The sequence below is a fragment of the Cervus canadensis genome, chromosome 9 (assembly GCF_019320065.1).
Source record: "Cervus canadensis isolate Bull #8, Minnesota chromosome 9, ASM1932006v1, whole genome shotgun sequence".
NCBI lineage: Eukaryota > Metazoa > Chordata > Mammalia > Artiodactyla > Cervidae > Cervus > Cervus canadensis.
The window spans coordinates 64,850,171-65,138,528 of NC_057394.1; the positions used below are offsets into that span (position 1 = coordinate 64,850,171).

Consider the following 288,358-nt stretch of genomic DNA (forward strand, 5'->3'; position numbering starts at 1 on the left):
TTTCCAAGTAAATTCCTGCTTTCTTTTCCAAGGAGCACTTTCATATCTAAGAAAATATAAATAGGAGTGAATGATTTCCACACACTAAGACCTACTCCAGATGTGTTGTAAACTCAACGAAGAAACCAGGACAAACTAATTATGGGAAAACATAGAGGACGTTTGGATCAGAATGTTAAGCCTTCAAGTTCATCCTCCACAAAGCCATAGAATGCAAACTGCTGAGGCTTGGACCATCCAGCTTAAAAGGAAAAAGGATTTCTCTGACCTCATTGCCTCAGAAAAGCTCAATAGGTCACGTTTCCGGCTTGGGCCACCAAGCCCTCCTTTGGCTTTTCCTTCCTATGCGCAAAATTTCAGAAGGCACTGTGTTGCTGAATTTCCTTTGGTAACAGAAAAAACAGCCATTATTGTTGAATGCAAGGAACTGATCTGACCTGGAATTAATGATTTCTTCCTGCAAGTGACAAAGTCTGTTTCCTCCAGCTGATAATGAAACCCTGGAAAGGCCTGCATTTTCAGAAGCAAATCATCCAAAGCAAGGGTGCAGTCCTGGACCCTTTTCAATCAAAATTTGAAGAATCTTACTTTAAAACATTTTTTTTTTCTCTTGCAGTAAAACATACATAACATAAAATCGACCATTTAAACCATTTTAAAGTGTGCAATTCAGTGGCATTATGCACATTAAGAATCATGTCTTTAAAATAAATATAAATAGGTCCCTAAGTCTCTCTGAAAATATATACTCAATAAAGGCAACCAAAAAAGAGCTACAGTTTTTATTCTAGAGAAGGATGGAAAAGTGTGATATTTTCATATGAATAATTTACAGGCCTAGAGCAAGGGGGAAAAATCCCGTTATCATTCTTTTTGTGGTAGGGAAGGTGAGCTAGGATATTAAGGGGATCTCCACCCACCTCTCAGCTTCAGGCAAGGTTCCTCCAACATTTTCTGAATGTACTGTGTGCCCAATGAGCAGGCCAGTCCTGGGCTCATACCATTTGAAGATTCACTGATAGAAAGTACATCTTCCTACGTGCTAAGTCTCTTCAGTCATTCCCCCATCCGACGTAAAAGAGTATGGATTAGGGTAAAACTGTACTATGTCCTCTAAGACCTAGGCTTTGCAGTCAGAAAAATCTGAGCACCAGCTCTACTGCTTCTGGTATTGTTGCAAGTTACTTAAGGTCTTTGCTACAAAATGAGGATTAATATTAGTATCTACTTCTTAGGTTGGTTATAAGGCTAAATTACAGTTTTCTTTTTTTTTAATTAAACTAAAAAAATTTTTTTTACCACATCATGGCTTGTGAGATCTTAGTTCCCCCACCAGAGATCAAACCTGGGCCCATGGCAGTGGAAAGCTCAGAGTTCTAACCACTGGACTACCAGGGAATTCCCAAGACTTAAATTAGATAAGAAGATTAGTCAGGATATTATAGGTTCTGCTGCAGTAACAAATGAACCCCTATACTTGAGTGACTCTACCTGAAAATCTTTACTTCTTTTACAGTCTGAGGGGTGGGCAGGTGGCTTTCCTTCAAAGGTGATCAAGGCTTTGGGCTGCTTCCAGATAGCATCTCTGACATCTTGAAGGTCTTTGCTTCCCAGTGAATGTAGGTCCCGCATTAGCTCTTTACACCCTTGGTCTCAAAGTAACTATGTCCTTTCTGGTTGTAGTCCTTTGGAAATAAGCATGTGGATCAGTCATAATTGGAGAAAAAAGTAAACATCCTGTGAAGGGCCACTTATTGAATGGATTATTTACAAGGGTGTAAGCAGGGTTAAGGGACTTACCTGGTGGATCAATAGTAAAGAATCCACCTGCCAATGCAGGAGACATAGAGATGCGAGTTTGATCCCTGGGTCAGGAAGATCCCCTGAAGGAGGGCATGGCAACTCACTCCAGTATTCTTGCCTGGAGAATCCCTATGGACAGAGGAGCCTGGCGGGCTACAGACCGTAGGGTCAGAGAGAGTCACACATAACTAAGGCAACTGAACACGAGCACGCAAAGTGGGGTTAAAAGAAACCACAAGAGATCGTGAGATCTCCCAAGGCCGCCAACAACTCAGTGGAGGTCTTGGATTTTCAGTAGCTGCAACTCAGGGAGCAGATGTGAGATGGGAGGCTGGGAACAAATAACCTAGCTTTTCTGTCCTCCCATCCTTCTGACTCTTGCTGTTGCCCCTCAGTGGTCAAACTCAACTACAAACCAGAGTCAGTGGAGTTTAGAGGATGCTGTCCACATGAGGTCAGCTTCCTGGGGGCTCAGTGCAGGGTATGAAAGTCTATCCGGAGCAGCAGGTGGAGAATCCCTAGCACGACACATAGAAGGCTTAGCCGTGTGCTGAGCACATAGTCGACGCTGAAAAATAAAAAAGAGTGAATGGTGGGGGGAGCTAGTTAGGGAGTTTGGATTGACATGCACACACTGCTATATTTCAAATAGATAACCAACAAGGACCTACTGTGTAGCACAGGGAACTCTGCTCAATAACAGACTAATAAACAGTCTAAATGTAACAAACGAAAGAATAGATCCATGTGTGTGTATGGCTAAGTCACTGTGTTGTACCCCTGAGACTAACACAGGATTGTCAGCCAACTCTACTCCGGTATAAAATAAAAAGTAAAAAAATAAGATACAAATTTCTAATCATAAGATAAGTACGAGGGATGTAATGTACAATGTCATTAATATAATTAACACTGCTGTGTGTTATATACAAATTTTGTTAAGAGAGTAAATCCTAAGAGTTCCTTTCACCTGGGAAATTTTTTTCTTTTCCTTTTATTTTGTATCATATCAGATAATGGATATTCACTAAATTTATAGTGGTGATCATTTATGAATGTGTGTAAGTGAAGTCAGTGTTGTTCACTGTAAATTTATACAGCACTGGATGTCAGTTACATCTCAATAAAACTGGGAGGAAAAAAGGAGTGAAAGAATTCAAGAAAATGTGAAGAAAAATATTTAAACAAAACTTATGTTTCTTGAAGTCTTCACAGTTCACTTTACTTCTGACAAAGAGAAATTCACATTTCCCAAAGAGAATTTTTCTCTTCACAACACTGATTTTTCAACAAGAGCTCTGTGTCCAAAGCTGGGCTGTCCTTTCTCTCTCCTAAAAGCGAGTTTGATGGAAAGAATGGCATTTTGTTTGCAAAGCAAGAGACATTGATATCTCCGCCCCAAAGAACTTTATCTGGGCAGCCAGTAATTACAACCTAAGTTAGGCTGAATGGCACAGCTACCTTGATAACTGCAGTTACTGTTTTCAGTCTTTCACTTGCCAACAAGATCTTCTGGTCCCTTATCTTGTTCTGGGGCCAACCCAACAAGAGCGGGAGAAGTTGAAATTCTGACACTTTAAAACACAGGACGTTGTGAACAAGCTGGTGAGTTGTTTGTGTTAGGCTTTGCTAAATAATAGGCTGGGTTGGGAGCCAGTAAAAAGCTTGGGAGAATCGAGTTTGATGTTTATTCATACGGAGTTTCTCATTCTGCACGTAAATGAAATGATCTTTTTCCAAGGGTCAAGTTTAGTTCTTGCTGCTTTCCTCCAATTGAATGTTGATGTCAGAAACTCCGGGAGGGGTTGTTGAGGACTTCTCTGGTGATCTCGTGGCTAAGACTGAGCTCCCAGTGGGAGGGACCTGGGTTCAATCCCTGCTCAGAGAACTAGATCCTGAGTACTGATACTAAGACCTGGCATAGCCAAATAGGTACATAAATTAATTACAAATTTAAAAAAAGGAACTCAGGGGAGTTTTGAATTGGAAGGACATTTAGAAGTCATTTTGCCCAACCTGCTCACACATCATCTCTTTGGAGAGACTGGGGTTCAGCCTGTCCCTGATGGGAGGCTTACCTGATATCAGCAGCTCCTGTGTGTGTCTTTTGAACCAGGTACGGAGCTTTGGTGCACAGGCTTTGTTGCCCTGAGGCATGTGGGATCCTAGTTCTGGGACCAGGGATCAAACCCATGTCTCCTGAACTGGCAGAGGACTCTCAACCATGGGGTCACCAGGGAAGTCCCCTATGCTCTTTTCATTATGCCATGCTAGTGACTGCAAAAGATGAAGCAAGGAGGTATCACTCTTGGTAGGTTCCAGACTACTTCCTGTATTCTACTGATGCACTGCAGCTTCCTGAATTGCATTTCTGATTTCTGTTGCATTTAAGAGGTTCAGTCTGTCTAATAGATCTGCCCCACATCTGCTGGTTAGATCTAAATGCCAGTGAAAAATTGTCTCCATCAACTTTAGTACCTGACCTTGGCCCAAGCTAATATCTGCCCTTGCTTTGTCAGCAGTGTTTGTGGGACCATATCTTATGGACAGTGGGCAGATCAGAAAGAAAGCAATCTAGACCCACAGTGGTAAAATGATGCTTCTATTTGGTCCACAGGATGCCAAACAGCTGCTCCTAAGTATCCAGATGTTTGGCATCATGGACAACAAAACTTTGATTCTTTGGCCAAATAGTCCATTGTCATCTAAATAATCAACATATGCTTGAATGTTTTGTCATTCCGCAGACTCTTTGTTTGCTTAGAAGTGATTAGATTTTAATATTTCAGCTTCCCCAAAGTAGCCCACAACAAAAGCCCCCCCACACACTATTTTCCCGTGCATCAATCGTCTTTCCTTGTTGCTTGCCAATCTGACAAAGATAAAAAAGTCCCGCACATTTTACAAACTCTTTAATCAGCTAAACACATCTGCATCAAAGGCCAGTATGTTCTTCTGTTGAGAAAAATAAAATCTTGGTTTTCCCCAGTGTGGTGAAGCCCGAACTGATGTAAACAAGACACGTTAAACCTCCTTGACTCTGTCTTTGAGTTAATTTAATTTAATTTATTCTTTATTTAGGATTAATTGACATGTTACATGATATTAGTTTCAGGGGTACAATGTGATGATTTGATATTTGTATATATTATAAAATGATCACTGCAGTAAGTCTAGTTAACATCTGTCACCATACATAGTTCCAAGATTTTTTTTCTTGTGCTGAGAACTTTTAAGATTTATTTGCTCTGTTAGCACTTTTCAAGTGCCTTTGGTTTTATATTCTGTATTTTACATAAACTATTCAATGAAAATTATCTTACTGTTTTTCCTAATAGTTTTTCTCTTACATGGCTACCTGGAAACCCATTTCCAGACAGTTTGCAATGTGGACAGGAAGTGGTGTCCAGTGAACGATTTCTAAACTTTCTCTCCAGAAGGGGTGATAGTTTTCTCCTCCTTGAGAGATCCTTGTTGTTATTGTTTAGTCTCTAAGTCATATCTGACTCTTTTGCAATCCCATGGACTATAGCCCACCCGGCTCTTCTGTCCATGGGATTTCCCAGGCAAGAATATTGGAATGGGTTGCCATTTCCTCCTCCAGGGACTCTTCCTGACCCAGGGATCAAACCCAGGTTTTTTGCATTGGCAGGCAGATTCTTTACCCCTGAGCCACCTGGGAAGCCTTGAGAGATCCTTAGATAGATCCTAAGTGTCTTTACTCCCTTTTGGAGCCATCAACCTACTGCTACTCACATTACTACCAGGATCTACTTCGCGTTAAGCCATCAGTACAGTCGTCAGATTCTGTGCTAAGTGCTTTGAAGACATGACTCATTTAATTTTCTCAAGAAGCCTTTGTGCTATATACCACGAAGAGAACCAGTTTGTAAATGAGGAAACTACCACTTAGAGAGGATCATCGATTTATTCAAGGTCACACAGCTAGTGGCATCAGAGCTGGGACTCTGAACCCCAGCCTAGCTGCCCACAGAGCCCATGTGCTTACCCTCTTACTCTTCTGCCTTCAAAGAAATCATCCTCAAACACAAGATGGAATCTATTAGCCCAGAGCGAAGCCCAGCCCAGGATGGCTCTTCCTTGACTTTCTGCTTCCTGTCCTCCTGTTTCCCTGAGGACTCCTGTTCCTCCTGCATCCTGAGGTTCAACCCCACGGACTGCAAGTCTTCCCCCAAACACCACACTTTTTTTCTCCTCTGTTCATTCACACACCCTGCTCTCCCCACATGGAGCATCGTACACACCCAAACTCAGTGTCTACATGCCCAACATCTTTCATCGGAAAATCCCCACTCATCCAGCAAAGCTTGCTCAAAAGTTAATGCCTCGGGACCTCCCTGGTAGAGTCCAGTGGTTAAAAATCTTCCTTTCAATGCAGCAAACTTGGGTTCAATCCCTGGTCCAGAAAGTAAGATCCCACATGCCTTGGAGCCCACTTCGAGAGCATCCGAGTGCCGCAAGGAAAGATCTAGAGCACCTGCTGCAACTAAGACACAATGCAGCCAAATAAATAAATAAATGTTTAAAAAGACTTTATTTTTTTAAAAAAATTAACACCTCCTTGAAGTTCATCTGACCCCATGCTGGGCCCCTCTTCTTCCATAATCGTACCTTCCTTGATTATAGTACCTAACACATTTATGGTCCTTAGGGAGCTGGTCACGAGTCTTGAAATAATTTGTTTGCCTGCCAGGCTCTCTCATCAGCCTTGAGGAAGGAGCTGATTTCATCTCTGTGTCTCTGGGGCCTGGAGTGGTCAGTTCTGTCAGTGTTTATTGACTAGAGAATGAACTAAATGTACACAAGTTGTGATGATGTGTGAGTGATTACTAACATTTATTTAACTCCTCCTTGAAATTCAAACTGCTCAAAATTTGTGTTTTTATAGGTTTCTTTAGAACTGGACTCAATTTTTGTCTTCCCAATCCTCTGAGCAGAGAGTTTTTGCTTTTGCTTTCAGTAGGACTGTGAAATTAGTTTTTAGTGAGAGAGAGAGAGAGAAAAGGAAGCGGGGGAGGGTCGGGGAGTCTTTTTCTCTGTATCTCAATCCCAAAGTCTCAAGATAGATTCGAATAACTCAATCCTGACACTAGAACGATCACCACCAATAATCATATTATTCTAACACGACTGTTTCCATAATAACCATGTCACTGGGAGCGAGAGGCAATTCCATTACGTGAGAGTGGGGGTGGGGTACGGAGAAAAGAAAACAACAGATGTCTGGTAGCCCATGCACATCAAGGACTGAAAAACAATCTCTTATGAGCTTTAGCAAAACCTTGTTTATGCAGTCATCCTTGTCAATGTTTTGGAGATTTTAATAAGGGCCTCTTAAAGACCAAAAGGTCACCCAAGCTCAGAGAAATGCCTTTCTAATAGAGGCATTGCAGGCCTGATGGATGGGATATTTAGGAGCATAAAAGACTTCTCAGAGTCTTCAAATTACCCCATGTAGGGAGCTATAAGGTCCTTTCATAAAGCCAGAGAGCTCTGCTTATTGACATGGATACTTGTGTCATGGGTAGAAGTTATTGGACAGTTAGGTTCTAAAAGTAAAGATCTTCCAGAACCAACATCTGCAAAGCAAATGGAATCTTGAGCCCTGGAAGCATGGGCCTCCAGGCTCTGTATTTGAAAACTTCATCTCTCAGAGTCTTTCTTGCCTCAGCTGTGAAAAAGAAATGAATAACAAAGTCATCTTCATGGAGTTGCTGGGAGCCTCAGGTGAAACAAAGTGTAGAACTCCTAGTTACACAAACGTTATTTACTTGTGTTATTTTATGGAGAAATGGAGAATAATGGAAGTACTCGTTCTGTATAATGACTCATTAAAGTTTTTGCATTAATTAAACTGGAAACCATGGGGAAATGTCTGTGATACAAGTTGAATGAAGACGATTCATGTTACGTTTTTCTACTTTAGCAAAATTTTATTGCACGTATTTTTTTATGGCTGCACTGGGTCTTCGTCGCTTTGTTCAGTCAGGCTTCCCTAGTTGTGGAGAGCGGGCTTCTTTCTCATTGCAGTGGCTTCTCTTGTTGCAGAGGACCGGCTCAGTAGTTGCAGCTTCCTGGCCCTAGAACTCGGGCTCATTTACCATAATTTTATAAACAATATGGATGCGTATGAAAAAGAACTAAAAAGGGAGTTCAGATAAAAACTATTGGGTGTTTTGGAGGACATAGAATGGCAACCCACTCCAGTGTTCTCGCCTGGAGAATCCCAGGGACGGGGAGCCTGGTCGGCTGCCATCTATGGGGTCGCACAGAATTGGACACGACTGAAGAGACTTAGCAGCAGCAGCAGCAGCAGAGTTGGCTGAATTTTTTTTTCTCTTCTACCTCAGTTTCTGTTAGTGTTGTCTGTGTTTGAAATGATACTTTTTAAAATTTTTCCTTAAAATGAAAAAGAGTGTTGTTTTGTCCCTCATCACTCATATAGGTGTCCTTCTCCTGGATACTTTACGGCAGCCACGGGATTCTTGGCCCTTCGCTTGAATCCTAAGGGATTTTGTTAGTCTTTATGAAGTCCTGCGCCCAGTGAAGATACTTCAAAGTCTAATTGTCCAAGTGTTGAAGAGGATTAAGAAGTATAGCACCTGGGACTTCTCTGGTGGTCCAGTGGTTGAGACCCCATGCTTCCAATGCAAGGAGCATGGGTTTAATCCCTGGTGGGGGAACTGGAGAATTAAGATCCCCACATGCTGCCTCGTGACCAGAAAAAATGCAGCATCTTAAGCAGAGGTGGAGCAGATGACACAGTTCCCAATTTTTTTTTTCTGCTCACAGTCAATCTGCCCTTCTGGTGTCTGCACTCAGTCTTCCTCTGAGACAACACCCCCCTCCAACACCTCTGTCAACATGTTCCAAGGGCAGATGCACTAGAGCAGATTATTGAGGTCCCTAAAGTGATTTAGCTTCACAATTTTTATTCTCTAGACTCTTGGGGGGAAAATGGGGTTGTTTAATGAATCATTTATTGATTCATTTCATCCAAGGTTTTGCAGGGGTTTTAAGAACTTAAAACCGTATTGTCACACAGTTGTGTTGTTCCTTAGACTAAATTAAGCCTGCTGGGTAAAATGTTTCTTTCTGTTATAAGTGCTATTCGCCCATACACATCTTTCCTCTTCCTGAAATAAAAATAGGACCAAAAAAAGAGAGGGGAGAGAGAAATTTTCAAGATAAAAATCTGTTTGGATTTTCTCATGCTATTTTAAGTTCATAATCCTGTCCATTTGATATTCATTTTACATGGCTGGCTTTCATCACAGTGATTACCATTTAATTACATTTTAGCTGAAACAGCCAGATAGCATTTCAGTGCGATTGAGGGGAGACTGAGCCTTACTTTTTTCCGCAGCCTTATGTCTCTGTGTTAACTTTAGAGGCTGCTTTTTATAATACAAGGGCTACAATGTGGATAATTCATTTTCTGAGGATGTCAGGTACATTAAAAATTGGCTTGATTTCATTTCCGTTCCACACTAAAATTTTCCCCCATTAGAAGCTTCTTCTCATGGAGCCCACAGTCCATCTGCCAGGGGACCAATCAGCCAAGAAAGAAAGAAATGAATGAATGAAACCTAAGTCATGATAGAGTGGGATTTCTTTTCATTCTTGTGCAGCACTCTGCCTCCTTGGCTGTGGAGTACAAACTCCGGGATGCTCCTGGAGATGCTGAGGAACTCGCCCAGCCCTTCAGCCCTCTTGGAGAAGAGCTGGGAGGAAACATTCTAGCTGGTTCCTCCCTGTGGTGGAGAGACCCATGGGAATGGTGAGGCCAGGACTCCGGCTCTTATCTGCCAACAAGCAGAGGTCTCCCCCCTCCCTCCCTTCTCTTACTCCATCAGCCCAACAGAGAGCTTTCCCACCCTGAGTCCTTGGCCATTCAGTCTGTGACTGGTGCATTGGTCAGAGAAAATAATGCTAGGGAGGGACAAAGTAGGTGATTAAAGAGTTAATCCCTCTAGGGGATTGTTAGTAAAGAAGGAAGTTTGGGAGATCCCTGGAAGTTAATGATCACTCAAGAAAGAAGGTTTGCTTAACCACAAAAACCAGGCAGACTTGCTTAGCAACCAAACCATGCAACAGAAGCACCAGGCAGGCCCCAAAACAATAAAATAATGGTGGCATGAGACCCACATCCTGCCCAGGGAGCTCAGTAAGTTAATGATCCCTAGACATGCTCTCAGCACACATATAAAAATGATACTTTATGGAAAGGTGACATTTTAAAGTGAGAGAAGATATACTTCCAGTAGGCCTTGAGCCTCAGTTTACGCTCATTTTAATTCGTTAGCATATGCTAAATGACAGACCCACCAGGTTCGTGACTGTTCTGAGGTTGACTATAAAAGGCCAAAAAGTGGGTGGTGACCCAATTCCTGGAAACCACCACCCCTTCCCCCCAGTGATTGGAATAATCTCCCCACTCATTAGCCTATGAGATTACCCAGTCCATAAAGACTAACCACGCCAGGGACTTCCCTGGTAGTCCAGCAGTTAAGAATTCACCTACCAGTGTGGGGGACATGGGTTTGATCCCTGGTCCGGGAGGATCTCACATGTTGCGGGTGGGTCACTAAGCCATGGGTCACAACTACTGAAATCAGACTCTGTAGCCCAAGTGCCGCAACTACTGAAGCCTTCGTACCTAGAGCCTGTGGTCTGCAACGAGAGGCCACTGCCATGAGAGACCCGTGCAGCCAAAAATAAATTAAACAGATAAATAAACAAAAATTTTAAAAATGAACCACACCATACTTCAGGATTCTCTCTCTCGCCTTCTGAAATGGTCCACACTCTGGAGTATTTCTCTCTAAAGAAATTCACTCCTTCCTTTCACTTTGTCTCCAAAGCAAGAAGCTCAGATTCACTGGGAACACTCTGACAGTCTCTCTCTTTTTTTTTTTATTATTTTTGGTGATGGCAACATCTAAGAACAGGCATCCAAGTTAATGAGAGTGCTGTTCACTCGTGTCATTGGAGCCACAAGATTCTCATCTCTAGTGATCGCCCAATAGGTTCTGAATGTTACAGGAAGGATAAAGGAATTATGTACCAGATTAGAGCAGCTGACCACCTTGCTTTCACATCCTGAAATTAAATTCTGCTACCTGCATTTTGAGCCCAGGACTACAAACTGGCATCAAAAACGTCTACTCTGTGTACAGTGTTTTCCGCAGTTGAAAAAAAAAAAAATTCCTTTCAAGCATATGTTCCTTTAATAGCCATAGATTATTAATTTTGTTTTTTTGTTTGTTTGACTTCCCTGGTAGCTCAGACGGTAAAAGCATCTCCCTACAATGCGGAAGACCCGGGTTCAATCCCTGGGTCGGGAAGATCCCCTGGAGAAGGGAATGGCAACCCACTCCAGTACTCTTGCCTGGAAAATCCCATGGGCGAAGAAGCCTGGTTGGGGTCGCAAAGAGTCGGACATGACCGAGTGACTTCATTTCACTATTAACGCTTTTAAAAAACAAGACTGTGCTTGAGACTCCCCTGGTGCTCCAGTGGCTAAGATTCTGTGCTCCCAATGCAAGGTGCCTCGGTTCAATTTCTGGTCAGGGAACTAGATCCCACGTGTTGCTACTAAAGATCCCACATCCACAACTAAGGTCTGGCACAGCCAAATAGATAAGTAAATAAATAATTATTTTTTAAAACAACTGTGCTTAAAGTATAAAATTGAAATAATAGAAGTGTGTGTATGTTAGTCACTCAGTCACGTCCTACTCTTTGCAACCCTGTGGACTGTAAGCTGCCAGGCTCCTCTGCCCATGGGATCTCCCAGGCAAGAATACTGGAGTGGGTTGCCACTTTCTTCTCCAGGGAATCTTCCCAGCCCAGGGATTGAACCAGGGTCTCCCGTATTGCAGGCAGATTCCTTGCTGTCTGACCTACCACGGATGATAGAAGTAGTTATGTTAACAACAGTGACTATCAGTCCTGAGGTCTTAGGACTCAGTAGGTACCAGAAATGTTATAAAAGCATTTAATAGACAGTGTGGCAGGACCCTGACCAATCAGAGCTGATATTGGCCTTAATCCTGCCCTGCGATAGCTGAGGTCTGTTGCCATGCGGGGCACTGACCTGTAATTACTGGGTCCTGAGGAACGGTGAGGAATCTAGGGGGCAGGGTGTCTGTGGTGGGAGCACGTGTGCAGGGAAGGCATTTGCTGATGGGCAAGGAAGTAATCCATATTTGAATAATGGTCCAGATGTACCAAATACACCTGATGAATATCAGAACTGCCAGGCCCTGTGCCCACCATGGCTCTGGAGGAAAAATCCTACATTTATATCCCTGTGTAAACAGAAGGAAATGAGAGCACAGAGTCTAAAGCTCTTGCCCAAGATCACACACTCTGTACAAGGAAATAACCAATTTTTTAAAAAGTTAATAGGTTTTGAAGGGAGCAGTTTAAGTTGATAGAAAAGTTGAGTGAAAGGTACAGAGTTCGCAGAAACTGCCTCACTAGTGCATCTTCAGTTTATCCCTTAACATCTTGCATTAGTGTAGTACATGTGATATTTGATAAGCTGATATTGACACATTAGTATCAACTGAAGTCCATAGTTTGCTCTATAGTTCACTCTGTTGTTTTTTGACTTTTTCTTTTATGTTACAGTCGATTAACAATGTTGTGACAGTTTCAGATGGACAGCAAAGGGACTCGACCAGATATATACATGTATCCATTCTCCCCCAAACTCCCCATAGAGTTCACTCTTAGTGTATACATCCTATGAGTTTTGAAAAATGTATAATGATGTGAACCCAACATGAAAATAGTACATAGCAGAGTTTCAACGCCCTTAAAATCCTCTGTACTCCTAATGATCCCTCCGTCCCTTCTCACAACCCCTGGAAACCACTGATCTTTTAATTATCTCCTTATTTTTGCCTTTTCCAGAATGTCATATAACTGGAATTATACTGTATGTAATCTTTTCAGATTGGTTTCTTTCACTTACCAATGTGCATTTAAGCTTCCTCTGTTTCTTTCTGTGGCTTGATACCTCATTTCTTTTCATCACTGAATAATATCCCATTGTGTGGATATACCTCCATTTATTTTTCAGTTGAAGGACATCTTAGTAGTTTCCAAGTTTTAAGAGTTATGAGCAAAGCTGCCACCTACATTCCTGTGAAGCTTTTTGTGTGGACATAACTTTTCAACTCATTTGACTGAACACTAAGGAGCCTGATTGCTATATCATAGGTAAGAGTGTGTTTAGTTTTACAAAACTGCCAAACTGTCTTCCAAAGGACTATACAGTTTTCTACTCCCATCAGCAAGTAATGAGAAATAATTAAGCTTTTATACTTGATTTTATAATTTACAGAGCACTGTTACCTCTATTAACTGAACCTGGATCCCAGAAAGTCACATTTCTTCAACAATAAAGCCATGTTATCTCTTTGGTATGCTATGGACTTTTGCCAAATAAAGGCAGTAATAATAAAGGCACTTTTTCAGAACTATTTGGTGAATAGCATTCATTTCTCTATATGTTTATTTTATTTAACCCTAATAACAACTCTGAGAGGTAGGGATTGTCATCCCCCATTTTACTAAAAAGGAAACTGAGACTCAGAGGAGTCGAGTATATTGCTCAAGATAACAAAAGAGTTCAAACCCAGGGCTGCCTATGGCCATGTCCTGGGTTCCTTATGCTTTATAGCGTTACAGCCCTTCAGTGTAAATTGGCAGGAAAAATTGTGAAAGACTTGGAAGGAATCAAAAAAAAGAAAAAGATTAATATCTATCCAGTGCATTTTTCTGAGTTATCTCCCCCTTTTTCCTGCCTCAGAGCTGTTTTACAACTCTGTGAATTGTAGGTAACCAGTAATAATGAAAATGATTCTTGCCAACAGAATTGCAAATCAGTTGTATCTGGTGGAGGGCAATTGAGAATTGCCCTGTGGATAGACTACTTTTCTACTTGTGCATTCACTTCAGCATTCCTTATCTGTATTTATATGTGTGTATTAATTTTTAGAATATTTATTCATTTATTTTTATTTATTGGCTACGCTGGATCTAATTTGCAGCATATGGGATCTTTAGCTATGCCATGCGAACTCTTAGTTGAGTGGCATGCCTCTTAGTTGAGGCATGTGGAATCTAGTTCCCTGACCAGGGTCCAAACCTCGGCCTCCTGAATTGGAAGCAAAGTCTTAGCCCCTGGACCACCAGGGAGGTCCCTAATTTGAATTCTCCTCTGAAGCAGCTGAAATATGATTCATTAATGAGTTAAATTCCTTGATGTGTTTATTTTGTATACGGAATGACACTCATGAATTTACTCATAAAAGTTATTTTAACAGAATTTATTTTGTGTACATGCATCAATATAATCAGAAACAATGTCAGCGTATTTTCACTATCATGGTTCCTTCTTCATAACTTAGGTGCCCACAACATTAACATATCAAACTGTGTGAAAATTCTGGACTTTCCTTAAACTCACTCGACTGGCTAGCTTTTGAGATTGACATTGAGATGGTCTTTCCCTCAGTTTCTTCTCCAGTGCTAACACTGCATCCTCTCTTATTTCCTTCTGAAATGCTTTCTGTTTTCTGAAGCATTAAGATTCCTTGCTTACTGCTTCCAGAGAAACAGCACAGTATTTAAGGGGGAAAATTCAGTGATTGCCTGGTGGTCCAGTGGCTAAGACTCTGTGTTCCAATTCAGGGGGCCAGGGTTTGATTCCTGGCATAGGAACTAGATCCCACATGTCACAGCGGAATATCCCACATGCTGCAAGTAAGACCTGGGACAGCCAAGTAGATAAATAAATATTCAAGAAAGTAAATAAAAGGGGAAGATCCAATAATAGTCTAATTAAGAAGAATCTTAGAATTAAATTTTCCTGCAATACATCATACTCCTCCTTGTATGACACATTATTATGTGTTTCCTGGCTTATTCAAGATACTAGTTTCTCCTTCTGCCAGCCTGAGGCTCCTCATTGTCATGAGGACTCTTCAGTCACGTTGCTTGAGTCATGTCCAACTCTTTGCTGCATCATGGACTGCAGCCAACTGGGCTCCTCTGTCTGTGGGATCTCCCAGGCAAGAATATTGGATTGGGTTGCCATTTCCTCAGGCTTCTCATTAGCCATGCCTAATTTTACCCTACTCTGTTCACTGCAACACTATTTACAGTAGCCAGGCCATGGAAGCAATCCACAGATGAATGGGTAAAGAAGTTGTGGTACATATGTATATAATGGAATATTACTCAGCCATAAAAAGGAATGAATCTGAGCGGGTTCTAAGGAAGTGGATGAACCTAGAGCCTGTTACACAGAGCGAAGAGGAAAACAAATATCGTATATTAATGCATATATGTGGAATTTAGAAAAATGGTCCTGATGAACCTATCTGCAGGGCAGGAATAAAGACGCAGACATAGAAAACAGACTTGTGCACACAGTGGAGAAAAAAGAGAGTGGGATGAATTGAGAGAGTAGCACTGAAGTATATATATTACCATATGTAAAGTAGCCAGTGGGAAGTTGCTGTATAACAAAGGGAGCTCAACTGGATGATCTGTGACAACCTACAGGGTGGGATGAGGTGGGTGGTGGGAGGATCAAGAGGGAAGGGATGTATGCATGCTTATGGCTGATTCATGTTGTATGGCAGAAACCAACATAACATTGTGAAGCAATTATCTTCCAGTTTAAAAAAAAATCAAATAGAACTAAAAAAAAAAAAGACATGTGTCTTTTTCTAGATAGGTAGTACTATCAAAGTACTTTTGGTAGTACAGAAACTTGAAGTAATTGATTAAGCTATACTTTTTTTTTTTTTTTAATTTTTTTATTAGTTGGAGGCTAATTACTTCACAACATTTCAGTGGGTTTTGTCATACATTGATATGAATCAGCCATAGATTTACACTTATTCCCCATCCCGATCCCCCCTCCCACCTAAGCTATACTTTTGAGAATAATGACAGAGGAAAAAGATCTTCGGTATGAACGCGCAATCCCTTCATTCAGTGGACACTGAATTCCAGAGAAATTAAATGACTTGGTCACAGTGACACAGCTCGCTGTGGGCTTTGCTAGGAAGAGGGCTGCCCCCTCACTTTCAGTTCAGTTCTCTTTCCATGACACACAGCATTTCCATAACCTTGGCCTTCAAGAACTCTGGTTAGCTCAGTAGCTAATAACATATAACACACATTATTTTTCTGAACTTCTCTGATCTTCCGAAATCATGCGATTTAAAAAAGCTTATTGTTTTCGGTACTTGAAGGAAAAATCAAGGGCAAGGTCAATGGCAGCAAATTTGCATTTCAATGACAACTTGCAAAAATAAATTTTGAGTGAACACCAGATTTTCACTGTTGTTCTCACTAACTGGACTAGATCTTATGACTGTCACACAGTCCACCTTCCTCCATGTTACGAAGACCTTCTGGACTTCTCCTGGGCTTGCTGAAGTTAGACCAGGTTGGCCAATGGATACTGACCACATATTTGTTTGCCTACTGAATTCAACAGTTCAAGAAAATGGCCCATTATGAAGAGTCTTGCATTTAATACCGCTCATTTGCATTCAAATAATTTTTTAGTTGAAAAGGAACCTTGGGCCAGGGGAAGTGAAGGAAAGCCAGGCTTTATTTTCTGAAAACCTTAAGCCTAGAGGATCTCTTGGATTTTCAAGAATGATAAAAGGAAACGGGTAAGACTTAACGCATCATCTGGACCCAAATGGTTCTGTTCTACAGGAAGAGGTACGTGTAATTAGAAACAGCCAATGGAGGACAGCAAGGCCTAATCAGTATCAAGGACCTGGAAGAAGTGTGTTTCTGCCCTATCCAATCACGAGGCACTTTTCGGTCCCCCTATTCTGTTTACACATTTCCATGTCACCATGTTCCATGCGCCAGTCACACAAGGTAACCAACACATGTAGCAGTTTCCCATCTGATGACATATGAAGACAGAAAGTACCTGCTTCTGTTCCAGATATCTAGTATAGTTTTAACATCAGGCTTGGAAAGTGCGTTTCCTCTCAGTCATAATTCACTGCATGACCTGAGTAATCTGGAACCCCTTGGGGAGGGTGTTGGGTGTTTACCATAGCAACCACTGAACTCAATAATAAAGTGTTTGCCTCTTGATTTTTGGGGGGTGGAGGGGATGCTTCCCAGGTGGTGCTAGTGGTAAAGAACACAATCTCCAGTGCAGGAGATGCAAGGAACAGGCTTGAATCCTGGGTCGGGAAGATTCCCTGGAGGAGGGCATGGCAACCCACTCCAGTATTCTCGCCTGGAGAATCCCCATGGACAGAGGAGACTCGCGGGCTATGGCTCATGGGGTCGCAGAGTCAGGCACGACTGAAATGACTTTAGCATGCACCCACTTCTGATTTTTAACCTTGCAGGGGTAATGGGTTGTTTAGTTAGATAATCTTTGGGCCTTTATGCGAAGCAGCTCCCGGTAAATGGAGGGTGATAGATGACTTGAAGGGAACGCAAACACATCTATGCTATTTACCACCACCTCAGTTCAGTGTGGGAGAAGCTCTGTCATCTGTGTCCTAGTTGCAGACTCACGTAACAGAGATGCCTTGTGTCAGTGGGGAGTGAACCACACACTGGGAAGCCATGCTGTTCACAAGGGCAGGTCTGCGTCCCATCCCACAGGCGGGGACCCATACCCTGCTGCTGACATATGGCGCCCCATCATTAGCCAGATGGCAGCAATGCTGGGGAAGGCCTAAGCACACATGAATAATCTAATCTGGGCTGTGGGAGGCAATTAGGACTGGCTGGGTGGGGATCAAAGCTGGTGTGGGGCTGGAGAAGCTTGGGTAAGTGTTGAAGGTGTTAAAAATGGGGGCACTGGGGGAGTCTTCAGCATCAGCCTTACCTCAGCTATCCCCTCTTCTACTTCTGAGTGGGAAGACAGTTCCAATGTCACCAATCCCCTCTATGCCCAAAAGAAAGGTCAGGGGTTCAGGACAAGAAAAACTTGCTGCACATAAAAAGTAGAATCTTCTTTGAGATTGCATCATGGAACAGACTGCTTCTCTTGAGACTTTTTTTTCAATAAAGAAGGCTTGTTCAGAGTCAGAGTTGAATAGCGATGCTTGATCTGCCCTAGACAATTCAGAGAGCCTCAAATACCTTTGAAATTATATCCAAAGAACCTCGAAAGACCCATGACTCCAAAATATTTTGTAGCCACTGGAATAAAGGTCAGAAGAGCTCAATCTTTCTTTTTATTTTTAATTTTTTGAACTCAGCCTTTCTGATCATGACAGAAAGAATCTTGGAGGGTCCCTGCACACGAAGTGGATGTGGGATGACTCATGGTCTTGTATTTTGCCTGGTCCCTGGGTACCTCCATCTCCATCACCCTTCAGCTGGCCCAGGGCGCACTGCCTGTGTTTCAGAGTCAAGTAGCTAGACCATCTCAGGCCATCTCAGCTCCCTCCAACCAGATCCCAACACAGCCCTTGTCCAGCATCAGCCCTGTGAGCTAGTGCCCTAGATGACACCCCTATAATAAGGTTACACTCAGGCAGAGAGCAAATGAAGCGTAATGATGGGAGGACAAGAGCAGACCTTCCAGCAGGGTAGGCCATGGCAGAGTCAGTTAATTTCCAGTCTCATGAGGGACAAGGAGAACACAGCGGACAGGAAATGGACACCTGAGTCCCACATGTCTGCACCGGCCAGGACGCAGCATTGGGCAATTCACCCTCACGTGTTTATTTCAGTTTCCTAGTCTGTAGAAAGGGGAAGTTGAACTGGATTCCTGAGGCCTCCACAGCTGAGGACGTGACAGGCTGTGGACAGGCTTTCTGGTGCGGTCCTGCTTGTGGAGAGGAATTCAGAAAGGAATGGGTCTTTTATTAGGAGCCAGCTTTCTCTTCCATCTTAAACACCAAGCTGCATATTGTAAGACATGTCGGATTTTGTGATTAGAGAAGGATTATAAGAAAATATATGAGTCCAGGAGGAAAAACATCACTTGAGCACAGCCTCAAGGCTTCGGTGATGGGTCAATGTGCTCATTAGAGCCGAGAGTCAAAGATCAAATATTTCTGATTATAATGGGGTGCTCAACTGTGTGTTTTCTGATTTGGAAATATTGTTCACAAATCTCCCTTCCCGCCTCCAACCTCCAGTTCTGTTCTTAGCAGATCATATACATTTAGATTCTAGATGGTTCGGCGTATAAGCCCTAAGGGCTCTGAACCAATACTTTGGCATATTAGTTGTACTCAGGTCTCTTGACTTTTTCACTCAAAGGAGGCTCTGCGTCCTCTCTTCTCTCCTGGATTCCATCCTTCTCATCTCCACCCCCTTTTTGGATGTCACACTTCTAACCCTCCGCTCCAGGCTCACCCTGCTTCCTCCTATGGGCGCTCCAATCTTACCTTCTCCACGGGCTTTCCATTGTCTTCCCAGGTCTTCTCAGATCTTCCTAATCTTAAACATTAAACCAGTTTCTCTGCTCTATTTGTCTTTTTGTACATGCACGTGTATTTATTGCACCTCAGTTGTGTCTGACTGTTTGTGACCCCATGGACCAAATCCTGCCAGGCTCCTCAGTCCATGGGATTCTCCAGGCAAGAAAACTGGAGTGGACTGCCATGCCCTCCACTAAGGGATCTTCCTGACCCAGGGATTGAACGTGCATCTCATGCATTATAGGCAGATTGTTTACCACTGGGGAAGCCTACTTGTCTTTTTAGCCACTTTTTCCTTCTCCCAACCCCCAGTCCTTCGAGTTAATAGCTGTGTGCCTGAGTGCTCAGTTGCTTCAACTCTTTGCGACTCCATGGACCCGCCAGGCTCCTCTGTCCACTGGCTTCTCCAGGCAAGAATGCTGGAATGAGCTGCCATATCCTCTCCCAGGATCTTCCTGACCTAGGAATCGAACCTGCTTCTCTTATGTCTTGTCTTCTGCACTGGCAGATGGGTTCTTTACCATTATCACCATTTGGGAAGCCCAGTAAATAGCTTATACCTCCTGTTTCTGCTTCCCTTGTCTTCTTCCAGTGTCTGCAGTCTGGATGTTCATAAGCTGCTCTGTATCTGCTGTCTCCAAGCAGGGCTTTCTACATCTCCTCTTTGCCTCTGGCATTTGATATAAATGCAGGGTATAGATAGTATGTGCCTCCATCCACGTCCAGTGCCTAGCATTGACCTGACTTAGCAGCGGCTCAGCCAACCTTGGCTGAAAACTGAGGCTCTGTCGCCTCTTCCAGGTATTTCCCATCCTGTGTCTCCTTGCAATCCAAGCCCTTCTCATCTCACCCCCCTATTACGGCAGCAATATTCTGGCTCACTTCTGATTTATCCCATAGAGCACTCTTCCTCAGGACTCACCAACAGTTCCCCAGGGACTATGGACCCAAGCTCCATCTTCTCAATGGGTATTTTTAAAAGTGTAATTAATTGCTTGAAAAAAAAAAAAGAGTTATAGAGTGGGTTGCCATTTCCAAGGGATCTTCCCACCCAGGAATTGAACCCGTGTTTCCTGTGGCTCCTGCATTAGCAGGCACCTTCTTTACTGTCTGAGCCACCAGGAAAGCCCATGGATATACAAGTGAAACATTTAAACTGAACAAAAGGTACCAGAGAAAGATAAAATCTCTCTTTTCTACCCTTCTCCAAGTTTTCCTTCCAGGAGCAATCACTGTTAGCAGTTTCTTATACATCCTTGCCCATCTCTGCAGAGATATTTCATGGACGCAGTGCTTCCTAATTGGCCTGGAGTTCACCATCAGGGCTGGGGCTCCATCTTCCATCCACTTGGGTTGGGGAGCCCGTTTGCCTCCTGGACACTTCTCCCAGAGCTGGGCTCTACCGGACACATTCCATGCAGCTTGCTTCAAGCTGCAGACCTGAAACTGTCCTTGTTCTCCCTTGATTGTCGGGGCTGCCGGTGTCTGGGAGGGACCCTCAGACCACACGCCCACTGTGGCTCTTGTGAGGGATTCCAGCACTGCTCACCCTCCCTGGAGTAAAGCTCCTTTCTGGTCAGTGGTCCAGTCTGAATCCCACTAATCCTGGCTTGGCTGTTTTTGCACCAACCAGAAACTGACGAAAAGTTCTAAATGGTTTTGCTTCTAAACGCACGGTAGGTTGTGCTCCCTGTTGATCTGGTTGCCGGGAGATGAGCCTGGGATGACACCGTTCCTGTTTTGCATTATCACTTCATCAGGAGGCCTTATTCCCGGGTCCAGGTCTGACCCCTCTTCAAATGATGCACTGGAATGATCCGAGATACAGCTCGGAATGTCCTCAGAGTCAGAGTGCATTTCCTACTAAATTGGGGACACTCTGCTCTATTCCAGAGCAGCCACTCTGGGACACCCACCCCCACCACCCCCCCCCGCCGCCGCCCCACAGTTCTGCATCTGACAAGGCAGTAATGATAGTCTTGGCTTCAGAAAATAGCCCTGTAACAACATCAAGAGTCTTAAAGCTGTCTCGAGGGAACATATAAATTACTGTTTTAGTTAGATGTGAAGTACCTTAAGTATAAATAGGAAGACTTTTTAGTTCTTTCAAAATCCACCTAATGAACAATAGGCCTGGAACAGTATTTACTGGAGGTGCTGCGTCAGTGACACTTGGCCTATTTAAAATACAGCTTTGGAGGTAAATTCTCATCTGTTATATACACAGTTATGCTATATATGTGTATTATTTATTGTGTATGCTGCTGCTGCTGTGTGTGTTCTAGTCGTGTCTGAGTCTTTGTGACCCCATGGACTGTAGCCCCCCAGGCTCCTCTGTCCATGGAATTTTCCAGGCAAGAATAATACTGGAGTGGGTTGCCATTTCCTAATCCAGGAGATCTTCCCAAACCAGGGATCAAACTCATGTCTCTTGCATCTCCTGCATTGGCAGATGGATTCTTTACCACTAGCACCACCTTGGAAGCCTCATTATGTTACACATAGCATATGTTACACATATGCTAACATATATAACTAAGCCCATGTTATACATGTTCATGTTATATATATATTGACATTCATATATTTCCTTCTCCAGGGGATCTTCTTGACCCGGGGATCAAACTCCTGCATTGCTGGCACCCCAGAGATGTACACCCTCTCTCCCTCTTGCATATATTCACAATGCATGTTAGCATATCAAAGGCTCTGAGAGGTCCTAGAGTAAAATAACTTCTAAACCTTTTGAACTCAAACTTATTTGGCAATGAAGCCTTTATGCACGATTTCTGAGTGTTAGTTGCTCAGTCGTGTCCAACTTGTGTCCGACTCTTTGTAACCCCATGGACTGTAACCCGCCAGGCTCCTCTGTCCATGGGATTCTCCAGGCAAGAATACTGGAGTGGGTTGCCATGCCCTCCTCCAGGGGATCTTCAGAGGTACATATAAAGGATAGTGTTGCTTCAGTTTCTGCATGCAAGTTAAGCAATTTATTTGTAAACAAACAGCTGGTTCCCTTAAATATTTCATATATCCATTACACTACAAACCAATAACATAATATGTATTATGTATACACCAATAAGCTAATATAATGAATAGGTGAGATTTTAGAAAAATAAGTCACAGTAAAGCTATTATCTATTCCTACCTATGATCTAACATTTATAGTCACATCTTTAAAAAGTCAGTTACATAAAATACATTTCTTTATAAATCGAAGTCCAGCTAGCTGGGCCCCTTCTGTCCTTACTGTCTGGTGACTTTTTCCCTAGTAGCCACTTAACAAATTTCCGGCAGGAACCAGAGGGTCAGCTGTTGGTCACTGATATTTTTTTCCTTAAGAAGATATCAACCTCATTAAGCCAAAGAGAGTCTTCTTATTACAATTAGTTTCTCACCTGAGTGGTCCAAACTATATTTTCCTCATAGCTTCTTTCCAAATGCTATATGTCTCATAAGCACTAGGTCAGAATGCTGTCTTTCTGCTACACAATTGGCTATAATATCATATATACATGTACTTTTTTTTTTTAAATATGGAACGCTTCACGAATTTGCGTGTCATCCTTGCGCAGGGGCCATGCTAATCTTCTCTGTATCGTTCCAATTTTAGTATATGTGCTGCCGAAGCGAGCACTATATACATGTACTTTTAAAAATATTATTTAAAAATAATAAAAGTCACGCATAATTGGCATTCTCTCCTAAGCCCAAGTATGTTTACGAACTAGCACACAGATTAAAGCCCATAAAACCACTCATTCAAAGATGGCTCCTCTCTGGTCTCTTAGAGAGCCTCTTAGAGACTGCTATCTCGATGACCCCGATTTTGTGGTTTTTCTATTTAATAGAAGTTGCCGTGGAAAGGAGGCCGTAAATAAAGTCTCCCTGGTCAAGGAGCTAGAGCTTTGCTTTGTCTTGGAGAGAACTGGAAGAAACAGCTGAGCAGGGCCTGGCCACTGCAGTCGCTTCTAAGGCTTTCTTGGTGAGAAGTGAAAATAAGCCCCTGTGAGGGGACTGAGGATTTTTATTGGCAGGTTGGAGTAGAAAGGAAGTTTTGGTCTGAACAGTAGTCAGCTGCAAAATATTTTTAAACTCCAATGGCAGACAATATTTTCTTTCGAGACTTAATGATAAACGCTGGAATGAGAATGCCTAGAAAATACATTAGATTACAGTTTGTGTGAGCAAAGCTCGAGAAAACCTTGAAAGCAGGTAGCTGGCATCCGGTGTGACTAACTCTCTTTTAAGAAAACCAAGAATCTATTTAAAATGGAATACCAGCAAGGTCCTGCTGTAGAGTGTAAGGAACTCTGCTCAAAGTCATGTGGCAGTCTGGATGGGAGGGGAGTTTGGGGAGAATGGATACATGTATATGGACGGCTGAGTCCTTTGGCTGTTCACCCAAAACTATCACAACACTGTTAACTGGCTATACTCCAATACAAAATAAAAAGTTTATTAAAAAAAAAAAAAGAAAACCAAGAATCTAAGCAAGTGGTTTATAGACTTTTGGATTTCAAGGATAAGGAAAAAAATTCAATTAAAAAAATTGAATTTGAAAGCTGACTCTAGTAGCCCATTTTTCTATTTTTTTTCCCCCAAATAAGGATAGACTAATTTGGCAAGAACTTTTTATTACCATTGTTTTATTTTTTCCACTAGGAAAAAAAATAGGAAAGCATGATGTCATATTTACATACACAGTTCAACATTTATATACAATTCTTAAAACTGAATGCATTTGGCTTTAATGAAAGACTATGGACATTGTTCTAATTTTTCTCATGCAAGTTTGCTTTGTTAGATTAGTGTTTTGGCATGCAAAATAGAATAAAATAAAATCTCCTAAACATGCCAAGAAAGTATTGATTATCTTCAGAGAAACTCACATTGGTATTATTAGTTGCCTTACAATGTGAAAATATCTCAGATGACATTATTTATTGAATTTCCTAGGAAAAAAAGAACTGAGCTCTGCATTTGATGTACTTAAAAGTTAATGAATGTACTTGAAAGTTAATGATGTACTTGAAAGTTAATGAATACAACCTACATACCCTGATCATTTACAGATAAATATTTACTGATAAATATTTACAGATACAGTACAAAGAGAAAACTTTAGTACTGAGAGCCTGTGGAGGGAGTAAAAAGGGTGGAATTAATCAGGAAATATTCTTGGTTCGTTTTTAGGAAGGAGCGAGAAAATTGAAGCTGCGCGGTTAAAGAATAATATGAAGCAAGATAAAAGAGCTTCCCTGGTGGCTCAGCTGGTAAAGAATCCACCTGCAGTGCGGGAGACCTGGGTTTTATCCCTGGGCTGGAAAGATCCCCTGGAGGAGGGCATGGCAACCCACTCCAATATTCTTGCCTGGAGAATCCCATGGGCAGAGGAGACTGGAGGGCTACAGTCCACGGGGTGATAAAGAGGCGGACACGACTGAGCGACTTAGCACACACAGCACAGCCCTGACGCGCTGCCTTTGGAGTCAAAAGCTTTTTGTTATTTGCCTGTAGTTTTGGAGTGTTTTTCCTTCGCTTTTCAGGAGTGTTTGATGGATGCATTTATCTACCTGTGGTTGCAGGGGACAGTCAGGACTATGACAGACACACTTGCCTGGGCATATATCCAGAGAAAATTCTAATTTGAAAAGACACCCACACCTCAAAGTTCATAGCAGAATTATTTATTAATACAATAGGCAAGACATGGCAGCAACCTAACTATTCCTTGACAAATGAATGGATGAAGATGATTACATATATATATATATATAAATAATGGAATACTACTCAGTCATAAAAAAGAATGAAATAATGCCATTTGCAGCAACATGGATGGACCTAGAGATGATCATACTAAGTGAAGTAAGTCAGACAGACAAATATTATTTATCACTTATATGTGGAATCTTAAACAAAATGATGTAAATGAACTTATTTACAAAACCAGACCACCTTATCTACCTCCTGAGTAATCTGTATGCAGGTCAAGAGGCAACAGTTAGAACCAGACATGGAACAACAGACTGGTTCCAAATCGGCAATGGAGTACGTCAAAGCTGTATATTGTCACCCTGCTTATTTAATTTATGTGCAGAGTACATCACACGGAATGTCGGGCTGGATGAGCACAAGTTGAAATCAAGATCACCAGAAGAAATATCAGTAACCCCAGGTACACAGATGACACCACCCTCATGGCAGAAATCTAAGAACTAAAGAGCCTCTTGATGAAAGTGAAGGAGCAGAGTGAAAAAGTTGGCTTAAAACTCAACATTCAGAAAATGAAGGTCATGGCATCTGGTCCCATCACTTCATGGCAAATAGATGGGGAAACAAGGGAAACAGTGGCAGACTTTATTTTGGGGGGCTCCAAAATCACTGCAGATGGTGACTGCAGCCATGAAATTAAAAGATGTTTGCTTCTTGGAAGAAAAGCTACGACCTACCTAGACGGCATACTAAAAAGCAGAGACATTACTTTGCTGACCAAGGTCCATCTAGTCCAAGCTATGGTTTTTCCAGTAGTCACGTACATATGTGAGAGTTGGACTATAAAGAAAGTTGAGCGCTGAAGAATTGATGCTTTTGAACTGTGGTGTTGGAGAAGACTCTTGAGAGACTCTTGGACTGCAAGGAGATCAAGCCACTCAATCCTAAAGGAAATCAGTCGTGAATATTCATTGCAAGGACTGATGCTGAAGCTGAAACTCCAATACTTTGGCCACCTGATGCGAAGAACTGACTCACTGGAAAAGACCCTGATGTTGGGAAAGATTGGAGGTGGGAGGAGAAGGGGACGACAGAGGCTGAGCTGATTGGATGGCATCACTGACTCAATGGACATAAGTTTGAGCAAGTTCCGGGAGCTGGTGATGGACAGGGAGGCCTGGCGTGCTGCAATCCATGGGGTGGCAAAGAGTCAGACACGACTGAGCAACTGAACTGAACTGATTTACAAAACAGAAACAGACTCACAGACATAAAAAGCAAATTTATGGTTACCAATGGGGAAAGTTGGGGGGGCCGTAAATTAGAAGTTTGGGATTAATATACACACACTACTATATATAAAACAGATAAACAACAAAGACCTACTGTATAGCAGAGGAAACTATATTCAGTATCTTGTAATAATCTATAATGGAAAAGAATCTGAAAAAGAATATATAAATCTCTCTGTATATCTATATAGCTGAATCATTTTGTTGTACACCTGAAACTAACATAATATTGTAAATCAACTATAATTCAATTAAATAAATAAAAATAAATTAAAAAAATCTAGAATACTACACTTTCAAAAAAAAGAGATACCCCTAGATGGCCATGCTGTCGGCCATTCTCAATAAGCTGGATTTTTACAAGTTGTCCTCAACTCCATTTTCAGAGGGGAATAAAAGAGCTGGGTCTTACACATGGAAGACTCTGTATGCTCTGGTATGTTTACTGAGGACAAAAATTAAAAAAATAGGTTCTAGTTTTTTTGATTTGTTGATGAAACTGATCAATTTCCTTCTAATAGTATTATTTTTAGCATTTCTATTTCCCCAATTTTCTTAAGCATTTGAATTCTATGAACTTTGTGAAATGACTGGAAGGTACTAAAGACAAAGCATGGTAAAAGGTTAGCTTCCATCATCCAAATAGTTGGTACAAGATTATTTGTGGACCATCCCAAAATGAGGCTATATTAGAAAACAAGGGGGAATAAAGACGAAGATAAAAGACTAAATATTCAGAACTTTTGGTTGCATTGACAGAAAAACCAAATAAAACTGACATAAACAGCACAATGTATTATCAACCCACCATCGGCTATCTCATAGAAACTAAAGATGTGACTTAGGAGCAGTCAGAATCTAGGGTTTGAACAGTCAGGATCCTCTGATTCTCTGGATGTTCCGTCATTTGGCCAGAAGTCCCCTTCTGGAATAACCAAGATGGTTAACTGGGTTGATGTGATAACACAGCAGTTATCAGAAGACTATGTGAATGGTATGGGGAGAGTAGAACAGGAAGAAAATTCTGTTTTCAGAAGAGATTTGTATCAAATAAATCAGAGATGTCCACCTTATTGAAAAAATAGTGAAGAAGCTAGACAGCAAGAAAAAATGGCTTGTCAAGTTTCTTGACTGTTTATAAATAAATAAGATCAGTTTCAAGGGTAAAGTAACCCCCGCCCATTTAAAGGAAAATTTTCTTCTTTTAAGGACATCCTTTGAAAGATGTACCAACAAATAGCAACCTGTAAGGCACCTGGCCTACTGTGCAATGCTTAACTACCGATCTTCACTGTGCACTCATCATATGCAAAGAACTTCTCTGGATTCTGAGCTATGGGAAAGAAGTTGCAAACATGACTAGGTACCTCCTTCAAGGAGTTTACATTTTAGAAATCTGGAGAAGGAAAAGTTTAAAGCAAGCAAGCTATCATTAACTAGGTCAACCTAACATAAGGACAGATTGCTATATCCCATATTTTCCTCTAAAAGAAAAAAAGAATTTGTGGTCTTAAAACATTACATGATGCACCAGATTCACAGCCTGAACTACATTTGAAGTCGGTCAGGTGTCCTCAATCATACCCTGCAGACTGATCACACACACTACCACCTGGATTAAGCTGACGATTTTCAAATGAAATCTTTTTCTGTGTCTTTGTTTCTCGCTGGCTTTTTAGAAAAAGACCAGAGAGGAAAGGAAACTGTAGGTTAGTTTTATAAGTATGCTTGTACATTCACCATCATCATTATCATCCACAAGCCTGGCTTTTAAAAGCCTGGGACTTCCCTGCTGGTCCAATGGCTAAGACTCCGAGCTCCCAATGCAGGGGTCCCAGGTTCAATCCCTGGTCAGGGAACTAGATCCCACATGCCCGCAACTAAGACCTGGCACAACCAAATAAATAAATATTAAAAAAAAAAAAAAGTTTGGGAGGCAGAGGGGCGAAAAAGGAGCTGGTGAGAGGAGGTTTTGGCGGAGGATACCAGCAGGTGGCGCTTGTCCCCTCCTCCGAGATTAGAACTTTGAACTCACCCTAGAATCCTGTAGGAATCAAGGGCTACCTAGCCAGCGCGGTCAGTGCAAGTGACATGGATCATGCGGTACTTTAGATCCATCACCTTTCCGCATCACCACTTAAAACATAATCTCCCCCTCCATCAGGGGTTGAATTATTTTCTTATTTGACCCGCATCCTCTTCCCCTAGCTAAGTCCCTCACAAGGTCGCTGCTCAAGCCTTGGGATAAAGCCTTAGAGAGTTGGAGCCGAAACTTCAGAAAGGAGGGGGACTTCATTAACCTCCCAACTTCCAACCTTCTTATGCTGTCAGGAGTTTCTGATGCCCCTGGTGTTGGTTTGGGCAGAAGGTGATTTCAACTGCAGACGGGGACGTCAGCTCCCATGCCCCACAGGGGCTAGAAGCAGCTCACAAGGTCACCTTGACGAAACCTGTGCGCAGGCTCCAACCGGGACCGAGTTATTTTATAGTTGGGGTCACTGCCTTTCTGAGCCCTCCAGCTCCACCGAATTCCGGGCTCAGCCAGTCACAGCCAGCCCCTCTTCCTCACACGACAATGGGTTCTGTCCACCATAGAAACGACCTGCATCTTGAAAACTCCTTCCTTTCTGTGCCTGTATTTTCGGCCATTGCTCAGAAAACCCTCTGCTCCACTCCTAAGCTGTTCGCAGCGGCGTCCAGCCCCGGCGTTTACAGGAACGCAACCCTAGAGTCCGAAGGCTCTCCTTTTAAACCCAGCTCCGCCTCTGACTGCCTGGGTGACCTCAGACGGGTTTCTTCACTTCCTCTGTGGGCTGAGGGAAACAGTTTTTCCGCTCACGGGGTCCCCTGGATTCCTGAGATCACGAACGCCGACTATGGAGACCAGCGTCTGGCCCACTGGAGGTGCCCAAATGCTAGGGGCGGGGGTCGTCTGTTAGCCTGATCCTACCGTGAAACACTGCCTCTGGGGGTTGGGAGGGGACTTGAGGTCCAAGAATCCGAATAATTCGCAGAATTGAGATAGGCTCTCGTCTCCCCCGTGATCTCCCTGCGTTCAGCCCCAAGCGAGTATCCGGACAGCCCGGCGCGGGCGCGCGGCAGCAGCCGGGGCCCGCGCCCGGGGCGGCGGAGTCAGGCTCGGGGCTGGACTGACGGCTCCGCGGGAAGGCGGAGCAGAGAGCGGGCGGCGGAGGAGGGGAGAGCCGCCGGGAGGAGGGCGCAGGGGCGGGAGGAGATACATGCGCGCTGCCCGCCGCCGCCGCCGCCGCCGCAGTCCTTAGCTTCCCGGGGACAGGAAACCTTCGAGACCGCGCTGCCACGGCCGCCTCCGCCTCTCGGCTCCCGGTTCCGCGCGCCTGCCACACCCTCCGCCCCTCCTCCGGCATCTCTCGGCGGAGCGCCGCGGGGACTCGGCCCCGGGCTGTTGTCTCCCGTTCCGGCGGGGGAAAGGTGTGACCTCCCCCCGCAGGAGCGGCGCGGCGGGGCGGGGGGGCCCGGGAGAAGATGGCGACGCCGGGAAGCGAACCCCAGCCTTTCGTGCCTGCCCTGTCGGTGGCTACGCTGCACCCCCATCATCATCCCCACCACCACCACGGAGGAACCGGAGCCAGCGGCGGGGCCGCGGGAGGCGGCGGCGGCGGCGGCGGGGGCTTCAACCTGCCCTTGAACCGGGGGCTGGAGCGCGCGCTGGAGGAAGCGGCCAACTCCGGGGGCTTGAACCTCAGTGCCAGGAAACTGAAGGAATTTCCCAGGACCGCGGCCCCCGCGCATGACCTCTCGGACACGGTGCAGGCAGGTGAGAGAGGGCCGAGGGCGGGCGGTGGGTGTGGGTGTCTGGCGAGCTGTCGCGCCTTCCCCGACGCGGTGGCCAGTCTGAGATCTGGCCTGACCGGGGGGTCCAGCGGCCCGTGCTGTCCCGAGGCAGGGACCCGCGTGGGCGGTCCAGCTCGAGGAGAGCGGGGCTGCTCCGGGCCGCCGAGCCCGCGGGCGCGTGGGTCCCCCCTCGCCGCGGCTGCGCCAGGGAAGTGGCAGCGGGGCTGGGACTTGCGGGCGCGCCGCGTGCGCGCAGTGGAAGTGGGAGGTTTCGGGCGGCTGCGGCCGCTTCCTGGGCCCGGCGCAGGGGCTGGGGACCCGGGCGCCGCGTCTGCGCCTCCGACCCGGGCAAAGCCCTCTTCGCGCCGAGGCGCCGCCCGTCCGGTTGGGAAGCCTCTAGACAAAGGTGGCGCGCCCTCAGCCGACCCGAGGGCACCGGCGCGGTGCCGCCGGGCCCCGCTCGGCGACACCACCGAGCGATCGGGCAACTTGTGTCCGCAGCTTCCTCTTCCTGCGTCTGTGCGAGGGGGGAGCGGCGGCTCTGGTCGCGAAACCGAATCGCAGCCGCTTCGTCGGGCTGTCGACTCGCTGGTTCTTTGCCTTCAGCTCACCACCGCCCACGCGGTTTGGTCCTGCCACCGAGGCTACCTCGTACTCAGTAATCCGATCTTTGCGGGGGCCCTGGAAGAGACGGCAGGGTATATTTAAAAAAAAAAAAAAAAGTAATTAAAGTGAGCCGGTTTCCATCCGTGAGCCCGACAAGTTGTAACTCGCGCCAATGAGCATACAGCGTTTTCAAGTTATGTCATGTGTTGACATATTTCTGAGAGATCGGCTTTCCCTTTGGTAGTTGGAGTTACTGGAGCAGGATCTATAAACAGGAAGGAGGCTGGTGGAATGCGATTCGGGCCTTGGGGTCCTGATAGAACTGCCTGGGTTGCCCACCGTCTGGTTTCAGTTCCTTGGAGGAGGGTTTGTATCTTGGCGAGCGCCCAGCACTTCCCAGAGCAGTGGGTACCCCATTTGGGAACCACCGACCAGACCTCCTCGGTGTCATTGGCCCGAGTGTCAGACCCCCAGGGGATCCTGGATGGCTTGACTGTCAGCTCCAGATCTCAGTTTCCTCTCTTGCGGGAAGATGGGAGTGGGGAGAGGGGGCAGACAGTGGCCTTTTGGAGCTAGATTCCAGCGCTCCCCTCTTTAATTCAATGCACATTTATTAAGAGTCCTGATGGATATTTAGACGAGTTCTGAGTTCACTAGAGGCAGAAAGCACTCTTTGGGGCCATTAAACTTTGTAATTTGGATCTGGGGATAGTCAGGAATGGGCAAAAAAGGAGGGAATTTCCAGAGTTGAGTTGTCAACAGCTGGGGAGGTTCTTGATCAGACCACTTAGATGCAGTTTCTGAAGTAGAAGTTATTCCAAGAATTGCCTGGATCATTAACTTAGAAAAAAAATCTGTTGTTAAGTTGGACTTCCCTTTTGCTGCAGATTGTAAGGTGAGCTATGGCAGGATTGGATATGACTGCCGAAAATGTAGCTGGCAGGATATTCATTTCATTGGATATGAAAATGGAGCCGGCAGGACCAGTAAAATTCTGTGTCTGTATGTTCAGAAGGTGGCACTGAATAATGTTCCTCTACTTCTGATGTTTGTTTCAAAGTTGGGTGAACTTGATGTGTCTGCCCTACTGGTGTTTTTTTAGAGAAGACCAGTGCTTTTAAAAGCAGAGACCACCTCTTTCAGTTCAGACCTAACTGTGTGAAGCATGGTGGCGTTTAAAACAAGATTTCCGTTTTCCTCTCTTTGCTTGTTTGTGGTGAGCTGTGGTTGTGAGTTCTGCAAGTTTTTAATTCGAAACCTCACTTGCACATGTTCCATGTGCAGAAAATTCTAACTAGTTAAATCTTGGAGGCTTAACCTTAGTGACAGTGAACTGAAAATGTTAGTTCCTCAGTCGTGTCTGACTCTTTGAGACCCCAGGTACTGGGCCCACCAGGCTCCTCTGTCCATGGAGTTCTCCAGGCAAGAATACTGGAGGTGATAGCCATTCCCTTGTCCAGGGAATTTTCCCAACCCAGGGATCGAACCTGGGTCTCCTGCGTTGCAGGCAGTCTTTACCATCTGAGCCATCGGGGTTGACTCCCTATGGACAAAGGCAATGTTAGTTATGGGAGGAGGAATGTCACTGCAGTTTGTAGAAAGTTAGGAAAACTTATGAGGTAAAGAGTATTCAATGTAGACAGCTCATTTACGTGAAATTGCATTACCCAAATGTGTTAAAGAGTTGCTTTTGCAAAAACATTTTTGCCTCAGGTCAAAGCTGGGTGTAAACCAATTGTGTTCTGCCCTTTGCTCTGTTTACCCAGAGCACTGTTCCTTATTTGGAAGAGCAAAACTCGAAATAAAGCAAGAGTTAAAATTACCTCCAGCATGCCCAGTGCTGACAGTTCCTGCATATAAAGAGTTCTAGAAGAGTGGAGTGTCTGAGTAGTAACATATACAATAAAGACAGTGGATTCTCTGGGGTTCATACTTAGTTTACAGAACATCTCTTAAAATCAGAAGGGCACACAAAGATCCTTAAAGATCTGAGATGTAAAGTGGACTTTTTCATAAATTTTGTAAGACAGGGAGTGACAGAGAAAGCTTTATCTCCCCGTTCAGTTGTATAATTCAAGCCATTTGGTTTATGCCTTGTAAAAGTAACTCTTCTGGCAGCCACCCTAAGCAGAACTGCCCTCTTGGGCAATGTAGCTTATCTGGCCAGGAGTTGAAAACCCAGATGTAAACATAGAAATATAGAAGCCCAGGGCTGCTCAGTAGATGTTTAAGCTCTGTTAATCAAGTGCATACATCCCTTTCATTGGAAAAAAAAAAACAAAAAAACAACACTCTCAGGCCTTCCCGCTTACTTTGAGCCAATCAATTTACTCATATTTGAGTGCAGATAGTTTGGTTGTCAGGATCTAGACTTCTGGCCGGTGAGCTGGGGAAAGAAGGGCTGTGTGCTGGCACAGGTGACCCTGGCTGAATGGGAGAAGAGCCACGATGAGCTCTTGGACTGGGCTGTGCATCACCCTGCCGGGTCCTTGTGAGATGCCAGTTCAGATCCTCTTGCACAGCTGGGGAGAGTTGAGTTCATACATGCTCAAGGTCATCGCTCTACTTAGATGCTAAACCAGGGATGGAACCCTGATGATTTCACTCTAGCGTGTGTGTTCTTGACCATGGTGCTAGTGGTAAAGAATCTGCCTGCCAGTTCAGGAGACATAAGAGATGTGAGTTCAGTCTCTGGAGGAGGAAACAGCAACCCACTCCAGTATTCTTGACTGGGAAATCCCATGGACAGAGGAGCCTGGGGAGAGCTACAGTCCATAGGGTTGCAAAGAGTTGCACACGACTGGAGCGACTTGGCACATACACACACAGGGAAGGGGTGGGGAGGAGTAGAATCCAGGAGGTCACCTGGAGGTTCATTCAACCGACATTCGTTCTGCAAGTACCCACCAAGCACTTCTCAGCGCCAGGCACTGTTCTAGGCACCAAGGATACAGCAGGGACCAACAGAGACTCCCTTGACCCCTTTGATGGAGTTTTCATTCTCCTTGTGGATGAGGGAGGAGGTAATTGAAGAAATAGATTTTGAAGGATAAACTGGGAAGACTTACAGGAGACGTACGCTATCTTCGTTTAGAAATATACATGCTGCCTTGTTTTAAAGGTCACTTACAGTAGCTTGTAACAATAGCACAAATGGTAGTAATAAATACGAACTGAAGCAGAAAGTCAGGCCTGAGAAAAAAGTACACAAATACGTGCGTTGGGAAAGCAAACTTCTTGTTGTTGTTGTTCTAGTGCTGATTTATTAAATAGTGTCATTTGGGGATAAGGAGGTTCCAGAGGGTGTTTGTAGGACTGAAATGAAGTGAACTGAAAAGAGGAGTAAGAAAAGAAAGAGTCTGTCTCAGGCTGATTGCTGGAAGTCCTGGAAAATGACAAGGAAAATCTTGGATCCGAGGTACAGAACAGTGGTTGAAAGTTGGCCACATTAAGGAGAGAGTGGAGTGTGTTATTGCTGGTATCTTTTTTAGGGGTGGCTGGAAGCAGGAAAGGCGATATGGGAAATGCAGGGCTTGCCCAGGGAGGAATACAGATGAGAAAAGTACTCTGAGGTCCTGTATGTGCCAGTGGTGGTGCTGGAGAAGATGCAAAGAGTAAGACATGACAGGAGCACACGTGAGATGCAAAGTGATCTTTTTTTTTTTTTTTAAATAAAACCCCTGCATCTTCTTTTTTTTTTAATATGTAATTTTTTATTTATGTGTTTATTTATTTTGGCTGTGCTGGTCTTTGCTGCTGCACGGGCTTTTCTCTAGTTGCAGCAAGTGGGGGCTCCTCTCCAGTTGCCGGTCGGGGGCGTCTCGTTGGTGGTGGCCTCTCTCGTGGCAGAGCACAGGCTCGAGGTCAGGCGGGCTCAGTCGTTTCGGCTCCCCGGCTCTAGAGAGCAGGTTCAACAGTTGTGACCCACCGGCTTGGTTGTTCCAAGGCATGTGGGATCGTCCCAGATCAGGGATCGAACCTGTGTCTCCTTCATTGGCAGGTGGATTTTTTTTTTTTTTTTTTTAACCACTGAGCCACCAGAGATGCCCCCTATATTTTGCACCCTTTAATTTCAAAGCAAAATACGAAAAACATGATACACAGCCTTCAATCCCTCCTGTCAAATGTGGGAAGGAATAGGGCTTGAGGCCCTGGAGTCCTGCCTTAGACAGAAGGACGGAAATAAAACCACTGGACTTCAGCAGAGGGGAGCAGGTGGGCCACGCCGCCAGGGCTGCTGCTGCGGCGGCCACGGGAACCAGGAAGCCGTGGGGACCTCAAGGTGTGACGAGGGTGGGACAGATAGACATTGTCTGCAAAATTCAGAAAAAAAGGTCATTTTAGTTACACTGGCTAGGAGAGACTCTCCTAGCCTGAGATGGGGTTTGCGTCAGGTTTTGTAGGCTGGTAAGATTTTGGATGGAAGTCCGCATGCACATTCTGTGGTTGGAAAGATGGTGTGAACGTGGGACATGAGAACATGACAGCCTGAGATCTGCTGTGAATACAAGTGAGACGGGTGTTCAGGCCGGGACCTCTGGTCACGTCCTCTCACCCCGCCGTCCCCGTGCAATGGGGTGATGCGGCACAGGGCTCTTAGGACCCTGTAGGACACTGTGGATGGCTGGGGCCTGGGATATGTCAGCCTGTGGGACTAAGGCTGTCTGTCTGCAATACCACTCTCAAATATCTACAGAGGCAAATAATCTTCCCCGAGATTTGTGGCTTCTCTGCTGAAGCCTGAATCTCCCTGTCCCACTCCCATTCTGTCTCAACTGAATCCTTGGGATATTAGCTTCCTTTAGTCACTGGGATGCACCCAGGACTTGATGAAATCTATTTGGTCTCAAAAACTATTCCATAATTTTGGCCATAAAGATTTTTCATTATGAATGTAATGAAACTTGAAATCACACGTGCTTTTGTAGAACATTATGTTCTTTTGTAGTTATGCTTTGTTTCAAATTATGTTTCTGCTATTGAATTGACTAGTCACTGTGCTATAAGGATCATTTATAGTGGTAGTCACTCTCATTTAAATGGCTCTATTTATCACATATATTCTGACTATTAATACTTCAAAAACAAGGAGTCACAGCTTTTCCTCCCTATTATTATTGTTGTTGATCAGTTTCACTGTTGTTGTTTGATCACTAACTTGTATCTGACTCTTTGCAACCCCATGGACTGTAGCCCGCCAGGCTCTTCTGTCCATGGGATTCTCCAGGCAAGAATACTGGAGTGGGTTGCTATTTCCTTCTCCAGGGGATCTTCCAGGACCAGGGACTGAACCCGTGTCTCCTGCATGGTCTCTAGTGGATTCTTTACCACTGAGCCACCAGGGAAGCCCCGGTTTCACTGTGGTTTAGTTGCTCAGTCATGTCCAACTCTTTGTGACCTAATGGACTGTAGCTGCCAGGCTCCTCTGTCCGTGGGATTTCCCAGGCAAGAATACTGGAGTGGGCTGCCGTTTAGAGGACTTCTAGTAGTAAAAGCTGTTAGGCCTCCGACATCTCCGTGCACGTGGTGGCTCCGCACCGTACCCACATGTGCGCGTCCACGTTTCTGTGTGTGGCAGAAACAGTCTCCACAAACACACCCGTATTCTCATTGCTTGCACTGTGGGCCGCTCCTTATTGAAGAGGCAGGAAGACGACACTCTGTTTCCAGAATAACAGCATACAACCATAGGCCGTAAAACCTCTGGGAATTTTTGAGCTGTGCCAGTTTATAAAGGTCAGCCCAGGGTTTGACCTTCATCATTGAAAGTATTCCACCGGCTAATTTGTTAGTCACTGGGACATCTTATTTGTTTTTTGATGAGTGTCAGTTATTAGGCAAAAATTTGGCACAACCCCACTATTTTAAAATTTTAACTTCAATTGTTGACTAAGAATTTTTTTTTTTTTTTAGTTCTGTTGCAACTTAAATTTTTCATGCTGTGTGGTTCAGCAGTTCTTTGGTTTTAAGCATTTAAAGGGTGGGTACCTTTTGAAATCCATGTGAGTGTTGATTGGTGCAGAGGTTAATTTCCTTTGCCCTTGCTGCCCTGCTGGTATGAACAAAGGCTTAGAAGTTGCTACTCAACTTCGTCATTACTTATCAATATTTAAACACAAGTTGCTTCCTTCTTTTGTGTGTACTTTTCTCTTTTTCCCCTTTTTCATATGTACCTATCTGTATCTGTCAACCTATATCCATAGATACAACTATTTACCTATACCTATAGGTGTATTTATATACCTGTATTAATCAGTATATATCTACATACTTGGACTTCCCTGGTGCTCAGATGGTAAAGAATCTGTATGCAGTGTGGAAGACTTGGGTTCAATCCCTGAGTTGAGAAGATCCCCTGGAGAAAGGAATGGCAACCCACTCCAGTATTCTTGACTGGGAAATCCCATGGACAGAGGAGCCTAGTGGGCCACAGTCCATGGGGTCGCAAAGAGTCAGACACGACTGAGCAACTCATACACACACACACGCAGATCTGTGTACTTATATCTATATACATTTATATGTGTGTGACTTGCTTAGCCAAAAAAGAAAGCCCAACTATATTTACATATCCAATGCCTTTATTTATGTACAGTTTATAAGTAGTGTGGGGGCATTTACTATTGCTACAAATTTCTTGTTGTATGAAAGTTTTTTTGGCACCAAATTTTTCATTTGCTATATAAATTTCTTTGGCTAGAGATAAAAGGTATAAAGACTTTTTATATTTATGCTCGGCAGCATTTACTTTCTCTTAATATCTTCCCTGGCTCTGTGTTGAGTCTGCTTTTCCAGAGACTTGGCGATTTAAATGGCAGAAATGCTATGAACTCTGCTTAAGGTGCTTATGGGGGTCCTTGGTTGGGTCACGTGACTTAAACTTTTGTCTGTGCCTCATAGAATTCTGTTTGTGATGCTCCTTCCTAGATTTGGCTTAGCTTTTTGGAAAATTAGACTTCTGCCTTAGAAAGGCATCGGGGAAAACTGGCCTGGGCTTAGGTCTGGTACTGCCCACCACGATCACCGTTTGTGAGCTCTTTCAGTGATGATGTCACTTGTTGAAATTCAGATGATTTGGAGTTAACTGTGATGTTTATTTCAAATATAAAATTATGTGTATGCTCAGTCATGTCTGACTCTTTGCAGCCCCATGACTGTAGCCCGCCAGGCTCCTCTGTCCATGGGAGGATTTTCCAGGCAAGAACACTGGAGTGGGTTGCTATGGCCTTCTCCAGGGGATCTTCCCGACCTAGGGATTGAACCTGCATCTCTTGAGCCCTTTCAGATTCTTTACCAATAACACCCCCTGGGAAGTCCCTATCATAAAAGGCTTAAGGATGTAAGACCCCAAACCCAACTATATTTACATAGCTGATGTATAATTTATAGGATATCAATAGGCTTCTGTTTTATTGCTACTATTTTTCGTGCGTGGCGTGGAAGTTTTTTGCAGCAAAATTTTCAGTTGCTATGATATTTCAGATAAGTTTTTGTGTGTATGTGGTGTGAATTGTTTAACCAAAAAAAGAAAAAAGGCAAGAAAGAAAAGAAAGAAAAAAAATAAGAATGGTCAGGATTCCATGTAAGCCTTAGGCCTGCCAATAGAGACGCAAGCCTGAAGCACGTCTGTGTTCTCTTCATCTTAATTTCAGAGTTCAGTAGTATTGCTTCCATATACTGTAGTAAGAAGTCGTACATTTGGAAACCATCTGTTCCCACAAAGTAATTCAAAAATCGAGTGAGATTGTTTACATGGACAGAAAGTCGCAGAACTGTGAGAATTTGGCTTCTCTTGCAAGCAAGTAGAAGTGAGATGCCCTTCTCAAAGTCAGATTTCTGGGTGTGCTCCTACTTTTTCCTATCTGGGTCCTCCACTGGTCATAAAGGAGGGATACTGGGGCAAAAAAAAAAAAAATTGGAGACAGGCAGTGTTTGGTTTGCATCATAGAAACGTTTTAATTTGGGGTTGCGGAGAAATTATTGCTCCTGTGTTCATAGGAGGTTGATACTGAGCCAGGTTAATTTATGGTACCTGGAACCCTTCCAGGCTGTTCCAGGGTCAGGCTTTATAATTTTGGAAATCTTCTTTGATACTTGCTTTCTTCCTTCTGCTGTGCTTCCTCAGTCTCTTTGCTGGAGGGGCCCTAAGACCTGTGACTTGAAGCAGAGTCGGTATCTCTGGCCCAGTGAGCCTTGAGGTTCCCCTTCAGTGTTCTCCCCAGAGGGGCAGAGGGAAGCCCCATCTTGGTTTTCTTAATCCTCTGGCTTCTCCTGTGGTCTTGCTTTTGACAGCGGACCTCTGCAGCTCTGCCCGTGGAGTTTTGCTACCCAAGGTATTCCTCTGATGTTCTTTTTTTTTTTTTAAATTCCATGCATTCATTTTATTGGCGCATAACTGCTTTACCGTGCGGTGCCGCTTCCTGCTGTATGCAGTGTGAATCAGGTCTGTGTACACACGTGCTCCCTGCCCCCGTCCCTCCCCTCGAGGTTGCCGCAGAGCCCTGGGGGGGGGCGGGGGGGGTGGGGGGGGGCCCCCCGTGTGACACAGCGGCTTCCCCTTCGCTGCCCGGTGTGCTTGTCAGCGCTGCTGCCCCAGCCGTCCGCGCCCCATCCTCCTGTGCCCACACGTCCGTTTTCCACATCCTCTAACGCTCTTCCCTATTTTTTGACGTTGATGCTACACAGCCTTACAAGTAGCATCAATACACCTGACCTGGTTTCATCAGCCTGGCTCTGATGTGCCGCAGTTTCTCTCTGCAGGCAAAGGCCATGAGCTCCAAGATAGCACCTCCCCCTTGCAGACTGCCTGACTTGGCCTTCCTTTCCATTGCCTACGTTTCCCTTTTCCAGGTCATTTCCCTCGCTTCCCCTCCGCTCCCTCCCCACCTTCTGCCCTGGAAAAGTGTGAAAGTGAAGTCGCTCAGTCGTGTCCGACTCTTTGCAACCCCACGGGCTGTAGCCCACCAGGCTCCTCCGTCCATGGGATTTTCCAGGCAAGAGTACTGGGGTGGGTTGCCATTTCCTTCTCCAGGGGATCTTCCCAACCCAGGGATCAAAACCAGGTCTCCCACATTGCAGGCAGACACTTTACTGCCTGAGCCATCAGGGAAGCCCTTCTGCCCTAGTTGAGTCTACTTAACCCTGCTCCCATTCTGGCCAGTCCCCAGCCTCCTCAGGACAGGGGCCTCCCTGGCAGCCCTTCCGTGCAGATCTGAGCGCAGAATCAGGCGCAGCTTTAAGACACTTTGGCATTATTTCCTTGTGGTGCTTTTTTGTTAATTATTGCCTTCCTCTCTGGTGCTTTCCTCATGCTTAAACTCTTTCCTCCTTTGCTGGCCTGTGAGGTCTGGCTCAGCAGGGATTTTCCCTTGGTTTCGCGTGTGCCCTCCACACGAGGCACAGAAAGTGCTAGATTAATATCAGTGCGCTGTTCCTCTCCCCTTTCCTACTCACAGCCGTCTTTTAGTCCCTGCACTTTCAGTCTGTCATCTTGGATCTGCCACGATGCATTGTTTGCTGATCTGCTGCCTTTTTTTTGGCCTTTTTTTTTTTCCACACGGCATTTTTTTTGCTTCTCAGCCATCGTCCACTCTACTCATTGGCTCAGGCTGCTGTAACAAAATACCGCAGACTGGGTGTCTTAACAGAAATTTATTTCCTCACTGTTCTAGAGGCTGAAAGTCCAAAGTCGCGGTGTCGGTGGGGCTGCTTTCTCCCGAGGCATCGCTCCTTGGCTTGTTGATGGCCGCCCTGCCCCTGTGTTTGTGTGGCCCTGCCTCTGTCCTTGAGCATCCCTGCTGTCTCCTTGTGGGTCCGTATTTCCTCCTCCTGTGAAGACACTGGTCACACTGAATTAGGGCCCGCCCATAACCCACTCATAAAACCTTATGAGTGCGTATACGACTTGAGAGGCCTGATCTCCAAATAGATCATGTTCTGAGGATCTGGGGCTTTGATGCATGAATCTAGGGGAACACGATTCAGCCCAGCACACACTCCTCCTGGCCTGGATAAAGTGACTGTGCTGTGTAAGCCTGCCTTCCTGGTAGGCCTGGGCCAGGCCAGTCTTTTTCCCCATAGTAAATGTTTCTGAGTACCTGATGTGCTGTAAAAGGAAGGGGCCACACACACACTTAAAAATGGGTGACTCTGACTAAAGTCTGGGTCCCCCTCCTCCCCACCACCTCTCCCAAATTTAGAATCTTCTTTTGGGTGGTTGGTGGGTCCCTAGAGTTATTCTTTCTCAACAGCTAAGATTACTTTCTTCAACGTTTGCCAAGTGTTTGATAAGCCAGATTACATCCAGAGGTCGAGTTGTCATGACTTCTGAGAGGGACAGGTGGGAGTTTTATTGTATCAAATGTTGCTTGAAGTTAACAATTGAACTGAAAGTAAACAGGTCTTGAGCACCTAGCATGGATAGCAGCTGTGGATGATTAAAAAAAATAGAGACGTAGTTGTTGGTATAGATTTTGCAGAATTGGATGAGGATTAAAGTAACATTTGAAAGCACTGTTGTTGTTTCGTTGCTGAGTCGTGTCTGATTCTTTTTCGACCCAGTAGACTGCAGCCTACCCGGCTCCTCTGTCCACGGGACTTTCCAGGCAAGAATGCTGGAGTGGCTTGGCATTTCTTTCTCCAGGGGGTCTTCCTGGCCTAGGGATCCAACGCAAGTCTCCTGAATTGCAGGTGGTTTCTTTACCCCTGAGCCATCTGGGAAGCCCCGAAAGTACTGTATTCTCAGTAACTGTCATTTTCTGAAAAAGCCTTTCAGTCCTTAGCCTAAGGGACTGTCTTCGCCTTTCTGTAGCTTAGAGGTTGAAAATCAACTCTCTTGAGCCTTAAAGACCAGGGTCCAAATCTTAGTATTGTCGATTATTAACTGTGTCACTCTGACTAGATAACTTAAACTCCGAGTATCAGTTTCTTGTGAACTGATGTCTTACCTATAAAATGGGAACAATGGGTCCTGAGTCATGTGTGAGGACAATGGTTATAACAACAATAGCAACACTATCGAGTGCTTTTCTGTGTCAGGCATTGTTCCATGTGCTTTATATGTAAATATATATATTAAATATATGTAATATATACATTTCCTCATTTAATTCTTGCTGAGCATTCTGTTTTAACTGCAGTAGGAGCTCAATACCTCCTAACCTTCCCAACTGCCAGCTGGGTTCCACTCAACTTCTGATATCCAGTTGAAATCCATCTGCCTCTGAAATGCCTTTCTCTACCACTGTAGACGGAGGAGGGAGTTTCTAGATATCTAGAAATCACCCCTTCACATCTCTCCCTCATTTAATAGCTGAGGACACTGAGGCTCAGAGAGCTTAAGCCACTTGCCCAAGGTCACACAGCAGGGCGGTGGGCACCTCTCAGCCAGGAAGCTCCCTCCCTCCTTAGACTTCTCAGGTCAGCCCCACCCAGACCAGGCAGGAGGAAGGACCCTAGAAGAAAAAATAAGTACTGTGAAACCTTTAATAACATGTGGTCCAAAGCTGGGGAGAGTAAGATAGGAAACGAAGCGCGGTTACAGATTAACCGTGTTAGTTCAGGATTTTACGGCATGTGGTTTGGAGGACATGCTTGGGCTCCATGTAAATTGGATCCCAAAGTACTGACAGATGCATGGGGCAGTCCCACCCAGACTCAGGCCTGGAGGTCCACCGCCGCCTGTCAGAGCAAGACTTTTCTCAGCACTTGGAATCCATTTTCCTGTGGAAATAAAGTAGTAAGTGGTGGTTTGGTTCTCCCGCCAACCCTCCCTTTAACCCTGGCAGAGCTGGGCCTTTGTGTTGACCATGTTTCTTTGGAAAAATGCAGACTCCCTTCTGACATGGAATTCTGCATCAGAATGCGAAACTCTGGCCTCTTGGCGATCGCTCTCTCCCCTGAGGCCGTTCTGACCCAATGTCAGGAAGCCCACCTCCCTCCCAGGGCCCTTGGTCAGCGGGCCCAGCAGACTGGGCGTCCCTTCCACCCGGTGCAGGGAGCTAGCTGTTGTGTTGTGCGTGCGTATTCAGTCGTGTCCCACTCTTTGCGAACCCGTGGATCGTACATAGCCCCCCAGGCTCCTCTGTCCATGGAATTGCCCAGGCAACAGTACTGGAGCGGGTTGTCATTTCCTTCTCCAGGGGAATCTTTCTGACCCAGGGATCGAACCCGCGTCTCATGGGTCTCCTGCACTGGTAGATGGATTCTTTACCCCTGAGCACCCTGGGAACCTCAGGTGGGCATAAGTCGGGGGTCAGCTCTGGGGCTCAGCGAGGCGTCCAGACCTGAGAGGAGCTGGTCTGGGAAATGCCCCCTGCAGGAGACGGCAGGGATGGAAATGCTTCTCTGCTTAGTTGGTGCATTTTTTACATATTATTCCCCCAAATTGTTTATTTTAGAATTTGAAGCAAATTACTGAGTCATGCTGAACTTCAGGTGGGTAATTTCTTTTCTTTTAATATTTATTTATTTGGGTGCATAGGGTCTTAGTTGTGCCATGCAGGATCTTTAGTTGTGGCACATGGGATCTAGTTCCCAGACTGGGAATCAAACCCAGGCCCCCGGCACTGGGAGTGTGGAGTCTTAGCCACTGGGCCACCTGGTAAGTCCCCAGGTTTGTAATTTGTTGACGGTGAAAATACTCTTTTCCAGATGCTCAATGTCACTCATTATCAGAGAAATGCAAATCACGACCACAATGAGGTACCATCTCATGTGGGTCAGAATGGCTGCTATCAAAAAGTCTACAAACAATAAATGCTGGAGAGGGTGTGGAGAAAAGGGAACCCTCTTACACTGTTGGTGGGAATGCAAACTAGTACAGCCGCTATGGAGAACAGTGTGGAGATTCCTTAAAAAACTGGAAATAGAACTGCCATACGACCCTGCAATCCCACTGCTGGGTATACACACCAAGGAAACCAGAACTGAAAGAGACACGTGTACCCCAATGTTCATCGCAACACTGTTTATAATAGCCAGGACATGGAAGCAACCTAGATGTCCATAGACAGATGAATGGATGAGAAAGTTGTGGTACATATACACCATGGAATATTACTTAGCTATTAAAAAGAACACATTTGAATCAGTTCTAATGAGGTGGATGAAACTGGAGCCTATTATACAGAGTGAGAAGAAAGTAAGTCAGAAAGAAAAACACCAATACAGTATATTAACACATATATATGGAATTTAGAAAGATGGTAATGATGACCCTATATGCGAGGCAGCAAAAGAGACACAGACTTTTGGACTCTGGGAGAAGGCGAGGGTGGGATGATTTGAGAGAACAGCATTGAAACATGTATATTATCACATGTGAACTAGATCGCCCGTCCAGGTTCAGTGCATGAGACAGGGTGCTCAGGGCTGGTGCACTGGGATGACCCAGAGGGAGAGGGGATGGGGAGGGAGGTGGGAGGGGGGTTCAGGATGGGGGTCACATGTACACCCATGGCTGATTCATGTCAGTGTATGGCAAAACCACTACAATATTGTAAAGTAATTAGCCTCCAATTAAAATAAATTAATTAATTAAAAAAAATACTCTTCTCCCCTCAGGGCTGTTGTGAGGAGGTGAGATACAGTCCCCAGAGCAGAATTTGGGTTTGGCTTAAGTGAGTGATCAGTAGATGTCACTTGCTTTTCTAGATTCCCAAGGGTTGACGTGTCATAGTTTTTCTTCTGTAAGATAAATAACTGGTTGTCATCAGCCTGCCATTGGCATAGTGGCTAAGAGTACACAAGGCCGGCTCTCAGTCCTGGTTTCATAAGAACATGGCTGGTACTTAACTTCTCTGAGTCTCAGTTTCCTTGTCTTGCAATGAGGGATCATAATCATAGGATTATTGTGCGGAGGAAATGAATGAATATATGTGTAAAGTGCTCAGATCAATGCTTGGCACTGACATTTGCCATTATTATTATCATAGTCCGTTATCTTTAGAAAAGAGATTCAGTCTTCTAAAGGCCCAGAAAGACTAAATTCCTAGAAATATTGTGACATTAATAAAATGATTGCGATATCCAGAAAGCTTCAGTATACCTGGTTGCACTATGTATAAACATTATTTATATTCTTTTGACAGTCTTTGGGAGATGGTAGAGTAGGTACTGGCTCAGACCGTAAAGAATCTGCCTGCAGTGCAGGAGACCTGGGTTCAATTCTTGGGTTGGGAAGATCCCCTGGGGAAGGGAATGGCTACTCACTCCAGCATTCCTGCCTGGGAAATCCCCTGCAGGGCTACGGTCCATGGGGCCTCAAAGAGCTGGACAAGACCGAGCGACTTAGCACACAGAGAGTAGGTATTATTTATTCTTCCAGAGCTAAATATTCAGATCTTAGGTGTAAGGAAACCCGGGTAGATGGTGAAATGGTTTTCCTTGGGTTGTGTTACTAATAAGTGGTTGAGCCAAGACTATATCTTGTCAGTTTTTTATTTGTTTTCCATTCATTCCTCAAATACTTCTCCAAGGAGTGAGAACATGTCTGTGAGGATGCAGAGATTAAAGAATAAATATGTAGATTTCAACATGTCATTGCTTTTCTTACTTTCCTGGTGTCCAGCATTTGGTTTGAACTTTAATCTGAAGTCGTTACATCAAAGGCCTGCTGATAGGTTCAGTATCACCCTGAAGTTCCTGATAAGGGAACCAAAGGGGAGATGGCCTGGGTCCAGGGTCCTTCAGGCTATTTCCTCTTTCAGTCCTCCCAACGGCCTTGCAAGGCAGGTAGTCTCCTTGCAGCCCAGAAGGAACATCAGTTATGCAAATCTGAGTACGTTTGCAGAGCCAGTAGGGCCAAAGCTGAAGTTGGAGTCAGAACTCAGGATGAAGGGTCGGAGTCTCTTGCCATTAATAGGAGCAGAATCTGCCACCCCCAAAATAGGCCACTTTGGTGTATTGAGTATTTTGAACTTTGTTGTTGTTGTTCAGTTGCTAAGTCATGTCCGACTCTTTGCGACCCTATGGACTGGTAGCCCACCAGGCTCCTCGGTCCATGGGATTCTCCAGGCTAGAATACTGGAGCCGTTCCCTTCTCCAAGGGATCTTCCTGATTCAGAGACTGAACCCACGTCTCCTACATTGCAGGCAGATTCTTTACTTTCTGAGCCACCGTTTGCTCAAATTCATGTGCATGGAGTCAGTGACACTATCTAACCGTCTCATCCTCTGCTGCCCACTTATCCATTTGCCTTTTGTCTTTCCCAGCATCAGGATCTTTCCAATGAATTGGCTCTTTGCATCAGGTGGTCAAAGTATTAGAGCTTCAGCTTCAGCATCAGTTCTTCCCATGAATATTTAGAGTTGATTTCCTTTAGGATTGACTGGTTTGATCTCCTTGCAGTCCAAGGAACTCTCAAGAGTTTTCTCCAGCACCACAGTTTTTAACTAAAGTTACTTTAAAAACATTCTGGCCTCCTTTGTCTCCCTGAAAACTGGAACTAAATACCTTGTGTGAAAGAGATACCAAAAGAGACACAGAGATACCCTCCATACCAAAGAAGGAATAGCAGAATTCAGGGTGGAGATGGCTGTGTAAATAAACTTTACTTCTTCACTCGTTCCTACACCAAGTCCAAACTCATTTGTCTTGTCAATTTTTAACAGGTTTACTGTTTTTTGTTTTTTTTTTTGGTCTAAAATATATATAAAAGCTGTCTGTTTTGGTTGCTTCTTTCAGTATCTTATATTTATGAGCTCCTGTATGTAGGAAATTAGTTTTTTCCCCATTGTTGGATAGCAGTTATTTACTAGGCCAACCAAGAACCTAGAAGGGAAGAAGGAATTAAGTTTTCTTCTCCTGTACTGTGATTTCTTGTAGAGTCACTGCATATTTAGAGCTGGAGGTATGGATCCGTAGATGAGAGTTTGCAATGAGAATCAAGCCCAGAGGATTTTGATAGGTAGTTCCTGGGGTAACTCAGAGACTGATGAGTCAGATTCCACTCCAGACTCATGTCTCCCGTTAAAAGGAGTGGATACAGAGGATCCAGGTGCATGCCTGGGGAGTTCTAGTCCTGATACGCACCGGTTTCCAGTGGCCAATTATCAGCTCCATTTCTAAGAACTGCTTTCCAGCAAGCACTGATACTCATTAAAAAAAATCCTCCAACATTTCTATTATTTAAAAATTTAAGTACATCTTCAGGTTTTTGGTTTTGTTATGAAATTTTGTTAAGACTTTATAGTCTGTAACTTAATTGAACAGCCTATTTAAAATTTACTTGATTTTATTCCCTCCAGTGAGAAATGAGTGAATAGCCATTGGGTGAGTCATCAAGTAATATACTTTCTAGAGCATTTCCTCTGCAATAGGAGTACTTACATTCTCAAAGTTGAGTTGATTTCTAAACGTGCATTTTGTTTTGTCATGAAGATCCTTCAATGCATTAATTAGTTGCTTTTATAATCTTATAAATGAAATAACACAGCAGCCCGTTTTGACTAAAATGGCAGCACAGCTTATGTCTAAATAACCAAAATTTTTTGTGTTAATGCAAATCTAATTCAAAGGAATCTGATTGTGCAATTGAAGGCAAACAGATCTTTCTTTGTTCAGTTCCCTTAGAGGTGAGGATGATAATCTCTGCATGCAATTTAAGGCAATTATGGGTAGTTTTCAGTCTTTAGAAAGCCTGGATAAATCAAAGTTAATTTTAGTTGTACCAGTCCTTCCAGTGGCTATCGTCTTGTAATAAACTTTCCGCCGTGGTTTGTTCAGATATTTGCAATGAATGCTTTCTTGCATCTGTGAAGTACTTTGAAGGGCACCGCGCTGTAACTTTATGAGTGTTAATGTGCCAAAGTCCGATCTATCTTATGAAATTCACTTGGCAGCTATGAAGACTTGCTGTTGCTCCCCCTTGCCCCCCTAACCCCTAAACTCCTTAGAATCAGTATGTTAATGAAGACTGGATATCTCAATATGAAATCTGCACAGTGGGAGTCCCAAGGTTATGTGCCTTGGCAGTGCCCTTAATGTCTGCGTTTTTAGAGAGTGAATGACAGACAGGCTAGCCCAGCGCAGTGTTCCACCATCGGGCTGCCAGGGTCTTTCTAAGGGTGGTTCATGCTTTCAGTGTCTCAGAGGTCTCACGGGTTCTCTTTGAACCTTCCTCTTCTCTATCAGCCAGGTCTCCTTGTTTGTGATCTCTTAACACAATCAGGTTGGATAAGCCCCATCACCTTTTTTTTTTAATTGAATGAAAGATTCATTAAACTCTGTAGTGCTTTACACTTTTCAAGTTTCATACCCATGACTTCATGTGATTCCATAATAACCCTTTTCTTCCCTACCCTTATATTCCCTCTCCCCAATGGGACTCTGCTTCTTTTTTGTTTTATTCACTAGTTTGTTGTATTTTTTAGATTCTCCATGTGATATCATATAGTGTTTGTCTTTCTCTGACTTATTTCACTTAGCATCATGCTCTTCAAGTCTATCCGTGTTGCTGCAAATGGCAAAATTCCATTCTTTTTTATGGCTGAGTAGTCTGTTGCTGACTTTCCTGCTGACTCAGTGGTAAGGAATCCTCCTGCCAATGCAGGAGACTTGAGTTTGATTCCTGGCTTGGGAAGATCCCCTGGAGAAGGAAATGGCAACCCACTCCAGTATTCTTGCCTGGGAAATCCCATGGACAGAGGAGCCTGGTGGGCTACAGTCCATGGATCACAGAGTCAGACACGACTTAGTGACTAAACAACAACAGTATTCTATTCTATATATATATATATATATACACCACATCTTCTTTATCCTTTCATCTATTGATGGACACTTAGGTTGCTTCCATACTTTGGCAGTTGTAAATAATGCCACTGTAAACATTGGGAACCCAGTCGCCTTTGGACAGAAGACTTCAGCTTTCAAACATATCACTTTGTATAGTTCTGTGCAACACTCATTTATCAAGAGAGCATTAAGTCACTGTGGACATCACAAGAGATGCTCTTATGGAATGCTCCTAATATCCTATAATCCAGGTTTTCTGGGGTCAGTCTGGTTGAGACCATTTGCCCTGGCTTGTATAATTAGTGCTAAGTCGCTTTCGCTTCAGTCATGTCGGACTCTGCAACCCTATGGAGAGCCTGCCAGGCTCCTCTGTCCATGGGTTTCTCCAGGCAAGAATACTGGAGTGGGTTGCCATGCCCTCCTCCAGGGGATCTTCCTGACCCAGGGATTGAAACCCACGTCTCTTACATCTCCTTCATTGGCAGGTGGGCTCTTCACCACTAGCACCACCTGGGAAGCCGCTTAAAGTATAATAGCACCTCCTTTTATGCATAATAGCACCTCCTTTTAATGCATCCTGATTTGGATGATAAATTATGTGATCACATTACTCATGGAACCATAGACACCGTGTTTTAAGATAAACTGAAATGGAGATGAGGTAAGTGACTTGCCCAGGCCCTCTGGTCACTGAGTTCAGATCAGGTTTAGGGTCTGAGTGGTTTATTCTGGTCATCTCCATCACCTGCTCAGACTGCTGCCCTTTGACGGAATGACAGTGCTTGGCTGGTTTCTCTTTTTTTTTTAAGTTTTTTTTTTTTTTTTTTGATGTGGGCCATTTTTTAAAAAAAGTCTTTTTTTGAATTTGTCACAGTTGCCTTCGCTTTTTGTGTTTTTGGTCTTTTGACCATGAGGCAATGAGATCCCAGCTCCCTGAACAGGGATCAGACCCTCACCCTCCTATTGCAACGCCAAGGCCCAACCACTGGACCGCTGGGGAAGTCCCTGGTTTCTCTTTTTAACTTTTACACCAGGGAACCCTCACAGGAAGGTCTTCGGCATTTGTTGTTAATCCTAGTGGGCAAAATACACACTCATTTTAGAATCATGAAATATAGCATACATAGGGAAGAGTCTATACAGAATGTAAGCGTGGCTTCACTAATGATAGTCAAATTGTCTTAGGGACAGAGCAGGTAGGAACCTGGGGGTAGGGCTGGGGTGGGGACGTGATGATCTAGGGTGGTACAAGGGCTGATGCAAACAGTTTCTGTCTTGAGTTAGCAGCAAATGCACAGGTAAGTATGCATTTGTCAGAACTCATCGCACTCTGCACGTAAAAAGGTTGCGTTTTGTTATATACAAATTGTACCTCAATAAGGTAGACTAAAAATGCTTCTGTGTGCTCTTATCCAACTTGAGAAGCAGAACATCCAATTCCTCTTTAGCTCTCTACTTGCTGCACTGTCTCTGAATAACAATCTGTTGGTTTTTTTTAATTTTTTAAAAAATGTGGAACATTTTAAAAGTCTTTAATGGGCTTCCCTTGTAGCTCAGCTGGTAAAGAATCCGCCCGCAGTATGGGAGTCCTGGGTTCGATCCCTGGGTTGGGATGATCCCCTGGAGAAGGGAAAGGCTACCCACTCCAGTATTCTGGCCTGGAGAATTCCATAGGCTGTATAGCCCATGGGGTTGCAAAGAGTCAGACATGATTGATCAACTATCACTCACTCCCTCCCTTTCCTCTCTGCATGTGCCAAACAAAACACAACAGAAAACAGAACAATAAAAAAATCAGACTCGGGAGTTTCAGTCCCTGTCAGTCACCCCACACACAGTCTTAACACCTGCGTCATCTGTGTTGTCCCCAGCCACGGCCTCCCTCTCCCTGTTCACCCCTGGCTTTTATGTACTTTAGGCTTTTGGTGTAAGTGATTGAATTGATCCTTAATTGTTCTTTAACTTCATGTCCTTTCTCTCCAGTTATTGATAACAACAAGAAGAATGATAATAGCTTTTTTTTTTTGAGTCAGGTATTAAGTATTTCTCTGATTTAATCCCTCGAGAAATCTTAGGATGTAAGTACATGCATTCTCCCTGTCTCACAGATTAGAAAATCGAGGCTCAGAAAAAATAGCCGCCTATAGCTACTAAGTGGAGAAAAGTGAAAAAAAGGGTTAGTTGCTCAGTCGTGTCTGACTCCTTGTGACCCCATGGACTGTAGTCCACCAGGCTCCTCTCTCCATGGAATTTCCCAGAATACTAGTGTGGGTAGCCTTTTCCTTCTCCAAGGGGATCTGCCAGACCCAGGGATCGAACCCAAGTCTCCTGCATTACAGGCTGATTCTTAACCATCTGAGTCACTAGGGAATCCCAGAAACTGGGATTCAAATCCAGTTTGACTTGTGTGGTCCCATTTTACCCTTTAGTGACCCCTAGAAAATTCCTTGACGAGCATAGAAAAGAAAGAAAATGGAGGACTTTTATTGTGCCTCTAGTATGGCATGTCCTAGAGGTGGCTTACTGTATTATTCTCATGCTAAAAATTAGATATTGTGGTCTCCAAAAACTGAGGCTCAGTTTAAATAATTTCCTCAAGGTGAAAGAGCTAATAAGTGAGACGTCAAAATTAAAGCAGGTCTTTGGTCCCCTAGAAATACCACCTCTGTGCATGATGAACTCCTACTGTATGTCCTGTTTTTTATTCTCTGTAGGACCTAGCCTAGTGCTGGATGTTAGTGAAATTTTTTGATTAGATTGACCGAAAGCAGCATTTCCTTTTATTCTGTTGGAAGGGAGCATGTGAGAGAGAGTCCACTGGGGAAGAGTAGAACCTGCAAGGAATGTTCGTTTTAGAGAAGGGACAGTATGATAACAAAGGTGAGGCGGAATAGCTTCTCAAATGGCATGGTGCAACGGTAGAATTTTGTTTATCTCGGGAGACTGATTTTAAACCTTTCTGAATTTTACCCTAGTGGAGCAGGGTGGTCTGAAATTAAAGGACGGGAGAGAATGATATTGTATTTCTGTTCTGATTTGTTTTTTTCTTTTTTAAAAACAGGTTTATTTGAGATGTAACTCACATTACATACAATTCCACTCATTTAAAGAGTGTAATCAGTGGTATTTGACATATTCAGAGTTGTGAAGCCATGAGCACAACTTTCAAACAGCTTCATCACCTCCGAAGAAACCCTGTATCCACTCGTAGTCACTCTCCATTCCTCCCAAGTCCGTCCCCACCAGCCCGAGGCAACCCACCACATCTGTGATAGTGAATTTTGCCTCTTTTGGACATTTCGTAAAATGGAATCATACAGTATGTGTTCTTTTGGGACTGACTTCTTGCACTGAGCATCACGTTTTCAAGGTCATCCATGCTGTTGTAGTTAGCAGTACCTCATTCCTTTTTATTGTGGAATAATATTCTGTTATGTGCATACACCACACGGATAACATTCTTCAACTGATGGATACTTCACGTTTCCCACTTCTTTGCTATTGTGAGTAACACTGCTGTGAAGAGTTGTGTACAAGGTTTTGTTCAGAAGATCCTGTGTTGTTCGCTTTCTCTAATTCGCTGACTTCCTGCCCTTCTTAAGTACAGAATTAAACGCTAGTGGCCAACTACCCTGGTTTCTTTCACTGGTAGATTCAGAGACTATTGAAATTCTCCCTAGAGTTCACCTTTCAAATTAATTAACAATTAAAAAACTAAACAAGAAAGTATCCATTTATGTTCTAAAAATATGTTATAATATGTTAGAATTTTGTTGATCAAAACACGCATCCTCTGACCACCCAGTACATCTTGTACATCTTATGGTTAGTTCTTGTTTGGTTGGGGCTTCCCCGGTGACTCAGATGGCAAAGAATCCGCCTGCAATGTGGGAGACCTGGGTTCGATCCCTGGGTCGGGAAGATCCCCTGCAGAGGGGAATGGCTAACGCTCTTCAGTTCTTGGTATTAATATAAGTAACCCAGCGTGTAGAGGACAGGTCTGCAGCAGATGTAGCTTCTGGCTCTTGGAGTTTGTCCTCCACGTTTGTTTTTGTCAGCAGTGTTTCTGCTTTCTGCTGACTGTGCTGCATGCCAAGGGCACAGTTGGTGGTGGTATTTGCAGAGATGTGTGTTAGTGTGAGGGACAGAGGAGACTCAAGTGTGGACTGTTGAGCGATGGGCACCCGATCTGCCCTCCACACATGGCCCTTTGTGCTCTCGGTAACTGGAGAAATGCTGGCTGTGTCGCTGGGTTTTCTCCAAGCCTGCTAGGGGTGGCATCTCCCAGGGCTGGATGTGAGCTGCTTAGAATTGTATGTGGTGGGCACACTCTTCCATAATGAACCGCCAAGGACTCACATCACCATGTCTTTGTCACTGGCTTCCATCTCTTTCTTGCTGTGACCATGCATGAGGTTTAAAACGATTATGGCTGTTTAGGCAAAGATCCAGGTCAAATCCCTGCTTTGTCAGTTACTAGTTGGGTGACTTGGGGCCAGTGCTGAGCTCTGATTTCTCATCTGTCAAGGGAAAATACTAAAACTTATCTCCTGGGGTTGCTGTGATGATTCAAAGAACAAATTCTCAACACGTGGTACTTGGCGTGTGTGTGTGTGTGTGACATTAGTAGTAGCTGTGTTTTGAGCTGTGGTGGCCCCACTGGAGGAGCTATTTTTAGACAAGAGTGATCTGCTCACTGCCTCCAGCCCCCATCCGAGCTGGGGACCTGCATCTGTCTCTGTCACTAGTCTGGGAACATACCTCTTGGCTAATACAACCTCTCTGCCAGTCCTCTGAGTCCTCTTTGCACCCCAGGCAGTGCCTCAGGGCTCCCTGCTGTATGCAGGGTGTCAGGGGTACCCCCAGCCTGCTGCTGGCTGCTAGTTGATGGAAGGACTTGGACTGTCTCGCACTTGGCTGCCTGGGCAGCTGCAGCTCCTCTGAGGCTGTGGTCCCCTGACCACGTACGTTTATCATCTTATATGAGCCATCTGGGGACTCAAGGCAGTACTCCTGTAAAGTCTGTGACTTTAATTTGAGAACCAGCGTGTGATGTGGCCTGGTGTCTTAGCTCTTGGTAAAGATAAAATGGGAGGGAAAGAGAAAGGGAGAGAGTGAGTGAGTGAGAGAGAGGGTGATGTAAAGGCCAATTCTGCTTAGAAATATGAGCATCTTAGGGTGAAGATGCTTGATCTGCAGGGATATAGTTTGGAAAATATATTTATGAGCATTATTTTCATTACATCGACTGAAGGAAAAGAGTGAAATCTTTCCAACCTTTGGGTCAGTGCAGGAGGCCGAAAGAGAAGGCGATGTTCCGGGACACTGAGTGTCCCAGTGAACTGAGGGTGAACCGAGGCAGGAAAACTTCGCAAGGACTTTAAAAGGCTTTTTAAGTTTTTTTTGTTTGTTTTGTTTTTTGCCGGGCCAAACAGCATTATGAGGTCTTAGTTCCGGGACCAGGGAATGAACCTGTATCCCCTGCACTGGATGCATGGAGTCTTAAACTTTGTAAAGTAAGAAATGCTGTGCTATTTTCTTCATTCATTCATCCAGCAAGTGTTTATTGTCCAGCACATGTGGGCTGCAGAGGACATGTGGGCTGGAGGGGCTGGCCCCTTCCTCTTGCTTATGTCCCTATGTGATGAGAACAGTGTCCCGCACCATGACTTGAACCTCACGGCCACGTTGAGGTTCCTGCTCTTCCACCTCCTGGTCTGGTGACCTCGGGCAAGTTCCATAATCCCTCTCTGCCCCGGTTTCCTCATCTGTAACTAGAAATGATAATAACACCTATTTCAGAGGGAGTGGAACATGTAAGTACTTAGAGCAGTGCCTGGCATGAGGAACAATCACTGTTAGCTATTATTTGATTCTTATTTATTTGTTCCCTTTTTTCTTATCATTCCCTCACTGTCATCAAGTGCAGGGAGAGACTGCATTTTTCTTTTTCTGTTGTAACTAGTGTCGCTAGTTCCCAGGATCCCTGAAATGAAGTGGAATTGTTAGTCACTCAGTCATGTCTGACTCTTTGCGACCCCGGGACTGTTGCCCGCCAGCCTCCTCTGTCCATGTAATTCTCTAGGCAAGAATACTGGAGTGGGTTGCCATTTCCTTCTCTAGGGGATCTTCCGACCCAGGGATCAAACCCTGGGTCTCCTGCACTGTGGGCAGATTCTTTTCCAGCTGAGACACCAGGGAAGCCCCATATAACTATATATTGCAACCAATTGGAATTTATTGTGGCTACAGGTCCACGAGATTTCCCAGGCAAAGGCACTGGAGTGGGTTGCCCATGGTAGGAGCTTAGGAAATATTTGAGCTCAAGAAATGGAGTGAATGGATGAATGAATGAACACTGGGCTGGGCTGGGTGTTCCATCTACACTGGTGAACCACATATGGTGCTGGCCTTCATGGAGCTGGGGGTTAGTATAGTGAAGGGGAAACTGGAGATGTATAACAACAGATGGCGACGGGGCATGCAGGCTGAGGCCCAGGTGGACTATTTTGGATTATGTGGTCAGGGAGGAAGTAGCACCTTCAGACTATGTTGCATGTGGCACATGGTAAAGAATCCGCCTGCGATGCAGGAGACCCAGGTTCAATCTCTGGGTCTGGAAGATCCCCTGGAGGAGGGCATGGCAACCCACTCCAGTATTCTTGTCTGGAAAATCCCATGGACAGAGGATCTGGTATGCTACAGTTCATGGGGTCACAAAAAGTCAGACACGACTTAGGAACTGAGCATGCACGCACGCATGCATGGTTGACTAATAAACGGGACCTCTTTTTCCCTTCATCCATTTGGAGACCTAAAATAATCATTTGTGGGTTCCTTTCCTGGCTTTTAAAGCATTTGTACTCAATTATTCCCTCTCTTCAAACAGATAAACTATTATCTGCATGTTCTAAAGTTCTTAAAAGGAAGGCAAACAAACTTTTATGATTTAAAAGATTTGAAAAAGTGAACCCATGTAGCTGAAAACTGATTATGAAACACTCACTCACTTGTTTACTTTTGGTTGCTTGGAATTAGTATATTTTTTTTTTCCTTCTATTTTGGTATACGGGATATTTGTTGGTTTTCCTTCATCTTTCCCTTGTCTGTTTGGATAAATTCAGCTAGCAAAATTCTTTCTAGGTGCAGTAATAGTAAAGATTTTGCTTAGTCTTAGGGTGAAGTTTACATTAGATATTTACAAGTACATTCTTTTTTTTTTTAGAATTTAAAAATATTTATTTATTTTTGGCTGCGTTGGGTCTTTGCCGCTGTTCTACCTTTTTCTCTAGTTGTGGCGTGTGGGGGCTACTGTCTAGTTGCAGTGAGTGGGCTTTTCATTGTGGTGGCTTCTCTTGCTGCGGAGCTCAGGCTTTAGGCTTGCGGGCTTCGGTTGTTGTGGTGCATGGATTTAGTTGCCCTGCAGCATGTGGAATCTTCCCAGACCAGGGATCAAACCCACGTGCCCTGCATTGGCAGGTGGATTCTTAGCCACTGAACCACTAGGAAAGCCCATAAGTACATTCTTGAATGTTAGTATTAAAGGTTCTTTTGGCCAGTGGATAGTGAGACAGCTGAAAAACATTAAACCAAAATATGCCTGATGGGCAGAAACCATCTTCTTTTATTAGATGGGAGTCCTCATTAGGGTGGACTCTTGCATTTCTGTCCTGCCTTAAGAATGACTGACTGTGGGCAGCAGAGAATCGGTAGAAGCGCTGGCTCCATGCTGCGTCTCCATCACCGCCAGCAAGAAGGACGGAATTCTCTGCTGCAGCCAGTACTTTTTTAGGTATGGAGGCTAGCTTCAGCTCTGCACCCCAAACTTTGGTGAAGACTGACCATCGTATGGCTTAGCTTCTTGCAAGCAGAAGAGGTGCATGCGGTTAGTTAAAGAAAGAACCATGCTGGGGAGGGCTTTTCATTCATCTGCTCTGCACACAGAAGGTTCTCTCTCCAAGCTGAAGGAGACATTGTTCTGTAGCAGAGACCTGCAAAACAGAAAGCTGTGCGTGTGTGTGTTTGGGAGGCGGGTACAGACCTGTCTCAGTCCCACGTGTAAAAATCATCAGGCAGGGATTTTCAAAGTTTTGCCCGGGCTGGTGGTTTTCACCTTCTTGTGTTGACTATCAGCAAAGTTTCTTGAACCCTGCCCAGTGCCTTGGAACAGTTGCAGATCAGTTTATGCTCAGGGAGTCCATTTAAACTGAATTGAAAGAGTGGATCCATTTAAATGGAAAGATACAGAAACCATTGTCTGGTCTACATTTAGGTAAGTTTTTTTTTTTTATATTTAGGTAAGTTTATATTTAGGTATTTATATTTTCTCTCTCTCTCTCTATTTACATTTTTCTTGAAATGCCTGCAGGAACCCCTTCTGGCTGAAATTAGAGAATGAAGCTGACTACTGAGCCCTTGAGCTCGTGCCTCTGGTGAGATAGCAGGAAATCTGCTGGGGAGTTCAGAGGGCGTGAGGATAATTAGCAGAAGTTGAAGGAGGAAAACCCCTGTGATACAGAACAGTATGACATCCGAAAGTAACAAATATTTGACTTGGGAATGCACTTTTATTTTTGGCAGTGGATTTACCTCCCATGTTCAGCCTGGACAAACACTGGAATTAGTCCACATTCCTGAAGCACATGCTGATTGCGTGTTCAGTCGTTCAGTTGTGTCTGACTCTGCAACCCTATGGACGATAGTCTGCCAGGCTCCTCTGTCCATGGGATTCTCCAGGCAAGAATACTAGAGTGGGCTGCCATGCCCTCCTCCAGGGGGTCTTCCCGACCCAGGGATCAAATCCCCCGTCTTCTTCGCAGGCAGATTCTTCACCACTGCCCACATGGAAGCCCACACGCTGATTTTGGCTGAAGTCTGAGGCATGCCAGCGACCAGGGGAAGGCCATCTGGGTTTTACACATTTACCATGGACCTTGTGTTCATGTAACTTCTCCCTAAGCTGGAGAAATGAGAACTGAAAGGCATTTTCAGCGAGGTTCTCATACACAGCAGCCTGTTTTAATAATAGTGCTTCCTTAGTGTCGGCTTTAAATGAGAACATTGTTTTTCTTCTTCTGTAGGATTCAGGTTGTCATTGTAAAACTTGTTAGAATTCCCCAGTGATCAGTCAGTTCAGTCGCTCAGTCGTGTCCGACTCTTTGCGACCCCCTGAACCACAGCACACCAGGCCTCCCTGTCCATCACCAACTCCAGAGTCCACCCAAACCCATGTCCATTGAGTCGGTGATGCCATCCAACCATTTCATCCTCTGTCGCCCCCTTCTCCTCCTGCCCTCAATCTTTCCCAGCATCAGGGTCTTTTCAAATGAATCAGCTCTTCGCATCAGGTGGCCAGAGTATTGGAGTTTCAGCTTCAACATCAGTCCTTCCAATGAACACCCAGGACTGATTTCCTTAGGATGGACTGGTTGGATCTCCTTGCAGTCCAAGGGACTCTCAAGAGTCTTCTCCAACACCACAGTTCAAAAGCATCAGTTCTTCAGTGCTCAGCTTTCTTTATAGTCCAACTCTCACATCCGTACATGACCACTGGAAAAACCACAGCCTTGACTAGACGGACCTTTGTTGGCAAAGTAATGTCTCTGCTTTTTAATATGCTGTCTAGGTTGGTCATCACTTTCTTTCCAAGGAGTAAGCGTCTTTTAATTTCATGGCTGCAGTCACCATCTGCAGTGATTTTGGAGCCCAGAAAAATGAAGTCAGCCACTGTTTCCACTGTTTCCCCATCTATTTGCCATGAAGTGATGCCATGATCTTGGTATCCATTTTCTGAATGTTGAGCTCCCCAGTGATAAATTACTTTAAATGCCCTTCTGATAACCTGGAAGTTGTGGTTGGTGTTGAACTCAACAGGAATCATTGCATTCTTTTATGCTTATTCTTTATATTTCGAGACCCAAGAGGGTTTTCACTACAAGGTCACAAGGCTGTGGTTGGTTAGTGCTCTGAGTTTTAAAAGGTTGTCAGGCTTCCCAGGTCACTCAGATGGTAAAGAATCTGCCTGCAATGTAGGAGACCTGGGTTTGATCCCTGGGTCGGGAAGATCCCCTGGAGGAGGGCATGGCAACCCACTCCAGTGTTCTTGCCTGGAGAATCCCATGACAGATGAACCTGGTTGACCACAGCCCATGGGGTCGCAAAGAGTCAGACACGACTGAGTGACTAACACTTTACTTTCAAGTTTGAAAAAGTTGGGGAGCAGCCTGCTTGTTCTCTACTTTCCCACAGCAGAATGAGAGGCTCCTTCACTGGTCCCATTGAGTTCTGTACTTACCCTTGATCATGTATATAAACATACATACCTCCCTTTGTTCCCCTTCTCTGTTTCTTTGTTCCAACACCCCAGCCAAGTGCCAGGCCCACATGGGCATTTGTGTAGGTTTTCTATTGCTTCATAAGAAGTTGCCACAAAAGCACAGTGGCTGAAAACAGCATGGGTTTATTATCTCACAGCCTCCCCGAGTCAGGAGCTAGGGCACGCTTTGCGAGGTCCTCTGCTCAGGGTCCGACAAGACTGTAATCAAGGCATTGGCTGAGGCTGCTCTCATCTGAGTCTCCAACTCGTCTTCCAGGTTCGTGAGGTTATTGGCAGAATTCCGTTCCTTGAGGTTGCAGAACTATGGAACTCATGGTGGCTTTTTTGTTTTTTTTTTTTAAAGAGAGGCACTTCTTGGGTGGTCCAGTGACTAATACTCCATGCTCCCAATATTGGGGGTCCCTGTTTGTTCCCTAGTTGCGGAACTAGATTACACATGCTACAACTAAGAATTTGCATGCCATAACTAAACAGATCCTCTGTGCAGCAATGAAGATTGAAGATCCCACGTGCTGCAACTAGGAACCGGCCCAGCTGAAGAAATAAATACAAATAAATAAATAAATATTAGGGGAAAAAAGGGTCTAAGTCTTTCTTTTAAAGACATCACCTGATTAGGGCTAAATAGAAATAAATAAATAAATATTAGGGGGAAAAAAAGGGTCCAAGTCCCTGTTTTAAAGGCATCACCTGTTTAGGAAGAGGCCACTCCGGATTACCTTCCAGTTGATGAATTCAAAGTCAACTGTTGGGATCCTTAATTACTTTTGCAAAATCCCTTTGCTCAATAAATTAACATAATCCTGGGAGTGATATCCATCTTTTTCATGGGTCCTACCCACATTTGAAGGAAGAGGCTTATACAGGGTATATACATTCCAGGGCGGGCGGGGTAGATACCTTGGGGGCCACAGGTGGCATTAATGATAAAGAACCTGCCTGCCAATGCAGGAGACATAAGAGATGCGAGTTTGATTCCTGGGTTGGGAAAATTCCCTGGTGGAGAGCATGGCAAGCTGCTCTAGTATTCTTGCCTAGAGAATCTCTTGGACAGAGGAACCTGGCTGGCTACGGTCCATAGGGTTGCAAAGAGTCAGGCACGACTGAAACGACTTAGCACGCACACATCTTAAAGTTCTACCTGCCTGAATGCTCAATAATGTTGAAAGAATAAATGAATAAATTCTGATTGGTAGCACAGCAAGCAGCTTATGATAGAGTGAATGAGAAGGTACTGAATTCCTTATTGCAAAATGCAGTGGCAAGAAGTTTCGTTATTACTTGTGTGAGCTGTTTCCTGGGACTATATAAAGGCAGAAGGAGGAGAGAGGAAACAGCCAGAAAGGAAGGAAGGAAAAGGAGAGGAAGAAGGAAGCCACATCTTGGGCTGATTTTAGAGGGCAGTTTCAGGAGCTCTATCCACCCTCCTGGCTGCTGACAATGATGGTGGGTCAGAGACCAAGGGCTGTGGGTCTCCCCTCGCTTCTGCTCCACGGTACCATCCCTGTGGACCGAGAAGTGTGAAAGCACACTCAGTAGTTTCCAGAGATCAAGTCTCTGCCTTTTGCTGAAATGAAAACCTAGTGTGAGTCTTCCAGGGCTTCCCAGGTGCCAAAGAACCCACCTGCCACAGTGCGGGAGACAGAAGAGACATGAGTTTGATCCCTGGGTCGGGAAGATCCCCTGGAGGAGGGCATGGCAACCCATTCTAGTATTCTTGCCTAGAGAATCTCGGACATGACTCAAGTGACTTCATGCATGCACGTGAGCCTTTCTCTGATCCCCTCTAACTGCATGCACATGTTCTTCTTGTTGTTGTTTAGTTGCTAAGTTGTGTCCAACTCTTTTGTGACCCATGGATTGTAGCCTGACTGCCAGACTCCTCCATCCATGGAATTTTCTAGACAAGAATACTGGAGTGGGTTGCCATTTCCTCCTCCAGGGAATCTTCCCAAGCCAGGGATCCAACCTGCATCTCCTGCATTGACAGGCCGATTCTTTATCATCTGAGCGACGGGGGAAGGCCCTGCATATTCTGTATCCCCTTGGAATCCCCGGGCTGTGAGATGCATTAGGTGTGGAAAGAAAGCCTTCCCTTCAGATCTCTGGGCTTCATTTCAGATCAGTTGGCTGTAAGAAATCACACTGAACTGTGGTCGTCTGTGTTTAATTTGGAAGAGCACGAAGGATGTGTGTTGTGTGGTGCCCACATGGTGTAAGAGTCTCCATGACCTAATACCGCTCTGCCCAGCCCTGGAAGCTTCCCTGCAGACAATGGCCCTGCTTCCCTGACAGTTCCCAGGCGTGGGTGCCACCTTGTGTAAACACGGCTGCTTTTAGTGCCTGCAGAAGCTAAAGGATGACACATTAATAACAGCTGGAGGATCTCATTCAAATTCAGAGGAAAATATATGAAGGCTAGAGTCTGGTAATCTCCAAACAGTCAGAGAGTCTTAGTCTCATCTGATTAACAATCGGATACATTTTGAGTGCTTTTCTGGATGGTAAGAACCAGCATTTCTGCTGGAAGGACCACATCATTCTTCTTCATGATAACCTACCCCTGTTTCTCAACTCTCCTTTCCCTTCCAACATTAATATGTCGGTCGTTTGGACTCCCTTGAGAACTGAAGTAGGTTGGTGGCCGGTCCCCATAAACTGGTGCAGAATTAGCAGTCACTCAGTTGGCTTTGGGAACGTCTGGAGTATGCAGTCAGATGCTAACATCCTGGGAGCTGGAAGCATAGGGCTTGGCCCTCCTGCCAGAAAGGAATCACACTCCTGGCGGGGGGGGGGGGAGCTCCCCAGGGAGAAGGGGTTGGCACTTTCACTTTTATTAGTGATTTTAATGGAGGGAGCCACACCGCACCGTCCCAACTCTGCAGGGACAAAACCCTAATGCCGGTGAAAATGCCCTTGTTCATGAGCATGCTGAGACATTTTTCCTAGGATGAAGGTGGGGGACTTGCCCTGTGCAGGAGAAGGACTGCGTTTTCAAGAATTTGTATGTAGAACTTAGAATAAAAAACAAAATACAGCAAAGGACTGTTCTTTTGAAACCCTGGTCCGGTTGGCTCAGATGAACAGGAATGTCGTTGTATGCTTGCCTGCAGCATCTGATTATGGGCTGAGTTTGCAGCCTGAATGGCCACCTGATGTGAGCCTGCGGAGCACAACTTAACTGCCAGCCCTCATCAGTGTTCATTTCTTTAGCGCGTCAGAGAGATATTTATCACTATGGAAAGTGACTATACATTGTAGCCTCCTAGAACTCCATGGAACAAGATGTCAATCTCAGATGGATTGATATGCCCTATGTCTTTTTGCCTATGGTTATTTTTTTCTTTCTTGGTAACAGTTTTTTTCACATATGCCAACTTTTAGGTAGTGGGAAAGAAAATTATTTTCCCTTTCTGGCCAACTTTAGAGGGTAGGGGCGGCTCCTTTTCTGGGATTTATCATTATGGATCTGATGATGTGATCAATAAGGAGGTAATAATACCTCCATAGGCTAACAAAGTAGATAATTTGTACTTTCTTCCCTAAATTACCTTTTCACAACCTTCATATATTTCACAGTTAATTTTTCTGTAGGTTCCTCCAAAGGCATTTGCCTGCTAGTTTGTCCCTTTCGTACCGAAGCAATGTGAATATTGAAATAATTGTCAGTTAAAGAAGATCCGGTTTCAGAAACAGCTGTCCAGTTGTTCATCATCTGGCAACTTAAAATGCGAAAGTATGAGGTGCTTGATCTTAACATGCTTAGCATTAGAGGAGAGAATGTGGAGGCAAGGGAACCCTTTTGTACTATTGGTAATAGTACTATTTTTGTGCTATTTTTGTACTATTGGGAATGTAAATTGACGCATTCACTGTGGAGAACAGAATGGAGGTTCCTTAAAAAACTAAACACAGCGCTACCACATGACCCAGGAAACCCACAGAGAAAACCGCCATGCCAAAAGACACGTGCAACCCCGTGTTCATTGTAGCACTATTTACAACATCCAGGATCTGTGTCAACCTAAATGCCTATCAGTAGAGGACTGGAGAAAGAAGATGTGGTACATACACACAATGGAGCATTCCTGAGCCATAAAACGGAGTGAAACTGGGTCATCTGTAGAGATGTGGCTGGACCTAGAGACCGTCATACAGGGTGATGTAAGTCAGAAAGAGGAAAACAAGTTGACAAGTATGTTAATGCATGCATGTGGAATCTGGAAGAATGGTATAGATGATATTATTTGCAAAGCAGAAATAGAGACACAGACATAGAGCACAAACAAACATGGATACCAGGTGGGAAGAAGGAGGGCAAGGGATGAACTGGGATGTTGGGACTGAGGTGTATACATACATATATACACTACTGATACTATGTATAAAACAGATGAGAACCTAGTGTATAGCGCAGGGAACTCAGTGCTCTGTGGTGACCTGGATGGGAAGGAAATTCAAAAAGAGGGGATACACGTGTACATGTAGCTGGTTCACTTTGCTCTACAGCAGAAGCTGACATAACATTGGGAAACAACTGTATGCCAATAAAGATGAATAATAAAGAGTGTGGTAACATTGTTAATCTTGTGGGGCTTCAGGGTAATTTGAGAAGACTCACAGTCTATACCTGGGCAAGGCAGGTCTAGAAAGAGGCTTCACCAAGGAGTGAAACCTCTCAGGCAGGCGGGGTGGGCCAGCGAAGCTCCCGGAGCATTTTGGCATGGACATCTGTTTGCGTTTCTAACTCAAGGCCTTTTTATAGCATTTGTTCTTCTGCCAGGCCCTCCTCCAACTGCCTCCAATTTAAAAAAAAATCAAGTTCCATCTAACTGCCATTCTTGTTTGATTGTGAGTTAGCGCTGGAAAAGCTTTATAGAACTATTTTCAACAAAGAAGGAGTTTTAAAACTCATTCTATCACTTGTCATCAAATTATATGCTGACTCTAGACAGTATCTAAAGTTCTTAAATCATTGAAAGGGCTTCAGTTATTTCACTCTTTCTTATAGGGCTCTTCTCTTCTTACCTCTTTCCCAGAATTGTGTTTTTAGAGTGAAGAGATGAAATTATCCGAAGTGTAATTTGCAGTTTGCATCCTACGCGACAGTTGAAACAACACTAGCTAAACTGCTAAGAAAAAAAGCAACCCATGTCTTCTTGTAACGCCAGTGTTTACTGTTAGCATACCCTGCTTTCTGTTTCAGGGGGTACTAACATTGGAATTGGGGACTTTTTGGCCTGGCGCAAATCTGTAAAATTGGTAAATCACCTGTTACTTCGCATTTTGAAGTGGGGCTTGTTACACGAGCTTGTTTGTGAGACCAGAAAAAAAGTCCCTTCGTGTTTTGCTATTTTTGATTCTATAATGTGAGTTAATCAGTGCTGACATGGTGATAAAAGCTACTGTCGCCTGTCCAGCCTTCCTGATGTGCAGAGCGGATTGAGATGGAAAAGCTTAAATCTGTGGGAATGAGAGCAGAAGTGACATCTTTGGGGGCAAAGTTCTTTTTACCAAAAAAGAGCAGAATTCTGCAAACAGAATTGGTAAGAATTTTGTAGTTTTTAGCACTGGGTCAGTTCTGATGAAGCTCTAGGAAAGGGAATTTATGTACAAGGGCTGACTCTAGGCCTCTTTATTATTATTATTATTAATAGCAGCAGTAATATTTTCATGACACTTGGGGTCCTGAGGTATGTAGCTGGAATCCATCCTCGTGTTAATAGGTGCATCACTGGTAAGCATCTAATAAGCATGGGCTTTGCTTAATGAAGTAAAGGAAAACACAGCCCCCGTGGCACTGTTGTACCAGAAAGTGGGTTCATGTGTCAGCTCCCTGCTTCCCTGACGTTTGGAATCTTGCCGGTGGGGCTGTGTTTGCTTCTTTGGTCTCCTGATTCTCTCATTGTCTCAGTGAACCCCACTGCCGCTGGAGACCTTTTACTTCCTTCCCCGAAATCCCCATCCCAGCCTCCCAATCTTCTGGGGGCTGAATGGAATACAGTATTTTTTTTTTGGTGTGTGTGTTGTTTTAGCTGTGCCATGCAGCATGCAAGATCTTAGTTCCCCAACCAGGGATCGAACCTGGGCTTCCTGCGGTGGAAGCATGGAGTCTTCACCACTGGACCACCAGGGAAGTCCTTGGAATACAGTGTTAACTGTGCCTCTGAAGCATCTGCAGTTCAGGAGAGGCAGGTTCCATCCCTGGGTCGGGAAGATCCCCTGGAGAAGGAAATGGCAACCCACACTAGTATTCTTGCCTGGAGAATCCCGTGGACAGATGAGCCTGGTGGGCTACAGTCCATGGGCTCACAAAGAGTCAGACACGACTGAGTGACTAACACTTTTGACCTTAATTATTGACTTGTATTTTTGTTCCTGTTCCAGCTAAGGTTTCTTGTTGTTTTAGTCACCTAGATTTTAAATTCCATGAAGTTGGGAAACTTGTTTTTCACATAATATGTTTTCCCTTTGTGGAAAAGGAAGACTAATTTCTAGGTATTCTGTAGAGATGATGTGGGTAGTGGCTAAGGATGTGACCTGTGAAATTTCCTTATTTTATGCAGATCTTGGCCTGGCTACTTGCTAGCTTGTGTGGCCTTGGGCATGTTCCTTAATAGCTCTGGGCCCTATTTTTCTGTTCTGCAAAATGAGGGTAACAAAGGGATGCTGGGAGACTTAAGTGAGACAATCCACCCAAAGTGCCTGACAGTCGACATTCAACATATTGGAACTCCTATTACTGTTTCTGTTAGTGGTTTTTTTTTTTAATTAATAGCTTTTTAATAATAAAACTGACACATGTAGAACAGCACAACGATTTTCTGGATAGAGCAACTAAAATAGTGAAATAAATCAAAACCTTATTATTCAAAGAATAGTTGAAGAAAACAGATGTTAAGCGTAGAAAAAAGAAATACAGAAACTATGATAACTGTTTTCCGGTATCTTGGGGGAACACACTCCTTCCATTATAAATTTATTTTAACTATCAGATCGCATAAGGTTGGAAATGCATTACATTTGTTAGTAAAACTTAATCTATTCCTTTTTCTGAAGTATGTATGATTCTGAAATTTTAGGCAATGGAACTTGTACTCAAAGACATGAGAATAATAAAGATGCTTAAATTGTCATCTGTTCAATTCATCACTGGTGGAGTTCACATTTTAGTTATAGAGTGCCTTTCTTCCAGGGAACCGAAATTTCTTTACCCTCGTAGCCTCAGCTCTTCCCATAGTGTCCTGCTATGTTAATACTGTTTTTTTTTTTTAACATTTAAGATCTTACTCCCCAGTGTATATTCCTTGGACCAGCCCCATTGGCATCACCTGGGAGCTCCCAGAGACATGCAGACTCAGTCCCCACCCCAGACCTCCGGCCTCAGAGTCTGTTTTTTGTTTTGTTTTGTCTTGGCCATGTGGCATGTGGAATCTTAGTTCCCCAACCGGGGATCGAACCCGTGCTCCCTGCAGTGGAAGCATGGAGTCCTAACCACAGGACCACCGGGGAATTCAGAGACTGTGTTTTTAACAAGAGCCCCTTATGATTCAAGTGCTTGTTAAAATCTGAAAAGCATCTCTCTAGACACCAAAGTTAACTGTTTGGAATCACATGGCAAGCAGATTTCCTGCCTAGTCAGGGTTTCGTAGCTTGTGCTGTTGAGAGAGCTGAGATACCCGGTCTTTCTCACAATGCCCTCTGCCGCCTTGGGGCTTCTGCGGGTTCCTATAGTTCATGTTTCTCTTGTTAGGCTTTGTAGCTATGCCCCTGTGTGTTTTTGCCCCTTAATATTTTGTCCCTTTGATTTCTTCATGTGCTTTTGAACTTTTAAGCTTTTTATTTCTTACTTTTAATACGGTATTTCAGTCAGGTGACAATTTTATGGTCAGAGCCCACATGGTACATATTTAATAATGTCTTATAAAGCACCACTTGTTACGAAAAAAAGCGGATGTTCTTGAGATGAGGCTATAGGTAAAATATGGATGGAATTTGTGCCTCATTTGGGAACTGATGGAGAAGTATATTTTGGTCTGCCATAAAAGCTCCTTCCTCGAACTTCCTCCGTACAACTAAGCCATGAAAAGCACAGAGAATTCGCAATTTGCTTCACTACTGAAAAGTAAAAGGAAATTTATGGGGTAATAGTGACATTGAGAAGAAGTAGTTCTTTAAGAGAACTGCATTTTTCATAGGTAACTGGAAACATTTCCAGCTTTTAAAACGAACAGATGTCTTTTTCTCTCATGATTAGTAAGGTTTTGGAAATGAGTAGGAACAACTTGGTAGCGTTCCTGACATATATTTCAAAACATTTTGGATCTACTTGTTAAGTACGGTGTTTTAAAAGGCGCTGGCACTTGTATTTCTGCTACTCATAAGAATACACTCAGCATTTCTTTTTTTTTCCAGCCTTTCTGTAATTTGCAACAGTTTTGTAGAAATGAGTGTGATCTGAAATGAGTGTTCTCGAATATGCTTTACCCACATAAGTAATTGTCGTTCTTTAGATTACATCTCTCTCTTTCTGGTTGTAACTGGATTTACTGGGGATAAGAATGAACATTGTCATTTTTCCCCCTAGGAATGATAAATGTAATTACAGTACTAAAAAAATCCTTTCCAGCTGAAGGAACAAACCATGAAGACTGTGGTTTAAGTCTTTGTAAATGTGTTTTTCCCCCTTTTAAATCTAAACCATACATTTAGACTTGGTTGTGCTGTGCAGGTGTCCGATTTTAGAGTTTCCTTGACTTTGTGTTCTCCCAGTTCTCAGGCACGAATCAGTCCAGTCCTGGGGGAAAAACTGCACTTTAAAATTTATTTTGACTTTTCAGTTTGAGTTTTCAAACCTTAAAAGCATTGTGCATTCTTCTCACCAGGATGACATGTTTATCGCCAGTCTAGCATCTAGAAATAGCTTGACTTAGAGGAGCTAAAAGTCAGTGGTCGCAAAAATAAAGAGATGGGAAGACAGAATGACAGACAGCGGGGAAGATCAGTGGGTATGACCACAGAGATGACACATTTTGCTAAACTCAACATTGTAATTGTTGCCCAGGACGGTCTGAGGAAGGGCCACACACAGGGTCCAAGGTCGCCAGTCGCATGTGGTCGGCAGCCAAGGACAGCTCCAGCAAAGGCCGAGGAGAACTCTGTTCATCTGTTTCTTCATTTGGCCAGCTTTGATTGAGTCCCTCCCTGGGCTCAGGAGTTATATTACAGCTCTGAGAGTAAGTGCTGGGGGTCAGGATAGTTCTTGCCATACTGTATGGTTTTGAGCAGGTTTTCCTAACTTCCAATCTTCCCAAGAAGCAGCCTTGGATCCCTCTTGGATGTTGTATATAATATGGTTTGTGTCAGCTTCAGCAGAGGGACTGTGGCTCTCACTGGGTCTAATTTCTTTATCAGGAAGATGAGGAGTTGGCCATTAAACGACGTCAGTAGTGGCTTCCAGCTCAGATCCTTGGGATGTCACGTGGCTTATTGAGGATAAAACAGCTCATGACAGATCCTGGAAGAGGCTTGCAAATGCAGGCCTTTCTTTACCCATCCAAGTTTCTGAAGTCATAAATTTCTAACAACAGCACCCTGAGGAAGCTGCCTGCTGAAGGTGAAGCTTCAGATCTCCATTTGCCCTGATTGTAGGCAGGAGTGACAAACCCACACGGTGTATTAAAAAGCAGAGACATCACTTTGCCTCATGCTGGGGAGGATTGGGGGCAGGAGGAGCAGTGGGTGACAGAGGATGAGGTGGTTGGATGGCATCACCGACTCAATGGACTTGAGTTTGAGCAAACTCCAGGAGATGGTGAAGGACAGGGAGGCCTGGTGTGCTGCAATCCATGAGATTGCAAAGAGTTGAACATAACTTATTGACTGAATGATGAGAGAGAACTAGAAGTTTGGCCTTCAGCGCCATCTTAGTCCTTGGGTCTGTGTACCACACTTCCTTTGGTCAGTGGAATGGTAATTCCTTGAAATGAAACACCTCCTCAAGCCTGCCCTGTGCCTTCACAAGAGCCAGATAGGTTGCACTGCCCATAGAATGTGCAGGTTGTAGTGCTGATTAAGTGAAAGCGTGTTGAGGCTGGCCAGGGATTTCTGGCATTGATGAATTAAAGCAGATTAGACAACCTTTCAGGACACTTTTAATAAACTTACAGTATGTTAAAGACATTTAAGAAGGATTGGAAGAAATTAAGAGAGTTGGAGCACATTATAGGTGCCTGAGAGAAAGTATTTCACTGAAGCCAAATTTTTGCTTGTCCTCAATTTGTGAATGGACCTCTTAGTATATTCTTTCTTTGGTAGTTTTGATTAGTTGGGAATTAGAGACAAATTTTGGGCTTCCCTGGTGGCTCAGTTGGTAAAGAGTCTGCTTGCAATGCCGGAGACCTGGGTTTGATCCCTGGGTCGGGAAGATCCCTTGGAGAAGGGCATGGCAACCTCTTCCAGTATTCTGGCCTGGAGAATCCTCATGGACAGAAGAGCCTGGTGGGCTACAGTCCATGGGGGCGCAAAGAGTTGGACACGACTGAGTGACTCAGAACAGCACAGAGACGCATTTTAGAGGAGTGCATCGTTACGGTCATTGTTTTATACCGGTCTTTTGGTGGTAAGTTTCAATAAATGACACTGGTTTTGTTAGTTAAAAGTTGAAACAAATCTGCTTTATTTTTAACGTCTGTGATAATAAAGACTCAAAACTATAACCTTAGCACAGATCAGAGAGCTGTGAGAAACAGTAAAAAATATATATATATCACTTTCATTATTAGGCATTGTGTGTGAAATTAATAATCTCTCTCCTTCCATATATGGGCTTCCCTGATTGCTCAGTTGGTAAAGAATCTGCCTGCAATGCAGGAGTCCCCGGTTCGATTCCTGGGTTGGGAAGATCTGCTGGAGAAGGGATAGGCTACCCACTCCAGTATTCTTGGGCGTCCCTGGTACCTCAGCTGTTAAAGAATCCGCCTGCAGTGTGGGAGACCTGGGTTTGATCCCTGGGTTGGGAAGATCCCCTGGAGAAGGGAAAGGTTACCCACTCTAGTATTCTGGCCTAGAGAATTTCATGGACTGTATAGTCCATGGGGTCGCAAAGAGTGAGATGTGACTGACAACTTTCACTTCACTTCACTCACCTCCTTCGCTGTGTCAATTGCTGAAATTAATCTTAGCATTTCAGTTTCATTTGTAGTACTACTGAGTAGTTAAGAAATGGTGGGGCTGTAATTATTAGTGCTATGGGGATATTTAAGTATAATTTGATATGAGGAAATTAAAGGTATGTGCAAACTTGAGGCTGTGTTTTTCTCTTTGGGGTGAATCTAGTCATATATCTCTGTTAGAATTGTAAATGCCGAGTTATTTGATCTTTCCTGGCTGACTTGTCTTGGAATAATTCACATTTACAACATGCTATGTATGAAAGCGTGAAAACCAGAACCATACAGTTTCACTAGCATCTGCAGTTATGAAATATTTTTTATGTACATAGTAAATCTGAGATTGATTATAGTAGATGAAAGTGGTAGATACTGAAAGTGGTAGCAACTTTCAGAGATAAATAAGTTACCTATTAGTCTGATTAAATGTTTTTGCTAGTTACATGATAAGTAATATATGTTTCCTTGTTATTTCTTCTGAGTTTCCTCAGAGATAGATTAACTTTCTTTTCACATATTTAAGGTCTTAGCAGCATTTTCCCCACTCCTGCCCCCCTAGATTTTTATTACAAAATATGTCAAACATAGAGAAATAGAAAAAACAGTACGTTGAACATACACTGAACTTGCCTAAGTTCCTTAATTGTTAACCATTGTCAACCATTATGCTGTATTTGCTTTGTGTGTGTGTGTGTGTGTGTGTGTGTGTGTGTGTGTGTGTGAATGTATACATACATGCATATTTTTTGCTTAACAATTTAAGGCAACTGGGTAGGCGAACATTATGATACTCACCCCTTATGTTCTTAAGTATCTATCTTCTAAAAATAAGGACATTCTCCTACATAACCATGGTAATATATTAAAATCTGAAAATTAACCATAATTATCTCGTGATTCTCGATAGCCAATCCATATTTACACCCCTCTCCCCCAGTTGTTTCCAGAATATCTTCTATGATTGTTTATTTTTTCCCTGAACTAAGATCCAGTCAACGTTCTTGCATTGCAGTGTTATGGCCCTAAGGGCTTATTTTTTCTAGTCTAGAAAAGCTCTCGTATTTTTTTCCTATGACACTGCCTTTTTTTTAAAGAGACCATGCCACTTGCCATGGAGAATGTTCCGCACGGAGGATGTGTCTGATGGATTGTTTCACTGCGGGCCATTCAGTTTTCTTGCTCTCATATTTCCTGCAAACTGGGAAAAGGTTGAAGGTTATTATTTCTTTTAATCTTTTTTGGGGGTAGGGAAGTGATTAGGGGTTTCCCAGGTGGCACTAGTGGTAGGAACCCTCCCGCCAATGCAGGAGATGTAAGAGACTTGGGTTCAGTCCCAGGGTTGGGAAGATTCCCCTGGAGGAGGGAATGGCAACCCGCTCCAGCTTTCTCGCCTGAAGAATCCCATGGACAGAGGAGCCTGGCGGGCTGCAGTCCATAGTGTCGCACAGAGTCAGAAACGACTGAAGCGACTTAGCATCATGCATGGAGGAGATTAAGAAAACGTGAAGGTTGTCTGTTCAGAGGAAGTTTGCTTCACACCCAGGCCCCTGTGCTGTTGAGTAAAATGGAGAATAATGGCTTCATTGAAAGGTAACATATATGTTTCTAGTTTTCAGCTGCTCGCACGTGAAGTGATGTAGATGTGTTCATCAGTGGGTATCCTAGCTTCCAGGAGTTGATGTGTGTCTTCTCTGAGCAGAGTTTTCTGTTGCCTGTGGCATTTGATTTTCTGTCAGTGCTCTGCCAACTGTAGCTGTGAAAACACGTGGACTTAACTTTCACTTGCCCTGGTTAGATGACGTTCCTTCCTGCATGGACATTCCGATTGGCTCTGTGGCCTTAAAATGTCAAGTAAGCATCCTTTTCTGTGTGCCCTGAAACTCAGCCTGAGCTTTGCTATAAATGGCAAAGCTACTGAGGTGCTGTGGCTACAGGCCAAAGGCTGGAAATAATTTTAGGATCTAAAAACACAGTTTTCATATGAAAATGTTTATTTTACGGGCCGTTGATAAGCATGCATGTGTGCTGTTCATTTTCATATTGAATTAGTTCCTTTTTTTTTCAGTTGTAAGAATAAACCTTCGTTAATATCTAATTTGTCGGAATGGAAATGATTCCAGTAGGGTTATGATGATTTCATTGTGACCTCCCTTCTGGAGAGGCATAATGAAATGGATACTTTAATCAAATTCGAAGGAAGATACATCTGAATGTGCACTTGATCAATAGGAAAGGTGGCTTTTGGTTTTCACTTTTAAATATTGTTTTCTCAGTGAGGGCTCCAGTCTAGGCCCCAGGTTCCAGAAGGCAGTTAAGAAGGGAGTCAGGATGTTACAGAGTTCTTAGTCTCCCAAACCTAATTAAATTGGAGTCCTTAGAAGCACGCATCCATTTGGATTCATTTGGATGAGTGCTCCTAAGAGGGAATGTACAGAAAATTTAGAATATATTTATCATAAGTGAAATTCAGAATTAAGATTAGTAGTTTCATTCTTTATGCTAATGTGTGTTAATCAATGGACAGCTAAGCAAAACTCATTTGACAAGTTTTCATCTGGAATTTTTGCTTCAATGTCTGTTTCTTATGTATGAAGTCACAAAGCCATTTCATTTCCTTCTTATAAATTAGCAAGTGTATAATATATATATATAAAATTGAGTTCTTAGAGCTGAACGGGGCCAGAGCAAACAAGCAGTGCAAGACCCTTTCTTTTAGGCAAGTAATATATTAATTCCTGTTCCCAGGTAGGAATTTGAAAGCAAATGTTCTTTGAAAAAAATGAAGGAGCACAGGGGACTGCAGCCTGGGCTGTCTTCTTTTATTGCACTTTTTCTTCTCTAAGAATACTTTTATTTTCCATTCAGTCATAAGGCCAACATCAAGGAAAGTAATATTGACAATTTGAGAGATTAGAGGAGTTCAGTCATCTGTTTGCAGCATAAGTCTTCCCTGTGGAGTCCTTCTTGAACTTTGGATGGAATTGGGTGAAAAATGGCCCTGGTTTTCAAGGCTTCCCCAGCATCTCGTGGTATTTGAATCAAAAATAGAATCTTGTTTTAAAAACTGTCAGAATAGGCACAGTTCCCACCCAGCCGGGCTGTCCGTGGCTCAGTGCTTGTTTTGAATGCAGCAGTGCAGTGATGAGGCCCCTCAAAACTTTCGCCTGGTGTGCACCCACTGGATGGGCTTTTTTTTTTTTTGGTATTTTAAAAATTTTTTAAAAAAATTTTTGTTGGATGAATTTTTAAAGAGTATCATTGATTTTGTCAAAGCCTCACATAAATGGAGAATGAAGGTCTCCTGATTTGGGATTGCTAATTTATATTATAAACAGGAGTGTTTCTGTTTCAGAGTGAGCCACAGCTCAGAGGCAGCAGTTTTAGGGAGATTATATCCTCAGTTAATCACTTGGTGATATTGGTTTAGTCACTAAGTCATGTCTGACTCTTTGCGACCCCATGGACTGTAGCCCGCCAGGTTCCTCTGTCCATGGGATTTTCCAGGCAAGAATACTTTCCTCTGGGGGATCTTCCTTACCCAGGGATCGAACCTGGGTCTCCTGCATCGCAGGAGGATTCTCTAGTGACTGAGCCACAAGTTAATCACTTAGGGAGTTGAAAATGTGATACCTGTGATGTGTCCCGGTGGTCCATGGCACTGCGTCCTTCTATCTCTTTCATTCCTGGCTTTACCCTTCCAATTCAGAACAGGCAGGACACGGGAGGGAAGAACTCTGTTACTTGCTCTGGACCTTGCCGGACATGAGGGTTCCCTGTGACAGTCATTGCAGGACTTTGGAGTCACTGTGATCTGGATATTTTAATCCTCAAAGTCTCATTTTCTTATCTATAAAATGAGATTAAATTGTTAGAGTATATCAAGCATTGAGCAAGTATGCTACAAATGGTATTTAACATTACTCTGTATTGACATTTGTCAAACTCAAACAGTCAGACTCAAAACCCCTCATTCGATCGCATCCTTCCTCTTCCCAATCCCTGGTCTTAGAGCTGAAGAACCTTTGGTGATTCCCTCCTGCCTGTGGGCTAAAGTCTAAACTCCCACCTAAAGTTCCCTCATCACCCGCGTTCTCATGCCCTCAGCCCCCCGCCCCACCATCCTAAGGCTAACTCTAACCACTGATCCCTTCCCCTAACCCGCCATCCTGTCCCTCTCCAGTTGCCATCTGATCAAATTCCCTAGTCCTTTTTGAGACTTGTGCTTCCAAATAGCCTTTCTTGTTTCCTTCCAAATTGGAAATACTGCCATCCTTCTAACTCTATATTTATAGTTCTCTTAAAACCCTCGGAAAGTTTATTTAGAATTCAAGTCATTAGAAAAATTAAACAATGTTCTGGACTTCCATTTATGTAATATGAAAGTTTATCAATGTATTTTCAAACACTTTTTCAATGAGAATTGAAACAGCAATGTTTGTTTTTCCTTTAGGGCTTTACTTTACTTTAGGGGTTTGCTTTATTTACTTATTTTTTCATCCTCTTAAGACCTGAATTTGATGAGACAGGTATAGTTAAGTGGAAGATGCCATTCTTCAAACATTGCTGGGAATCTCAGTACTTGGTAGCTGACTAGGTCATGCTCAAAATAGAAAGGCAGAAATGAAAAATCTACCCAGAGAGTTGCTGGATCTTAGAGCCAGGAGGAACCAAAGTGACTTTCATGAATCATTATTGTGGTCTGAATCAAGCATAACCTCAGATGAGTGAGGCCGTGTTCTGAAGAAATCGGTTCTGCCTGTTGATCCGAATGGCTAGTTTTTCTGGTGCTGCCTTGTGAACCAGTGGGCACACCTCTGCTTTTGCAGGGGGCCCCTGAGTCCTGCTGCCCTGCCAGGAACATGAGCCTGGTGGGGACCGTTCTGTAGCTGGTGAGGCCCTGAGGTCAGGCTGGTGCCACCGCTGTATCAAGTCAGGGAGCATGGGATTTCCTTGCTGTGATTAGTGGCTCAGTCATGTCTGACTCTTTGCGACCCCATGGACTGTAGCCTGCCAGGCTCCTCTGTCCATGTGGATTCTCCAGGTAAGAATACTGGAGTGGGTTGCCATGCCCTCCTCCAGGGATCTTCCCAACCCAGGGATCGGACCCAGGTCTCCTGCATTGCAGGCAGATTCTTTACCAGCTGAGCCACAAGGGAAGCATGGGATTTCCTTGGGAAACCATGTAATTCCCAACCCCTATCAGCTTCTACTCCTGCCCTACTCACCTTGCTCTGATTTTGTACTTGTTTCTAGTTGTAGTTTTGGTTCAGTTGGCTCACCATAATGATTAGGTATTTTTGTCATCTATTATTGCACATACCTCATGTTATTGCTTTTGATTTATTTACAAATTGAAGGTTTATGGCAACCATGCTTCGAGAAAAATCTATGAGCCCCATTTTTACCATTTGTTCCTTCGTGTTTTTGTGTCACATTTTGGTAATTCTTACTGTATTTGAAACTTTTCATTATTATGTTTGTTATGGTGATCGGTGATCTTTGATGTTAGTATTGCAAAAAGATTTTTACTCACTGAAGTCTCAGATAATGGTTATCATTTTTTAGCAGTAAATTATTTTTAATTAAGTTATGCACATTTTTAAGACAATGCTATTTCACACTTAATAGACTACTGGATAGTATAAACATAATTTTTGTGTGCACCAGGAAGACAAAAAACTTGTGACTTTTGTGGTAGTTGCTTCATTTTAGTTGTCTGGAATTGAACCCCACATGTCTCCTAGAAATACGCCTGTATAAAGCTAATTTTCATTTGACGTGGTAAAATATAAAGATATTATGAATTAAGTACTATAACTTCAAATGATACAGAATTTGGAATGCTAAGGTCATCATCATTATCTAACCCGCTTATAGTATTTACTATATGACAGGAACAGTTTTAAATGTTTTACATATTTAGTTTACCAGTTTAATTCGCACACTAATCCCATGAGGTCGTGGCTATTAGTATCTTCATGGAAGCACAGAGAGTTTAATTAACCTGACCAAGATCACGCAGCCAGTAAGTGGCGGCGTTGTCATTTAAACCTAGGCAGTCTGACTCCAGGAAGCAAGTCAAGACATTGATCGTCTTTCCTTTCTTACTGTAGTATAGTCTTACTGTTTGGCACTGGACCCCTCCTTCATTTTAGGGAAAAAAGTGGAAAATCTATATTTAACAGTTAAGCAAAATAAGCACAGGATGTAGTAAATTTCCAAGCTAATAGAAGCATATTTGCGGTTTTTAAGAAAGTTTTTAAGAAAGTCGTAGGATGAGAATGGGACCCTTGTTATCTGATGCATGCTACTTACCCAGAGAAAAATTTAGTGAAGGGGTCCTTACGGAATAGCAAGTGATTTAAAAAAAATCTCCCCAGAGAAGTAAAGACCCTTTGATTTAAAACCACTATCGCGCTCTCTCCTTGAGGCTGAGAATGCTTAGGGCCGTGGGACAGGTAGACGAGAGCTGACTTCCAGCAGAGTTTACAGGAGAATTGAATATTTCAAGTTTCTCAAGTTGACTGAATTAGTCCATAGGACTTCATAAGTGACTGCTTCCCGTAGCTTTGATGAATAATAAAGTCACCAAATCATGCGGCTGCACATTCTAAAAAAGACATCCCTACTTTCAAGTTGGCACCTTTTAGAAATGAAACATATCTTGTCTGAAACGTGAAGAGTGCAATAAGATCAAATAACAAGGGTGTCATTTCGGAAGACCTGTTTGCCTTCAGATTCTGTGGCTACCCACAGCTGTGGCTACCTACTGCTTGTCCACAGCGGGCAAGAAAGTCTCATGAACAGATTTTATCTGAGTCCCATTCATACTGTTTCCAGTGCTGCTGCATTAACTTCCTCTAGCTTTACAGTTTCTGAGTTTTCTCCCAACCTTATTCTAAACTTGCAGTCTTCATTTAATTACAGTCTTCATGATGATTATTTTTAGGTTTGCTCCCCCCCTCCCCCACCCCAGTTCACTGCAGGTTTAACTTTATACCATCTCTGATCGTTCCTAGTTGTGTTCTCTCATGTCCCCCAGTCTCCATAAGAACCACATAACCATATTCCCTTGTGGCAGATGGGAGAGAACAGAACAGTGGATTATACGTTTTCTCTCTCTGGGGAGCGAAGAGGATGACTAGGCCTGGTACCAGCTGTTAGGAGGAGCCGTAGTTTTCCTCGTGATTGTGCTGCCTATAAAACTGCCTCAGTTGTGTAATGCGCTCACTCCCTCTCGGAAGACCCGCTTTGTGTCTCCATCCCATTTCTGGATTCTGGTCCAGGTTGTGTCTGTCTGCACGTTGCACACTCGGGTTAGGTAGGAAACAACTGGGATCCGCTTTTAGATTCGAGTCAGCATTTTCACCTAGGACACGGGATGGCTATAAACCAACCCTTGTTGCTCTCTGAGGTTTATTACTGACATCCGTTCTGCCTGAACCATCCCCAGCTGGTGCCGAAGCCACATGTGCACTTGAAACGTCCACCTACCTTTTTGCTTTAGATGTAATTTTAGATTTTGTTTGTTTTTTAGTGGTGAACTCAGGAGAGAAAGCGGGGTTCCTGCTATGACCCAAGGTGAATTCCTATGTTCAAATTCTATATTTCTGGAGTGTTTTCACCTGACAGGAATTGACTCAAGGAAACAAAAAGAACAGGAAAGGCCCTAGGCTCATATTGGTTGACCCAGACATGGAATTTTGCTGGTGACCGGCAAAGTTGGCCATGTGAAAGCTAAACTATGGCTCAACATTTTTGTCTTTGAATATTTTATGTAGGAAAGGGGATGTTCAAGGTGGGAAAGTAAGAATAAGCACGTCTTTAAAATAGTAAGTCATAACTTTAATGCTGAAAAGCTTTTTCAAAGTGGATAGCCAATGGGGTCCTACTGTGCATTACAGGGAACTCCGCTCAGTGTTATGTGGCGGCCTGGATGGGAGGCTTGGGGGCGAATGGAAATGTGTGTGTATGGCTGAGTCCTTTTGCCGTCCACCTGAAACTGTCAGAACGTTGTCTGCTATACTGCTATACTCCAGTATAAAAGAAAAAGTTTAAAAAAGATTTTCTAGTTGTGATGTGAAAAAGTCTTTAAGCAACTTTAGAAAAGACTCTAAAAACCAGCCTAACTTCTGCCGTGAGGTTTGTCAAATCGTTGACTGTTAGAAACAGGATGTCATTTTCTCCTTCTAGGCTTTTTGAGAGACTTCATCTTCTCCTGACCATTGATTTATTAGATTCCACACGAATAGAATGAAGGTGAATTTTGTTTGAAGACAAGACTTTAAAGAAGTAACAGGTTTTGAGATTTTTTAAAAGCAGAAGTTTTGGAGACTTGTGCTTCCTTTTTCAGTGTGACTGGAAGGAGGCGGAGCTGAGAACTGAATGGTGGTGATGGGGGTGGGGGTGTTGAAGTGAAAGTGAAAGTTGCTCACTTGTTTCCAACTCTTGGTGACCCATTCTCCAGGCCAGAATACTGGAGTGGGTAGCCTTTCCCTTCTCCAGGGGATCCTCCCAACCCAGGGATCGAACCAGGTCTCCGGCATTGTGGGCGGATTCTTTACCAGCTGAGTCACAAAGGAAGCCCAGGGATACTGGAGTGGGTAGCCCGTCCCTTCTCCAGGGGGATCTTCCCAACCCAGGAATCGAACCAGGTCTCCTGTATTGCAGGCAGATTCTTTACCAGCTGAGCCACAAGGGAAGCCCAGGAATACTGAAGTGGGTAGCCCATCCCTTCTCCAGGGGGGATCTTCCCAACCCAGGAATCGAACCAGGTCTCCTGCATTGCAGGGCAGATTCTTTACCAGCTGAGCTATCAGGGAAGCCCAGGGGTATTGAGACAGAAACATGGGTTTCTTTCCTGAAGAAAACCTTGAGTTCTGACGTTTATTGGGCTGGTGAATTTTATACTTTCCCTGCGGCTCTGAAGAAATACTGTGACCCTCATGAATTCCCAGTGCACCTGGAATGTGTCTTATGCCCCCTGAAAATTTTCAGCCTCAGAGGCAGCACAGTTTGGTGTGGTCTGGTACGACGATGATCAGTTTAGAGTCATTACTTCTCTGGAGAGATAAAAAATCATGTGTTATTTCTCGAGGAGCCTGTATTAGTTCTGTCTGTTGTAGGTTTCCATTTTTTTTTTTTTTTTTTTTTTGATGGAAGACATGTGGTGTGGCTGTGAAGAGTAAATAGGAAAAAACTGGGCATCTTTTAATCGTGGGTTTTATCTTAAGCATATGTATGGAAATGAAATATCCCAAACGACAGAGATATCTTTGTTGGAGTGTGAAAGAACGCCAGCGAATTCTAACTGGGAGTTATTTTCAGAGGAAACTTTGAAGCATGAATAGACAAAGGGAGTGATTTTGAGGGTGTGCCTGCTGGAGACAGTGGGAAATCCCGTTGTGGGCAGACAGGCGGCTGGTGATTGGATCAGAGTCCCTCAGACGTGGTGGCGGTAAATGCTGGTGGGCAGGCTGTTAGGTCCAGTGATCGGTGCTTTGCTTGGCCTGCTGAACTTGGGGGAACCAGGGGAGCATTGTCACTGCCTCTGGTAGGCAGTCACGTGTGTGAAGTATATGCAGCTCAGAACACCTGAATTTTCAGATGACTTTCAAATATATTTATTTATCTACTTGGCTGTGCCGGCTCTTAGTTGCAGCATGTGGGGTCTCTAGTTTCTGCATGCCAACTCTTAGTCATGGCATGCAGGACCTTGTTCCCAGACCAGGGATTGAATCCCAGGCCCCCTGCATTGGGAGTCCAGAGTCTTAGCCATTGAACCACAAGGGAAGTCCTTCAAATGACTTTTAAAAGGGCCACCATTAATATGTTGAAAGACTTTGTATTTATCACTATAAGTCTAGGAACATTCCTAAGTTGGCTGATACAGTTGTTATTGTTGTTTAGTTGCTTAGCTGTGTCCGACTCTTTCTGTGACCCCATGGACTGTATGTAGCCCGCCAGGCTTCTCTGTCCATGGGGATTCTCCAGGCAGGAACACTGAAGTGGGTTGCCGTTTTCTGCTCCAGGGGATCTTCCCAACCCAGGGATCGAATCCTCATCTCCTGTCCTGGCAGGTGGATTCTTTACCGGTGAGCCACCAGGGAAGCCTGGCTAATATAGTGGATGCTCCTTATTCAAGGATTCTGTCTTTGTGAATTCTCCTGCTTGCTGAGATTTATTTATTGTCCCCAAATCTGTACTCCAGAATAGTGCTGTTGGCTGTGAGTTCAGTGGTAAGGAATCAGCATCGTATATGAGATAAGATGTTTTTAAACCGAATCACATATAAAACAAGATCAGTTGACTAAAATGGGAGGACCAGAGATGTGGTATTCAAGGAGCCTAGTCCTTCTAAGTCCTCCAGTAACACCAGTTCCGTGTTTGGTAATTCAGTGTTCAAGGTGAGTTTTCTAGAACAGAACTACCACACATCCTGAGGGTTAGGTATCTGTAGGAGCTCGTCTCCTTCCCCTGCTGCCCTGTTTCTTCTAAATTTTATATGAATGAAATTAGATCTTAAGCCATATGACCTCATCAACAGCACCCAAAGTTCTGGGAACCTCGAGGAGGTTCTTTTTTTTCAGTTTTTTTTTTTTTTTTTTTTTTGATGTGGACCATTTAGAAAAGCTTATGTATTTGTTTGGCTTTGTCAGATGTCAGTTGCATCATGCGGGAGCTTTCATTGTCAGACACAGACTCTCTAGTTGAGGTTCTTGGGTTCAGTAGTTACGGCACAGGGCTTAGTTGCTCTGAGGCATGTCGGAGTTCAGTTCCCCAACCAGAGAGCTAACCCGTGTCCCTGGCATTGCAAGGTGATTCTTAACCACTGGACCACCAGGGAAGTCCCTCTGCAAGGTTCTTGATACCATTTTATAGTTGGTCTGTCACTGCAAGTGTGGCTATATGTTGGTGTGCTGGTTCAGAACCACAGGTATGGTAAAGTCACAACAGAATTCCAACTTCACAGTTTTTGAGGCAGTTTCAAAGTCAGTGTCTAGTGCCTTCTTTCCTCCCCAGTTTCCAGAAACACTGCTATTTCTTTATGTGTAAAATGGCCTCTTTTGAGCATCTCTGGGGTGGTTTCCTCTGGTCGTCTTGTAGCCGTGGTTCCCCAGTTCAGTGTACAATCAGAGTAAAAAGAGGCAAAACAGAAACTTCCCTGTCTAGGGGAGGGAGATGGTTGCATATTTTTGGAAGTTTTTGCATCTGAATGGATGATATGCTACCAGCTCTTAAACCGATTTCAGAAAATTCAAGGGAAAAAGTTGTTTGCCTTTTTAGCTTCCCTAGGACTTTTTCTTTCATAGTCGCACACCCCATTCCCATCCCCGAAATAAAAAAGAAAAGACCCAACACAACCCTTTTCTGTGTTTTGAGGAAATGGTTTTGCGAGGCTGTTTGGTTAGACAATGAATTAAAGACTCAGGACTTCCTGGATGGGCTTTTGGGAAGGGAAGTGTGTGCAGCTGTGAAGCCTGAGGTTCGCCTGCCTCAGGACACTTGAAAAGTTATTCTCTGCACCCAGAATCATGGATAATACTGTGGTGCACAAAGCCCCCAGAGATTATGTATATATATTTGTTTATTTATTTAAACTTTGTAAAATACATTTAAAAATTACCATCTTAACCATTTTAAGTGTACAGCTCAGCAGTGCTAAGTATATTCATGTTGTCATGCCACCAGTCTCCAAAATTCTTTTCATCTTGCAAAATTGAACCTCTGTACCCATTAAATACTAACTCTCCATTCTCCTTGGCTTCCCAGGTGGCTCAGTGGTAAAGAATCCACCTGCCAATGCAGGAGACACAAGAGACATGGGTTCCATCCCTGGGTCGGGAAGGTCCCCTGGAGAAGAAAGTGGCAGCCCACTCCAGTATTCTTGACTGGAAAATTCCATGGACAGAGGAGCCTGGCAGGCTATAATCCATGGGGTTGGAAAGAGTCAGACACGACTGAGCACATAAGCTCATACACACGCTCCCTTATCCCCACCCCTCTGACCTAAGAAATTACCATCTACTTTCTGTGTGAACCTGATTTCTCTCTAGATACCGCATACAAGTGAAATCATATAGTATTTTCTTGTGCCTGGCTTATTTCACGTAGCACAATGTCTTCGAGATTCATCCAAGTTGGAGCATGTGTCAGAATCTCCTTCATTTTTAAGACTGGGTAGTATTCTTGCCTGGAGAATCCCATGGACGGAGGTGCCTGGTGGGCTACAGTTCACGGGCTCTCAAAGAGTCGGACACGACTGAGCGACTTTATCTAACTAACTAATATTCCCTTAGCTGGGTGTACTACATTTTGTTTATCTTTCATCTGTTGAAGGACACTTGAGTTGGTTCTACCTTTTGGGTCTTGTGAATCACGCTGCTTTGCATACGCGCGTACAAATATCTGTTTGAATCTCTGCTTTCGCTTCTTTGGATATATCCAGAAATAGAATTGCTGGGTCATAGAACAGTTCTGTTTTTAGCTTTCTGTGGAACCAGCATACTGTTTTCCATAGTGGCTGCACCCACCAGGGGTGCTCAGTTCTTCCAGTTTCTCAGCATCTCTGCCAGCATGTGTTACTTTTTGGTTTTGATCTGCGTTTCCCTCCTAGTTAGTGATGTGAGCATGTTTTCATGTGTGTGTTTGGCCACTTGTGTATCTTCATTGGAGAAATGTCCGTTTGCCCATTTCTTAATCGGTTTGTCGTGTGTGGTGTTGAATTGTGGTTTTCTTTTTTTAAATATATTCTGAATATTAACCCTTTGCAGATAAATGAATTTGGCATATCTTCTCTCATCTCCTGGGTTGCCTTTTTATTCTGTTAATAGTATACTTTGAAGTAAGAAAGTTTTCGGTTTTAATGAAGTACAATTTACCTATTTTTTTTTCTTTGGTTTCCAGTGATTTTGGTGTCATGTTGAAGAAATTATTGCCAAATCCAATGTCATGAAGATTTTCTCCTATGTAGGGTAAAAATGAGCCTGATAGAACTAGGTTACCTTATATTACTGTAGAACTGTGACTGATGCCTAGTAGATGTTCATTGAACTTCTATAAAACAAATGTCAGTGACCATGAAGTCAGTTGAGCTGTGTTGTCATGGAGATACATATTGAAGTTGGAAAAGATTTAGGATACTTTTTTTTTTTTAAACTCCTTGGCTATCTCAAAAACAAAAATGTTCACTTTAATTATTCAAAGGCAAACATTTAATAGATTTAAAAGAGAATTTTAGTAAACAGATCCCAGCTTTTCCCAAGGCTTCCCTGTGGCTCAGATGGTAAAGAATCTGCCTGCAATGCAGGAGACCTGGGTTGGATCCCTTGGATATGAAGAGCCCCTGGAGAAGGGAATGGCTACCCATTCCAGTATTCTTGCCTAGAGAATCCCATGGACAGAGGAGCCTGGCGGGCCACATTGCATGGGCTCACACAGAGTCAGACATGACTGAGCGAATGATACACAGATGTATCCCAGTGGATACAAATGTAACCCAACGTTAAATGTGTTATGTTAAATGTGTTAGTTTTTTTAAATATAAATATGTTGGTGCTTTAAAAAATTACTCCATCCTGCTTCCCCACACTAGGACATTACCCATGTGAGGTTTATCTCTGTGGCATTCCCAGGGGGCCACCTTCATGCTTTTCAGCATGCATTGTCTGCTCCACCAGGCTCTTCAACGTAGAAACATAAACTTTTTTTTTCTAGTAATATCTTTATGGTTTGGGAGTGTGGCTTCCTGTCTTTTAAAACTTGATGTGATCCTTTGTGTATGCTTTCTAAACACCTGCATTTGAAATCTTTCAGGTGTTTTCCAATAGTTTTCTCAGATAGTTGGATTCCATCGAGCCAAGAATAATAGAAAGTCCAGACTGTGAACTGGATGGTCAGCCCTTCTAAGGAAGTATTTAATTCATTTTTGTTTGCCATTTCTTGGGTGCCTTTTGCTGCTCTTACCCCAAGTTGAATTTTCCAAGCTGTCATTTTATGTCCTGACCAGTTTCAGACGCAAGTGAACCTAAAGTATTTGTTGTAGTACACACAGGTCTTCCTAAGGGTATACGTTTTCATTTTCTTTACGTAAAATGCCAGTCACTGAATTGATTTTTCTCGTCATACACTTTGACAAACACGGAGCGCTGGCATCTAGACCTTTGCTATTCATATTCTATAGCAGTAGCCAGTCTTTCTGCGGGTGACTGACAGCCTGTTACTGTGGGATGCTGTCAGCCTTTTAAAGCAGTTCGATTGTTGACATCATGCTGGCTCTGGCCATACATTCCGTTTTACCTGTGCAGGTGCTGCTCCACAGGAGATGGGACTCTCAGAGCAGATTGGGCTTTCCATAGAAACAGCTTTATACTTGGGGGCCAGGGCAGTGTTCCCAGAGGAAGACTCAGCAGGAAGGAGATCACATGTCGGCCCACTCTGGCCCTCCAAAGCACAGTTCCTGGCCACTAGGAATTGCATGCGCCACCTGCAATCATCTGTAATCACCTACGAGCATTTACTTCGCGGATGCTCTGAGCAGAGGTGCTGGGTCTGGTTTCTCTGTTATCAACAGTCCTTAGCACGGTGACTTGGGTGGAGAAAATGCATCAGCCTCACAATAGAGTCTCTTCATTCTCCATCTTCTTTTTCTCCAGTGCTTTTTCTTCCTCCCTGCGGAAAACAGAATTATGTACAGGAAGAAATAATGTGGAATGACCTGGGGGGCGACTTGTTTGGGAGATAGAGACTGCTCATATGTGAAAGCTTATGTTTGAGGCATACTGGGGCAAAAGACCCTTATCAATTAAGAAAAAGTAAGATTAGAAACATTTTAAAATGCAGTAGTGAATACAGGCGGAGAAGGCAATGGCACCCCACTCCAGTACTCTTGCCTGGAAAATCCCATGAATGGAGGAGCCTGGTAGGCTGCGGTCCATGGGGTCGCTAAGAGTCGGACACGACTGAGTGACTTCACTTTCACTTCTCACTTTCACACATTGGAGAAGGAAATGGCAACCCACTCCAGTGTTCTTGCCTGGAGAATCCCAGGGATGGGGAAGCCTGGTGGGCTGCCATCTATGGGATCACACAGAGTCGGACACGACTGAAGTGACTTAGCAGCAGCAGCAGCAGTGAATACAGGAGAATGGTTAATAGTTATCTCATCGATTGTAGGTAAAGAGAGTCTTTTAAAAAGTTAAGTGACTTGTCCCTTAAGGTTGATTCAGTGTCCTGTTGCAATCTGAATTTTCTTATCCAATCCTTTTAAATCTAGGTGGGGCTTGGCTCCATATGAAGTGTCACAAAACCTTAAATGAATTAAGTCTTAGGTTAATAAGGTTAATTGGATTTTCATAGCAGTGTTCAGGTGGCCCACCATCCGTACCTGTCAAGCCCAGCCCTGTGAAGATATCCAGTAGGACTGTCGTGCTGTTTGGGGTTGGGCCATGGAGTAGCAGGTTCCCAGCAAGGTCACCAGGGCCTGAGACATTAGGGCCATAAGCTAGGCTTGCATCTTGGTGTCAGCACTGCTCCAACTCTTGAAATCCAGCTATGAGTCGGAGTTTTCATCTCCTCTCCTTTTTACTGGGAGGACAGAGTCTGTTAGATAAACCTGGGAATTGATAGCTGGTGCGTTGTAGTTGGATTTGTAGGCTGGATGTTTTATGTTGATCAATTTGCACCATTGTCGTGTAAATCAGAGATGATGGATCCAGCTGTGGTTTAATGGTGACTGCTCTTGAATGTGGATTCAAAAGGCCAGATTTGTATCTTATTTCTTTCTGTTCTAGCTGTGTAGCCTCGAGGAAGGGTTAACCTCTTCACTCCTTAAAGGTGTCAGGAAGATGAAATGTGACTAGTACTGCTGAACCTATACTAGTTACTTTGCATCAAATGAATTTGGGGATCAAATTGAGTAGAGCCTGGATTCTGGATGTGAGAAGTCTTTGAAGATGAAGTAGTTTCATTGTGTAACTGAGAGTCAGAGAAATTTAAGTGTGTTTCCTCTGTTTACTCTGTCAGTGGTAGTGTCATGATTACCACCCAGAACACGTTTACTCTGGGATGGGGTGTCCACTCAGGGTTAAGAGTGTGGGTCTTGGATTGGTCTACCAAGGATCTGAATTATTCCCTCAGTTTACTGTGTCTGGAACCTTAGACAAGCTACTTACTTCTTGCACTTAGTCTTCCTATGAGGTTAAATAGAAGTAAGAATACTTTTTTTTTTTAAAGGAAAATTCATATGCATGTGATAAAGATTGAATGAGATAAATTTATGCAAAGCTCTCAGCACTATGACGGCACCCAGGAGGCATTCAGTATCATTATTCTTTTTTTTTTTTCATTTATTTTTATTAGTTGGAGACTAATTACTTTACAGTATTGTAGTGGTTTTTGCCACACATTGACATGAATCAGCCATGGATTTACATGTTATCCCCATCCTGAACCCCCCTCCCACCTCCCTCCCCATCCCATCCCTCTGGGTCATCCCAGTGCACCAGCCCCGAGCACTTGTCTCATTTATCCAACCTGGACTGGCAATCTGTTTCACACTTGATAATATACATGTTTCGATGGTGTTCTCTCAGATCATCCCACCCTCGCCTTCTCCCATAGAGTCCAAAAGTCTGTTCTATACATCTGTGTCTCTTTTTCTGTCTTGCATATAGGGTTATCATTACCATCTTTCTAAATTCCATATATATGCGTTAGTATACTGTATTGGTGTTTATCTTTCTGGCTTACTTCACTCTGTATAATGGGCTCTAGTTTCATCCATCTCATTAGAACTGATTCAAATGTATTCTTTTTAATAGCTGAGTAATATTCCATTGTGTATATGTACCACAGCTTTCTTATCCATTCGTCTGCTGATGGGCATCTAGGTTGCTTCCATGTCCTGGCTATTATAAACAGTGCTGCGATGAACATTGGGGTGCACGTGTCTCTTTCAGTTCTGGTTTCCTCGGTGTGTATCATTATTGTTTCTTAATCAAAGGACATTACTGTTGATCCCTCAGTGTGCTTCTCTGGATACTAGGCTGAAATTCTGCATTATGAGAAGGTTGGTTATTGATAGGCATTGCTCAGTACTTTAATAATAAGTAAGTAAATTTAAATAAATTTAAATAGAGTCTTACCTTGATGAATAAATGGCTGTTTTTGTTGTTGTTTTTTGACTGTCATTGGGGTACACAGGCTTTTCTCTAGCTGTGGATAGGCTTAGTTGCCCTGAGTAGTATGGGACCTTATTAATAGTTTCCCAACCAGGGATTGAGCCCATGTCCTCTGCATTGCAAGGTGGATTCTTCACCTCTGGACCACAGGGAAGTCCCTAAATGGCTGTCTTTTTATAACAGAGTGTCTGCATTCTGCAGCTCCATCTTTTAAATGATTTTGTACCTTTTGCACTTCCCATGGTCCAGGAGGCAGGAGGCTCCTTCTTTTTCATTGTAGGCATCAAACAGATACGGACAATCTCCTGATTTCTCCTCTTTTGGCGTGGCTTTGTGTTTTGAGCTTGGCTGTGTCTGATCACTCAAGGAGGAACAAAGCTGCGCTGCGGAGATCTGAGGTGTTGGGAACCCATCCAGTTTCCTCCTCCTGACCCTGACTCAGGTCTTCCCTGACATCTTCTGTCAATCCCATTCTCTATCAGCCGCCCTCCTTACATAACCCACATGGGTTTCTAAGTCCGAGGTCCGCAGAGGTGTTCTGTGTCTAGCAAGAGAATTTGGGGTGGAGGTGGGGGCCCATATGTGTCACCAAAGTGAGCAATTGGAGGGGAAAGTGCTGGATGCTAACACTGAGAGAAAGCGTGAACGTGTTAGCTGCTCAGCTGTGTCCAGCTCTCTGCGACCCCATGGACCACAGCCCGCCAGGCTCCTGTGTCCTTGGAATTCTCCAGGCAAGAATACTGGAGCGAGCAGCCATTCCCTTCTCCAGGTTATCTTCCTGACCCAGGGATTGAACCCAGGTCTTCCTCACTGCAGGCAGATTTTTAACCATCTGAGACACCAGGGAAGCCCAATGCTGAGTGCCATCAACAAATCTGAAAATTCGATCTGCCATAGACAACCTAGTTAATTGTCTTAGAAAACTTTTTTAAGTATTGGTGAATTTTAAGCATTTGAAAACACTTTCTAATCTATTTCCAGCTTTTTAATCAGATGATTTGATATTCAAAGAGGTTATGTTCTGCAGACCCCAGTGCCTTGTTTGTTTTAAATAATTATAGGAAGCCCTTTAATTTCCATGAGATTGAGATTTTGGAGGCCAGGAGGGTACAGTGATTACGTCTAAAATCGTTTGACCTTGCTACTGTTGAAATCTTATTTATTTATTTTTCTAACCAGCTCATTGATCTTCCCTCCCCGTTTGTTTCATTGGCAGTAACTAATTTTTACTCTTGTATTGCAGACTACCATGAGAAGTAGTGAAAGGATTGGGGAAGGGGTTGCCAAATTTGGCTAAATAAATAAATAAATTTCAGGACACCTCATCCTATTTGAATCTCATACAAACAACGAATTTTTCTGGTATAACTATGTCCCATGACAGAGTTAAATTTGAATTTTAGTGAAGCAAGGAAACGTGTTTAGTTTAAGTATGTCCCATGAAACATTTGGGATATACTTAAACACTGAAAAATTTATTGCATCTAAACAAGAAATCGACCCATTTGTTTCTTAGTTAGGAAAGGCAGTTCGATAAGCCTCTGCACCCAGAAATGTGTGGAAGTCATAATCTCAACCTACCCTTTTCAAGTCTTAAGTCTTCTGAGTTTAAAGCACTTTTTTTTTTTTTGCTCAGGAAAGTTGGATTGACATAAAAAACACACGTGTCTGAAATTATCTCTGAGTCCTTTATAAACAAATGGCCAAGACTTGGAAGGGCACACCTTAGGTTACAGAATGTTTTCCTGGGCTGGGCTCCAAAGCTTCCTGACTCTGGAACAAGAATGGGTTCTTCCCATGCTACTTTATGTATTTATTTTACGGCATTCTTCTGCCTTTTATCCCTTCATAGCCACTTGGAAAACATATTTGGGTCCTGCAGGAGCAGACGTACAGAAATTGTGGAGTGTTTTTTGTTCAGAGGCTCCATCTGCTGAGGATGAGGGACCCCTCCCCCCTTCTTCCCCCTCCTCCCCTCTCCCCCTCCTTTCTCCCATCCTCCTTCCTCTCCCGTCTCCCCTTCCTCCCTCCCCTCAGCCTTCTTTCTTTTTCTTTTTTGAAAATAATCATAAGAAAAAAAATAATCATAAGGATATTATTCCTCATTATGTGCTTGTAAAATTTTTATTGGAAATTTTTGACTGATTTCTAAACATCCTGATGGGGAAGTAGGGTATTTCTTCATGTGATAAATTCCTTAAGGAGAGATTTGAAGAGTTTTGACCTTTGAGTTTTCTTTTTTCTTTCAGTTTCCTTGCCGGCTAGAAAATCTTAAATTTCTGGTTAGGAGGCAAAAACAAAGCTATCACTGATGATAATGACTAAAACATGTGATTGGAATTCACATTTTAAGTTTAGTGAAGTGAAAGTCATTCAGTCCTGTCTGACTCTTTGCGACCCCATGGACTATACAGTTCATGGAATTCTCCAGGCCAGAATACTGGAGTGGGTAGCCTCTCCCTTCTCCAGGGGATCTTCCCAACCCAGGGATCCAATTGGGGTCTTCTGCATTGCAAATAGTCAAAGCTATGGTTTTTCCAGTAGTCATGTATGGATGTGAGTTGGACTCTAAAGAAAGCTGAGTGCCGAAGAATTGATGCTTTTGAACTGTGGTGTTGGAGAAGACTCTTGAGAGTCCCTTGGACTGCAAGGAGATCAAACCAGTCATTCCTAAAGGAAATCAGTCCTGAATATTCATTGGAAGGGCTGATGCTGAATCTGAAACTCCAATACTTTGGCCACCTGATGTGACGAACTGACTCCTTGCAGAAGACCCTGATGCTGGGAAAGATTGAAGGCAGGAGGAGAAGGGTACGACAGAGGATGAGATGGTTAGATGGCATCACCTACTCGATGGACATGAGTTTGAGTAAGCTCCGGGAGTTGATGATGGACATGGAAGCCTGGCGTGCTGCAGTCCACGGGGTTGCAAAGAGTTGGACACAACTGAGCGACTGAACTGAACTCCTGCATTGCAGGAGGATTCTTTACCAACTGAGCTATCAGGGAAGCCCTATTTTAATAGTGACAATTCATTCATAAAATGTAAGATGTCAGAACTAGGAGGAATCTTACATTTGATCTAGTCTTAACACTTTCCTTATTAGAGGAAATAGAGACTCAGAGATGTGAAGTGACTTCCTGAAAGTCACACAGCAAAGTTAGTGGCAAAGATTGAGATTAGGTACCTGGGTTGCCTAACACGGCAGAGCTTTCTCCCAGCTGTTGAAGAAAAAGTTCAGCATTAAAATCAAAATACTCAAATGCCCAAACTCTGATTTTAACAGTTTTTTTTAGAAATCTTTCTGAAATACTTTATCTTCTGAAGTTGAAATGGACGGTGTAGCATGCACTTTAATCTTTTCTCAGTTTCACTGTTACCAACATTGTCTTTTGAACATCAGTTATTGTTTGTGTTTAACACCTAGATGCCCTTTGCTTCTGTGAATAAAGTCATCCCCCATAGCTGAGGTTTTGTTTTCATTAGTTTCAGTTACATGCAGTCAACTGGGATCCAAAAACATTAAATGGAAAACTCCAGAAATTAATAATTCTATTTTATTATTGTTATTTTATTATCATCATTATTGTTTTATTATTAATTATTGTTATTATTAGTTATTGTCCCTGCCTCGCAAGGTGGATTCTTAACCTCTGGACCACCGGGGAAGCCTTTGTACTTCTAATATGATATTTGCTACTTTGGCTTTTTCCCATGTACATCTTTTCTCTGTGAGGCATGGTCCTGTTATCTTATGTCTTCCTCTTAGTGTCTGGTGCTGAGTTGTGGTGCTCAGTCTGTGCCCAGAGGTAAGTATTTGTCGAGTGACATCTATAGTGGCTTGTCATTGGCCATTATTACTTACCTGCTGGATGTCAGAGTTGTCTTGATAGTTGACGTTGTCTTCTGAGTGACTCCTGGGATGTAAGAAACTATGTGATACCCGTTAATTGGTCTAAATGTATAAAATGTTATCAGGCATTAGATAGGCCTTACTCACCATTTCTGGGTCTAGTGGGGGTGCTTCTGCATTTTAGAGGTGGAGTAACTGAGGCAAAGACAGGGAGTTTGAAGTGACTAAGGACATATAATGAAAAACATTGAATCAAAAAGACATCAACCTAATCTTATCCATGAGTAGGCAGAAATGATATTTTTCTTCGAATGAAAATCCCCAATGCCAAAGCCTTCATGAATAACACTGAGATGTAACTCATTAGTGTGGTAGGTCAAATAATGACATTCTCCTGCCCCCTGCTATCAACCCCCCATAGATGTGCAGGTCCTGATTCCAAAACTTGTGAATACTTTACCTTACGTGGCGAGAAGGACTTTGCAGATGTGATTAAGTTAAGAAGGTTGAGTTATAGAGGTTATGTTGGATTTTCCCAGTGAGCCCAGCATAATCACCAAGGTCTTTATAAAGGGAAGTTGAGGGGGGGGTCAGTCAGAGGAGATGAGATGATGGGACAGAGGCAGAGGTTCGGGTAATGCAGGGCCATGAGCAGCTTCTAGAAGCTGGAAAAGACAAGGAATGAGCCAGGAATCCAGCTCTGCCAGTTCCTTCATTTGCGGGCCAGTAAAACCCATTTCAGATTTCTGACCCCCAGAACTGGGAACGGATACATGTGTGTTGTTTTAAGCTGCTGAGTTTGTGGCAGTTGTTACAGCAGCAGCCAGAAACGAATACAGTCGGCTTCAGAAGAAATTTGTAATTTCCCAATTCCTGTTGGGCTATGAGTGCCCCCAGATGCCTGGACGGAATGAAAAGAAGAGAATCTCACATGGTCCCAAGCTTGAAAACTTGATTTCTACATATTCTCAAAAGATCAAAGGAAGAGCTCTCACACAAACTCCCCCACATGCTCCACAGCAACACACACACTCTTTCTTTCTTTCTCTCTCTCTGTCTCTCTCACACACACACATGCACACACGCACTTTAGAGGAAATGACTGAGAGAAGGAACGTATGTTTTAGTTGACGTTAATGGCTGAATGCCTCCATTGTGCAGATGCTGCCCAGATTCTGAAAGATGCTCTGGTAAAGGAGAGACCCAAACCCCAAACCTGTCATGCCCACTGTCAGCATTAGACATTTTCTGTCAGAAGTAACCCAACCCTTCCCTTTTAAAATGTCTGCTCTCCACACAAACATTTAAATGATGTTTGGCATGTTAAACACTTTTATCAGTATCATTTAAAGTAGGTTATGAAATGTCCTCAGATGCCTTAGGAAAATGATTGTCATTTCTTGTTTGCTAACCAGGTGAGCAATTTCTGTGCAAGTGAGGGGTGGGGTGAAAGGGCTCAAAGGCCTGGGGTTCCCAGAGAGGTGGGGTTCCCTTTCTAATGAAGAACTTTGGCTGTGGGAGAAGGCTACTAATTATTTGTTTTTTTTTAAATATGCTTATTTATTTTTCAGCTTGTGTGGTCTAGTTCCCTGACCAGGGATTGAACATGGGCCCCCTGGACCACCAGGGAAGTCCAGCTACTAGTTAGTTTTGAAGCAGAGCTGAAGGCAGGGCCTTTTCTGTGCTTCTGGGGCAGTCAAGAGATGAGGTACTAGTTTTATAGTCAGAGTGGAAGGTGATGAGTTACTTTCTGGGAGTTGCTGGTGGATATACTCTGACCATGTAGGGCATTAAAGAAGTCAGGGATTTGTGAAGAGGGGAGTCATAGACCACAGATGCTTTCCCAACGTTGCCAGAATGTGGGACCCAGTGGACATTTCATTCTTACTCTGAGTTCAAGTTTGTTTCCTGATCCTTTATTAAATTTGTTACAATAGTCCATCTGTTTTATGTTTTTTGGGTGTTTTTGGCCCTGAGGTATGTGGGATCTGAGCTCTCCAGATTGAACCCAGGGCCTGAACCTGCACTTCCTGCATTGAAAGGGGAAGTCTTAACCACTGGACCTCCAGGGCATTCCCCATATGCAGTGGATTTTTAAGGGCAGATTAGTTTCCCCTGTAATCTATCACAGTTGGTAATTCATGAAGTTATGGTCTAGTGACTTAAGTTCTTCAAGAAGTTACTACACATTGTATATTGTTGTTCAGTCGCTAAGTCCTGTCTGACTCTCTGTGACCCCATGGACTGCCGCACGCCAGGCTTCTCTGTCCTTCACTTGCTCCTGAAGTTTGCTCAGATTCATGTCCAGGGAGTCAGTGATGCCATCCAACCATCTCCCTGTCTGTCGTCCCCTTCTCCTCCTGCCTTCACTCTTTCCCAACATCAGAGTCTTTTCCAGTGAGTCAGCTCTTTGCATCAGGTGGCCCAAGTATTGGAGCTTCAGCTTCAGCATCAGTCCTTCCAATGAATATTTAGGGTTGATTTGCTTTAGGATGGACTGGTTTGATCTCCTTGTTGTCTAAGGGACTCTCAAGAGCCTTCTCCAGCACCACAGTTGGAATACATGTGTCTTTTGAGCAAGATGGACAGAATGCAGTGTCCTTCTCTTTTTTGAACTTGCTGTCCCCCTCACTCACCCCACGAAAAGGAATGGTGTAGCATGTAATTGTGTGATCCCAGCCACGTAACCCTCGAGTGAACCAGGGAGAAGCAGCCTCTTCCCTGTGGTTTCTTAGTGTCCCCCGAGCCGCAGTGACTTCAGGTTAGTTGTTGATGACCTTGACCTTGTCACCATAATTTAAAACAGGTCGATGACTTCTGCAAAGGGGGCACTGAGCCCTACCTTGTCTGCGAGGTTGGCCATTTGGTTGCATGCCCCATACTTGGGCATGCGCATAAGGTGTGAAGTCTGTGTGCCTTTCCTCATTTTTTTCTATCTTTCTTTTTAAAAAAAGATTTATTTATTGTTTTTAAATTTCTGACTATGCCGGGTCTCTGTTGATTCATGCAGGCTTTCTCTGTTGCAGTGAGCGGGGGCGATGCGCTAGTTGCAGTGTGAGGGCTTCTCACTGCGGAGGCATCTCTGGTTGTGGCTCCCAGACTCTAGAGCACAGGCTTAATAGTTGTGACACGTGGGCTTAGTTGCTCTGCGGCATATGGGAACTTCCCGGACCAGGGATCGAACCCGTGTCCTCTGCATTGGCGGGTGGGTTCTTAGCCACTGAGCCACCAAGGAAGCCCTCCCCATATCTTGATGTTTTTCTGGACTGGAGGTCTAGGTCTGTTGCCTTAAACAAGACAACTACACTCTTCATCCTTAGAGAGGGACGATTTTCCCGACAAGACCTGGACATCACTTTTCCCCAAGTTTTCATACTCCTTGTGTCCCCTTGCTATTCATAAGTAATCTTTAAGATTAAAAACTGCACCTTGAGAAAGCTGCAACAAGAGTAACAAGGGGGAAAAGTCATGTATTTTTATAAACACTCAGCTGCTGATCTTTTCTCTTTTATTTGAAGGTGAAAGCGTTACGTAAGGAAGGTCTCATAGAGAGTTTTAGAATTTCAGAATGAAAAGAGGTCTTAGATGAACTCACCAAATAGCCAATTAATTCATTCAACCAGAAAGACTTAGTGGACACCCACTGGGTGGATTCTGTGCTGGGAACTGTGCTTATTACACGTTGAACATCGCAGCGGTGGTCCCTGTCTCACGGAGCTCATACTTTAGGGGCTGATGGACAATATTCAAGTAATTGGGGAAGAAAAATCTCTAATCAGAAGCTTAAACAAACTCAGGCAGTCCACTGCAGGAGAGATTAGGGAGCTCTAAGAGCGTATGCGGGGAAGGGACCAGATCCAGTCTGGGGGGAGGGGGCGGTGGAGGTTTGAGCAGATTAAGAGGATGATCGGGGATTAATTGGAAGAAGGAGGAGGGAAGTGGGGTCTACCCAAAGGTTTGGCAGCCTGGGAGAGGGATCCTCTTGAAGTCTTAAACCAGTGTCCTTATAGAAGAAAGTCGAGTGAAGAAAGGAGAAAAAGTGATATTTTGTGAGCTGTGGTTGTCAGAATGTCCAGCAGTCAATTTAACAAGATGTCCATTTCTTTTCCCCTCTTGTTTACGGCTGCCAGTTAGACCTTTGTACTGTTCACTGGCTCCACAGTCACATCAAACAAAATAAGAAAGAGGAGGAAGTGACATGCTCACTTCTTAGGCTTTACTTTAAATCCTGGTATGGATTTATTTGGGAGGGAGTTTGAAATGGCAATCCAAAATGATCCCCACCTTGGGACATGCATAAAACTTAATTATTTGAACGTTGTTTTTAGCACTTTGCTGTATTCACTTTTTTTCCCCCATTGTTATATGTTCAAAGGCGTGCTTCCTAGGGTAGTAATTGATTTATTCTGCCACTTTTAGACTGTATCATTGTGTTGTTATTTTTTAATTTGTGAAAAGATATGGTCACCATATTTATATTTTTCTTTAAAATCTTTGACATTTTATTAATCTACCAAATCTCCATCCTGAGAAATAACACAATATCTTTCCTGATATGGGTTTATCTGACATGCTCTATGCCATTCACCACAGGCATTTAGGTATGCAGTGTTCACAGAATTGACTGGAAACAGCTTAGGAAAATGGCATGGAATATAATTTACCTCGTAAATCACTGATTCTGTTAACATACATGTTCAAGATGTGACTCTAAAACGTTATTTGGGAGGCAGTTTTTTTAAAAAAAAATTTTATTTTGTATGGGCGAATAGCTGGTTAGCAATGTTGTGATAGTTTTAGGTGACCAATGAAGGGACTCAGCCATAGATATACACTATAGATACCCACTTCCCCCCAAACTCTCCTCCCATCCAGGCTTCCTTGTAACACGGAGCAGAGTTCCCTGTGCTATATAGTAGGTCCTCGCTGGTTATCCATTTTAAACAGAGCAGTGTGTACCTGACCATCCCAAACTCCCTAGCTATCCCTTCCCTCATCCTTCCCCCCTGGGAAGCAGTTTTACAGCCAAAGATAGAACCCACTCTAGAGCTGCTAGGTCTAGGAGCCTTCGTTTTGGTCTCAGTTAACCACCTCATGCTTTAGGAAGTTTTAGGATAAGACTCTGGACCCACGGTCCTCTGCTGGCTTTGCCTCTCAGAGCCAGATTTACAGCTGTCCCCTAATGAAGTAGACCTCCAGCCTCTGAACACGCATGGAGGTCCTCCAGGGGCCTTACTGTAGAGACTATTTAGACTAATGTGCTCAGTTTTAGTACTTAGACCATTTAGACTAATGTGCTCAGTTGCTCAGTCTCGGGTGACTTTTTGCCACCCCATGGACTGTAGCCTGCTGGGCTCCTCGGTCCATGGAATTTTCCAGGGAAGAATACTGGAGTGGGTTGCCATTTCCACCTTTCGCAGCCTGCCCACATTGGTTTATCCTATTTGGTTTATCAAGCTACCATAGCTCCCTTCTTCAGCCTCCTTTGGCTGTTAGAGAATGAAATAAAATAAGTCTTTTAAGAAATAGCTTTTATGTTCCCTGCTTTTTAAAGTGAATACCTTCATTAAAAATGTGTATTTTTCTAGAGCCTATTATGCAGAGTGAAGTAAGTCAGAAAGAGACAGATAAATATTGTATACTAACGCATATATATGGAATCTGGAAAGATGGTACCGAAGAACTTATTTGCAGGGCAGCAGTGGAGAGACGGACATAGAGAACATACTTACGGACGTGGGGAGAGGGGAGGAGACGGCGAGATGTGTGGAAAGAGTAGCATGGAAACTTACATTATCATACATAAAATAGATAGCCAATGGAATTTGCTCTATGTCTCAGGAAACTCAAACAGGGGCTCTGTATCAACCTAGAGGGGTGGGGAGGGAGATGGGAGGGAGGCTCAGGAGGGAGGGACTATACGTATACGTATGGCTGATTCATGTTGAGGTTTGACAGAAAGCAACAACATTCTTTAAAGCAATTATCCTTCAATGAAAAAATAAATTTTAAAAAATGTGTGTGTTTTATATACATGTTTATAAAGGTAGAGCAAGGCTTCCCTGGTAGTTCAGTTGGTAAAGAGTCTGCCTACAATGCAGGAGACATTGGTTCTATTCCTGGGTGGGGAAGACCCCCTGGAGAAGGGATAGGTTACCCTCTCCAGCATTCTTAGGCTTCCCTGGTGGCTCAGATGGTAAAGAGTCCGCCTGCAGTGCGGGAGACCTGGATTCGATCCCTGGGTTGGGAAGATCCCCTGGAGGAGGGCATGGCAACCCACTCCAGTATTCTTGCCTAGAGAATCCCATGGACAGAGGAGCCTGGTGGGCTACAGTCCGTGAGGTTGCCAAGAGCCGGATACAACTGAGTGACAAAGCATAGCATAAAGGTATGAACACATTAATGAGTCAAATAATTATGAACAGTTGTTTCTATCTTGTAGGGTTTTATTTTCACTTCTTAAAATATTTTATTTTTTAATTAAAAATGTCAAGAGTGAGCCTTTTATTTAATAAAGCACAGCTTTATCAGTTCATGACTTGCTCTTCTTTTTAAAAATATTTTAATTTATTTCTATTGAGGTATAATTGACATACAACAACACTATGTTTCTATTCTGTAGCTTTAAGCTGTATAAGAAAGAAGTCACTTGGCACACCATAATGCTTTGGAATTGGATCTGTTACGAAATTGGGCTCTGTGTGTACGTTCGTAAAAAGAGCCCACAGTTTTGTTGAAGCTCTCACCATGTAAGAGAGAGATGGGTCTGTATGTGTTGATTTTGAAGCACCGACTCTGCCAGAGACCAGGCAAATCACTCCAAAAACCACTCTGTTTTTAACCTTTGAGTTTTTTTGGAGAAAATGAATAGGCTAGCATGTTGGAACTGTTTGTTTTAAGTAGGTTTAGTTTTTTGTTTTCAAAGCAAGATCAGAGAAAAAGGAAAATTCTTTACCCCTTATGCATGGCTTCCTAGATAAGCAAATGATTTCTAAGAAACACTACAATATTGTTTTGAAGAATAAAGCTATTTCCTTATTCATCTTTAAGGCTGTGTATTTTTTGTTTGTTTATTTGGTCAATTAAGAACAGCAAGTTAAGGAAGAAAAAAGTTCATTTTTACCTATCATAGGTTTCAATGGCTAAGTAATTTGAAGGTGTCTGGTTAAGAGTATATATACATTGGTGGATCATACAAGTTGGTGAAAATCAGTATTTCCTACTCATTTCCAAGGCAATGTAATTTGCTATTTATGCACTTGTTCAATTATGAAGAATCATAATATAAGGAAGCCACTTTCATTTTGACCTATTGAAATCATACAGCATAATGTTTAAGTAATCTTAAGTTTTTCTGGTTAAGTGTATATACATGTATGTACATTGATGGATAAGGTAATTGTTAAAAGCCATTGAAAAGCTGCAGAAACCAGTTATTTGTGCATTAGTATTTCAGATCGGCATAATACATGTTGTCAGGTTTTCTGTATCCTTGGGTTGGGGGGAAGACACGTGAACCTCTACACTTTTTTATTAGTTATGTATTTTCTCTAGTTGCCGCAAGGGGGGCTACTCTTCAGTTGTGTGGGGTGTGGGCTTCTCGTTGTGGTGGCTTCTTTTATTGGGGAGCGCAGGCTCTAGGGTGTGTAGCCTTCGGTAGTTTTGGCACGTGGGCTTACTAGCTGTGGCTGTCAGGCTCTGGAACACAGGCTCAGTAGTCGTGGCGCATGGGCTTCATTGCTCCGCGGCATATGGGATCTTCTCGGGTCAGGGATCGAACCCATGTCTCCTGCGTTAGCAGGTGGATTCTTTACCACTGAGCCACCAGGGAAGCTCCCTAAATTTTTACTTACCACTCTCTGCTCCTTCCCTCTCAGTCGTCTCTTCCCCCACCCCCATCATTTCTTCCTTGATAATAAAATGCCAACTTTGTTCAGACCTCTGCCCTCCATGCTCTTTAGGTAGGTGGTGTGATACCTGAGGGCTGAAACATGACTGGCCAGAGCTTTCATTGCTCGACTCTGTTCATTAGAATCGCTCTGGGAGCTTTAAATACAGATGCTTGGGCTCTGCCCAAGGAGATTCTGATTTACTGGTCTGGGGTAGGACATGTCTTAAGCCCTTTAAATGGGTTCTTTGTAACTTGTAGCTGAAAGCATTAGAATTGACACAGCATAAGTAAGGTAACCACAGAATTCATCATTCAACTCTGAAATGTTCCTCAATGTCCTCTGAATTCCTACCTCCCACTCTTAGTCTTTTGAAGTGGTTTGGGCCTAGCACACTTTTATTCCAGCGTGAAAACATTAGTGGGTTGTTTTGCTTCATCAACACTTTCTTAGGTAAACCAGGTTGTGTGTGTTTTAAGCTCTTGACACTGACTTCATTAGTGACACCTTTGAGGTAACACAGTGTGATGGTTGTCGGTCACTGAATTCTGGGAAGCTGTTTCTGGTTCCAGAGAGATGAAGTTGATAAAGACTAGAGGGCAGAATATGAAAAGAGCTTAAAGATGATCTGTGAACAAATCATAAAACTAAAGTCATAAACATCTGCCAAACAAATCCACATAAGGAAAATATCTTTTAAAAAAAAGCAGTGCTGAATTCATAAAAGGCTAAATAACCAAAATGTTCTTAGAAGGAAGAACATGCACAATGAAGAAAGCGTTTAAAAAAGAAAGTCTTGATAAAATCTGATCTCTGGTGGTAAATGCTATTTCTCAGTCACATCTAAAATTTTACCCTGAATTATGTGTTCTGGTCGAGAGCTTTCTTCATTTTTTCCCTTGAAAAGGAATAGTCAGTGTGTGCTAAGTTGCTTCAGTCATGTCTGCCTCTTTGCAACCCTGTGGACTGTAGCCTGCCAGGCTTCTCTGTCCACGGGATTCTCAAGGCAAGAATGCTGGAGTGGGTTGCCATGCCCTCCTCTAGGGGATCTTGTGGATTTTCCTTATTTCAACTCCCTTATGTGTTATTGTGTTAACTTTCCCTGCCACACTCAGATGAAAGGTATTATGGCATTCAAGATGAGTAATGATGTTAAGGAGAACTTCCTCTATTGTTTATCAGTGCAATTTCAAAACATTCTGTCCCAGGAAGAGATGACAGTGACTCAGAAAATCCTGTTGGAGTTGAATGATGTTGTAAGAAACCATTTGGAAATCACCGTCTGACATTTGGGCACCTGGGACTCTGACCTCATTCCATTGCCCCACTTCCTTATACATTTAATTTTGAGGGTGCCATTCTTTTTAGGGCTACGACTGGTTTCTTGTCCACACTGATGAATTCATTGCATAGCAATGAACTCGAGTTATCACTACTGATGGTTTGGTTCTTGCTCTTAGAAATGTTTCTTCCTTGGCTAAGTGGGTTCAAATGCACCTCTAGCAATTTTTGCTTTTTTAAAATCCAGCTTTCAATGTCCATCTATTCCTTCATCCAGACCTTCCTTGTGGGTATGTATGGAGACTGGCTTTTGTCTTATTGTTTTCCAAGAATGAAAGGGGCTTTAGGCACAAGAGTTTCAGGAACATTTTGGTCCCCAAGGCTGAATATTTTTCAGTTGTATCTTCTACAAGTATTTCTGATGTGTACAGACATGCCCAACTATGGTAGTCTGTGTGGACTGTCTTAAAAATGAATTATTATTATGAAGTGTTTGATGGAAAAACTTCCCAGGAAGCCTTCTGCTTTGAATGCTGGTGAGAAGAACCCATTAGATGAAGCACACCAAACATTGGTCCCTTTCCTGCCTTCCCTCTCTGTTGCACCTCCTGTGAGGCAACCCTGGTCCTAACGGTTTGTGAACAATTTGAGTAGCTCCCTCATATTTCTCTCCTGGAGTAATTAAACATCATTTCTTGGAAATGTAAACAAGAGACTTAGAATTCAGTTGCGGTAATGGATTTGGCAGAGGAATTGCGTGTTGGGAAAAGAAAAATATCCTGGAGTTTCAATTTTGCAGATAAGGAAACTGGCTTTATTTAGCCAATTGGAACAATACTGGACCTTGTACCCTGATGACAGACTTTCTCTTCCCAGAGTCTACCTGGGCTCAAGACCAACTTCCAAATAAAACTTGAAAGTAAATGGCACCAGACAGAAACCGAGCCCTGTAAACTAAGTTTTTATGCTACGGTTCCATAAAAATAATTTATTTGCCTTCAAAATGAGAACCATGGTCTGAGAGACAGCTTTGCCTCTGCCCTTAAGATGACAGCATCCTTCCACCTCCTGTCCTTGGTTGTAAGCCTGGCCTGTAAAAAAATAACAGGGAGAATGTGGGGCAAGTGCATATTGGGAGGGGACTGATGTTTATCTATTATTTAGTGAGCTTCTAAAAATGAAAGTTAAGTATAACTTCTTAAGTCACTTCCAGGTTCCTCCCAGAGAACTTTAAGTGGTACCGTATTGAAAAACAGAAGTGAACTATCATTTTTTAATTTATTTTTTAACTGGAGGAAAATTGCTTTACAATGTTGCGTTGGTTTCTGCTGAACAAAAACGTGAAACAACCATAATTATACATATATCCCCTCCCTCTTTAGCCTGCCTCCCTTCCCTCCCCCATCCCACCCTTCCGGGTCGTCACAGAGCTGGAGCTGAGCTCGCTGTGCTAGAGAGCAGCTTCCCACCAGCTCTCTGTTTTATACACGATAATGTGTATATGGCAGTGCTACTTTCTCCATTCGTCTCAGCCATAAAAAGGAACAAATTTGGGTCAGTGGTAGTGAGGTAGATGAACCTGAAGCCTATCATACAGGGTGAAATAAGTCAGGAAGAGAAAAAGAAATATCATATATTAAAGCTTATATGGAATCTAGAAAAATGGTACTGATAAACCTACTTGCAGGGAAGGAATGGAGATGCAGATGTAGAGACCTGTGGTCATTTTTTTTTTTAATACCCCAGAATAAATCTCCTTTTCTGTTGTGAGAGCAAGTGATCTGAAATTTCTTGTTTTATACATGTTTTTCAGAGGTGGTGTCACGAAATGGTCAGATGGTCTGTTTCAGGTGAATAGCTTTCCAGGAGGGCTCCTGGGTGAGGGCAGATGTCTTTGGGGATGTTTGTATTAATACCTGAATGCTTTGGATGGGAAGTCAAGGGGTCATCCTCTCAGGCAGAGGACTGCGGAGAATTTAGACACAACTTTGGACCCAGGGCCAGGAGAACTTGGCTCTCATCCCGGGACCAGTGACCTACTAGCTGCGTGGGCAAGTCAGTGCGTTTGTCCAAGCCTCCCTGCTTCCTTCTGTGAAGTCAGGGTGTCGGCTCTTCTGTGTGGTCGCCTCCAACACTGTGTTTTTGTGATCTGGAGCTCACATTTGAAGCAGGAAGTCACAAAGGGTCATCTGAGCTGCATTCCTGTGCGGCTGGGGAGGCTGAGAGGGGCCGCCATGTGGCAGGGGCAGGGTCCTCGCAGGGCCAGTCTGGACTTCAGGTTCCCCAAAGGCTCCATAGTCTTAGATGTGCCTAACCCTCCTCTTTAAAAGACAGACTTCAAGCCTGCTCTCTGTTGCAGTTAGGTGGTCTTACTGTCTTAGACTTATTTACTCAGATTCTCCTTAGAAATTGATCATTTTAAGAAAGTTCCTTAAAGAAGATAAAAGCTCTCCTCCGAGATGGGCCCCAGAGATTTGTTTTTTCCAACCTGACAAATTGTCATTTTCTTCAGGGCAGCAATGGAGAAACAGACATAGAGAACAGACTTACGGACATGGGGAGAGGGGAGGAGAGAGTGAGATGTAGGAGAGAGTAACATGGAAACTTACAATGCCATATGTAAACTAGGTAGCCAATGGGAATCCTCTGTATGGCTCTGGGAACTCAAAGGGGGCTCTGTGACAATCTAGAAGGGTGGGATGGGGCCGGAGATGGGAGGGAGGTTCAGGACGGAGGGGACATGGGTGTACCTGTGACTGATTCTTGTTGATGTGTGACAGAAAACTGCAAAATTCTGTAAAGCACTTATCCTTCAGCTAAACAAATGAATAAAGTTACAAAAAGATGTAATTTCCTCATATCATATTGGTCTATTCACTTATTCTTTCATTTTGTAGATAAAAAAAATTTGAAGTATAGTCAATTTACAGTGTTACGTTAGCTTCAAATATACAGCAAAGTGATTCAGTTTTGTACACACACCCACCCACACACACATTTTTTTTTATATTCTTTTCCATTATACAAGATATTGAATATAGTTCCCTGTGCCATACAATAGGATCTTGTTGTTTATCTTTTTTTTATATAGCAGTGTATGTTAATCTCAGGGCTTCACAGGTGGCGCTAGTGGTAAAGAACACGCCTGCCAGTAAAGGAGACATAAGAGATGTGGGTTCAATCCCTGGGTGGGGAAGATGCCCTGGAGGAGGGCATGGCAGTCCGCTCCAGTATTCTTGTCTGGAGAATCCCATGGACAGAGGGGCCTGGTGAGCTATAGTCCACGGGATTGCAAAGAGTTGGAAAGGACTGAAGCGACTTAGCACTCGAGAATGTTAATCTCAAACTCCTAATTTACCTCTTCCCCCTTTTTCCCTTTGATTACCATAATTTTGTTTTCTGTGAGTCTGTTTCTGTTTTGTAAATAAGTTCATTTGTATCTTATTTTTTAGATTCCACATAGAAGTGGTATCATATGATATTTTAAAAATATTTATTTAATAATAAATTGTTATTATTTAATAATAAATAAATATTTGGCTGCGGTGGGTCTTAGTTGCAGCATGTGGGATCTAGTTCCCTAGCCAGGGATCTAACCTTGGCTCCCTCCACTGGAAGTGTGGAGTCTTAGCTACTGGACCCACAGGGAAATCCCCCTCTTTTGAGATTTTTGAGAGTCTATGAAACTAGTTGGGCATAAAGATAAATCAGACATAACCCCTCTCTTCTGGAAGCTTTATACCCTGCTAGTGACACCTCTGTATCCTATAGGCCATGTATATGAGTGTTGCTCTACTAAAATTGTGTGCGTGCCAAGTCACTTCAGTCCTGTCTTACTCTTTGTGACCGCATGGACTGTAGCCCACCAGACTCCTCTGTCATGGGATTCTCCAGGCAAGAATACTGCAGTGGGTTGCCATGTCCTCCTCCAGGGGATCTTCCTGACCCAGGGATTGAACCTGCATCTCCTGCAGCTCCTGAACTGCAGGTGGATTATTTACCACTGAGCTATGAGGAGGCCCAAATTATAGCTACTTCGAATTTTAGCAGAGCCTGGTGTATAGGAAAATTATTCTCTTGTGTTGGCTGCACTGAATTTTGCTTTGATATTTCCCCCTAAACTTAAAGAATAAAGACAAATTGTTGCCCGAATCATAAGTATAGAGGTGTCTTCTGCATTTGTGGTGGAGATGATGTTGAGGACATGGGACATGAGACTACAGCAGCCTTTCAGGAATGTCTCCCTGGGCATTTCTTCAAAGCCTATATTTAATAAAAAACAAAACAACGACAACAACAAAACTTAGTGTACCCTGAATACTTTATAGGGTTTTCCCCCTGTAACTGTTCATTTCCTATTTCATCAGTCATGCTTGTTTTTGTTTAATTTTAGTTTTGGCTATGAGGAGGTGCAGAGCTGAATTCCCCTAGTATACATGCAGAAACTCACTGCCTCTGTGGATCTTCCTCTATCATGTTTTCCCTGTGTGGGTTTTATTAATTTTATTGCATTGTTACTAGGTGAAATAATAACTGTTATATGTATGGTGTTTCACAGTTTACAGAGATGTTTGGGAAAATCTTAGCGGATTCTTGGGATTTTTAGCTTCATATCCTAAGTATCCATTTAAAATATTTTCTTCTGACTGCTTTTAGTTTAAGAAGTTGGGTTTGAAGCAGTGACCAAGTATTCCCAGAGAATTAATTAAGGAATGAATTATTCAGCCAAACAGGCTTAAAATGAGGGCCCTGGTTTGAAAGACAGAGGCAAGGAGATGGTAATGTTATAGAAAAGATACGTCAGTATGGAAACCATCCTTGGGGTGATTTTTTTTCTTAAGAAAAAGATGACACACAAACAGCTTGGTGTTTGGTCAGAAGAAAGGAAAGCGAACATTTGGGTGAAGAAGGCTGTTGGATTGGCATGAATTTTACTCCTATTTTTCCGTTGGAAGCTGGAGCAAATTGTGCGCCTTGTGGATATCATGTGTTGAGAATTTTAGATAAAATAGATCCTTATGTTGAAACATTTCCTAAATCCTATACCCACATACTCAGGCCTGGTATTACTACTGGAAACACATTTTCCAGAGTGCTAGAATTGCATTTTATTTCTTTTAATATTAAATGAAATATATTTTTAAGAGAAAGAATACGTTTAGTTTCCTTTTGATTCAATAACAATTTAAATTATGAATGGAGATCCATGTAATTTTGGTGTCTGTTTTGGGTTGGTAAATTATTTGGTCTCAGTGATTCATTTCCACATTTTCAGATTTGACAGATACAAGGAGATACAGAGTGCGAACTCCTCACCAGATCTATCACCAGCCACCCAGTTCACCTCCTTCTAGGCAACCAGGTTACCACATTCTTGTATATCCTTACTTAGGCACAAACAAATGAGAAAGGTTATTATTATTTTTTCCTGTTTTTACACTAATGATGACATGCTGTTCAGTCTTTTATGGTGTATGCATTTATGTTCAGTTAACTCCTACGGGAAAAAATGGCAAGTATAGAGTAAATTGCGAGTCTGTAATATTTTCCAGTAGGAACAGGTGCGGGACCCCCAGGCCAGGGTTGTAATCATTACAGGAAGCTTGCTCAGGTAACTCATCAGGTGTGGAGTGTGTCGCAGGGAAGTGATCTGTGGATGATCTGCCATATTTTTCTAGAACATTGATGGGTTGTGCTGCTGGCTTGTTGCTGCAGGGACTTCTTGCTGTTGGTCAGTCGCTCAATCATGCACAACTCTGCGACCACACGCTCCGCACACCTGGCTTCCCTGTCCTTCACCGCCTCCCACAGGTTGTTCAAACTCATGTCCATCGAGTCGGCGATGCCATCCAACCATCTCATCCTCTGCCATCCCCTTCTCCTGCCCTCAGTCGTCCCCAGCATCAGGGTCTTTTCCAGTGAGTCGGCTCTTCCCATCAGGTGGCCCCAGGTTCCTGCATGGCAGGTAGTCTTACCATGTGAGCCACCAAGGGAAGGCCACGGAAGCTTACTTTTTGCCTAATTTTTGCCTTTGGAATTGGACATTTCTTTTCTCTTTCACACTGTAAACTTTTTATTTTGTGTTGGGATATGGCCCATTAACAATGTTGTGATAGTTTCAGGTGAACATGGAAGGGACTCAGTCATACGTCTACATGAATCCATTCTCCCCCAGACCCCGCTCCCATCCAGGCTGGCACACAACAGCGAGTAGGCTTCCATGTGCCATAAGATAGGTCCTTGTTGGTTATCCATTTTGAATATAGCAGTGTTGGACTTGGACATTTCCGTGCCTCCTATTTAACTTTTATTTATGACTTTACGCAATTTGCACTCCCCCCCACCCCCCCCATTTTACAGGGATATTGAGTAAATCATTAGTAGGTGATAACTTTTATTTATTTTGACTGCTGGGTCTTCATTGCTGTGTAGGCTTTTCTGTAGTTGTGGCGAGCAGGGGCTGCTCTCTAGTTGGGGTACGCAGGCTTCTCATTGTGGTGGTTTCTCTTGTTGCAAAGCACCGTCTCCAGGGTGCTTGGGCTCAGTAGCTGTGGTTTCTGGGCTCTTGATCACTGGCTTAGTAGTTGTGGTACCCGGCTTAGTTGCTCCCTAGCACATGGGATCTTTGTGGATCAGGAGTTGAGCTTGTGTCTCCTGCATGGGCAGGCACATTCCTTACCACAGAGCCATCAGAGAAGCCCCTTACTTTATATCACACGCTGAAATGTTGTGGGGAAACTTACTGTCTTTCCGGGCTTTTGTAAGAAATGGGTGATTCATTGGGTTCTGACTGCATTTAAGGGGAACTGGTTCTGGCATCGTGGGCTCTGAGAACAGCTTCTGTGTCCTGGTCAGCCATGCCCACACATGCTCCTTCTCCCCTAGACCTTCCTCTTCATGCTCTGCACCTCAGAACCCAAGAGATTTGGGGGGTCATTAGAGTAGAGCTACTTGTGAGCACATTTTCTTGGACCTAGCAGCCTTTTCACCCCGCTTCCTCAGCCCAGACAGAAGGTCTTCCAGGGTAAGTGCAGTCAATCAGATATTTCTCCACCTGCAAAATGGCCTCTGCCAGCCTGTGGGAGGCGCACCGCAGGTACGGTGTGGCCTCTGCACCTGTCCTTTTCCCACTTGGCCCCGAGTGGCTTCAGGGCCAGTGCTGCGCTCACCCCCAGGTTCCAGCCATGCACCTTGAGTGAATGGCGGCCAAGCTGACTCTCCAGAGGTCAGCTCTGAGTGTAGGCGGGTGAATGCCATACAAACAAGTTCGGACAAAAATTCTGTCTTCAGTTTGGAAGCCAAAGTAGGAAACCATAAGAGGTTATTGAGCAGGAGAGTGACAGGCTTCCATGTGCAACCTCTTTAGTTAATTCTCATGGCATTAGATGAGGGGAGAGGTTAGGGTGAGACTTTTGACAAAGTCTTGGTGAGCAGTGATGGAGCTCTGCAGTACGTACTTCCCATTGCTCTAACTAAATTTCTCAGGAAAAGATAAATCTTACATTAGATGTACACAATAAGTTTGATGTTATAATACCCTTCATAATATGAAGTTATAGAAAGCCTAGTATAGTAAGGGAATATACTAGTAAGGGAGTTAGTTACCACTTTATAATCAAAAAGGATAATATTTTTAAAATTAATTTATTTATTTTAATTGGAGGCTAATTACTTGACAATATTGTAGTGATTTTGCCATTGACATGAATCAGCCATGGGTGTACATGTGTCCCCCATCCTGAACCCCCCCTCCCACATTCCTCCCCATTCCATCCCTCAGGGTCGCAAAAAGGATATTATTTTTTAAATAATTGATACTTTTTACAGTGTCTTCTGATGGTAGAATAGGAAACTTACAAGTGGATGGGAGTGTTGCTTTGAGAAGTTTGCATTCATGAATCCTGCAGAACTTCATCTAATCCCTTCTATATACCTGGAGAGGGAAATGGCAGCCCACTGCAGTATTCTTGCCGGGAAAATCCCATGGACAGAGGAGCATGGTGGACAATAGTCCATGGGGTCACCAAAAAGTCGGACACAACTTGAGCAACTTTCATTTCACTTCACATCTTTATGCTCTTAGAAGCTGGAAGGGTTTAGAAGGTGGATAAGATGCAGGCTTATTTTACTTGTGTTCCAGACATTGGACTTGAAACGTAAAGCAAATGTTGCATTATTCTTCCTTAGGTAATAGAAATTTCCATTAAGTGTTGTGTATTGATCAGTCCTGAGTAAACTGAATTAAATGGAATGTGCTAACAGAAGCTGCTACTTAAAGAAGCCCTGTGATGGGAACTTCCCTGGCGATACAGTGGTTAAGACTGTGTGCACCCGATGCAGGGGCACGGGTTTGATCCCTGGTCAGGGAACTGAGATCCTGCATGGCATGCAGCCAAAATAAAAATAAACACTCTACAAAAAAATTAAGTAAAACAAAGAGGTGACGCTTTTGTGAAATAAAGAACTTTAAAACACTGAAATCTAAATAAGCACACTTTCACTTCTATGATTCTTCCCAAGGCAGGGTATCCTGTATCTTCAGTGTTGATTGAATTCTCGTTGGCCAACCATTTGCTTGGTTAAGAGAGTGTTTGTGTATTAGTCGCTCAGTTGTGTCCGACTCTTTGTGACTCCGTGGACTGTAGCCTACCAGGAGCCTCTGGCCATGGGACTGTACAGGCAAGAATATTGGAGTGGGTTGCCATTGCCTTCCCCAGAAGAGAGTGTATCATTAACCAGCTCCGTGACACTGGAACCCTCCAAAGGATGTAAACCATCCAACGCCGTACAATCTCAAACATTAAATAGATTTACATTCTCTTCAGCTTAGGTGGGTGTGATTTGCATCTTTCTTAACAGACAAGCATCTGCAAGTATTTTGCCTGCAGAAGCTCATTAAAAGTCAGTGCAAATGCTGCCAGTGTCTCTAGCAGCAGGCACCAACTTGCAGAACCCTTGTAAGTGGATCATGTTCCCAGGACCAGGGAAGATTCCACGCTTGCTTCATGCTGCCATGAAAGTTTCATCCTGGAAGACATCCTGTGAGCACACCACTCAGGCAATGCTGATTTTTCATAAACCCCAGGGGAACTGTCAAAGAACCAGACAGCTTGTCACTTGAAAGGGAAATAAAAATTCTCAGGTTGTTAATTTGTTGAAATTAATTTATGCTATGAATTAAGCTAAGAAAATGTACTTCCGAATTTGAACAACCAGACAGCCTGCAGAAATTTCCAGCCATGTTCAGGAGCGCCATGGTAAAACTGGCATTTCTGTCAAGATCCTTTACCACTCCCTTTCATTTTTGTTAAAAAAAAAAAAAAGTTTGCAATTAGTAATTTCAGTGAAGCCGCTTTCTTGTGTCGTATTGCTCATTGAGCCGAAGCCTTTTGGGAAAACAGAATTTGGAGAGAGACCCAGGGTGTCATAGCTGATCCCCCTGGCACGTGTCCCAGGGAAAGCAAGGCTGGAAGCTCTCAGTGTAGTTAAAAGATGCCGGTCTGTCATTTGCATCCATTGAAACTGAGCACGAGATTTTAGAGGGGGCTTTATATTCTACTTTCGCCGAGAGCAGCTGGTGAAGGGCTGCAGATTCTGTGTGAGCTGGGGACCTGTCATCTGGTGTGTTTCGTGCAATCCTGCCTCATCTTGGGAGCAATTTCTGGGACCTAATAATGATAGTAATGCATACTTTTGGGGAAGGGTAATGCTTGTGGTTATTTAGAATGTCCAGACCAAGTAGGGGCTTTGGCATAAAGGTGGTTAGTGGTGGGAGAAAGCAGATATTTAATAAAAGGATGGTGATGAGGAGAAGGCAAATCTTCTGGATAAGGAAAGCCACAAATACATGATTAAGAGCCTTTCAAAATGTTTATAAAGTGATAGCTTTTCAGTATCAGAAAGGCAAAGTGTCCAATCTTTAGCTTCCTTTATAAAAATCTACTTCATCCTTGGAGGGTGACTCCTTTTGTTGTTCAAAGTCAGCCTTTTTCTCCAGGGATATGTTTAATTAATCCCATCATCTTCCATTAGTGATTGTGCCAATTTGATCATTTTTTTTCTCTTCTGCTGCCCCACCCCCTCTCCTTGACTCCAAGAATAATTAATGCAACCAGGACTCTTTTTACCTTGCAATACATTTTCTGCAGGCTGAGTTTATGTAAGATTGTAAGATAATCTGTGTGGGCGAAATAGAGCACACCATTGTAAGAGCTGCTTTCATTCGTTTTCGTTCTCTGATGTTGGGTTTGACTGCTGTGGAGTTTGAAGATGGATATGTTCTACATCTTATTAAAGAAAGCACTTTGAGAAGCCTCCAGGATCCACCAAACCGAGTTTCAGGATGACCTCCCCTTGGCAGTCCCTCAGTTTCTCCCCATTCCTAGCCCATCCCTGCTCCCTAAGACATGGCTGTTGCAGCTGATACATTTCCATTTTCAATGGAATTTTTCATTTTTTCCTTGGTAAGAGGACACAACTGCCTCTTAAAATGGTTTGGATATCAGGAGATCCACAGAGTTGGAAAATCTTGCAGGGAATCGGTGGAGCCTGAAGGGATTCTGCTGTAAGTAGTCCCAAACAGGTGCAGGACTGGGAGGGTGGCGGGGGGAAATTCCTTGCAAAGTTAGAATTCTGCTGCTTATCTTGGGGGCACAATTTGTTTTAGCCAGCATGAAAGAAAAAAGAATGGAAAACACTGCTAACACCTTTGGAGTGACCTAGGGATATTATTGATGGGAAAAATCTCAATGTTGTGAGCCTAATACAGCCACTCCAAATCTGTGAATTGCTTTTTCAAGGAACAGTTTAACCTTTGTTGCAACAGCATTTACTTGTAGAGTGGAATGTTATAATAGGAAGATTTATTACAATCAGTGGTCTTCCTCCCACTGAAACTCTTCCTGTTACTTTCTTTTTATATTTATTTTTTTCATTTTGGCTGCTCTGGGTCTTTATTGTGGCACACAGGCTTAGTTGCCCCTTGGCATATGGGATCTTAGTTTGCCGACCAGGGATTCAGCCCACGTCCTCTGCATTGGAAAGTGGATTTTAAACCATCGGACCACTATGGAAGTCCTCCTATAACTTCCTTACTTAAAAGCCTTCAGTAGTGGACTTCTCTGGCAGTCTAGTGGTTAAGATTCTACACTTCCTGTGCAGGGAACATGGACCAGGGATTGAACCCAAGATCCCAGTTGCCTTGTAGCCAGAAAAACAAAAACTAAGAAACCTTCAGTATCTTCAACAGCCTCTAGGGCATCTTGACAATCTATTCACCCTCACGTTCGCCATTACCCCTGTTCTGACCGGGTTCTGGTCGTACCTGCTGGCTTTACCTGTCTGGATGCCCAGCCTTCTCCCTGCCCACATACACTCAGTGATACCCTGTTGGCACGTGGGGCTTAAGCTTAAGTATCTCCTCGTCCCCGTCTCCCTCAGTCCCTGTTAGGACTGCCTGCGTTCAAATGCCTCTCACATCTTCTGCTACCTCTGTGCTCCAGCACTCCACCACTCTGAACAGATCTCCCTGAAACAGCAGCTTAGATCAACAGCCATCATTTACTTTGCCCATCAACCTAGAGTGTTGACTGGGCACAGCTAGGGGGTTAGTGATGAGTCTGACGTGGTCACAGTCAGAGAGTGCTGGCTACTCACCAAAGAGGCTCTTTTGCTTGCAGGGCTGGTGCAGGGGCGGGGAAGGTCCCACCCATGGGGGCTGGAACTTCTGGGGAATCTAGGGCCTCTCTTTCTCAGTGTCGTTTCTCCACACGGCAGCCTCGGACAGTTAGATTTCTGTGGTGCACGCAGTCTCCTGGAGTCAGTGTCCCAAGAGAGCCTGGCAGAACCTGGCTGGCTTGAAATTCACGCAGAGTGACGTCTGCCACATTGAATTCATCAAGGGGGTCACAAAGGGGGCGGGGGTGCATAGATCCCATGTCTTAATGGGAGGAGTATCTTAGGACGAGGGAACATGCTTTTATTTTTAATTGTGAGAGAATATACATAGAATTTACTACCTCAACCATTTTTAAACATACACAGTTCAGTGATGGTAGGCACATTGACCTTGTTGAGCAGCCACATCCACCCACAGGGCTCCTATCTCAAAATCTGAAACTCTGTACCCGTTAAACTACCCAGCTGCCCACTTTCCTATCCCCCAGACCCTGGAAGCCACCATTCTGCTTTATGTTGCTATGAACTTGATGACTCTGAGTACGTCTCATGAGCGGAATCACATAGTAGTTGTCTTTCTGAGTCAGGCTGTTGTTACTTAGCACAGTGTCCTACAGGTTCATTCAAGTTGCAACGTGTGTTGGAATTTCCTTTCTAAGGCTGGTTGGTATTCCATTGTATGCATATACGGTGTATCGTTTATCCTCTGTTGATGGACACTTGGGCTGCTTCCACCTGTTGGCTCTTGTGAACAATGCTGTTATGAATATGGCTCTGCAATGCAGGACGTGTTTTAAACTCACCAAGCTGTTATGGTTCATTCTGTCTTTTGAGGTCATTTTCTTTGGACTGGAAATACCTGAGAGCAGGAACACTGAGTGTCCGTCTTTAAATCCCTAGGGCACAGCATAGGCAACAGAAGTATTTGTCGGATGAGTAATGTATGGGTGGATAGATGGGTGGAAGGATTAGTGATAGCTACTCTAAGTGGAAGGTGGAAGGTTTTAATTTCCGAAGCCTGACAAGGGCCACATGGGGTCATACTGAAGATGGGGCCATCCCATAATGTGCCAAGTCCTATTCTGTTGTTTTGATAGACCTACTGGCTAGGGTCTGGCACAGAGTCAGCTTTTATTAAATACAGATTGAGTTGAGTTAAATTGCAATTGGGAAATGGGTGATGAACTCAAAAGGCTACGTTTTAATAATTTTTCATCATTATAGTCTTCCACTGTGCTTAATACATGGTCTTGTACTGAGAAATTTCCTGGGTAATTCAAGGAGTTGTAAAGCAGTCCTTTCCTTTGTTGGTTAGTTTCTACTTAATTTCGTTTTAAGCCTGGCAGCCTTGATAATGACTGCCAAACCGTGTGATGTTAGACTCAATTTTTATTAGATAAGTTTTTTTTGTGTGTGTGCTGACATGGATGGAAAAGAGCACATGTGTTACATACAAAATCAATAGCGACTCTTGCTTTTCTTTGTTTTCTTTCATTATTCGAATGCCCCTGTAAGTGGGTTTATGCAAAAAAAGAAAAGAAAAAAAAGAAATCCCCCCAAAACAAAAGTGAAAGTGATTGTAATATCCTGACTTTCTGTTTTATTGTAAATTAGATAACACAAGGCTTATCGTGATGGAGCAGGGCAAGCGCAGCCCTCAGCATGCAGCCATTGCTATGCATCATTGTTCAGCCGCTCGGTCGTGTCTAACTCTCTGCGACCCCACGGCCTGCAGCACGCCAGGTTTCCCTGTCCTTCACCACCTCCCGGAGTTTTTTCAGATCACCACCAGACACATCCACAGCTGAGTGTCGCTTCCGCTTTGGCTCAGCCGCTTCATTCTTTCTGGAGCTATTAGCAGTTGCCTTCTGCTCTTCCCAAGCAGCATATTGGACACCTTCTGACCTGGAGGGCTCATCTTCCTGTGTCGTTTCTTTTTGCCTCATCATACCGTTCATGCGTTCTCACAGCCAGAATACCGAGGGGTTCGCCATTCCCTCCTCCAGTGGACCTCATTACTCCACACCATTACGGGGTAGTGGGTCCAGCCAGGACCCACTGCTGGTCCCCGCTCACTGGCAACCAGCTGTCAGAGATCCACTGTTAGTGGTCCTGTACCCTAGTGGGTCCCGACCGCTAACAACCAGCGGTGGAGAAACCACAGTGAGGGGGGATCAGACTACAGCCGAGTGGTGGTCGTGAGCTGGAGAGGGAGGTGAGGGCGGACCCTGCCATCTCCCTGAGGCCCTCCAGCTCACCCGACTTCCCGATGTTTTAGGGCTGTTTGGCCCCTGTTTGGCAGGGACTTGTGTTTTGGTAGCAGTACTTCCTTTAATTTCTTCATGTGTTCTTCGGATTAATGCTTGAGGAATTGGTTGGGAGTTTTCATTTACCTCACACATCTTTTATATGGACATGTGGTAAAATGAAATAAGTCTTGGATTTGGAGTCAGATGGGCTTAGGTTTGGGTTTTGATTCTGTCATTTACTTGTAAATATACTATTTGGAGTGCTTCCCAGGTGGTGCTAGTGGTAAAGAACTTGCCTGCCAATGCAGAAGTTGTAAGAGATGCAGGTTCCATCCCTGGGTCAGGAAGATCCTCTGGAGGAGGGAATGGCAACCCACTCCAGTGTTCTTGCCTGGAGAATCCCATGGACAGAGGAGCCAGGGGCGGGGGGTTGGGGGGTGGGCTATGGTCCATAAGATTACAAAGAATCGGACACGATTGATGTGAGTTTGTACACATACTATTTGGAAAAAGGGGGAAAGTAGAAATAATAATAGTTTCTCTTGGCCAATTGCAAAGATTCAGTTCAACTCAACTGGCTGGTATCTGAAAGTATATGTGTATATGTGAAATTTGAAAGTAATGTTTTGGATTTCAGCGTGCTTCTGCCTATACTGGTGTTTGTAAAGGTAATGACAGGCCCATCTTTCTGGAAAGTAAGGTAGTGAGAAGGGATGGTTCTATTTCTGACTCTTTGCTTTTATCATGGAGCTTTAGATAAGGCTGGATTTTTATTTGACAGATGGGGAGATTGAGGCCCAGAGGATTGAATGAACCATGCAAGTCCTTGTAACATGTGAGAGGCAGAGCGGGGGAGCAGAGGAGTGAGAGGCAGAGTTTGTCCAGTGTTCTGTTGTATAGCTAGATTGCTGCCTGTCATACTGTTTTCCCAGTCTTCCCCTCCCCTTCTTCCCCCTTCTCAACCTGGTCCACCTTCCATTAGTGTAGGCACATGTGTACACACACAGACACACACACACACACAGACACACACACACACAGACACACACACACACACAGACACACACACACACACACAGAGACACACACACACAGACACACACAGACACACACACACACAGACACACACACACACACGGCAAAGGTCTAGAAGGGTGCAGCCTCCAGTCTCCTTTCCAACGGGAACTGCCAACACCATTCCTGGCTACCCATGCCCTATGGTTGTGGGTCACTTCTACAATAGCTTATTTTGAAGGGCTAATTCTATTAATAATTCTTTTTTTCTGGGTTTTCCTTTTCATTTGTAGTTTTGAGACCCATGTGATATCTTTAAAGTACCCGCATTATTTTCTCTTTCTCTCAGTGCCCATGGACCAAATGACCCATGCCAGGCATCTCAGTAAAAGCTTGATACACACATACCTGAAAACCTCCCATTCCACAAAATCATACATTGGAAAGAATATGGTTTACAGGAAATAGAGGGTCAGGGCACATCTAAGACGCGGGTCTCCACATGCTCAGACCGTGGGGGCATCTGGCATGGTGGGCCACTTGCGGCACGGTGGGCCACTTGCGGCATGGAGCGTCAGCTTCGTGATACACTGTGTCCAGCTGCTGTCACCTCCAGGACCAATGCCGTGATGGGGCAAACCTGCATGAACAGCGTGACTCTTGTTTTATGCTGCAGCCAGCCCCCTATTGGCTGTCCAACCCATGTGATGGAAGATGTCGGGTAGTGACAGACAATACCTAGTGTTACTGATTCCACTGAACATCACTGAACATACCCACTGGATTACTCATAGAGTAATGAAGACTCTTGAGAGCCCCTTGCACTGCAAGATCAAACCAGTTAATCCTGAAGGAAATCAAGCCTGAATATTCATTGGAAGGACTGATGCTGAAGTTGAGCTCCAACACTTTGGCCACCTGTTGGAAGAGCCGACTCATTGGAAAAGACCCTGATGCTGGAAAGATTAAAGGCAACAGGAGAAGCAGACGGCAGAGAAAGAGATGGTTAGATAGCATCACTGACTCAATGGACATGAACTTGAGCAACCTGCACGAGATAGTGGAGGACAGAGGAGCCTGGCGTGCTACAGTCCATGGGGTCACAATGAGTTGGATATGACTTAGCAACTGAACAACAATGTTTACAAAATGTTTTGAATGTTTATTCATTTTGGACATGTCAGTGGCCTCCATTAAATATCCCCGAACACCAGAAAGTAAATATATCTCATTGGGTTTTCTCAAGAAATGTAATGCAATGTTCCTGGTAAACTATGGACACAAAAAATGGCCAAAGGCTACAGTGCAGAGCTTCTTGTGGCTTTTGAACCTGTGGTAAAATCAATGAGCTGAACTGCAAACTGGGAGACCAGGATAGGATCCTTTATAGGAACAAAAAGACATCTTTCCCCATTTAATAAAACAGTGTGATGACAACTGTCTTCTCAGGACCTGTAGCCCATGTCTGTCTTTTACTTTTCGTAGCTCACTTGCTATTTTTATTAATCCTGTGGACATGTATTTTGTGTTATCTTGCACTCCTGTCATCATAAGATGACCCGTTTGTCTAATACTGCCTCTCTGGAGCCCCACCGTTTGATGAGAGCTCCACCCAGAAGTCTGTTCTATTTTCGCGTTCATTTGTTCTCTGCTTGGCTTCTGTGTACATTAAGGAGTTGGGAGTGGGAAAGGACCACACTGTCAAATGGAAAGTATACTCAGCACTGAGGCTTTGAATGCATGGGGAGAGGAGCGTTTTGACTTTCCTTCCTTTGTTAAGTGCTGTTGAACTGATACTCAGAACAATGATGAGAAAGTTCTAATTAACTCAGTATTTGAAACATGGTAAGATAAATGAGATGGGCAGTTCTTTACAGAAGACTTTTATGAACTTCATTCTGAAATTGCAAGCTTTGGGGAGTTCTGGTTTTCTCCGGTTTTCTGTGGCTGCCTTCCAGTTCTGCTCCCTAGGTTTGGGAATCTTTCTGTCCAAAGGCCACTGGGAGACCTCAGCACTGGGATCAGTTCCCTTCCTTCCTCTCTCTGAACTCTATTTTAGATCTGCAGTCAAGTTTTGAGGCTTTTTGCAAGCTTTCAACTCTGAGGTATTTTGGAAAACTGTAATTGTGTTTGTTCTCCGCTGTATGCGTGTGGTTTCTTAAAACACGAGTGTGATTATTTTCTGCATCCTTTCCATAGCAAACACTTCCCCCTAAACTACAGGTTTCAAAAGTGGGTTCTCCCTTGCAGTGCTCTCACTGAGAAACTGTCTCCACGACCAACAACTTGATACAATTTTGAGGCTTTATAAAAGGTGGCTTCCAACCTTGTGTTGGGATTTGCTCCTCAGCAGGAGATAGACCTGCCCAAAGCATTGTATTTTCCAGCAAGCCATGCAGTGCTATTGAGTGATTATGAAACTTAATTTGATGATGATCAGGGTGGTCTTTAAAATAGCACTTTGGGTAGTTTTTATCGTAAAATAACAATTTGTGGAAGACCATTAGCATGGAGCCTGGACTCTGAATCCCAGCTTTGCAACTTTTTTTTTTTTTTCCCCTAGTACTTTTATTGTTCCTTTTTCTTGCTAAAATTTCAATCTACCTGGAATTTATTTTGGTATGAGGAGTCAAGTTTGGCTATTTATTCTCTTTTAAATAATATCTGATGTTGGGGGTAAAATATTACATAATACAGAGTTGACCATTTTAACCATTGTTCGATATACCATTCAGTGGCGTGAAGTACATTCACAGCTTTGTAGCCGTGTGTTACAGGTCAAGTTATTTTACTTCTTTTTGCCTCAGTTTCTTTATCTGCTAGTAGGTATCCCTGTCTCTATCCCTATGTACTGTCCCTACATCCCCATTAAACGTTTCCCTTAAATTACATTTTTTGGAGGCTACTTGGTTTGCGGTGCGAATCAACCACACGCACACATCCACTCCCTTTAGATCTCACTCTCACCAGATCACCACCGTGTGTCAGGTGCGGTTCCCCGCGTTCTGCAGTATGTTCTCCTTAGTCATCTCTTGTGTACGCAGTGTCAGCAGTGTGTCTGCGTCTTTCTCAACCTCACAATCCCTCCCGGCCATCCTCTCCCCCGTGGTATCCACATTTTGGTTCTCTGGGTCTGTGTCTCTCTTTCTGCTTCACACATAAGATCATCTACACTATTTTTCTAGGTTCCACATACGTGTGTTGTTGTTTTCTTTCTGGCTTACTTCACTCTGTACAACAGTCTCTAGATCCATCCACATCCCTACAGATGACCCAGTTTTGTCCCTTTTTGTGGCTGAGTGATATTCCGTTATATATGCACCACATCTTCTTTCCATTCCCCTGTGGATGGACATTTAGGTTGCTTCCATGTCCTGGTTACTGTAAATAGCTCTGGTATGAACAGTGAGGTGCATGTATCTTTTTGAATTATGTTTTTTTTCTGTGAGGTTTTTATGAGATGATAAGTTCATAGAAAACACTTGATGTGCCTGGGAGACAGCAAGTGCTGCGTAATGATTAGTGGTCATGGTGACTTGTGGTAACTGGCAGGGTCTGAGTGTGCTGGTCGGAACTAGTGCCATATGTGTGGTGGACTTATACAAATGTTTAATGAGGCAGTTTTTGCTCACTGACTCAGTGTGAAGACTAGAGCATTCTCACTGCAAACGCTGGATAATTTTACATCATTTTAGTGTCCACTGTAGCATGGGACTAACGGGTAGTTTGAACTTCAGGAGGACAAAAGGATTTTCTCAGATCTGGATTTCAAATTGTTTGCAAAGCCATTAATAGTGAAAAGATAAAATCTATTTTGTCATCAAGTTTAAGGCATAATTCAAGAGAGTTAGAGAGGGTAGACGTCTGAATCTATTCCATGCACACTAGCTCTTTTCAGAACCTTTGATAAAAGCTCTTGCTTTAAAAATTAGATGTGAGCAACAATTGTTTGTTATGCCTGAACTCTAGATGAAGTAAATCATGTGACCAAAATGAGAGGAGAAAGAGAAGTCACAAGAAAATAAGTGTGTTGTTTGCATTTAAGTCTTTCAGAAACCATATATTGGAAAATAATATACCAGTTTAACATATTTAACATACTTTCTTAAATAGTGTAAACTGTATTTCTGTTATAGTTGCTAATAAGTGATCAGGTGAAACAGTTTCTGTTTTATTATCAACAAGCCTATTACTTATTAGTTCAGCAAGAAGCTTCCAGCTAGATCTGTAAAAAAGGATACAGAAACCATCTGAAACAAACTATTTCTAGACTTAAAAACTCCATGTTCTTACAATGGAATATACTATATTCAGACACCGTCACAAAAATGCCTTTCTTATCAGTGCTGCCCTAGCTAAATGTGAACTTTAAAAATTGGAAATCAGGCACTTTGTAGACAGTTCGTGCTTTGTTTTATATATTTTAGCATTAAGGAAAAAAATTGCCCAAGGAAGTGTTTCTGGAAGGAGTCAAACTTCTCAATTCCCTTGGTGTGTAGCCTACAGTATTTTTGTTGTTTTAGGAATTGATCGTGACTCTGAGTATAACTGAAAGGATACTCATTTCTAAAGCATGGATCCTGATTACTTCCTAAAAAGTGAGTGATAATATAGCAATTAGATGCTGTCATCATATTACACACGCTTGGTCACGGTGTCAGTACAAAACCATCATTATCACTGAACTGTGTAATAATTCGTAGTGGAAATAACACTGGATTTTGGTTTGGTAAGTCTGAGTTCCAGAATTCATCATGGCCCCTGAGCCATGGGACCAAGCCATTAGGTTTCAAGAAGCTGTGATGGGAAAGAGCAAGGCATTGGCTTTATGGAAGCAGCTGCTAGAAAGTCCTTTGCTAGCTCATTTTCTTTCCTCAGTTTTCATGTTTTTCCTAGGATGATGTCATATATGAACACCCCTTATTTACATGCTGATGTCTTCCAATCTACATTTTAACCAAGACCTGTATCATGGGCTCCAGACCCAAAATCTCATGGCCAGCAGACCACTCTACTTGCTTGCTCCATAGATAACATTAAATCAGTGTATCGAAAACTAAACTCATCAATGGCTCTCCTCTCCCACCATTGCCCACAAATCTAGTTTTTCCTCCCTGCATTCCTTTTCAAGTAGCATGCTTCCGGGCATTTCCCCAAGCCAGAGACCTCAAGATGCCCTCAGCTTTTCTTTCTCTCTACTTTTTATATTTAACAGATCACTAAGCTCTGCCAATTCTACCTCTTAAATTCTCCCTGATCCATTCCCTCGTGATGATGATGACGATGGTGATGTTCATTCTTCCATTGCAGATGACTTCACCTTACTCCGGGCCCTTCTCATTTCTCACCTGGATTTTTGTGTCCACTCTCTCTAACTGCTGTTTCCATGCATGCCTGCTGAGCATCAACCCCATGTACCAAAGCCGTGATGCCAGTGACAGTTCCTCAGCGAGCTACCCCATCCCTCCTTTCTTCACCTGGGCAGCACCTGTTAGTCTGGAGTGAATTATCCGTTCTGCCCCCAGTGGTCTCCCAGACACCATCCAGAGACTCAGCTTACAGGTCAATGCCTCTCTGAAGTCTTTCTCAGCCTGTGGTTAAATACCAATACTGATTTATTTAACCATACTGATAAATATAGATCTTGTGTATGTATTGTACATTTTCATTGTACGTTTTTCTTTGATTTCTCTTCTTCCCCTGTTGGACTCTATACTTGAGGTTATGAATTGAGTCCTAAGTTCATGTCGCTCTATACACTAGCTGCATAATGTGCCGAGCTTATAGAGACCTCCTACAAATGACAGATTGAGGGTGGATGGTCTTCCTTGCGGCGGGAAGGCTTAGGGAAGATGCCGTTTAGCCTTGGGACTGCCCCTACCTCCTGGCTCACCCCTGCCAGCATCTGGGACTTACTGCTGAGTAAGCTCACCTGTGGGGGCTTTCCTTGGCTCTCCTCGCTTAGATCCCTCACTTGTATTATGGGATCAGAGCTACAGATGATAAGTCAATACTGTTTTTTCGTTTCTAGACGACTTTTTTGATAGGCAAAGGTACTAAGGTCGGACATGACCAGAGGGACACAGGCAGTGTGCGCCTTCTCTCAGGCATCTGCTCGCACCGTGGCCGTCCCAGCCACCCCACTCTCAGCTCATGGCCAGCCTTCAAATCGCCCGGCACTTACTCTGCGTTTGTCTGGTTTGGCCACTTTCCCTCTCTCCTATTGACTGCTGCATACTGCACCTCTCCTAAAACCTTGAACATCTCCTGCTTCTTCCCTCCCGGCTGGGGTTGGCGGCAGTCGTTACGGGACTTCACTGGCTGCCCACCACCCCGTCCACTCAGATATCTGCGTCTGTGCCTCAGTCGGCTGCCTTCTCTCCTCTCCTGGAGAGGAACCGTCCATGTCCCCGTGGAAGGCTACCAGCTCTGCCTTCTGAAGATCACCCTCGTGAGCCCCACTGGGTTCCCTGCTGTCCCTGCCGTATGCCCCCCTTCTCCTACCTTAGCTCTCTTCTGTTCGCTGTTCATCCTGGAAAAGGTGCCTCCCCCGGATGTTCCCATGGCTTCCTGTCTTCATTCCTTCAGCTGTTCGCTCAGTCACTTTATTTGTGAATTCTTCCTGATCATCCTGTTCAAATTTGCAGTCCCCTGCCTCATACTTCCTTTTTCCTTATTCAACTTTATTGTTTTCTTTAGCATGAACCACCATCTAACATGCTATATATTATCCTTGCTAGTTTTGTGTAGATCACCCCTCTAGAATGTAAGCTCTAGAGGGCAGGAATTTTGCCAGTGTTCACTGCTGTTTGCCCACCATGCAGAACTATTCCTGGCACGGGTGCTCAAAAGTTATTTTTTGAGTGGTTCTGTCAAGAAGAAGCTTTCTGAAACAGAAAAGCACAATAAATTGTCTGTTTCCCTCTCTTAAAACTATAGGCTTCATCTGAAACTTCAAGGTTTTGTTTTATCCAAAAGATAACAAAGCTGAATTTAAAATTCCCCCAAACATTGTGTCTGTTTTTAAAGAAGGACATGAAAATAGCTTCTCTGAACATTTTTGTACACATAAAATGTCATTAGTGATTAAAAAAACCAGTATTTCTATTATGTATAAGAAGGTTAGTATGGATTTTCAAATGGACTGGTACATAAGATTGGCTTTCTTATAGAATATTGCATTTAAATATTATAGTAACTTTAGATTATCTGAATCATATCTACTTAAAAACATCACTGGTGATATCTTTAAGGTTTTTTTGGTCAAAAATAAAGTTTGTGGTAATGATTCCTTCTTTGACCTTGTAAGCAATATGGTGAAACTGGCTCACCACTTGTGGATAGCTTTTAAAATTTTGCTGCATTTGAGATTAATCACCATTGATATAATTGACACCATATGATACAAACTTTGAATTCTGTATGATTTCTGTTTTAAAGTGATGGCTATTACCCACACTCTACTTGATGTTTAACACAAGTATTTGGGGAACTTGAATAATGGATTATCTGGCTAGTGGACCTGTACTTTAGAATTAATAAAAGGAAAAATTCATTTCTTTATCTTAGAACTCTTTAAAAATGTACTAAATGGTGTTTTTTTTTTTCTTTTTATTGCCATTTAGAAAGTCTCTTGGAAGGTCAATAATTTTATCTTTGATAAAGATCTTACATGGTCTCATGCCTGAGATTATTTATAGCACTGTAAAAAATGATATTTGATTTGCCTCTAAAAGGGTTCCTTTTAATGAGAGACCAAATCAATAATATATGTGAAAGGGCTGGTAAACTATAAAAACATTCCATCCTCTCTACTTTTGGTGGGGGTAATGTTAACTTTCTTAATGTTTTTATTTGCTATTTTTAAAATTTACAGTAAAATAATCTGGGACTTCCCTGGCAGTCCAGTGGTTAAGACTGTGTGCTTCCAATGCAGGGGGCACAGGTGTGATCCCTGGTCGAGGAACTAAGATCCCAGAAGCTGTGTTGCATGGCCAAGAAAATATTAAATAATAATATCATCATCATCTAATTATTGGTGATTATGGTCATCTGACATTCACAACTGAGCACACACACACACAGACTCTTTTACCGTATATTTGATTTCTAAAGCTAACAAATGTAAAAATTCTGGAAAAAATTTATGATGAGGTCATTTTTATTATAAAGGGCTTTCTTTCCACCAAGTAACACTTCTTTTATGGTTGAAAGTTTTAATGTTTATGTAATCAAGTCACAACAGTGCATTGTTTCGTTCTTGGTAGTGAACCTGGAATGACTGTGAGTTCCAGCCAGGCTGAGGCCGTGGAGTTCACGGGGGGCTGCTCCGTGTTCCTCCCTGCTCCCTGCTCTGGTCACAGCAAGTCCAGTCCTTTCCTTTAACTCCACTGTAATCATGTGAGTTTGATCCATGAGGGCCCTTGGGACTCACCTTCTTTGCATCCCCATATTACTCATCTTGCAGCACTTGTCAGATCCCTTAATCACCAGTAACTAGTTTTCCTGCAGTTACCGTGTGACAGAGGCTGGCTGGTGAGTGATTGTCATCAGCCGCTCAGCTTTAGTCCAGCAGCAATCATGTGCTTTACCGAAGGGCCCCTTGAACTCCAGAACCTCCCAGGGAAAGTTCCAGAGATTCTGTTCTCCCCCTTGCCATTCCAGAGAACCCAAGGTCTCCTCACAGCACCTGAGCAACTGCCCTGACTCTGACCTGCCAGGGGCCTGGCCCACACTATCTCCAGCTCCCCAGAGCCCCTTGCTGTGTCTCCCTTGGGCTCCCCTGCACCCTGGGGGACCCCATTCCTGGGAAAGTCTGTGACTGTGTCTCTTCTCCTCATGTCTGCCTAGAGATTAACCATCAGGCTCTGTGTCTCTGTTCCTTTCTGCTCTGCGAGATTGTTAAAGCCGAAGCCATGCCCTAATTTATTTCTTTGCTGACCTGTCATCTGTTGAGTTCCAGGCACTGCAGTTCACTCTTCTTTCCAGCGTTTATGAGGTCCAGGTGTACCCAGCAGGTACAGTGGTTGGCACTGTGATGAGTGAGGGTATCTGTCTGTGTAGACCAATGGATCGAGCTAGAGGACACTGTTAGGTAAGGTGGCTGCCGAGTCAGTGGTACTTGGTCATCAGTCCCTGGGTTAGGAAGTTCCCCTGGGGGAGGACTTGGCAACCCACTCCAGTATTCTTGTCTGGAGTCCCATGGCCAGAGAAGACTGGCAGACTGTAGTCCCTGGGGTCCCAGAGTCGGACACGACTGAGCTCCCACGTGCTAATAGCATTTATAGTGTAGATGTGCTGTCTGTCCCTGTGAGAGTCCCCAGAGCTGTCCCTTTTACTTATGCTCCCACCTGGTAGGGTTAGTAATTTCTGTTATTCTGGGAAATTTCAGGTTCCAGGATAATGTTTGTATTTTGTGATCATTTTTAAAAGCGTTCATTTTTTAAAAATTGTAATAACAACATGTCACATGAAATTTACCCTGTTAACTGTGTTTAATTGTCCACTTCAGTGGCAGTAGGTACATCCACGGTGGTGTTTACCGTCACCATCATCCATCCACAGAGCTCTTTTCACCTTGCGAGACTGAAACTCTCTCCCTACCACACAATTCTGCCTTTCCCCAGCTTTTGGCAACCATCATTCTACTTTCTGTCTGAGTTTGACTCCTTTAGGAACCTTTTCTAAATGGAGTCATACAGTATTTGTCTTTTGGTGACTGGCTTATTTCACTTAGCATAATCTCAAGGATTACCCATGTGGTAGCATGGGGTAAACTTTCCTCCCTTTTAAAAGTTGAATACTGTTCCATTGTATGTATAGTCGCATTTTACTTTTCCATTCATCCCTTGGTGAAGATTTGAATTAATTCCAACTTTTGACTATTGCAAATAATGCTACTTAAAGCATTCATGTTTCATAAGAAAATTAGTGTTTTCCCTTTAAATTGGTATTTCTCATTTTAAAGATGAGCTGTTTTTATTATGTCTCAGAGCCAAAATTCTCTTAAAGGAAGTGGGAAATGATTCATTAGCTAAACAGAATCACTAGGGAATGGGTCATTTCACAGAAGCTGTAACCATTTAAGATGTTTTGTTTTGAGTAATTTTACATGAAAATATTTTAAAAAATAGACACTGCCCTGCTCTCTTGAACATTTTAAAGTTAGTTTAATTTTCAAGTGTGTTAACTAGTCCCAGATTATTCAACATTGAGAGTATTATTTTGGTGCTAAAACTACATTGTGCTCTAATATATAGAAGGGTTTTGACCATTACATTTATAATTTTTAAGTTTAAAATACTTAAATTTTAAAATGTGCATGTATATTTTACTCTTTGTTAATTTTTTTTTGTTGTTGTTGTTAGAAGCACACTTTCTTACGACTGCTTTTCTTTGTAGAATCTATTTGTTGCTTCTAAAACTCAGTGGTGCTAAAGAGGCATTAATATCATTTGTTAGAATTATGTTTAAGAGTAAACAGCCTCTGAGTGAGCCTTTTAGAGATAAAGTGAAATGATTATACTTTGGGACAGGAACCCTTCCCCCCACCGATTCTATCTATGGTGGTCTTTTACAATTTTATTTCATAATTTTTTTGGGCAATGCTTTGGATAGGAGAGGTACCATAAAGAAATTAATTTTTACTATCAACATTTCAACAATGCATTTGTTCTATAAAAGGCCGTGCATGTGTGCTGAGTCACTTCAGTCGTGTCTGACTCTTTGTGACCCCATGGACTATAGCCCACCGGGCTCCCCTGTCCATGGGGATTCTCCAGGCAAAAGTACTGGAGAGGGTTGCCATGCCCTCCTCCAGGGGATCTTCCCCAACCAGGGATCAAACCTGCATCTCTTATGTCTTCCGCATTGGCAGGTGGGTTCTTTACCCATTAGCACTGCTTGGGAAACCCTTGTATGTAATTACCTCTTCAGTATTCTGTGGGCTTAAATAGGTATCCACCGTTAATAAATTCACCAGACCAAGAGTCTGGATCTGTCATATTTTTTTTGGCATTTACCAAAACTAGCTTCTATTTCTTATTTCCTTCTTCTGCTTGGGAAGGGTAATGTTCAAACCAACTTACAAATTTTTCACTCATAATGCACCATTGTTTTTGTCTATTGTTTCATCTCTGATTTATTGTTATGAAGCGTTTGTACATATGGGGTACTTCTTGTGCTTGTCGGCTAGATTTTAAACTCCTTTCCAGCCCAGGCCATTTTTTCTTGCTAGAAATACTGTATTCGGAACCCAGCATTAGCTAACATACTGACAGAGACTATTCTTAGAGTCCCTCCCTCTGTGTGCATGCTGCCATGAGGATTTGCGTGTATCATCTCATTTAATCCTTCCAGTAACTCAGCGAAGCCAAAACTAGTACCATCCTCATGTTACAGGCGAAGAAACTGAGGCATAGAGAAATTAAGTAATCATTTCCAAGTGCACACAGTAAGTGGTGGAATCAGGGTTTGAGCTCAAGCTGTCTGACCTAAGAATCTCCTTTCCTGCTACCTTCATTCCATGAATATTTATTAAACTCTTACTGTATACCAGTGAACAATGCAAAGATCCCAGCCTTCACAGAACTTACATTCTGGTTGAGGAAGAGAGAAAGTGAACAACAAAAATACATGAATAAGTGGTATGCTATGTTAGAAGGCTATCCAAGCGCTAAGACAGAAAGGAAAATGTGGAATGGAGGAAGGGGAGGTAAGACAGACAGGCTGACGTTTTAAGCAGATAATCAGGGAAAACTTCATGGTTCATACGGAGGAATTGTTGAACAATTCTCTAGTGTTTTGACAAGATACTTTTTTTTTAATTGATCTCTTAGAGATGTAGCCTGAGACCTTGACTGACTCACTCAAAACTTCCATGAATCCGTTTACTAGTTCTGCCTGTTTAACCCTGGAGGTGACATGTGGTCTCATCTCCAGAGTCAAGGACGAGGCAGCCCATGGACTCTGCTTCACTGCCTGCAGCAGGTCTTACTCCAGAGCACTCCCAAGTGTGCAGGAGTCTGGGGAGTGGGCTGTGGGTGCTGAATCGTGGGGCCGGGTGGGGTGTCTGTGCTGGAGTGGGGAGGGAGGCGTGATTAGACCCCTGGGACATTGTGCACTGGTTCTTTAGAGAAGGATATAGCTGAGATTCTTCTAGAGAGACCCCTGCCTGCCTAGGGGAGAATGGATACAGATTGTCCAGACAGGGCAAGTGGCCCCAGACTATCCTTCCATCCAAGGATTGTCTCTGAACTGTGGACCCAGCGAGGGGCTGAGCAAGAGGGTGAAGATGGCCTGGCCCAGAGGGTCCCTTCAGTATTAGGAAGACAGTGGGCCCCGTATGCTTGTCTGTGGGTCAGGGAGTTAGATTGATGTGTGAAGGACACACACTCCCCCAGTTGTTGAGGCATCATGATAGGTGCTAATGTGCCAGAATTAAACTTCCCTTCCCGTTGCTTGTGTTCAGTCTGTCAGCCGTGCCCGACTCCTTGCGACCCCCATGGACTGTAACCCGCCAGGCTCCTCTGCCCCTGGCATTTTCCAGGCAAGAATTCTGGAGTGGGTTGCCCACTCCCTTCTCCAGGGGATCATCCCAACCCAGGGATCAAACTCATGTCTCTTGCGTCTCCTGCATTGGCAGGCAGATTCTTTACCACTAGCGCCGCCTGGGAAGAAGCCATGCTCACGTATTTACTCTCCAGCTTAAAAGATGGATCATTTGGTTTTTCTGGACGTGGGCATGATTGGACTCCAACAGGCCTTTCCTTCAGACCAGAAAGCACAGACGTTGCAAATGAGGTTCCCAGCTGTCCTGGTCTGTCAGCCTTCTGCTCGTGGCCGTGGTGGCTGATAACTCAGGATGTTGTTGTTGGAGGGGTGCGGCCGGCGTGTGTGGGGGGGCCATCCAGCCCCTCCCAAGGCAGCACTTTTCTTTTTTTATACAAAAACAACACCGTGCCTCCGAGGGTGCTGACTGCACACCAGATTCCATTGACTGTTTTCCTACGCTCCTCTGCTTATTTTTATTCATTCGGCTACTTTATTTTAGGGTTTCGCAGAGCTTGTTTTGGCCAGGGCGAAACTTATTGTTTTATTTCTGGCTGCCCTGCTCTGATGTGAACGCTTCAATTAAGAAGCGGACGCGGGGAGGACATGGTTCTGGGGTTCCGGTTTGCTGCCCCGGCTGTTTGCCCAGAGCTGCAGTCGACCCCGCTCCCCAGGGCAAGGCGAGGCCCCTGGGCCGGTTTCCAGCAAGGATGGGCTGAATCCGGCTCGCGATGGGCAACCAGGCCCTGATGACACAGGCTCATCTCACTGGAGAAGATATTAGGACCTGGTCAAAGACCACTTACTGCTAGTCCAGAGCTTTGACATCACTTCATGCCTCCTCACCAGGTATCAGAAATGAATTTCTTTTTTTAAAGAAAAAAATGGATCTGTTTTTATTATTATTTTTAAAATTAGAGATTCCCCACAAGAACAACTGACCTTCCCTAACTGCAGTCCTGCGAGGCTGAATCAGCGATGTTTGAGAACCGGCCTTTGGTGTCCTGCCCGCTGGTGTAGTTCTTGCCTCTGCTACTTACTAGCTCTGTGTCCTGAGGCAAATTACATAACCTCTCTGGGCCTCAGTATCCACACGCAGTGGGGAGTGATCACCGCACTTGCTTTCCTAGGTGATGGTGAAGACTCAACAAGGGAAAAAAACCTGATTTTCTGTGATCATAGCCAACTGATGATATGTAAAACTCCATTGCAGATCGGATTTTTGTTGCTCCAATCGTATCTGGAGCTAGTTGAGCTGGAATCAAGCTGAATTGGTGCGGTTTTCTTTCCCAAGACTGTTGTCTAAATCAGACTCTTCCCAGACCAACTGCTTGCCCCTAGGAGAGCGCCACCTGTTGGTGGGCCTTGGTTTAGCTAGGAAGCTGAGAAGGTGGAGCACCTGGTTTCCCTCCGGATTGTTGTTCAGTCGTTCAGTTGTGTCTGACTCTTTGCGACCCCATGGACTGTAGCACGCCAGGCTTCCCTGTCCTTCACCATCTCCCGGAGCTTGCTCAAACTCATGTCCATCGACTCAGTGATGCCATCCAACCATCTCATCCTCTGTCGTCGCCTCTGCCTTCAATCTTTCCGTGAAAGTGAAAAGTGAAGTCACTCAGTCATGTCCGACTCTTTGCAACCCCATGGACTGTGGCCTACCATGTTCCTCCAACCATGGGATTTTCCAGGCAAGAGTACTGGAGTAGGTTGCCATTTCCTTCTCTAGAGGATCTTCCCAACACAGGGATCGAACCTGGGTCTCCCACATTGTAGTCAGGTGCTTTACCCTCTGAGCCACCTGGGAAGTCTTTCCTAGAGTCAGGGTCTTTTCTAATGGGTCGGCTCTTTGCATCAGGTCGCCAGAGTATTGGAGCTTCAGCTTCAGCATCAGTCCTTCCAATGAATATTCAGAGTTGATTTCCTTTGGGATGGACTGGTTTGATCTCCTTGCAGTCCAAGGGACTCTCAAAAGTCTTCTCCAACTCCACAGTTCAAAAGCATCAGTTCTTCGGTGCTCAGCTTTCTTTATGGTCCAGCTCTCACATCCATACATGACTACTGGAAAAACTATAGCTTTGACTAGACGGACCTTTGTTGGAAAAGTAATGTCTCTGCTTTTTATTACGCTGTCTAGGTTTTTTATAGCTTGTCTTCCAAGGAGCAAGTGTCTTTTAATTTCATGGCTGCAGTCACCATCTTCAGTGATTTTGGAACCCAAGAAAATAAAGTCTGAAAATAAAGGGATAGTGGAGATCAGCTAGCCATCCAGGGATGCCCGAATCACACCCTGATACTTCTGGCCATGGACCCCAGGCTTCAGGATTTTTAAAAGCCTTCTAAGTGATCCCAGTATACTAACGTGGTTGAAAAATACTAGGAAGATTTCTATTTAGGAAAAGATTTCGTAAGTGGCTTCATTCATAGCTCCATGTATTTATAACAGAGTTAGAGCAGCACACAAGAAAAATAAACACAGATTCTTCATCCCTGTTTATCTCGAGTTTAAGAACTGACATATTTCTGTCATTCAGAACTTACTGGACTTCTCACAGCGCCTGATTCATTTGCCCAAGGTGGTTTGGGTTGTATTTCAAAATAAAGATACAAATTGCGTTCTTAACACTTGCCTGTTACCTGTGAAGTCTTATTCTTCCCGTCTGTCTGTAATTATTACTACAACTGCCCGACTCCTGGTTAGTTTCTCTCTGCCTCCAGCAAGGATCTGCCCTGTAAGAGTCCCAGTTAGAGACATGCACGTCTGTGTGGGCACCCTGAACTGTCTGCTCACGACTTTAATTACAGCTAAATCCTAGATTTCTTTCTCTTCTTCCTTCTTGTGTGTTTTGTTTTTGTTTGTTTGGTTTTGGTTCTTTGTTTTGTTTTTAAAGAGGGATCAGACCATATTTTATTTCTTTGCTTTCAGCTGAGAGGAAAATTTTTTAACAAATTTGTATGACATTTTCCCCCATTGTTTATAATCGGATTACCTACTCTGGATTATCAAAGTCAAAATGTCTTAATCCAGACTGACTTTCCCAGCCTTTCTGGGCATCTTTCCCATGGTGAGTTAGTGGGTGCCCAAGGGTACAAAATAATGTCTTCAGGAGCCTCGGTAAATCATAGGAAAGCAAACCTGTTTCTTTTTTTTTGTTGTTGTTCCTCTTTCTTCCAATAAGAAAGTTAGTTGAGAATTAGATGATATTCAGACCCAAGTAGGAAAAAGTAAGTGATGTATTTGAAAACTCATTCTAAACTCTTCAGTGAAACAGAGTATTTATGTAAGATTAGGATAATTGGCAATTTAAGCCAGTTTCTACTTACCGAGTTTCCTTTAACCACTTCTGGAATTTAGTCCATCAGATGACATTGTTTTCAGTACTTTCTTTTTTGAACGTAATGTTTCTAACTTTCTTGTCCTCTGGGTTTTTACACAGAACATGTTGACTTGATTTTTACTGTATTTTGGACAAATAAAAATGCAGTGAAGATTTAATGGCCATATCTTCCTAATAATCTAGCTGTGGGATACATGATCTGGCCATTACTCCAAGGAGAAAGGGTGGGCCCTTGTGGGGAACTCGGTCAGCCTTGGAGTTAGACATACTTAGGTGTGAATATGGTTACTGATTCCTGTGGCTTTGGGCAAGTCACAGAAGCTTTCCGAGCCTAGTTTCCTCATCTGTAGGTTGGTGGTGCTCCTTGCATTGGTGTAAATGAGTTACTAGACTCAAAGCTCCAGATATGGTGTCTGGCTCAGTGGGAGTGCTCAAGGGGTGATAACAAATCCGCCCGGATTTTACCTCTTTATATCTTTTTTTTTTTTTAAGCCCAATTAGAACCTTTTACCTTATGGTTGAGGGCTTGCCTCCTTTTATCTATCAAATTATGAACTTTAAAAAAAGTAGTCCTCTGTGTTTTTCTTTTCTGCAGAAGCCATGTACTTAGTAAATGTTGATGAATCCATCAATAATTTATCATCTGGATAGTGAATCTAAACAAATAGGAAAGGAAAACTTGTGGTTTTTCTGTATTTCAGTTTTGTTTTAATTTAAGCTAGGCAACTTTTTCTCTATAGGGATTGAAAGAGTCTAAGCTCCGTGGAGGTTTTGTTATTTCTTCCCTATTAATGCAGAAACTGGAACCCAGACCCAGGATGATAAGGGCATGTTACATAGGTAAATTCTCACTAACTCAGTGGACACGGAGGTCTGTTCATTTGGTCTGTTCATTGTAGGCTGGGCATTCATGTGCCCACTGTCAACACCTTATAACTTTATTTATAATCAATAATACTCTCAAAAGAAAGAATTGGAAAAATCCAGAATAGCTCAGTTAAAGGATTAGGGTGACCCTGTAGGCCAGATCCTGGACAGCTAATAGTTTTGCATGTGACTTTCCTATTGAAACTCTCAGAGACCTTAAAAGATGTTTATTGTAATGTGAATCATAGGAGAAAGGAAGGAAAGAAGTTAAGAGATGATCATATACTATTTCATGTTTCAGTCTTTATTTGATGACATGTTTAATTTAGAAAATACTTATATTTCTAGAATGAATCCCACTTGATCCTAGTATGTTACTCTTTTTAGGTAAGTCTTTAATTTTGTTGACTCATTTTAAATTTAGATTCACACATATATTTAGAAAGGAGATTCATATGTAGTTTCCTTGTTGTGTACTTTTTTGTTAGATGATGGTATCAATATCATGTTACTATTTAAATAAGAATTTGAAAACTTTCCTTCCTATCACATGGTTTGAAATGGTTTAAATACGATCAGAGTTGTCCCTTAAAATTTTCCCAGATTTCTTCCTCTGAAGGCATCTAACCTGCTTTTGTTTATTTATGTGTTTGTCTACTGGAAGGTCAGTTGGGGAGGTAGATTTTTGTTTTGTGTTTCATGAGTACACACACCATGTAGTGAGATTCCTTCAGTAAATCTGAAATATTACTGAACATCTTCAGTTCATACTGATTAAGTCCTGCCTAACTAAGGGCGAGGTGATTTGTTGTTGCTGAGTTACTGTTTTCAAGAGTGGCAGCTCTTTTTTGTATTCAGTGCTCTATGGCGTTTTACAGTCGTGTACACCACTCCTAGATTTGGACGTTAAGGACGATTCCGTATTTTTATTGTCGAGATGGTGATACTGTCAATTGTATGTTTATATTACTGTGTAGACCATTATTACTCTTTATTTAAAAATTTTCTTTATTCATTTATTTATTTGGCTTCATGGAGTCTTAGTTCAGCATGTAAACTCTTAGTTGCGGCATGTGGGATCTCGTTCGCTGACCAGGGCTGGAACCCGGGCCCCCCTGCATTGGGAGCGCAGAGTCTCAGCTAGGGGACCACCAGAGAAGTCCCCGTTGTTACCGTCTTTGGCCAAGGGAGCCAGTTTTACTGCAGATCATGTAGCAGACACGGCATCCATCCTTAACAGACAAGAGAGTTATCTTTCTAGTACATTGTAGGTACTCAGTAATTCTAGTGAATGAAATATTTGTTTAGAATCTACTATGTGTTTGTTTGGAAAAGGTATAAAAGACATGTTCTGAGAGACAATATGTTATGAATGCAAAATTGAATTAAATAGTTTAAATATTAAGGCAAACATGTGTATTCAGATATATTAAAGGATTTGATTTACATACTCATCTGGGTGAGAAACCATTTTCAGATGGAGAAAAAAGTAAATATTGATTCAGTTACCCTATACCTGGCCTGAATTTACAAACTGATGTAGAGATCTAAAACTGTTTAAGTAGTATTTTTGTTTTTCCATATGAATTGGGCTATAATGCTAGAAATGGGAATCACAACTTTGTAGTAACAGTGGTACAAAAAATAATGTTGATCTAAATTTAGATTATAATATTTATTTTAAAATGTGTTAAAGAAAAGGTATTGATAGTTGAAAAGATTGTGTTGGATTATGTTGAAGATTGACAAAATATTCTTTCCTTTTCTCTTAGATTTATCTAAAAACAGACTGGTTGAAGTTCCAATGGAATTGTGCCATTTTGTATCACTGGAAATTCTTAATCTGTATCATAATTGTATCAGAGTCATTCCGGAGGCCATCATTAATCTACAGATGCTGACTTACTTAAACTTAAGGTAGGTTGACACCTTTTAGGTAATCAAATTTAATTAAAAAAAAAAAAAAAGATTGCTTGCATCTCTGTCAGTTTTTTTTCTCTCTGATCTTTTCTGATCACACTTTGAAATAAATCACATGAAGATTATTGAAGATATCTCTTTTATAATACGCTTGCAGTGCCGTTAATATTGTTTTTGGTGCTCGGCTTCTCAGTGTCAATAGGGCAAGATGTTTTGGCTTCTTAAGATAATTGATGCAGGATCATTTATACTTTTTGTCTGTTTGATACTTGGAAGGTTGTTGGTCTATTTTCTTCAGATATTGACGTAGATTTTGGAGGAGGAGGAGGGCTGAAGGAAGTGAGAAAGGATTGATGGTTGAGGCAAATTAGGGCCTTCCTGGTTTTGGAGGTTATTGGAACCACGGGGATTTGCCACCCAGAATTGAATGAACCTGTTCACCGTAGGTCACTGGAGAAAGTTGAGGAGGAGCACTGAGCCACTCTAGCAAGATACGACTTTGCTGTCTTTAGCCCATTGAGTTAGGCCAGTGTTTGCTGAGTCTGGGTCAGTGGTCTGTATTGACTCTGATTAAGCACAACACGGTGTAACCTATTAATGTGCTGATAGCCCTGAAGTTAAGAAAACTAAGAGTTTTAAGGCCTGGCTTTTAGACTTTTGCTGCTGGGACTGTCAGCTTTTCTGGCCTGGTTTTTGACTCCTGGATACTTAAATCCTGACTCACATCTGGGATGTCAGGAGAGGGGGGGAGCTGTTTTATCAAATCTGTCTCTACTATTAAAACAAAGTTGCAGAGTTCAAGCCTGAATAGATATCCCTCTTGTCAGTTGCATGATCTTACTGTGCAAAGGATAGCACCTGACTAGCAGGGTTTGTGCTGTGTAACAAATATGCCAGCCTGCAAAGTGCAAGATTCCCAGTAAACCAGGTATAGTGTTAATTTATGTAGCCAAAAATGTCATTTATATTTTAGGGTTTTGTTTGTTTGTTTGGTTTGGTTTACCACTGATAGAAGTCTTCTGCAGCTTTCTTTGTTGTCAAAAATGGGTTTCCTTTGCATTTCATTAGGACTGTATATCTTTTCCCTTGGGAGTGAAAAATAAATCTTAGTCATGTTTTTAAGTGGCCTTTATTTCATTTCTGGTAAATAAGATGTAGGCTATTATTATTATTACTACTAGAGGCTGAACAGAGTCAACTTTCATTTTTTCCAGGTTTCTAGTTCATTTGAGTTTCCTTGTGTCATAACCATCTATGCCGTTTCTGCTGCAGCAGAATATTAATTACCTGGAATTGCCTGATGGAGCCAGCATAGTGATGTCTATAGATATGGCTTATCTCCCTAAAACATCTGTCTTCTAGTCCCAGCCCACATAGGTGAAATAGCCCAGGAGCATATGTAGTTGGGGTGTTTATGTTACTTACCTACTCCTGATACTTTCACCTCCAGCAACCTGCTTGCAACAAGTAAATAGATTTAACTTTGTATTAAATATATATATACACTGGGAAACCTTGGGGTATAGATGACATATTTCTTCTGGCATGATATAAACTATAAAATTCTACAAATACTAGGGAATCTAATCTCAGCGTTTATATTTTGCTTTAAAAGCAGTAATAAAATTATTTTTGATAGGATGGTTTTTATGTTGAGGCTAGTTGAAGGTAGAATAATGTTACTGTTCTCAGATGGTAGAAAGACTATATTGGAATATGAATCTCAGGAGTCTTTCAGTTAAGAACAGAGAGAATTTATTGGAACTGTTAATGGTTGAAGTTGTGTTTGGCATATTGTAAACAGAGTTTTGTGATGTATTTCTAGGTAAAAGAAAGGAATGAAATAAAGGGGTCATTAAGCCCCCAACTTTTTAAACTTTATTTTCTTCTTGTAATGGTTTCATTTCTCATTTGATTTAATTTCTCTAATTTTGGTCCCATTTATATGGTGGTGGTTTAGTCACTAAGTTGTGTCTGACTCTTGCAACCCCATAGACTGTAGCCTGCCAGGCTCCTCTGTCCATGGGATTCTCCAGGCGAGAATACTGAAGTGAGTTGCCATTTCCTTCCAGGGGATCTTTCCAACCCAGGAATCATTTATATAGGTCATTTTTGTTTTGTTTTGGTTTTCTTTGCTCACATTTCCTACTTTAATATTACCATCTTTTAAGACATATTCTCTAGTGTTGAATCATAACTCTTCAAAGGAATTGATAAATAAATGGAGGAAATTAAGAAAAATATATCTCTTACTTTTCAGAGATACTCTTAATATGTCAAGGTATATGAAAAATGTATGTGTCTCCTCTAAAATCTTTGAAAGTCTGGTGCTATATATACATATGTGATTATCTTTAGTGACTTCTATCACATTTACTTTAAGAATATAACCTAAAATAGCAACCTAGAGCAATTTTTAATGTGAGCAGGAGATGGTCATCTTTTCTATTTATTTATAAGGCCTTTAACTCTTGTTTGATTATTAGATTTTTGAAATGCAAATTCTAGGAATAAGACCCTTGGAGCTGAGCTTTTCTTTGTGGGAGTGATTTGAGGTAGAATGTTAAATTTGCCTAAATGGTTTATTTGTAGCTTGTGAAATCGTGGGTGGCTGTCACATCTGTTTATAAATGTGTAATACAGTAATATCTAGAAAATGCCAATGGCATCTAGTAAATTGTAAGTCTTCTAAGAGATGTTGAGTAATAACATCCCATGATAGTAGTGTTGTCTGTGTGAGTTCTGCCTGTCTTCAAGCTACCATCTCCACTCCCAACCCCCACCACCCCGACTCTGAAGGCAGCTGGTAACCAGAAGGAATTTAGAATGTTGTGCTTGTCTGTGATCATGACAGATGTCCCCTTCACAACAACCAGGGTTGGGCACTGTGGCCTTTCCGTGTCTTTCTCATGAAAACTTAAGTCAACAAAATAAAATGAATGGGTGTGGTGAAGAGGCGTGGTAGAATTCTATTGACTCCTGGCCTTCAGAGAGAAGCTGCCAATCTACTTGCTAGGAAAAGAGGCAAGGAGCTCAGGATGCTGCAAAAAGTACTGCTTTGTGGGGGAGCTGCTGATCCCCTTTCAGTCCAGGTTTGTGTGTGTGTGTGATAATTACAAGTTGAATATTATGCCAGTGAAAAAAGCTCTTTTTTAACAGTCCATCTAATTGAGTGATTATTTTTTAGTTGAAGTATAGTTGATGTACAGTATTAGATGTACATGTGTACAACATAGTGAGACACAATTTTTAAAGGTTATGCTCCATTTATAGTTATTATAAAATATTGGTTATATTTCCTGTGTGGTACAATATATCCTCACAGCTTTTTTATTTTATTTTTAAAAATTTGTTTATTTGGCTGTGCTGGGTCTTAGTTGCAGCATACGGGATCTTTGTTGCCATGGGGTTCTTAGGCATGTGAGGTATAGTTTCTTGACTAGGGATTGAACCCACGCCCCTGCATTGGGAGCTTGGAGTCTCAACCACTGGACCACTAGGGAAGTCATGCTTATTTATTTTATACGTAATATTGGGTTGGCCAAGAAGTTCGTTTGGGTTTCCCCGTAAGATGGTGCAGAAGAGCCTGAATGAGCTTTTTGGCCAACCCAATAGTTGGTACCTCTTAATCTTCTATTCTTGTATTGCCCCTCCCCTATTCCCTCTTCCACTGATAACCACTCGTTTGTTCTCCATATCTGTGAATCTGTTTCTTCTTCATTATGTTCACTAGTTTTAGATTCCACATATAAGTGGTATCATACAGCATCTGAAAAGATATATTCTAGATGGAAGCATTTAATCAAATCAAGCATTTAATCTAAACTGTAATTTAGATGTGTTGGGGAAGTCAGTATCCATTTCAGAAAATTAAGAAAATACTGTAAATTACTTTTGAGTGCACAATGTAGACTGGGTCAGATATAGCATGATCTGAAATAGCTTTAACGGATAGGCAAATTCAGCAGACTGTATCAATAAATAACCCCAAACACTTTCTTTTCCATGGTACACTTAGGATTTTTTCTCTTATTTTTATTAACTAGGAAGAAAGAGCTGCTCAAGAAAATAGTGCAGAGAAGCTGCTTTTCAAATTCCACAGATTTCATGTTTCTATGATTAACATTAAACATGGTCTCACTGTATTTTTAATTGTTTTCTTTTTTAAAATAAATCACATGGAAAAATTGTTGATTTTGTGTGTTCCAAAACAAGAGACATGTCCTGTGAAGCCACTTTGAATGTATGGGAACCATTCAAAATTGATGACACCCTCTGGGATGCATTGCATATTCCAGCCAAGTAAACAGCCATAAATATTTGATGGTGTTGGTGATGATGACAATAGAGGTGATGGTTGGCGGTGTGTCACTGCGTCTGTAGCTTCTTGGCTGGTAGGGTCTCTCAGTGACATTATCTTTAAATGTCAAATGGCTGTTTGGTGCCGGCAACCCAATTCCCATCTTAGACTAGAGATGGGTTTAATTAGTACATGGAAAGAAAACCTTTATTGTAAAACACAGTTAAAAACACTTCAGTGTTTCCTATTTTTGCTCTCGCCGTAGAAATGTCCTGTTTGTGGAAAACATTCATTTATTGCTGTTTATGTAGTGTGTGTTTGAAGAAACTGGGCTTTTAATCTTTCCTTCTTGGTGTTTACAGCAAAAGGTTGTGTTGATTTAATATATGTGCCACTGTGTCTTTTCCTGTTAAAAAGTGTCTTAATCCAATAAATGTGGCCAAGAACAATATAAGTGATTAAGCAAGACTTGTTCCTATATCGGAACAAACACTTTGAACCTGGGTTTCATGGGAAGACCTCACAAAGTGTAAAATCTATTTTAAGCAGTTGAAGAGTTTGTTGTTGATGAGACTTATGAAGAAAATGTACCTTAGAAATTCTTTAGAAAAAAACAGAGCAGAGAGGCTTTTGGCAAGTGTCTGGGTGTTGTGAATGAAACTAAGAAGAGGGAGCTTAGCCTCAAAGTTTCATCTCAGAGATTTGGGGGAACAGAAGCTGCCCCCAAAGGCACGTTCTCCACAGCATTTGATCATAGTGTTTCCAGAACTCTTGGTCAGTGGTTTTACTTTTCTGGGGTGAAACGCACAGAGCCAGGAGCTGGTTTATTCATTAGAAGCCCCTTTCTCTGCCAGCATCTTAGGCATTGCCTGTAAAGAAGGGGGCCGCCTCTTGAGCAGAATGTTATCACACCATACAAGGAATCTTTTTTGGCCGCTTTTTCTGAAGCCTGGCATCCTTTTTGGCTGCTAAGCAATGTGCAGAAAGAGCCAATTTCCTGATGGCTGTATATAACCTGTCTCCCCACATTCCTTTGGGGGCTCATTTGGAGAATAATCTTTAATCCTCAGACTGTAGCTCTCCATTTGAAGGACGTGGGGGAAGCAGCCTGCATGCTAGGTTTGCCTTAGAAAGCATAGATTTTATAATTTTTGTTATGAACAAAAACTAATTTCATTGTTTCTAAGAATCTTAATTTTATCCCTGAGAAATAACAGCTTCTCCTTGCATTGACCTTTCTGAAGAAACTCTCAATTATAGGATAGTATTTTTGTTTTTCTAGAAACAGAGAAAATGCATGATGTCTTCTTAAACTGGAAAAAGGAGAGGAGTTTTGCTCATTCAAGCTTGTATCACTCTTTCTTTTATGAAGATAAGAGGAGTTTTTCTCATTCAGACTTGTATTGCTCTTTCTTTTATGAAAATCATATCTGGTTCAAAGGGGAAAGGAGAACATTTAGGTGTGTGTGTGTGTATGTATGTGTGTGTGTGTGTGTATGTGTGTGTGTGTCTGTGTGTGTCTGTGTGTGTATTTGGAACTGGCCTTTGGTAACTAGGTTGTGCTTTGTGAAATGACTGATCAGCAGGAAGGCACCAAAATAAAATGAACCATGTTGGAATTTGGAAGTATCTTAAAATTTGAAAATATTTTCCATAGACTGCTGGAGTAGAAAGTGGTCATCAGAGTCACCCATTGCAGGAACAGCAACTTCGGGTTTAAGCCTTGCCTTTTCTAATGTGCTTACTGGGCATTTGTTTTTAAGGTGGAACCTTCAGGCAACAGCCCTTAAAAATTTTAGTTCATATTTATAAATTATTGTGCCGGGAAAGTTATTAGCATTGGTAGTTAAAGGGCTTTATTAAATGTGAATATGTTCATAATAGGTATTTCTTATCAGACTCCATTCCTTTTAATATAGTCTAAACTTGGCAAGACTTCCAAAAGGGATTTTTCCATTCTACATATCACCTGATCAGAGACGTGGTTTTAGATCAGTGTTTATATTAAAAAAAAAGAACAGAGGAACACAAAAGGGGCATTATGGCTTATGATAGCTAGACTGCTGTCAGAATTTGTTGGGTTTGTTTTCAGTTCTGCTTCTAATCTTAATAAAATCTTTAAGATCTTTGTGCTGCAGATTTGCTTTCTGAAAATAGGATGAACTCTCACTCCCAATGCACTGTATAAATTTTCTTGTTTATGTTCATTCTCAACATTTTTTCTGCAAGCCCCAAATGAACATGCTGCAAATTACATTTCTATTTCTCATCAGATGGACGAAAGCTCTTTGAAACATTGCCATTTCATCAACAACAAGCTTACAGTTCCTCCAAGAACATTACAGTTTACCAAGTCTTATAACAAGTGTCATAGATGAAGAGAGGAAAAGGAAGAAAAACAGAATGTAAACACGTGAAAGGAGGTGTGGAAGTCTGGAAAAACTTTTAGCATTGTCATCATCATCACTTCCACCCCATCACTTCTTAATAGCTAAATATGATTGAGCTGTTACACTGTCATATTTGAGCCCTTCAACAACTCTTCACTTGAGATAGAAAATAGGAAAGTGATGTATCCCTAAAACACATTATTTCATAAATAAGAATAGCGGGAATTAGGGAAGCGTATTTACAAAATTAAGTAGTGGCCTTTCCTATTTGCTCAGCACTTTCCCCGTTGTCATCTTGTTTAACTGTGCTCTGCTGCATTCCATGCCCTTTGGACCATTTCAGAATCGTAAACATAGTTTATAAATTAAAACATAGTTAGAGAATTTTCCAGTAGGCCAACCTAAATATTTAAATAAGGAAATTAAAAATATTCATGCTACCATATCCATGCTTTAAAAAATCTTAATGCCTATAAATTTGTGCCTTTCTTTTTCCCTTAATTTTTTTTCAGAAGTTTCTTTTTGGTGTATGTTTTAAAATTTCAATGACCAACTCTATTGATATTTTCTTTTCCATGAATTTCTGATACTGTCATATTTCTTTTGGTCTACTTTCTAATAGCCTTAGTCTTTTTTTAATTTATGGAGTTTCTAGTTATTGTTCTTTTCTCATAGGAGCATTTAAGGTCATAGGTTTCTCTGTTTTAAGTGTTTTAGCACTAAAGTTTAGGTGATTCCTAGAAGTTTTGACATATACTATTTTAAAAAATCACTCCTAAATCATTTCTGATTTCCCGTGTTTCATTTTTGACCCATGAGTTTTCTATAGAATAGATTTTAATAGTTGTCTTTTAAAAATTGATTTTTAATTGCATTACATTTGGGGGATGTTTTGTTTGACATTGTTTCTTTAGGTTGGTTGATATTTGCTCTATAGCCCATGCATAGCCCATTTAATTTTGTAAATATTCCTCATGAACTTGGAAAGAATGTATACTAAGTGTTGTGGACTGGATTCTAGTAAATCCACTAAGTGTAACTAACTGCTGCTTTTGCATCTCACTTATTTTAGGGGTTTACTCTTTTATAACATGCATTCTTCAGTAGTGCGTTCCGTGAGAGTAAGTGCAGTCTTTTTCTGAAATGACTTTCTTTACTCATTTTTAAGATTCAACTATTTGTACAAAATTTTCATTTGTACTAGTACAAAGTTTTAAGTTGACAGCTCTTTTCTATTGTGTTTCAAAGATATTAGATTTTCTGGCCTCTGTTTGACTATGTTTTAAGTTTGTAGAAAATCTTCTATATTTTTGCATTTGATTTCTTCTCATATCTTTGTCTTTGGTGTTTCTGCACTTCATGCTATGATATGTACAGGGATATATTATTTTGATTTATCTGACTGCACACTTAATTTTGCTTCCTAAGTCTAAAGATTCATGTCTTTCATCAATTCTAAAAAAAAAAGAAAAAAGTTATTACCTTTTTTAATACTGCACCTTCCTCTATTTCTCTATTACTTCTGTCTTTTTTATGTACTCCCTATTGGTTATATGTTAGACCTCTCATTCTCTCTTTCACATTTTTAGTCTCTTTATTAGTTCTCATTTGTTTATATTTGGGTAATATTTTTAAAGCATGAGTATGCCTTTAACATTGAGTGGAAGTGCGGTAACACTGTGAAAGCAGGGAAAATGGTAGTGCCATGAGATTCCTTAGTGGAAAAGAGCCTCAGTGATTGAGATGCATGGCATAAGAGCTGTGCCTTTGACTCATTAGCGAGCTCTTATGCACTCTCTTCTTCGTCCAGTGGTATACTTTGTTGGTTGCCTAAAAGCGAATTGATACCGTAAGTTCCCTACATGCAAAACTTCAAGTTACGAACTTTCCGGTGTAGGAACTCGCGTTCACATGTTCAGCCACAGAAGTCTGTTTGTGTGTCTGGTGTCCATTGTCCTGTGTGTGCGTCCTCTGCGGACGGTTGCGGTTTTGTGTCCTGTATTGTATAGAGTGCATAGTACTCTACCGTCTCCCACCTCCCCCCCTCCTCTAGCCCTAACTCTTCTTTCCCGTTTACTCGATGCCAGCCCCTGTATGCCAGCTATTGTACTCTGCTACTGTACTTTTCAAGGCACTGTGCTGTAAGGTGAAAAATGTTCTCTTTTTGTGCTTGTTTCTTGTGTATTATTTATGTGAAAGGTATTGCAAGCCTATTACAATGAGTACCATATAGCCAATTGTGTTAATTGGGTACCCAGGCTAACTTTATTGGTCTTATGAACAAATTGGACTTAGGAATGCACTTTTGGAATGCAACTCGTTCATTTATGGAGGACTCTGTGGTACTGGATTTCTTTGAGTTTTTTTTTTTTTTTTTATAAAACTTGATGAGAACTAGCTTTATTCCTTTTGGCTTTAAATTGAAGTTTGTGACAGTTTGACTTCCTAATCTTCAATCTTGTCTTTGTTGAACTCTGCCCCCTCTCCCCCCACCTTTTTTTAAATCTTGTCAGCATCCTCCATACCTTCTTCCCTGAAATTAGGGTTTTAAGGAAGTAGGTCCTGACTGCAGTCTGGAGGTCTAGTGGCCAACCCAGGGTTTCACTTGGTTCTCTTTGCGTTCTTACTTGCTTGTAGTAACAATTACAGTAACTGGACAAATAAAGTTTTTGTAAAAGTTGTTTTTGAGAAAAAGAGACACAGTATTGGTTTCCTTGACTTCCCAATCCAGATCTAAATGCATCACTTTATGTTCAAAAGTAATAAAACATATGCTATAGTGGCTAGAACATTGCAGAATACAATGTTAAAAATATTACCCTATTTCTGAAAGAAATGCTTGTGCTCTGAGAATTTAGGAAGGAGAAATGTTGATAAAATAACGTAGCCAAGAGTTTCAGCGTATGTAATAGTCTCAAATGACATTTTTTTCAGGGATGAGAAATAAAGTCAAGAATAAATATGTATTCTGTAGTTCTTTATCTAGAAAGAGTTGAGGGATTGGGTGCTTAGGGTTCAGGAGGACTCATGATGAAGGGAGCAGTTTATTCTGTAAGGCTTTGTTTCGTCCTCTGTCATTTCTTGGAATACCTTTATAGTCTGGAGCAGGTGGATTGTCAGAACAGATGCTATGAGATGATCTTCTCTGAACAGTGAGATCCGAATAGCTAGAAGATTTGGGTCATTTTGAGAGTTGGATCATGTGGAATTGTGTTATCTTTTAATCTCAGCTTATCTACCTTATCCTCCTGAAATCAGGCAATGTTTTTCTGAAATTCCATTTGGCAACTGGCAAACCTGCGCAGAAAGGGATGGGAAAATGATATAAGAAAATTGATCCATTCTACTGAGTAGTCTTTCTGTTCATAAAAAGAGAATAAGAGAACCAGAGAAAATCTGCCTGCCAAATTCCCTAGGAGAAAAGAAGTTACTTATTTCCAACCACAGTGAATGCCATTAGCTCCATTAGGGTATAAGTAGAAGGTGGTGGTTGTTTAGTTCCTGAGTTGTGTCAGACTCGTTGCGACCCTGTGGACTGAAGTTGGCCACTCTTTTCTCTCCATGGGAGTTTCTAGGCAAGAAAACTGGAATGGGTTGCAATTTCCTACTCCAGGAGATCTTTCAGACCCAGGGATCCAATCCGTGTCTCTTCCATTGGCAGGTGGATTCGTTAGCACTGAGCCGCCACCATTTCCTAAAAGTATATTCTATGGAAAAGCTTCTGTTGGATGATAATAGGTACGCCTACTTAAAAAAAGTCCATGTATTGTGCTATCAGAACTCTTCTTCCTTCTTTGGTGAAAATGAAAGTGTTAGTCACTCAGTTGTGCCCGACTCTTTGCAGCCCCATGGACTGCAGCCCACCAGGCTCCTCTGTCCATGGGATTTCCCAGGCAAGGATACTGGAGTAGTTTGCCATTTCCTTCTTCAAGGGATCGAACCCAGGTCTCCTGCACTGCAGGCAGATTCTTTACCAACTTAGCTAGAGGGAAGCCCCCTTCTTTGGCGAGGTTTGTGTATGAGCATCTCCTAGAAAGTGCTTTTCAGAACATCTGTTTCTAAACACTGATTTAGCAGAATGCTGTGTCACCTAGAGAACCCTTTAGGAACTGACCTCATGCCTAAAAAAGGATGAGGTTAAAAAGCGTGTGCCTTCATGATGTCTTGTTCAGAGGCCAAGGAATCTGTATGGACTGGATGTGTTGAACGGTAAGATGAAATATGAGTAGAGAAGAGAAAGGCCCTGGGAAACACTAAAGCATACAGTGTGTTCACAGAGCTACCACCCAGGCTGATTTATTCTTTATTTAGCGCATTTTAAATATGTATGTATTTATTATTAATGATTAATTAAAATAGGCAATTCACTTTGAGAAACAAGTACTTAAAAGTGCACAGGATGAAAAGTGCATCATCACTAGTAGTCAGGTTTAAGATTGCTTCCTTCTCAGCTCCTTATTAAGACTCAACTTTATCTGGAGTGGGGTGGGGGGAATATTTTCAGTTTCTGAGAGCTCTGTATTACATAATGAGGAAAAGAATCACCTTGACCAAAAGTCTGTGGCAGCTGTGTCTTTAAATTGAATTGTCTGTACTGAGATTTTATTGGTGAAACACCACCAGAGTTCCTCTCGTTAAAACTAATCACCTGTTAAAGATAATTCTTTAAAAAAAGAAAATCATAACTCTCTTACAAATGTAAAATGTACATCTGTGAAAGATTCTATTTAACCCACTAATTGATGGAGAACTGATTGAATGTTATATTTTGTTTGAAGGAAAATTCAGTGCACACACACACACACACACACACACACACACACACACACACACACACACACACACACACACACACACACACACACACACACACACACACACACGTGGACTTGCTGAAATGAATTGACAAATAGTTACAAAGCTGGTCAGTATCCAGAGGGCAGAAGTCAGTTGCAGCTCCTCTGCACTCATCATGATTCATCTATATTTCTATGAACAGAAATGATTTGCACTATGATCATTTCTACAAACACAGAGTTGTAAAATAACTTGAAGACAGTGAAAGAGAGAGATCATCTGGAAGGATGTGCTAGACAAGACCCCCCACGTAGTTTATGTCTGTATCAAAATCACTTGCAGTTTTTTCTGACATGCCAAGTAATTTATATTACCACGTGCAAGAACTGTGTCACTCTGTGAACTATTTGAACAGGACTGTAGGTAGAAGAGGGGCTTTCCTGGTGGCTCAGCAGTAAAGAATCTGCCTGTCATGCAGGAGACACAGGAGATGCGAGTTCAATCCTCGGATCAGGAAGATCACCTGGAGGAGGAAATAACAACCCACTCCAGTATTCTTTTTTATTTATTAATTTATTCATTTTAATTGGAGGCTAATTACTTTACAATATTGTGGTGGTTTTTGAAAGATGGTAATGACAACCCTATATGCAAGACAGCAAAAGAGACACAGATGTAAAGAACAGACTTTTGGGCTCTGTAGGAGAAGGTGAGGGTGGGATGATTTGGGAGAATAGTATTGAAACATGTATATTACCACTCCCACTCCGGTATTCTTGCCTGGAGAATCCCATGGACAAAGGAGCCTGGTGGGCTCTACAGTCCAGAAGGTTGCAAAGAGTAGGACACAACTGAAGCGAATGAGCACGTATGCACTCATAGGTAGAAGAAAAAAATAAAGAGGTGTTCAGTAGGGATTGGGAAACGTCTTTCTCATCCTGTATTCTAGACTGTGAGAGGCCACTTGCGTGTAGTAGGGGAAGACGGAAGAGATCGTGAGAGTGTTTTGAAGGCAGCGTATTGCTTTCACTGTTGTTTGGCCAGTCATGTAAATGGGTGATCTTCAGGGAGTTTGAGAAAACTGATACTCTGGTGCATTAGTCTCAGTAAGAGACCCCGTGACCTCAGTATCAGGAGAGAACAGCCTCGGGGCCTTGGCAGAGGCAGCCTTTGAGCATCTGCCAGCGGTGCCCAAATCTGCAGACACTTGTTTCAAGAGTTATTGCCAGCAGTCTGGAATCCTTCTTTCCACCTCGCAGGATAAGATCCATGCAGGATGTCTCGCTTTCTTCATTCCTGGTGCTCGTTGCTCAGTCCCTTCAGTCGTGTCCAGCTCTCTGCAACCCCATGACTGCAACCCGCCAGGCTCCTCTGTCCATGGGATTCTCCAGGCAAGGATGCTGGAGTGGGTTGCCATGCCCTCCTCCAGGGGATCTTCCCAACTCAGGGATCAAACCCAGGTCTCCCACATTGCAGGTGGATTCTTTACTGTCTGAGCCACAAGAGTCACTAATTTTTTTTTTATTAGTGCACACAGAGAGGCCTGGTGTGCTGTGATTTTTGGGGTCGCAAAGAGTCAGACATGACTGAGCAACTGAACTGAACTGATATGTGGAATCAAGAAAACTGGTGTAGATAATCTCATTTACAAAGCAGAAATAGAGACAAGAGACATAGAGAACAAATGTATGGATGGCAAGGGGGAAAGAGGAGTGGTAGAAGGAATTGGGAAATTGGGATGACACAGAAGACACTCTTGAGCGCTACAGTTCCTAGGTGGGTTGATAAGAAGTCTGGGATCCCTGAGGAGGGGAAAAGAGTCTGGGGTTCTCAAGGAAGAGGAAAGGACAAACTTTTTTTCTCTACATTCCTTAGTGTTAGTCCCATAAAACGATTTTTTTCTTCAAGTCTGAAACTGATGATTACACAACAAACAACTCAGTTTAAACTCTGTACTAGGGATTATACAACAGCGGTGTATCCTTCTTGAGGACAGTTTCTCCTTCCCGAAAACCTGCTGGCTAATCCTGATATTTTAGAATGCATATTATAGGAGCGGGTCTAGTAGGATCTTTCTGTTGTTAAGTTCTAATCCTGTTATCCTGAAATGTAAATTGTGGGAGTGGGCCTGATAAAATTTTCACAAACTTGAGACATTCTTTTGGTTTATTGTAAATAACTCCCTTGCTGACTCTAGCGAGGGGGGCATTCTCCGTCCCCCTTCTGATGTCTATGTCAGAAGCTTTCTGTGTTTCTTTTTCAGTTTAATAAAACTCTGCTACACAAAAGCTCTTGAGTGATCAAGCCTGGTCCCTGGTCCCGAAGCTCAATCTTCGGGAGATCACGAATCCCACATCGTTCACCGTGAGCTGTCTCTATTGATCCTATGTATAAAAGAGATAACTAATGAGAACGTGTGTAAAACACAGGGAGCTGCTCAATGCTCTGTAGTAACCTAAATGGGAAGGAAATCCAACAAGAAGGGGATACGTGTATGTGCTGTCCTCAGTCACTTTGGTCGTGTCCAACTGTTTGCGACCCCATGGACTGTAGCCTGCCAGGCTCATCTGTCTGTGGGATTCTCCAGGCAAGAATACTGGAGTGGGTTGCCATGCCCTCCTCCAGGGGGCCTTCCTGACCCAGGGATTGAACCCGTGTCCTCTGCACTGCCGGCGGATTCTTTACCCACGGAGCTGCCTGGGAAGCCTGGATATATGTATACATATCGCTGACCCACTTTGCTGTAGAGCGGGAACTGACGCAACATTGTAAAGCAGTAGAATTTTTGTTAAGAGTCACTAAATTTTTACCTTAAGTTTGAGAAACCCAGTAAGAAATATTTGTCGCTCCAACACTTTTAAAATAACCTGATCCACGTTGAAGTCGGAGGTAGGGGATCGCAGCTCAGAGGGATGTGGCCTGTCTTGGTGGGAGTTCAGCTTTAGGATTCCTGTGTATTTCACGTTTTATCGGTGCACTCCGGCAGCAGAGCACACAGTAGGGGTGCTGGATTCCTTTCCACACGTGACACCATGGCTGCTTCTCTCCTTGGTTTGGTCACGTGCTTTCCTGCCCACTCTTCTCCTTTCTGTCTCTCCTCTATTCCTGTGTCTGGATCTTCTTTCTCCTTCTGTACCTTAACGCTAGTATTCCCCGAAACTCCGCTTTTGGTCCCTAAATCTTGTCTCTTAGACCTCATGCCTTATGTGTGTGTCCAGTACATTCTCTGTCACTCTGACTTATTTTAACACTAGTCCTCATTTTCCCAGTTGACTAAAATCCAGTTTTTCTTAGATGCCTTTCGACGACTCAAAATTCAACATGTGCTAAACTGAGCCTGTTCTTTTCTTCCCCAAATCAGTGTATTTGGAACGTTGTTCCTGGTCGTGCTCCTACTGCTTCTCTCCAGTCCCCCACCCCCAGCTCGGAATCTCAGAGGTGATCGCTGACCCTTTGCTCCATTGCTTTTTATATAAACCAGTTATTGACTCACCAGCCTAGCACCTCACTCCATCTGGCTTGGAATTCAGAGGGCTTCTCCTACTGCTTTCTTGGTTTGCCTTTATTATTTTTTTACTTTATTAATTTTAATTGGAGACTAATTACTTTACAGTACTGTAGTGGTTTTGCCATACATTGACGTGAATCAGCCATGGGTGCACATGTGTTCCCCATCCTGAGCCCCCCTCCCACCTCCCTCCCCACCCCATCCCTCTGGGTCATCCCAGTGCACCAGCCCCAAGCTCCCTGTCTCATGCATCCAACCTGGACTGGTGATCTGTTTCACATATGGTAATATACATGTTTCAATGCTATTCTCTCAAATCATCCCACCCTCGCCTTCTCCCACAGAGGCCAAAAGTCTGTTCTTTACATCTGTGTCTCTTTGCTGTGGTTTGCCTTTATTTTTTATTCCAAAGTAAAATGAGCAGAGGCTATATTGTGTTGAGGGAAGACCACAGACTTTGACCTGCAGCCCAACCCGCCTGATTTTATATCTTAGCACAGAGTGACTCATTAGTTAGACAACTTGAAGCAAGTGATTTAAATCCTCTGAATAACCTCAGTTTTGTGTCTGAAAAGTGTGTGCGTGTGTGCTCAATTGCTCAATCGTGTGTGACTCTTTGCGACCCCATACACTGCATCCTGCCAGGCTCTGTCTGTGGGATTCTCCAGGCAAGAATACTGGAGTGGGTTGCAGGGGATTTTCCTGACACAGGGATCAGACCCGTGTCTCCTGTATCTCCTGGGTTGGCAGGCGGATTCTTTACCACTGAACCACAGGGGAAGCCCCCCGTCTGAAGAGTAAGGGGATTTTATACTTTTATTATAGGATTATTTTGAATATAGATAAGATGATGGTTGTCCTGCCTAGCACAATGCCTTATCCATAAGAACCACCCAAGAAAAGTCCATTGAATTGTTGAATGAAGTTTGTAGCATGCTTTGTCTAATGGGTTCCAATGTGGGTTAAGAAAAATAGTAGTAAGAGGTCTGGTATTTGAGTAAAGTAAGTGGATTTTATAGTATTTTTAGTAATGAGGCTATGCTGCTGATTTATTGAGCATTAGAGCAGTTAAGTGGAACTGTATTATTATTGGCTGTCATGAGGGAAGCTTTCTGAAGGCTCAGTTCCTTGGAAGGATACATGGGAAGAAAAGGGTGTACAGAGACTTATATTCCTACATGTCTGCCTGTATCTCACATTCAGAAATGCCGGGAAATAGATAGAGAGGCACACGTCTTCAAATGATAAACAGAGATGTTCAAGCACTTAAAATTTTATTACGAATATGTTTTGTTAACTCGGTGTCCCCGGGTAAAAGTTGATCTGAGCAGCCAGTTCTCATTTAAATCAGTGTCAATAGCCTTTTCTTTTTTAATAGGGAAAAATATTAAGGTAAAAAAATATGTATTTCCTTGGTTTTGGTGTGGAGAGGCACAGAGGAGAAGGCAGGTAAATGAGGCACACCTTCTTGGGAACAGAAAGGTGGTGTCCATTCTGCGTGGGAGATGGTTCTCGAAAGTGGGAGAATTTTCTTCAGTGCCGATACATCTTTCCCAGCCACTTAGGGATCATTTTCCTGTTTGCCAGCGACAGTGCTTTACAGAAGGCTATGGCCTTCACAGTCTTAATAGTTAAAACCTCGAATCTACATTGTTGCCTCTGGAGGTGTTTGGCCAATTAATATTCTTGCTAGTGTTAGGTTGTGGAATTCTTTTTGAAATTCAGAGCTTCCTTGGTTTTGAACATTTAGCTCCATTTTAGAATGAAGGAAGGACATGATCAATATTATAGAGGAAACTTGAAGGAATAGTTTTAAGCCTTGTCATTTTAGAATTGAAGAACTTTTAGAAAAAAAGGAGAGGAAATAACGAGAAAGGGACAAGTTATCAATAACTGTACTCTGAAATCTAATTACAGACATTGGTAGTGGTTGCTAACCATTAGGGGTGTCAGAAACCAGAATATTTTAAGCAAGGGTTTATTTATACTCAAGAGGAGACTGATAGGCTGTTATTGTGGGAAACCAGTTCAGTTGCAGAAGCCAAATATGGTGCAGGTATGCACAGCAAAAATGCACAGCGAAATGCCTGGTGCAGCAATTTGCCTGAATTTTGAACTGCGTTAGTTGCTCGTTTTTTTCTTCCTTTTCTTAGTTTTCTAAAGTTCACTTTTACCTTCTCAAAGCATGGCCCTTATTGTGGAGGGTGTGAAATGGATTGGTGTAGTGTTCAAGAGCTGGTTTAAGATTCACTTGAAATGATGACTCTGTTTCTCGTTTTGCAGCATTTTAAGTTTTCAAATGATTGTCATCCTCACGTGGTAGGTAGCGGAACTCCTTTCAAAGTTAGATGTAAATACAGACTCCCAGATTTTGTGCACATACAGAGTTTCACATTTCTATCTAAAAATACCATATAAAATACTATTAAAATTAAATTGTATTGGTAGAATTTATATTTTTAAAATTCAAGTTGACCAAGATATCTCCAGGCAACTTAAGGCCAGGATCTGATTGTTGTTGGTCATTGTCTGAGGCGTATGAGGATGGTGGGAATGAAGGGGGCGGGCTGGTCAAGAGGGGAAGTATTAAGTCACTTGGGGAAGTGAGGGTGAGAAATTTTGCTGTGGTGGGTTTTCAGAATGAACCAAGCAGGAAAAAGGAAATCGTTCTCTATGGGTATTGTTCACTGTTGTGTGGACATGAAGACAATTAGCAGTCAAGTGTCATATGCACAACAGAAAAAAAAGTTACTCTGCCTTTCATGAAAGGGGAACAGGGTATGCAGAAAGAACACAAAATTAAGAGAGGTATTCTGTGCAAGAGGAAGCTTACTTGGCTCAAGTGAAATAACTGCTCTTTACTGCAGTTTAGGCACAGACAATGCATTCAGAAAAGCAGTTACACAGTGGCTCCTGCGTCCTTGTTTATTCCTTTCCTTCACTTAGACTCAGGTAGGGTGAGCCTGGGGCATTATCACCATGAAACCGACCCTGCTTTTTTGTGCCTTTTAGATGCCTACTGTGACATTTTCTTCATAGGTTTGTGATGGTTAGTGATTTCACATCATTATTTCTGTTCCTTTTTGGAATGCGCGTGTATTCAGGCTCAGTGGTGTCCGACTCTTTGTGACCCCATGGATTGCAGCCCGCCAAGCTCCTCTGTCCATGGGATTTTTCAGGCAAGAACGCTGGAGTGGGTCACCATTTCCTTCTCCAGGGGATCTTGCCAATCCAGGAATCGAAACCATGGCTCTTGTGTCTCCTGCATTAGCAGGTGGATTCTTTACCACTAGTTCTGCCTGGGAAGCCCTGGAAACCAAGTAGTAATTAGATATGATGATTCCTGGGTATTCATGTTTTTTCCAGAGAAATGACAGGATCTTAGAGAAGATGGGAGAGAAAAGGTAAGTTGTGTGATGACATGTTCTAGTCCTGGTTCTCCAGACTGAAACAAGTAACGGGTTTTTTTGGCATGAAATTTTATAGCTCAGCCTGGTTCTCCACAGCATGCCTTTGAATGGTCATCTTTAATTGGCTTACATTTTTAAAAAATAGAACAAGAATCCATATTTTACCAGTGGCTGAGATTTTAGCAATCAAGGAATAAAATACATGGCTAAAACCTAATTAAGTTCTTTTTGGTCCCTCCCATTGCTTTATCACATTAGTGGTGCTGGGTATAGTTTAACCTTTATGTACAGATTTAGTGTTGGGCCAAGCACTTTTATATCCATAAACTAATACCTCATATTAGGTAAGTATTATTATCTATGTTTTATGGATTACAAAGCCAGAGAGGTTAAAGTTACAGAGACGATTATAGTAGAGATGAGACTTGAACCCAGGTTTTCTCCACGGTTAGTGACCTCTTTACCAATTGAATAGGTGAATCTGTTATACAAATCTTTCTATAAATTATTTTCTGTTAAGTGAAAATTCCATGTTTCATTTTTAAGTGAACCCGTCCACTTAACAAAAAAAATATATTCCAGTAGAATAAAAAATGTATATGCTGCCTGATAATAAAATCACGTGTGTATAGCCATGTTTTTGTCATCACATACATTAAGGAAAATAACTGATAAACCAATAACAAATAATGTCAAATACCAAAATTAAATCTGAACGTATTGATATTAATAAGGAAGGCCATAATCAAAATGTTATTAAAATAAGACTCTAAAAGAAACCATACAGAAGTGACTTGGTTTGTGAATTCTTTAATTTAGGAATTAAATGAAGGGAGTGATACTTGAAGCGAAATTTAGCCTGAAGACTTAGGCTATCAAAAACATGCAGATTATGGTGAGCTGCCTTTTTTCATCCTGAAACGGGGAAACAGATCACTAAGTCTGGGAAGAAGTCATTCAGCTGAGGAAGATGAAGGCGAAGCCTGAGTCACCGACTCGCAGAGCCCACCGCCTTCCTGCTCCCCCCGTCCCTCCTCACGCCATCGTCCGCCTTCATCGTCTCCATCTGGGACCCCAGGTCCACCCAGCCCGGACAGGGAGAGAGAGAGGAGATGCTGGGCGGCCCTGGCACTGCAGTGACAGCAAGGCCCAGGCCACCATGGCCGAGTCTGTAATTTCTACTTCTGCATAAGTGGCCCTCTTTTCCCCCCACTAATTTACTCTTTTGTAATGAGTGAGTTTAAAAAACCTTTTTTTTTTTTAATATTGCTTTCAGATGTGACTCAAGGCAGGGTTTGAAAATAAATGTTGGCCATTACCTTATCAGATGCTGTTATGGCCTTATTTTTAAACCTCCTTTCCTCCGAGGGCCTGTTCAGAGTGCAGAGGGCTGCCGCAGACAAGTGGGGGCCGGGAGGGTGGGTTGTTGGCCTGAGGCACTTATTTGCTTGAGAAAAATTGCTGCCAGATGAGTGGTTTTTAGAAAGCTCCGGCTGCTGATGTGGTCTTTAGTAGGGGGGGGGTTAAAGGGAGTGCAGTTTCTCCTCGTCTTTATAAATATTTGCTGGAGAGCTAATGGGTTTTTGTGTGCCTGTGTATTTCCTTTTTCTATTGGGGAAATTACCAGTAATACAGGAACATCCTGTGATAAAATATACGCAGTACAGGCTGAGAGAATGGATGGATGAAATAGAGGAAATGTGCCCCGGGCCTGTGGCATGCGTAGTATGACTAGTCCTGGCATCTTGATTTGCTTATAGGTGATTAACGACAGTATAAATAGAGGAATGTGTAGGGCATAAATAAATAGGCTCTTCCATCAGCTGCTTTTAGCAGAAAAACCATTCATCCCCATCAAAGAAACCACAAATGCTCTCCCAAGCCTAAATTTTATTTTCAATTAGTTACCCACCCTGGAAGAATGCCAGTGGGAATAATCCCATGTAACTCCAAATGCTCCCGTGTCTGAAGGAATAGAGCCTTCATCACATTGCTTAAATGGTATATAGATGCTCTCCCAGAGTAATACGTGCTAATCTGATTAGATGCCTGCATTGAGGTAGTGAGACGGGGAATACTGTAAATCTGAGTTTCCAGGCAGACAAACACAGGAAAGATCTCCAACTATAATTGCTGATTCTGTGGAAAATAGAAGCGTAGAAACTTCTAAAAATACTTACCTTTGTTCTCCTTATCCTGTCTTCAAAGGGGAGTTAAAATATGGCTCCAAAATGCAAGGATTAGCTTACTATGTTTTAATTTACCAATCCTCACTATGTGAAATTATATATTAATAAATATTTTAAACCACAAATTGCATTCCAAAATATTTACTTGTTGCCTTTTAAGAAGGGGCTTCCCGGATGACTTGGTGGTACAAGATTCTGCCTGCAATGCAGTAGATGCAGCAGATGTAGGTTCGATCCTTGAGTCAGGAAGATCCCCTGGAGAAGGAAATGGCAACCCACCCCAGGATTCTTGCCCAGGAAAACGCCATGGACAGGAGCCTGGCAGGCTACAATCCGTAGGATCACAAAGAGCCGGACACGACTAAGCAACTGTGTCCATGGACGTATGCCTTGTAATAAACAGGAGTTCTTTCCAGAAGGAGTGTGAAGAAAGCTTGAAGAAAGCTCTCACAGCAGGGCACGTGGAAGGCCCCCTCCTCTATCCAAAGGAGCCCTGCTGGGTTCCTGCAGGTGTGTGAGGGCAGCAGAAGGGCTCTGAGGGCAAGAATCACAGGCTGGCAGCCCTGGTGCCTTTGTCAGCTGCCCCCAGACAGCAGGAGAGAGTGTCATGGTGAGCCCACCACCCCTAGTCCAGCCTGTTATCCTAGCTGGGGGAGCTAAGAGCTCTCTGGTCCTTCTGGTGCCAGGATACAACCCCCCAGGCTCTCACTCTCCCCCCCTCTCTGCTGGACCCTCCTAGAGAAAGCCATGCCCCTCTCTGGAAACAGCTTTCTTTGCAGACGTGGGCAGTGGAGAGAAGATAGAGCTGTATGTTTTCTTGCTAAACCCTGGTTACCTGGCATCGGGCACCTGGTCAGGGTGGTCGCTGGCGGGCACCCAGATTGGAGAGGTTATTTTGACAGCACAACTCCTGCTTTTTCTGAGCGCATAAGTTAGAGACACCCTTTGACTAACCAGCTACCCACCCCCTCATACGGTAGACTGAGGAAGTAAAAGATTCAGTTGAAATATAACATATGGAAAACTGCACAAATCGTAAGTGTACATCTTAATGAATTTTCATAAGTAGAAACACCCATGTAACCAGTATCCTAGTGAAGTTTCCTTTTATAATGATTTCTTTCTTAATTATATGAAGCAATTTGTAGGAATTTTTGAAAAATACAGCAAAGTATAATAAAGAAAATACAACCCATGCATTGTACCTACTTCCCCTAAAATGATCACTGATTAACATTTTGGTGTGTTTCCAGCCTGTCTTTTCCTCTCTTACACACACAAAGATATAGATGCATGTCCATAAACACACACATGGTCCTGCAACCTCTGAAGCTTCGTACACGTCTGTGTGAATAAACACAGAAGCTCCAAATAATTGCAATAACATGCATAACCTCTGAAGCTTCATACATGTGTGTGGGAATACACACAGAAGTTCCAAATAATTGCAATAACATGACCTACAGATTTGTAGACACTTAACTATCTGGTGCTTGGCTTCCTCAGCAGAGTAGCCAGGATATAAGGGAAACGAAAAACCATCTGTCTCCTTACTCCATAGCAGGAGAAGAGCTGCTTATGAAGGAGGGGGTAAATAGATGGCTGACATATACTTATGGGTGATTCATAGGTTTTGTTTATTCAGTATTTTCCTTCTCTCTCCTAGCATTGATGATAGGAAGTGTAAAACCTTCTTAATGCAGAGCATTGAGTAGAGACCTTTTCATGCCGAGCAGGGGTGAGACCTGGACTCACATTTTTCCGGCTCCTCCGTGAAACAACCCCTTTTGGCTCCAACTTCACTTTTACCAAAAGGCCAACTTTCCTTTTTCTTTTTTTAATTAGCTTTCTCACAGATAGCCAAGCAGAATTTAACCACAGAGCTCTTGCTTTAACAAAAGGAAGCGGAATCAAAATGTTGGAAATGGGCCCGGTGGTTTTGTGAGTTGCAGCAAAATGATCTTCCCCATCATGACTAAGATGGATGCGATGGTGCTTCACTGCACTGGGCTGGGGGCTTTGGTGATCTCTGAGTCTCCCGCTAATGCTGTCGGGAAGGGAATGGTTGGCACCAGCTTCCCATTGCCGTTGGTGGTACAGCCTGTACTGTCCATCTGCTTTCGGGCTGGCCAAGTCTGCAGGGGGCTTGATAGGGTCCCTTGTGCTGAGAAAAGCTGCTTCCATCAGAACTGCCTGCCCTTCTCTTTTTTACGTATTTATTTAAAAATTTTTTGTTTTATTTTTGTTTTGGCTGCAATATGCAGAATGAGAGATCTTAGTTCACTAACCAGGGATCTAACCTGTGCCCTCTGTATTGGGAATGCAGAGTCTTAACCCCTGGACCACCAAGGAAGTTCCTGCCTATCGTCTTTTAATATCTTTTATATCCTTATGCACTGGGGATTTGAATTTTTACACATAGAGAAAGTTTATTGGATTTTTTATATTTTTTATATTTGTAAAATGTTTTCTTAGATCACAGCTTTCTTCTTGCTTGTTAAAAAGCATGTTCACAGGGGCATCCATGGTGGTCCAGTGGTTAAAATTTCACCCTCTAGTGCAGGGAGTGTGGGTTCGATCCCTAGTTGGGGAGCTTTGATCCCACAGGCTCCCTCCAAAAAAACAAAAAACAAAAGCAAAAAAAAAAAAAACACCCATAAAATAGAAGCAATCAATAGTGTAACAAATTCAGTAAAAGCTGAATTGTCCATATCAAGGGGAAAAAAATCTTAAAAAAGACAGCATGAGTTGAAAGACATTAAAAACAAATATGTTCACAAATAGTATGAAGTAGCCTGCATGTTTACCAAAGTTCTTATGTTTCTTTGCAGTCGGAATCAGCTGTCCGCCCTGCCGGCCTGCCTGTGTGGTCTCCCTCTCAAAGTCTTAATCGCAAGTAACAACAAACTTGGATCACTGCCTGAAGAGATAGGTCAGCTCAAACAGTTAATGGAGTTGGTATGTTACTGATTTTTCAGATGCCCTTCTTGTTTGTTTGCTAATCATAACCCATCAAGGTAATCAGAAAGACTTTTTCTTACAGTGGGTCAAGGAGAAGATCATGTTGTTGGAGGTATATGATAAAGATATTAAGTGGAAAAGGGAATAATCATGGCTTTGCTGTGACAAGGAGTCCCTGAAATTTACAGGTTTCCTGTAGTTTACACTGCCTGAAGTTTGCAGGATTTACAGTTCCTCAGGTTCACAAATTATCCTATGGTAGTTAGGTCACTGTTTTTTCAGATTGGATAAGTAAGTTTGTAATAAAATATGGATACACTGGCAAAATAATCTGCAAATAAGTTAGTAGGCCACACTTTGTGAAGGTACATAATTAAGTCAGAAAGAACAGAGTGCTCTGATTCTGTAAGGATTTTAGTAACCATTGCCCCAAATTGATGTAACTTTAGAATGTGACCATAACCCCAGGGATAAGAAAGAAGAGCAAATTATAAATAGGCAGAGATGGGTTGTAAGTATGTACCTGAGGACAAGAGGTCATCTCCTTCACCACTAATTGAGTTACTGACCTTGTTCCTCAAAGGGGAAAAGAGCTAGTTCTTTCTTGACTTCCACTGAGCTAAGGTATCTTGGGTGAATGAAGAGGCAAGAATAAGCAACTGGGCTCACCCATAATCATCACAATTGATCCTCCAGCAAGCATCCTCCCATACTGTCCCTGTTGTTGTTTAGTCACTCAGTCATGTCTGACCCTGTCTCTGTGTTAAGCACAAAGCAGGATGTTCTGATTACAACCATGAGCAGGACACAGTACCTTCCTTGAAGTAGACTCCAATCTAGGACATTGATAGCCAATAACTTTTCTCTTACATGCCAGTTCCAGTTAATGTCTTTGAGGCCACCTGGCACATTGGGGTGATGGCGTATGGGGCCCAGATAGAGCATGCTGGGACTCCACGGTCAGGTGTGCGTCTGGGATTGGCTCAGAAAGGGACAGCACCCATGTCACTTACGTATCCACTTTGATTTTAGGGAAGAAGTGAGTAATTGCGATATAAAGGCAACAGAGCTGTACAAAGAGTGCCTTTTTCTGTGACAGCAGTATCTGACGTTCATGCCCACAAGCTCACATCAAGAGCTGGGATGAGTCCTAAGGATACAGGGGTCGTCACATCACCAGTACCACGACATTTGGTCAGGGATTATGAGTGACCAGCATAAGACACTGGAAAGGTGTTGAGAAGCATGGCAGCCATGGCAGCCGTTGGTTTTCTTACTCAGCTTTCCATACTTCTCTGTACGGTGGAGAGGTTGCCTCGCCCACAGATCCCAAGGTTGAATGTCCTTCAGCTAAAGCATTTAGCAGGACCTGCTAGCATGTTTCAGCCCTGGTTTCTGAGTGAGAGAGACGAGATCTGGGTCCGGTGTCCTCTCCTGACTCGGTCAGCGATGCCCAGGGCCTTCGGCCACACTGCTTGGACGTGGCTGCTTGACTGCCACCTAGAGGGATGATTCCCAAAGAAGACAGATGTTAATTTAGGCGGATACACTCCTCCTACAAAGTCGCTATTACAAGAAGTAAGTGCTTGGCCTAGGGACTGACTGATTCAGTCCTGGGTTGAGAATGGTTTAGACGGGAAGAGACCTTTGAGAGTCTGCTTACATAAGTCCATGTAAGGGACAGACTTGTGAGCATTTTCGAGCACATCACTCTTTCTGCAAGGACTGTTTCTTCCTTCTCTTCTTCACTTGGTCAATTTTTAGCCAAATTAGATTTCACTTCCTCCAAAAATCCTTCCCAGATTCTCCAAGCCAGAGTAGGATTCTCCTAAGGCCAGCACTCTCTACATGGCACTGAATTTTCATGGAACCGCATTTGTCTTCTCACTTGGCATTCTCTAGGCCAGTACCCACTAAACCCGGAAAGCTGCTTCAGCACCGGAACAGCGTGTTACTTGTTCTATCTCAGTGCTTGACACGAGATGTTATTGTTTAGTTGCCAGGTTGTGTCCGACTCTCTCTGACCCCATGGACTGATAACTTCCGGCTCCTCTTCATGCAATTTTCTGGGTGAAAATACTGGAGCGGGTTGCCATTTTCTTCTCCAGGGGATCTTCCTGACCCAGGGATCAAACCAACATCTCCTGCGTTGGCAGGATTCTTTACCACTGAGCCACAGGGAAGCCCCTGACACAAGATTGACATCCCCAAAACATGATTGCTAAGGGCTACTATTAGGTCGGGGAGAGTGGGCCACGAAGGTGGCTTGGGATAGATTGGGAAGACTCCCACATACCCTGCCAGTGAGGGGCGACTCTGTCTTTCAGTCCAATTTAATTCAGAAGTTTCCATATTAACCGATTCCAGAAAACAAAAAGTATACCAAATAACACTTTGGATGGAACGGAGAGTTATATGCCTTAAAAAAAATGCTTCTTTTAGGAGTCTGAAACACCCAAATCTAAGTTTACTAGAATTTGGATTAGGTCTTGCCGATCCAGTGTGAATAAGGAGTTGGGTTTTTTGCACTGCCCAGGCTCCCATGGAGTGGATGGGTGGCACGTCGGTGAGGTCAGTCTTTGGCAGCCAGCCTGTGTTTCGGTCCCACTGCTCCCGGGCTTATGCCGACAGCATGCCCGCCCTCAGCTGTGGGCTACCGGCCTGCTCATCCACTAAGAGGGGCCACACGTGTTGAGCCCTGGAGCCAGCCCCACACGGAGCAGGGCTTTCCTTGGATACTCGTCAGCTGCTGGGCTGGCATGCGGCAGAGGTGGAAGAGCACCATCTGCAGCCTCAGGGCACGTGAGCTGCTGGCTGGCTCTAAGGGGTGCTCTGGGCTTTTCTTTGCTCCCTGACCGGAGCCCAGCTCCAGAGAAGGCCGCTCTGCTTCCTGGATCCAGCACCGTCATCAGCCCCCTCCTTGTGTCTTTTCTCCACTAGCAATAAACTGTTGAACCCCTGAGCCCTGGAATGTTAGAGCCATCGGGGTTTTTTTTAAAAGACATCTAGTCCAAACTTTCAACATCTTGCAAAAGAAGAAATCCAAGGCAGAGAGATAGTGAGCGACGCCTGGAATGTCACCCTGGCGAGCTGACTTACAACCCAAACAGAAATGCCCTCACCCAGCGCGGTCCCGTGAAGAGACTATGCAGGCAGCAAATGTCATTTTATTTTTTGTTTTTGCCTTAAAAAAAATATATATTGAAAAGTAATTAGCCTCCAACTAATAAAAATAAATGAAAAAAATATATACATTGGGATATAGTTGATTTACTACTTTTTGCTGTATGGCAAAGTGAATCAGCTATACCTATATCCACTCTTTTTAAGGTTCTTTTCCTATATAGGTCATTACAGAGTACTGAGTGGAGTTTCCTGTGTCCTACAGTAGGTCCTTATTAGTTATCTATTTTATATATAGTAATGTGTACCTATCAGTCCCAGTCTTCCAGTTTATCCATCCTCCCCTTTCCCCCTTGGTAATCACTAGACTGTTCTTTACATGTGTGACTCTATTTCTGTTTTTGTAAATAAGTTCACTTGTACCATTTTTTTTAAAGATTCCACATATAAATGATATCATATGATATTTGTTCTTCTGCAAATGTCATTTTAAATGTACTAGTAGCCACATTAAAAGAACAGAAGCAAGTGAAAGTCATCTTTACAACATATTTAATTAACCCTGGATAGCCAAAATATTGTTTCAACATCTCTGCAATGTAAAATGGATGAGATACTTTACAGTCTTTCTTTCATCCTAAGTTTTTAAGGTCAACTGTGTATTTTCCACCAGCACATTATAGGCTGGACTGGCCACACTTCTCTTGCCCAGTAGCCACATGTGGCTCATGGTCACCCTTCATGGGCAGCCCTGTATTCTGTGTTCTTTCTGCTCTATGAGCAAGCATGATCTTTGCAAAAAGCATTTATTTGCAAAGTTGATGAATATTTAATAAGTTGCCATTATTTAACCACAAAGGGTGACTGGCCTTGCTTAAGGTCACAGACTAAAAATGACTGGTTTCCGTCTGTTCTTATTTGTCTTTCATATCTTTTTGCTTAAAATAGTTCTGGTACTACAGGTAACCACGTCAGAGGATTTTTAGCTATCAGTTGGAAAAATAATTCCCTGGGGAGCCTGAAATAATTCTGGAATTGCATGGGAGTCTCCTGTTTTGTAGTTACATAACAACGAACTTACAAAAAAAAAAAAAATTGGGGAGCTCCCCAAGCATTCAGGCTGCATGAAGCCACCTAAGTGCTGATAAAATCTCACAGTTTATTATCAGGCTCTGAACATTGTTTAACTATTTTGGAAGAAATATTTTGAAAATGTTCATGTTAGACTCAAAGAGTATGCTAAACTGAGTTGTAAACTCTTCTCTTCCAAGAGTCATCATTGGCTTAAAAGACAGAAATGATAGCCATCTGTAAGAAAGGAGGTGCCCTCTCTGATTTTTGAGGAGTTGGGAGTTGGAAAACAGTATCTTACTTTCCTGAATATATCAGTTACCTTAAGAACCTTAAAACATAAAGCATTGACATTTAGTGATTGTACAGAGATACGGATAAGCATTTTTCCTCCTTCCCTGAAGACTTTCATTAAGAAGTACTTCTGAGATTTTTTTTTTTTTTCTTAAATCCACAGGAGAGGCCAGGATGGATTAACACATCGTTTCAGGTGCTGAAAAACTTAGGGAGCCTGAGCCTAAACTCTATTGAGTTTGTGCCTCAAAGCATCATTTCTAATGGGAATGATGTAGGACTTTTTGACCTCCTTGGACACTGCATTACGTCTGTACTGCTTGTCTCCTTGGAGCTGTAGCTGTCTGTGTTCCTTTGTTAAGTCTTTATATCTGCGTGTTCTTTCTATCAGGGACAGAGATACATGGCCCTGGCATTTACTGAGCACTTACATTGTATGCAACACACTTCGCTGGGTATATGACATGTGTTCCATCATTCGATCCTGACAGTCGCCCAGCAAGGTGGATATCCTGTCTGCCTTTCACAGACAAGTTTGGGTTTCAGAATTACTTACCCAAAGGCATGGGGCTACGATGTGGTGAAGCTGGAGTGAAAACCGAAACCTTTCCACGGCACAGCGGTGGCTGAGCTCACCGGGCCTTCATCTGGATTGCAAACCTCTCATGGAGAGAAGCCGTGGTTTCTTTCTGTGGAGCTTCCCTGTTTCCACTTGCAGTGGTTTTCCCATTAAAGTTGTGGCAGGCCATGAACAGCAGGGAGAATGTTACAAAAACAGGGTGTGGTGCAAATGGACAGTGTCTGTGAGTTTCCTCCTTGAAGAACCACAAGCCAGGCACAAGGGTCAGTAGACTTCTCTTGAGTTGACTAAACATCATGTTATTTTTAAAGATCCTACAAACTTGTCTTTTGTTGTGTTTTTGTTTTTTTGTTTTACTTGTCAAGTCATGCCTGAAGGGTAAGGTGTGTTAAATATTTGGTGAGAAATACCGTATGAAGCCATGTTATTAACAGATGGCTCTGAGGAAGACAGGCACACTAAGAACATAGTCGTTTGAGAACCTTTTATGGGGCCTTTGTCAAAGGTCACCATCTTCCCTAGTGGCTCAAACGGTAAAGCATCTGCCTACAATGTGGGAGATCTGGATTCAATCCCTGGGTCGGGAAGATCTCCTGGAGAAGGAAATGGCAACCCACTCCAGTACTCTTGCTTGGAAAATCCCATGGACGGAGGAGCCTGGTAGGCTACAGTCCATGGGGTCACAAAGATTCGGACACGACTGAGCGACTTCACTTTGCCTTTCACTTTAGGTCTCACTGGTTCTCTGATTGTGCTGACTCACGGGTCCACAGATGGTCCATCTCTCATTTGGTTTTTCTCAATCCTGTCTCCTCTCAACTCATGCTATGGGTGAAAATTGTGTCTTCCAGCGCTTAGCTTCACATAAGAGAACATAATATCACTGTTTTAGAAGCCCGCTTTTTCAACCCAAAAACTCACAGGGTCTGACTCAGGTAATAACTGACTAGAAGATGCATTTTCTGGCCCTGAGTAGACACACTATTGTTTGTTTGTTTTCTTTCCTCCTTTTTTGTGTGAAATATCTGGCTGTGTGGAGAGTTGGAATTCAAGGATAGAGTAGACACTGGATGTATTGAGCAGCTTATAAGGAAAATCTCTTCATTATTTTTATGTGTAGCATTCTGGTCTCTGAGGTAGATTTAACAGAGACAGGAATTCATGTCTACTCAAATCATAGGTCCTTTCATAGTCTCTGCAGATGCCTCCCAACCTCTCTGGTTTCTGTGAGAGAATTGGAGAACCAAGGCCTGTTCAAGGTCCCTTCTGTTGCTTTTACCTCTGCATTTCTTATGAAGAGCCAGGGGGTGAGGTGTGTGTTTGTGGGTATGTGGAAGGGTGTGAACTAGAGTTTTATACTAGAAAGAGACTCTCAGTAAGTGTTGAGAGGTAATAATTTATCATACCAGAGGTTGCTTGAAAAAATTTTGAATTTAAATGAGCATACCAATTTGTTTTAAAAAGTTCTTACTACAGGCTTTTAGATTTTTGATTGCTAAAAAATCAAAATTGACATTACTCCTAAGTCAGTTAAGCATCTGTCTTTCAACAAATTTTTTCATTATTTCTAATGTGGTAGAAGGATTTTCCTGACGTTGTAAGGAAATTAGAGTGATCTATAATCTCATCTCTTCTTTTTACATAGGAACAGAGAGGTTAAGATATTGACCTCAAGTTGCACAGTGGAAGTCACACAAAGGCATTTCCACAAAAGGATATGGTCACATGATGGGAGGCCACTAGTATTAATAGCTTGTATTTCCTGTTAGAATGCTCGCATTTTCTTCTGTTAAATAAAGAGCTAGATTTTAAAATATGACTTAAGCCATAGTATAGCAACAGTAAGATTTTGAAAACCCAAGAGTCAGGGGAAGATAGCTCATGAGAGTACCAGATGCAGTTCTGCAGCGTAGTCTGGTCTCCCTGGAAACCTTCTCTAACCAAAAATCATCTTGACACACTTAATTATGTTGGCTTTCATTAGAAGTTACAACTTGAAAAAACAGGTCTAGTCTTTCTAAAAATGTTACATTCTGAAAATGAACCTTTCCTGCTTTAATAATCTTGAACCTATGCTAATGTTTTAAATCCTTGTCATTTTTGCATTCTGAAGGTAAGTTTGCGACTAGCAGTCAGTCAGCTAAAATGTATTAATCTGGAACATGCATTTAACCTTTTTAGAGACTTTTTTGTTAATTGCCCAGAAGGGTTGTGATGAATGAGAATCTTAACTTCTAAAGTCTTTCTTTGGGTTGCTTCAGAGCATTTTGATTAAACCAGCTGAAAATACATGTATTTTAAGTCATTGCTGAAGTTGTTTTTTTAATCTAAATGAGAAAATTGGCTGGCCCATAAAATGTAAGTTTGAGTGTTTATGTGATTATGTAATGCATAATGATTAGATTCATTTCTGTTTCAAAAAGAATAGAATTAGTAAATATTTATGATACACTTAAGATTTTTGCTTTTGGGCCTTTCTGTTTATTTACAATATTATAATGCTAAATATATGGTAATTTGGTTTCACTATAGCTTGCAATAATTATTCTGCAGGACATAGCTTAGGGCTAATAGACAATTCAGAAGGGATTCATGATTATCTAAAGAAGCTACTGGTTCTGGAACTCATAACTTGATAAATTATCACTATTGCAGCCATATGGGGCATTAATGTTGTTTATTTTTAAAATTTATTTATTAAATCATATCTTTTTAAAATGAACTCTCCCCCCTAAAAAAACAAAAACAAAAAAACATACTTTCTTTTAGACCAAATGGGGAAAGACATGTTCTAAAGAACCAAGCTATTCTAGGAATGTTGCTTTTTTACTTTCTAACCTGAAGTATCCTATCCAAAAACATCTAGACTATTTTCCTCTCTGTCCTCCTCCTCATTCCCCAACTAATTAAGACATAATTACCTATGTGGTTTTATTTTTGTGGCAAAATTCATAACCTCTTTAAAACTTGGCAGGGTTTAGTAGCTGAGAAGGAAGAGGTTAGCACAGTTTTTGCAGTATTGATCATACAAGAGTGAAAAGTCTTTATCTCGCTTTCCCCTCATTATTTTGGCAGAACAGGAAGTAACTGATGGCAGTGCAGAGTATTATTAAAATAATTTGACCTTCATCATATACCCTTCAAAATGTGAATGGACAATTGGACTTTGTGTTTCTAATGGTCTACAGATGTCCTGTCTTGTAAGTTAGAAGGAAAACCTTGTTGTTAACATTATGTGAAGTTCTTTAAAAAAATAAATTAAGAAAGCATTTTCCCTCCTGGTAAGTAAGTATTTAAATATAGCTGAGGGGAGTCTACTTCCTTTGATAAAGCCACTTAGAAATATATGTTGGAAAAATTATCTATATTTAGGGAAAGTTAGGGAAACAGCAGACTCTAATTTCATGACTTAACCAGCAGTAATCAACAACGTGCAAAGTGAATATACTACACAGGAAAAAAATAGAATAAAAATGCATTTTATCTCAGAGTATTTCATAATGCTGCCTAAATATATCTGTTTTCTCTTGGCTTGCCCCTCGCAACTCTCTTGTTTTAAGAGAAAGATTTTTAAAAAATTATGTGTTTGAAACTTCTCAAAATCATCAGTTTCACATTGAAAAATCTGCAGTTCCCATCTTCTGCAAAAGAATCTTTCTCATGCTATCAGTCACAGACTTAGAAAAAAAATTTCAGATGTCAACATAAATTCTCCTTAGAGGTGGGAAAATAATCTGACTGATTCTTCCTTCAGGATCATCAACAATCTGTGCCTGATCCTGAGTCCAATAAAATAATTTAATTTCATATATTTCTAGGGCTCACCTGTGTACCATTTGTGTGAGGGCTCTTAGATTTTAAAATGGTACTTCTTGCAAATTTGTAACTTGGTTGAAGCAAAGAAAGATAAAACTTCCACTGCGTGGGTCTGGTTATTGACTTCTATGGCTGCTGAGATGCTGTTGTAGTCGGGAGAAGATGGCATTTCACTTTTCACTTCTCATACATGGACGTATATTCAGAAAGGCAGAATAATTTATTGACTCAGTGAGGGGGTAAGAGTGACCGAGCCAGTCTCTGGACCTCCTAATTATGTAATTACTTCCTTAGACTTTTATGTCTCTCCAGATGTGCTTGTGGGTTTTTTTTTTTTTTTTTAACATTAAGGAAGCCTTTAATAAAATTTGGTGTGACTTTTCTGGGCCAGAAGCAATGCAGCAACAGCCAGCTCGGGGGTGATGCCATCGAACATCTAATGTTCTTAACCTGTCACATGCCAGCCCCCCACCTCCACCCCAAGTCAGAGCGCTGAGTGCAGAACAGCGTGGCGGGCTGATTCCAGCGTGTGTGCCCAGACTTCATAGATCACAGCTTAAATGCCTTCAGTATGAGTGATGTTATTCCTTTTCATCAAGTGATATCCATGTAACACCTTCATGACCATGACAGATTGGCAGGTCACCTGAGGACGTTGAGAAGAGATGGGACCAGAGGACAGCGATCCACTGTGTTCTGTGCAGCCCTGCTCTTACACAGAGCCTGGAGCTTTCAGGGAATTGGTCAATGAGTTCCTCTCATATAAGTGATTATGAAACGAGGCTTTGTTCCTTCTAAAAGGAGGAGCGAAGGGGGATTTTTTTTTGTACATTGAGCAGTGGTGTGGGATGTTTACGGACTTGATCTCATTGGGATCATTTGTAGTCCAAATATACCTATGGTTCTGTGACATCAAGCAGGACCTGCAAGAAATTTGGTGTGTATGTTGGGGCCTCCTGGGCTCCCAGCCAGAGACAGAATAAACTGCAGCATCATGGAGCATCAACATAAAGCAGCTTAAGACGTTTTATCCAATATGTATTGATCTTGTACTTTCTACCTGGCATTCTGCTTGGCACCAGGAGATCAAAGTGGCTAAGAAATAGTCTCTTCCATCTAGGAGCTTGTGGGCTTACAGGAGGAGGCAAACAATTGAGTGGTTTTGAGTTTTGGTACTTTATCCTAGAGTTTCTAAGGAGCTGCTGCAGATGTTTGAGCTGGTGGATGACACAGTGAAGTTCACACTCTGTAAATCTTCACTGTGTGAAAGATGAATCCAAGGAGGAGCTTGATGCTTGCAGACAACCAGGAGACCATTATAGTGTCTGGCTGAGAAATACTGCTGGTCTGGACTAAGGGGGTAGCTGGGGTGAGGGAGGGGGAGAGCAGGGCAGAGCTACCAGGAGCAAGAGGAAGAGTGGGATTAGGGATGATAATACGATAGAAGATTAAAGATGTCATGGCCACCATTTTGCATGTGTCGAGGTTATTCTCATCAATGATTCAGTTTAGTTCAGTCACTCAGTCGTATCTGAGTCTTTGCGACCTCATGGACTGCAGCACGCCAGGCTTCCCTGTCCATCACCAACTCCTGGAGCTTACTCAAACTCATGTCTATCATGTTGGTGATGCCATCCAACCATCTCATCCTCTGTTGTCCCCTTCTCCTCCCGCCTTCAATCTTTCCCAGCATCAGGGTCTTTTCCAATGAGTCAGTTCTTCGCATCAGGTGGCCAAAGAATTGGAGTTTTAGCTTTAGCACCAATGCTTCTAATGAATATTCACGGCTGATTTCCTTTAGGATTGACTGGTTTGATCTCCTTGCAGTCCAAGGGACTCTCAACAATTAAAATAAATAAATTAATTTTTAAAAAAAAGAGTCTTCTCCAACACCACAGTTCAAAAGCATCAATTCTTCTGCGCTCAGCTTTCTTTATAGTCCCAATTCTCACATTCATACACGACTATTGGAAAAACCATAGCTTTGACTAGACGGGCCTTTGTTGATTACCAGTGGAGTATTATTTTTTCCAAGGCAGAGAAGACATAGTCTTCATCCTCCACAGTCTTGTTTGTAAATGTTTATAAACATGTTCCAGTCCAAAGTTTTCAGCCTTCTGATAAGAATTAAATTTAAAATAAATAATGTATTTAAACAATGCATTAATATACATAATTATACACTGTAAATTGTGAGCGTCTGGTGAGATAGGGTAGTGGCTGAACAGTGGGTTGGGAATTGGTTCTGAGTGTTTACTCTGCAAGTCTTGGACAATTGACAGAACTTTCCTGGGCCTCGTTTTTCTGATCTGTGCATATTAGGCCAGTAATACTGTCCCATGGATTTGTTGTGAGAATTAAGTAAGACTGAAGCACGTGAATGCAGCAGCCCGAGAATAGCTACAAAAGGCTACTAACATGCCTCTTTTTACCTTTTCTCTCCCCAGAGGATGTTTTTAAAACATTGTACTTTCTTCTTTTTCTCTGTGCTAAGCCTCACTTGGCCTCAGACCTGGAGACCAATATAAAAATGTACCTGTATAGTTATTCTAATATTTAAATTCCTTAATGAGATTTCCCCTGAAATGCTTGATTTCCCAGCGAAAGGCCTTTATTCTTTCTCTTTTTGTTTGCGATGCAGGACGTCAGCTGCAACGAGATCACAGCTCTGCCTCAGCAGATAGGGCAATTGAAATCCCTACGAGAACTGAATGTCAGAAGAAATTACCTTAAGGTTTTACCACAAGGTAAAAAAAAAAATAGAGGGAAAAATGAATCAACAGAAGACTTTTATTATTTTTTAATAACCGTTGTGAAGGTAAATCCAGTCATGTTTGTGTGTACCTATTAATATTGATTATAATTTGAATTTCATGTGTAGATAACAGAGAAGTTACATTTACGTTGTAATTTTAGTCAAGGGTTTCAGTAACAAAATCATTCCCCCGCATAAAGCTGTGTGTGTGTGTGTGTGTGTGTGTGTGGTGTTTGCTCAGACTCCCATAACAAAGTACCAAGGACGTAGTAGACTTAAACAATGGAGATATATTTTCCTGCAGTTTGGAAGCTGTAAGTCTGAGATCATAGTGTTGGTCAGTTTTGTTTCTTTAGAGGCCTCTCTCCTTGACTCCCTGCATTTTCATGCCGACTTCCCACTGTGTGTGTCCTAACCTCCTCTTCTTGTGAGGACACCCATCATATTGGGTTAGGACCCTCCTTCCCTAATAACCCCATCAACTCACCTACCCTATAAGGGCCCTGCCTGCCTCCAAATACAGTTACATTCTGAGGAACCGGGGGGGTGGTCACGGTTCCGACATAGGAGTTTGGGGGTCACACAGTCCAGCTCCTATCAGGAGGCAACATGAGTGGCTGTTGGTGTGGACCTGTGATGTCCTCAACTGTCCGGCCAACACTTAGTTGCGGTGCTTGGTCCTGCAGATCCAGGGAGCACCTTGTGTCTCAGATCCACTCTGCAGGAGAGGGTGTGCCCCTGCTGAAGTGAAATTTGGACCCCTAGCTCTGGTTGTTTTCATGAATTTCTTGAAGCCTGGAGCAAGGATGGAGACTCAGGTCCCCAGAGACACAGCACGAACTCGGAGCCCTGCAGATAGCACCACCTAGGAGCCAGACTAGGGCAAACACTTCTCTGCATCTCTGGGCTTCCACACTGTGCCCTCTGATATGATGTTGTGTTGAAGTTCAAGTAAAAAGATGCTCAATAGAAAAAAAATGGTCAGTCAACTGTACTTCAATATAATAAAAATAAATAAAAAATTAAAGAGATACATTTATTCAGAAGTGTTAGGCCATTAAGAACTTTGATAAGGAGCCTTGTAGGTGGTGCTGGATCTGAATTTCACATTTTGGGATCCTCATTTGGCCCTGAATCAGGGAGGAGTTGATGAACACTGTAACATTGAATGCTTTCTCCAGAACATACTCTGGTTTTCCAAGATGACACTGGTTTCTGTCATTTTCATTTGAGCACACGAGGCATGCCCAATTTCAAATTTACATTTGCAAATATACCTCAAAGCTAAAGTGTATATTTGGAAACAGTCAGCATTTGGTTAATCTGACCCTCACACAGCTATTTTAGAACTGCCTGATTTTTATTATTCTGTTCCTGCTTCATGATCTTTGGCTTGAAATGCTTCGTTATTCAAAGCAAGAAAATGGAGCTCACGAAAGGGAGAGATCTTTATAAAATGTCATCTGCTTGAAGTGTATCTTCCATCTTCACCTTTCTCATCCTGACTAGTATTTTAAAGAAAGAAAATTAGAAACTTAGCATAAAGATTTATCACTTTATTACTTGACATGACTTGGCATAAAAACTGATTTTTCATTTTGTCATTATGCAGTTCTGCTTTTCAGTGGATGAAATTGTTTTCTTGGTTTGAGCAAGTACAAAGGAAAAACTCTTTATTATATAGACAGCAAATCTGTAAGCATATAACCTTTCATAGCATTAAGGAAAACTTTCATTTAAACTTAAGCTGTTATGTTAATTATTGAGAAATCATTACAAATTATTGAACTCTTATTTTTTTTTTAAATTTAATCATTTAACAGTTTTCTGTAATAGAAACATGAGGGAAGAAAGTGCATCTGTAAAATCAAGAGATTTGTTTCTGAAACTGTTCCTTGCGCTCTTAACTTAAAAGCATTCCTTCTAAAAAGATCGGTTACAAATTCCTATGCTTTCCATAATTCTGTTTTCTCAGATTCCATATTTTAATAAACACTAAGAGCTAAAACTTTAGTTTACTGGAAAATCTTTTTAAAAAAAATAATTTCCTGAATATCAAGTTTCTTTTTGCTTCACTCCAGAGAACTCTGTTAACAAAAGAGCATTGATAATGCTCTGAGGCAGTGAATTTAAAGACTTTTAGTATTTACTCATTTACTTTTCCTCTTTAGTATCCTTCCTCATATACTTTCAATCTGAGAAGGAGGGGAAAGGTTTGTGGCCTTATTGCCCAGATCCGTTTTATGGTGTTTTTCCTCATGCAGCCGGGAGACTCTTTCTTCGTACTTTCTGGGACCAGAACAGAGTATTAAGGCAGTCATTCATTGCTCCTTTTTGCAATGGAGAGAGAGAAGTGGGATTCATTGTTGTTCTTTGTTACCCCCCACCCCCCACCTTTCCTATTCTTTTGACCTTTTCTGAGCAGAGTTACTATTTTCTCTTCCCTTTTCTTGTTGTGAAACTATCGGGTTCTAGCGTTCCTAAACTAAGATGGTAATTGTGTCCCCAACGGGCACTAAAAGGAATAGTCATTATAAAAACCATCTTTTCTTTTAAGTCACCTTCTTTCCCCTTCTGCTATGTCTTCATAGTATGTCTTCATAGTATCTCATAATACTATGAGATGAGCTCTCTAGTCTTGCTTTAAAGTCTTCATTTTAAGTGGCAATTTGTTGAAGAGCAGAGTCTGGTTAAGCTATCCTGATTTGCCAGGCTAACTTGGCGAGAGTCGAGTCAACCATTGGAGAGATGGATTCATACTACTGGAAGTTACAGCAAAGAGATATTCTATTTATACATAGTCCCCCTAATTGTCAGCTCTGTTTTTAGAAACAAACTGTGAGGTGGAAAGAGCTCTTCCTTTAAGTTTCTTGATTCCATGCTGTCCCAGGGCTCACCTCCTGTCTACCTCCCACTGCTGTCCAAGCACTTCATCAAGGCAACCGGGACAAGTGAGGCCTGAGGAAAATCACTTATCCTGCTATTGGTTGGAGAGATGGGTCTGAGCAGAGAATTCCTTGGGGGCAATTAAAAAAAATACACATCCAGCTTGAATTAGAATTCAAAAATTCTGATTAGAAAAGATGTATGCACCCTAATGTGCATAGCAGCTGCTGCTGCTAAGTCACTTCAGTCGTGTCCGACTCTGTGCGACCCCATAGACGGCAGCCCCCCAGGCTCCCCCATCCCCGGGATTCTCCAGGCAAGAGCACTGGAGTGGGTGTGCACAGAAGCACTATTTACTATAGCCAAGACATGGAAGCAGTCTAACTGTCCATCAACAGAGGAATGGGTAAAGAAGATGTGGTGCATTTATACAATGGAATATTACTCAGCCGTGAATAAGAATGAAATAATGTCATTTGCAGCACCATGGTTGAACCTAGAGATTAGTGAAGTCAGACAGGGAAATACAAATATCTTATGATATCACTTATATGTGGAATCTAAAAAAAGATACAAATGAATTTATTTACAGAACAGAAATAAACTCACAGCCATAAAAAAGAAACTTAGGGTTACCAGAGGGGACAGGGGGAGGGATTAATTAGGAGTTTGGGACTAGCAGATACACACTATTATACCTGTGTGTGTATGCCCTGCTATATAGCACCAGGAACTATATTCAATATCTTGTAATAAACTATAAGGAAAAGAGTCTGAAAAAATACATACACATAGTAGTTGTTCAGTCACTAAGTCGTGTCTGACTCTTGGCGACCCCGTGGACTGCAGCACGTCAGGCTCCCCTGCCCTCCACCATCTCCCAGAGTTTGCTCAAGTTCATGTCCGTTGTGTCAGTGCTATCTAACGAGTCTCAGCTTCTGCTGCCCCCTTCTGCTTTTGCCTCCAGTCTTTCCCAGCATCAGGGTCTTACACAGACATACATATGTGTGTATAACCGAATCACTTTGCTGTACCCCTGAAACTAATACAAGCATTGTAAATCAACTGTATTCCAATAAAAAAACATACACATCCTGGGTTTCTCTTACACAACTGCCTGCCTATCATGGACCTGAGTTTGGGAGCTGCTGAGTAACGATCTTGTTCCACTGTCCTTGCATTTCAGTCTCATGACTCTTTTCTTTAATACAGAGCAATTCACTAAGGTATGAAAGAGGGAATGTCCCAGAGTAAGTTGACCACACCCAGAGTAAGTTGACCTCAGAAAAGGGATTGGTTGCTAAGTGAGCCTTTGTTGGTGGAACATGAAGTAGTCTAGCTGAGTAATGTGAAAACCCTCAGGCAGTACAGGGGGAGTGGAGGGATAGTGTTATTAGGAATACTTTCTCAAGGTCTCTGCCTTTGGTTCCTCTTCTTCCTATAGTCCCTGGCCTTCATCTGCTTGAGTATCTGAAAGCACCGCATATCACCCCTTACCAGATTTCATAACAAACGTGGTGAGGCCCGTTCTGAAATGAACCCTCTGTCGCCTCTCGTACAGAGATCTTAGTGATTTGCCCCGTGTCACCCTACATGTCTGGCATTGCTCAGCCTCTTTGCTCTATGGAATACATTGGAGTTCGTTTCTTGCAGCTGCCAATGTCGGTTGGAATGCTTGAAATTACTGAGTGTTTGCTATGCCGCTGGGTGGGGATTTTATGCTAAATATAATGTTGTGTCTTGTTTGTGGAGCTACAGAAGACTTCTTTTAAAGCAGTAGAATAAAGCCTGATCAAATCAGAATTACAGGGTCTGTTGCAAAATTCCAAATTTGATAGCATTTATTTTTTAAAGTGGTGTTAAACAATCATGAACATATTTCTAGTAACTCGTTCTGAGATTCTGCCAACCCACATACACAGAATACATAAGGATATGTTGTAATTAGCATGTTATTCATAAGCTAGCAAGCTGTTTGAAAACAGTTGGAAGTTAAAACATAAGCATATCTTGGTGTGGTGTGGCTTATGTGATTGTTTTGCTGGGAAAAAAGCCTTTTTATTGTTGTACATGTATAGCATTTGCAGCTCTTATCAGAACTAACAATAGATTAAAACTTTTGGGCCCCCAGTGAAAGCTTTCCTCTCTTCTTTAGTAAAATGTTATATTGAGCTGGCCAAAAAGTTTGTTTGGTTACTGAGTATGTTGTTCAATAAAGTTCTTGATGAAAATGAAAATCATGTCTTTTAGTTTTGCTTAAACCCAAACGGACTTTTTGGTCAATGCAATATAAACATAATGTATATTCCTCATGCACAACTTGATTTTAATTATGCTAAATGATATATCTCCTGATAAGCAGAAAAGTTTTGAATGTTTAGCCACTTAATCTTGTTGCTTTCTGAGTTTTTTTTTCTTTTTTTTTTTCTTGTTCTTTTAGAACTAGTAGATCTTCCCTTGGTAAAGTTTGACTTTTCCTGCAATAAAGTGCTCGTGATTCCCATTTGTTTTAGAGAGATGAAACAGCTGCAAGTATTACTGCTTGAGAATAACCCTCTGCAGTCTCCTCCAGCACAGGTGAGGGGTCTCTCAGCAAAGTTGCTGCTGCTGGGGGTGGGGGTATACTATCAATAGCACCTAAGCAACTCTCAGCAGAACCGTTTTTTTTTTTTTAATATTCTGCAGAATTAATGTATGAGACATGATCATAAACAGTCACAGTTTTTTAAAAACTGAAACCTCAGGTACATCTGACTACAATATGTCATCTTCTGTGACATCAGGTTGTTTACCAGCATTTGCCTCGCTGTTCTGGTCACTGCAACTCCAGAATTATGATATTTGATTATTTCACTTAACTCAGTTGCATTGATCATTTGTGCATGCGTTTGAAACTTTTTCTGGAGTGTATGGTTTATGAAAGGAGTAATAGATAAAGTTAGCTGAAAAATGGAGTTTGACCATTTTAAAATATTATTGTCAGTTATTTAGAGACAAGATTCAAGCTCAAATATTAAACTATGTGAGAACAAAATTAAATGTATGTGCTTTCAGAATTGGAACATTTCTAGGTCAGTCATATGGCATACATACTTTTTACACTATTTGTACATAAATATATTTCTGTTAAAATTTTGCAGTTTAGTGCAAAGAAACTAGAAATTTCTTGAGCACAGTCTCCTATTCAGGTAGAATTTGGAGGAGATGATTGCCTTTAAATCTTACCTGTTTTGGAGACGTCAAGTTTAGTGATTGTTGTTGACATATTACTTAAAGTGAAAATGCAAAAACTAAGACATATGGAATGAGATGTCTGATGTTTGCATTTTGTTTTGTCTTTAAAAAAGGAGCTACTTATTATTATTTTCCCCTTAGATTTGCACCAAGGGCAAAGTGCACATATTCAAGTATCTGAGCATCCAAGCATGCCAGATTAAGACAACAGACTCCCTTTATCTCCACACCATGGAAAGGCCACATTTACACCAGCACGTGGAAGATGGGTGAGTATGACCACCGTCGACTGGAAGCCCCATTTATAATTTGTTTAGCCCAACACACTCCCAGTAAATAACCCCCAAAATCCTTTTGTTTCACTCAACCAGTACAGTTTTATACATCAGAGTCTCAGCCACTTTTGGAATAAGAAAGGGAAAATTGATAATGTTGATAATATTTTGTCATCTTTCAATCTCATCTACCCTCTCCTAATTAATAATCAGTTCTTCTTGAGTGCTGCCTATGTGTGTGCGTACATGTATATACACACCTGTTTATGTATAGTCTTATAAATAAGATCTATAATATAAATGTGTAATATATTTTACTTATTAGTTCAAACAAATGTATCAAACTGAGACATGGTTTTCTAAGTTAATTTTTACAGTGCTTCTGGAACATTGTTAAGAAACAGTGCAGGCTTTATTTTTTTAATTGTCTTTTAAAAATGCACTGCGCATAGTTTTTGCCATTTTCTATTTAGAATGGAAACTTTAGAATCATTTCGTGTGTCCTTGACCATTTTGTGGCATAAATTGGGCCTTGAATTTTCAGAGAACAGAATTCTCACACTCAACACACTTGTAGACATGCAGGTTGTTTTTAAGATGTACTCATTGCAGAAATAATTCCTTAACTTTTTACTAAAAAGTAAATACAGTGACTTAAGATCTCAGCCTACCTTAATGGTACCATTATATAATGCTTAAAAGAAGTATTCATTATTTTATTGTTTTAAACATACTATCAAATTTATTTAGTCACTGGATAAAAGTTTGCAAAATTATTGAAAGTTAGGATATTTCATAACATGAAAAGTAAGAGCAACTGACAGATTTTGCTTTTAAATACTCTAGAATTAATAAAATAAGAAAATTGTTACCTGATTAAAAAAACAGGCCACTCAGGTAGAATGTAAATCCAGACACAAGGAATTCACTTTACATTATATTTAGACAGTACTGGGGCTTCCCTTGTGGTCCAGTGGTAAGACTCTGCTCTTCCAATGCAGGAGTTGCTGGTTCAATCCCCAGTCAGGGAACTAAGATCTCATGTGTCAGTGGTGAGGCCAAAAATAAATTAACTAATTAATTAAATTAAAAAATTGTCCAACAGACCGTTCAAGAATCTGATTTTCATTAGGGCCTTGTCTTGGTGGTGGTGGTTTAGACACTAAGTCGTGTCCGACTCTTGCAACCCCATGGACTGTAGCCCGCCAGGCTCCTCTGTCCATGAGATTTTCCAGGCAAGAATACTGGAGTGGGTTGCCATTTCCTTCTCCAGGGGATCTTCCCAACCTAGGCATCGAACCCGGCTCTCCTGCATTGCAGGCAGATTCTTCACCAACTGAGCTATGAGGGAAGCCCAAGTTGGGCCTTGTCTTAATATCCTTATAATATTCAACTGATTTGTTGCTTTTGGATAATAATAAAAATTTATATAGCAAAGTCATTATTTTGATATAAGTTGATGTATGTTGTTCTGAACTTTGTCATTTTGATTCTTTTCTAAATGAATTCAATATCGATGGCATATAACCCAGCAAGAAGGATTCTGATTCGGGCGTTGGGAGTGATAACGGAGACAAACGATTATCTGCCACAGAGGTAAAGTTCGGGATCAGATTCTTTTCCTTCTGTGCCTTTAGGTGTATCTGCCTGCATTCACTGGACTCTTGGATAAAGGGAATTGCCTGAGAACATGTGATAATGTTTGTGAAAGTTAGTTGAAATTTTCTAAGTGTTCTATAAATATTAACTGTTTTTAGCTTTTTCTGCATCTTTTGTATTTTGTAAATGTCTCAAGAATAGAGTCCCTGTCTCCTTCCCCTCCTCCCACCCCGCCTCACATTGTCTAGAATATTCTCGCATGCTTAATAAATATTATAAAATGACTAAGTGGTGTGCAAGTACCCAGGAAGTATTTTTATAAATATCAGTGTTTGTTTTTAAATGACAGAGTAACTTAGGAAAAGGCTGTTAATACGCCTGCATAAATGTTAAGCAATCAGATGTACATTGCATTCTACCCACAGGAAATGCATTTTTAAGTAGCCATAATTTTTACAGCAGTATTTGTTTTTCGGAAATTCTTAGATTGTGTTCTTTTCAGATAATACCAGATAAAAGCTTGCTGATTTGTGAGCTAAGAGGCCTCCCACACTAGAGCTTTGTAAAGTGGTTATAAATAACTTATTTAGAACATTTGTTACATATAATTTGTTAGGTTCCCAAACTCTTTCACTAATAAATCATCACGTGCGGTTTCTTGACCAGCAGAGCTAAGACGGACAGCTGGGGTAGGGGTGGAGGTATCACGATGCCTTCACACACACACACACACACACACACACACACATCATGATGCCTTCCCTTTTTGAGGGAACTTACTGAGGTGGACTGAGCCACACATACATATACACTCACACACTGAGTTTTTGTGGTTATTGAATTCTGAAACATTGCAATACTCTTTTAAGGGCTTCTCTGGTGGCTCAGTGATAAAGAATTGCCTGCCAACGCAGGACATTCGGGTTTGATTCCTGGGTTGGGAAGATCCCCTGGGGAAGGAAATGGCAACCCACTCTAGTATTCTTGCCTGGAGAATTCCATGGACAGAGGAGCCTGGTGGGCTACAGTCCATGAGGTCGCAAAAGAGTCAAACACGACTTAGCGACTGATAATACTCTTTTAAGATGTGATTAGTAGCTCAATTACTCTTAAGAAATCTGAATTTTTACTCTTTGTATATATAAATCCAGGAAAATTGCCTTTTCCCTGTTCTCTTTAGGCATTTGAGATTTAATATGTAGCTAAGATATTTAAATGTATTTCCCACAAAGTATTTCATAAGGCAGTATTTTAAAAATTAGTATACCTTAATATTTCTCTAATATAGAATATTTCAAAAGGGAGAAGAGTTTATAGGCAGAAAAAGAAAGCCAATATCAATAAAATGAAATTACCCTCATGAACCTACATGAGTAGTTTACTGTGATTCCCTGGGGGAAAAAATATTCAGCACATTGCTTTATAAGTTTTATTTAATTCAGCTCCCTTAGCTGTATTAAAACTCATAAGTCCCCTGAAATAGTCCATTGTTTCAGAAATTACTCACCCGAGCTTATTTTCTATTAAATTAAAACAGACTCTGCTTTATCCTTTATCTGTCTTCTAAGGATAATTAAGTTCATTAATAAAACATTAAACAAAGAACTTCATTATCCTTTTGTTCCCACTTAGTATAAGTAGGATGCTAATATTCTAAAAGGAGGCCAAGGGTTTATTTTCTCCTTTTTAACTAGATGCATATCTTGGAATTTTGCTAAGTTTTTAAAGATGGGAGGAGGGTAGAAGGAAGGACTGCAGAAAGGATTATATTCAATAGAATAAAGTGTGCACATTTTCCCTTTGTCTTTTTGTCTTCCTATTTATTGCACATTTTAGTCTCATTACCTGAGAACACCTCCAAGAAAGGTGTGTTTTACATGGATAAAGGTTCTGAATTATTCTATGTAACTTTCTGTTTTCAGTTTATTTGGCAAATATGTTATCATCTGTGGTCAATCTTGTTCCCTACTTAATATCTCCTTGTGGGGTTCAGAATTCATGCCTCATCCCCCTCTTTGGCTGTTGCCATTGTCTGATTGATTTCACATTTGTCACTCAGATTGATTTAGCATTTATCACTCAGATAAGCAAACAGAAAACAAATGTGAGACCCAGTAAAGAGCTGGGTAATGAATGAAATGCACGTTTGTTTTCTGCCAGTTTCTGGACAGTCTGTGCATGTGTCCAAAAGTAAGACGAACACTGTATGGTACAAGTCACAGCCTCGGGAGTTTAGGAGCAAGCCACAGTCACCTGAAACCTGCTCTGTGGGGTTCCTGATCCCTGTGATTGGGAAAGCTTTTCTCGAAATAGTGAAGCTAAAGTGGAGACATAGGAAAATACATGAGGCTTCATATTTCACATGTGACAGAATCATAGATTATCTGAATAAGCTTCATCAGTTAGTGTGGGAAACAAGACCCCAAGGGAGAACTAAGTCTGATTACTAAATAGAAGCATTATTCTGAAAATTGCACAGAACCCATGTTCCTTTTAAGTACTATATTTAAAGCAGCTTCTTATATATTTAAAACAGCTTCCTCTGCCTAAACAGGGAAATAAACTGAAGCTTGATGTTGTGTGTAAAGATGCACTGTAAATAAATGAGATGTTTCGGGGGCTGACTGCCTACTCTCTGTATTTGGCCCCATGAAACCTTAATGTACTTTTGGTAAATCAGTACTGTTGTCAGATCTCAGCGCACCATTACTATGATAGCAATCGATTAGACTTAGGGCTAGCTTGGTAGTGGATTTCCAGTTATTTCTTTGTTCGATTAGGTGTTATCCAGTCCTTCTCAGTGTCCTGACTCTTAGATTAGAAAATATCATTAGGAACCTGAGAAAAATTTCAGATCAAAACGTACGTACAGAGAAGTATGTGTGTGTTAGCTTGATGAATTTTGAACAAGTGAGCACACTCAGACCAACAGTTCCTAGTTAGAGATAGAGAGCTGTCCCAGCCACCCAGGAAGACCCCCTCATGCACCCACCCCCCAACCCAGGAGCAGCCACTATCCAGACTTCAAACACCATAGATTAATTTTGCCCATCTTTGAATTTATATATTAGTGGCATTATCCTTTGGTCTCTTTTACTCAGTACTATGTTTGTGAGAATCACAGTACTTTTTTTTTTTTTGATCACAAAACATTCTCTTAATCTGCCTTGATAACACTTCTCCCTTGAATGAGACAGTGCCTCGTTTTCTTTTCAGCCTTCTGATGAAGACACTGTTAGCCTCAATGTGCCAATGTCAAACATCATGGAAGAAGAACAAATCAAGGAGGACTCCTGCCATCGCATTAGCCCAGTTCAAGGTCTGAGAATGAAGGATGGGAAGAAAGTGCTTGTTTTGTTTTCAATGTTTGTTCATTTATTTGGCTATACTTGTCTTAGTTGTGACCCTGGGGATCTCCCATCTTTGTTGTGGCATGTAGGATTTCGTTGTGGCATATAAACTCTTAGTTGTGGCATCAGGATCCATTTCCCCTACCAGGGATCGAACCCTGGACTGCTGCACTGGGGACGTGGAGTCTCAGCCACTGACCACCAGGGAAGTCTGGTGAAAGTGCTTGTTTTTAAGTTCCAAATGCTATGTTTAAAATGTGTAGAAATATGGCAACAGTAATACAGTAGTTACTGTTTATTGAGCATTTCATCTGCACCAGGCAGTGGATAATCTGTGAAGGTGATCGCATTTAAAAATTTAAAACTCTGAGATGGATACTCTAAGCACTGTGTTCTATAGCTGAGGAAGTTCAGTTCAGTTCAGTCACTCAGTTGTGTCCAACTCTTTGCAACCCCATGGACTGCAGCACGCCAGGCTTCCCTGTCCTTCGCCATCTCCTGGAGTTTACTCAAACCCATGTCCATCAAGTCAGTGATGCTATCCAACCATCCCATCCTCTGTCGTCCCCTTCTCCTCCTGCCTTCAATCTTTCCCAGCATCAGGATCTTTTCCAATGAGTCGGTTCTTCGCATCAGGTGGCCAGAGGATTGGAGCTTCAGCTTCAGCATCAGTCCTTCCAATGAATATTCAGGAGTGATCTCCTTTAGGATGGACTGGTTGGATCTCCTTGCAGTCCAAGGGACTCTCAAGAGTCTTCTCCAACACCACAGTTAAAAAGCATCAATTCTTTGGCACTCAGCTTTTTTTATGGTCCAACTCTCACGTCCATACATGACTACTGGAAAAAACATAACTTTGACTAGATGGACACTTGTTGGCAAAGTAACGTCTCTGCTTTTTAATATGCTGTCTAGGTTAGTCATAGCTTTTCTTCCAAGGAGCAAGCGTCTTTTAATTTCATGGCTGCAGTCACCATCTGCAGTGATTTTGGAGCCCAAGGAAAGAAAGTCTGTCACTGTCTCCATTGTTTCCCCATCTATTTGCCATGAAGCAATGGGACCAGATGCCATGATCTTAGTTTTCTGAATGTTGAGTTTTAAACCACCTTTTTCACTCTCCTCTTTCACTTTCATCAAGAGGCTTTTAGTTCCTCTTCACTTTCTGCCATAAGGGTGGTGTCATCTGCACATCTGAGGTTATTAATGTTTCTCCCAGCAATCTTGATTCCAGCTTGTGCTTCATCCAGCCCAGCGTTTCTCATGATGTACTCTGTATATAAGTTAAATAAGCAGGGTGACAGTATACAGCCTTGACGTACTCCTTTCCCAGTTTGGAACCAGTCTGTTGTTCCATGTCCAGTTCTAACTGTTCTCTCTGTTCTAGAAGTGGCCGTTTTTTGCTGGCTACAAGTCTTTGAGGTCTTCCCAGGTGGCACTAGTGGTAAAGAACTCACCTGCCAATGCAAGAGACATAAAACATGGGTTCAGTCTCGGTGGGAAAGATCTCCTGGAGGAAGGCATGGCGACCCACTCCAGTATTCTTGCCTGGAGAATCCCATGGACAGAGCAGCTTGGTGGGCTAGGACTCCATGGGGTCGCAAAGAGTCAAGAACAACTGAAGCAACTTAGCAGGCAGGCAGAAATCCTTGAAGGTGACGTGGTCCTACTTGGTTCTTTGCAGCATCCAGAGCAGCTAGAAGAGATGCACCTTTGCTCCTTCGTCCTGTCCTGCAGCATCTAGGGCACAGTCTGGTTGGATGAGCTCTGACAGACAGCGCTTTCCCCTCCATATCACCCTCATCATAGTCACTTTTTGTGTTATGATTTTGGGTCCTTATTTTTGTCCTTTCCCACACTTTCTTACCATGTTCACTAGTTTTTAAAATTCCTAGAATGTTTAGCATTATACCTGCCATTTAGTAGTTGCTCAGTAACTATTCACTGAATTTTGAATTTGAAATACTTACTTGTCACATGTTGTGGGGAGCACAGAAAGCCCACTTTTATATTTTTCTCTTCTCTCTTCCTTAAAATTACAGGAGATTTCATTTCTTTCATAAGAAACTAAGCCATAAAGGGGCCGTGACTTTTAAAAATTTTATTATTTGGAGGATAATTGTTTTACAGTGCTGTGTTAGTTCTGCTGCACAAGGAAGTGAATTAGCTATACGTGTGCATGTATCCCCTCCCTCTTGGACCTTCCTCCCACCCCAACCCATCCCACTGCTTCAGATCAAGAGGCCTTGACCATTAGATTTGGGGTTTTCTATTTCTTTTACTTTTATTCCCCTTCTTTCTCTTTTTTTCACCTGGTCCTCACATCCTATAGGGAAGATAAAACTTGGGTCATCATATACCTCCAGACGAGATCGCGGAGAAGATTGGGAAGCTAGATGGTGTATTTTAGAGTCATCTATGTTTTTTATTCATCTGTTTATTAAATCATGCTTTGTATCTCTCTTTTTATTTTCCTCATAGGGGAATTTCATCAGGAATTTCAACCGGCGCCTTCATTTGTGAGTGGCAGTGACAACTCAGAAGAACGAGACCAGTTTTCCCATGGAGCAGACGTGCTCCATTCGGAATTTATAAACTACATTAAGGCAAGTTGAGGGTCAACTGTTAGTAATTTTTTAACTTACTGAGTTCTGTTTGGCGCCTTAGAGTTTACACTCAAGGTTTCCAATCCATCACCTTCAATCTCGGCTTCCTGCCACCTTCCTCAGGCCTATGTACCATCTTCTTAGTGCCTCGCATGTCTGTCTGCTGACATGAGGACCTGGTCCCTGCCATCCATACCTGTTTGTCTGTGTTTATGTATGATTTTCTTTTGCATTCGGAAATTACTAAGCTTTCCAGTAGTCAGTGCATCATAAAAGTCAGGAAATTTATCAGAATTGCTGTGACCATCCCGTAAAAGCTAAAACAAAGTTTCATGTGCTTTTCAATGTATTTTGCTGCTGCTGCTGCTAAGTCGCTTCAGTTGTGTCTGACTCTTGCAACCCCATAGACGGCAGCCCACCAGGCTCCTCTGTCCCTGGGATTCTCCAGGCGAGAACACTGGAGTGGGTTGCCAGTTCCTTCTCTAATGCATGAAAGTGAAAAGTGAAAGTGAAGTCGCTCAGTCGTGTCCAACTCTTCTCCAACCCATGGACTGTAGCCCACCAGACTCCTCCATCCTTGGGATTTTCCAGGCAAGAGTACTGGAGTGGGTTGCCATTGCCTTCTCCACTTTCAATGTATCCTAGGAAAATGCTTTTCTTGGGAGTGTATTTATAGTAAAAGGAGAAAAAATGAAGACTTTTAAATTCTGGAAATGAATATGTTCCCTTTTTAGGAAGGTTACTCTGTGGTCACTTATTCCTGAGCAGGTTTAGTGGCACTGAGATGTTGAAAGGTTGGATGAAGTCTCTAAATTGTCAGACGAACTTTTATCAGAGGAATGGCAACAATGAGGGGAAAACCAGTCCTTTATAAAGTTGGTGGTTAAGGTTCCACTTTGTGACAGCATTACGTGCCTTGGTTTGTTCCTGTCTGTCCTTTGGCCTTGGTCATGGCACCCAGGGATCACAAGGATAATCCTTTTGCTTTAATTCAGATACCTTGTGGGTTGTGAGAGACGGTGGTCTCTGAGTTGCTGTGTTAATGTCAGGCCTGGGGTCTTTAGGTGCTGGTCCTTATTTCCTGAGGATGGTGTTAGGATGGCTGGGCTCTATCCAAATGAATGTCTCCAAGCATCACCTTCAAGGGAACTGGGAGAAAAACAGCTGAATGGTACACTGTAGGAGGCTCTGGTTTGCTCAAAACAGACACAGTGATTCTGGCATATGACGTACATTTGTAGAAAACCTATTCGTTATTTTGTATATTTAATTCATCAGCTCTTATTTCAAATTATCTCATACGCCCTGCCTCCTTCTGTCCTCCACCTCCTCTGATGTGGCTTCAGTGGAGCCTCATCATTGCTTACTCTGATGACAGCAGGAGTCCCCCAACCCCTCGCTGAGCATCCAGCATCCCACCCCCGCCAGGCATTCTCCTAAAGTGAAAGTCTCAGACTGTGACTCTGCAGCCGGCGGCCCTCACAGGACGCTCCCACTTCTGATGCCTATCTGTCAACCCTGAGACAAGTCTGTCACCAAAACGTGGAAAATTGGGCTTTGGTCTTTCTTTTATGATCAGTTCAAGTTGAGGGTCTACTGGTGGAAGCCCTGAAAGAAAACAATTAAAGTGATAGTGGAAAAAAAAAGCATGTTGTTTCAGAAAAGCAAGTTTCCTAGATTTAGAGATTTCGGGTCCATGGAAATGGCCCATGGAAATGGGTCCTGTGGGTGGAGTGTAGGGGAACAAAGGTGAGTGTAGAAATCTACCGCAAATATTTGCCGAGTAAACACCCCTGCAGGAGGCGTCTCTTGGCAGGTGGGGAACTCTAAGAGTAAAGTGAAACCTAAATCTACAATGGAAAGCTGTGCACTGAAATTCAGGCCCATTTTAGCCTCGACTTGCATCTCCTTTAAAGTGTGAGTGTGTTTGACCGCTCTCCTCTGTACTGAATTACTCAGCCCTCGACCATCAAGAGCTCTGTGTTTTATATATCGTGTCTCCTCCCCGTCACTGAAGTAGCATCTTGTGCTTTTGTAACCACAGTTGGTCCTCATTCACATAGTTCTGTTATATAGAGTCTCCTCAAACACTGAATTGTCTCATCCTGAACTGTTGCTCCCATGGGAGATACAGGGTCTTTTAGGTTCCTATGAACCTCTGGTCACACATTTTTGTTAGCTGGTTGGTACATAACCTGGTTTTATGTTTGTTCCTGCCTCAAGACACTTGATTTAATGTGGATTGTTGGTTTGTTAACATTGAACTTGCAGCCAAGAAAGACCCTGTAACTCTTGCAGAAAGGAAGCTTACCTAACACAGGTGTTTTCTCTTTGAGGTACATCACAGCCTTCTCATGCTTAGGGCGATAAGACAGCACTCCGGTACTGCACGAGGGGGCATTTGTGATACTGAGTAGACTGAAAAGGACACTTTTTTTTCAGCCTGAAAGCTGAAACAAAAAAGCATGGATGACCTCACCTTGTTCAGCCTCAACTACGGAAGTGTATGTCGGGGTTGGGTACTTCAGTTTTTCACCAGGCTTTGCGTGTGTCTGCACATCACCACAAGTATTGATTTTGGGGTGATAAATAGGTTTCAGAGAGTAGACAAATTCGTAAATACCAAGTCAGTGAATAATGTTTGTCGACTGTATAGCCATCTAACTTAGCAAAAGTAACCCAGAATGCCCCTGTTTTGTGTACTGAAAGATGTTTTATACATTTTTTTTGTTTTATATTGTTTTATATTGGCTACTTTTTATTGTGAAATTGAAACTTACAAGGAAATACCCATGGCTCCTATAGTTGAAACCCAATAGGAAGAGATAAGAACATGTTTTCTTGGTTATTTCTGGTTATATATTTTCACCCATAAATTTCACTGTCACTTGGATAGAGGTGTAGTAATTTATATATTGATTTTTACTATGCACAAAATGTGTAATCAATATAAAAAAAAGTCTAAGTGTTTCTCTTTTTTTTTTTTTTAAAAAAAAAGAGTGTTTTTCAAGCCAGAGGTTGACATCAAGCAGCTAGATCCCTCCTTAGAGGAAGACTTGTTCTCCATGACACATCTGGAGAGTTGGCTGGGCCTGAGTTAGTTAATAATGTGTCAGAACTTTGACACAGAAAACAATCCTTCTGTCTGTTGTACCTTGCTTGCTAGGGGAATGTTCGCACTTTGGGATGGCTTCCGTTTTAGCTGTCAGCTGAGTTAAAGCAGCATTTCTCTGTGGTGGAGATCAAAGTGGAGAACAGTGCATGAAGTTCCAACAATGGAATAGGCCTTTTAAATACTCCCACCAAAGCGCTTCTTTGGGATCACAGGAGAGGGGTGCATTTCAGTGAAATCTGGATGTTTTACACATGAAAACTATCAGATGCAACTTGAGGCATTTTCTGTCTTAAGTCTTTTATGCTTCCCTTTTTCCTAATAGCACACGCAAGCGCTCACGCGCACACACACACACACATGCACACACACACAGTCCTCTCAGAAACAATAGAATGCACATTTCCGTGTAACTGACAAGCTCAGTGGAGGAATCTGTCAACATCAGGAGGTGCTAAGAGGCAATGAGGAATCCAGTTGAGCTTTGCATTTCTGACTCTTAAGTTGTGATCCGGAGCCAGGTTCTCTTTTTTCTTTTTTTAAATTTTAACGTTTTGTTGTTGTTATTGTTGAGTTGCTAAGTCGTGTCTGGCTCTGCGACCCCATGAACTGCAGCACACCAGGTTTCCATGTTTTTTATTTTTTAATTGTGGTAAAATGCATATGACGTAAAACTTACAATCTCAGCCATTTTTTTTAAGTATACAATCCAGTGGTAAGTATATTCACCTTGTTTTGTAACCATCTCCACCATCTATCTCCAAAATTCTTTTCATCTTGTAAAACGGAAGCTCTTTACCCATTAAACAGTAACTTCCCAATCTCTCTTCCCCCCTCTCCCAACTGCCATTCTACCTTCTGTCTTTATGAATTGGACTATTCTAGGGACCTCAAGTATATGAAATCGTAGTGTTTTTCTTTTTGTGATTGGTTTATTTCACTTAGCATGATGTCCTTAGGGACATCTACGTTGTAACATGTATCACAATTTCCTACCTTTTGAAGGCTGGACGATATACTACTCTATGTCTAGACCACATTTTCTCCCTTTATCCATCCACGGCCGCTTGGGTCGTTTCCACTTTTTGGCTGTTGTGAGCAGCGCTGCTATGAACATGGACGGAGGCAGGTTTAGACTCTTGACTGTCACAGCCAGTGGCTCTCAGAAGACCCATGTGTTCTGTCCATAGGAGAGGACTGAGGCCTGTGAGGAACTATTACGGATAGAAGAGGACGCGCACTGGCCATCCGAGGGGACGTGAGTACCCAGGGCTGGGGATGAGCCTCCATCCTGTAAAGAGCATGTTTCACGTGGAACAGCAGCTCTGTCGTGATAGCATCGTGGTCCACTTTTCTTTGGGCAAGCTGATAGCCCTGTCCAATATTGATCAGAAGGTGCAAGTTTATCCGCTGGTGCTTATTGTCATATTGGGACCACACAGTACTAGGTCATACCTCTTCCTTGGCCGTGAGTTTTATCAGATTTGAGGCTATGGGTAGAATGCGATTCAAGAAACGAGATAGAATTGCTGGACAGAAGATTTCAGCTTACTTTCCTTTGTCTGAACCAACCAACAGCTGGACCTAAAATGTTATATGGCCCTGTTCCCACTTCTTTCCCTGGAATCCTCAAGGCCTGAGAAAACCATATATTTTTGAGGTCTTGGTCTTAAGTCTAATAGTTGCACTAGCTAATGTTTATTAAATACCACATGCCAGGCACTGTCCTAAGTCCTTCACAGGTAGTAACTCATTTCCTCTTTACAGCAACTCTATGGGATAAATTCTGTTTTTATCCCTCATTTTGCCAATGACAAAACTGAGGCATAGGAAGACTGATCATCTTGCCCCAGGGTTACAGAGGGCTAGGATTGAACCCAAGGAATCTTGCACCAGATGGACATCCCTTTCAGTCTATTGCATATAAAGATTTACTTGGCCAGCTTTATGCAGGAGGGCATGAGTAATCTGTCAAGACAGTGAACCTTTTCCAGGGGGGTTGAGTTTGGACCATATGGCATAGGGTAGATTTTTGGTTCCCAGGATTTTGTTTTCCATGATCCAGCATATAGCCTGGATCTTCCATCAGACTTCATGAGGGTTTTCCCCTTAGTGAGAATGTACTCCATCATTCAAAGTTTCTTCACTTATCGAAAGACATTGACTTATGTTCTGTAGTGGAAAGCAGTAACCGTGGTCAAATCTCTCTTGCCTTTTAAAAATATTGCAGAGTTCCTTTCAAATTACTGTCTAATACAGACAGCTATTCATTATGGATATGCTGAGGAGAAGGAGGACTAGCTTGATTATAGAATCATAGAATTATAGGGAAATGGATTTTATAGAGAAAGAGTTTTTAAACTATGTAAATCTTTGGAAACCCCATATTCAATCTTATATCTATTGTTCCTAACTCTGCCTGTAAATCAGTATCATCTGTAGACCTTAATAAAATGTTCAAGCCCTAGACAACCTGCTTGGGAGTATCAGTCTTGGCATTTTTTTTAAGCACCTTAGATGATTTTACTGCTTAAAGAGCCTGGACTGAGAACCATTCAGTTTGTCCACTGCCCTCCTGCTACAGTTGGGCAGGTGGGGGCCCAGGGTCATTGAGACTTCGAATGATGTGTTTTACAGCCAAGCTGGCTCCCCCACCCCAGTGACTCTGGAAGCCCACCCCACAGAGTTCTGACACATCTCCATTAAAATGCTGGGTTTGTCAAAATGATTTTTGTAATGTTAGGTGGATTTTTGTAAGTTTGCTCTTAAGAACCCACGTGCTATTCATGTTCTGGTGGTCATTTTCGGTCTTATGCTTGGTTTCACGCTGCAGAATAAGTGCATCCAAAGAGCAGGACATCGATATAGCAATGATTAAACAGCTGAGAGAAGCGGTGGATTTGCTGCAAGATCCCAACAGGTATGTGTGTCTTTCCTTGGCCCAGGTTCCATGGGTGCATAATGTACACTAATTTATTGAGTGCATTATCTCAGTTTTTTAAGTATCTATACACACAGTATGGGCTCACCACTAACCACTGGAAAAAAGAAAGTTAGTTTTAACTGTCAGTTTTCCCAAGATGCATAAATAAAAGAGTCAAACTTCTGGAGGGATTGAGATCCGTTACCTCCTGTTCGTCGTTTCTTGAAATTCATTCATCCTTCATGCAGTTCATTGGGTGATTTTTGTATAATGTTTAGACAACAGAAATAGTCAAAGTGCATATTTTATATTAATGAAGTTTAAACCCCTGGAATATAGAAATATAAGAGATTTTCTAAAAAAGGAAAATATTAATTTATCAAGTGTTACCATATTTATTTCTTTTTAAAAGTTTTTATTGACGTTTAGTTGATTTACAATGTTGTGTTTAACTTCTGCTCTACAGCAATGTGACTCAGGCATCCATACATATGGTGCCAAGTGTATGTTAACTAAATTATATATTTCCAAAGATTGGGGTGATAATTTTTTCATTGAATTAGTCATTATCAATAACAGGCACTATACGCAGTCAGTATAGTTTTTGATTTTTTAGCTGAAGATAATAGAATGCCCATGGACAAAATATTTTTCAGGACAGCAGTATACCTGGTATTGGGTGATAACTACCGTATTGATGGAGAAGTAGATCCAAAGGTTATCCCTGGTAAACTGTTCAGGGTTTGTGGGGATTTAAATGTGAAGATGATGTGGTCTTGTAATATGGTGGGTGTGGAAATCACACCAGGTTCTGGGAATTGATGGAAAGAGGTATTAGTGAGTCCCAGAGTGCCAGGGAGAGCATACCACCACTGTTGCCTGGCTCTGAAGGAGTACTCACAGGTCGAGCGAGCATGGCTGGAAATCTTCAGCAGTTGATTTGAAAAGCATTTCGATTCTGCTGACATTAGTTGAGTGCTTAGAGCGTGGAAAGATGTGCAGTGTGCACCTTGGGGGACATAAGGATGAACAAGACACAGCTCTTCCCCCTAAGAACTCAAACCATCACTACACATGTTGCCTTGAGTAGTCATTTATAAGTGTAATGGCTTTAAGGGCTTGAAGTGAAGGAAGCAAGTGATAGAGTGAATGCCTGACTCCGGGTGGAGAAGGGGAGGTGGCTCAGCCAGCCTTCTGAAGTCTAGAGTGTTTTACCTGGGTCTTTGACAGCTAGCACTTTCAAGGAGAAAGTGAATTCTGGACTGAATTGAAAGCTCATGCAAAGGCATGGAGGTCAAGAAGAGTGGAACAAACTTGGAAAATCTCAAGCAGAAAAGGTGATCTCCCACGCTGGCTGTGCCTCAGGAACATTTGTAGAAGTTTCAAAACACAGACACTCTGCCTGAGACTGCCAGTGGGGCGGGAGGGGGGGGGGTCTGGCCATTTTCTTTTTTTTTTAAAGTTCTGCTGGTGCTTCTGATATGCAGCCGGGAGTGGGACTTCCCAGGGGAGCTGTTTGGAGGGATGCGGGTGTGACTTCAAATTTAGGGTTGAGGAGCTGAGACTTTATTATATATGTAGAAGGAGGCAACGATGGCTTTAAAATGTGGTTATTTTGTTCATTCTCCCTCATGTTTGCTTCAGAGTTTGGCTTATTTGTAAGCACCTAACCGACGTGTGTTCCTTAAAAAGCTGAGTTTAACATTCTAAATCAGAGCAGTCAGTGAGAAAGTAGGAAAGAGGGAGAAGAGAGCTTGTGTGTGTGTGTGTGTGTGTGTGTAAGAGAGAGAGTTTGAGATAGAGACAGAGAGAGTAATTATATGGAGTGGGTAAATAGTATGGCTGGAGGAGAACATACCTCAGTCAACCAGACACTGGTTGCAATCCCAGTTCTAACACCAGTTAATCTGGGTGAGTTATATAAGCTCTCTGTACCCCAGTTTTCTCATCTATAAGATGGGCTATAAGTACTTGTCTTTTACTGTTGTGAGGATTTGAAATAATAAACAAACTGCTGGTGGAAAGGTCCACTGGCAGAACCGTTCTCCAGAAGGCAACTTTGTAGTTTGTAGCCATAGCCTAAAAATAGATATAAAGCTTTTGAATTAATTCCAAAATTGTATCCTAAGGGACAAAGAGACATGAACAGCAATTGAGAGAGGTGTTTTTCATAGCAAATATTTGGAAAAAAGGCAATGATCTAACAATTTGGAGATACTTAAATTATGGTCCTTAATAAGATGAAATATGCGACCAATATATTTTTTTTAAACTTTTCAATGTATTTTAGGTTGCTCTACTATATAATGTTAACTTTAAAAAGTGTAAAAGTACATAAAGTTTGATCCCAGTGATATAAATAGAATTAGTGGATAGTGAAAGTTGCTCAGTCATGTCTGCCTCTTTGCGACCCCATGAACTATACAGTCCATGGAATTCTCCAGGCTGGAATACTGGAGTGGGGCAGCTCTTGCCTTCTCCAGGGTATCTTCCCAACCCAGGGGATTGAATCCAGGTCTCCCGCATTACAGGCGGATTCTTTATTAACTGAGCCACCAGGGAAGCCCAGGAATACTGAAATGGGTAGCCTATCCCTTCTCCAGCGGATCTTCCTGACCCAGGAATTGAACCAGGGTCTCTTGCATTGCAAGCAGTTTCTTTACCAGCTGAGCTACCAGGGAAGCCCCAGGTCCCATTAACAGTTAAAACTAGAAACAAATATATCAAGATAGAAGTTTTCTCTGAGTGTTTCTAAATTACGGTTTTTATTTATACTTTAAACACTGGAGATAGTAGCAGATACTGTGGTAGTTCTTTGGTGATTGTTTGAAGTGGGGGTGAGGATGGAGGGAAGCAGTCCACGGTGTTTTAGACCTGACCCCTCCTGTCTCCATCTGAGATGGGAACCATGGGGAACAGCCAGTTTGAGAAGGAGGGTATTGAACTCAGTTTAGGAACTGCTGCATAGAATCCAAGTGTGTGATACAGTGTGATACTGTCCATTCAGCTGCTAGATGTTTAGGTCTGGGGCTCCAAGACTTAGACTTAAAAGTTACTTTCAGGGACTTCCTTGGTGGTTCAGTGGTTAAGACTCCGAGCTCTTAAGGCAGGGGGCCAGGGTTGGATCCCTGGTCAGAGAACTGGATCCCACATGCTGCAACTAAGACCCCAGTGCAGCCAGATAAATTTTAAGAATAAATAAAGTACAATAAAAGTTACTTTCTTAAGGTATGTTGTAATGGAAGCAGTATTATAAATGGATGGAGTTCCCAAGGGTGAGCCCGTCAATGGGAAAGGAATTTGAGTCCAAGATAGAGCCTTGAAGACGTGATATGACAGAGAGGAGACTCCCACGGGCTCAAACTTGATATTGTTTTAATATTTCTGCCTTCTTACACTTTGTATCACTTTTCCAGTCAACTTTGCTTACAAATTCGAGATGAATATGTGAGCCCCAAAGTGAAAAAGAAGGCTTCGTTTGGTGGACATAGCAGTGGCCAGGGAATGTGGGACTGGAGCCCAGAGTAAGATCGGGGTGACCTGGCGGGTGTGGCTCCCCGCTCTGGGCCTCCGTGGCGTCATCCTTCATGAGAAGCGGGGTGAACTGAGGATCTGGAGATACTGCCCCAGCCTCGAAAGGTCTGAGGCAATAAGTTGCCAAGGATGTCGAGCCAGTCGGCATTGCTGGTGGGTGTGGAGGAGCACAGCCTTGAGTAACCTTCCCAGGGATAGTTGATTTGCATCTTTGTGGATTGTTATTTTAAAATACATTATGTTGTAAAACTTTTTATGGATTTGACCTCCTCCCTAAAGTAATCGACTGCTTTGGCTGCTATAGATCTTTGTTGTGCGTCCTGAAATAGAAATTCTACTACTACAATTCTAACTTGATAATAATGTGTCTGTGAGCCGGTGTAATAGGGATAAAGAAAGAGCCCTGTTTTTGCTTCTGATAAAGAGAGGGCACTTCAAGAGGTCAGTTATTTCTAGCTGCTTGAATAATAGTCATAAAAAGTTTATATACACTTTAAGATTTCCCTTTGTCTCATTTCCTAGATCCAGATTGCTTTGTTTGTTTTAATCAAGTCACTGATCATAGGATTAAATTTTAGAGCTTTACCTTTCATGCAACCTTAACATCAAAAAATTTAGTTGAATATTGCTTTCCTGTTTTGCCTTTGTTGATTTCTTCTCTCAAGGATTTCTGATTGTTGGTTAGATACCATTTTCATTAGGATTGTATACTATGAATGCATACCCACCTTTTAAAATAGCTTTGTAACTTTTATATGACTTTTAGAAATTCCTGGTTTTATAGATCTTAAAAAAAATTCAGCTCTTAAAATTACAGAAATTCAGAAACTGTAAGACAATTTCAGATATAAAACGCATATCTTAAATTGCTTTTGAAATTTTTTATTTTAATATTCCTATTAAATGCCCTTGGTACATATACTGTAGTATAGTGTATGTACAGTATAATAGAGAGAAACTTTGCTTGTTTCAACAAACTGATTAAGTTTTTAATGAAATTTAGTGTGTGCTATGTATATATATATGGAATTTAAAAAGATGGTAATGATAACCCAATATGCAAAACAGAAAAAGAGGCACAGATGTACAGAACAGACTTTGGGACTCTGTGGGAGAAGGCGAGGGTGGGATGTTCAGAGAGAACAGCATTGAAACAAGTATACTATCAAGGGTGAAACAGATCACCAGCCCAGGTTGGCTGCATGAGACAAGTGCTCAGGGCTGGTGCACTGGGAAGACCCAGAGGGATGGGATGGAGAGGGAGGCGGGAGGGGGGATCGGGATGGGGAACACATGTAAATCCATGGCTGATTCATGTCAATGTGTGGCAAAAAACCTCTACAATATTGTAAAGTAATTAGCCTCCAACTAATAAAAATAAATGAAAAAGAAAAAAGAAAAAAAAAAATTAGTGTGTGCTACCTATGACTCTTCTGACCTTATCAGAAATTACTATTCTATTTCAAATAAGTTGGATTTTGATACCAAAGTAGATTGAAAATTATATTAAATATATATATATATAGTGTCATGGTGAGGAAACTACATAGTTTGAAATTTCTACCATGAACCTTTTATTACTCAATTCTAATGATAAACACAACTTTTAAGTATAACTAAAAGCAGTAGGATTTATTAAAGTTTAGTAATTTGGTAACACTTTTTCCCCCCCTACTCTTTAGATTAAGCACAGATATTACAGAGAGAAGCGTTGTAAACTTTTACCCTGTGGACCCGGCAGATGACTTGGAATTGCAAGACTCTGCGCTAAAGTATGTTGACCTTTCTATAACAGTATATTTTCTCTTTTAACATTGAAATATTTTTGCTTTAAATTATATTTATATCTTTTTATTCTGTAATTCCTACAGTGGTCAAATACAGTTGGAGGCGTCTCCAGAATGTGAGGTAAGGCTGCTCTTGGATGAACCAGAGTTCTGATGCGGTATTTTGCCGCGGAAGAGTGGCTCCCATATTCTATCAAGATGTATCATGGGGTAGAACATTCATTATAATACTTGGGCCACCTGATGCAAAGAGCCGACTCATTGGAAAAGACCCTGATGCTCGGAAAGATTAAGGGCAGGGGGAGAAGGGGGCAACAGAGGATGAGAGAGTTGGATGGTATCACTGACTCAGTGGACATGAGTTTGAGCAAACTCCAGGAGACAGTGAAGGACAGAGGAGCCTGGTGTGCCGCAGTTCATGGGGTCACAAAGAGTCAGACACAACTGAGCGACTGAACAAGAACTTTCATTAGTGAGATCAGTGTTCAAATTTGTTCAAGATCTGTTTTTCAAATTTTTTATACTTTTAGCTTCTTTAGTTTTCCTGCTTATCTATTATATTTCACCTCCCATTGAAGATGAGAGTTGACTGTTTCCATTGAATTCTCTAAATCTTTATGTCAGACAGTTTTAAGTCAGGCCATGGCAAATAAGGCCCACAGGGAATCCTGGCTCTGTCAGAAACTGGAGGTAGGTGGGACCAGCCAGGGTAAGCAGCCTATGAACTGACTGACCAGCTGAACGTAAACTGGGAAAGATAAAGAGTAAGTGATTTGAGGAATGTCTAGGAGGATTAAGAGACTAGCAAAGATAAACTGATGGGGGAGTTTGGGGACAGGGTAAGGGTAGGTTGGTAGCTATGTAGGGTAAAATTCAGGTGGCTGCAGAGAAAGCAGTTTTGACATAAAACTAGACATAAGCTTAGAAGGTCCCCCCAAAAAAGGGGGGAGAGAGAGAGGTCTGAGACGGTAACATGGGAGTAAAACATTGGTTATAGCCTGTTTCATCCCTTCTTACTGAATGGGTTTAGGATGGCTAATTTCAGTACAGCCAACTTACGTCCCTTGTGGTATCTGAACAGGTACCATAGTACAGCAGTCTCACACTCTTAACTAGCTAAGTCTCTGTGTTAAATAAGAAGGAAAAGAGCTATAGTTCAAAAACCCATGTTCCTAGAGAATATGGTTTCATGGTTGAGTGTAGTGATTTGGAATTACACTGAGTTTTCTTTCCATCTCAAAGGCTTGCTAACTATGGACTCCCGTGGGCTACCTCTCTAACTTCTTGATTTTCTGTAAGTTAGGATCCACCTTATAACCCAGGACACCTAACTTTAGCTGTGACTGTTCCTCCGCTCTGTCCTTGGAGTCACTGCACTCCCTCCTCCCCAAGAGGAGGGTCACTGGATGACCCAGTGGTGGGACATCAGGAAGCCTCTGTGTGAAGGCTGTCCTGCGTCTATTTCATGAGGCTGTCCTTTTGAGACATGCTCCTTTTGATTCTGTGCAGACTCACTTTTGTATTTAGATTTTTACTTGGAAATAATTATAAAAGGTTAAAAAATGACAGAACTCTGCAAAAAGTTACAAAAAAATTATAACCTTTTACCCACATTTTCTGTGATTAACATTTTACCACTTTTGTGGTATCTCTGTCTCTCTCTTCTTCCCCAGAGTTCTTTTTCTGAAAATCAAAGGATAAGTTTTGTACGTCAGAGTCCTTTTCCCTAAACATTTCAATGTACCTTTCCTAAGAGTAGGGATTTTATCTTATATAACTTGACTTCAGTTATCAACTTCATAAATTTACACTGATAAAATAGTTTCATCTAATCTGCTCTCCATATCCCAGATATTTAGATTGATCTAATGATGTTTTTCACAGCACTTTTTCCCCTTTAGTAGGATCCAGGTTAGAGGCAATATTTGTCAGGTACCTATAGTTTCCTTTATTCTGCCATAACCTGTCTTTGATTTTTTAATGACCTTAAAATTTTAAAGAATATAGTGCTCCTCTCTTTTAAAGAATGAACTGCCTCTTATTTTGTGGGACAGAAATCCTTCATATTTCCTCACGATGAGATTGAGTCTCCGTGCCTTATCTGGGATGCTGCCCAGGTGACGTGGTGTCCTTCTCAGGGTATCACCTTCAGAGGCACATTTTATATGTCTGTGCTTCACTGGTGATCGTAATTTGATCACCCAGTTGACGTGGAACTTGATTTCTCTACCATTTAAGTATTGCTCTATTTCCCCTTGCAGCTAGTAGTCAGTGAAGAGATACTTTGAGACCATGTTAGAATCCTGCTGCAGACCCACTTTTTAAATCTTTTTTGGGGGGCTGTGCTGCATAGCACACAGAGATTCCCACTAAGATGTGGGATCTAGTTCCCTGTTGAGGGGTTGAACCCATGCCCCCTGCATTGGAAGCGCAGAGTCTTAACCACTGGGCCACCAGGGAAGACCCTGCAGAACCACATTTGATTCCAGTAAAATAGATACCCTCCTATGTACATGATTTCGGGAGTATCAGGAAGACATCAAGCCTCTAGGAAAAAAAGATCTCCATTCCATCTCTGATTTATAGTATTAATTTGTTTGTTTGTTTTTTTTTTTTCCTTTTTGATGAAACAAGGAGTCATGATCGGTGTAAAGAATTCTTATTCCTTATCTTCCTTCTTTGGGCAATTCTCTGTCCATGACAGATATGTCTTCATGATTTTAAAAAGGGAGGGAGTATTTCTGGCTCTGGTGGAAAAAAAAAAGTCACAAGAAAGAGGAATGGAAAAGAAAGTGGTGGATGAGCAAGGCCAGTGCTCATGATACGTGGAACTTAAATGGGCCCCTTCTTTATGGTCTGGTTATTTCTATATTATTTCTTCCACCCAGTTCAGGAAGAAATCAATTTCGTAAGCAGAGTCTTGAATCAGCTAGCCAGTCTGTGTTGAGTCCTTGTGCTGGATGCAGCCTTGTTTCTAGTACCCAAGACTGGAATAGGAAAGAGATGAAGTTGCCCTCACTTTTAAGGCATTTTAAAAATTGTGGAGGAAAGAAGCCATGGATATTGAGAAAGCAGAGAAGACTATGAGATGGCCCATAATTCTGGGTGTTTTAAGTACTCTGGGATAGTAGGAGAAGGGATAAGAGTTTAAGGAAAGAGAAATTAATCTAGATTTCAAGGGTAATTTGCATTTGGATGGGTCCCAGAAAGCTGTGCTGAGCAAGACATCCTGGCCATGATGGAATCAGCATAGAGCATAAACCACACAGAAACACCATGAGAGAGGCTGGTGCCGTTACATTGGTGAGACCGATTGTGAAATGGCTTGTAATTAGCACATCACATTCTCTGCCTTTTAACACACTTAGGTGACTGTCCCCATTAAGTTTGGGTAGCACTGGCATCCATCCAGGAAGAACTGAAATGTATACTCTCATACATAAATAATGTCCAGTGGGGAAGGATATTGGAGGAACACAGGGAAAATTAGAGAACAGAGTTTCTGATAGAGAATCAAAACTGCAAATTACTTGTTAGCAGTTAAGCCATTTAATTGGGTAGGGAAATCAATGACATTTTATGCTAAAAATATGTTATTCCCTTGAATTTGTCACAGTTGGGAATGTTTTTTAATAGCAGTCCTCAACAATAGGAATAGCCATCTTAAATTTATACTAGTTTGGTGATATGTGTGAACATGTTTTTATTAGTTATCAACAAAATTTTATAGGGTGGATCAGTGGGATTTTGTTGTTGTCGTTGGCCATGTCACAAGGCTTATGGTATCTTAGTTCCCTGACCAGGAATCCAACCTGGGCCTTCGACTGGAAGTGAGGGGTCCTAACCACTGCAGAGACGGGGAATTCCCTGGGGTTCTTGATTACCTTATAAAAAAGGCAGATCTGGGTAAAATAAACTACCAAGTTTTCTCGGTGTCAAAACAAACTGATGTTGAATTGGTAGCGTAAGACTTTGCTAGGTCCAGGCATGTTCGTTTATTAAAAAGCTCCCAGTGAGATTTTGTGTATTTGGGAACTACTGCCTTGGACCATTTCTGAAAACCCTTCTGTGCTGGGAGCCTGCAGGTTACTTGGTAACCTGGCAAGCTGATGTTCACAGGTACTTTGGGCTGAGCTCTTTGCTCTGGGAAATACCTTTTCTTAGTTTGTATGATATTTTAGATGTATTTTTCTGCGAATATAACTGCATGTTTTTAGAAAGTGTACAGTAAAAATGGCCTGCTTAACTACAAATTAATTCCATGTATTATGCATGTGTCCCTGTGTGCCAGCTTCATGATAGAAGTCAGACTCAGTTCTTGCCTCAAAAATTTTATAATCTGATGGAACATACCATGCATTTTTTCTCTTCCTTTAGGTGCAAAATGACCTAACATTACAGAGTAATGGGAGCGAGTATTCTCCCAATGAGGTACGTTTCCTGATGATTAATGAAAGCTGAGGTGTTTTGTGAAACCTGAATTGGAATATCTTTTACAAAAATCTGTAATCTGAGACTTGTGATTCGTGAGTTAATTGTATTGCAGAATCTCGGAGGGAATCTCTCATTAGCTCTCATAGCCTGATCCAGCCCTATCCATAAGTAAAAACTCATTTTATAAGATATATTTTGAAAATTAAATATAGTGCATTTTTATGGAAAGCAGAGTGAAAATAGCTCAAATAGGCAACATTTAGAATGTCTCGTTAACCATAAATGATTCAGCATGGGGTTTCCATATAGCTGAGACATCTGCTCAGCATCATCTATTTCCTCATCTCATTGTGTTATGAGATTCTTTATCAGATGTGCCATGTGTGAGGTGCGTGTGTGTGTGTGTGTGTGTGTGTGTGCGTGCACGTGCTTGTGCGTGCCTGCACGTGAATGTACACATCTATTCTGGAGCAGAAAAGGATTACCAGTATCACACGATTATGAACTCTTTTATAATGAGCATATAAAAATTGAACAAATCTCCCCCCAAATAACATTCTGTCGATTCTACCACAAGAATTTGCAATGTGAAGATGCATCCATTATCATATTTTTTAGTCAGGACTTCCTCACAGCAGCCAGTGCCAGGAGGTCGTGGTTTTGTTACAATGCTTGATCCTGGAGAAGCATGCATAGTTCTGCTCCAGTTCTTTAAAAGGTGTCCTTTCCTTCTAATACCACAGATGAGAGAGAACTCCCCCGCCATCTCTCCGACTAGCACCAGCACAGCTCTGTTTGGCCTGAAACCTCGATCAGGTAAGTGGCAACCTCAGCATTCTTGCCCATGTGAAACAACTCCGGAGTTTCTCTTTAGCCTTTTGCGTGCCTGTGTTCTAGTGGGAGCAGCCTTGTCAGCGCTGGTGAGTTTGCATCCTGGCATCAGAACCTCGCCACCGCTTGGGCAGGGAGATTTTCATTCTCCGTGTCAGTGTCTCTCCTCTTAAGGCTGTGTTGTCAGTAACAGATCATCTTACCTTCTTTTGAGTCAGAGCAAAGAGAGAAAAATATTGGGGCGTGTAAGTGGTAAAGAAATACTTTGTGGATAAAATGGCCACCCCTTTGCCTCGGTGGTTGCTGGTACCTTGCTGAGTTAAGGATGGTGACTCTCTTTGTGAGACACCCCTCATTTGCTCTCTGGACCTTGGTAAGGTCTGTATGTTTACTCCTGTGACAAGCAGTCATTCCAAGACTCACATGAGTGGTCAGGAGAGATTTTAAAGACCTTTTCTGTTTATATTACCTACTTTATTTTAACTTATTATTAGTACATTCACAAATGTAAATTATAGCAGTGGGCAAAATAACTACTGATTTTAAAAAGGAGTATGTATAGAAAAATTTGGTTCTTCTGATATCTCATCCTATTTAAAGTTCTTGCACTGTCTACCTTCTTTTAGGTGCTTCTTTGTTTTAGTATTTTTGATTCTTAGGTCTTTTGCATATATTCTGTACCAATGCTTCAGTTAAGTGCTAAGAAGGCACTCAGATGCTTTAAGAAAAGGTAGTAAAGAACTTAAATATTCTTGGGCTTATTAGTAAAGCATTTTGGCAGCAGTTGCAGATATACATATTTGTAATTTTTTACCTGTAGGAAAAAAAAGATAATTCTTTTATAAAGGAATGTTTTTTCATTTTTGGAGGAAGTTGGTTGATGGGTAACGTGTGGCCAGGTATAATGGTTTCCTGGCATTTTGAATGGACCATAAGACAAGGCTATTTGAGAACATGCTTGGGGGTGTGGTGGGACTTAGGAGGTGTTTTATGGAGAGCCGAACTGTACTTGAAATTGGACTCAAATGACTGGCCTCACCATTTACAGACCTGAGTGTATGCAGCCAGATATGGGCTGGGCTTCAATTTGCAAGGTCTCAGGTTGTGCTGGGAGGAATACGGGCACCCATGCCTTGAGTGGTGATCTGCCAGGAATGTTCTCTGCACACCGAGGACCTCATATTTGGCTAGGCTTTCTCCTATCCCTATAATTATAGGCAGTTTTAGACAATTTTAAAAGAGCAAATCAAAAGTTGAACGAATCTCCACAGAATAATATTCTTTTGAATGTGCATCTTTGTAGCTTAGTTGTAAAATTGTCTCCATGACTTTTCCAGTTCTTTTTATGGGGTCCAAATTCAGCTTATCAACTTTGTGCCTATACTGTTGAACCATTTCTGATTCTTTATAGTGGTGAAAACTAAGTGAAATATTCATTTTGAATAGCAGGAAACAAAGATAATTTCCTCTCCTAGCTTCCAACCTCTCTATAATGCTGACTAACCAGTGTGGAAATTGTTCTGGCTGTTGAAAGCTTTGTGGAGTTTGTTGTAAATAATACTGATTTTTCTTCAGGAAAATCAGATGGCATGTTGGAACTTTATGAAACTAGCATCATCTATTGGGAATGTTTAAATTTTTATTTATTAGGTTTAAAATATTACAGGATGTATTTTTCACATTTTCTGGAAAAAAATATATATATAGTAATCTTAATTGAAGATCATATGACTAAAAAAGAGAAATTCTTTTTGACTAAGTAGCTTTGGATCTTTAAAAAATGATTTTTATGTTAAAATTAAGTATATGAATTCATGTGATTTCTGTGTTATAAATAAAAACAGACTGCTCAAATCAGCAAGTTGGAATAGAAATGTAGATTCTTTAAGTTGGCTGGTAGTTTTTTTCAAAAGAAATTTTTTTCTATGTTTTCCTCCAAGGAAAGACAAATGTATATATACCCAATAGTCATTCCTACAACCATGTCCATGTATTTTGCCAGCCTTGCCTTAAGATTGAATAAAAATTGTGTAGGTATTTCCTAAATATCAAAAACTACTATATGAATAGTTTGTGCCCCCAAAAGAGATGTTATTTCATAAATGACCAACTTAAAAGTTCTTTGAACTGGTTGATATCTATTGGTTAATTAGGTTTGTTGTTACAGAGACTCAACTAGTGTCCAGAATTGGTTTTATACTGATCAATATCTAAGAAAATATTGAGAGGTTATATCTGTGGTTCAAGGGTTGAGCAGAGTTGACTAGATTCAGCTATCATTATAGATGTCTTTAAAGAGAAATTTTACATTGCCTTGGGGAAAAAAAATTCACCAACTGTAAATGCTGATTCTATAATAGCTTTATTTGTAAATAATAGGCATATTTACACATATTAACTTTTGCGTAGCCAGCTTTAATGGTGAGTCATATTTGTTAAAATTGTTATTTAGAAGGTCTTTGGAAAAGGTATCTGGTAGGGCTTTTGCTTTTTATCTGCATAATCAATGGGGCCCCCTTCTTTCCGCAGACCTGATTCATTAGTGCTCTTAAGTCTGTGGGCTTGAGAACTGTTAACGATGAATGATATTAACTGCATGCAAAGTATATGGTTGATAAGTACTAACACTCAGTTTTTTATCATTCTTTTTATTCCATGCGCCATCTTTCATTCTTCCGCTATATTGTACCTTTGAAATTAAATCCCATGATATGAAATTCGCTTCATTTCCATACACTCCTTATGCCATTTGTGAAATGCTGCCGCCCTTTTGGTTTTTCCGGGTCCTTGTGCAACCGTACGCCGACTGGCGCTCTCGCGCTCCTGCAGACCCAGCCCTCACTCTTCCTCCTATCTCCTTCAACAAACTTACACAGGCACAAACATGGGACGGCTCTAGCTACTGTGTTCCCTCTGAAGGAGACAGTGACAATGGTAGGTGGCTTTGTACCTATTCTTCAATGTGCTCATTAATAAGCCAGTGAATGAATATACTGAACATTCATTTCTGTGCAGCTGAAGATAGAATGTGTTCTCCTGCATGCCTGACTTAAGAGAGAATAGGAAACCTGGAAAGTCCAGAAAAATGCATGTGCATTGTTCTCTGGCAGTTTGTTCAACTATGTTTAATTATCTTGAACATTCTGAATTTTGGAAGGACTGTACAATAATTTCTTCTCTATTCTTTCTGCTTGGGTTTTTTTTTTTTTTTTTTTGGTGTGTTTGCTTGTTTATAAAAATTTGCGTTTTTGCACATTTGGATAATTTCTTCTGAACTAATGCTTTTGGAGTTTCGTCTTTTATTATCCAGGCATTTGATAATGAGATTTTTAAAGTAATTAAGATATACTGTGACTGATCTGAAAGGAGTGCACTGAGAATGGTTAGAAGTAAGGAATTTCTAAAAATGAAGAGAAATCACTTGCTTTTTTCTTCTTTGCAAATTCTTTGCACATTTTGACTTTTGATAACTTTAGCCCTTTCATCTATATAATAGCCAAGAGAGCTCCCCTGGTGCCTCAGTCATAAAGAATCCACCTGCCAATGCAGGAGATGTGGGGTCTATCCCTGGGCCCGGAAGATCTCCTGGAAAAGGAATTGACAATGCATTCCAGTATTCTTGCCTGGGAAATCCCATGGACAGAGGACCCTGGCATGTTGCAGTCCATGGGGTTGCAAAAGAGTTGGACACGACTTAGCGACTAAACGACAACAAATATGCAAGAATGGTAACTTGGCTTGAGAATCAAATATGCAAAAAAAAATTGAGGACACCTAGTTAGGATTAATGTGGATATTGTTTGGTCTCATGCCACTATATATCTAAAGTAGTCTAAAAGATGAAAATAAAATACATATAGTTATTCAGAGATCCTTACTACAGATATCTCAATCTCCATATTGGTCTGTTAGTTCAGATCTTAGGCATTTTACTCCAAGATACAAAGTAATTAAAAGTAATGTTAAATGAAATAGTATGATTTATAGGGAAGAAAAGTGACGTGGGGTAAAACCACAGTGCAAACACAAGAAGATATATTTTCTGATAAGTTATTTTTTAAATCTAAGTATCAATATGTTATATGTAATGACTAGAAACCACATATGTAAAACATTTGTTGTGATTTCTGGTCAAAATTCAACCAAAAAATGCTTTTTCAGACTTCATTTCATAGAAGGATAATGTATATTTTGGCAGGTTAGTTACAAAAGGAATTTTATTATTTCACAGATTTCTAAAATTTCAAACCAAAAGCAAGTGTGATTAAGCAACAACAACAAGGAAACCAAAGTTCCTTCTTGTATCAGCCCACTTTAAATTCTGGAATGGAAACTTTCTTGATAAACTATTCCTTTACTTAAAGGGGAGAGAATCATTTTCGTTTCTCAGAAAGCATGGCTATTTATGGATCTGATGATGTTTAAAGGAAATAAAGCCTAGAATGAAAGATTTATGTGTGATTTGGTATTTCCTTAGGAATGATATCTGAAAAAGACTTTCTAAAGCTGGGTAAGATTTAGACATAGCTTCTGTCTTTATAAATGAACCAACTAAAACGAGAAAGGTGAGGTGACCTGCCTGGCTCACCCTGCTAGATGGAGGGGGAGCCGGGGCCATGCCCAAGGCTCCAGTCTTCTCTCTACCAACCTACCTTCACATTTACAGCTGTTTATTGAGGATTCTTTGTGCAAGATACTAAGCCAGATAAAGTCTTAAGATTTCCGTAGAAAATAATCATGGTGAAAATCTTCCTGAAAATAAAATAACCATGCAATACTTCTCTGATATTTTTTCTATGAGTGAAAATTCTAGGGATTCACATGTGGCTATTATAGTGTACCGCACACACACACACACACATGCATGCACACAAAATAACAAAGGGATTGTTTTCAGTATTAATCTACCTGGACCAGGCATTGGGTAGTTGTTATTTTCCCCTTTTTGCAATTTGTCTACAGTATGCCCTAGGGAAGGGATAGTTTTCTGTTAATTATCTGATAATTTTCTGGCAGCAGAAGTCTTCAAATATTTGTGTAGGTTCCCAAATCTAACCTTTCAAATAAAATCTTCATTCTCTTTGAGCTAAATGTTGCCTTCTGATTTGAATACATTTTCCAATGCATTTAAAATTTTTTTCAAACTTTAACCTTTTTATCTTGTATTGGCATAGAGCCGATTAACAATTTTATGGTAGTTTGAGGTGAACAGCGGGGCTCAGCCATGCATATACACGTATGCACTCTCCCCTAAACCCTGCTCCCATCCAGGTGCCGCCCAACAGTGACTGGAGTTGCGTGCGCTATACAGGAGGTCCTTGCTGGTTATCCATTTGGAATATAACAGTGTGTACATGACCTTCCCAAACTCCCTAACTATTCCTTCCCTCCCCCCCCAGCAACCATCAGTTCATTTTCTAAGTCTGTGAGTCTCCTTCTCTCTTTTTTAAAAATTTTAATTGGAGGCTAATTTCTTTATAATATTGTGGCGGTTTTTTCCATACATTCACATTCTCTTTCTGTTTTGTAAGTGTCTTTTTAATTAATGAAGAAACACTGTATGTATCCCCAAGTCTGTGAGCTAAAGTTGGAAGAGGGAAATAGCCTACTTTTATGTTGTTCTTCCTGGTTACTCTGAAACAGTAGATCCCATTCAGTGGCCCCTTGTGGCATTCCAAAGCTGATTACCCCATCAGTTTTGTTTCCTCATATTTGCTCCATAGCCCAATATCTGTGGTTATCTCAACCTGTGAAAATAAATGGCATCATATTCCCACTCTACCCAGCATAATGCAACTTGCCTTTCATTTATGATTTTTATTAATTACTTTTGTAAAGTTGGCTTGTTTATGCCTTGTTCACTGTCATGCTTTGTGTTAAAATTCCCACTTTTTTAAATGACAATATTGAAATAAAATTATTTAAAGAAACACATTTGAAATAATAAATTGTTTCAAATATATGTCATTTGAAATTCCCGTATCTTCCCTAAACTCATTCTTCAAAGAAATAAAAATGACAAAGTGGCTAGGAAGTCCTCAGGAGTTTGAACTTCTACAGTCCTCAAAGTCCTGCCTCCTAAAGTGGATGGAGAAGGATGTGGACGTGTGTCTCTAGTCTGTCCGGCCCCTGGGGCTGGAGGGGGCAGCTCCACTTCAAGTTGTTCTTAACGTGAAAACTTCACTTCTGCTCCTTCTTTTGTGCCCCCTTACTACTCTACCGCTGTCTTTCCTTTCCCCCTTCATTTTGAAATTAAAATTGTTCCTACATTCCTTTGAAGTACTTTCTCTTTTTCATTTTCAACAAATTGGTGGGTGCTCACATTTATACTTAAAATTGATCTTTAAACTATCACTGGAAAGTGAATGAATGGATGGACATACCTGTCTTGGGCCAGTTTTCAGACATTTTCTGAAATTGTTTTTACCATAATCTTACACTTAGGCATTATTTTCCCCATTACAAAAATGAGGAAACTGAAGTTGGGAGGGGTTGCTTCAGTGGTTCTCAATCCTGGCTTTATATTAGAATCACCTGGGCATTTTTCAAACAATGGCTGCTTGTGCCCTACACTAAGAGACGCTAATTTATTTGGTGTACCATAGAGTCTTCGCACTGATTATTTTGCTGATTTGTTGTTCTGTTTAAGCAGGTAAAAACCCCTGGGTTAAATAAACTGCCCAGGACAATAGAGAGGAAATTTGAGCCTTCTGAGGGCAGAGAATTTATCTAATTCATTTTTAGGCACCAGAGGGAATAAATGAATGTATTAATCAGATTTCTGATTCACATTAACTGGATCTACAGCTCATGATACTTTTTCAAAGCCATCCTATTGCTGCCCTTGAATTGGTATGTCTTGAACATCACACCCTGTCCAGGTTTTTTAGTTTCCAAAGGGAAGTGGAGAGCTGAATTCCAAACCTCATGTGTCCACAGAGAAGAAATCTGGAGTTAAATTTAGATAATAAAGGTTAATAATATCCACTAATAATTTCTATGCAAAATGCTTTTCTTGTAATAAATAGCATTTCAGGGAATTTTTAGAGGAGTGGGCTTTCTTTGCTTAACTGAAAGATGCTTTTATAACATTAAAAAAAATAGTTTCTTGTGCACATCCTTAAATATCTGTTAAAAGTTGCTCAGTCGTGTCCAACTCTTTGCGACCCCATGGACTATAGCTTGCCAGGCTCCTCTGCCCAATGGAATTCTCCAGGCAAGAATACTGGAGTGGGTAGCCGATCCCTTCTTCAGGGCATCTTCCCAACCTGGAGATCGAACCCAGGTCTCCCACATTGCAGGGGGATTCTTTACTGCCTGGGCCACCAAGGAAGCCCAAGAATACTGGAGTGGGTAGCCTGTCCCTTCTCCAGGGGCTCTTCCTGACCCAGGTATCGAACCAGGGTCTCCTGCATTGCAGCGGGTTCTTTACCAGCTGAGCTACCAGGGAAGTTCCAATATCTATTGAGTGCCTACTGTTTGTTAGGCATGATGCACTTTACTGTGGACACAGCTCTGAAAAAGACAGACTAAATCTCTGCCTTTGTGGAACTCTTTATTTTGCAGTCTAAGGCATTCAAACCTGGAAACTAAGCTTTAGGAGATTTTTCAGGTGACTGCTTATATCAGGGTAGGGTAATTCTGCCAAGGTACTCTCCAGATAGACTGATCTCTGTTTTCTTGCTTGTTTCTTTTTTAAAATGTTTTGATGTGGACCATTTTTTAAAGTCTTTTTTGAAGTTTCTACAATACTGCTTGTGTTGTTTATGTTTCATTTTTTTTTGACCGTGAGGCATGTGGGATCCTAGCTCCTCAACCAGGGATCGAACCCTTACCCCTTGCATAGGAAGGGGAAGTCTCAGTCGCTGGACCACCAGGGAAGTCCCAGATTGTCTGATCTTTGAATGAGGGAGCATTTGAAACACTTTTTTTTGTTTGTTTATTCATCAAACAAGCTGCTTTCTTGGACGGAGTAGAGGTTTAAATTGGAAACAGACAAACTCTGTATTAGAGAGTCCTATGGAGAAGAGCAGATCTATACTGTGAGACAAAAAGTGATGAGTGCCATGAGAGGCACAGATAAAATATGTTGTGCATTCATAGCTGACAGACCATTCCCAGGTCAGGGATGAAGATGATGAAGAGAGTGAAGGAGGAAGTAGAGATAAGAGGAAAATAGTAGAATTTGACTTGTACCTGCAGAATGAATTTGATATTCTGCCTAAGCATGTTCATCATTCCCTGCAGAACTTTTGCTTAGAAATTTGTCTCTGTAGGTATGAGTATGAGCAAACCATCCTTTTCATTCTTTGAATGTTGTTTGATATATAGTAACTAAGCAGCGAAGCAGGACTCATTTTTCTCCTGCATCTTAAATCTCCTATGTCCTTGCCTTTTCCTGCCCCTTAGGCATATATACATGTGTGTACACACGGGCTTCCCGGGTGGTTCAGTGGTCAAGAATCTGCCTGCCAATGCAGGAGCCCCAGGAGACATGGTTCTATCCCTGGTCAGGGGGATCCCCTGGAGGAGGAAATGGCAAGTCACTCCAGGATTCTTGCCTGGAGAATCCCATGGACAGAGGAGCCTGGTGGTCTACAGTCCATGGGGTCGAAAAGAGTCGAATATAGCTGAGCACACACTCACACAAACACACACACTCACTCACTCATGTACACCCTCCCTCTGCTCTCTTGTCCCAGCTTTTTTTTCCTTCTTATTTACATTAATCAGTGTGGCATTTGCTTTGAAAAATATTTCCTATAACAGGGCATTAACTGTTATTCAAGTTAACTTTTATTCCCCTGAATTAAGTAGGTGAGTTCTTAAATGTAGTGATAGAAAATTAAGGAAAGCTAGAATAATTCCTCCATAGACCAATTTCCTGAAGCTTTGACCAAACTGGTCACTGTATTTATTATTTAAATATGACTTGAAAAGAAAAAAGAATTGTAGATAGTATAGTATATGTGCTGCTGAAGCGAGCACTTGTAGATAGTATAATCAGAGCTACCATAATGATCCTATTAAAGTTATTCTATCACAACAAACTTATGTGCTCTGTAGATTTATTATCAGTCTAAATAATTCATTTTAAATTCTCATATATTCTACAATAATTAATCTATTTAGAAAACTAGTAGTAGTCCAGTTTCCAATAGTTTTATGTACATTTGAAATGTTCATTTTAAAAATAACAGTTCACATATGTTTTAACATTTTTTGACTGCTTATATTCATAAAGCAAATACCCAAGCATGCATTTTGTATTTTTTGAGATGTATGGGCATTTAAGATGAAAAGCAATACCAGGTATTTAAAACCCAGACCCCATTGCGTTATCTTGTTATCTCACATAGGGCTCTAACAGGGCATAGATACTTGAAGAGTGTGCTGTTAACCAAAAGCTCACAGTTAATTTAACTTCCTGATAACTTCGTATTCAGAATGAAGTCTGCCAGTAAAAACATATTGGAAATATTAAACATGCAGTATTAGATAAGATTGCCCCCAGAAAAAAAGCCGAAGGAAAATAAAACCTCCAAAGAAAACATCGGATTTGTTTAAACGGAGCTGCGGCTCCCCCTTGCGGACCAGCATGTGTATCACTCAACTAAGTCCACATTCCTTGACTTTTTTGGTAAATTTGGTTGATTTCTTTTCTTTGAGGGTGTGGATTTTTTCTGGACTTTCCATTGTAATGTATCTCTCTTCTGATCACTATGTTTAAGTGGGTATATTTTTTGGCGGGGCTCCGTATGGTACAAAGGCAACTTTATCTCATCTCTCCCTGCTGGTTGGTCTACCCTGCTTCCTCGGCTTACCTTTCCTTTATTTTTGAAACAATTGGTCTCACTTCATGTGGGGTTTGGTTTTTGTGGGTCTTGGTGACAAGACTTTGGCTCTTTCCACCTGTGACTCCCTTAGGGGGCTTGAGACAAAAGCCCAGGCCTCAGGCTGACTTCTCTCTGAAGTTCCAGAAGGTGTTTTATGTACAGTGGTCATCCTGTTGCTCCATTAACTTCCGTAAGTCAAGGATTTCTTAAGATGTGTCAACTTTCTGGTCCCCTGTAGAGCACCAGAATGCTGATTCAAATATCCTAGAACTGATTTAGAAAGAAAATACCTAAATGTGAAAAGTATAGTGCAAGGCATTCCTTAAGGTGTTTTGATTCAAAGATACAAATTAGGATTAAAATGACATAGTTGTATGAATGTAGGATAATTGATTATATGGTGGACCCCAGTTTTTAATTCAAAGTATATTTGTAAACCATATTTAACAATAAATAAATTGAATTAGCTTTTAAAGTGGCTCATAGAAAATGTTAGAATAGAATAAACATTGCATAATCTTCTTAGTCTATATTATTGAAGATATGGTGATTGAAGCAACTAGGATTACAGTATGTTGGTGCAGCCTTCTTTGTGGTATTGATTTTTAAAACTGGAGTTCTCTGCCCCAGATTTTCTGAAGCTCTGCCCCCCATCCTCCCATCCCCACCTCTCCCAATCTGAAAATCTATGGGACACAGAGAACCAATGACAGCTGTTAACCACACTTTGCTCCCTCTAGGGTGCATGGAAAGTTGATAGTCTTAATAAGAATCTAAAGGAAGAGAAAGATTCAAGTTTAAATCTGCCCTGTGCTTTGTTATCCTAATATAAATTGCTAGAATCACTGCCCATATGTAGAATATTGCTTGCTTTCTTGATAGTCTTTAAGAGATGTTATCCTTCAAAGTTTGAGAGCATTCATTTTGTCTGCGGTCAGAGACTTAACTCCTTCCAGAGTTGCCACTGTGAGTTGCTATTCCTGGCAGGTTGTAATTTTAAGGACCTGCAGGCAGAGATGATCTCTTAACACCACCTCCCATCTTGACAGCTTTTCTAAAAGGAATCTATGGTCATCTCTGAAGAGCTGACTTAGGGATGCACTTTCAGTGACATGATAGACGCCAGAATTTCCCCTCCACACTCAGATAGGTAACGTTTGGGAGTGGATAGTGTGCATCATCACTTAGTTCTTAATCCAGGCTGATGAAAAAAAACCTCAGCCAGCAAAATCATTAACCTGTGCTTGTTTATAACATGTAAAGCAATTCTGGCTTATTACTTGAGGCAGAATATTCAAGTTTAATGAAAGGATTGTGAAACCTGGAGTGTAGATGAAAGCTTGGAATGGAAGCAGTGGAAAAATTAGAGGAGGGGTCTGGAATAATACCAGGGATGACCAAGCCCTTTCCTGGATTCAGCTGATTGTTCGTCCACACAATGCAGAATAATTGAAAACATAATCTTCTCTAGAATATTTGAATCAAGCTTTTCATGTGAAGTCAGAATTTCCTGTTTTTGTGAGTGGTGAATGAATTATTTGGGATAAATAAACTATTTGATTCAAACATGAGCAGCCCGATATGGCATATAGAGTGTACTAGACACTCTATAAAGGCTTTCCCCCCTTTCTCTTCTAGTGTTTCTAAGACCGCAGAGAAATTTGGAATCTATAGACCCACAGTTTACGATTCGGAGGAAAATGGAACAGATGAGAGAAGAAAAAGAACTGGTGGAACAGCTCCGAGAGGTACCGGGAAACACTGTATTACTGAATAATAATTTCCAGCATTAAAGTAGCATTCTGTATTTTTAAAAAGTAGATTTTGAAACACTTCAAACAGACCTCGTTTCAAATCTAGGCAGCTCGCCTACTGACTGTCTGCTACTGGGCAAGTCACTTAACATCTCTAAATTTGAGTTTTTTCATATATTAAAGCAGTAGCTCCCATCTACCTTCGTGGGATTTTGTGAGGAATCTATGAGATAATATAAGTAGAAATACTTAATACCTATGTATAAAAGTTAAAACTTTTAAAAATGCACTGTTATTAATTTATTTAATAAGATTACATGAATTTAAAGATGTTTATAGTTATCCCTACTAGCCAGAATTTTTGAATGTCATTTAATAGGCAAACCATTTGAGTTCCTACCAAGAGTGAAGTCTTGTCCTGGGTGCCAGGGGAGATTTTAAGCTTGGTGATGGCAGGAGCCATGGCTATCTTATCCCAAGTTGTATTTCTACTCCCAGCACAGCTCCTAGTGGCAACTGTGTATATGTATATATTTGGCTACCCTCATGGTCTTTGTGTCTAGTCAGGAGGGTCTCACATAAGTGTGTAGAAGGTCAAACAGCAGGACAAGGATCAGTTACCAAAGAACTCACTGGTATTAGTTATTAAAGGCAGCATATCATGAATTACTACACAAGTTCTTTTATATTCAAAGAGAAGTACCATAGCCATTAGCTAGAAGAATATAGGAAGCTTCTTGAAGAGGTGGATTTTATACTATATCTTCTTTCACTAGCAAATGATTATTGACTGCTGCTCTGTGCCAGGCCATATAGTCTAGGTGATGGAGAGAGAAAAGAACAAAAAGGTCTCTGCTTTCATGAAGCCTATAGTCTATTGAGAAGAGAGAATAAGTAAGAAGGAAACAAATATACACCTTCAAATAACAGTGAATTTTACACATGAGCAATGAATTCTATTAGTAAAATTAAAGCTAAATTTAAGGTAGGTCAGAATCTTTTTTTGTTGTAGATGATACTTTATATACGGTTATATAAAGTATATATATAGCAGGTAGTCGGGAGGAAAGAGATAAAAACCCAGAAACTCCTCACCACCACTTTAAGCCACTGTGGTTGACTCAACAGTCACGTTGGGCAAGTCAGACCTCTGTCATTTGCCTCGAGTATTTGGATGTGCTGTAAACTTGGGAGGCGAACTTTCAGAGATATGTAAAAATAAGATGAGAAGTTGAGACAAGCCTCTCAAAGAGTGATATAATTTTATCTTAAAGCCTGGGTCATATTGATAGCTTATGTTTTAATTTAATTAGAGACTGAAAGCAAGCTTAGAAAAAAAATGAGGTGTCTAGACACAGGACAGTTCTGAAAGAGAATTATGCAACACTATTACATGCACTGATTTTCAAGTGCTTCACTTATTGCAAATCTCCAAATTAAGTCATCTTTTCTCACAGTGTTACCCAATTATGAGGAGCTTTGCTGTAAATCAGAAATTTGTATTTGAAGTTTAAAAAATTGATTTTCCTGCTTTTGAGGAGATGGAATAGATGTGCTTTTCCCCATTCCTTTCACTAAATACAACTAAAACCCTTGGCCATTTTATATAAAATAATCATAAGAGCACTCTGAAAGGTGGAGAGAATAATTCAGACCAGCTGGGTTCCTTGGGACTAGGAATGACTCGGTGGTGAGTCCAGTGGGTTTTCTTTTTTGCTTCATCTTTCTCGGACTTGGAGCTGAAGTAGCTGGAAACTGGAAATGCTCATGGGAACAGTTTTTTTTTTTTTTTTTAAAGTCCCAACAAAAGCTTGCTTACTTTACTCAGAGGACCAGAAGAAGGACAGCCTAGGGAGACAGAAAACTTTTAGACAATAAATGCTCTACTCCAGCTACAGAAAACCTGTGGCCCCAGTGCTACCCATGTCTGCAAAGATGGGATAGGCAGCTGACTTTCACCTCTGCTGGGATGATACCAGAGAAGGCCAAGTTGGGAGCCAGGAATGTCATCCCTACCAACTAAAAACAATCCCCTCCCCTCCCACGGTGTCAGTGGAAGCTGTACATGGGCAGCCTGGATTTCTATCCCAGTCCCAGTCAACTGACCCCAAGTGGCAATCTGCATTTACACAGTGATAGGAGAAGGCAATGGCACCCCACTCCAGGACTCTTGCCTGGAAAACCCCATGGACGGAGGAGCCTGGTGGGCTGCAGTCCATGGGGTCGTGAAGAGTTGGACACGACTGAGCGACTTCACTTCCCCTTTTCACTTTCCTGCATTGGAGAAGGAAATGGCAACCCACTCCAGTGTTCTTGCCTGGAGAATCCCAGGGATGGCGGAGCCTGGTGGGTTGCCGTCTATGGGGTCGCACAGAGTCGGACACGACTGAAGCGACTTAGCAGCAGCAGCACCCAGGTAGTGCCTTCCCATTCCCTGCCAGAGCAGTGTCCAAAATAGCTAGCCAGAAGAGAAAGTTTAAATAGGATCCAAAGTCTCATAACATGATACCAGAAATGTCCAGTTTTCAACCAGAAAAAAAAAATCACTCATTGTCCCAAGAACCAAAATGAATGTGGAAAGGTGATCAACAGCTGACAGCCCTGTGATGGCAGGGATGTTAGAATTATCCGACAAAGATAGTACGGCGCTCGCCGTGAAAGTTCTTCCACAAGCAGTGATGAACATGGTTGGAACAAAGGGAAAAAATTGAATGCTTTGGCAGAGGAATAGATAATGTTCGCAAAGAAACAAGACATGAAGAAGGACCAATGGGAATTTAAAACTGGGAAATACATTATCTGAAATGAGAAGCCCAGGGGATGGGCTCAACAGTGTCACAAAGAATAGGTGAACTGTCGGAAAGAACAAGAGGAATTGCCTAATCTGGGCAGCAGAGAGAGAAAAAACAGACTGAAACTAAATGAGCAGAGAGCCTCAGGGACCTTCGGGAGTTGCTGTAACAGATGATCTACATTCTGGTCCTGGGAGTCCTGGGAGGGGAGGAGAAGGGAGCAGGGACAAAGAGGTGCTTGGCGGTGGGAGGAAGTGGGTGTGACTGCCAAAGGGCAACATGAGGGCTCCTTGTAGTGAGGTGCATGTTCTGTCGATGTCAGGGTCCCAGTTGTGTACGTTTGCGGGTTGCTCCCTTAAGGAAACTGGGTACCTGAGATCTCTCTGTATTACTTCTTATAACTGCGTATGAATTTATAATGACCTCAAAATAAAACTTTGAATTTTTTTTTAAGAAGGGAGAAAAATGGCTTTTTGAATGAAAGCATAGTCCTAGAAAAACACCCGTAATCTCTCTTCTGCCCACTGCAGGCTGTCTGAGATACATTATCCGAAATAATAAGTTTGGGTTGGCTTGGGGTTTTTCATTTGTTTTTGTTTATATTTACTTCTTTTATTTACTTTTGTTAAAATATAGTTGACTTACAATATCATTTTGGTTTCATGTGTACCGCATATTGATTCACTATTTTTTTTACATTGCAAAACAGTCACCACTGATTTGGCTTTTATTTGTCAACTCATTCTGGTTTTCTATTTTAATTGCTAAGCCTGAGGCAATTTCGAACTCAAGAAGTGATTCCATTATTTTAAAAATTCAACTGATTAAAAATTTTTTACATAACTGAATTAATTTTTCTACAGAGGGAATTTTATTTAATATCTTTTGAAAGGTTGTGTTTTCCAGGTGTTCTTATCCTTTATAGTGAAACTTAAACCCCAGTTCATAAATAGTCATAACTGTACTTTACCCTCAGTTGCCTGAGAGCAATTGATTTCCTTTTGATCTCTTTTCAGAGCATCGAGATGAGACTCAAGGTCAGCCTGCACGAAGACCTGGGGGCCGCCCTCATGGATGGCGTTGTCCTCTGCCATTTGGTCAACCACATCCGCCCGCGATCTGTCGCAAGCATCCATGTCCCTTCACCAGCAGTCGTAAGTAACACCATTTAAGGAAAACTAACTCTTACATAAAACAGACTCCTTTGGGACAGTATTGCTGGTTAAAGACACTGATGGGGATCACCAGGATCCTGTTCAAATTCTCTCTGTTGGGCCCCAGACAACTCAAAAGAGCAGAAAAGGAATAGCGTGTCTATTCTTTGTTTTTTTTTGGCCGTGCCGTAGGGCATGCAGGATTTTTAGTTCCCTGACTGGGGATCAAACCTGTGTCCCCTGCAGTGGAAGTGTGGAGCCCTAACTACTGGACTGCCAGAGAATTCCAGGGATAGCATTTCTGAATGAAGCAACATTTTTACTATAAAAAGGGAAAATATTTCAAGTAAATATGTAAATGAGAGAAAATGAACTACTTTCAAATATAAAGCAAATCACGTTAAAGAAATGACTGCTCTGCTTGCTAACTTTAAGACTGTAGAGACAGAGATTCATTCCTCACAAGCAGTTATTTAAGCAGTGAGAAGTCCTTTTGGAAAACTTTTTTTGGTTGGTGGGTTCTCTTCTAATGGAATCTATTATTTTATAATTAGTGAGGATTTTAGGATCACTCTGAAAAGATGTAGGTGCTGCATAAATATCATTAGTAACCTGTCAGGCCAGAGGTTGGTTAGCTGTCATTAATTCAGTAATTCCTTGACTGCTAGCTGTGCTCAAGGGTCAGTTGGAGATACCAAGGAAACAGAAAAGATCAGAAGGAGTGAGTGAAAAAATTCCTTGTCTCACTGTTGAGGAGATAAAGCCAGCCCTGGGATTTTTTCCCTGCACTTCATGGGGCATGTTACCATCAAGAAGAGAGGAGTCAACGATAAGCTTGTCTTTGAAGCCCACTCAGGGTTCATTGGACAAGTAGAGAAGAACTTCTATCCACACTACTGCTATTAGATGAAGCAGAAGAGTTTAGGGGCTAAGGATGTAGTGTTGGGATTCCAATTCCACATCTGTATGAGCCACATGACTTTGGGAAAGTTAAGTGTTCATAAAAGGTCACACAAAGAGTGTGTAGAATGAAAGCCTCACGTGAAGCTGCCCACTCTCGGCCCCTCAAGGAAAGCGTCTCAGGGGCACTATTTGTCTCACTTTCTTTTCTCTTGGCAGCAGGAAAAATTAGGTGATGATCCCATTTCAACTCTCAGTTTTCTATCTATACAGTTAAACATAATTTTTGCTTCCCAAAGACTGACCACATTTTGGCTTCAGAAAACACAGGGGGAAAAACAGACCAATTTGTCTTCTGACTTAAATCTGCTTTATCTGCCTTAGTTTGGGCAGTAAATTCTGTCCTGTAATCCAATATACAAAAGTTTTTAAGTCCAGACAGCTATAAAGTTTGAACTGTGTACCAAATTCTCATTCAGTAATTTTCCTCAAATTACAAGAAAGAAACTATCATTCTTCAGCTTCCAATTTAAATATACAGTTATTGTTTTATAATGCATAAGAGACACTATGAATCATGTATCTATACACATTTGTATATTTCGTCAATTCTTCAGGGAAAAAATGCTATATTCTCTGGTGGCCACTTTTTATCTTTTTCAAATAAAAAATTTTTAATTGAAAATGTTATGTGAAATAATGCCTGATTAGAGAAAAAGAGATAATGGAGAAATGCTGGAGGAAGATAAATAATGTCTTATCCCACTCCCTAAAGACAACCACTATTTACATCTTGGCTTTTATGCTCCTAGCATTCCTCCAACATAGAAGTGATTTTTGAATTGTGAGCTTCACATATATACTGTTTAGTAGTTTTTAAAATTTATGAAAACCTAAGTATTTCCCTGAGTCATTAAAACTCCTCGTAACCATGTATTTTAACAACTGTAAAATATTTTGTGCATAGTCAGCTCAGTTGTGTCTGACTCTTTGCGACCCCATGGACTGCAGCCCACCAGGCTCCTCTGTCCATGGGGATTCTCCAGGCAGGAATACTGGAGTGGGTTGCCATGCCCTGATTCAGGGATCTTCCCAACACAGGGATCAAACCCAGGTCTCCCGCATTGCAGGCGGATTCTTTAGTTTTCATTTTTAGAAATGTTTCTAAATTTAGTCCACTTCTTAGAAATTCTTCCCTGAGCATCTGGAGCCCCCACTGACCAGACCCAGCTGCGCTGTAGCCGTGGAGCCCGCTGCTGCCTCTCTTCTCTGCCTTCACTGTCCACTGCCGAGTTTGCACAAGCTGTTCATTCTAACCTGGAAGGCTGCTCCCCACCCTGCCTCTAAATTTCTTCACCTTGAGGCATCAGCAATTTTCTAATAAAACCTGTTGCTTTGGTGAGAAAGAGAGTCACTGGCCTGGTGAATCAACCCTTCATATAGAAATATATTTGCTCATGGGAAAAGGTGATGTTTAGGGTGTGCTTTTAAGTAAACTAAAGCAGGTTACACAACAGTATGATCTCATAAAAATAGTGTGTGTGTATCCACACGTATATATTCACATACATGTGCAGAAATTTTGCACATGTATGTATGCAAATGTGCAGAAATTCGACATATAAACACATATCTGTATGTGTACACACCTTTTATACACACACACATACATACACAGTATTTAGGAAAATAGAATCCAAATATTAACAGCTGTTCAGGTGGATGTTCCTGGATAATTTTTGTATTGTCTTCTATTTGTTTATGTATTATTCCTCTCCAATAAACATGTATTACTTGTGCCATTTAGAAAGCTTAAAATTTAACCTGTTATTTCAATTATGCCTCTTAATAACTAATTACTTCTGAATGTTGCATTTATAGCCTAAACTTAGCATGGCCAAATGCAGAAGAAACGTGGAAAACTTTTTGGAAGCATGCCGAAAATTAGGAGTACCAGAGGTAACATCAAGCTTAGTTCCAATAACTATGTTTTAGTAATGGTTTTATTTAATGTGTGTTTTTGAACCCACTGAATAGGTATACTCCTTTGTCCATCCCTTTTTGTGTCAGTCTTTCTTGAGGAATGAAACTGAATAAGTTATAAAATTTTAGTTTAAATTACTCTATTGTAGTGAAATAAAAACAGCTTAAAATGGTATGGTCAATTTTGAGGAAAAGGGGAACATTAAGGTTTTGAAATAAATGAGAAATTCCAAACTTTAAGAATGATTAGTCAGCATGATTCTCCAGAGAGCAGCAATTGCTGAGGCTTCTGTGAGCCTCCTGTGGGGTTACATAGGGTAGAATTTTGGAGATGATGTTTTTCCTTATCCAAAGTTCTTAAGCAGAGCAGACCTGGAGTTAACTTTTCACACCCTGTGGTTTTGGGGTATGTGGATCAAAATAATCAGTGTTAATTGAAAATATTATAATTATTGTTCTTATTATCATTAATCATTACCATTAATAATAGAAGTGTTTGTATATTATTTTATAGTTTGTTAACTGTTGCACTTATGTTTTCCCCTTTAGTCCACTAAAGTAACATAAAATGATTTCTTAGGGAGATAAAAGCCAGTCCACTCAATTTGGGTGTAATGTGACAGATTTTTCATCATTGTGATAGACAGAAATGGACAGAAATTACATTTCTTAAATGTTTCTTCCATTTTTTCTAATGTTCCAGGATAAAGTAACTACAAATGCTATCATGAGATAATGTTTTTGAGCATGTGAAGGAATTATATTTTCATGTAATTCTACTCAGAGATAACAGTTACTGGAATTAAGCCTTTTCCCCCCTTCCTTCTTTCCTTCCTATTTTTCAAGTTGGTGAGGTTTGAAGATGAGGGTTAGCAGTGGGCTTCTAATCTTATTTTAGGAAAAAGGGATAAATTTTAAAGCATCTTTAAATCAAAAATGTATCAATTAAAAGAAGCTTGCAAATTCATTTTTTAAAAGAGTGTAATCTTTATATAATGTACTAAATGCATTTATGATCTATCCAGATGTCTTTCAGCAATGTTAATCTGTGTGTCTATATTGTATGTGTATATTTTACTATTGCACATACATTCCTGGCTACAAATGTTTGTGAAATTCTCATACATGTACCTCTTTTAATAATTTGATTCCATCATGGGTTAATAAGATTTCCCATGTGTGAATCAAAATTATCATACCAAGTTTCAGACTGTAAATTATTCGTGTCTGTACTCAAAAGCACTGATGAGTTATCACCTAATTCCCTGTGATATTTTAAAACTCATCAGTGTTTTCTTGGCTTACAGTGATACAAAATGAAATGGGAATGCCCTTAATTATTTATTGTGGGTAAAGGTTGGTAATTATGGTTTCCTTTTAAAGTGAGGAAAAGGAAATTAAATTAGCATCAAAATGCAGAGAAAATTTTATCGTAATTTCTAAATTGTGCCGCTGGCACTAACAGGCAACTGATAATTCCTGAGATGATTGAACTGCAAGGAGTAAATCATCTTTTTTGCCAGTATTTCACTTAACTATGCTTAGTAAGAAATTCATCATTAAGGCTGTTTTTGAAATTATTTTTTTAAGATTTGAGATGATTTTCAAGTTCACATTGTATATGCGTGTGTATGTGATTGTGTATACATCTATCTATATCCATCCTAATGGATAATGCAACAGCATTTTACTGGTAACTGGAATTATAATACATTAAGTTCATTGCTACTAGAAAATGTCTGTTGGCTGGCTAGCAGTTGTACTTCTTTAATAAGATATGTTAAAGGGAGGGAGGAATATTCTGATGGAAAACCAGAAATGTGCCAATTGGAGAGCAATTGGCAAATCTTCTGTATACATAAAGGAACATGTTTTCATCTCTTGGAATGAATGAGGAATAAATTATTGGAAATAAGGAAATGTTTTCATCTAGTAATACGATACTAAGTTGGGGGAGGGTTGGAATGACTCCTTCCCACTTAGATAAGGGTCCTTCTTCCACTACTTAAGATTGTTGATGAATTGCAGTGTGTATGTGGTACACTGCAGTTCATGATTTATAGTGAAAAGGTAGTTATATCCCAAATCTAGTTGCACAAATTACCCCTTGCAATCAGGTATTTTAAAAGGCTGGTATTTAAGAGCAGAGGAGCTTTAACGTTACGTTTTCTTTTTGGTTTCAAACTTAATACTTGGGTAAGAAAATATTCACTGATTTCCCAGTAGCTTAATGAATTCCTCCTAATGTGCAAGCTTGTCCTCTCTTCTCCATTCATAACTTATCTACATAAACATACCCGGAAGTCACAGAGATTGGGAATTCTGTATTTTTTAAGCTAAATATCTAATTGACAGTGATAAACCATCCTGGAGAGACTGAAAAGCCACAGCTGTGCTCTAGCCCGAGTTTGTTGCCCTTTGTAATAGAATTACGGTTTGAAACTACAAACCGGAGTCAGGGTCGGCAGCTTATTAACTTTTACTAGGTTCATCTGGGTGGAATGTGGTTGCTGAGAAGTTAAAACTATTGCACATAAAGCAATACAGTGGGAAGAAAGCAATTTTCAAGTTGTTCCCATTGTTATAGTTTATTATATTTTCTTTAGAAGTCTCCAGGGACACAGTCCCAGGTATCTGCCTTGGGGTTGGTCAGGTTCATGAAGCGTTTTATTGTGTGTTCAGTGGAGTGGCTTACCTATAAATGTGGCTTATTCAAATTGGCTGCATTCAGAATTGCAGACAGTATAAGCAGCCCAGTATATCTCTGCAGAAGGTTAGAGTGTGTAGTAGATGTGTACGGTGACTCTGCTGCTGCTGCTGCTAAGTCGCTTCAGTCGTGTCCGACTCTGTGTGACCCCATAGATGGCAGCCCACCAGGCTCCCCCGTCCCTGGGATTCTCCAGGCAAGAACACTGGAGTGGGTTGCCATTTCCTTCTCCAATGCATGAAAGTGAAAAGTGAAAGTGAAGTCGCTCAGTCGTGTCCGACTCTTAGCGACCCCATGGACTGCAGCCCACCAGGCTCCTCCGTCCATGGGATTTTCCAGGCAAGAGTACTGGAGTGGGGTGCCATTGCCTTCTCCGGTATGGTGACTCTAGACCTCTGTTATTTGTTATGTTTGGATAAGGCTGGATATAGACGTTTCCTAGTCTAGGGCACAGTTAGGATTTGCTGATGCCACTGATAGGAGTTGACATCACAGAAAGTAGTTGGTGTTGGAGTTCTGGAGAAATTCTGTTAGGGCTACACCTGGCATTTTTGCCATCTCTGAGGGATTCTGGGATGAGGTAGAGGTTTGCTAGTGAGAATGCCAAGCAAAGATCCTTAAAAACAAATTGGAAATGGCCCTCCCTGGAAAGTTCCTTTCCTGGTGGCGGAGTTAATATTTCTTCAGGTAGTTCTTTCAGCCTGGGTCACTTCTCTTCCTGCTGCCCTGTGCCTTAGGTTTTGTTTTCTTCTGTTTGGGGCCAATTCCCCAACTAAAGAGACAGCACCTGGAAGGCGAGGCGTGAGGGTGAGTGCAGAGGATCTGCGAGCGAAGTGAGGGGCACGCGGGGTTTGGGATAAATCAGCCGCACCTGTGTCGTTAACTGGTCCTGTGCCTGTTGCAGACTAGAGCCATGAAAGCCATTCGCTGAGAACTTCTTACACCTGCCTCATCTTCTTGAATGCTCACTGTTGAGGATTAGAAGTATTTTATTACCATGCAATGAAGAAAATGAGGTCCACAGAGGTTACACAATTTCCTAACCTCACATTTGCAGCTGGGATGCAGCAGAGCTGGCTTTTGAACCCAGGTCTGTTGGGTTCAAAAGCATCAAGCGCCTGCCTTCTTTCTGGCATACATGGAGGCTCTCTTTGATGCAAAGAGTTCCCTGCTCTGCAAACTGCAGGTGTTGGACTTAAGCAATAGATTAAGCCACATTCTCCAGAGCCCTGGATTCTTTCCAAGGCCCCACCCAGGAGGCGAGGGAAAGCCACATGGGGAGGTTACAGATCATAACTGCCGCCTTGCTTCAGCTGCAGCAGTTTCTCCTTGGCCTGTGGCATATACTGACTTTCCAGTTAAGAGTTCCTTGGGGGACAAGTGTTCTGTTGCTAATTATAGTTTGAAAATCACTGAACCCTTAAGGTTTCTTTTAGCTAATAATCCATGGATGCTCTGCAGCCTCATGATTTCAAAATTGTTCCAGTTGCTTTCTGCCATCAGCTGCTCAGCTGTGGGAAAATTATCTCATGGAAATCTGGGAATTGGGAGATTTTGCTAGCTTCGTCCCAAAGACACCTGTAGTGTTGATGCCAGTCAGACCATGTGCTGTCTCTGACCTCTGGTGCAAGTGTTAACTTGATCTTGAACATACGCTTACCCTTGGTGGGCTTCCAAATTCTTTAGAATATATTCTCAATCACCAAAAATCTGACTTCAATTAAGCCTCTGGGTAATGAGGTATTTTGTGAACATATTGAGGCTTTCTTTGCCTTTTCTGAGTCATCTTGGTCATTCCTGGTCTCTGACCTTGATGTGGAGAATTCACAGTTGGCTACTGGAGGGTTCCCAAGTTTATCCAAACTTTGGGCTATTTTAGGACTCCTACTGGTCTCAGGTCAAGAGAAATCTCTCATTTGTGAAGCATCAAAAGTACTAGAAAATATTTTTTTTTTCTTACCGGGTAATATTGCACCTTGATTTGGGCTGGGGGGGTGGGGGTGGGTAGAGAGGGAGACACTGAAATCTTTGTCTGAAGAGAGATCCTGTGGTTTCTTTGCCTGAGGGAAACAGCCTTGGCTTTTTCTGAGAGATATTGCCCTAGTCTCTCAGCCTGCTGGGAAGCACCCGTGTCTGTGTCTGAAGAGAGAAACGGTGGTCTTTCTTTGAGAAGGGTCACTTAAGTCTCTGAATGAGGGGAGATGCCCTGGTCTTTCCTGGGAGAAGTCTGAGGAGGAGACACCCTGGCCTTTTTCTGGGAAAAGCTACCCAGGTCTCTGAGGGGAGACAGCCTGGTCTTTCTTGGGAGAAGTTGCTCAGGTCTCTCTCACTGAAGGAGGGCTCCCAGGCTTTCACTGAGAGAAGTCACTCAGGTCTCTGAGAGGAGACGCCAGGTCTTTCTCTGGGAAAAGTCGCTCAGGTCTTTGAGGAGAGACGCCAGGTCTTTCTCTGGGAGAAGTCGCTCAGGTCTTTGAGGGGAGACGCCAGGTCTTTCTCTGGGAGAAGTTGCTCAGGTCTTTGAGGGGAGACGCCCTGGTCTTTCCTAAAGAAGTTGCTCAGGTCTCTGTCTGAGGGGAGACACCCTAGTTTTTCTTTGGGAGAAATTGCCCCAGGTCTCCCTATGAGGAGAGATGTCCTGGTATTTCTCTGAGAGAAGTCACTTAGGTCTCTGTCTGAGGGGAGACACCCTGGTCTTTCTCTGGGAGAAGTCGCCCAACTCATTGTCTGAGGGGAGTCACACTGGTTTTTCTCTGAGAGAAGTCACTTAGGTCTCTGTCTGAGGGGAGAAGCGTCCTGGTCTTTCTCTGGTAGAAATCACCTGGGTCTCTCTCTGAGGGAGACACCCTGGTCTTTCTCTGGGAGAAGTCGCCCGGCTGTCTGTCTGAGGGGAGATGCCCTGGTTTTTTCTCTGAAAGGAGTCACTTAGGTCTCTGATTAAACAGAGAAGCTCTGGTCTTTCCTGGGAGAAGTCATTCAAGTCTCTGACTGAGGGGAGAAGCCTTGGTCTTTCTCTGGGAAAAGTTGCTCAGGTCTCTGAGGGGAGAAGCCCTGGTCTTTCTCTGGGAGAAGTTGCTCAGGTGTCTCTAAACGGAGTCACCCTGGCTTTTTTTATGGAAGGAGTGCTTGGGTTTCTGAGGGGACCTGCCCTGGTCTTTTCTCTGGGAGAGATCCCTTAGGGCTCTGAATTAGGAGAGAAGCCCTGGTCATTCCTGGGAGAAGTCACCCAGGCGTCTCTCTGAGTGGAGACACCCTGGTTTTTCTCTGGGAGAAGTTGCTTAGGTCTCTGAGGGGAGGCTCCCTGGTCATTCCTGGGAGAAGTCACCCAACTCTCTGCCCAGGTGATATGCCCTGGTTTTTCCCTGAGAGACGTCACCCAGGTCTCTACATGAGGGGAAATGTCCTGCTTTTTTTTTCTGGAAAGAGTCCCTCAGGTCTCTGAGGGGAGACACCCTGGTCTTTCCCTGGGAGAAGTCCCTTAGGTCTCTGAGGGGAGATGCCCTAGATTTTCTCTGGGAGAAGTGGCTCAGGTCTCTGACTGAGGGGAGACAGCCTGGCCTTTCTTAGGAGAAGTTGCTGAGGCATCTGACTGAGGGGAGACAGCCTGGTCTTTCCCTGGGAGAAGTCCCTTAGGTCTCTAACTGAGGGGAGACACCCTGGTTTTTCTCTGGGAGATGTGGCTCAGGTCTCTGACTGAAGGGAGACAAGCTGGTCTTTCTTAGGAGAAGTTGCTGAGGCCTCTGACTGAGGGGAGACACCCTGGTCTTTCTCTGGGAGAAACTGCTTGTGTCTCTGACAAGCGGAAAAACCCTGGTCATTCCTGGGAGAGGTTGCCCAACTCACTGTCTGAGGGGAGATGCCCTGGTCTTTCTCTGAGAGGAGTCTCTCAGGTGTCTCTGAGTGGAGATGTCCTGTTTTTTTTTTTTTTTTAATTGAAGGAGTGCTCGGGTCTCTGACTGAGGGGAGACATCCTGGTCTTTCTCTGGGAGAAGTTGCTCAGGTCTCTGCTTGAGGGGAGAAGCCCTGGTCTTTTTCTGAGAGAAGTCACTCACATTTCTTCTGAGCAGAGAAGCCTTACTCTTTCTCTGGGTCAAGACACTCAGATCTCTGACTGAAAGGAGATGCCCTGTTCTTTTTCCGAGAGATCTCTACTGGGAGAGAACAGGTCTCTGTCATGTGTCTTTCCAAGGTGAGACTCCCTGATCTTTCTTGAGAAAAGTCACCACATTTTATGAGGGGATTGCCCTGGTCTTTTTCTGAGAGGAGTTGCCCAGGTTTCTGTCTGAGGAGGGAACCCTTGGTCCTGTTGAGAATGGACACCTTGTTCTCTGTCTCTCCAATTTAAATGAGAAACCTTGGCCTCCAACCTCTTTGTGGACCAAGGTCCTTCGTTTAACAGACTTGCTCTCTTTAGAGGAAGAAGGAACTTGGAATTAAATACACCTCGTTTTCTAGCTGCCTAGCCCTTCCTATTCATTACTAGCTCCAGGGAGGAAATAGGGAAGAGGATTAGGGCAGCAACTCCATGAACTGTACAGGGCCTCTGCCTGCCTGGGCAACGCAGAGGCCAGGGGTCCTTGCTGGACTGTGGGAGGTGGAATGTTTTCATTCCGTGTCCACAAGGCAAGTCACTTGGTGTCCGTCCTCTGCATCAACCAGATGAGTTAAAAATAAAATCCTAAAATACACTGAGAGGCTAATGATGACTGTGTTGATATGAATGGAATTATGATTGAATCTTCTTGTCAGGACCTTTCATATTTGTATTTTTTTACTTTTATATGAGGTATTATTTTTGAAAATAATTGTAAAACCTTTCCTACTTTACACCTGTTTTGAGGGTTTAGGACACTATACATATAAAACTGATCTGAAACTTTTAATTGAAACACATTTTATATATAGAAGCTACCTTTTTAGTTTGTTTTAATCTTAAAATAGGAGATAAGAGTTCCTTGGCCTCTTTGAGCCCAATGCCTCTTTTCTTCCCCAAATCAATGACTTTAGTGTCAATTTAAATCCCAACTAATAAACAGTTTTGAGGGGTGGTGAGATTGTTATTATAAGACTTATGTTTCTGTTTGCATTGATTATCTCTGAGGTTGGATAACCAGAGGTGCAGGTCCCTGATTATACACCTGATTATATTAAAATCAGTTTTTAAATTCATAATTTATTAAATAAAGCTAATCTCTAGCTTGGAAAACCAGTCATCCCTTAATAGTTAGTAGGTGTTTATCACCATTCATGTAGGAATCCTCTCCCACTGGGTGTCTCCTGAACAAAGTCTGGTCAGTGGTCTAACAGCCTTTCATATGTACATGGTTGAAAATAAATATTTTATTCCAAATGCTTAAAATTACATTTCTAGATAAATTATCATACCAATATTAGAATTACTCTCTAAGTGCATAAAATTGGTGATTAGTTCTCATATCTGGAGAAAACTCTGGAAACCTTTTCCTACTTCACTCTCTGGCAAATTATACCTTGTCAATTAAGACTTTAAATTTTCAGAATAACCATCAACATTCCTGTGCTATGATATGTTATTCAAAATACTTTGTGTTGATAAGTATACTGCCTTTAAAATTAAATATAAATAAACAGTATTGGAATTATTAAATTCTAAATTCTTAGAGTTTAGTCTGTTACACTCAGAATGCCTGTAAATTAAACCTTTTGCCAGATCCATCTACATATCTGTTTATATCTGTAGTATTTGGGGGAACCTGAGTTAATCTCTCATAGTAATTTTAGCCACATGTTACCTTGTATCAGAATCAGTTAACCTCTAGTAATGGTGATTTCTGTTCACTATAATGGAAATTAGTGTTTGCACTTGCCTCTGGGGACTCTTGAGTGTATTAACTATGTTTTTCAAACACCTTGCAATAATTACTAGTGCTGTAAATATATGGTGAAATTTGACCTCTTTAAATTTCCTTCTCTTTTAGTGTTTATTTTAATTATAAGAAAAATAAAGCATAGTCTTTAAGTCCCTCTTATTAAGACTGAAATTGGGGAAGCACAAGGGTCAGAAAACTCCCAGGTTCTCCTGGCAATTTCAGCCCTGGTTCCCGTCATAGCATCCTTGAGGGACTGATTTGATGGCTGTGAGCTGTGTGACTTGGGTGGAAGCAGAGGCGCCCATACTCCACCCATTATGATTTTTGCCTGTCAGCCAATCTTAGACCCATGCCTTTTTCTTCAGAGATTGTGATTTAATTTAAACCACCCGCCACGGACTGGCTAAAAACAGCTCTACCCACCGTAATCTAAATAAAACCCAAAATCTGTGGTGTCATGAAAATTATTTCCAGAATGAGAAGAATGATCTGTGTTGCCTATCCATGTGAGAAGTGTACTGCTAAATAAATACACTGGAAACCATAGACGATCTGAGTTCTTTAATGGAGTTGCAGGGAAGCAGACCAGACATTTTCCATAAGGTTCTGGGAAATGTATTGAAATACATTCTGGAGATACATTACTGCTTTTACCCATGGAAATACCACTTTTGTGTCAATCACATTTCAGTGTGCAAATGCCTTCTGCCTTATGTTCGTTTTGTTCAGAGTTCACTGATTAAGCACAACGTTGCAATAGAAAATTATTATTGCAATAGGAAGCTACTTCTAGATGTTTCCCCATCTGTTAATTCTTGACTCCATCACTGTCCTAGTGAAATACATTCTATTAGTAGCCTGGTGGTTCAGACAGTAAAGAATCTGCCTGCAATGCGAGAGACCTGGGTTCAATCCCTGGGTCAGGAAGATCCCCTGGAGTAGGGAATGGCAACCCACTCCAGTGTTCTTGCCTGGAGAATCCCGTGGACAAAGGAGCCTGGTGAGCTACAGTACATGGGGTGGCAAAGAGTCAGACATGACTGAGCAAGTAACACACACATGTAGCTGTTTTAATTCTTGAGAAAATAGCAGTGCTCACTCGATTCCTCCTAATGCACTGAGAAAAGATGCATGATCTGAATAGATATAACATGGTTTGTTAATTTCCTTAAATGTCTTCTGTTAATAAATTAAGATTGGGAGGTTTATAATCTTATTCAACCCATTTACACTGAGTTTGCCTCCTTACCAGGGGACATCAAGCTAACTTCAGAATATATGAGAAAGACATAGTCTTTTAGAATCATCTTTCAGTTGCTCTGTGATTTGCCTCTGCTTAGCAGTGATGCTAGAACAGAGGGCAATGTTGTTGCAAAGTATATCATAAAATATATATTATATATATATTTAAATGCTTTGCCAAATTTGGACATAAAGCTGCATTTATGAAATATATCACAAATATTTTCAAATATTTTCTTTATTAATTTGGAAACAAAACCAGAACTTTGGTTTCATACCAACATATCAGTTATAATTTTTAAGTTGAAACTGGTCAGGAATTCAGGGTATTAGAAAACCATTTTTTTCTTGAGAGCAGTAGGCATCCAGAGGTCAACTCAAGACTCAGCACCTACTTTTTGTGTTTAGTTGAGAAAGAAAGAGTTCTGCCTCCTTGCATGGTGACTGTCACGTAGACAAAACCTGAAGGTCCGTGCCCCAACCATACCTGTTTAGTGGTGAAGAAATTTACATAATGATGCTATGTAGGAATGTACTATTATTTAACTGCAGGTCTAAGAAGCTCTGCTAGACTTTTGGTTTCTGTCAGTAGCAAAAATGTGAAATTTAATGTACTTTTGGGGCACATATAGGGATATAATTAGAACTAGCAATGCCCAGCGTTTATCAATAATTCTAAAAGAAAAACAAATTAGGTGCATGCATTACCTTTCAGAGAGAATACTTTAAATTCAGTCTTCATAGACCAGGATAAAAAATGCATTAAGAGAATGGTGAAGAAAGGGATTAAGTTTTAAAGTTTATATTTTTCCCTTTAGTAAGGTGAAGACCTAAATGTGTCCCAGGTGAAAAACTTAATTTTAATGCCATTGTTGACATATGAGAACACTTGAATATTAAAACTCTTTGAATACCAGAATGACATATAAATTACAAGAACATTCTGTTCCTCACTAGCAAGACTGGAGGTAAAGAATTTCTTTGTCCTGTTTGCATAGAAGTCCTTGGGTATGCTGCTTTTCTTTTGTAATTAATAAAAAAAAAAAAATTTGGTGAAATGGTTTTTACCTACTTGAAATAAAGGGTTACTCTTGCCATTTGCTAGTAAGTAAAAATGTGTGCTTCTTTCCAGCCATTGTTCTGTGTATTTTTAATTGTATGCACTGTCTCTTTCTGTTCTGATGGCTGCCCTCGGAATAGGCTGACCTCTGCTCTCCGTATGACATCCTGCAGTTGGATTTTCGTCACATTCGAAAGACTGTTGACACTCTGCTGGCACTTGGGGAAAAACCCCCACAACCAACTTCTGCCCTCCGCTCCAGGGACCTTATAAGCTTCTGTCTTGTCCATATTCTATTTGTAGTGCTGATCTATATCACTTACCGCTGGAATGCTCTGCCTCCCTAACGCCTGCATGTGCATCCCTACGCTCTGGTCTGTCCCCTGCTCTGTGACAGGGTCCTTCCTCCCTCCGAGCCTTTGCCTTGCCAACTTCCATCCCTGTCATCTCTTCAGTAGTCTCTCAAGTTTTGAAGCTGAACGTTTATCCATCAGATTTTCCAGAAGCGCACACTTTATAGAATGCGGCTCCCATTAAATAGTTTCACTTGCTGAGAAGCAGTGAGGACTACGTGTGCCCACACCTCGCGTTTCCTTGTCCACGTAGTACCAGCAGCAGTGCTGGGCGGTGCCTCTTCTCACTCCCAGTCAGCTTTGCTGCCCTGGGTAGAGCCGAAGAAGTTTCTAGAACAGGAGCAAAGGGGATTTAGCGTATGAAAATCTTTCCACTGGGTCAGTGTTGAAGTTGAATCCTAATGCAGGATTGGGTTGTAGAGGGGCCGCCTTGCCAAGACAGAAAGCAAGCATTTGGGGTCCAATTTGGTCCATAAAAATCTTTAATAATAACCACTGTTGACCAAGTTGAAAATTACCATCTGGAAAATGATTGCTTTGCTGGCTGTCCATTTGGCTTCCTCCCTGCTTCCTGAAGCAGGAGCTGTGAAGGGCGTCAGGGAGGGTGACCCTCCACTTCCACCCTGAGAGCCCCTCTGCCCTGCTGCATGAGACTGTGCTGAAGGGTCGGTGGGGAGAAGGGGGCTCACACTGTCAGAGCGCCCCCTGGAGGATCCGCTGCACACCACTCTTTCTGTATATTTTTACTTCTTCCTTGTTTGGTCTACTCTGAGGCTCTTAGAGAGGACTTTCCAGAAGGGATTTCTATTTTTAAATAATATAATGGGTCATTTTGCTTTTTTTTTTTTTTCTACATCACATCATAACTTCAAGTCTAGAATGTGATGGATTTGACAGTATTTATTTCCAAATAAAGCCATGAGTCATGGAACATTCTTGGTCCTGGGGCTTGGGTTACTATGGTAGGAGCCAATGAGATTGCTTTTATTTTAGAAGAATGTGGTTTCTCCAGTGACTTGAAATTTCCATTTAACCGTTGATTTCCAGTGACATTAGCAAGATACTTTTATATTTAATAAATTTAAAGGATTATATGTTAATTATTATGTCTGCTTTCAGAAAAATGTTAATCAGTTTGTAATTAAAGAAAAGGACATTGTGATCTTATCTAGACCAACATATTCCTGATTTGGGGATGTCATTTTATAATACGAGAAGGCCCTGCTCCAAGGTGAAGACAGACTCCCTAGTGCTTCAATTTACATCTGGCTGCCAAATATCTTTTCTTAGGTTGGGTGGAGGGGGAGAATGGAGTTCACTTCCTCAAGATAAATTTCTAATTTACTCAGATGGAAGCAGTCTTTATAGATGGCTACTAAGAAGATAATTTTATTTTTCTGAACATTTCCATGAATCTAGGGGACTTGAGAATGTGGAAAACTCACATAGTTAGAAGAATATATTTTATAAAGGTGCTTTGTTGGTAAATCAGATCAGATTTTCCAACAGGAGACAGTCTTTACTTGGTAATATCTTGAGTTAACTGAGCCTTTCCCTCCTGATTTTGTGTTGATTGGTGAAATACAGGGTGTGTGGAAGTTATCTAATTCACGTCAGTTGTGTAATAAGTAACCTGCAGATGTGCTGAATTGCCTTTGGTGCTGTCTTGTACTCATTAACCTGTAACACAATAAAATCCCTTTGTACAATGTCTAACGAGCACCATGAGCCATAAGTTGTTAATAAACACATTTTGGGTGATAAATCCGAGTTTTTATCGGCCCATCAATACATTCATCTGTGCACCCCCAGAGTTACACTCAGCACTTACGTCCAGCTCTGCCAGTGCATTGAGACTTCCCTTCCATAGTCATAGCTGTTGGTTTTTTTCTTCTTAATTAGGATGGGGATACAGAGGAAGAAGAGAGATGACTTACTGGGTGGCCACCTGAAAGAAAATTCTGTCAATAAAAACTAACCAGCACAATCCCATGAGAGCAGATTTAATTTTCAACGCTGACTTGACATCATTCTTTGGCTGCGTTCCTATCTCACTTCTGGCCTCTGAAGTAGTTCTTTGGATGCACTTTCATTTCTTGTGTCATTAATGCATCTGTACCCTAATGTGCTGCTCCTCTGGGGATCTGTTGGATGGTATTTTTTTCATCAAACAGTCTGGTAACAAGCAAAACACAATTAATTTAGCCCTTTAGGCAAAACTTGGAATGAACTCTCTTGCCCATTACTGTTCATTTCTATTCAGAATATTATTAAACCTCCCTGTGGTTCTTCCCCCAGGTACTCACAGACCAGCTCACGTGCTAGCTTGGTGCCTGCCACTGCCATCTAACTAGGGATACTTGGTCAACCCACTTGTTATCTGAGAGGTGGTTGGGGATTTAGTTGTGATTTATATATGCATACTAAATCTTCCTTTCACGGGAAAGACTTTTTTTTTTTAGTATTTCCCTCTAATACCTGATAAAAATGATCAAGTATTTATTTACACATTCTTTTTGAAATAGAAAGATCTATTTGAAATAGAAACTTCTCTTTCTCCAGTTCTTCCAGTTGATGGCAACTTGCCACTTAGTGTCAGGATTTCCAAAATCTGTGACACTAAGTAAGTTCTATTAGTTCCTTCTACTTATGGATTTGTCCTTCCTAGGTAGCTCACTGTCCTTGGGGAGAAACACTTAAAAACAGTGCTGGTGAAAAGGGCCCCACAGAACTCAAGAACAAGACCACTGAGCAGGATTTTCATCACTGAGTAGATAAGTAAAGGCACTCACAAATAAAGGCCAATTGTTTGTGAGTAAGAAATTAAATTTAGTGTATGGTGGCTAGGGTTATGGCTCTAAATTCCATGCTGGTCTCTGTCATAAGGAGAAAGGATGTTTTACCTACAGGGTAAATGTAATGGACAGTAAATTAAAATTTTATGATTTTGAAAGTGGTTCTGGATTAGGTGAAAAATATTTTAATGGGATTTTATCTCAGGAGATTAAGCTTTTTAAAACATGTATTGAATTTGTGCAATGCTATTTCTGTTTTATGTTTGGGTTTTTGGGCCACATGGCATGTGGGATCTTAGGTCCCTCACCAGGGATCAAACTCACACTCCCTGTATTGGAAAGTGAAATATTAACCACTGGATGGACTACCAGGGAAGTCCCAGGAGGTTAGGCTTTTAAAATTTGGCTTCACATTTTGAAATTAGTTCTCAATAAATAATCAGGTATATAGAATGTTTGCTTTTTTCCTTAAGAGTATCAGGATCCAGTTCTGTGGCTTTTCTCTGGATTTTGTTTATTACGATTGTGTTCATTCATTCATTCTTCAAATATTGAATGAAGATTGTGCAGTACCCCACCTTGGCAGTAAAAAGGGTGATCATGGCTTACGTGACCTTGTCTTCAAAAAAACTTACATTCTAGACTAGGAGTTGGCAAACTTTTTCTATAAAATGCCAGTAAATATTTTAGACTCTGTGGGCTAGACCCTCTCTTTAGGACTCCCCAGCTCAGCTGCTATAGTGTGAAAGCTGCCACAGATGACTCATAACTGTGTCTCAATAAAACTTTATTTACAAAAACAGACCACAGGCTGGACTGGCTTACAGGTTTTTGGACCCTATATAGCGGACCTAGTGGACAATTAAAGAGGAATTCAATATATAAGTTTCTGTGATAGGCCAGGTACAAGATTCTGTATGTGAAACATGGACAAGGGGGACTGACCCTGATGAGAGTGTGTGGTCTTTGAAGCCTTTCTAGAGCCATAATGTTTACACTGAAGCCTTAAAGATGTGTAGGAATAGCCAGGTGAAGGGGGGTATGGTTTAGAAGGGTGAGAGAAAGGGTAGGTAAGTATAGAAAACAAATATTCTAGACAGTAGCTGGGCCGGAAAACAGAGAACCAAATGAAGATTTGACAAGAAATTCTCTCGGCCTAGAAGAGGTTGACATGATCTGTATTTCACGTCGGAGGAAGCAGCCCCTCAGAGTTCTCACGTGGCAGAGCAGGAGCTGAAGTTCTCTTACCCATGCAGACAGTTTCAAGGTTCAATCAGTTTAGTGCTAGGACTTTACATTTTAGAAAGACTGAACCACGTGAAATGTGCTGCCTGGGTAACTTCGTTTTGTCTAACGGGTGGCCTGGCAGGAGGCAGCGTGCTTCTTGGGGAGCATAAGAAACTCAAGAAAGAGGAGAGGCGGGCAGGGACAGCGATCCGCCTGCTCCCACGAGGCGTTTTCTGCGAGAACAAGACGTCTGTCCCTCACTACAAAGGAAACTAAGTGAGCTAACCAGCAGAGCTAACGCCTTTCCTGTGTTGAGGGTTCTCTCATACCCACCTGATGCTGAACTTGGTGGGACCTGCCTAGAGAGAACTCCAAGGGGCCAGGGCCGTTTCCTGTCTCCTGGACACAGACGGAACATACTCGTTTCTCAGTCAAGGACCTTGCGGGAAGCAACATGATGTCGTGGAAGGGGCCGCTGCCATAATATGAGACACAAGTTCAAATCCTACTTTACCTACTGTGTGTCTGTAGCGAAGTTAAGCTCTCTACATCTCCATTTTCTCCTCTGTAAAACAGAATATTGTTTTTATTGGGTTGGCCAAGAAGTTCGTTCAGTTCGTTCAGGTTTTTCCATACAGTGTTACAAAAAAACCCAATACCTCGCAGAGTTGTCAAAAAGAAGAAAGTAAAAAAGTGCTGTAAGTCTATACCACTGGGGCCAGACCTGTAGGAGGTACCCCAGAAGTCTTGCAGAGTTGGAGTTGAATCTTTATTTGGAGTTGAATCTTTATGGCTCACCTGCCTTTTTCAACCCTACTTGTTGTGACTCAGAAGAGGGATGGCTGAAGGGATAAGACTGAATAATTGTTTCATGATTGGAGAAACAATGCAAAGGATTTGACGAGTTTTTCAGAGGGGGTCAGAGTGTATATATGCAGAATACTACTTTATGATTCTGCTCTGTGCTTTAAAAAACAACAGCAAAGGAGCTCATGGGTATCCTAGAACAGTCTGCTACTACACTCTCAGTGGAAGCCACTCATCTCCTCTAACATGGAAATTTTAATGCATTTAAACCCAGTGTAAATGTTCACCTCTCTCTCTTTTAAGTGCATTACACAAGGTAAGGTGAAATCATTTCCCATCCAGCTGTAAATTCACAGCAGTTCCTTCCCATCCCAACTGCTATAGGGATTCTCTCCCTGTGGGATATGCAATGACAGGACTAATGTGACAGAAATGGCCTTCTGGCCACCCTTGAAGCTCCTTGGTGTTTCTCGCAGGCTCATCCTGTCAACCAGAACCTCAGGTTGTGATTCCCATCAGAGTTGTCCTCCCAGTTCTGGTGGTTTTTATAAGGTTTCTGTGATCTGATGCTTGACTTCTTAGGTACCTCCAACCCCATAATGTAATCTGAGGGTACCTCAGGGATTCTTAGGGAGTCTAAATGAAAAGAGAAAGCCAGACAGGATGCAAGGGGAACCTTTTATATCTTCTGTTTACTCCTTGTCACCTGCTGCAAGGGTGGAAGGGAAAATCTTGAACTCTGTGGGAGGACTTCGAACTCACTTGGTGTGTGACAACTCCAGTGTCCTGTTAGCAGGCGGCCAAGGCCTCATATCTTCCCATCCTGTTTCTCTGGAGCCCCAGCCCTTCCCAGGCATGACTTATAGCTTGGAAACTCAACTCTGCAGACCACTGGAGCTATCACTCACCCGTGGGACTGGGGCAGTCACTGATGGAGACGTAACAGCTCAGGACTCAGGACAGCCCCGTCAAAGCCATGTTGCACACAGAGGTTAGGCTTTGAGCAACTATTAGTTGTAGAACTCGAGAATGTTTGCTGCTAAACATAGGTGAACACTGAGGTCAAGACAAATAGGCAAAAATCTTCAAAATGCTTTGGGCAAATCCCTCGTTTTTAAACTTCTATTCATGTTCCTTCCTCAGTGCTCTATTGATTTCTTAGTGTTTTTTGCAATGCTTTGTGGAGTTTATGTGTCAATATAATCCCTTTGTAATTTGATACAGCTGATTTTTTTAGTTTGTTGTTTATCTTTTAATTGAGTGTTTGTTTTTTGATACACAGGAGCTTTACACTTTCAGGTGATCATTTTTATCTTTTGTGATTTTTATATCACATTTTCATCCCCATCTGTTTTTCAGAGAAAATATTAAATACGTATCTATATTTGATTGGAAGGAGTGTTTGGGGATTTTTTTTAACTCTTCAGCTCATCTCAAATTGATCTTGGCATCTGGTATAAAGTGAAGATTTATTTTTTCCCCAAGGAATTCCTTGCACCAGGAGCTTAACCATAATTAGTAGGCGTTTATAATTCCCTACTTGGATTCTGTGGAAACCATAAGAATGAGGAAAATACATTCCTGGTCCCTGTGGTACTAGTCTTAGCAATGAAATGAGATTCACAAGCCATGGCAAACAGGTGTTGGGAAAGGGTACACCCTGACCTCTGGCTGTGGCACCAGGAGGAATCCATTGTGGCCTAGTGCCCAGTGCATAACTCAGACAGAGCCTCCTATTCTTTCTCAAGTTGGCATTTGGCTACTAAGTTGGCGAGCAGCATAAGCTTGCCTCTACATCGAACACACCACTGGTGACAAGATAATCCTATTTGATACACACCAGCCACTGAAATACTGTTCAAATTGTGTTTTAAAGAATCAGCTGTTTTATACTGACAGATGGCCATTACTTAAGGCCTGGAGTCAGAGTTTGAGATACTCTGGAGTTTACTATAAGTTAGGGAAGTGGGAGCGATGGGGGATGCTAAGACTGCGAGATGAGAATCTACAGACTTTTCGAGGTTGTGGAACAGGTTCTTGCATGTGTCTTTTAAAGATCTTTTTAAGAGCAGAATGTCTGTCCTTGGGATAACTTATGGAGATTCCTGCATTGAGGCAACAGGAAGATCTGGTTCCTCCAGCAAGAGTCACGTGAAAGGAAGCAGTTCTGACTGGTGACCCCAGTTGGCTTCCAGTTAAACACTGTGTCCACCACCTGGGGCTTAATGCAGCTTTCAACTCTCCTTAAAAACGGTGGCCACTGAGAAAGGAAAAAAACGATAATACGCATATATTAATGCATGTATGTGAAATACAGAGACATGGTACAGATGAACCTATTAATTGCAGGGCAGGAATAGAGATGTAGATGCAGAGAAGGGACGTGTGGACACTACTTGAAAGGGAAGGGTGGGATGAATTGGGAGATTAGGATTGACATAAACACTGCCATGTGTAAAATGGCCATGAGAGTCTGCCGTATAGCACGAGGAGCTCAGCTCAGCGCCCTGTGATGACCTAGAAGGTGGGAGGGAGGGGATATATACAGACATACAGCTGATTCAGTCTGTGGTACAGCAGAAACTAACAAAACACTGTAACGCAGTTATACTCCAGTTTGGAAAAAAAAAGTGGTTACTGGACTGTGGAGAACACACCATCTTCGGGTACATGAGAGGGAGTGTTTGCTGTGGGGTCATTTCCCCGTCAAGGAGACAGTCTCTGGAAGGAGATTCCCTTGTATGGTATTAGCCCAGGGTCAAATGACAGAAGTGTAAAGTTATTTTGTCTTTGCTCTTTTGTAAACCATCAGTTTAGCATGCAGGGTGCCACACACAGGGAGTGAGTTGCCTTGAGTAGTATGTGCTGGACATTTCCCAAGAGCAAAAATACAGCGCGAGAAAGTAGCAGGACATTTGTGTCTTTGACAGTTTTATAAAAGAGTCTTAAAAGGGAGGCTATTAAAGACTATGGTTAAAATTACTTATTTATAAGGCTGTTTGCAAACTGTGAGAAAAGATGCCTCCATTCCAGAGATCATGGGAAATAAAATGAACTAACTCAGGGTTAATGGCCAGTTTAAAAAAAGATTTGTAAAGGTTTATGGTCAGTAGAACCTTGTGTGGTCTGTATAAATGAGTATTCAAGTTCCCTTAAAATGTGTGAGAGGCTGTCTGCAACTTTGCTTTATAAGAATATAAGCTAATATGTTCCTGGTGGGTGGTTTCCAACTGTATGTAGCTCAGTTATTTAGTGTCAAGGATTTTTAAAAATGTTTAGATCTTTTGCACATTTCAGGACAACTGGAAGTCTTTCTAGAACAACCCTCACTTGTAGAAAATCATTATTTTCTTTGCCAACACAGAAAAGGTCTTGCAATGGGTTGAAAGCTAGGGAGAGAGCACAGTCCGAGGTGATCAAATAGGCAGACAACAGAGCTCGACTTAACTCCTATCAGTGGTGTCTCGAGGTTTTATCATTAGATTCCAGTCATCTAAAAATCAATGCTTTGTTCTTCTTCCTTTTAGGAAAAGCTGTGTCTACCCCATCACATCCTTGAAGAGAAAGGCCTGGTCAAAGTGGGCATTACTGTTCAAGCGTTGCTAGATGTAACTGTAACGAAGGTTCTTTTCACATGAGACCAACTCCTCTCCTTTGCGTCGGCTCAGACGCTTTTCTGGTCAGAGACCCTGGACTCTGCTCTCAGCACCTGTCCCCTCCACCCTCCCACTCCCTGCTCCTCTTGACGGAAGGACATAAGAGAAGATTTCCTACCTTTCGTGACTGACTCCGACATTAAGGTGAGACAGGTAATTACCTAAAACCCATGAGGGAGCTGGTTGTGAAGAGCGGAGCAGCACATCAATGCCTTCTACAGCCTCCTTCATCCCTTCCACGCTCACCCACTGCCATTACCAAGACACCAAGCCCAGCCCTTCTGCAGCAAAGATGCATTTGTTTTTATTAAAACCAAACACATTGTGTATTTCGTGGGGGAGGGGGGTGGAGGGAATGGAACTCAATCAGGTTTTTCGCCACCAAATTTTTCAAGAAGTTTCTTGAGACCATTGCCTTTAAAAAAAAAACAAAACTATTTTCGACATACAAAATATTTATATAAATATTATTTATTAGTGAGTTGTTATTCATCCTTTGGATGCAAATTGTAAACTAGGAAACTATTTTATTACTGCTTTTTTGTGGTTAAACACTTTATTTTAATATTATAAATATTGAGTTATTTTCTATCCTCTTTGGTGTGCAAGTAGTTCTAGGTCTCCATAGTTATGTTTTCTGATGTATATGACTCAAAAAAAAAATTTAAGCAAAAAAAAAAAACAGGTGCTTCTGTGACAAGAACTGTTTTCTGGGGAGGCATTATTTACAGTTTGGTTTATGGAACATTGGTCTTATTTATATTTCTGCATTCCATCCAGCTTCCTACATTCCAGCAGCCCTGTTGTCCCCTGATATAATGAACTGACTGAAATCAAGAGAGCACCCCAAAGTTATTTGTAAATAGCTGTGATGGAAAAAAAGACATATTAAACTTGAATATAAAAATGTGAACAATTCTTTTTTTGGGTTCATACTTATTTTGCTATGCACAAAACATTCACGTTTTAACGCAAAGAAGTAACAAGTGTTGGCCTCATGTGTCTTGTCGTGTGATTTTGCACTGGAACCTGGGTAAAAGTCTAGCACCAAAAGGTAGGTAATAAGAAAGTGGTGTAGGAGAGTGGAGAGGAGAAAAAGATGATTCTGTAACCAAAAAGTTTTTTAAGGGCAGCTTTGTGGAAGAGTGATCAAGAAGTAACTTAAGATACAGAGGACCTAGGTCAGGAAACCAGCACTTTCTACAGCTGCCCATTTTAAAAGAGGCAACAATTCTGAGATGTAGACGTGCTTGTTTTATTGCAGCTTAGCTGGTGGCTTTCAAAGTAGCTCATGAAACACTGTAAGACTCACAAGGTCTGGTGTGAAACCACAGAAGTGAGTCAGTGAATTGGTGGGGCAGGTGGATGCAACACCAAGGTGGGCGCAGGAGAAGGTGAAGTAAGTAGTATTTGTGAGCCTCAAGGGCCCGGGAGGGAGCAAGTTCACAGAAAACAATGAGGTGAGAAAACCCAGCAGAGGAGAGGGATCCGTGTTGGTCTGAGGGAGACACGTAAGACTTCACAGACACACAACCTATTTCAGGCAATTACATGCATGTGCACCCACCCTGCAGGTACAGATTTCCCAGGAATTCGTCTTTCAAAGCCTTGTGAATGCTGACTGCACCTTTGCCTCTGTGAAAAGCCATTGTTGAGTTTTTTAGCAGCAGCAGTCACAAGTTGTAAGAAAAGACAGATGTGAACACAAAAGAGACCAGGAGGACAGTATGCGTTGAACACAGACACATCAGCCGATGCCAGGGCTGCCCTCCCGTCTGGGCAAGGGGGAGGGGGCGCTGAAAACAGTCGTTTGGATTGGCAGCTAGCAGTTACTTCCTATCAAATGTACTGTGCACTTTAACCTAATTTAAAATATATTTTAATGTTTTCCTGTACTGCACAAATACCTGTTTTGTCAAATAGCATAACAATGTAAAAAAAAAAAAAAAAAAGAAACGAAAACACTTTGAACAAAGAGCGTATTCAATGTAAGCCACAGTCAAAGGTTGATGATAGAAATAGGAATTCAGATGACTGCACCTTGATGGGCATTGAGAATGCAGGGTCCTGAAGTATTTTTTTTACATGTATATATGGCAATATGAAACTCTGTAATCCTTGTTTTGAAAGATTTTTTTTCATAATTAAAATATTTCTTTTGATACTAATTTTCAGTATTTTCTTGCAGTTGGCTGTATAATATGAATGGCTTCAATATTTTGTAAAATGCTTTTTTTTTTTTCCTCTTCAAAATGGAATCCTTTGTGTGGCTAAGATGTCTTCAAGATCTTTGTCCATTGCTTATATGTGCAATAAGATGTGCATGGCCGGCTGACAGTGCCCTAAGTGGACAGAATATGCACAGTGCAAATATCCTTCCTTTTATGATTTAACAGCCATTAAAACTTTGAATTTGTACAAACCATCTTCTGATTGACTTACCCATCAGATGCAGAAAAGAAATCCAGAGTGTCACTGATGAAACAGATGGTAGCAATCATCTAGTGTATATATTAATGTTTTTGTGTTATGTATTGTGAAATATAAATATAATATGCATCTATAGGATAGGACAGTCTTTATCCAAACTAAGATCTCCCCTGGAACCCACAGAACATACAGCAATTAAGAGCAGAGTTGCTGTGGTTGGGAGGGGCAGGTGAGGGAGGGCAGCTGGGGTCCATGTGTATCAGACCTCTCCACTTCCCCTTGGGTGGTGGCCCCAGAAGTGTCCTTGAGGAAGTCTGAAGGTTCTGTGGTGCTTGCTGTGAAACCCTGGGGTCTGGTCCTCCCTCCCAACTGTCTACTGAGGAATCGACCCTCAGGGAGTGCAGTGGCTTCCCATGAGTCCAGGTCGGTGTTACCATTTTCCCCACACATCCAGCCTACCTCTGGGAGAAGAGCAGCTGTTTTGAGGAATTCAAGGGAAAACAGGGACAGATCATTTCTGCTTTCTTGCCCCAACCCACACACAAGAGCTGAGATCCACAACCTGAGCAGGGACAGCTGGGACCAGTCAGGGCCTCGACACTTAGGAACCATATCTACTGAGTCAAAAGAGCTATACCTGGCCTGTGAGGCGCTTGACTGGAAGTGCTGCTCCTGTACCCAAAGCTTAGCCATCTTGGTCTCTTGCACATTACAGGAGTCCAGTGCTTTGCAGATGCTTTGCGTTGTAATTTGACTGGAATGACTGTGAAGGACAAGGGGAAGGATGGAAGCGGGAGCACTGGGGGGAGCCTGGCAGGGCATGGTTGCATTAGGGTCACCCTTGGAGTTCAGCCACACAACACTGACCACAGCTGGGGACTGTCCCAGAGACTGAATTCCAGTCACCAGCTGTATCTGAGCACTTCCTGGTTTCTCCTGGGGTGAGATTAGGGCAGCAACGACGCCAGTGGGCTGGTTATCTATTCTATCTTCCACTGGAGGTCGGCTCGCAGAGATCAGGTCCCTTTGGCTGTGGGTAAGGCAGGATTCCCCTCTAAAGAGCTCTCTGTACTTCCCACACTCACATGCTAACGGGCCACCTAAATGGCCAGAATTTATGGAGTGGTTCCTGAGAGTCCAGTGTTTTTTCTGAAGTTTCAGTTCAGTCGCTCAGTCATATGCAACTCTTTGCGACCCCATGGTCAGCACGCCAGGCCTCCCTGTCCATCACCAACTCCCAGAGCTGGCTCAAATGCATGCCCATTGAGTTGGTGATGCCATCCAACCATCTCATCCTCTGTTGTCCCCTTCTCCTCCAGCCTTCAATCTTTCCCAGCATCAGGGTCTTTTCCAGTGAGTTGGTTTTTCACATCAAGTGGCCAAAGTATTGGAGTTTTAGCTTAAGCATCAGTCCTTCCAATGAATATTCAGGATTGATTTCCTTCAGGATTGATTGGTTGGATCTCCTTGCAATCCAAGAGACTCTCAAGAGCTTTCTCCAACACCACAGTTCAAAAGCATCAAGTCTTCGGCGCTCAGCTTTCTTTATAGTCCAACTCTCACATCCATACATGACTACTGGGAAAACCATAGTTTGACTAGACAGACCTTTGTTGGTAAAGATCCTGAACTATAAACGTTCTGAACTATCAGTTCAGTTCAGTTCAGATCAGTTGCTCAGTCGTGTCTGACTCTTTGCGACCCCATGAATCACAGCACACCAGGCCTCCCTATCCATCACCAACTCCCGGAGTTTACTCAGACTCATGCCCATCAAGTCAGTGATGCCATCCAGCCATCTCATCCCCTGTCGCCCCCTTCTCCTCCTGCCCCCAATCCCTCCCAGCATCAGGGTCTTTTCCAATGAGTCAACTCTTCGCATGAGGTGGCCAAAGTACTGGAGTTTCAGCTTCAGCATCAGTCCTTCCAATGAACACCCAGGACTGATCTCCTTTAGGATGGACTGGTTGGATCTCCTTGCAGTCCAAGGGACTCTCAAGAGTCTTCTCCAACACCACAGTTCAAAAGCATCAATTTTTCGCACTCAGCTTTCTTCACAGTCCAACTCTCACATCCATACATGACCACTGGAAAAACCATAGCCTTGACTAGACGGACCTTTGTTGGCAAGTAATGTCTCTGCTTTTTAATATGCTATCTAGGTTGGTCATAACTTTCCTTCCAAGGAGTAAGCGTCTTTTAATTTCATGGCTGCAGTCACCATCCACAGTGATTTTGGAGCCCAAAAAAATGAAGTCTGACTGTTTCCACTGTTTTCTATTTCCCATGAGGTGATGGAACAGATGCCATCATTTAGTTTTCTGTTGCTTAAGCCAACTTTTTCACTCTCCTCTTTCACTTTCATTAAGAGGCTTTTTAGTTCCTCTTCACTTTCTGCCATAAGGGTGGTGTCATCTGCATATCTGAGGTTATTGATATTTCTCCTGGCAATCTTGATTCCAGCTTGTGCTTCTTCCAGCCAGCGTTTCTCATGATGTACTCTGCATATAAGTTAAATAAGCAGGGTGACAATATACAGCCTTGACGTACTCCTTTTCCTATTTGGAACCAGTCTGTTGTTCCATGTCCAGTTCTAACTGTTGCTTCCTGACCTGCATACAGGTTTCTCAAGAGGCAGGTCAGGTGGTTTGGTATTCCCATCTCTTTCAGAATTTTCCACAGTTTATTGTGATCCACACAGTCGAAGGCTTTCGCATCTGGAACTCTCTTGCTTTTTTGATGATCCAGCGGATGGTGGCAATTTGATCTCTGGCTCCTTGGCCTTTTCTAAAACCAGCTTGAACATCTGGAAGTTCTTGGTTCATGTATTGCTGAAGCCTGGCTTGGAGAATTTTGAGCATTACTTTACTAGCGTGTGAGATGAGTGTAATTGTGCGGTAGTTTGAGCATTCTTTGGCATTGCCTTTCTTAGGGATTGGAATGAAAACTGACCTTTTCCAGTCCTGTGGCCACTGCTAAGCTCCATTAAAACATGGCTGCTTGTCTATTTGGTTCTTAGCTGCTTCTCCATTGCCCAGTACAGTGCTAATCATGCAGTAGGCATTGGAGAGATGTCAGTTAGAAGAATCAATGAACTTTACATACATTATCTCAAAGTCTCTTACCAAAATGCAATAAGGGACTTGCAGTAGACACCCATGGTGAAATGAGTTGCTCAGTCTTTCCGACTCTGTGTGACCCCATGGGCTATACAGTCCATGGAATTCTCCAGGCCAGTATACTGGAGTGGGTAGCCTTTTCCTTCTCCAGGGGATCTTCCCAACCCAGGGATTGAACCCACGTCTCCCGCATTGCAGGTGGATTCTTTACCAGCTGAGCCACAAGGGAAGCCCAGGAAGACTGGAGTGATTAGGCTATCCCTTCCCCAGCAGATCTTTACAACCCAGGAATTGAACCGGGGTTTCCTGCATTGCAGATGGATTCTTTACCAACTGAGCTATGAGGGAAGCCCAGACGCCCATGGGGTTGTCCCCTAATACCACATGCTTCTAGGAGCTAACCTTGCCTTGTATACCATGAGGTTTTCTGTGTTTCTTTTTTTTTTTTTTTGGGCTGCGCCCAAGTGACATGCAGGATCTTAGTTCCCAACCAGGATCAACGCATGCCCCCTGCAACAGGAGTGCAGAGCCCTAACCACTCTACTGCCCAGCCATTCCCTTGGGGGTTCTTACCTGACGCTGCCCACTGGCTCAGGGGCAGCCCCGTTGGTCACAGTTGACTAATAAGTCTCCTGCAGGACTCAGATTCTTTCCTGGTGACTGAAGACAGAAGACACACAACCTGGGAAACAGCTAGAGTATGAAGATGACCTGCAGGGAGAAGTAACCAAAAAAGCCCTGCTGTTTGCATTCTTGATCCAGTAGTAAAGAGTTCAGTATTTCTGAAGCTTGAGTTGGCAAACCCCCCATGAATGTTTTCAAGAGGCAGTGACTTTGCATGGAATCATTTGAGTGCAAATTAACTAGCAGAAGCTGAGACTCAGAGTATTCAAATAACTCATTCAAGGTCACAGCAGGGGAGAGAGCAGGGCAAAGTCAAATTCAGCCATCTCAGGCCAATGTCCTTTTCTCCCTACGGAAGAACTTCCCAGCAGAGCTAACCCAGGTGAAGTTTCTAGAGTTAAAAGAAAAAAAAAGTTCTCCACAATACCTAAGATGTTTGGAGATACAAAAGAAAGTATATTTATAAAATAAAACCTGGTAAGCTGAGCCTGTTGGGACCAGTGCAAAAGCTAGGTAAGACAGATTAAGGTCAGAACAAGAAGAACAGGAAAAAAAGATTTATAGATAAGCACAGTGAGAGGACACACACCTCACTTTGACCTGAGGTCTGGGAACAAATCTCCATTTTCCTCGCCATTTTTCTCTACCAATTTAATAAAACATTGCTATGACTTTTTAAAATTTGGGGATTCTTTCTGTTTATCAAAGTTATACATGTTCATCATAGAAACTTTGGAAAGTATAGAGAGGTTGGGGAAGCCCAGTAATCCCAGCTTAAGGGAACTGTTAAACTTTCAAAATATTTTCTTTGAGATATTCCTATGCATTTTTACAGAGTACCACCCTAAATACTGGTTCCTCCCCTCCCCTGCACCTTGTTAATGGTAGAGCATATGTGTTTTCCAGGATAGAATTGTTTCCTGAAAGAAACTATGGTCTCTAACAGGCATAATAGGATATTTTAGAGGCTTCCTCTAGAAGCACCTAGAAGCATGTCTAGAGCCTAGAAGCACGTGGTATTAGGCAGGCAATACCTAAAAGAAGCAGAAAGTGAAAGTTGCTCAGTTGTGTCTGACTCTTTGCGACCCCATGGTCGCAAAGTCCATGGAATTCTCCAGGCAAGAATACTAAAGTGGGTTGCCATTCTCTCCTACAGGGGATCTTCCTGACCCAGGGATCGATCCTGGGTCTCCTTCATGGCAGGCAGATTCTTTACCAGCTGAGCTACCAGGGAGTCCCCAAAGAAGTAGATGTACTTGGAAATAAGGGTAAGGGCACTTAGGTCTTTGGTGAAAGGGAGCCTGCAAGAAAAATGGGGAAGTACAGGGGGGTGGGGAGGGGAGGGAGTGCGAGAGGGAAGGGATATGTGTATACTAATAACTGATTCGCAGCAACAACCAACACAACATTGTAAAGCAACTATCCGCCAATTAAAAATAAACTTAAAGAGAAAGAGGTGATCACTAAGGATGCCTTCTAGAAAGTGGCCACTAGGGGGTGTGTCCTTAAACAGCTCCACAATGAGCTCCTAAACTCCACTCAATCCTGGAGGAAGCTTTGAGAAATGGTATGGAACACCTCCGGCCTTCCCTGGGGGCACTAGTGGTAAAGAAGGTGAAGGTGAAGTCGCTCAGTCATGTCCGACTCTTTGCAACCCCATGGACTGTAGCCTACCAGGCTCTTCCATCCATGGGATTTTCCAGGCAAGAGTACTGGAGTGGGTTGCCATTTACCTGCAAATGCAGGAGATGTAAATGACTCAGGTTCAATCCCTGAGAAGATCCCCTGGAGGAGGACATGGCAACATACTCTAATACTCCTGTCTGGAGAATCCTATGGACAGAGGAGCCTGGCAGGTACAGTACACGGGGTGGCAAAGAGTTGGACACAACTGAAGCGACTAAGGACAGACAGACAGACAGACAATAGAACACCTCACACTTCAGAATTATCCCAGTCAAGCTCCCTGGAGGGAGCTGAAGTATTCATAGCCCAGAAAAACCTCCTCCAACAACATGCCTAGAAATGCTTCAAAAATAAATAATACACATTTAACTGCTGTTATTATTATAAGAAAATAAGGAAATCCATAGAGAGAGCTGGAGCTCAGAGTGATAAGACAAAGGTGAAGCCGCGGCTGTACTGGGATCTTTTGTCCATCTTGATGATGACCAAGAAAAGATATTATTAATAGGTCTTCTGTGATGGAAATAAGTACATGGACCCATTCAGGGGTAACTCCTGAGTCAGGGAAATAAGTACATGGACCCATTCAGGGGTAACTCCTGAGTCAGATGTGAAATCTCTGCACAAAGCTAGTATCTGTATAAAGTTGCCTCTTCATTGAAAGGATGGGGGGAAAAAATCAGTCCGTCTGCAAAGGGAGAGGACAAGGAAACTAGCCATTACTGACAGAGAGTAGGTGGGAAATATTATCTCCTGTGACTTTGTCATCACAGCTCTCATCTTCCATAGGCTTAAGATTTGAGTTTTTACCACAGATACAGTCTGGGAAACCCCAAGATGAAGCATGCGTACTTAAAGTTTCTCAGATTTGTCACACTCCAGGACACCAGGGAGATAAAAAAGCAGTTCCTTACTGAAGGAAGGTTTCCACCACCAAGATCCTAATTCCTTGGGATTATACCCAACCATGCATGGGTTTACCATCCAAAGTGACCAAGTTAGCTCTGGAACTTGAAGCTTGAAAGCTTCTTTTGCAACTTACTTGCTGGCAAGTCTTGATCTGAACTGTCAGGAGACTATTTTATTTTATTTTATTTTTTTTTTTTACCGTTTATCCTCTTAGTATTCAGAAGAGAATAGATTTACGAGAGGCAATATATAAAGAGACGGTGATTGAGAACTTTCCAGAGTTGATAATGCATTCGAATGCTCAGATGGAGAAAGCATAGTGCATTTTAGGCAGGATAAGTAAAGACAAAGACAATCCTAAAAGAGAAGACAGCTTACCTACAAAAAAAAAGAAAAATCCAATTGGTTTGACAATATAGACTTCCTGATAGTACAATCAGAAGCCAACAGACAGTGAGTAACCTCTTTAAAGTGCTAAGAGAAAATAAATATTCATAACTTGAGACAAAAAATGAATTACCATCAACTCACTTTCATCAAATTAAGTATTTCAGGGAGAAGAGAGGTCTAAAATTCAAAAAGGTATGGTTGACAAATAAATATAAAACTGCATAAGCATATTTGAATAAGCACTGGCCATAGGACAATGACCACTGGTGTCTAATTTGGAGTAGGAGGTTGCTAAATAAAGGACAGTGGAAAGAAAGTGCCAGTTGGTTATTACAAAAGACAGGAAGGCATTATGGAAGTTCAAATACTCTAATTCCTTGTACTTCTTTGATGGAGGGTAGAGATGTTGATTTATTTTTAATTGTGTTAAATGTAAATGTGGACATATTAATGTAAGAAAAGAGTTTATTGCTTTTAAATCAGTAAAGAAGAAGCTATGAAGTTAAAAAATCCCTTCCAAAAGTCACAGGAAGGGAGTGGATTGGGAAGAAGACGCAAAAGAAGCAGAACAAGCAGAGTGGCCCCAAATAACAGAGTAGAAATAAACCCAAATATATCAGCAATTACAGTAAATACTAAAGAACTAGACAGCTAAAAGGCAGGTTAAAAATCCAACTATATGCTGTTTACAGACACCATGAAATATAAGGACGCAAATTGAAAATAAAAGGACCACACATTGATTTGTCTGTGTTCCATACATATAAATAAAAGGAAAGTCATTAAAGTTATATTAGTATCACTCGGTAAAGGCAGTTGAGGACAGTCATCTGAACAGCTAAGCAGAACCTTCCAGCAAGTGGTACTTGAAATCTGTGTCAATATATATCCAGGACAGCTGTGTTCAACCAAAAAGTCTTTGTGTTAAGAGGTACACATATTAATGGGCGGAGGACACTGTCCTGTCAGGCAGGTCTGGAGCTGAGGATCATTGCATTGAGCACAAGGTCATTCAGAAGATGGGACGAACATTCTCAGATGAGGACAAAGAGGCTTTTTCTGACTCAGAGAGGTGATGAGACCTAAGGAACAGGAGGCAATTGTCTGTAGAAAATCCATCTTATGACTCTCCTCTGCTTTTCAAATGCTGGACTTGAAGGTACAGCAACACTAAGGAAAAAATAAACTGCTGAGGGTTTAGAGAGGACCGCTGACTCGGTATTTCTGCAGGATCAAGGGGGGTAAGGTGGGGGTGGGATTGGGGAGAAAGTGTAGGTAGGGGTAAGCTGCCTGTTCTCTGCGATTGGACCTACGTCAATAAAATTGGGCACTTGGCTGATAGATGCGCCCCAACAACTTTTGCTTTCCTTTGAGAGGTAAAAGAAAGTATCCGATCTCTTGGAATTTGAGTCCCACATAAGTATCTGCTGCAGTCACAGGAGCTGGGGGCAGGGAACAGAGAAGGAAGACACATCTTCTGTCTGAGGAAGACACTGCAGAGCCTCTGGTGAGGATGAACGTGTAGACGTAAGTAGCGGACACGCCACCACACACATAGTTATTGCTTAGCTGGATACAACTCTGCTTGGAAAATAGTGTTGACGCTGTGTCCTTTGGCTTTCTTCCTACTTCCGTTCTTCAAACTGCGGTCTCAAATCTCCTTTGGTCTGCTCTCGGCTTGTCTCTTCATTTACAGGGAAAATGAAGACCATCAGATGTGAACTGTTGAATCATTTCCTGTCTTGGAGGTGAAAATGACTGTCCACGCTTCCAAGGTTAAACGTCTGCTCCACGGCTGCGGGGGACTTTGTGTGATTGGTCTCTGTCTCTGCGTGTCTCTCGCTCTTACTTCCTCCCCCCTGCATCTTCTCCAATCTCCCCTCTCTATCTATCGCGATTCAGCCACAAACTCCAGCCTCACCAGCCTGTGGGAAACAATTCCCTTGATTTCACCTTTCTGCTCAAAAAAACTGTCCAGTCTCTTGTCCTCCCAGACCCTTCGAGATTGTTCTTTGAAGGGTATTCTGTGAACAGTGCTGGCAAGCAAGCTCCATGAATATAGGAGTCTTTGTATACTGCTGGACGAGGCCAGGACAGTCTAAAATATAATAGGCACTTGATAAGCGTTTGTTGAATAAATGAACCAGCGCCCTCACTTTCCATTCATTTTCCCTCTTGTCCTCACCACTCCATTGAAAACACTCATAATAATGTCATGGATCCCACCCCAGTCGCTTGATCCAATGGCCTCTTTTCATTCCTTGCTCTAGTTGATTCTCTTGTAGCATTTGGGGTGTTGAGCCCTTGCTACTTGAAACCCAAGAGTTCTGTCCTGGTGCTATTTTTCTGTCTCAGAGTGTTCATTTTCCATTTTCTTCATAGGCTCCACCTTCTTTTTCTTTTCTCTTTTTTAAGGAGGAGTGTTGACACTCTTCGATTCCTGTGAAAGATATCTATCAGGTGGTTCCAACAGCAGCAGTGATGTATAAATCTACATATCTTCACAATTCTAGGACCTGCTTCCCCTCTGAGATCCAGAATAATGTAGCTCTGAGTATCTTCACTTGAATGTCTTTGTGGAAGTCACCCACTTGGAGGTTCTTCAACTTTAATGTATTTGAAATTGAACTCCCTACTATTAATACCTCCCCAAACCCCTTCTTCTTCTCATGTATCTCCCGATTCAATGGTCTCATCACCTGCTCAGTCTCCCAGGCTAGACATGTAGGGTCATCACTAATGTGTCCCTGGCCCTTTCAGTTGGTCACTGAACAATGTAGATTCTTCCTCAGAAACATCTCTCAGCCCCAGCACCACCTGTTCACCCCTAGTGCCAGCCTCATCAACTCTTTCTGAGATGAGTAGTCAATGGTCCATTTGGTCTCCCTGTCTACCTCATCTTTACAACCTTCTCCTGTGACCATAATATGAAAAAAAGCACAAGTCTTAGCATGTCTCTTCCCTACTAGAAATACCTTCACTGCCTCACGGTTCCTTGTTCGCAGGTTTCAATGCCATGCACGCCTTTCCAGCCTGTTGGCAATTTATCACTTGGTGCAGCCCCGCCAGTCTCCCGTTACCACCAGGGTCTCTGACTTTGTTTCCTGGGCTACACATGCTGCTTAAGATGCCCTCTCACCTCTTCTTGACTTTGCAGAGTGCTATGCAGGCTTGATGACTGATGGTCAATGCCTTTCATTTCGGTGAACTTTCCCCTCCCCCTCCAGATGATGTCTTCCTCCTCGGTACTCCTGAAAAAAGAACCCGTTCTGCTGTAGTTGAAGGTTTGCTTCCCAATAATCCTCTTTTATCAAGCTCATATTAGACAAATAATAATTCAGTGGGGAAAGGGACATAATAAGACTCACAATAATTTATTTGTTCTCTTATAGAAATCTTAATAACCAGAGTAGTCACAGATCCAAGTGATGAAGAAAATTAAATACAATAGCTGAAGTTTATTGAGTACTTGGGGCTTCCCAGGTGGCGCTAGTGGTAAAGAACCTGCCTGCCAGTGCAAGAGACGTAAGAGACACGGGTTCGGTCCCTGGCTTGGGAAGATCCCCTGGAGGAGGGCATGGCAACCCACTCCAGTATTCTTGCCTGGAGAATCCCATGGACAGAGGAGCCTGGTGGGCTACAGTCAATGGATTGCAAAGAGTCAGACACAACTGAAGCAACTTAGCATGCACCCCAAATTGAGTAGTTACGACCTGACCAGCCCTGTTAAAGGTTTGTATTGGAAATCTCACAGCAACCCTGTGAGAAGCACCTACATAATCCCTCTGCCTTGACTTTGTGCAATGAGCCAGATCAGACTAACTGAATGAGGCTGGGCTGTTAGCAGAATTACCTTAGAATCTATATTTAAAAATCATTCCAACAGCCGGGACAGCCTCTCTGCACTATGCAGAAAGAAATGGGCTACATTATTCTATAGTGAATACAGGAAATTTCTATACTCCATCAGGTTTTCTTTGAATATAACTAAGAAAATGAGTTACTTGCTGTTTATTCTGGGAAACTATTTGTAGTGTATTGTCTGTTGTGCTTCTCCTAATCACAACACTAGGTGGCAGTGTTTTTACTGAAATGATTTGAGAAGAAACCAGAAAGGACTAGGTTTTAGTCTTCTGAGAATAAAAATTGTGCTTATGCAGCAATGACCAAAGACGCAATGCATCTCTAATCCACCACTGGGGCAGCCTGTGCTCAATATTATAACTCTGCATGCAGGGCTGAAACACACCTGTCTAGATTTCAGGAAGATTTCTGAAATACGATCTTGGAGGAAAAAAAAAAAAAAGAAAGTCCTCTTACTCAGTTCCCTCCTCCAGAGCACATTTTCTCTTCATATTTGAATTTGTCCAGCAAACCCAATAAGATAAAAATGTTCACTGATTTAACTGGTTGAGGACATATTGCTATCGTCCCAAAGTGGAAGGGCCAGGCTTCTCATCGTCACCTACTGTCACTCATCAGGTATCACCCGTGGCGGAAGACGGACACCTGCTGCCAGAGAGGAGAAGGCATCAGTGCTCCTGGATTGGAGCCCTGGAATCAGGCCAAATAGAACACAATAGAATTCCTTTTATTATCTCTTTAAGACCAAAAGGACATTTTCTCCTGGACTGGCTAGGGCTACTAAAGGATGTGAAGAAGTATACAAACTAAGTTTTCCTGGAGGGAGGTATTTTATTTTTAGAAAAACAAATTAATAGCACAGCAGATATTCTGTGCTGGTCCTCACAAATTCTTTTTTCACAAAAGTTTGCAGTTGGGGACTTCTGAGGGTCTCATACTTGCATAGGCATCCTCAGCATATGAACTATTATTTACAACTGCATATATTAATTTACCAATGCATTATGTATATTACAAGGCATATAGAAATATGTAATAGGAGGGAATGAAATGAAAATAAACAAAGGCAGAAGCTCTATTACATTCCTATGGGTGATCTTTAAGGAAAGGACACCTCACTCAGGAGTCCTCTGACACTAGTGCATTGGTTACTAATATCCAGGTGGGATGAGAATGATTTCATACGGGTATCTTATCTTGCTATGCTCCACGGTTCTGTGAGTTAGAGGGTGAAGGGGCTCTTGTCTACACATTTTCAGATGAGGAATCAGACTTATAAGGATGAAATGAGCTGCCCAAGTTACATTATGGAAGCACGAGATATATCAGGTTAACTTCTTCTGAAAGTATCATTATAATAATTCTATCTTTATTTTTATATATTTTTTAAAATAATTCTATCTTTAAAGTGTTTTTGAATCAGAACTTAAATTCTCAGGCCTGTAAAGAAAGTGAGAAGTGCATGGGACTTCCCTGGTGGCCCAGTGGTTAAGAATCCACCTTCCAATGTAGGGGACGTGGATTTGATCCCTGGTAGGGGAACTAAGATCCCAGATGCCACAGGGCAACCAAGCCTGTGCTCTGCAACAAGAGAAGACTGTGTGCTGCAACTCGAGAAACATGCTCACCACAAGGAGAAGCCTTTTTGCTGCAATGAAGACCCAGCACAGTCAAAAACACACACACATAAAGATGTTGACATGTATGGTGTAAGCACTGTTTTTTCTTCCTGGCTTTCAACATTTATTAAACATTAATGTTTAAAATTCATGTTTTCCAACTTAAAATATGCTATATGCATAAATAACTTGTTAGTAAAGTTGACCTCACCCATCAAAACTAAAGCCACTTTGTCTCTCATCCAGGGTGTATGTTCATAGTGGCCAAATACAAGAACGGCATTTTTTCTGATGAGAATATGTAAAAAAGCCGTTTGGATAATTTGAAATGTTTATGAACTCTTCAAAACAAAAACTCATGTCTAACTTGTCACAGTTTATTACACATATTAAAAATATTTTTTAAACGTCAGTTTGGAATTTTTCCACTGTAAGATTTCAATAAATAATTTTTATCTGGACTCCACTTGCATCTTCAAAATTCAGAGAGCTCACAAGCCATCACACATCACCGTCACTTCTAAGTGGTTTCTAAGTGAGATAACATTATTTGACTCCATAAGTGATGTGGCCACTGAAAACTGTATTCTCCCAAATAAACATCCTTGTATAACATCAAGAATTTCCTTTCTTTTTCATGCAGTAGTATATTTATGATCTCCACAACATGACTACTTAAGAGATTTTAACACAATCTTCATTAAGGTATAACACATATGAAAATGTGTATAAATCTTAAGTGTATGGCCTGATGAATTTGCCAAGTGAACATGCTCATATACTAAGCACCCAAATGAAGCAAGCATCACTAGTCCCCTGAAGGACCTTGCATGCTACCCTCTAATCACCTCTGCCTAGGGCCCTTACTCCTTCTGCTATATGTAATCCCATCCTGACTTCTAACACCATAGATGAGATTTGCCTGGCTTAGACTCTTATATGCAATGGTACATAATGATATATACAGTTTATAATTTTGTACTTGGATTCTTCCACTCAAGATTGTGTTTGAGGGATTTCCCTGGTGGTCCAGTGGTTAAGACTCTGCACGTCCACTTCCAGGGGCACTGGTTCCAGCCTTGGTTGGGGAACTAAGATCCTGTATATCATGTGGTATGGCAAAAAAAAAAAAGATTGTGTTTAATGTTTGAGACTGTGCTGCTGCATCTAATTTTAGTGTGTTTATCTTATTGTAGAATATTCCACTGTACGAATAGACCGGTTTTATGCATACTATTGTAGATGGGCATGTGGGTTGTTTCCAGATTTGGGCTATTATGAGCAGTGCTGCTATGAACATTCTCATATAGGTTTTACATACATGTTTCTGCTGGGTACACCTCTGGTGGGATTGTTGGGAAGGGCCGTTATGTTGACTTAAAACTCAACTTTCAAAAAACTAAGATTATAGCATGTGGTCCCATCACTTCATGGCAAATAGATGGGAAAAAAATGGAAACAGTGATAGACTTTGCTTTCTTGGGCTCCAAAATCACTGTGGACAGTGACTGCAGCCACAAAATTAAAAGGTTCTTGCTCCTTGGAAGAAAAGCTCTGACAAACCTAGACAGCACATTAAGAAGCAGAGACATCACTTTGCTGACAAAGGTCCATATAGTCAAAGCTATGGTTTTTCCAGTAGGCATGTATAGATGTGAGAGTTGGACCATAAAGAAGGCTGAGTGCTGAAGAACTAATGCTTCTGAATTGTAGTGCTGGAGAAAGTGAAAGTGAAGGTTGCTCAGTCATGTCCGACTCTTTGCGACCCCAGGGACTGTAGCCTGCCAGGCTCCTCTGTCAATGGAATTCTCCAGGCCAGAGTACTGGAGTGGGTTGCCTATCCCTTCTCCAGGGAATCTTCCTGATCCAGGATTTGAACCAGGGTCTACTGCATTGCAGGCAGATTCTTTACTACCTGAGCTACCAGGGAAGCCCCTGGGAGAAGACCCTTTGAATCCTTTGGACAACAAGGAGGTCAAACCAATCAATCCTAAAGGAAATCAACTCTGAATAGTCATTGGAAGTACTGAGGCTGAAGCTGAAGCTCCAGTACTTTGGCCACCTGATGCGAACAGCTGACTCACTGGAAAAGACCCTGATGTTGGGAAAGATTGAGGGCAGGAGGAAAAGGGGGTGATAGTGGATGAGATGGTTGGATGGCATCATTGACTCAATGGACATGAGTTTGAGCAAACTCTGGGAGTTAGTGAAGGAAAGGGAAGACTGGTGTGCACAGTCCATGGGGTCACGAACAGTTGGATATGACTGAGTGACTGGACATTATGCTGGATCTCAGCAGACTCTGCCAGTTACACTCCCATTAGCAGGTCACCATACCGCCAGGCCAACACTTGCGATTTCTCCTAACTTTAGCCATTTAGGGAGGAGTATAGCAGCACTTCATTGTCTGCATTTCCCTGGTCTTATAAACACGTTTTCATGTATTTATTAACCGTACTTACATCCCATATTGATAAGTACCCAATGGAATCTTTTGCCCATTTTTCTGTTGGTTTATCTTTTAAATAATTAATTTATGGAGTTCTCTATATATTCTTCAAGTTCTGTCGGATACCCATTTTGCAAGCACCTCCACCCATTTCATGGCTTGCCTCTACTAGTAATGGTGGCTTCACTGTATTGTTTTGTTTCATAAAGGGAGATTCAAGAGGGCTTTTACATTTATAGTGATCCAGGAGATGAGTCAATTCCTTTGCCTCCTTCTGTCAGGTGACTCAGAAGCACACAAGACTAGTATTAGGAGTTCATTTTTAGGTTATTTGTTATTATAAAGTCATTGAAATGGTTCCTTATTATATGAGAGACTGGGATTTTTTTCTGGTAGGGGAAACATTATTCAGGTATATAAGAATTTAGGTATATATATATATATATATGCATTCATTCCTCCCCCAGGCCAGTATTTGTGGCACATAAAAGCAAGTTCAAATTTATTGGCTCCCTATATATCCTTAATGGTCAATTCTGTATTGTAATTGAAGGGCTTTTGTCGTTATTAGTTGCCATTGGCTATATGTTAGCAATTATTTACTGAGTATTTGAATGTTTTGCATTTACCCTGCAAAACAAAGTGATTATTTTCTTCTAATGTTGTGCCAATTTGTAAGATAATAGTCCCTAGTAATTCACTTAAATGCTAATCTAGCTATTGCTATGAAGGCATTTTTGCAGATATGATCAAACTGCCTAATTAACTGACTTTGAATGAGGAAGATTATCCTGGATTATCTGGTGGGCCTCATTCAGAAGGTATATAAAAGCAGGATTAAGGACTGAAGCTGAGAGAGAAGAAAGTCCAGCTGTGGACAGCAGCCTCAGCCCTGCCCATGGCGTCCCGGCTCCTGAAATTCCCTTCCTGATAGCACTTCATTGTCTGCATTTCCCTCCCCTCCCTTCCCTTCCAAGTCTTATGAATTTCAGACTTGGTTAGCCAACTCCCACAATGACACAGCAAATTCTTTGTAAAATGTCTCTTAATGTACATGTCTACCAGTAGTTCTGCTTCTCTGGTTAAATCCTCAACAAATACAAAGATCATAGGATCACACAATTGTTTTTCTTTATAAAGGAATTACCTACATGAAAAAATTTGTGAATTTAAAAATTTTCCTCATTAGAGGACATAAGTTTGTTCAGACTTAGAACCATTCGGGTGCAGTTCATTGTAGGGTTCAATCTTGCATACTGATATTTAAATAGTAATAATTCTAAAAAAGTTTAGTCTAATTCATATTTACATAGTCCTTATTTTATAACTTTAAAAACCTGATGTCTTCCTCTATTACCATGTAATATGCATTCTTCTTGAATGTTTAAAATGTATAACTTTTGTGCTCTTTAACAGAAAAGTATATTTCTTTTAAAACAACCAGAATTCACCTATCATGTTTCAAAAGTGTGTCCATTAAGTTCTCAAAGGAACATACTCTGGTACTCACAAAGAGAATAATTACTTTTCTTGGCTGAGTTTATCAAGCTACATTTCTGCATGTAATTAAAGGAAAATATCTTTCACAGTAACATATGAAACAAGCTTCCTTATCTAATTTCAGATCTAATCTAGTATTTAATTCTTGTCTCTTGAGAGAGGTCCAAAAAATGTCCACAAATCCATTTGACTCAACAGATAAGAAATATCATTGACTGGGTTCTGGAAATTTGACTTCTAATCTTAGCTCTCCCAGAAATAACTGTGTAATGATGGGAAATTCATTTAATCTTTCTGAGTCTATTTCTGTATTCACCAACTAACAAACAGTTATTCAATTCAGTGACCACTAGAAGCCAAGCAGTTGTTAGACACTAGATAGGAAACAATAGGAAAAAAGACAGTCCATGCCTCTGAATCATTTCCAAATGATCTTGAAAAAGCTGTTAAGTATCAAATACTTCCCAAGTGAACACTGGTAAAGTAACTTTTAAAATCAGAAGCAGGTGTGATATATTTATTCAGAGGGTGATTCAACTACAGAATGAAGCATTTTTAGCATTATGAAATCCAAAGTTTTAAAATCTCATTTCCTTGCAATTCTGTTTATTACATTTTTATAATCCTGAAGAGGTTTTCTTATCTGAAGTTTTTCATGCATTCAGGTATTTTGCATGATGTCTGATGTGATCAGCAATAAAGGTTGCAATAAAGTAGTAGCTATGATCATAACCCTAGAAGACAAAATAGAGAGATGATGTTTATCTAACATTCAGAAGTGAATAAAGGGACATTAAATATATCTTGCATGTCACTTAATTTGTTTGTAAATAATTACTATCACCATATGTGAACAGTTTCTAATCAAAGTAAAGCTTATTACCCTTTTACTTCAATATTTTCACTGAAAAAAGAACAGCAAAAATGTAAAAAGAAAAAGAAACATTCTGCATAGCCTAGTTTCTAGATACTGCCATTAATATATGCAAAGAAAAGAAATAACACATTAATTAAATGCACAGAGTAAACATGTGGTCATGTCAACACGGACAAAAAAGACTCAGAATTTAGAGAGCTTAGGAACACAGGCAAGACATTTCAAATCCCAAAGGAAACACACTACCACTGATAAGAAAATGTTAAGATACAAAATAAGCACACATAAACAATACAGAGAAAGAACATGTGAACAGCCAAATGCCCTATCCTGGGAAGTTAAACAAGGCCATCATAAATCACATTAAAAATGTGACCTCTTGTGCAGTAAAAGCTGAGGAAAAAGGAATAATTCAATGCTGACATCTCTCAGCAATAAACCAAATTGGGTAAAAAGTCAGTAAACTTTTAAAAACTACCATGCAGCAGAGAGAAAATGTAATTGAGTTGAAACAGATTTCTATCTGGTCATATAAAATCAGAGATAGGTGATCAATGGCAGATGGAGAAGCAACCCTTCCTGAAGGTGTCCTCTAAGTACAAAGTAAGTACCTTTCAAGGGAGAAAGAAATTAAAAATAGGATGGGAAGAACTTAAGGATGTTTAAAACCCAGGTAACTTTTAGGACAGCCCTTACCCTGCCAGAGGCAATTAAAATATAAAATAGAATAAACCAGGAAAGATAAGAGTCTAAGAAAGTTTAACCTGATTAAGCGAATGGTCTGACTGGAAGAAAAAGGAATTTTTCTAAGCACTGAAGAAATAAAACTGGACCTAATAAAAAATATCACCTGCATTTCAGGGAAGAAGGCAAAATCCCTAAGGTTTTGATGAATCAGTAAACGTTCTCAATCTCTAACTTGCAGCAGTATGCAAAGCGTATCTTGGGTACACCAGTTAATAAAGAGTTCTACTTTAAAATCATCAAAGAAACTTAAAAGCAATCTGTTCTCTATTTTCAGTGGCCAAACTGTAGAAGTGAATCTGACAGGAATGTTGTCAAAATTAAGGCTGAGCCTTGGAATTACTTGGTTTCACATCACTCAAGGATTAGACCAGTCCCAGTTAATTAGTTAAATTTAGAGCTGAAGGACAGTTTCTCCTATAAAAAAAGTAGCAGACAAGTATTTGGCACCCATGTAATTCTTGTTAAGAGGTCAAATGTGCCCATGATTTTTAGGCCACAAAACCTGTGAAGCATAGTACCAAGTAGTACCTGCCAGTTTTCAGATAAAAAAAATGGACCTGACCGAAAATAGGTATGCGTGTATGCTCATTCGTGTCCGACTCTTTGCGACCCCACAGACTGAGCCCCCTGTGCTCCTCTGTCAGTGAGGCTTTCCAGGCATGAATACTGGAGCGGGTCGCCATTTCCTACTCCAGGGGATCTTCCCGACCCAGGGATCGAACCAGTGTCTTTTGCGTCTACTTGCATCGGAAGGCAGATTCTTTACCACTGAGCCACCTGGGAAACCCTAACGATAAAGCAGACAAGTCCCTCAGACCTGAGGTAGTCTGAAGTCAACCGAAGTTGGCTTGAAAATCTGAAAAGTTGCCTCTCTGGAGCCACTGCCGAGGTATGTCCATTGTGCTGCACATTCAGCTAAAACAAACCTAAACCTAATCTGCTCCAGACTGGGCAGTTCACTCAAACTGCCCATGCTGGAATGAAAGTGAACAGAAAACTGGGCCTGAGCTAAAAATTGTGACTGATGATTTCAATCCTTTCTCATCTTTAAATAAAAAAGGAAAAGCAATGCTCTGTCTTGACTCTTCATTAAGCATAGACAACTACATTTTTCAGTTGCTTGGGATATAGGCATTTTAGAAATAAATAAATTGACTTATTTTTGCCCCTCAAGAATTTCATCAGTGTTCTAACCCTGCTGCTTTTATAACAAACTCTAGAAAATTTTCAGTCTTTGTAGGAAGGCTGAAACTTTGCTGTTAGTGGTAACAACAAAATTTCCTGGCATAAACTCAAGGTATGCAGAAGAGGCAACCAACACCACTATTGCCAAGAAGTTAAAGTCATTTGGAAAAAAACACATTTTGTTTTATCACTTATAGCTAGAGTTAATACAATTAAACACACTGTTATCTTTATAATCAAATTTCTCAAGGTTGATCATTGATCTAAAACATGTAATTCTGATGATAAATGTTCAAATTAATCTATTAATAAAAAAATTCTATTTTTAAATGATGGCTAGTCACAAGAAAGAAAAAAGGAATGTTGGGGAGCATGTGGAGAAATTAGAACCCTTGTGCACTGCTGATGGGAATGTAAAGTCGTATAGCTGCTATGGAATATAGTATGAAGGTTCCTCAAAAAATTAAAAACAGAATTACCACATGATCCAACAATTCTACTTCTGGGTATAATAACCAAAATAACTAAAAGCAGAATCTTCAGGAAACATTTACACATCCATGTTTATAGCAACATTATTCACAATAGCTAAGACTTGGAAGCAACCAACGTGGTTCATTGACAGATGACCGAATAAGCAAAATCTGGTATATGCATAGGATGAAATATTATTCATTGTTAAAAAGGAAGAAAATTCTGGCACATGATACAACATGGATGAACCTTAAGAGGACTATGCTAGTGAAATCAGCTAGTCACAAAAAGACAAATACTATGTGAGACCACTTATGGGAAATCCTCAGAGCAGTCAGAGAGACAGGAAGTAAAATGGTGGCTGCTAAGGGATGGGGGCAGGGAGAATGGGGAGTTAGTGTTTAATGGGGACAGAGTTTCAGTGTTACAGGATGAAAAGAACTGGGGAGAGGAAGGATGGTGAGAGCTGCACAGCATTCTGAATGTATTTAACATCACCGAAATGGACACCTAAAAATAGTTAAGGTAGGAAATTTTATGTGGTATTGTGGTATTTTACCACAATAAAAAAAAAGCTGGAAGAAAAAAAAACCCAAACAGGTGGACAGGATAGGAATGGTCTCTCATCTGGTCATATAAGGATAAAATGAGTTAATGCTGTGAAAACAGTTTGGAAGCTTACACATTGTGGCTCAGACGGTAAAGCGTCTGTCTGCAATGCTGGAGACCCGGGTTCGATCCCTGGGTCGGGAAGATCCCCTGGAGAAGGAAATGGCAACCCACTCTAGTACTCTTGCCTGGAAAATCCCATGGACAGAGGAGCCTGGTGGCTACAGGCTGTGGGGTCTCAAAGAGTCAGACACGACTGAGCGACTTGACACATTGATCTAGATAACACTTATCATCATAAGTTTTAGATCAATGTGTCTGGAATATTACCCATAAACATATTACCCATATGGCATATTACCCATAAACATGAATAAAAATGTTTTTAAAAAGCCTGGCCATGTATAATTTTCAGGGTTCATTTCTCATCTTGAAAGAAAAATTTTGTTTATATTATGTTCTGAAGTGTATGATTATGTAATTACTAAAAAATAAAGGCAGAATTTCTTTAATTACAACTATATTAGCATAGAGTTAGGTGAGTAGTGTATAGTCAAAAGTATTTTAGCCAAGGAAAAAGGAAAATCTGCAAACCAATTGAAATTCAGTAATCGTTCTTAAACAACGAGCAAGCAGCACAACAGACTGGTTAGTATCTAACTCAATATATAGTGCATATGTGTGTGTCAGACAAACAATACACAGCTTCCGAGGCTAAGATGTGTACTTAAAGTGAAGAGTAATTAAGGTGTAAGCTTGTCTTCTTATTTGACTGCAATAATAGCTGCATGTGTAAAGAAAGATACCCGATAACACTGATGATTAAGTACCATTTAAGCACCAAACTTTGAGCTATTTACTGATTTTACAGTAGGACAGAAAATTGTAAATACTTTTCACTGCCAAAAGCTTTCCTATTTTTTTGTAATCTGGTCTTAGATATCATTAATTTAATAGGGAGGTTTTCACTTTGTCTTATTGTAATTAGAAAATATCTTACTAGAGGTACCTTTTCAAATTCTAAAATAAAATTAAGAAAGGACTACGGAATCTTATTTTTTTAAGAGTGAGTTTAGAACAAGGTAAGGTTTCCTGGTACTTGCCTCTTGTAATCTGAAAACAACAGGGATTTTCTTTTCTGTACAGGCAGCTATGAAGTTATCAGGAAGTAACTGTCCATCGGAAAGGAACTCGTCCTCCTTCCCTTGATCAATTAGTATATCCAGCTGAGAACCTGGATAGGACTTCACAAGACAGGTAGCATCATAAGCCTATAAAAAGAGGAGAAATAATGAAAAATAAATTCACAAGTGCCAGAAAGATATTCTTCAGAATATCCTATACTAGAACTGAATAGAAATTTAAAGTCATTCAAGCTCTAAGGCTGATTAAGTTGGCTTGTCTGGTTTTTATTTATTAGGTCTTCAGAATTCTATTCTCATTAGAGCTTCTTCCTTACTTTCAAGCAGTCCTAGACCAACAGCAAAGGTTTTATATCTCAAGTATTCTTCATTGTGTAACCTTTTTTCTTCTAAATCATCAAGGTTATTAATCACCTCTCAACTCCAAAAACCCTGATTCTTTTTCTTTGTAAATCCTTTCACAAATTGACTATTTCTTCTAACTATCTCAAATAAGCAGTCTATTTTTGTTTCTGCTTTTTGACTAATTCCAGGCATAAATCTCTCTTTCACTATCTGTTGTAAACCACCAAATATCTACTATCTCCAGAAACTTTCAGGAAGACATGAATAATCTGAATCATGTTAACAACTCAAATTTAGTATCTGAGGAGCTGCTGCTAGTTACAATTTTCTATTTTACCATCCATCTTTAAATGTTGATCACTCATGTATATTCACTAACCACAACTTTTTATGCATTAATCAAGACAGACAAAAGATTTTCCCTTCTAAAGTATCATGCATTTTCAGACTTGCTTTCTTTAGTCTTAAAAGGAGAGTGAAAGGAGACATATAAAGTCCAATTAGTTTAAAGTTCTATGATTTCATAATTCTGCATAGTCTCCTTATTCCAAGAGTAAATTAAACGCTGGCCTAAACACTAATTAAGACAGTAAAATCTCCTGCCACTTGGAGAAAAAGGATACACATTTCTTTACAGGCTACCTCTCCCCTATTTCCCTCAGGCAGTTGGTCTTTCACTCAAATCTTCTATTAGACCATAAGGCCCCTGTGGACAGGAAAGGATCATCACCTTCTTGACAGGAGATTTCAAAACTCTACACAAACTCTGCATATGGTGAAAACTCAACATACTGATGCACAAGCATTGTCAATGCACTGTACTCCAAGTAACTAATAGTAACAATTTTTGGCATTCTTCCAATATAATCAAAACCGAGGCCTAAGCAAAACAAAACTTTAATGTAGTGACTAAGAGATTAACCTTCCAATTCTGTTAGAATTTCAAAGACCAAACTTAAGAAAAATAGGGGTCCATGTGTAAATGATTTTGAATAAACAGCAATGAAACAAAAAAGGTTTTTTTTCCCCCACTCAAGCATCTGCTACTTGCTAACAATCACATGGTGATCAGCTCATTTGCAAAATATTCAAATTCTTGGTAGGAGTTTTCAAATAGCCCATTTCTGCACAGTCTTGGAAAAAAGGGCCTGTTTTATTTTCATCCAGAAGCATCTGTTCCTATGCTTGAAAAAGCAATCTCGCTGTTGGAAATAGACTCATAAATGTACATTACACACACAGTATCTGTGTTTAAAGGCTGTTAAGCCTAGAATTAAAAATCTAAACCCGAGAGACACTAGATTTTGAAACAGATACAAAAAAAACCCCAGGCCTCCTGGTTCTTACCATGCAATCGGGCACACAGTTAGTAAGAGGTAAGTCTAAATTTAGTAATAGGGGGTATTTTTCGTAATGTTAATTTAGAAAATAAACATAAATGAATCATTAGCAGAAAAAAGATGTAGCCTCAGAATATCTGCCATAATTCAACACAATTTAAAAAAGATCCTTCATGGGTATGGTTATTGTTATATGTATTTATTTTTGTTAATTATTTTTAGCTCTGGATGTTTGGGCTTCCCTGGTGGCTCAGATGGTAAAGAATCTGCTTGCAATGCAGGAGACCCTGGATCCTTACTTGAATAAGTTAGGAGTATAATGTCTGGAGTGCAGCTTTTCATCGAATTTGAAAACGTATAATGAGTATTAAGAGAGCCATCCAGTACCTACCTCCCATTTACTTTGATCTGTTCCCAAGTACCCGGTGAAGGCTTTTTTGCCCCAACGGCAGAGCACTGGGTTGCAGAGTGGCGCAAATGCTGACACAGACTTACGAACAAAAATAAAATAAAATTTACAAACAAGTTATATTTTTGTAAGTTCACGATGCACAGACATTTGCAACTTGCTTAAAAACTGACTTGCCATGAAAATCCCTGTGAATGATTTTTCTTCTGCTATATTACGAGCTTAGGTTATATGCCTCTCCAAGATCCATCATCCTTTGTATGTTCTGTTCAAAGAGCTAATAAAATATAATTGCTAAAGCAACAAAGCAGTACATTACATTTTCATTAAATAAGGCACAAATGAAAGTTTGTGATGAATTTCTACTCAGTTTTTCCAGTTAAAACAATGGAAAATCAAAGTAAACTTTATGTGAGAATACTCTTGGTAAAAATATAAGTAAATGATAACATACTGCCACAATAACATTAGTCAAGACTAACTTTTAGAAAAAAAGAGCCTAGAAAACTATAGTTTGAATAGAAGCAATGAAAATTTCTTGATAATACCTCTAGTAGACCAATGAGAAAACACTGGGATACAAGGCCTATTCTTTTGAGTCTGTAGCATATATTGTATGGTCAATTTAATAGTCTTCCCCCACAATCTCTTGAAATTTCCAACACTAGAAAAGTTTAGTCCCAATACTAAAACAATAGTATATGATTTCAATCTCTGTAAGTTCCTAATACTATATTATTCAAGAGAAATATCTGTCACTAGAAGCTTAGGTAATCTTACTTTGTATTTTCCAGGATTCTTCAAAGCACAAATCAGAGCTCCGTGGCCCCCCATAGAGTGGCCAAACACAGACATCCTTTGGGGGTCCACTGGAAAATTGTCATTTACGAGTTGGGGAAGCTAGAGAGAATTTAATGGTGGGACAGAAGATATGAGAGAAATAAGTTTAGACTCTTTCAAAGTTGTATTAAAAAAATCAGTACTTCCAAATCACACTCTTACAATGGTTTACACCATAAAGACTTTTTTAAAATGCAGGATAGACAATGATTATTAATATATCACTGGAGAATATATGATACATCACCCTTAGAAAGCAAATTTAAGACGATAAGGCAGAAGAAACTTCAAAATGTTCTAAACTTTGATCCAATAATTTCACTTCCTGGAATCTTTTCTAAGGGAAAAGTTCTTATGGGTAAAAAAATTATACACAAAGATAATCAATGCAGTAATATATATGATGGTAAAAAACATATGTAAACATATAAATAGCTCCATTAGAAAAAAGTAAATCACTGCATATGATGGAATACTAACCAACTGCTAAAATTAGATCTAAATTGTTAAATTTAGATCAGAATATTCTAAAATATTTGTTTTATGTAACGAAAAAAGAACAAGATAAAAATGTTTCACAATTATATGAAAACTAGTCATAAAACAAGGTCTGGAATATACCAAAATATAGTTGTCTGGGGTGGCAGAATTATGCATGATTAAAATTTTATACTATTATTTCTGAATTTTTATGATGTGGACATTAACAGTTAAAATCATATAAAATTTAGAAAAGTGCATAAACTGTACACAAATATTAATAGAAGCAATGCTTTACCACTGATCCTTTCTGATTATGGTTAATCCCTGTGAAATATGCCTGAGTGAACCAACAGCCAGAGAAATGCAAAGTGTTTTCATATACTATTTGCTTTGTATAACCTGGTCAGTGTAAACAGGTATCAACATAATTATTAAATTCTTTAAAATTGTACTTAGTGAATTTATATTGTAGAAAATAGGAGTACAGTACCAATGAACTTTGGAATCTTTACAAAGATAATTAGCAAATATATACTAAATAGGCTTCCCAGGTGGCACTAGTGGCCAATGCAGGTGATGCCAGAGATGTGGGTTCAATCCCTGGGTTGGGAAGATCCCCTGGAGTAGGAAATGGCAACCTACTCCCGTATTCTTGCCTGGAAAATTCCACGGACTAAGAAGCCTGGTGGGCCACAGTCCATGGGCTGCAGAGTCGGGTACGACTGAGTGACTGACCAGATCACATCACATATACCAAATAGATTCAACAATACCATACCTTAGTTTAAAAGACTAGAAGGATCTTGTGTCCAAAAATCAAACTTTCACAGTCATCGATTAATAATTACAATGTAAATTAAATTACCTCCTTTGTTACGTAAGAGTACATTCTATAGTTAGTTTTCCAAAGATCTTCAGTAGCATCGACATAAAAGCCAGCACCCGTGCCAAAGTCCCAGCTGTCCTCCTCTCCTTTAATATTGCAGCCACCTAATTAAAGAAAAGTCTCGTGGTTCCATCTACTCTGTTAGTAATGGCCCACGTTTCATAATACACTTTAAAATGAGCCTGAATATTCATTTGTATCAGAGCTGTTCGCTGGACATTGTGAGCTCTCTGGCCTTTTGGGGCACATACTTCCTTGCCCTCTTGAGTGCGGTCCTGTGACTAATTCTAGACAAGGAGGCAGGAAAGGGAGGACGTGGTCCTCCAGGCTGGGTATTCACTGGCTTTCTCTGTTGATGTTAGAAGCTCCTAAGTGTCCTAAACATATCCTCACTCTGCTTTACCTGTCAAAGGGTTTCGACCTTCTTTTTATCTTTTGTAAATGTGTTGAGAGTTCTTCTCTGATGACCCTCCTCACTACCAACATTTCTTTGCTTCTCTGTACTACTGTGTTCTCAGAAGGGATGGGGACAAATGCTTGTGCTCAATTCGCTATCTTGAACTGACAGCGAAAATGTCTTCTTATATACTCTGGAATCATTCCATCCTGTTTCCCCTATTTATCCATCCCCCCAGTGGAATTTTCTTACATTCTTTTTTAATTAATTAGGTTTTATTTTATATACTTGCATGCAGTTTAAAGTCAACCACTAGGATTTCAAATAAAATCATAGTGATATGTAATTGGATGGAAATGACCTCTTTGTATGAGTTGGTCTGCTCATCCAGGAACATGGCACTTTCCCACTAATGATTACTAAGAATTTTTTATGGTTTTTACTTAAAAATAAACCTTATTTTAAAAGTTTATTCTGGAGACATTTTATATTTTTGATGCTCTTCTGCATTAAACATTTTATTACATTTCCTGTGAGACATGTCTTCCTTTTTGTATCATAGGGACTGTGAAAGGAAATGCACTGCTTCCCAAGGCCGGTCATTCAACTTCCAGATAGTTTTAGCTTCCATTTAAATTCCATTTCCTGACCCTTCCAGGGTCACAAAACAAGTTTCAACTGTCTGATGGATTGAATTCTCAAATACCTGATATTCTCATTTTTCTAATGTATAATCACTTGTATTAAAACTAATATTTGTTTAACTGCATGACTGTTTCATGACTAACAGAAATGAGAGAAGATAATTACTACATGCAAGACAGGCTACCCAAGGAACAAAAAAATTATTTCCTATGCATTGTAAGTTATTTTGGTACTAGTGCCAACATGAAAAAGATTAATTGAGTTGCTCAGTCTCTGTTTAAAACTGTCAACCTATAAAATGGGAACAGCAAAACTGTTAGTAAAATTCAGTGAGGAAAATATATAGTATAGTATTTTAGAGTCATGATGTTGCCTGAAAGATTAGTAAATAGAAAAAATACAAAATAAATTGCATATATGTTACTTTGCTTGTAACTTAGTCTTAAAGATTTATACTTTTACAAAGAATCTCTGGAATAAGAACACTTACGAGGGCTGGTATCTGGAGCAACGACGACAAGGCCATGTTCTGAAGCAGCTTGATGATAACCAGATTTTGATATAAAATTTTGTTCTGTGCAAGTTAAACCTAAAGATTGAAAATATGGTTATCTCATGCTATACTGTGAACGGCTTATAAACTTTAATTTTTTTACAACACAAGAAAATAAGCTCACTTACTATTAAAAAGGTTTGTTGTTTTTTTTAAAGAAATCATGCTGAAAAAGACACTAAAGTTTCTCTTCTCATAAAATTTGTAACAGTATCAATCTAAGAATTGTCTTAGGTTAAATGATCCCCTAGTTGTCTTTTCAAAGTCACCCACTAAAATTTCAATTACAGAAATCCTTTGCACTAGATGTGTTTGGGAATTCAGAATTTTTCAAACTGCAGAATGGCAATATGGTGCATAAACCAAATGTTATAACAACCCCAATGGCGTGTTATCAAGTATGCCAATACTATTCTTGCATCAAAACATAAATGTTCACAGTGAGATAATATTATGGTCATCATAATACTAAGAATATTTTTATATACAAGTAGTTCTCAGCAATAAAATTTAGACTAATCACCTTTGCGTTTCTCAGTGTACTAAGAAGAGAACAATGGTCACCAAATATCTTCCTTAACTGAGTTTGAGTTTTTACAACTCTTCCTGCCATTTTTTCTAGCTCTGTGTTTTTTTAGTCATGTGATAGGAGAGATGACAATTCTCTTATTGCTGCTGCTGCTGCTAAGTCGCTTCAGCCGTGTCCGACTCTGTGCGACCCCATAGACAGAAGCCCACCAGGCTCCTCCGTCCCTGGGATTCTCCAGGCAAGAACACTGGAGTGGGATTCTCTTATTACGGGAGCCTAATACTGATATAATGATGTGAGAATGGCCAAGAATGAACTGGCAGTAGAAGCTTGAAGTTAAACACCACTTAACCCAATAGCCCTTTTCTAGTAGCCAATGCTAAATGTCCCAATATGCCTGATAATTAGCAACACTAAAACTTACTGATTTGCACGAAGCAGAATAAATTATCTATACGACATAGAAACTATAAACTATTTAACCCCCAACACCCAGCACAGAGAGTTATGAAACGGCTGCCCAATAAAGATGTGTTAAATTAATAATTATAAAATAGAAAGTTACAAGTATCATTGGATAAATGTTACTAGAGTTTATGGTTAAATAAACCGTTAGGATATATATTTTTTCACTAGTCATGGAAAGGGAACAAGGTCCTCGTTCGTTCTTCTCGGAATACCTGTCATAAACACTGGAGCCAGATCATGGTGGAGAATTGCCTAAAATACTCATAAAAGGTCAGCAATTTTAATTAAGTGTAAATTGAATAAAAATGCAAATTAAATGTAACCTTAATGTAAATGTGTTCGAAGGAGACAGGGTAATAGTGCAGGTTGCAAGAGTTTTGGATTTCAAACAGTATCTGGTTCTAAATGTCATTCAGCTCCTTCTTAACTAAGTTAACTTAAGTTACTTAACTATGCAAGCAACCAATATTCTGAGCCTCAGTTCTTCCATTTGAAAAATAATGGGGATGATATTGCCTATTTTTACCTCATAAGGTGGCTATGAGGATTAAATGTGATAATAATGTGTAAAGGGTCTTAAACTGTGTCTGAGACACAGTCCAGAGTGTTGCATTTGGGAAATGGAAATGTATTTAGAGATCAGAGAAAAAAAGTTTCTTTTTTTCGTTGTTAGTTAGAACACAAATTTCCTGATTAAGATAGTAGGGCGTGAACAGTAGACTCAGGGAAATGAGGATACTTCTACTAGTAGACTTATGCTCAAGCATGTGAAGATGGTTACTATTAATAATAGCTATTTGGTCAACTATACTTCTTTTATATGAAGAGCTGGTTTTTTTTTTTTTTGGTAACAATTTTATTGAGGTATAACTCACATGCCATACAATTCACTCCCTTAAAGTATACAGTTCAGAATAAAAATAGTTTGATTTCAGTTAATTTGTAACAACTGATGCTATCTTTCTGTCACGGTTTTCCTTCAATTAACTGGGATGTAAACCTTCCAGTATTCTTCTGTCATTTTTTCTCAAGTGTGCTGGTCAATCTTACCTTTTTCCAGAAAATCAAGCCTTAATTTCCAAGGTGTATACCTTCTTTAGCATCTCACTACAGAAAATGTCCTGTCATTTGATGTAAACAAATAAACAAACTATTTTCTATATTCCTAAAGCTCAGATGATACATCTTGATAGATTTCAATTACAGTTAAGAAGTTAGGACCTTATTATTACAGTGCCTATTATACAATACCCTGGTACATCTGGCCTGGGTTATTCTTCTTTTAACAAGAGATATGAGTGAAACAGCTCTCACAAGAAACAAAATTCCAAAAGAATAGGAGAAAAGAATGAATACAGCTTTGGCCCATGAATCAGAAAACATGTTCACTCCTGTATGTGATTTTGAGTAATATATAATTTCCTGGTCATGCTTACATGATTTCTAAAGCATCTTTAGCTATACAAAACTATGTTTCTAAAACAAATATGGGATTTATTACTGCTTTTGGCAATACCCAGTGCTCTTCCAGCAAAACTGGTTTGCTTTCTCCAGTCAAAGAAATGAGATGCTGAGTTAAAATTATGTAAGTACTTAATTTTTACCTTTCAAAATTAAATATATTTCTCATTTTTAAAGTCGTAATTCGGACTTATCCTTGAGAATAAGGGAGGATTTATTAAATCAAAGTTATAAGAGGCAATTTTAAAGAAACAACAATAGAACTCTATGACATAATTTGGTTTTCTATGGGTCTCTTAAAATGTTTGCTTCTAAAGATGAAGTGCCGGTATCTTGTGAAAGAGCTCACAATCCACTGGACAGTCTTTGATATTCACCAGTGATTAAGAAGTCTTCTGTGATGTTCCAGATTGTTGCCAGCGAAGATCCGGGTCCAATTAAAACATTCTAGAGAACACTGTAAGAAGTTACTTGTCTGTGGTTTCTAATTACCATATCACAGGTGTCCTAATTTTACCTAACATTGTTCTATTTGAGTGGTAAAGTCTCTAAGAAACGTTTGGTTAGGCACAAACTAAATAACTTTTCTAAGTTTTTGCCAATGAGTCTAGAACTTTATATTTTCTGCTAACTTATGTGGTCTAACTGAAAAAGAAGTAGATTTCCCTGGTTGGCTCAGTGATAAAGAATCAACCTGCCAATGCAGGAGATGCAGGTTCGATCCCTAGGTCGGGAAGATCCTGTGGAGGAAATGGCAATCCACTCCAGAATTCTTGCCCAGAGATCCCATGGACAGAGGAGCCTGGCGGGCTACAGTCCATGGGGCCACAAAAGAGTCCAACACGGTTTAGCAATTACACAATAACAATACATACATGAAAAAGAAGTAATAAAACAAATGTAATTCAGTAGGCTTGAAATTATTCTCAGGATAAAGTAAGAGCAGACTATAGGCTCCTAAAGTCTTTTATAAATGACACCAAAAAGTCAAGATGGAAGAGTAAGATAAGCCAGGAAAAAAAGAAAAACTCCTTTACAAAACTCAAATGCATAACACTTACCAGACAGCCAATATAGCACAGGGCATTTTCCAGTTTCTGCCTTTGGTGGTAAATAGACAGCAAATTTCATTTTGCACTTCAGTTCAACACTATAATTTTAACAGACATCAAATAAAATAAAATAAAATAAAATTGCCCCTCATTGGTCAGAAAGAAATGTAAAACAAGTGATTTAATGTCCAGAATAAGTGATCTTGTCAACATTTTAGGGTGTGGCCCCCAGCCCTTAAAGAAAGAACAGGGCCAATTCAGCATATTAATCAACCTGAGCTTATGCTGTGCATAGTACACAGTCTTTTGGAGAAGAATGAATTAAAAGAATAAATGTAATACCCTCAATACAGCATGAAAATTTTTAAAAGAAAAATTGTTTCTAAAGAAATGTATGAAATAACAAATCTAGAGATCTTAAACTACATGTTTGCTCACAGACACTGAAATGGACCACATCCTTAATTCTCTTTTCATATAAATATGAAATTTATATGTAACTTTCAAGTAAATATCTTATTACTATCACCAATGTCAAAACTAGGTTAAGATAAACTTGATAAAAACCACAGGTTTTCCATGTAAACAGTTATTCATGCAACCGTGATCTTTCACGGGCTTATTTAAAGATTCAAAGAGGTGGAAGCAGAGAGAGATCTAAAATTGTATCCTCCTGTAGTTACCTGTCATGTTCAAAAACTTTCTGCAGTCCGCCAAAGCACTTGCTGCTGGAAACCTGTTTCAACGCCATTCTTCTCCTATTAGTGAAGAGGGAGCTCATTAATTTCCAGAGAATTAGCTCTTAAAAAATTTGCAACAGAACTGTTTTCAGATAAAGTATCTAAACATATGACGGTCTGCCACCTCGAATTTTTTTCACATACTAATTTTCTGATTAATAGTATTATGAAAGTGACTAAGTTTATTATGTACACTTACACTTGTTATATTCACTTTGGAAAGTGTAAGTACTCTGGTATGTCATTACTAATTTATTAACAAGCTTCGTGGTGTGTATGTCTGTGGACTGCCCCAAATTCCTTTTAGAAAGCAAGAGAATATAAATAAGTTATTAACTGATTGCTTTAGCTTAGAAGGTTGAACATTGTTAATAGTTTGCTGTGAACTGTAACAAGAGAATCAAGGTATGACTGATTAAGGGCTGGTAGGAAAACGGGAGGAAAATGATGTAATAGTAATAGTGTTGATAATAATATGAAAGAACATGTATTCAACACTTACAGCATAGGCACTTTCCTATATGTTAAACCAGATCAAATTACTCATCCTAGCGGAGTATTTCAGAAAAGTGCTGCACAACCTTCACATCAGCATTTCTCCTTTTAAAACAAACCAGCCAGTAAAGCACATGGCTGTCCTAAGGGAATTAAAAGTAGTTTGTCAGGAAAAAATTCTGAAGTTTGGTTAACTCTTTTCTCTCCAAAACATCTTAAAGTTTTCATGAATGATTTTAAACTTAAATGTTAAAATACCACATATTACTAATTTTTAACAATAATACCAAAAGAACCCCCACAAAAAACTGGAACACCATCTTTTATGTATGGTTAAGCACCCGCTGAGCAATGAAAAACCAGACTGATTCTGATCTGCATTTCTCAAGGAAGGATTCTCTTTCTCTCCTTATTATAAATTGGTAAATCATACACATTAAATAAAAAAATCCTCGGATCCCAGGAACAGGTATTACCACCTGGTGGTCCGCTGGGTGAAATACTCTACTGTATGCTAATCCAGCTGTGGTGCTACAGTCACTCTAAAAAGACATGTAAAAATAATCTTGGAAAGCTTACTTGGGAAATGTCTTTGCAAATGATTAGTTTCAACCTTTCCTTTAGGTAATCTCCTCGATAAATCCAAATACTGAGCTTCAACACTTGAAATGTGGGGTGTGACCCACAGAATTTGACCTCAGAGCCCCTCTTCTGCTCTGCTTTTCTGCCTCACCAGAGGGTTCTTAAATACTCTTTAAAAAAACTTTTTTTTTTCCAGAAAAGATTGACTAATTTCATAGCATTAGGGTATTACAATTACACACAGAGGAATTACCTTCTATTCAAAGGTTTATGCTTTTAATCTTCAAAAGGCCAATTTTTAGAAAAAATGATGTTATTAGTTACTGAATATTAACTTCAGCCATTCTTGTTCATGACTCTATCTTAAATAATGAATTAAAAGAGACAGAAGTACACTTTTAAAATATATGCACATGAAACCAAAGAATAAAATTTACCTGGTGGAATTATTCTGCAAGGAATTCCTATTTTTTAGACCTAGCAGGGACCATATCTGCTTTCCCAAAAACATGGTACACCGAGAATATATCTAGTACATGAAAGATATCTAAAAATTATTTGTTGAATTAATGAATACATTTTTAAACTTCTAGCTACCAATTATGTGAAAGTTTTACAAATTAACTTAATCTTTACCTCTATTATTTTTATACTTTACTATTCACCTATTTTAGTAACTCATCACTGGTCTATTTCTTCTACTCTTTGAATGCTCTTTTTAATTAAAATTCAAAATCAAGTACTTTCCATTTGGGCAAAGAAAAGTGAAAATACTGTTTTTTAAATTGGTAGAATGAAATTTTTTTTTTAAAGCTTTTAAAGTTCCTCCCCGCCCCAACCATCCATTTTAGAAACTGTCTTCAATTATGAATTAAGAAAAAAGGCTCAATAAGAAAATCAAGACATAAGCTAAGAACTAGATATGATATACTTTGATATATATTAGGCGATTACATTTTTCACTAAAAATTTCCTATGCTAAACACAGCATATTTTAAGCCAAATTACTAGATTTTTTATATTCAAGTTCGAAAGTAATATATCAAAAATAAAATTTAATGTACCTGTCCAATTACTACTTGCTTTTTGGTCCGTAGCAAAGGGTAGATGATCCTGAAAAAGAGGCCAAATGACGTATAAATGGGACATACTTTTTACAACAAAGTTTATAGTCCACTACACATTCCCAATAGAGGTATCTTCCTTTCCTAAGGTAGATGACCGTCCATCCTGGGTGTGGCAGAATGGGAAGACCAGCTGATGGAACAGCATCATCGCTTTACCTAGGCCCAGAGTTTAAGTAACCTTAATACCTACTTTGCCACAAGCCCTCGTGTTTGGTTAAAAACTTTTTCTGGAATAAGATTCCAATGAAGAAAGTTTTATCTTTTTTTTTTCTTTTTAAATAAACAGGAAAAAGTTTTAAACTGTAATTTGGAAGTATGAGATATGATCAACTGCTGAGAGTGATGAAAACAGGAGTGGAGACTAGAAAAGCAGAGGAAGAAAAGAGGAAGCCTAAACCCACCTGAGCTGCAGGTCAAACTTGTCATGCAGGTTGGATAAAGAAGGGAAGAGATGCGAACTTAAGGACACTGGGCTGACTGGCTAGAAAACATGAGCTGGTGAGAAAACTGACTGGGCTTAGGAATGGTGGTGGAGTGAGTGCAACACAGGAACAAACAGAAATGCACGTAGCGATGCACACCAAGGGTCATTTGTCTGATAGATGTTTCACTTCAGTTCTAAGAAGAGATCTTGGGGGAGAAATGAAATTACAGAGTGCGATAGAATAATAAAAACACCCCTCTTTGAAACCCCAAAACAAAAACCAAAAAAAAAGAAAAAGAAAAAAAACCCAAAAAACCCACAGTGCCAGTTTTCCTATAAAGTCAATGAAATGTACCTCAATAATCTTCAGAGAACAAAGGTTCTCTCACTGCATGGTATCAACAGGTGGAACGCCAATTAGGTAAAAACTATTAAAGAGAAAGTTGTCTTTATTCACAAAGCATCTACTACTCCTCCAAAAGGCCAAACTGTCAGATCTTACTTTTGTTCCCTTTACTCATTGAGGCTAAATGTTATCTATCTCCAGAAATCTGTATTCTTTGTATTTTGCCCATTCTTTCCTTCTTCTCATGAGCCTCAAAAGTTTTCTACATATCTCTACCTGGATTTCCGTTCCCATTCTCTCATGGACTTTGATCCATTTCTCTGGCTGCAATGTGTTCCCACCCCACTGGCTCTTAATGACCTGCACAGGTCTCCCCAACATCACCCAATTATGGCACTGCTCACCAGCACTTCGTAAAAATCCCTTTCCTCAATGAACCTACGGGATCTGAATTCTCTTCCATTCTTTCTTCTCCCATCTCCCTTTCCTTTTTTGTTTATACTCTTTTCTTAACTCCCATCCCCTAAGTTTCAACTACATTTTTTGTGTGAAAGAATATAAATCTGCCTTTCTCCACTCATTCATCCTCCAACACTGGTGTCAGAATTTAAATTTCCTGTTGAACCCTTCTCACCTGATGTGCCTCTGGCTAGCAAAACTCAACACATCTGAAGTTAAGTTTAATCTCCTACCTTCAAACCACGTTTTTCTATTCCTCTTTCTGCTCTCTTTTCATTTATGGCCATCTTGCCCAACTCTGTCTGTAATGTCTTAAAGTTATCCCCTCTTTGAATTTCCATTACCACCATCCTAATTATGCACAAGAAGTTAAAACTTAGCTTCCTACTTTGTTTTCTTCTTGTATGTCTCACTAAAACCAATCCTGCGTAGAGGCCTAGGACTGTAATCCACTTACCTTAAGGCTCAATGGAGCCCTACACAAGTCACAGTCAGGTCTAATATGGTCTACTTGGAATTAATGATCATTTAAATTTATTTTTAATTTTATTTTAAAAATTGTGATAAAAAACATAAAGTTTTCTTTCTTAACCATTTTTAAGTGCATAGTTCAATAATGTTAAGTTATATAGTGTTAAGTATAGTCTGTCCATTTGAAAACATGGTTAGCTTGCTCTTATTAACTAGCAGATGACAAATGCTGGCCCACAGCTAGGATCCTGCTACAGGTGTAGAGAGTTAATCCCACCCAACCATCAGGCCAGTAGTTGAAAACCAGTAAGTCACTGAAATGGAACACACTGGCATTAATTATACGATTTTTTTCAAGCTTGATTCCATTAAAAGTTCACAAAATTCAAACTATGAACTGATAAAAAGATCAGGATGAATAAAACGCCATATCTACTTTGGTCATATTATTAACTGTGTACTAATCATAATCTCTTTTCCTTCATAAAACTTCACATGGCTTGCCCACATCTGAACTTTTAATGCACCCTGGGGAAAAAAAGAGCATTCATGAACTCCAGACACCTTAACTTAAATTATCTTCAATGGTCCCACACTATTTTTCTGGGCTTGTTTCTTTAATTTAGTCAAACTCAATCATTCTAGTATAGTCTGGATGTTTCTACTGGGGGCCATGGTACAGTGACTTTAGAGTAGGTTGTGGAGCCAGACGCTCCAGGTTCAGATTCTGGCTTCACTAGGTACTACTTCCCGGTAGTACTCTGGTAGTGGTAGTGACTGGGGGCAAACTTTCTATGCCTCATTTCCCCATCTATAAAATGGGGATATTAATAGGACCAGTACGAAAGGGTTGTTAATTCATGCACTTAAAATGCTGCTGGCTATGATTACGCACACTATTATTTCTGCAACCTCCAATGCCCTCCAAAGTCCGTGCAAATGTCGTCCCCCTGACCAGCCCATCAGAGATGACCGCCACGCCCCGAGACAACTCTGACAGCGCATTTACAACACGATCGAACTTCCCAAGAGCTTGAACTGCGTGCAGAGAAGCAGGTTCCCCCTCCCGTGGGGACTGCGAACGTCTGGGGTCTGCTTCCTCCATGAGTGGGGCCAGCGCCCCTCCCTCGGCCTCCAGCTCCGGCTGTTTGCGGCCGAGCCCAGAGGCCACGTTCTCCGCGATCGCACCCACGCGACCCGCCGCAAGGGCCCAGGAGAGTCCGCCCCTACCGGAACCCGCAGTGTCACCCGTGCAACACGAGATCCTGGCGGCCCGAGGACGACCAGGCCTCTGCCCAAACCCAGGCTCACCTCCGGTGGCGGCGGGAAGAGCAGCTGCACCAGAAGGGAAGTGCCCGGCCTAAATATGGCCGCGGCCGCCACCGCCTCGGCCCAGCCCCCTCTGCGCCCCCCCACTCTGGGGTCCTGTTTCCAGAGTCTCTTCTCGGCCCCGCCCTCCCTTGGTCACGCCCCCAAAGCTCCGCCCCCTGTGTCCCCGCCCCTTCCCTCAGACTTCCCCCTCCCTCCACAGCGCTTGTGGGCCGCTTCTCGCTTTCCAGGACTTGCCTGGTGGGCGCTAGTGGTAAAGAACCCGCCTGCCAATGCAGGAGATGGAAGAGACGCGGGTTCTATCCCTGGGTCAGGAAGAGCCCGTGGAGGAGGTCGTGACAACCCACTCCAGTATGCTTGCCTGGAGAATCCCATGGACAGAGGAGCCTGGCGGGCTGCATACAGTACATGGGGTCTCAAAGAATCAGACAGGACTGAAGCAGATTAGCTGGCAGCCCCCTATCCTGAGACGTCTCCCACGTCAAGGGGTCAAGGGTCAAGAACAGCCCTTTTCCCCGATCCCCGCCCTCCCCCACTCCCTCCCTCAGACTGCTCCCGGAGGACGCAGGACAATGACCAGGCTTCAGTGAACCTGAACTCTGGCCCCACTTAACTCGGGTAAAATGTTTTCCTGTAGTCTTTTGAAGCTTTTTAGAAACCAGGAGATGACTTCAAGTCCCTTGCCCGCCACCATCCCAGTCTTTTCAGTTCACCTACTTGTTTGCTGGAAGGAAATAGGAGCCATTTAAAAATCTATGCTGGGAACATAGTAGGCGCTTCGCCAGTGTCCTGTTTTCTCCCTTCTCTCAATGTTAGATGAATTGAGCAATAATAGTTGCTGCTTGCTGATTTACAGCAAATACTTGCCTGACCTTTTGCTTCTGTTGCTTGTTTTTAACCAAATTGATTGTTAGTGTACTTTCCCCACTGAGGAAATTAAATATGATTACATAAAAAGCTTAAAAAAAATTTTTTTATCCAATAGTTAGACTGACAAATTTTAATAACATCTTCTAAAAGAAAAGACTGCCTCTTTGGGCATGCAACATGGCCAGTGGAACAGGACATCAAAAGGAGCCTGCGCTTAGTTTAACTGATTGCTATGCCACATTGTTAATGAATTTTGAAAGCGCCCCCGTATTTCTGTTTTACACTACCCACTGAGTGCAAATGATGTCTGAGAAGAGTGGTAGGTGAACTGTTGCTCACAAAAGAGTGCTAGTTGGAACTGTTGTTATAAGTATAGATGCCACACAGGAGATTACCCATCAGCATTTTTCCGGGTGGCTCAGGTCCCTTTGGCCATAGCGAGCTGTGAATTGAACTAATATGAGGGGCTGTGGATCCAGGGGAATTCAGGCTGAAGATAGTGTTTATTTAATCAAAATGATGTTTTCATTCTGAGAAAGCATTGAAATGAAAATATCAGTTTACTTTCTACTATTTTAAAATATAAATTACTGAAAAGGGAATTTTCTTCAAACTGAGTTTCACAACTAAAACAGAATACCCAAACTTGCAAGTTATTTAGAATGATAGGAAATATTTGGAAAAAGTTAAAGGGTATTTATTTGATAAATTGATTGCTGTGGGGTGCAGACTAACCTAAGAACTGTGACATGAAATCTTCTACTGAAAGTTTCTTGTGTTGATACAGTGTGATGATAACCACATGTGAAATTTAAAATATATTTTACTCAGCATGAATACAGTTATAATTTATAGCTTCAATAAGTTTCTCTTTCTTCTTTAATATTTATATATAATTTTATAATGTATAATTTACAGAGATATATGTATGCACCCACCACATTCACTGAAGCATTATTTAGAATAGCCAAGACATGGAAGCATCCTAAGCGTACATTGGTGGATGAATGGATGAAAAAGATGTGAGATTTTTATGTATACATGCACAATGGAATGTTATTCAGTCTTAAAAAAAGAAGAAAATATCAGTTGGTACAAGGTCAATGAACCCGAGGGCATTATGCTAAATGAATATATCAGACAGAGAAAGACAAATAGTGAATGATTTCATTTATATGTCAAATCTTAAAAAAAACAAAACCGAGAGCTCCTGGATATTAAAAACAGATTTATGGTTGCCAGAGGTGGTGGAGGGGAGCGGGGAGGGCGCGGGTTCGGGGATGGAGGAGTGGGTATGAGCAAAATCACCCAGATTTCTAGACTTTCCAGACTTCCAGTTATGGAAAACGAGTCCTGGAAGGCAGTTCAAATGACAAGAGTAGAAAAAGCCTCAAATCACCTCCTCCGAGGAACACACGTAGTCTACAGCAGCTACTGAGGTTACAGTTCACTCTGAAAATGACCTGAAAATTATCCGAGCAACTCTTTCACATCAGCAAACATGTCCAGGCAGGTAGGAAAGGCTGAGACAGAGTCTCGCCCTAAACCCCACTCCTGCGTGGCAGCCCACAATCTGGAGGGGCCTCGCAGAACCTGACCTTGCAGAATCTGAGTTTCTGTCTGGGAGAAAGTGTTCATCTCCTGCTTCAGGCACCCCAGCCTTTAAGACCCGCATCTAAGAAATGATCTCCCGAATCGTCTGGCTTTGAAAACCACGAGACCCAAAAGGCTGTGCAAGCTGAGAAGCAGCCTCCAAAGGGCTGGCATGTTTGGGCTAACCTGCTCCAGGGCTCAGGGCAGAAGCAGCCCAGTGGTTGATAAGTTCTCAGGCTTTATGTGAAAGAGATTAATTTGCTAATCTTGAAATATCGCAGGTTGGCTTGGGGTGGGGGTGGGGGCAGGGCTTGTCAAGTACTCTCTTGGGCTGGGGTGCTGGCAGGGGCCATTTTCACGCTGTCCCTCTGTCTTGCTAAAGTTGGTGGGTGCCTTTTTTATTTTTATTTTTAACTTTGGATTTCTTTTGCTTTCTGGGGGGTGTGGAGGGCACTGTCTTCCAGCTCTTCCTGACACACTCCACAGTGGCAGCATCTTCTGGAAGGGAGCTTCTACACACATCTAGAGCCCTGGGTTTTGCGGCTGCAGCCCAGGGTATGCCCACTTGTCTCTGGAGGTCAGAGCAGCAGACTACCACCCCAGGGCACTGCTCACATAGACTGAAACACAACCGCAGTCTTTCTGAGGAAGAGGCTGCTTTGCGTGTCCTGGAGCTTGCCTTAAGGGCCAGGCCACATTTCTGTCTTCCTCTCCCTAACTATCTCAACATCCCCGAATTGACACTTTCATTTTACTTGTCTTTCTCTGATTTCAAAGGTTTCATAAAGTAAAAATGACCTATTTCCGCTTCCATGATTTCATTTCTTTTCATCCCAATGTTTAATAAATTTTAATTACATCAATATGTACAGTATTAATTATATTGATAATACAAGAATATACTTGAAAAGAGCACTTACAGATATAAAAATTAATAAAAATAAAATCACCAATAATCCTACTGTTTAAGAGAGAATTTCATTCAATTTTTCTGCTAGGTCATCTGGTCATTTAAAGTTTGAAAACACTTGCCTGCAAAACTTTTGTGCCTGATGACTTTTTGGAAGCAGTAGTGAAACCTTTTTCACTTTCTAACATGATTGTTTAGATTTTAAAATTCCTTTCAGGTAAATTTTGATAATTTATGGTTTCCAAAAAGTTAATCTCTTTTATCCAGATTTTATATTTTTTGTAGTATCTTTTTTGTAGTATTTTCTTCTTAAAAATAAAAATCTCCACACCTGTGTTTATCATACTTTCCCCCTTGTTAGTACTGTTTGTGTTCATTCTCATTTAGCTTTGTTTTTTCATTCAGAGATGATTCTTTTTAGGTGGTCTTTCCAAAGAACAATACTTAGATTTGTGCATGAATTTTAAATGGAAATTTAAAATATATTCCTACAAGAGGGATTATTGGGTCAACTGTTTTAAGATTTTTAGTATTCTTGAGATACACTACAAAATTGGTTTCTAGAAAGCTCATAAGACTCATGTGCAGTGTTTATTTCTCCCTTTCACAGATTGGTCATAGTGACCAATTATACCTCAATAAAATTGGAAAAAAATAAAAATAAATAAAAAACAGACTAGGGTCATATCATATGATTGTTCTAAAATTACTTCATCTTTTCAATAGTAGTATAGTGCTCCATGGGAGAAGGAAATGGCAACCCACTCCAGTGTTCTTGCCTGGAGAATCCCGTGGACAGAGGAGCCTGGTGGGCTGCTGTCCATGGGGTCGCACAGAGTCGGACACGACTGAAGCGACTTAGCAGCAGCATAATGCTTCATTCTGTGGATATATCATATTTTATTCAACCAATGCCTTATTGCTCTGGTTATCAATACTGCATAAAAATGACTCTAAAACTTAGTCATGTGAAATACCATTTTGGTGCAGTCACTCTGTGGGTTAGGAATTCAGACAGAGCACAGTGGGGATGTCTTGTCTCTGACATATGATGTCTGGGGCCTCAGCTGGGGAGAACTAAGAGCTGAGGTGACTCAGTAACTGGGGAGTGAAATCATCAGTAGACATTTTTACTTACATGCCTGTTGGTTGACGCTGGCTCTTTACAAAGCACTTACCTCTCCATGTGGTCTGACTTCCTTACAGTATGACAATGAGAGTGTAGTTGGATTTTTACATGGTATCTGAGGGCTCTAACGCGGAGAGTCCCAAGAGAATCAGGCAGAAGCTGCACAGCCTTTTCTGTTGAATAGTAGTCACAAGCCTTCCTTGATTTCAGGAGAGGGGAATCTAGACCCATCTGTTGATGGGAGAAGAGTCAAAGAATTTGTGGGTATGTTTTAAAACCACCACACCTGTTACAAACATGTAGACTGTCTGTGGTTTTGTTCATTACAACAACACAACAGTGAAGATGTACATATGTATATCTGTGTGCACATAACAAGGATTCCTGCAGAGTGTTTCCCACAAATTGGGCATGCACATTTAGAATTTTGATAAATGTACTTCATAACACTCCTATAAGAGATTACCAAATTTATGCAGCCTTCAGCACATGAAAGAGACTATTTCCTTATCCCTTTTCTAACACTAACTTATACTTGAACATATTTCCAAGAAAAAATATTTTTCTATGAAGGAGTTTTTAATGGATGACTAATTTTCCATATAATGTATTTTACCACTCTCATTGCATGTTTAGATTGTTCTTGATTTTTCATTACTATAAAGAACTTGATGATGTATATTTTGTAAGTAATTTGCCCACTTTTAAAAAATGAAATTTATTTATTTGGCAATGCTGGGTCTTAGTTGTGGCATGTGGAATCTAGTTCTCTCAAACCTGGGTCCCCTGAATTGGGAGCAAAGTTTTAGCCACTGGAGCACCAGGGGAGTCCCTGCGACTTTCTTGTTTCCTAAGGACAGAATCTTAGAAATGGAATCTTTAAGTCGAAATTTATTCTCCTTTTTAAGCCTCCTGATGTGAAGTGAAAGTGAAAGTGTTAGTTGCTCAGTCGTGTCTGATCCTTTGCAACCCCAAGGACTGTAGCCTGCCAGGCTGCTCTGTCCATGGGAATTCTCCAGGCAATAATACTGGAGTGCGTTGCCATTTCCTACACCAGGGGATCTTCACAGCCAAGGATCAAACCCGGGTCTCCCACATTGCAAGCAGATTCTTTACCATCTGAGCCACCAGGGAAGCCCTATGCTTCCTAATATGTATTGCCAAAATATCAAACATTTATGCCATGTTACACTCTCATCAATATGTTCCATCTCTTTATGCTCTTTTCGTTAGGCAGTGTTCTTCAACAGAGGGGCACTTTGCATTTTATAGTGTGTAACCTGAAGCACATTTCACTACAAATTCCCAATGTGAATTCAGAAATCACATAGAATAACTGTCTAGTTGTAATTCTGTATGAATGAGATGTTTTGATGAATGCAGTATCTCTTTGATGAGTACCATGTGTTTAAAAAAATTAGAAAACTCAATACCTAGACTACACTACTATATTTACATTTCAGAATGATGTTTTGACATTATTTTCTTAGGTAGATAGCTGAAATGAAAACATGTAACATTTGAGATGGCTTTATATAATATTTATAAAGCAGTTTAACACCCTCTTACACAGTCTCCTAAAAGTGTTTCTCTTAGCACTAGGGGTCTGAACAAAAATTTGCTTTCCCAGTAAACTACTCTACTTCTGTCCATCAGTAAGTGCTATGTATTGTATTTCCTTCTTTGTCCTGTTTTTTAGGATGTTCATAACTAAGTTTTATCCAACTACTATCACATTCTTTAATCAATATTTTTATAAATACAAATTTTATTTTCTTCTACTTTATTTTTATTTCTGTCTCTTTTTTGGAATGTTTGGCTCTTGCTACAACTAATATACCCTCAATAACTTTTAGAAGATGGAGAGGGAAGTTCTAGTTTTAAATCAGTTGATAAAAATTACATCTTTAATCATATAGATGATTTGGAGGTTGGGCTAGTTATGTATTAATTTTTGTATTAGTATGACCTCAGAGCAATTTAAAAATTAGAGTGTGAGTTATTTTGCTCTTCACCTTTCTGTGCCTAACAAAAGAATATAGAAGTTTAGAAATAATCAAAGTCTTTATTTTAGGCTTAATCTAATTTTGATTTCATAAACTGTATTTAATAAAACATCTAATGGATTCTTTTACAACTCAGAACTAGTGTAGAAGAGTTTTTAAAGCAATTTTATTGGAATATAATTGCTTTACAATGTTGTGTTAGTTTCTGCTTTACAATATAGTGGATCAACCATATGCATACATATGTCCCCTCCCTCTTCAGTCTCCCTCCCACCCTACCCCCATCCCACCCCTCTAGGTCATCACAGAGCACAGAGCTAAGCTTCCTGAACTATCCAGAAGGTTACCACTAGCTATCTCTTCTATACATGGTAGTGTATATATGTCGATTACAACTACACATTTTAATATCTTGCATTTATCACGGTGATAGATCTAGCATCCTTAGATTGACATTCTGAAATAATCTGTCTCCAATTCTGTAGTTCTGAAGCATTATTGTGTTTAGAATTTTATCTTTCTAGAAAGTACATGTATTAGCTTGAAGCAGACCAGGGTCTGCAAGAAAGGCAACATCAGTCCCACAGAATGAAACCCAAAGTGTTTGTAAATGACTGTTGCTTTCAGCCCAGACTAGTTCAGCTGGATTTAAGAAGACATAACCAGTATCTCTTGATTCTTTTAAATTCTAATTTTTTCCAGTCTTCCTCCAACTAAATTAACCTAGAACATGGAAGTCAGAAATGTTATACAAATGCTATAGAAACTTTATCTTGTGAGTAGGAAACAGGGGTAATGTGCCAGTTCTAAAAATGTTTTTGTTGGAATCAACAAGTGAAGAAGAGCAGAGTTTTAAAACTCTGAGAAAAGGAGTGAGTGGAGAATAAGAATAATAAGAGAATAAGATATGTTAATAGGAGAGATTTTTATAGAGTGAAACTTGATTCAAAATTAAAGAACTGAAAAAAAGCCAGGAGCATTTTGAACTTAATAGAAATGGTCAGGAAAACAGTGATAATTTTTTTTATTATATTTTGATAACCTGGTATACAAAAGACAATTCTTGCAAAGCTGACAAATTTTTGGAATTTTCATAAGCTAGTTATATAAAATCATAGGCTATGATGTTTCAGGAATATACTTAGGTGAAGTCAGAGCTTACATAACAATTTTTATCTCACTTTAAATTTTATCATCACTTGACAAAGCTTGATTAATGAACAGACTTTCTTTATAAATCTGGTTCCACATTTCTCCAAATGACATTGAGAAATTCTAACTCCTTAGAATTTTATTTAGATTTATGTTTCTAGGATTAAATATGAGAATGCTCGGCTAAATGAAGGACTTCACTGAATCTTTAAAGTATTAGTGTGAATTATGAAACTCCCACTTGGTGATACAGTACTGTTTTTGTCTTAGAGCATTCTGATAGATTTGTGTTGTCTGGAACACAGTTTGGGAAATAGCAATCTAGTTTACTATTGGTCATGTTCTTATTGAATTAGACCCCATTATCATCTTTCCATAGTTGTAATTCTCCTTTCCATCTTCTCTCTGTATTGTCATTGATTTCCGATTTAATTCCCTTGTAGTCAGAGACCATACTGTGAAAGACTTCAACCTTTTGAAATTTACTGAGACACTTTTATGACCCAGCATAGTGTCTATCTTCATTAATATTCCATCTGCACTTGAAACTGATATGTATCATGTGGTTGTCAATTATACGGTTTCTAAATATTCATGCAGTCAAGTTAGTGGATAATGTTGCTCAGATATTACACATCTTTACTAATTTTTGTCTAGTCTTAAATGCGTCCTATTAATTATTCAGAAAAAATGTTAAAATATATATCTATGTTTGTGGAATAGTCCATTTTTTCCTCTAGTTCTGTCAGTTTTTGCTTCATGTATTTTGAAACCCTAGTATTAAGCATGGAAACCTTTCTTATTATTATACAATTTTGGTATTATTATTATACTTTCTTTATCATTATATAGTGTCTTTGTCTTTTAACTGGGATGTTTAGTCTATTTATATTTAATATAAGTATTGATATGATTGGATTTTGGTCTTTAGCTATTTATTTTCCATTTGTCCTATCTGTTTTTTTATTTCTCTAATTCTTCTTTGTAGATTTTTTAAAATCTTTGTTAAATATTTTTCAGTATTCCATTTTCAGTATTTAGTCAGTGTTTCTCTATTAGCTCTTCAGTTTTACCCTTTTATAGTTTTTAAGTGGCTTCTCTAGGAATCATAATATATATTCTCAATTTATCACAATCTACTTTGACTTAATATTATGGCACTTCATGAAAAAAAAGTGAGAATTTTGTAACCAGTATTATTCCATCTTCCCACTCCTCTTCCTTTTAACTCATTATTATTAATATTTTATCTACAGTACATACACTATAAGCCCCATGATATGACTACAAATGTATGAAATAGTATACATCCAAGGTTATTAACTGCAGCATTGTTTACAACACAAAAACAAAAGAAACAACCTAAATCTCTATCAGTTAAGGACTGGTTTAGTATTCTTTGGTACATCACAAAATGGGATACTATGCAGCCTGATATAAGAATGACAAGGTTCTTTTTGTACAAATGTAAAATGACCTCTAGTTCAAAGAAAAAACAAGCATAGATCAATGAATGTAATATGCTAGCTTTTGTATAAAAGTGAAAAATTACAAATAGGCATTTGTATGTGTATAAAGAAATACTGGGAGAATGCACAAATCTACTAAAGTGTACTAACTGTAAATAAATTATAGAGAATAGATACGAGGAAACAGGAAGCAGTGAGATTCCTAATTATATTCATTTGATTTTTGAAATACCTGAATATATTTACTATCAAATTAGTTTTAAAGCAAAATGAAAACATTTTGATTGTGTTTAGCTATAAAGCAAATACATCATTTATTTAAATGTTCTGTTCATTCATAGTTGAATCAAGGACTGTGACTAAAGATGACCTTGTGCTGCTTAAAGCATGTGCCATGCAGCTTTCCACTTGCTTTTCTATTTTAGATTAAAATGAGCATGTTCTCACATGCCCTCTCTTTCATCTTTGCTTTTAAATAACCCATCTTTGTATCCCAGCTTTTTATTCTCGCTTATTCTCTCTCAAAAGAAAATAAATGGTTGATTAAGGAAATGAATACAACCAATTATTGAAGGACATAGATTTACTTGGGGTTATGAAATTTTGTCAATTGCCAGGTCTTTTACTCCTCCGACTCTTTAACTTTTTTTGAATAAATTGTTCTTTTGTATATTAGGTTAGCAAAAGAGTAAATAAGTACTGAGAAACATGTCTTTTCTTATGACTAACTTAAATGGATTACTGAGAAGAATGCTAGTTTGTGTGCAAAGTCTTTCCCTCTGATCTCAGCCCTGCACCTGGCACTGTGAGCTCAGGTTATAATGGAGTCTTGCATCAGAGAAACATACAAGGTGAGCAAAGTCTGGGTTAAAGGAAAAAAAAAAAGATTAAAGATTTGGGCCATCAAATGGTGGTGAAACATAAGATGGTGGTGGTTGGGCGAAAGACATTCACATCACCATTAAAATACCTAAGAATATGTTTAACCATAAATTGGCAAATTTCCACTTCCATGCAAGTGGAAAATACAAAATACTAAACACAAAACATTACTGAGAATATTTTTCTGAGAAGAAAACCAGATAATTTTCAAATTTATTGGCAAGTTTTGTGTAATGCCTATCAAAATTTGAAAAATATTCTTGTGGAACTTGGCAAATGATTCAAGATCCATCTGGAAGAATAAATCTATCACATTTAAAAAAATTCCCAAAACACAAAATGGATTAATAGGAATGATTAATACAAGAATGATTAGATAGGGATAAAACAAACATACTGACATGTAAATTATAGAATCCACATGATGCATATAGGGTGTTTAGCATATAGTTCTTTGAACTGGTTTTGATGTTTGAAAATTTTCCAAATAAAATGAGAAAAAATCTGGCACAGCTCCCTATTCTTATCATATCAAGTCCAAATACCTGTGTCTGGCTTTTAAACTCAGAATTAAGAAGTTGTATGAATACCTGTCCAACTTCATTTTCTACTGCTTTGTATTAAGCCCTGTTCTGTAGCCAAACTGACTTCTTCACTATCCTTCAGTCCTGTTGCGATCATTTTCTTTTTCACACTTCTGTTTCTCTTGCCTACGATGTCCTAGTATCCCCTCTTCACCCACCCCAATCTTGCCAGACCTCCACCCAGGTCCTGCTGAATTCAGCCTACCACTGGCCCGCAGACCCTTATCTCCTGTTATCCTTATGATTCAATGCAAGCTCTTCAATGCCTCATGTTGTTTGCTCATTAAGTTCTGGTCTATTAGTCTGGTCTATTAGCACTACTAAAGTGTGCTAACTATGAACAAATTATAGGGTGTGGATATGTGCTTAGCTGTGAAACAGATATATCATTTATTTAAAAGTTCTGTTCATTCATAGTTGAATCAAGGACTATGACTAAAGGGAAAGATGGCCTTATACTGCTAAAAGTATGTGCCATATAACTCTCTACTTGTTTTTGTATTTTAGATGAAAATGAACATTTTCTCACATTCCCTCATCTCAAACTCATCTTGATGTTTCTTTGTGTTACTTAGCATCTAGCATAGTACTGAGATGACTGATCAAGAATTGCTAGCTGACTGATGAGTGGTCAAGCATCACAGCCATGAATTCAATCATTAATGAATCAGTTTCCTTTGTACCGTTTCCTCCTTTTCCTTGTCTTTGTACCTTTCCTTTTATTAAATATATAATAAAAGGAAAATTATATATGAAAAACAACTGAATTCTGCCTTTGAACTACTTGAGCATAGGAAAGGGTGTGGAGTGTGAAATGACTTACCAAACTGTTAATATTATCAATGGTGAGAAGTAGGAGAGCCTCAACATTTGTAAAGGAACTTTCCCATTTGGCTGTGTGTGTGGCTATGCATTTAAATGTTTTACAACAACAATATAGCCTTAAGTAACTTGCTTAAGTGTTTTAAAGGTTATGGCTAAGACTGACAACTTTTACTAAGGATATGTTTCTTTTCATTTAGGCAACATGGCTACCCAGGTGGTTCAGCAGTAAAGAATCCACCTGCTAGTGCAGGTTTGATCCCTGGGTCAGAAAGAGCCCCTGGAGAAAGAAATACCC

General features: G+C 41.4%; 2 protein-coding genes and 1 non-coding gene across 11 annotated transcripts; 1 reads left to right on the forward strand and 2 right to left on the reverse strand.

The window, feature by feature from the left end:
- Positions 1 to 22,810: 22,810 nt before the first annotated feature.
- On the reverse strand, positions 22,811 to 22,917 carry LOC122447728. Its single transcript, XR_006271377.1, has one exon. It is a non-coding gene; the product is annotated as a U6 spliceosomal RNA (small nuclear RNA).
- A 6,164-nt stretch (positions 22,918 to 29,081) lies between these two features.
- LRCH1 (leucine rich repeats and calponin homology domain containing 1) lies at positions 29,082 to 239,806 on the forward strand. 3 transcript variants are annotated; one of them, XM_043478199.1, is made up of 20 exons: positions 29,082 to 30,086; positions 133,617 to 133,761; positions 157,190 to 157,316; positions 168,845 to 168,950; positions 174,285 to 174,421; positions 175,220 to 175,347; positions 176,886 to 176,949; positions 180,169 to 180,271; positions 182,781 to 182,905; positions 187,208 to 187,275; positions 188,851 to 188,937; positions 194,157 to 194,246; positions 194,346 to 194,382; positions 198,639 to 198,692; positions 199,439 to 199,511; positions 202,356 to 202,460; positions 211,001 to 211,110; positions 214,925 to 215,062; positions 217,844 to 217,921; positions 228,941 to 237,503. In XM_043478199.1, the coding sequence occupies exons 1-20, from the start codon at positions 29,795 to 29,797 to the stop codon at positions 229,145 to 229,147; spliced, it is 2,274 nt and encodes a 757-aa protein (XP_043334134.1). In that variant the 5' UTR covers positions 29,082 to 29,794; the 3' UTR covers positions 229,148 to 237,503. The 3 variants fall into 3 exon arrangements, with proteins under 3 accessions (XP_043334134.1, XP_043334132.1, XP_043334133.1); XM_043478197.1 differs by lacking the exon at positions 228,941 to 237,503 and adding an exon at positions 237,510 to 239,806 and having other exon boundaries at positions 29,096 to 30,086; XM_043478198.1 differs by lacking the exons at positions 202,356 to 202,460; positions 228,941 to 237,503 and adding an exon at positions 237,510 to 239,806 and having other exon boundaries at positions 29,105 to 30,086.
- Positions 239,807 to 256,730: 16,924 nt separating this feature from the next.
- Positions 256,731 to 276,736, reverse strand: ESD (esterase D). 7 transcript variants are annotated; one of them, XM_043478201.1, is made up of 12 exons: positions 276,626 to 276,641; positions 274,016 to 274,244; positions 273,552 to 273,600; positions 271,913 to 272,048; positions 271,354 to 271,428; positions 270,680 to 270,768; positions 267,098 to 267,196; positions 265,545 to 265,669; positions 264,137 to 264,256; positions 263,339 to 263,437; positions 261,224 to 261,391; positions 256,731 to 256,962 (listed from the first exon to the last, which is right to left on the reverse strand). In XM_043478201.1, the coding sequence occupies exons 4-12, from the start codon at positions 271,915 to 271,917 to the stop codon at positions 256,882 to 256,884; spliced, it is 861 nt and encodes a 286-aa protein (XP_043334136.1). In that variant the 5' UTR covers positions 271,918 to 272,048; positions 273,552 to 273,600; positions 274,016 to 274,244; positions 276,626 to 276,641; the 3' UTR covers positions 256,731 to 256,881. The 7 variants fall into 7 exon arrangements, with proteins under 7 accessions (XP_043334136.1, XP_043334135.1, XP_043334137.1 ...); XM_043478200.1 differs by lacking the exon at positions 274,016 to 274,244 and having other exon boundaries at positions 276,626 to 276,736; XM_043478202.1 differs by lacking the exons at positions 274,016 to 274,244; positions 276,626 to 276,641 and adding an exon at positions 274,394 to 274,467.
- Positions 276,737 to 288,358: the final 11,622 nt, after the last annotated feature.

What these genes read in the sequence shown, in the direction of transcription:
- LRCH1 (XM_043478199.1), top strand. Translation starts at nt 29,795, where the DNA reads ATGGCGACGCCGGGAAGCGAACCCCAGCCTTTCGTGCCTGCCCTGTCG. An exon ending in CCTTAAGGTTTTACCACAAG is followed by an intron (nt 168,951 to 174,284) that starts GTAAAAAAAAAA and finishes TTGTTCTTTTAG; the next exon opens with AACTAGTAGATCTTCCCTTG. An exon ending in CACTGGCCATCCGAGGGGAC is followed by an intron (nt 187,276 to 188,850) that starts GTGAGTACCCAG and finishes TTCACGCTGCAG; the next exon opens with AATAAGTGCATCCAAAGAGC.
- ESD (XM_043478200.1), bottom strand. An exon ending in AGAATCCTGGAAAATACAAA is followed by an intron (nt 263,438 to 264,136) that starts GTAAGATTACCT and finishes TTTGTTCGTAAG; the next exon opens with TCTGTGTCAGCATTTGCGCC. An exon ending in CAGATCAAAGTAAATGGGAG is followed by an intron (nt 261,392 to 263,338) that starts GTAGGTACTGGA and finishes CTCTTTTTATAG; the next exon opens with GCTTATGATGCTACCTGTCT.